This window comes from Lepidochelys kempii, chromosome 17 (genome assembly GCF_965140285.1).
Source record: "Lepidochelys kempii isolate rLepKem1 chromosome 17, rLepKem1.hap1, whole genome shotgun sequence".
NCBI classification, from domain to species: Eukaryota; Metazoa; Chordata; order Testudines; family Cheloniidae; genus Lepidochelys; species Lepidochelys kempii.
The window spans coordinates 17,144,025-17,389,432 of NC_136396.1; the positions used below are offsets into that span (position 1 = coordinate 17,144,025).

The 245,408-nt window shown below is 42.0% G+C and overlaps 4 protein-coding genes across 15 annotated transcripts; 3 read left to right on the forward strand and 1 right to left on the reverse strand.

Annotated features, from left to right (window-relative positions):
* The first annotated feature begins 683 nt into the window (after positions 1 to 683).
* On the forward strand, positions 684 to 42,046 carry UBE2G1 (ubiquitin conjugating enzyme E2 G1). Of its 3 annotated transcripts, none has more exons than XM_073315142.2 (6): positions 684 to 1,029; positions 23,943 to 24,045; positions 32,232 to 32,329; positions 33,552 to 33,730; positions 38,053 to 38,177; positions 40,925 to 42,046. In XM_073315142.2, the coding sequence occupies exons 1-5, from the start codon at positions 984 to 986 to the stop codon at positions 38,137 to 38,139; spliced, it is 513 nt and encodes a 170-aa protein (XP_073171243.1). In that variant the 5' UTR covers positions 684 to 983; the 3' UTR covers positions 38,140 to 38,177; positions 40,925 to 42,046. The 3 variants fall into 3 exon arrangements, with proteins under 3 accessions (XP_073171243.1, XP_073171245.1, XP_073171244.1); XM_073315143.2 differs by lacking the exon at positions 684 to 1,029 and adding an exon at positions 31,397 to 31,461 and having other exon boundaries at positions 23,960 to 24,045; XM_073315144.2 differs by lacking the exon at positions 684 to 1,029 and having other exon boundaries at positions 23,959 to 24,045; positions 32,237 to 32,329.
* A 7,190-nt stretch (positions 42,047 to 49,236) lies between these two features.
* On the forward strand, positions 49,237 to 108,581 carry ANKFY1 (ankyrin repeat and FYVE domain containing 1). Of its 4 annotated transcripts, none has more exons than XM_073316187.2 (25): positions 49,237 to 49,304; positions 63,526 to 63,718; positions 65,432 to 65,550; positions 70,280 to 70,415; positions 72,409 to 72,532; positions 74,491 to 74,640; positions 75,648 to 75,813; positions 78,636 to 78,840; positions 79,725 to 79,793; positions 80,865 to 81,064; positions 81,978 to 82,075; positions 82,500 to 82,725; positions 84,141 to 84,239; positions 86,235 to 86,388; positions 87,578 to 87,746; positions 90,513 to 90,631; positions 91,546 to 91,702; positions 92,951 to 93,151; positions 95,129 to 95,305; positions 96,279 to 96,426; positions 96,672 to 96,762; positions 97,204 to 97,328; positions 98,245 to 98,391; positions 99,060 to 99,150; positions 100,966 to 108,581. In XM_073316187.2, the coding sequence occupies exons 1-25, from the start codon at positions 49,295 to 49,297 to the stop codon at positions 101,096 to 101,098; spliced, it is 3,507 nt and encodes a 1,168-aa protein (XP_073172288.1). In that variant the 5' UTR covers positions 49,237 to 49,294; the 3' UTR covers positions 101,099 to 108,581. The 4 variants fall into 4 exon arrangements, 3 of the variants coding, with proteins under 3 accessions (XP_073172288.1, XP_073172290.1, XP_073172289.1); XM_073316189.2 differs by lacking the exon at positions 49,237 to 49,304 and adding an exon at positions 49,791 to 49,812; XM_073316188.2 differs by lacking the exon at positions 49,237 to 49,304 and adding an exon at positions 59,106 to 60,526.
* Positions 108,380 to 120,502, reverse strand: CYB5D2 (cytochrome b5 domain containing 2). 3 transcript variants are annotated; one of them, XM_073316192.2, is made up of 4 exons: positions 120,013 to 120,502; positions 119,221 to 119,361; positions 117,599 to 117,782; positions 108,380 to 109,693 (listed from the first exon to the last, which is right to left on the reverse strand). In XM_073316192.2, the coding sequence occupies exons 2-4, from the start codon at positions 119,273 to 119,275 to the stop codon at positions 109,483 to 109,485; spliced, it is 450 nt and encodes a 149-aa protein (XP_073172293.1). In that variant the 5' UTR covers positions 119,276 to 119,361; positions 120,013 to 120,502; the 3' UTR covers positions 108,380 to 109,482. The 3 variants fall into 3 exon arrangements, with proteins under 3 accessions (XP_073172293.1, XP_073172292.1, XP_073172291.1); XM_073316191.2 differs by having other exon boundaries at positions 119,956 to 120,048; XM_073316190.2 differs by lacking the exon at positions 120,013 to 120,502 and adding an exon at positions 119,684 to 119,949.
* On the forward strand, positions 120,227 to 202,414 carry ZZEF1 (zinc finger ZZ-type and EF-hand domain containing 1). 5 transcript variants are annotated; one of them, XM_073316182.2, is made up of 56 exons: positions 120,227 to 120,756; positions 127,306 to 127,450; positions 129,224 to 129,418; positions 130,258 to 130,429; positions 131,345 to 131,544; positions 132,714 to 132,924; positions 136,810 to 136,926; positions 138,231 to 138,409; positions 139,976 to 140,074; positions 142,111 to 142,202; positions 145,331 to 145,479; positions 145,990 to 146,101; positions 147,329 to 147,541; positions 148,224 to 148,324; positions 150,161 to 150,330; positions 151,495 to 151,628; positions 152,568 to 152,638; positions 153,124 to 153,238; positions 153,930 to 154,089; positions 155,136 to 155,257; positions 155,360 to 155,482; positions 157,266 to 157,432; positions 158,053 to 158,134; positions 158,835 to 159,036; positions 160,761 to 160,909; positions 161,194 to 161,434; positions 162,842 to 162,921; positions 164,295 to 164,388; positions 164,870 to 165,386; positions 166,126 to 166,290; positions 167,457 to 167,576; positions 168,509 to 168,670; positions 169,412 to 169,541; positions 169,840 to 169,978; positions 170,927 to 171,092; positions 171,643 to 171,902; positions 172,876 to 173,048; positions 173,620 to 173,782; positions 176,357 to 176,493; positions 177,487 to 177,764; positions 178,932 to 179,106; positions 179,698 to 179,830; positions 181,926 to 182,122; positions 182,739 to 182,858; positions 183,873 to 184,058; positions 184,396 to 184,496; positions 185,085 to 185,220; positions 187,986 to 188,366; positions 190,061 to 190,204; positions 191,323 to 191,491; positions 193,558 to 193,656; positions 194,517 to 194,682; positions 195,559 to 195,612; positions 196,245 to 196,398; positions 198,240 to 198,311; positions 199,674 to 202,414. In XM_073316182.2, exons 1-56 carry the CDS (start codon positions 120,397 to 120,399, stop codon positions 199,746 to 199,748), a joined length of 9,027 nt encoding a protein of 3,008 aa, XP_073172283.1. In that variant the 5' UTR covers positions 120,227 to 120,396; the 3' UTR covers positions 199,749 to 202,414. The 5 variants fall into 5 exon arrangements, with proteins under 5 accessions (XP_073172283.1, XP_073172284.1, XP_073172285.1 ...); XM_073316183.2 differs by having other exon boundaries at positions 188,007 to 188,366; XM_073316184.2 differs by lacking the exon at positions 195,559 to 195,612.
* The last annotated feature ends 42,994 nt before the right edge of the window (positions 202,415 to 245,408 follow it).

Below are 245,408 nucleotides of genomic sequence, written 5' to 3' on the forward strand. Positions count from 1 at the left end.
TCAGAGAGAACCAGAGCCGGTGACTGAGCTTGTCCTGTGCTACTTCATTTCCTTGAGCTCATTCAGAGAAAGCTCACATCACACAATCAATAAGCGAAAGTACATACACTTTGCAGCGCTCCCACACAGGGTAGAGAGGAAGAAGAGTTTTCTTCTAGCCGCAGCCATTTCCCTAGGCGTTGGCCCTCGCCTGGCCTCACGTTGAATACCCATGTTATTTTCTGGGGCTTTGGAGGAGGTGGTACTTGGGTAGGCCGAGGGCTGCAGGGGTTTGGTGGATAATTATCTAGGGGCAGCCCTTTTTTGCTGCACCCCTTTGAATAAATCAGTGCTTGTGGAAATGCAGAGTAACTGTCCTGCCCTGTTCCCTTGAGCTGCTGAGGTAGCTCCGCTGGGACCCCGTTCCCCACCGCCAGGCACACATGGCCTCAGGAGGCTGCTGGGCCAGGCTTCACTCGGGAGAGTTGTGCCCCCCAGACGTACTATCAGGAAGATGCAGGAGCGAAAGACCCCGCTCCACGAGGGGAGGAACTGGGAGTCCTCCTGGCTGCGGGCCACTGCCAAGGCCAACAGCAGCACCAAGCGTGGGCCTCCTCCTTCTTCAGGTTACAGTGAGGGCCATCGCCTGACCTTCTCAAAATGGCGGCGGGGGTGGATCCACCTGGACCCCCTCCCCAAGATGGCGACGCGGGGCGGCCGGCCGCCGGAGCCCGGTTGTGGGGAGTGCGCTTGCGCGCCGGGGCCTGGAGTGCAGTGAAATTCCGGGAGGGCGGGGGGAGGTGGCGAGTGAGCGGCAGACACGGAGCGACGGGCTTAAGCCCCGGTTAGGGACCCTGTGTGCTACGGCGGCGCCCGACGCGGAGCCAGACCCCGGGGGGGCCAGGAGCGGGCGGCGTGAGGGGGACTCGCCGCCGCCGGCCAGTTCGTTCGCCGCCGCAGCCTCGCCGCCGCTCGGACTCCCTCCCCGGGCAGAGAGGGGGAGAATGACGGAGCTCCAGTCCGCCCTGCTACTGCGGAGGCAACTAGCAGGTAGCCGGGCTGGGGGCTGGGGCCCGGGCTGGGGGCGGCGGGCCGGGAGCGCTGCTCAGGGGGGCAAGCTGCGTCGGGCCTGGGGCGGACGGGAGCTGGCCGTGGGGGGCGGGAGCATGAGGGCGGCGGGTGAGGAGGGGAGGGGTAAGTTACGGGCCGCCTGTGTGGGGAGGGGGAGGAGGGCAGATTGGGGCACCCCTTCCCCCCCCCCCACGCCGGGAGCTGCGGGAAGTAGGCCGCCGGGGGGAGGAGGGGAGCTGCGTGGGGATCCAGCGGAGGGGAGCTGCGTGGTGGAAGCGGGGGAGGGGCTCAGACTGGGGTGCTTGGGGGGGCTGGGGGTCGCTGTCGGGCGCGTTGGAATCTTTCTCCCCCCCCCAGGTGGTAGGCGGATGGGGGGGGGTGTCTCCTTGTGCTCTCTCGGGGCGGGGCCTAAAGAGGGTTTGAGGGATTCCCTTCTGCTCCCCCCTGTGAACGTACCCAGGGTCTCCCCCCCCCGCTAGGTTGGGGTGCTGCTCGGCAACAAAGCTCCAGGAGGCGATCGCTTGGCTTGTCTGTGTGGGGCTGAGTCCCCGTTCCCCCCCCTTACGGGGAGGATCTGAGGGGCTGCAGCTGTCACAGCCCCTCTTTCCCCCGGAGCAGCGGGCATGGCTCTCCCCCCGCTGCGGGGAAGGGTGGGCATCTTCCTCCTCCCTTCTTTTGTCTTAAGCTCTAAAGTAGGAGGCTCGGGGGAAAGCGGGGTGGGGGGGGGAGATGGATCTGACAAGCCGGGGTCTGGGCTGGAGGCGTGTGGGTGCCAAGTGAGGGTTGGGGGCGCGGGATGGAAGAAGACAGCGAGATCCGGCTCTGCCCCAGGTGTCTTGGGGGAGGGGAGACGATAGAAAAGGTCGGGGTCGCTGCTTGATTCACTTTCTGACTCGCGTCTGGATCTCCCCTCCCCCTTCCTTTGTCCCTGGCCTGACCAGCCTTGCATGGCTAGCCCAGTGTGCCTCAGCCACTGCTGCTGATACAAGGGGACCTGGCTCGGCTCGGCCTGTCCCGGCGGCAGCGCCGAGCATGCGCGGGGCCGCCCGGGCGGCTGGCCTCACAATGCAGCTCCATGTGCAGCTCGCTGCCAGATTTAAAGAGAAATGATCCAGCAGTTGTGGCTGTGTCGGCTGCAGCAAGCAGCGTGTCATTTTCGCTTTTCTCCCTCCCCTACGGAGCACAGGCTCCCCCTTTCTAGTTTCCTGCTACCAGAATGAAGTAATCATCTTTAAAAACAGATTTACCCGGTATTTGACTAAGGTGTTAGTCAGACCTAATGGCCTTCCTCTTGTCTTGTGCAAAAAAAAAAAAAAATTGCTTCACATCATAAGGAAATATATGGCACTAAGTATAACTAAACTCTGACAAAGGAGGCTTTAGAGAGTGGAGGAGTCGCACAGGGGAAGGAGTCATTCAGTGACAATGGAAACCAAAGTGTAGCTCTAGTGTCAGAGGAATTACTGGAATTAGACTTGGGGGAGAAAAAGCAGTAGAAATCATAGTGTACCAGGGCAGTCCTTCTTTAGCAGAATGAGGAAGCAAGATGACCTGTAGCTTTCTTCCAGTATTAATGCCTAGCTTGTGACATTAAACAATTTTTAGAATGTTTTATATAACATTTTTTAAAATGCAACTTCCTGCTTAGTGTGTCTAGCTTTTAGTGGGTATGTCTAAGTTGCAAAAGAATGCATGAATTCGGGTTAGCTAATGTGAACTAAAACTAGGGTGACCAGATAGCAAGTGTGGAAAATCGGGCAACTTTTTTGGGGGATGGGCCGGAGGGGTTTAGTTGCGTGTATGACAAAGCCCCTAATATTGGGAGAGTCCCAATAATATTGGCATGTCTGGTCATCCAAGTTAAAATAACAGTGAAAACCAGGCTTTTAATTCAGGTTAGCAACTAGAGTTCAACCCCTGGCTCCTCTAAAGTTTGAACTCCAGCTGCTAAGCAGATTAAAAACCAAGTTCCTGTGTGTTCACTGATTTAATGAATCCTGTCTGTCTGGTAAACTACACATGTGTAACAGTGTAAACTAGTATATAATTTCTAAAAGATGGTGTGATAAAAAAGTTGTAAGGAAGGTGTCCAGTGCATAATGTGGCTAAAACTAAGTGTTAGCAATAGCAATGTTAAATGTGTATCTGTTCCCTTTCGTGGTACTGAAAATCTTACGGTGTCTACACTCAGTGTGAGTGCCTGCTGAGATACATTAATCTTGATAGGTATAGACTTGTCCAGAAATCCTATAGCTCCTTAGAAGGGCTTAGTAGTTACTATCTTTTTGTGTATAGACATTGAGTGTATGCAGTGAAAGTGGTCTATTTTGTAGTAATTGCGAAGCTCAGTAACTGCAATAAAGACTTGTTAGGTTGAGAATTCTCCAACTTTCTGCTTCAAGTCACTGATGCTTATCTGACAAAATGAATAATCAAATGCCTCAAAAACATGGCTTATGATCACAAACCAAAATTTCTTGGTTCTATATTATGTAACTTAAGAGTTACAAGACCAAATGATGGCCTAAATCAATAGACACAGTACCTTACTATTTTGATGGCATTACTCCTGAAGATTGCATAATTTGATATTGGATTTCTTGAAAGAATGGTAAAGAAACTATGTAGATTTGATTTCTGTAAGGAGTCTCTCTGAAATCCTGGGTCGCTCCAGCATAAGGCTAACAAGAAAAAGTTTGGGTAACTTCAGAGAATGGGCACTTGAGCATACAGGTAGAATTGGTTTCAGTGCTTTGGGCTTTGCTTTTATGCCCTTTCTGTTGATGAACTCCTGCTTATTTGAAACTTCCGTCTTTAAAAAGATGGCTAGGGAGACAACTTTAAAACTTGTCACCATTGCCATCACTAATTGAACAGTATTGGGAGTAACTGCAAATTCTCTGTAATAGTACTTGGAACAGATCTAACCCACAGTGTTATATGATACAGCTGGTAGCTCTTCCCCACATGGGTTCCCATTGTAGGATTCTGTGGTGCTGAACCTATGGTAAATGTCTAAACGTTTGGGAGGTAGAAGGGGGAGGGTAAAGGAACCTTGGAGTCTTCGAAGTACTACTACTTTGGGTGATTATCATTTTGACAAGTAGGACACTTCTCCACATTTTGATAGCATGGATGGGATTTCTAAAAAGCAAATTGAGCAGAAACCTGAGACTCTCAGACAGTGCTCTCTTTGATAGCAGGCCACTTGAAATCCTAATGCAGAGAGGTTGGACTTTATTTGTCTGTCATCTGACCCACTGTTGGCTGCCTCCTTCCAAGTCTCAGTTTCATTTTTTCACACCACAATATTTGCTGTACCTCCAAACAAAATGTAACATACTAATGTTCTGATATTACTGTTTGCTTCTGGTGGGACTAATACTTCACACTCAGTGCTATGCATAGTAGGAAGGCTGGTGAGTCACAGGATGGGATTAAGGGCAGGGGCTGAGTAAAGACAGCAAATACATGTCTGAGATGCTTTTTGTGATCAAAGTTTGATTAAAATAGCTCTAGATCATACTCATATCCTTTTAAGTAGTGGTACCTGAGCACAGGAGGTCTGAATCAGAGCTGTTAGACTTGGAGCAAGGGGTGAGTGAGGTAGGAGAACTGAAGGTAGAGAAACAATTAGTGGATCTAAGAGCCATTAGTCGGGCAAGGAGTGGGATAGAGATTAACTGTATTCTCCAATGTAGTTAGGCGAGAGAGAAGTGAGGTCCTAGATAGCAATTATAAGCCCCTAGGATTCTTCTTAGTACCCATCCCATTTTCCTTCTACTGGCAGCAAAGTACTTGGTGTATATGAAATTGTTTCCCTCCTCCCACCCCCCGATCTGTGGCAAAGTACCATAGACTGCAACAGAAGCTGGTTCATGCTGTATGTATCCAAGAGCTGCTTTAGACAAGGGTATCACTAGCTTTAAAGTAAGCCATCTTCCCCACCAGCTAGAAATGTAACTTTTTCTAAAAGAAAATACAAACTTGAGCAGAACCTTTAATTAAATCTTTAACCATGGCGATGTAAGGACAATAGGGAAAGCTGTAGGCACTCTTCACGTACAATTGGCAAAATATACTACCCTGGTTATCTTTTGCGTTGTGGGAAGTCTAGCTACCAGAATGCTGGTTCCCAGTAGTGCTGTAACTTGAGCTGCTGTCAATGCTCCTGTCAGCTGAAAGGGCGATCCTCTTGCCTGTATGAAAGTAGTAGTCGTAGTCCAAGTGCTAACCCTTTTCTTGTCCTGGATAACACTAACATCTAAAGCTATATATGTGTTGAGCCTAATTTCTCAACCTGACTTTGGATGTGAATATATCTGATTTCATATCCAACTTTCTTATCTAAGATGCTAATAGATCTTCTCTGTCTCTCTTCAATGTGGACTAGACAGTCCTGTTTTTTGTAAAGGATGCATTGACAGAAGGAATATAACTTTTCACATATCAAATCACAGACACTGTCAGTGTTATCAAGTGCATGTACTTTCAGTATATCAACTAGATCCTGGACTAATACAAGAAGCTGTCAAATCTTGACTAAAGGAGTCCTGTTGTGTAACAGAATATTAATAGTCAAACTTAACATGAAAAGCCTTACTTTAGATGGGACAGTCAGATATAAGGTTCACATTTAGCTGGTAATTAGTTGGTGGTGTCCAACTTTGATTTTGTTTTTTGAAGGGGAAGCATTAATTACTATCGTCACCAGAGCAGCAGTATTTCTGGGACAGCTGTACCAGAGAGCAAGTAGTGACAAAATAGGAACAAAACTTTAGTGGATGGGCTTTTTGACTCCAGTGGCCTTTCCTCCCCAGCAAATCCTTTGTCTGGGAATATAACTTAATTAACACTAGTAATTTACCTTGTTGGAAGGAGAGGAAGGGGAAGCTAAGTGGCCAGACATCAACACAGCCAACTCAACAATGTTCTGGTTGGATTTTCTAATTTCTGGTGGTGACAGTAACCAAGGTGACCATTAAGAACTCTCTTTCTCTTCCTCTTCACACCACAAAAAACTGTCAGAAGCAGTTTACCCTTTTCTTTTGAGTTGTAATACCTGAAGTATGAATAACTCTAGATTTCTGATGGTGGTGATGTCTTTACCTCTCCTGGAGAATAGCAGAAAGTTGGAAAACTACATGACTAGATGGAAAAATATGACAGTATCTAAGGCTTGTACAAGACATCTCACTAAGAACATACCGGGCGTACTGGGTCAGACCAAAGGTCATTTAGCCCAGTATCCTGTCTTCTGTTTGTTCCCTCTGGAGCACCTGGCATTGGCCACTGTCAGAACAGGTAATCATCAAGTGATGAAGTATTAACAAGGGATACTGTGGAATGAGGAACAATCATAGTGCCTTCTCGGTGCCCACAATGAGAGAACTTTTTGTTTTGATACTATTAGGCAGATCAATTTTGGGGTGTGTTTTCACCCAAATTCCTTGAGGAGAGAGCCTGACTTCCAGGTACCTACCTGTTCATGTTGATGGCAAAAATTCAGTCTCCTCTTTATTTCTAAAACAGCTAACTGATTCAGAAATGTGCTTCACAGGAAATAGGCTAACTTGTATCATAGTTTCTTTTTGAATATAACTTCATTGTGCTTGGTCCATCTTTCCTTAATCTTCATTTGAAAAAAAGCTACTTTTTTATAACTAACCAAGACTGCCTTCTGCTTGTGCTGTCTTATGTCTTTCTAATGGAAAACATAACTACATCTCCAGTTCAGAAAGGATTAAATAGGCATTTGTTTTAAGCTTTTTTTCTTTCAAAGCTGTAGTTCTACAGCTGTAAACATCCCAACTGAAAATAACTGTTCCTCATAAATTAAACTCTTCTCTGCCAGAAATACCAGTGTTCTGGATCATTTTCCTTTTTGTAGAATGGCTACTTCAAACTCTCATCTCTTGATCTAGGCACCCTTGCTGGGACATTTTCAGGGTCTTAACTTAGCCTTGAAATCATGGTTCTAAAGCATGTCAGAACTATTTCTGCAGGAATAACACTAACTTTTTATGCACTCATCTTAACTCATGCCAGATCCTCTTGATGCAACTTTGTCACTATTGCTGGTATTGAGGACCCAGTATAGTTAAATTGAAACTGGAAGAAGTAACTTTTGCTTGCCACTCTGAAAGGCCTTTCAGAGTGGCAGGGTTAGTGGGATAATACAAATGTCAACCAGACTAAATATGAAAATAAGTAAAAATCTAGAAAATAGTGGGAAGGAGAATTCTCATCTTATGCTTGATCTTAGAATTGATGTGTAAACTAATTATGTTTAACCAGTTTGTGTAGCGATTTAATATCAGTCCTACCGATCTATCTCCACTGCTTTTTTTTTTTTCATACTGTAACTTTGCTTCCACTTGTACATCCTTTCAGGTAATGGTAGGAATAGGCTACCATGCCAGTGGAATTCATGCTTTCTTAGGGCAGGTCTACACTAGAAGCACTACATTGGTGCAGCTTCAGCATGTCTGGTGAAGATGCTCTATACTGACGGGAGAGCATCTCCTGCTGACATTGCGCTGGTGCAGACAGCACTTAAGTCACTAACTTTTGTCACGCAGGGGTGTCTTTCCTCCTCTTCTCCCCCCCCCCCGTGCCCCACACACCTAGGTGATATAAATTAGATCAACTTAAAGTGGTAATGTAGACCTTCCCTCAGACTGAGCTTTGGCAAGATCCATTTGATATTGCCAAAGGCAGGACCTTCTGATTTGGTGATCTAAGCCACCCTGCAACACTCATGCTTATTAGGCATAAACTTCCCTGTGCTCTTTGAGTCCAGGGTAGATCAACTGGAGCACTGATCAGATGTCTAGCCTCTGTAAGAATGCTAAGTATAGCTATCTAAATGTAATAGGATTCCATAGAAATAACTGGATCTCCTAATAACAAATTACTCAAATGATAGTAATGCTTTTCCTGGCCTTGGTAGAATTGGTAAAGGTAGTTTATATCTTCTGAACAAGAAGGCTGTAATGTGATTTCCTGTAGGAAATCAACTAAATACTTGAGAGCTAAAACTGGATAGTCAAGCTAGCTGCAGTGACTCAAACCTGGTATTCACAAACTGTATTCTGAAGAGTTGCTTGAAGAGAGAACCAACTTGTCTTACAGCAGTTCTGAATAACAATGCAGCCTAGAACTATGAATAACAGGTTTAGTGTTTTGCTGTTAGCAAGGGAAAAGAAGCTGAAAAGGTGCCTTTGAGTTCTCTTGTGCATGTTATGGGAAATGTTGCTGGTGCTATGGTTGTGTGGCTTTTGTTTTTGGTATTTTGGGGCAGAGTGCTAGACTGTTAACATCTCTATATGGCATATTCCTGTGTGCTGTCATCCTGCTTCTGATGGGTGGATTCCCTGGAATGCATGCTGCTATTATGTAGAACAGCATAAAGCGATGCTGGCTCAAGTTTCATACTCTGAAAATCAGTGGGTTCGACCACTTTCATAACGAGTATGTTATGGGTTCACACCAAAGACCTCAGATAATCTGAGATAGATAGTAAGCGAGACAATTACTTTTGCAACTTCTAAGGATTTGAATTTGTGACTACCTTAATCTGTTTCCTAAATGTACCAGTTGCAATTTGCCATAACTTGTGCCTGTTTCCTCCTTGCAGGCAAATGAACTAAAATGTCAGACTTGGTTATTACTGGTAGTAAACCTTGTGGAAATGATGTGTTCAAGTGAATTATCTTGCTTTCTGGGAAAACAAGACCAGATAGTTCAAATGGCTGTTTTGAACCTAGAATGCTTACATGTGATGAAGGCCTTCAGAGGTTCATGGGTATCCTAACTCTTTTTTGCTAATCCCCCAGTTTGCTCTCTGATTTGGGGGGGCATACATCTGTCAACTTGTACTCCTTCCAAGATGGAAGGGAGGGGGTAATTATAAAATCTCCCCTTTAATTTTTGATGCTATTTTCTCTTAAAGGAAGATAGAAGAGGAAACTCAACAGTAGTGGTCCTATGCCATTCTTCACACTTAAAGGATTTTCTCAAATAAGAAATATAAGATGATGGGGTGTGTGTGTATTGAGGATGGAAATATAAAGAGCAGTGCTTCAAGGCAACCTTTACAACAGCCTGATCATTTAGCTGTTTTGGGACTTGACTAGACTAAGCCACAGAAAAGTATCACCATAACAGGACGTTTAGGATTAGTTGAAAGCTTTCTTGGCCACATTTCTGCATTCAGAAACTAGTACTGTACAGAAACACAAACTAAATGCAGTGAGGTAAAACCAAGGTTGGCTTAAGTCTTCAACTTCTGCAGTAGGTGCTACATTAACTAATTTACTGTGATAATACTACCTTTCCTTTGTCATACAGTGGATCAGTTCTGTTCTGTTCTGGATTCCACTGCTTGTCTTCTAACATGGGTCTGTCTTATCTACTAGTACACTCAAAGAACATTACAGTGTTTATTGGGTGGCTCTTGGCCTGCAAGCCTTCTGTGTTCCTGAGTTACTCAAGGAATCTTCTAACTGCCCCTTTGTAGATCAACTTAAGGCATGGCTACACTTGCAGCTGTAGAATGCTTTGAGTTAAACCAGTCTTCGGAGAGCGCAGTAGAGAAAGCGCTGCAGTCTGTCCACACTGACCACTTCAAGTGCACTGGTGTGGCCACACTTGCAGCACTTCCAGTAGCATTGGGAGCGGTGCATTGTGGGCAGGTATCTCAGCATGCAAGTGACTGCAAGGTGCTTCCCAAATAGGGGTGGGGTGGAGTGTGACAGGAGTGTGTTGTATGTATGTGGGGGAGAGTAGGTTTTTGGAGGGCTGAGAGTATGTGAGCATGCTGTCTTCTAAGTTCAGACAGCAGCAGACCCCCCCCCCCCCCCAACATTCCACAGTAATGGTTACTTTGTCTCTAAGCAGCGACTGTCAGAAATTGATTTAAATCACTAGTCGGGGAGCCTTGATTTTTAATCATGGAATTTTTTTTTAAATACACCCTGGTCTTGCATGAGTTGCTTGTGTTGTGATGAGAGCACCTACCAGCTAATTGCTTGCCTGGTGGCTTTAGGTTAAAGCTGCTCCTCCCAACTAGTGAAATAAGGGTTGTGCAATACAGTGTTGTAGCCTAGTTTGTATCATTAAAATGGTCCTGCGTCTTTCCCAAAAAATCTCCTCAAGCCCTATACCCCCTTTCCTGGGGAAGGCTTGATGATAATCCTCACCAATTCATACAGGTGAACACAGACCCAAACCGTTGGATCTTAAGAACAGTGAAAAATCTATCAGGTTCTTAAAAGAAGGGTTTTATTTTAAAAAAAAAAAATCATCTCTAAAATCAGGATGGAAAATATTTTAGAGTATTCAGATTCAAAACACAGAGGATCCCCCTCTGGGCAAAACCTAAAAGTTACAGAAAACAGGAATAAACCTGCCTCTTAACACAGGGAAAAATCACATAAAACAAAAAATAAACTAATCCGCCTTGCCTGGCTTACCTATACTGGTTGCAATATTGGAGACTTGCATTAGGATGGGTTGGAGAAGATGGATTTCTGTCTGGCCTATCTCTGTCCCAAGAGAACAAAACTTAAAGAGCACAAATCAAAGCCTCCACCCTGTGCGCCCCCCCCGCCATTTGAAAGTATCTTGTTCCCTTATTGGTCCTTTAGGTCAGGTGCCAGCCAGGTTAGCTGAGCTTCTTAATCCTTTACAAGTAACAGGATGTTGCCTCTGGCCAGGAGGGATTTTATAGCCCTGTATACAGAAAGGTGGTTACCCTTCCCTTTATGACAGGCATATATGTAGAGCATTATAATATACCTGTTTTGTGACTTAATTGGGAACTATCTGAATTTTTATTAGTGAATCGGTAATAACTTGTCTAGCATCTTACCAATTGAAGAACAGTGAGCTTGAAAGAGCTCAGGTCTTCCAAGCTCAAGTCTCTTTACAGATAAAATCTCACTTAAACCAAACAGATTACTGATAGTGTAGGAATAGTGGTGTACCTAAATCTAAACCTGCATAAGGACTTGCTTACTGAAGTAAAACCTGATACGATCTGCTGTTGAACCAACTATATTTTGCAGAAACAGAGTGTAGAAAGGGGTATGAGAAGAGTCTGAAGTAACTTCTTCAAAGCAGTATAAAACCACTTATTCATAAATGTACATTTGCACCACCGTTGGCTTGAACTTTCAATTGCTGGTCAAATAAAATTCAAATATCTTGAAGAATCCGGGGATTAAAAGTACTAATCAAATCTGAGTACGAGAACTCAAAACACTCTACTGAGGCAGATAAACATTATTCCAATCCCTGAATCGAGGAGTGAGGCACTGGAAGGGACTCCCAAGCAAGCAACTAGCTTAAGGTAAACTCCTCAAGCGGAGGACCAGGTCAGAAAAGGTTCCCAGGACAGTGGGTAGCACACACTGTTCCAAAAGGCTATATTTAACAGGACCATGTTGACTGGACCAGATCTCTGCAATCTGTGGGTTGAGCCAGCACAAGGTGGATATAGACAGTCTGGCATGTTCCAGGAACGCTTTAGTGGCAGCAGGAAACTACGTAAGCGTGTGGCACTGAAGAATCTAAAGCTACTCAGAATGAGAACCAGTAGCTGTGTCATGGGGGGGAGAGACAAAGAAGGGATGCAACAGAAGACTCAACTCTTAGTTATATCCTACTGTAATTGAGAACTACTCTGGTAATAGTCACAGCTTGATATGGGAAATACAAGCTGCTAGAAAATGAGACTTCAGTAGTCTGAGCCCTAGTCTTCAACAGTGCTGTATAGGTGGCTGTAGACTGGTACCTCTCACCCTGGGTTTAATCCACTGAACCTCTTAATGAGATCTTAAGACCACTTGTTCAATAATCAAACTACACTCTTAAATCTAGTATTAAGCAGAGTAATGACTCTTTAACGTAGTGCAGAGTACTCTGACTGAAGTATTCATGTGCAGTGGTGGGTTGTCTGAGTAGAAGTTAAAAAGTTTAAATACCATACATAGCTGCTGCATTTAGCCATGGGGCTCTTTCTGCTTAGTCACTTTGATACCTCTGCCTTGCTTTTGGTTTTGTCTAAAGGGCTCTATGCCTGTCTAAAGGGCTCTAGGCCTATATAAAGGAAGGGGAATGCTTGTAGTTTGGTGTGCATTTAATTAACACTTGAACTAAAGCCACAGCCCATGTAATACTTGTATTAAAGGCTTCTTTCTGGCTGATTCCATAGGTGCAGCACAAACCAAAAACACTTTGTACTGCGGAACTGAAGGCTGAGATACCGACAAAAGACTTAAATTGCATCTTAATTGAGGCATAAAGATTATGAATATAGTTAAAACAGAATTGCAAACTTTAATTTCAGAAACTTAAATACAGAAAACTAATCAAATCAAGAGGCCAAGGAAGACAAGTGAGGTGCTTAAAACCAATTATTGGTTGACTCCTGCTGCCTAGTGGTACAGGGAGGCTTCAGGCATTGGAGCCCTCTTTTTTTTCTTTTTTCTTCTTAATTTGTTCATGTCACTACTGGGCCATGTTTCATGGGAGTTCCTCTAACTCCCATGCATCTATACTTAGGAACAGTTTACCCCATCTGTAAGCAGTAACTACTTCAGGTGGGAATTGACATACTTATAAATCACTGTAAAACAGGTATGTTGTCTTCATCTGGCGCCTTTAAATGCGGAGTCCTTCAATCACTAAAGGTTCCAGCCAGTACAAGACACAGCAGCCCATATGCATAGCATTAGAGCTTGCTATGAACACTCTGTGCATGCTCCCTTCTCCTTGCAGTTGCTTTGCTCTGTTCAGTGGGGAGTTAATTCAGAGATGAGTCAAGAGAGCCTGATACTCAAAGTCCTTCATGGGACTGGCTCTAGCTATCTGGGACTGCCTAGTCCTCCATGATGGCTCACAAGTGTTGGAGCCAGCTCTTCTAACTGGTTATAGACTAGACCAGGGGTCAGCAACCTTTCAGAAGTGGTGTGCCAAGTATTCATTTATTCACTTTTAATGTAAGGTTTTGCATGCCAGTAATACATTTTTAACATTTTAGAAGGTCTTTCTAAAAGTCTGTAATATATAACTAAACTACTGTGTGTAAAGTAAAGTTTTTAAAATGTTTAAGAAGCTTCATTTAAAATTAAAATAAAATGCAGAGCTTCCTGGACCGGTGGCCAGGACCCAGGCAGTGTGAGTACCCCTCAAAATCGGCTTGCGCGCCGCCTTTTGCGTGTGGGCTACAGGTTGCCTACCCCGGACTAGACATTGGACTCCTGCAAAGTGAGTGACTAAGGACAACACCACTTCCAGAACCAAACACAATTAAATTTTTCTGACTTGCTCTCCCTCAGTCTCATCGTGCACAACACATCCACCCACTCACTGATAAATAAAATCAAGCTATTGCTTCCATAGCCTGTAACTTCAGGACCAAAGTTAATGCCTGAAGAAAAGGTTAGACCAAGGACTTGTCTCTACTGCAGAGTTAGCTCAGGCTAGCTTAACTAGAGAGAGTGATCACAGTGCAGAATAACACCTGATCAGCACAGTAGCTGAATTAGCAGAAAAGAGGTGGTGTATCCCCACTGCAGTACTAGCTTAAGCAACAGCAGTGCTCAAGGCTCACCTGAAAGGAAAGGAGTCTGAATCTGATGCTTAAAGAGAGTCGGGGAGGGGGAATAAGATGTTGGTAGGGTAGATTGATAAAGGCTTGAGAGGAGTCCAGTAGGTCACATGAGACCCATGACATGAAGCATCTCATCAATGAGGATGTAGAGATGCAAGTGCTTGATTGTGAAAGAATGAATAAGTTTTAAGCTTGTAAGCCTAAGGGCCTGATAGTTCAGAAATGCTGAGCCCTTGTAGTTCGTTTAGGCAGTTCATGGGGGCATTAATTTAAATCTCCAATTTGAATAATTTAAATTAGTAGAAAACCTTGATTTAAATCTATTTTAATTGTTTTGTTTTGTACGTGGTCTTCGGGGGGTGGGGGCAAAGTTGATTCTCATTGGCTTTGAACTATTAAGACACCTTGATTTGCAAATAAACATAACCTTTAGACGAAAGTTGTATTTTTGTTTTGCTAATCAGGAGGATACAGTATATCTATACACACTTATTTAAACAATTCTATAGCTTCACTTGCGTTTATATTCAGATAGGTGAACTATGCATTATTTATTGGATGGTTTAACTAATTGTGTTCAGCACTATTTGTATACAGATCCAAATTCAGTTAAATACAAACTTATATATATTCTACTGTGAATGTGCTGGATACTTGAGTCTACTAAAACCATTTTGTGTTTTGAAACAGCTGTATTTATAGTGAATTGTACTTATTGTGTCTGGTCACAAACTTCAGTATTTTTGAACTAGTTATCTCAGTCTCTTATCTCCTTTTTCTTCATAGATTGGAAAAGAAAAACCAGCTTTTCTGCCTTTTTAACTCCCACTTGTTTTCGTAACTTTAACTAGTCATTGAACCAAACTAGAGGAATAGACTAAAATGAAGAAAATATTCTCTCTGCACCTGCAGAAGAGGCTACTGCTATCAAAAACATTTCAACACACTGGTTCCAGGTGCCTATCCAGTGACTTCCACTAGTTTAAAACTTTAGCAGGAAACATGCTGCCTTGTGGGTTTCTATACCGAGTTTAAATTTTTTTTATTAAGTTTAGGCCCATCATAGGCTGATCCCTATTTTAATTTAATAGGGTTTTTCTAAAATCTGTTTAAAATCTTTTTTTGGTCTAAAACTTTTTTAAAAATCCATCCTGCCTAGATTTCAGTTAGAGTTGTCTTCAGTACCTCCTAAAAATCAATCCATAAGCAGTTGGGAGGATAGAAATGTCAATGTCTCAGAAAAGGAGAGAGTAGGAAATAGGAGAGAATTCCTTAATTTACTTCTACTTGGTCCATCTCTGCCTTACAATAAAAGAGGTGATATAGGAAAGAAGCTAGGATGGAGAAGTCATCCTCCTAAGAAGTGATAAACAATGGAAGTGGATGACACCACATGCAGAAAGGAGAGTAATACACACATTCCTACTTAATATGGCAGTTTCTATAATGCCTAACACTGAAGACAAATCTCTAATAGTGAGGTGGATGAGATTGCTGTGAAGCAGTTTACTGCTTGCTTGCTTCAGGGAATTCTGCATGACTTTGCAATGCAGAATTTGTGCAGAATTAATGATCTGCGTAGAATTTCATTTTCCTATGCATAATTGGTGCTGCAGAGCTGCTGGCTGCCACTAGGGGCCACTGGACCCAGCAGGGCCCAGCTCTTCAGCTTGCAAATATAGGACACTTGGCCGGAGGAGGGGGAGAAAGATGGGGAGCTGAGGGTTCTGGGCAGCTGCAGTTCCCAGCATGTTCTGAAGGAAAGAGGTGGTGTGCAGGAAACTCCATACAAGCCCAGGACCCAGCCTCAGTCAGTTTCTCTATCTGAATCCCTGGACTTTGGGCAGTGGAGGGGGAGAGCATGGCTGGGCTCTGGGGAGTGAGGGTGCCTGAGACTGGAGGGATAGTTTTTTTTTCCCCAAGACATGGCCAGCTGGCACATGTGACACACCCAGACTGAAGGGACCAACAAAAGCATAACAGAGGAAAGAGGAACTGGGTTGTCTTAAGTGTTTCTTTTAACTCTCTACTCCTGGGGGAATCTTTTTGTTGTCTGTATTGTTAGACATACTTGCTGACAGGTATTTTGAAATTTACCGAAATAATTGGAAACTGGTGTGATGATATGACAAATAAAATATGCAGAACTCTAAAACACTCTGTACAGAATTCCCTGAGGAGTACTAACAGTATCTTTGGGATAAGTAATGGAGGAAAAGCCATTTTGGTATGTTGGTCCCAATGAATTTGGTTATGACCACACCTTTCACATTATCGTACTGCCCATGAACATGCTGGGACTACTAGGTCTAAAGCCCTTTTTGAGACAGCTTTTTACAAGCACAGTAAAAATATCATGTCATGATGTTGTTACCTATTAATGCAGCATAATTTCTTGGCTTAGTATCCTGGTTTGATTATTTGGGGAACAGTTCTGAATTTAATCAGCCCATGCTTGAGTTGTGGTGGTGGCAGTGTTACTGACTCCTCTGTAAAGGAAGTTAGTCCTCTGTAATACTGGTGCCAAACCACATCTTGTCCATCCCTTCTACGTTTGAATCCTGCGGCTTCTTTGTGCTAGTGGAAGGCAATAAAGAAACTGAAGCTGCATGTGGCTTTTATGGGCTGGAGGTCCAAACATCTAGAACTGTAACTTGATGCTCAAGAAGACCCTTTTGCAACATCTCTAGAATTGTTGTAGGTTTGGCACTGGACATGCAATCCCGCAAGCCTCCAGAGATACAATGGACTAATATTTACAGAAAAGCTGTAATCACAACTTCATTTAAGATACTCCACTACACATAATGGAATCCTAAAGATGACCTTGAAAGGAAGAGAAATTGGGGTTGACCTCTTCTGTAGAAGTCAAAGGCGTGAATATCCTTATTTAAAATCCTTCTTGGCTTTTTACATTGGACTTACATGATTTTTTTTTTTCCTACCTTGGAAAATACTAAGCCTTGCATCAGATATCTAGGAAGCAACTCCTGGTTAGCAAAAACATATTTAAATTTGATAGCCGCCTCTTTCTTCCAAGGAAAGGTTAAGGCCTTGTTCATACAACACAAAACAAAGGACGTAAATCCAACTTTGTGTCTCCATTATTTTTAAGAGATGCAGGCATTTCAGTTCATGCAGTAAGCTTTAAGGAACTGCCTTTTTAAGTATCCACATAGATTCCCACCCCCGGTGCATACGCACACGATGTGCATGAGTTCAGAATGTATCTAACCAGCAGTATCTGTGAAGGCAGTAGCTGTACCTTACACACCCTCATGCCTCTCAAGGGCATAAAGGGTGGAGCCATCCAGATGCCACTCAGTTTCTTGCCACCCATGACAATGAGATGGAACAGTCTTGGTGTTCTCCTTCCAAGTACACTCAGTTTGAGGTGAATTTAAAAAAGCTTATGAAGGGACCATTTGACTCAAACTGTTCCACAAGTCTGTTGTGCACTCCTTAAACAGTCAGCAAATGCTCCAGATATTAGAGGTAACCCCAGGCTGTGGGGATTAGAGACTTTAAGCATCAAAAGAGCTATGCCTCAGTGTTTTTCGTTCGTTTACCCTCCATGTCCTGATCCTCAACTTGAGCGACTTTAGGTTGAGGTAGCTGAATTGTTTTGAGGTTCCGGTGACATAAGGGATTTATGCATAGGAGCAAGATGTCCCAAGCTATATGGAACTACAAAGTGAGAATGAGATGCCCAAGGTGGCCAGGATTGCATCCTATATTGAGGCACGTTGGGTGAAGGAGGAGGCATCCACAGGAGTTGAGCTCTGTCCACCTCATGCTTATGATTAGATAGAATGGGATGTCACTTTTCCTCAGCTCCTCCGTGTGTGTGTTGGGTGATAAAGTAGCAGCTTCTAGAAGATGCAGGTTAAGATAAACAATAAAACTTGCCTATGGGTGGTGCTAAGTCCTATGGAGTAGCAGGACTCCATGAGAAGTCAGTTCCAGCAAAGAGGGGTGTAATTTTTCCATGGCCAGTAACCAAAGTTTTATACTCAACTGGATTTAGAGCCTACAGATAGGAGTGAAACATCTAGCAAAGGAGACAGGGCTCAGAAGAGATCCTCAAAGCCTAGATGTTGTAAAGGTGGGTGGAAATGAGGTGATTTGTGCCAGGGTAGAGTGATACTGCAGACTCATGCAGTAATGTCAAAAGTAGCAGAAAGGAAATTCTCCTCTGTTCAGTACCAAGCCAGATGCAATAGAGGGTACCAGGATTGATGGTACCACAGGTTGTCAACTGTCAGCAAATGACGGGGGCAGAGTTGATGCCAAACTAGAAGTGATACCTACTTAGGTGTACATTCCCACCCAGTTAGTGGAGCTCATAGGAGCAATCACTTACTCAACAGTGGCAAAAGCTTTTCTTTTGACAAGGTTTTTTTTTTTTTTTTTTGGACAAATCATCAGATCTCCAGGCTCATCCAATAACTTAAGTCTGCCTCAAATAACTCGGGCACATGGCTTTCTTGACATCAAATGTCTGAGTTCACTTCAGACCACTGTTGTCTTTCAACCAAGCAGATACAGTATGAAATTATAGGGGGTTGTAGGAGTTTGACTCCTGAAGGAAAAATTGGGGAGCAAATGTGCACCTCTCTCTGACTCAGGCTATGGGGTCCCCTGTGGACTCAGTCTTACAAATATCTTTTGAAATAAGACCTGCAGATAGCTTCTACCCATTGTGAAGGGAGCAACTATTCAGATCCTGACGGGCAATACTGCAGCAGTGTATATCAACAGGTGAGGAGTATGCTTTTAAAATTGGCAGATGACCCTAAACTGGGAGGGGCTGCAAGCACTTTAGAGGACAGGATTAGAATTCAGCAGGCTCCTGACAAATTGGAGACCTGGTCTTAATTCAACAAGATAAAATTGAACAAAAACAAGCACAAAGTACTTCACTTCAGAAAGGAAAAATCAACTGCACTACTACAAAATGGGGAATAACTTATGAAAAGGATCTGGGGGTTATAGTGGATCACAACTTGAATAAGAGTCAATGTGGTGCACTTGACAAAGAATACTAGTCTTTTTTCACATGTTAACAGGAGTGCTGTATGTAAGAAACAGGAGGTAATCATCCTGCTCTGCTCAGCACTGATGAGACCTCAGTTTGAGGTACTGTGGTGCCCAGAATTGTCTTCAAATTTGTCCACATTTTTCCTAAAGTGTAAAGTCCAGAGGACAGCAACACACAACAAAAGGTTTAGAAAACCTAATGTATGAGGGAAGGCTAAAAAAAGTGTCATGTTCTGTCTCAAGACAGAACTGGTGGGAGGGGAGAACCCAGGTTAATATATTAAGGGTGGCTGTAAAGAGGTCTGTGAACAGTTATTTGCCATGTCCACTGAAAGTAGGACAAGAAGTAGTGGGCTTAATTTGCAGTAAAGGAGACTTACAACTTTCTAACTATAAGGCTAGTTAAGCTCTGGAATAGGCTTCCAAGGGAGGCTGTGGAATCCCTAACATTGGGTTTTAAGAACAAGTTAGACAAACACCTGTCAGGGATGGTCCAGGCATACCTGGTGTTGCCTTAGCATTGGGGGCTGGAGTAGATGACCTCTGAGGTCCCTTCCAGCCCTACATTTCTATGATGCTAAGGAGGGGCATGATCAACACCTGTCAGGAAGCAATTCTTCTGTAGGAACAGTGTCTTCAGAACTACATCAACCTTTTAGCTCTATATATTGGGGGACACAACAATCTGGTTCATATCAGAAGAAATAGCTTCTCTAATGCACAAATGGACTTGAGAGCCATATCCTATTGGGGTTCCCACTCATGGATATCTTTGACCATCTAGAAGGCAAAATATGACCTCTTCTGCTTGGATGAATGAGTCAAGCTCCAGCTAAGATGCTCTTCTGATTCACTGGGACAGCCACTTCATATAGGCCTTCCCACCATCTCCACTAATTCCCAGAGTCCTTTGGCAGGATGAGATGAGGGAACCATTTGATACTCCTAGCATCAGGTTGGCAACACCAGTTTTTACTTATTTTTATTTTGGAACTCTTCCATCTTGTAGTTAACCACCTATTGTTACCACCTCTTCTGGACCTGGTTTCACAAAACTATCATCTAATCCTTCATCCAAATTTGCAGTCTGTATCCAAGTTCCCTCTAAGCTGCATGGCTGCACAGTAGCCTATTAAGCACCGCTCAAGCTGCAGCGGGGGGAGATGCCCCTCCCTCTGCCCAATCCCAGACCTGCCATGGCCAGGGGAGAGAGAGCTTGCGGGGAGAGGGGGAGAATTCTCTCTCACCTCCCCCCCCACCACCACCAGCCCTGAGGCAGCTGACACCCCTGCATCTCAACCCTCAGCCCCACCCCCACCATATGAATTTTATGTGCACCAATATGGAGGTTGTGTCCCACACAATTAATTCTGCACATGTGTCTGAAAATTACAGGGAACCTTGGGCTGAATCTAACAACTTGAATGCTGGTTGGTTGACCTACATGGGTAGAAGCTGCTTGGTATAGTTTCAGGACTTTCTGATTCAGAGCAGGTAAGTATCCATCAGGTTAAGATAGAGAAATGTTTCCTTTTGTGCCTGAGTGGACTAGTAAACATTGCCTTCATCCACTGGAGACGTCCATTCCTGACACCTTGAGCTATAAACTGGTTTGAGTCCACTTGGCCACAATATCAGCCTCTCATCCTCTCATACAAGATTTCTCAGTCTGTTTTCCAACAGTACCTTGATTTCTGAAACTGCAAATGTATTTCCTCTGTCTAGCCATTCTGTATGGGATTCCATTATTGTCCTTTCTTCTGATAGAACTGCCTTTCAAATAGCATCAGATTGTTTTACCTATCGAGTAAGACTGCTTTCTGAGTGGCCACCAGTTCAGCTTGCAGGAATGAGTGAGATTCAAGCCGTGGTGGTGGTGATCATTCTGCTCTGTGTGTTGCAAGGACAACTTTGAAACAACCTTTAGGCAAGGTCTTATGCTTTCACCTGAGCAATACATATTTATGCTTTCATTTCAAGGGGCAAAACTTCATATATGGATAGTGATTTCTTTAATATTAAAGGAATACTTTGGGGAATTATGCCATAATGGGAGACCCTAATTTCCTGGATAGGGATGGAGAATAAATGCTACCAGCACTGGTAGGGCCCCTTTACCTGTGGGTGTGATAGATGACCATCTTTTCTTTACCAAGCTGTCACTGAAGTAACGAGGTGGTGCCATTTTAGACCTGGTTTTAGTAAGTAGTGACAGGTTTCAGAGTGAGAATATCTTAGAGCTGGCTGTCAGAAATAACCTTGGATCAAGAGCCAATTTGGTAAGAATGAAATAGAAGGCTAATCAAAACCATGTCATCAACTGGTGGTTCTTTTTTTTACTTCAAAAGAGCAGACTTGGGGAAATCAAGGGAATGAATTAAAGAAGTCAATTGGGCTGAAGAGCTCAGTGACTTAAATGTGAAGGAGGCTTAGTTTTTGTATATCTGGTTTGAAGAAACTCGATCTGAAATTTTCATCCCAAGCAAGAGGGGAAATTTGTAGGGAAAGGCTCCAGACCCCGCTGAATGAATGACCACCTCAGAAGTTTAGGAGTAAGCAGAGAGCCCATAGGGAACAGAAAATAATTGATCTGCAAAGAAAACTACATTGCAGAAGCTAGAAAATGTGGGAATCAAGTAAGGTTTGCTAAAAGTCAAGATGGATTAGTGTTTATCGAGGAAATTAAAATGGTGGCTTTTTTTTTAGTTGTATGAACAAGGATGGAGGAGGTTAAGTTGCTATGCTGTGTGGATGAGAAGGAGATTAAAGATCAACTAGATGTGGTCCAAAACCTAAATGTGTCAGTTTTCAATAATATGGAGCATGAAGGCAGTGCAGCTGATGGAAATGAGTGTCTAGAAATGGAAACCAAGCTCTTTTATATATAAATTTTTTTTCTTCCACCTCCCAGAATACTGAAATCTGGCATGTTAGACTGATGGTCAGTAGTAGTGGAGTTCCTCAAGTACTGATCTTTAGTGAAAATACTTATGACCTTGGCACAAAAAGTAGGTGTGCTAATGAAACTTGCTGATACCCAGTTGGGAGGCATTGTCAGTACAGAGGAGGATGGGAATATTATACAGGAAGATCTGGATGACATCAAAACTTCACTCCATTTCTCTCCAGTCCACAATAGACACACCTGGATATGTAGGTCAATATCAAATAACCATGAGCAACCAGTGTGGCTGAAAAGGCAAGTGCAGTTTTAGGATTGCATTAGGAAAGGCATTTCCAGTAGAGAAAAGTATGAATGCTGTTGTACAAGACATTGGGAAGACCTCATTTGAAATACTGTGTAAAATTCCAGTCATCCATGTTCAAGGAAAAACAAATGAACTGGTACAGAAAGCTAGTAGGATGATTAGGTGAATGGAGGACCTATCGAGGAAGACTGGAAGAGCTTGGCTTGTTTAGGTTGGCAGAAAGAATGCTGAGAGGGGATGTGATTGTTCTTAATAAATATATTAAGAGGGGTAAGTACCAGGGAGGGTGAAGAGCTGCTTAAGCTAAAGGACAGTATGACCACAAGAACAAATGAGTATAAACTGGCCATGAATATATTAAGGCTGGAATTTAACAGAAGGTTTCTAACTACAGAGGGGTGAGGTTCTGGAACAGACTCCCAGTAAGTTGTGGGGGCAGACAACTTGCGTAGCTTTTTAAGGTCACTGGACAAATAAGATGCAATTGAATTACAGGGTTGCTTGTGATGGTAGAGGGCAGGGCTCAACAGCCTTGGGGCTCACTTCTAGTTTCTTACATTCCTAAAGTTCAGGCTCTGGGGTTTCGATCAGGAAGGGCTTCTTTCTTCCCTCTCCACAATAAGTTCTGGGAAGCTTATCTCCTTGCCCTGAAGCATCAGGAATGGCCATGGCTGGAGATAGAGCTCTGGCCCACCCCACCTAGAGCCCTATCTGTGTCATACACTTAGTTTGTTGGTTTGTGCTCTCATGTTTGGGTCAAATTGATCACGATTTCAGGTTGGGGAAGGAATTTTTCCCCTAGGTCAGATGGGCAGTGACATTGAGGTTTTCACCTTCTCTGCAGAATGTGGGTACAGGTCACTTAACCATTTCTCTGGAAACAAGGGGGCTTTGAGCATCCTCCTGCACCCCCAACCTCCTTCTGACAACATAAATTACTATAGGTTCAGTTCTCCTGCCTGGGGTCATGAGTCTGTCCGACTCCCACTGCCCTGGGTGGGGAGCCAAAGCCCAAGCCCCACTGCTGTGGGTAGGGAAGGGGTCAAAGCCCAAGGGCTTCAGCCCCAGCCAGGGGGCCTGTAACCTGACAGCTGAATCCCTCAGGCTTCAGCTTCCACCCTGGGCGGTGGGGCTTGGGATTCAGCCCTGAGCCCCAGCAAGTGTAAGCCAGCCCTGGCAACCCCATTTAAATGGGGCCATGACCCACTTTTGGGTTCTGACCCACAGTTTGAGAACTGCTGCCATAATGTATATGGCCAGCCTGGAAGCACAACAAGCAAGATACAAATAGCCTCCCAGTCGATGAGGGGGACATAAAATAGAACCCCTGGCACTAGTTTCTTCTAGTCTTTTTCCCAACCCTAATCCCACTAGACTACCTTTGGTCCTTGTGAACCACTACCTTGTGACTAAGTTGTAGGGACACTGACTTGTTTCTGCTACTCTTCTGGATCCTGAAAGACTTTTCAGTTCCTTCAAAAGAAAAAATACTGGTTAGAAATACTGACTTTTCAAATACAGCAAGAATAGTCTCCCCATCTTGCTCCTGTGCTCTGACTCATAAGACTAAAATATACCCTCCAACACTCAGGATACCACACTACATAGTAAGTACCCTTGCTATTGTGTCAATTTTGAGGTCTGCAAGACTGACTACTAAATTACAAGTCCTCTGGCATTGCCTGTTGAGCCTCAAACTTGTTCTGGCACTTACCTTCTCAGGATTTCCCTCCTGGATCTTTGGCTTCTCTTCTGAAGCAGGCAGATTAGGGATCATGATAGGAATTTAGTCCCTACTAGATACTGGACTGAGCCTAGGGACATACGACATATAAAGTGAGTTGTAAAATTTTTTTGCAGGTGGTGATGAGGATGATGAGTTAAGGGACACCAGACCCTGACCAGTGACTATTTATTTTTATAACCAGTCCTCCTCCCAACCTCTGTATGCTAGTTAAGTATGCAGATTATATTAAAGTGCACAAAGGTTCACAAGTTTGTTTTCTTTTCTTTTTTTTAAACAGAGCTCAACAAAAATCCAGTGGAAGGTTTTTCAGCAGGTTTAATAGACGACAATGATCTTTACCGATGGGAAGTCCTCATTATTGGTCCTCCAGATACATTGTAGTAAGTACTAGCAATCCTAGTAAAACAGCATACCCTGGCTTGTTAAAACTTCTTGCTGAGATTTTAATCGCAATGTGTAGTTAGAGAGCCTATTCCTTCACCCTCTCTCTTCCCTGGTCCTTCTCGCATGAACAGAGAGCAGCAATACCCAAAGGTGCAAACAATTCAGTGTTTGTTGGGATGAACTTCCAACAAGCAACAATTCCAATTTCCTTCCTCAGTGTTCCCCTTCCCAGCTCTGATGCCACAGAGCCTTGCATGTGTCCCTGTTCCCATTCTCCCCTCCTTAGCAAAATATGATTCCAATTTCCCCCACCCCTGTTACACTATAGTCTGCAGTCTATCAGGAAGTAACTTGAATTCTGCTTAGCTATACTTAAATTTCAGTAAAATGATTTGTTAAACTAACCAATCCTAACATTGTAACATGATTATCTAACTAATTATATCCCACCACTTTAATTGGTTTAAACCCAACAAAACTAATTATACAGCAGACAGAAACAATCCCAGAACCAGACAGATTTATACAGACAAACAATAGGGAAATGGGGATGACTGTGATGGAACAACAAAGAAATGAGGATTTCACACCCCAGCTATTGATAAGTGAGTTCCTGCCAGACAAGATGCTATCAAACTAAATTTTATTTAAATCTTCTAGGCTCTTCTTTCTCTGAAGGTGATAGATTGGATCACTTTTTTTAACAGTCCAAAACTGCCTTATTTCAGTGTGACTGGTGAAGACATGATCATTCGCTTCCTAGCTTATGGCTACCTCTGCTGCTTAGCCAAAGATCTTAGCCTAAGAACAAGGCCTCAGACTATCCTAGGGAGAGAAGGCCTATAAGCAGGCAGAGTGATTTTGATTCTTGTTTTGTACATCTAACTGAGAATTGAGGTACATACGTTTATCATTGAGCTAAAGTATAGGCCTTTGCAGACAGACCTGAATATCTATATCCTAACAGTAGTGTTCACATTAACCCTAATTTAAGAGTAAGGCTTTAATGACTTGGTGCTCTTTTTACAGCAGACATAGCTGCATTACTGAATGTGTGCTGCATCTTACATTGCAAATACCTCTCATAGCAAAACTATTTGCAAGTTCTAAACAGGTTATTTTCTCTGTGGAACATGAAAAATGATCCTTCGTTGTGCATTTATTTGACCCCTCTTTGGGGAGGGAATAGAGGAACTTCTGGAATCCTCTACTTGCTCATAAGAATGGTCATACTGTGTCAAACCAAAGGTCCATCAAGCCCAGTATCCTGTCTTCCGTCAGTGGCCAGTGCCAGGTGCCCCAGAGGGAACGAACAGAACAGGTAGTCAAGTGATCCATCCCCTGTCACCCATTCCCAGCTTCTGGCAAACTTATGATTACCATCTATGCCCAAGCTGGCTAATAGCTGTTGATGGACCTATCCTTCATGAATTTATCTAGTTCTTTTTTGAACCCTGTTAGTCTTGTCCTTCACAACATCCTCTGGCAAAGAGTTCCACAGGTTGACTGTGCATTGTGTGAAGAAATACTTTTTTAAAAAAAACCAAAAAAACCTGCTGTCTATAATGTCATTTGGTGATGCCTAGATCTTGTGTTATGAGAAGGAGTAAATAACATGTCCTTATTTACTTTCTCCACATCCATCATGATTTTATAGACTTTATCATATTTCCCCAGTCATCTTTTTCCAAGCTGAAAACTCCCAGTCTTATTAACTGCTTCTCATATGGAAGCTGTTCCATACCTTAATCATTTTTGTTGCCCTTTTTCTGAACCTTTTCCAGTTCCAATATCTTTTTTTGAGATGGGGTGATCACATCTGCATGCAGTATTAAAGATGTGGGCATACTATGGATTTATATAGAAGCAATATGATATGTTCTGTCGTCTTACCTATCCCTTTCTTAATGGTTCCCAACATTATCCCTTTTTTTGGCTGCTGCTGCACGTTGAGTGGATGCTTTCAGAGAACTATCTGCAATGACTCAAAAATCGTCCTTGAGTGGTAACAGCTAATTTAGACCCTCATTTTATAATTATAGTTGGAATTGTTTTCTAGTGTGCATTCCTTTGCATTTATCAAGATTGAATTTCATCTGCAATTTTGTTGCCCAGTCACCCATGTGCACGTAGCCCTTTGTCTACAGCAGATCTCTCGAGCTATATGTTCCCTCCCTCCAATGCCCAACAGGGCTCCAAATAACTCACTTAAGGATTCGGGGGTGGGGCTAGAGGACAGTTGACATGTGTAATGCAAGGTGCTCCCTGCCCATGAATCTTGGGACCCAAATTTAAAATACTTATTCCTCTTTCCAGTGCCTGGAATCGCTCAACCTAGAACATGCTTATAAAGTAACACTTAGAAGCAGTCTGAATGTACTGATATAAATGGATGGGTAACAGTTGTCAAGATAGTCAAGCCTTTACCCTGAAGACTACTAAGATGCCCTTATGGCAAGTCCTAAATCTTTGTTTATGGAAGTAGAAGCTGTATTGAAGAATTAAACCACTGTCTTGCCATTACTCTTGCTTCAAAGGGTTATTGGAGCATGCACTTTTAATTGATGGTACTTCATTTAACCAAGTGAAATTTTGACCAGATAAATTAAGCAATGTCAATAGCTGACTGAAACCTTTTGAGTGCTACAAAAATTACTTGGCTCTAATCGTAGTAAGTATATCATTCATAGAATATCAAAGACCAGTGGCACAAAAGGTTGAGACAACTGGTAACTTGGTTAGCTGCAGCAGATAGCCACTGATGTCCTTTGTGCCTTGTCAAGCCTTATGTATTTCATACTGTATTTAGTGTCTTTCCAAAGTCTGCTAAAGAAGACTTAGTATGTTTGAGATAGGCATTTCCCCGCATGGCAACCCTGTACCTGGTTTAGCCTGCCAGTTGAACCAGTGTCATGGGGCATGACTGCTACTGCTGCCTACTGGCAGCTACTTGGGGTGTAAAAGAGGTAGTACCTCAAAGTCAGGACAGTCACATTTTTCATTTTTTTTTTTTTTTTTTTTTTTTTGCACCAAGCTCTGACATAAAAATGGTCATAATGGGTCAGTATCCCATCTTCTGACAGTAGCTACTGTCCTATGCCTCAGGAAAATGAACAGAACAAGGCAGTTATTGAGAGATCCATCCACTGAGCCACAACCGTAGTGGTGGGGTTGCATGCCTGACCATCTTGGTCAATAGCCATTGATGGACCTGTCCTCCAGGTATTTATCTAATTCTTAGACCTTCACAACATCCGCTGGCAAAGAGTTCTATAGGTTGACTGCATGTTGTGGTAAGTACACACAGTGATTATTAGCCAAGATGGTCAGGGATGCACACCCCATGTTTTGGACATCCCTTAAACCTCTGACCTCCAGAATCTGAGACTGGATGACAGGAGATGGATTGCTCAATAAATTGCCCTGTTCTGTTCATTCCCTCTGAAGCATCTGGCACTAGTCACTTTCAGAAGATGTAATAGTGGGCTAAATGGGCCATTGGTCTGACCCAGTGTGGCCATTATTATGTGAGAGCTGGCTGCAAAGTGAGGATCAGTTTAAAAAGAAACTCGGAGTGCAACTGTCCTGATTTTCAGAAGTACTGCTTCTCCTTCTATACCCATAAAATCAAAATCTGATAGTGGCCTCTCAAACCATTTTCCCCCCATATCTAATGGGGTGAAACCAGCTGCATGCTGGCATCAGTCCTCTTGAGTCTCCTTCATAGCCATTCTGAATTATGCAACGGACAACCTGCAAAGGGGCATTTACGTAAGTAGGGCCCTACCAAATTCACAGCCATGGAATAATGTGTCCTAGTTAATGAAAGTTGGCCTCCCCCTGTGGTCTTTTTGTGTGCTTTTACCCTACTTGGGGGCGGGAGACCAGTGTTTCTCAAACTGGGGGTCCTGATCCAAAAGGAAGCTGCAGGAAGATTACAAGGTTATTTTATAGGGGTCATGGTATTGCCACCCTTACTTCTACACTTCCTTCAGAGCTGGGCAGCCAAAGAGTGGTGGCTGTTGGCTGGGCACCCAGCTCTGAAGGCAGCACCCCACCAGCAGCAGTGCAGAAGTAAGGGTGGCAATACCAGACAAGGCCACCTTACTTCTGTGTTGCTGTTTTCAGAGCTGGGCAGCCAGAGAGTAGCAGCTGCTGAGGGCCCAGCTCTGCAGGCAGAAGTAAGGGCGGTAATGCCATATCATGCCATCCTTATTTCTGTGCTGCTGCTGGCAGTTGGTCTGTCTTCAGAGCTGCGCTCCCAACCAGCAGCCACCGCTCTCTAGCGGCCAGACTGTAAAGGCAGCACCGCTGCTAGCAGCAGCACAGAAATAAGAGTAGCAGTATTGTAACCCCCCTTACAGTGCCCTTGTGAACCCCCATCTCCTTTGTGGGTCAGGACCCCTACAATTGCAACACTGGGAAATTCCACATTTAAATAGCTGAAATGATGAAATTTACAATTTTTGAGATTGACCAAAATGGACGATGAATTGGGTAGGGCCCTGTACATAAGGCAAAACTGATAGAAAACTCTTCAGTCTCAAAAAGCTTACAACAAAAGTCATTGAGGAACTAGTATGTTTAAGTCCTTTTTGTGGATCATTGTGCTCTACTTAGTCATAGTGTAAGTGATCTACAGCTTATTCTGGACAGGTTTTCAGAGGCAGCTAAACAAAGCTTGTGCTCAAATTGGTTAGTCTCTAAGGTGCCACAAGTACTCCTTTTTTCTTTTTGCGAATACAGACTACAATGGCTGCTACTCTGAAACCTAAACAATTTGAATTCACCATCAACCGGGGGCAAAAAATGAAATCCTTTTCTAACCAGTCCCATCAACCACTGCGCAAACATCCTCCTCAATGGTATAAAAAGCATGTCAAACGCTTCACATTGTGGTAGTACCATCTCAAGTGATAGTTCCCTGATTCAAAAAGCCTGGCTTGCCTTTATTTTGTGTTTGGTATTTCTTGAATCATTCATCATAGGATACTCTATCAGCAGATCATCACTGTTGTCAAAACTGATATTCAGTGTAGCATCCCTTTATACAGGTGAGAGAAATGCTGTCTTTGCTCTCTTCTGAAGGTCTGCTGGCAAGACCAAGTATCAAACTTTTCATCCGGGGGGGAGGGGAATGGAACAAACCACACTGAGACAATGGTTATCAGAAGCTCAGCTTTGATTGACAGGTCACATCAGAAGTGGGGGTGCTGGACTTTTTGGGGGCATATAAGATGAGCTGAAACTCAAACGCAGCAAGGGGTGGTCAGTGTAACTGCCTCTGCCACCCTTGAGCACCATCTCAACTCGTGTGGCATAAGTATTTCTCTTGGCAAACAGAGCCAGGGACAGACCTGAATGGGGGACAACTATTAAAGGTTGTAAACATTTTGAGTGACTGTTGGGGAGGGGGGGGGAGGTGAGAAAGAAGGACCAAGCATCGTGCTTTGTCTCCAGTGGGAGCATGCCAGTAGGACATCTGTTAGCAATCTTGCTGCTTGCAAATCAAATTACACAGATGTGAGAGTGCACAAGATGCCATGACCTAATCTTCACAGTAGCAAACAGCCATATGTAAATCATAGTTCAGGGTGGCACTTTGTAGCTGTTGATTTGCTTATAACTACCATTAGGGCAGAAATCTGGGAGCTGTAACTTGTTAGGGTCTCACCTTTGTTTTCTTTCCTCCTTCTCCAGTGGGAGAAGGGTAACCACCTTCTGCTGGATATTCCCTAGGCCAGGGGTTCTCAAACTTTTTTGTTGGGGGCCCCTTTGGAAATATTTCAGGCAGTTGACACCTCCAGTATCAGGCCACGCTTACTTCTGGCAGTGGCACTGCCTTTAAAGCTGGGCACCTAGCCAGCAGCTGCTGATCTCTGATTGCCCAGCTCTAAAGGCAGCACAGAAGTAATGGTGGCAATACTGTAATTCCCACACACACACAGGCTTTGTGACCCCCTTTTGAGTCAGGATCCACAGTTTGAGAAATGCTGCCTTATGCTCAGGCAGATTCAAACGAAGTGGTGTCCTGCTTTCTCTGAGATGCTTCCTGCCCCCATCCCAGCCTAGCAGTGGAGCCGCCAGGACTAATCCCTTGCCTATAGTACTGATTTGCCTGCTGCAAGGGACTGCTGAGCATCTGCAGCAGGGAGAGGATAGTAGCTGCTTCAGTGAGGGAGGCATTGCCCCTACTTGACTGATTCAAGCAACTCTCTAAATTTCAGGGCTCAGAATGATGAGCTTACAATAAGATTCTGTCTCTTTGCAACTTAACACCCAGGTTGGACGCCACTGGCTTAATTTCACTGCTGCACTCTATTCAATTTCCTGATCTCCAGAAATGTCCTATTCTGACTCAACTCGGCTGACTTCAGATGGGAACTGAACAGCTTGTTTAAGGTCTAAGTGAGTCTGTCTGGATCAAACTAAGTGAACCCTGGGTGCTTGACTCATTCTTCTGCTATAATCATTAGACTGCAACTTATGTTCTGTATGAGCAAAGTCATTATCTTTCTAGCTTGCTCCTGTAAGCATCTGGATTCAGCAGCCAGAGTCCTGTCTTGTCAGGGCTGTTCACTATGCCCAGTATGAAATGGGAAACTCCTATTATGAGTCACAACATTTAACAGGGCAATAAGTATAAACTGCAAAGGTGTAGTTTATAAAGGTACATCAGCTTGTATATGGCAATAGCCTTTCTAATTGAAAGGATTAAAGGCTTATTGTTGGCTTAGTGTATGACTCAAAATACTGCATTCTCCTTTAGGGACTTCCGTTCTAGATATATAACTCTTTTTTTTTTTCTTTTAAACCATCAATGTTGCAAAAAATTTACTGAGGGTATTGAGCTTTAAAAGGCTCTACAATTTACAGTACCCAAGCCCCTAATTAAATTTTCTTTTCCTCTCAGGATTTGGGATTTCTTGATGCCTCTGCACTAGTTTTATATTAGCGTGCCATCAAGTATTTAGCCATCTCTTCCTGAACACCACTCTGCTGCTTCAGTCTGTCTTTCTTATATTGAGGCAGTAACTTGCCTATCATGAGTGTCCAACATCCAATCAATGTCTCAATTGTAGTGTGTCATCGTCTTTGTTAGAAGTCCAAGCCTCTTTAAGCTGTAGCTGACAGCGATGGCAAACTCCTCTGCAGTTGCCATAGTATTCTACTCATAGCACTAGAGTCTCCACAACCTCTCTCCCAACTTCCAATGCCAGGCCTTCTCTACTGAAACTCTACATCTACTCCATGAAGTAGTAGGAATAAGGGCAGTGTGTGGTAAGAGGGGAAATGAACTTTTTAACATGACATGTTTGCTTGTTTCTTGCTTTTCTACCTATATAGGGATTCACACTTACCAAGACTGTATCTTCCTTGCTTCAAACTGCCATACTTAAACCTCCAGATCAGTTAAGTTTTGAGTCTAGGTGCATTTGTACCTAATCTATGCTAAATGGGACCTCTCTCCTGTTTAACTCCAACCCAGTTAGATTGGTCAAAATATAATTATCTCTGTTAATGCTAGAAAACAACTTGGCTGGGCTGGTAATGAGCCCCTTGATATCAGTGCAGAAATCTGATATTGGAAGTATTGGTCAAGAATGATGGTACTAAGGGTCCTGAGAACACTGTTTAGACTATTGATTTGGCAAGCATTCCTGAGATTCCTTGACTTAATAGGTACTCCTAAATCTAGTACTGCACCAGTAAACCTAGCTATAGAGCAAGCCTGTCAACTGATGAGGTGACCCACATGTGGAACATGAACAGGTATCTGGGTTGTGTGCTTGCTTTTCTTCTGGGAGTTGAACTGGGGGTGTTGATGGGATCCCCAGTCATGAGAAGGCAGTGGGAGCCTGGCAGGTGACTTCTAAGCAGTGAGTCTAAATGTTCAGTTGTTCACTTAGCTAGCTGAGAGCTCTGTGGAATTTTGAGTTAAAATGACACTTTGTCCTCTGGAAAAATAAAATACTCCTAAACATTGTAGTCTGAGTATTTGGAGGGGATGGCAAGTAGCTTGTAAAAAGTTCTTATCCATCCATTGTGTAAGCTAATGCTATTACCATGAGTGCCAGTGTTACAAAATGTTTAAGCCTAATATAGGTTAGTGTCATCTGACTCAATTTTCTAGTGTTGGCCTTGCAAAGAACTACTTACTGATAATTCTTTAATTCCCCAGTGAAGGTGGCGTCTTCAAGGCTCATCTCACTTTTCCAAAAGACTATCCTCTCAGGCCGCCGAAAATGAAGTTCATCACAGAAATCTGGCATCCAAATGGTAAGAATTGCTACAGTTTTAGTTTTCTGTAATTGTAAATGAAATTGAAGGTGTGTCTAAAAAAAGCCAGAGTTGACATATCCTGTTATAAGAAACCTGTAACAACCCCACTGTTTAGCTAACTGCCAGATCTTGTTATATACTATTTCTCCTCTCCATACTTGACACTTCAGGGGTTTAGAGGTCTGCTCTCCAAGCATCTGCATCAGCCCTCCCAGGGTTTAGGCAGCATGTATTGATGGGCTGTGTCTGACCCAGAGAAACAGGTGGGGCCTTCTCCTTAATGTAAGTCTTTGGTCTGGGAAAAGAAAAAAAACTGGGTCCTTGGGTTAACTTTACATCACTGGCTTGGCAGATACAAGCTGGAAGGTGAAAAGAAGTGACTTTGTCTTCAGAAGACGGAAGGGAAGTTTCTATAGTCCACACCTATATTGGGCTGAAGAACTTTACTGAGTTCCATAAATCTGTAGTAAAGCTTAGCAGCAAACCAGCACAAAGTGCTTCCGTAATAGGGGAGGAGGGGGAAGAGACGGAGGCCTAATAGTGACATCAAGTCAAATCCCAACTTTCACATACATTGACTGACATCCACAGGGAAGACACAGCTTTATACCCATTCCTTAAGGTACTGATCACCTGCCCTGCCAGGGGGGCTTGCTGGCTGTACATCGAAGACTCTCTGAACTCAGATTTATGCATTCACAAGTGGGGGGGGGGGGGGAAATAGCCACTAAACTGAAAATGGAGGTATCAAAATGGTCCACAGGACCATTAGTTTTCCATGTGTTCATGGATGGATCAGATCAGTGATGTGAATAGTCTACAGTTCTACAGTAACCTTTTTGGTATGAAAAAGGTGAAGATCTGATTTTGTAGAAATATGAAAGGGCTACAATTAAACTGAACACTTAAACTGTCAAAGTACTCAACGTACCCATATTAAGGCAGATATTTGCTTTAAATTAAAGTAGACTAGGGCAAGCCTGCTGTCTTGCCAAATTTCAGTTTTTGCAGTTTCTTTGTAAAGTCCTTGAACAGTGATATAAACTTGACAGTGTCTTGAAAGAAAGTGTCTTCCCTGAAACTTCCCACAGCTAACTGTTTTGAAGGTACTTGGATAGAACGCTTGTTTGGATGGAGAATAGCATCCCCATATAATACCTTGAAGCCAGCAATTTAATCAACACTAAAATATACCTAATGTGACTGCTTGACTTTGTAGTTGACAAGAACGGTGATGTCTGCATTTCCATTCTTCATGAGCCTGGAGAAGACAAATATGGCTATGAAAAACCTGAGGAACGCTGGCTTCCCATCCACACAGTGGAAACTATAATGATTAGTGTCATTTCTATGCTGGCAGATCCCAATGGTGACTCTCCTGCTAATGTTGATGCAGCGGTAAGACTCCTGGTTCGTAAATACAGTGGTGCTATGTGTAGCAGATAGCTTATTTATTGTAAAGGCAAAAACCTGAAGGACCTATTTTATGACTTGGTAAGCATGGTATTAGATGACTGGTAAGCAAAGACTGTACTCTTGCCCAATAAAAATGTACGTGTAATGAAGCTTAAGAGCTAGCCTTAAAGGCTAGCGTCTGAAATTCACCCCAGACTTGCTTTGTGGATTACTTTTTCTTGGTAAACAAGTATTTGTTGCTAACTACAGACAAAATCCTCCTGCTTCATAGGCTGAACAAGGCAGACGCTGAAGCCGACTTGTCAGATAGCAACTTATACAGGAAACAGAAACAGGCAGGGTAGAGACTTTCTGCATTAAATTTTGAGGTTTGGTTGCTCAAATGTAATAGCAAAACTTCAGCTGTCTCCATAGACATGAAACTTGATGTAAGTGGCTATGGCTATGACTAGATACAACTTGCCAACCAGTGTCAACCGGTGATCTGAAGATGTAAAATACAACTCTTGTAGCTCCCAACTCCTGTGTCTTTGTCTATGCTGGAAACCCTTTTTGATGGTTCATATGCTACTTAGCATGTAGTGCAGAAAAGGTTTGTTTAGGGAATCTTTAGTGTCTTGGATGAGACTAACCATAGAAACTGATGCAGGGATCTCAGCAGGAAAAGTTAGTGATAAAAATGTATCTGTTCTTCCTCTTGCCCCTAAAACGTCAGCCTATGAGTATAGAGTTAAACAGCATATACATGGGAGTTAATGCCTTCTTTTACAGACTTTAAATAGTGGAGGAATTGCCACTTAAAGTTGGGAGAGGTGGAGGGGGAGAAAGGACTACCCAGGAGGGTGCAGAAGATATCTAAATTAAGATGAGAAGGTCTTTAATAATGCAGGAGGCTGTAGGGATGTGTGTCCAGTGTCACTCTGCTGAAGTGGGAGCTCAGCTTTCCCAAGTCTGGGAATGCTAGTGGTACAGTATGAGGGTCAGTCTTGATTAGTAGACTTGTTCTCATATCAGTGGTGGAAACAGTCTTTTCCCAATACAAAATAGTTATCAAAGAAAGCAGTTCTTGGTTATTTTTCTGTACACATCCAACCACTCATGCTGTGCATGCTGGAGACTTGAGTATCGAGGAGACACAGATCTTTCATACAGCAAACTTGAATCCTATGGAGGAGCAAACTGGGCTTTAAATGCCCAATAGTGTGTGGTACATTTTAACACTCATCTGTAGCTGACTTTTTCTGGTTTCTACATACTTATCTTTACACACTACATCTGGTGATCTTTCACCAAAACTTCCAGTAACTCGCTTCTTTGAAAAGTGTGCTGCTGCTTTCCCAGTAGGTATTTTGTGAAAGGGACACTCCTTTTGCATATCTATAAAAGCACATGCTAGACTAAATGTCCAAACTTGTGAAAGTTATTCCAAAGGTAGGGAGAAAATTGCTGGCAAGAAGTTGAAAGGCTTCAAGTTTCATCCTGTGGTATGCTTCATATTAATTTCCACACAAGTAGTGTGGGTTTGTCAGGTCTCTTAACTCTTTGAGCTGGGTTTGTAAACATGCTGTGTCTCTAGAAAATATCCTCCTGGAGTCTAGTCCTTAAATATAGGCATTTTGCGTGGCCTAGTGTAATAGGACCAAATGCTACTGCTATGCAATACCCTGAATTCCCATCCACACACAAACATGCAAAACTTTAGTGCATAGTCAAAATACTCATTGATGTGAAACTTCTCCCCTCCCCTCCCATCAACATAGTGGGATTTTATTGTGCTGTCCAGGAAGCCCAGTATTTCTCACTGGATCTTGTCTCACTTTCTTTGCTTTTACCCCTTGGCCAGTGTGCCCCAGAGAAGGGAGCTTATAGATCGCTTTAAACAGCTCATCTCCTTAGGTCTCTGCTACACTGGTGTCTTCTGTTTAACTTCTGCTTTTGGTTTGCCCAGCTTACTGGCTACAGGCAAGACTCAACATCTGGCTCCCTGATTTCCTGATCACTAGATTAGTATATCTTCCTATTGGGGAATCTAGAGAACAGATGGCTACAGACAAGAGATGGCTGATGGCTGGCATGGTGGGAATGAAAAAGCAGTGTCTGAAATCCATGTTGCATTTGTTGCTTAATTTGCCACACATCTGGGGGAGGTGAGGAGGAGTCCAAAGGGACCTGCCTGCTATGTTTGAGGCAGTTGATGCCTTTCAGAGCTCTTGTTTCAGGTCCTCTGACTTTGGAAGGCATTCCTGCTTCAGTTGATGCTCTAATGTTTGAGGTCTCTGCACCCATAAGGATTAGAAAACACTTTTTTTAGCTAAGATTTTGGAGCACAACTCCTTAGAAAGATGGAATTCTGTGTCTAATTCTGCAGTTGAACGCACAGGAGGCCATACAGCAAATGCCTGCCTCCTTGGGAGTGTGCATTTGCTGTACAGTCTATTGCTTGTCATCTCTTCATTCTGGGTCTTAATTTCAATTCCTCTGTGTCATATTTAACAGCTCTTACGTTTTTGTTTCTCTTTCTTACCCCAAAAGGGAGGGAAACATGAAGCCCCTTCAAAGAGCCACTAGCTGATGGCTTGACCAGCTGGAGTGCAGTAACAGTAGTGAGACTTCATAAATATCTTACACAGAAATACCCCAAACACTTGCTACTGGAAAGAATGGAGAGGTCTCCTGCATGCATGGCCTACATGGTGTCTGTACAGAGCAGTTATCAACACTGTACACATGCAGTATAAGCAAGGCTTGGAAATCTAAACTAACCCCTCTCCACAGACTCAAACTTATGAGGGAGTGGGCCATTCAATATTGATCACTCACTAATTAGTGTCCAATTATAAGTCAAGTTTCTGCTCTCTTCACCTTCTATGAAACTAGCAACCCATGGTGCCTTGCTCCCCTGTATCTAACTCTTTTTTTCTGTTTTTTAAAACGTGTGTGGCTTTTCTTCATAAAAAGCACTTTCCAAATAGGCACAAGATCAAGCCAGTAACGATGCATTTGTACATATGTTTGCAGTGGCATCATGCTGTACAAATACCAGGCTCAAACTTCTTGCTTACCTAACTTCCTCTTTACCTCTTGTCTTGGAAAGGGCTGCATAGGTGAGGAATAGAGTTGTCCTGGTCACCTTGCCACCTTAGGATGCTCAGATTTCTAATGGAATTTTGTATGTGCGCACTCTTGTCCATGTCTGGCTATTAAGTATCTCTTAACTTCCTGCATCCTCTAAATGCCATAAGGAAATAGGCTTTTTCCTTTCCTTACTATACCCCTTGAGTATCCCTTTAAGTGGCAGGATAATGGGCATAACTTCCATGTGGATATCGATAGTATCAGCTTCGGCCTGTAGTTTTTTGCTAAGCACCATTGGACAACTGACTTATTTCACAACTGCCCATGAGATTCTGAATAGCAAGTGTGGTGTTGACACCAGAACTGGAAGACTGAAGTTAATAACTCGGGGAATTTTTGATAAATTGGAGAGGGTTCAGAGAAGAGCTATGAGAGGGAGTGAAGAATTGGGAAAACTTGTCTTAAAGCAGCTTAGTCTCTTCAGCTTGAAGAGAGATTAAGGGCCGACTTGATCATTCTGTAAGTACTTACATGGAAAACAGAAATTTGAGAAGCCCTGTATCAATCTAACAAATGTTTAATGAGCTAATGGCAGGAAGTTGAAGCAAGACCAACTCACAATTTCATAATAATAAAAAAGCAAATTTCCAACAGTGAGGGTAACTGTAAGGGTTGTAGTGGATTCTCCATCATGAGCAATTAAATTAAGATTCTATTTTTCTAAAAGATATAGCTATGCTCTAGTTGAAACAAGAATGAATTCAGGGAAATCCTATAGCCTATGTTAAGCAGGAGATCAGGTGAGATGATCATAATGGTCTTTCTGGCCTTCTCTATGAATCTGCTGTTGCTTTGCAGATGCTTTGGAACAGACCAAACAACTCACTCTAGTCTCTTGGAATCTGGCTCCTGTTTGGAAGAAACTAGGTGGAGAGAAGGGTTTGCAACCACAAGGGCTAAAAACTTCTACTGATGAAAGCTCAGACTGTAGAATGGCCTAGGTGTCCATAGTTTTAGGGACAAGCTTTCCAGGAGCCTAGGGTGATCTTGCATTCTCCAAGCCTTGAATGCCACAACTACTTCCAGGAACAGGTTCGCTAGCTTTAAACACCTTTTAAGAAAATCTCTTGGACTCAGAACACCTAGGTACTGAAAACTTAAATATGAAACTTCTTGCTAGAATAAGCTTATTGCAGCGCTAAACTCAAAGTTGTCCTACTTCTTTACAGAAAGAATGGAGAGAAGACAGAAACGGAGAATTCAAAAGGAAAGTTGCCCGCTGTGTAAGAAAAAGCCAAGAGACTGCTTTTGAGTGACACTTATTCAGCAGCTAGTAGCTTCACTTTTTTTCAGGGTAAGTAGTAATTTCTTCAAAGAAAGACCCTTCACCTCCATTAGTAGGAGGCTTGAAGGACAAACTAACAGTACAACACAGTCTGGATTCAGGCATAAATACCTTCCCCCTCATCTTTCCAAAAAACTTGGCTCTTTTTCTCCCAATTACTCTCCGTTTCAGTGGCAATATCTCCACAGCCTCATGTCTGTAGACCAGCACTGCCAAAGACTACAAGGCTATGGAGACACTGAATGTAACTTTTTTCCTTCCTTCATGCATTACTATCTACCAACCCAGACAAAGAATTTAGTAAACTTGCATTATTTTATTAGCATGTCTTCAATACACTGCCCAAAGCCTGAGATTAGATTTGGTTTAGCAGTATTTTATACCAGTTCACTAATCTCATTAGTGGCAACAAATACACTTGTAATATATTTAGCATCAAAAGTGGACATCCACTATAGCTTCCTGCCCAAGCAGGCTTCCCAACAAGCTTTAAAATTCAGATGTCCGTTGCCAGCCCAAAACTGCAAATGTTGATGTACATGTGGTGTCAATCTGTGCACAGATGCTGATAGCAAGGCCACTTGCAGGCTCCATCTATTTTTAGGGTCTTAGGATCAGTCAGTGGTTGGGAAGACATGTCAGCCTTTTTTAAGCTTTCTCTTGAGTTAAAGATCTTATAATACTTCTAGGATTGATGGAGATACGTATACAAAAATTTTTCCCCCTAGTCAATCTCAACATATGGCACCAAGAAAGTGTCTTGCATTGCCCCATAGTAGTAATACAAGATGCTTAATTTTAGTAGCTCCTCAGGGAAAATAAATCCACTTGACAACTCCTCGTGGTAGTCGGCAGTAATTCTGCTTGGGAGCTGAACTTTATAACACCCTTGAATTTCTCTCCAAGCTTTAACTCTGGGATTAATACCACTTGTCAAATATTTATTGCCAACAACCACAGGCTGAAGACTGAAAAGTCTCTTTCCACACACCCCCCCAACAACTTTTGATTTTTGACTTGAGTTCTTCAGTGTAACTTGAAACAAAGAATTCTAATGCTTTTAGAGATGTCTCACAATGATTTTTACTCCTACAGTAACGTCTCTGCAGAACAGAGGCTAGACTTCTGAGTACCAAATGAGTTGTTTTTTAAGACCTTTTCCTTCTGTAACTCTTACGCCCTGAGATCAGAAACCTCAGGATGGAGAGGTAGTTAAACCATTGCCCTTAAGCAACCTACTTCTGATACAAGGGGGATGCTGAACTGGAAGCTTCCATTTAAAATGCAAGACCTAATGCTATAAAAGGACAAATTGTGTTACAACTTATATAACCATGACTAATTGTCAAAGTACTATACTCTTAGTACTTCGTAACTAGTCTCTAGGTCAGTAAGGTGACTAAAACTTTCCTGTTTAGTGTTCTTCACTGCTGTTGAATTGTATCTTCACCTGAAAAGGGTTTTAAGCCTTTTAACTTGAATTGCAGCATGCTCAGGAGTAACTTCTGCATTCAGCTAGGTCAGTTGATTTCCAGAGTGAGATGTCACTTAAAAGTCTTGTGTTTAAATGGCTGATTTGGCACAAATATTCCTTCCAGTCTGTAAGCCACATCTTATCCACCACAATACACCTGTATTCCTTGCATTCAGTACCCTGAACAAAGTTGCATGGAAAAATAGGGCTGCTGAATGCCCTCACTATGGGAAGGAATTGTCTTAACTAACTGACCTTTCAAGGAAGCTTTCACAACTTGGAACAACTTGTGCTAGTTTTTGTTTCTTGACCTACTGCTTTTAACATTAGCAAATCTTTTCTAAAGGTTTCATGTACTCTAGCTTCACAATTACTCAAGTCAGTCCCACTTGATACTGGTGCTGTCCATAGCAAACCATCAGACAGGATTGACTTTAAATTTTGAAGTGTGTGCTTAAGAGCAAGTGGACTGTTCCTTCTAGTAAAATCTAAAGGAGATAGATGGGAAACATATCAATAACTTACACTGATATATTTCTCCCTCAGGAGATAAGGGGAACAGACCTAGAGCATGGGAATTCTCTAACTGGAGTGGGTATAGCAAACAAGGTAGTGTGCTGCTTTCAAGGTACCATAGTAGCCCCAATTCACTTTAAGAGCATGTTGCCATATTGAACAAGTGCAGTAGTGCAACTTGGCATGAATGATGTCCAAGAGTAGAAGGAAATAGTAAGCTGGCCATCTTGCTTATGGAAGGCAAGTTCTTTAACATTGAGTTATAGCACTGTGATGACTAAGAGCCTGGCTCCAATGACAGACCTAAAATAAGCACACTCACTTTTATAACAGTGATGCTTTATGCTGTAGCTCATGCTCCGTTCTGTAAAATACTACTATACTAGACTTCGGTCATTCAATAGCTAAAATGTTTGCTATACGAAATACTCAACCATAGCCTAGTCCTGGATGCATATGAGAAACCTACATATATAATGTATGCACATGCTTAAGACATTTTTATTAAAATCTGACAGAGGTTTTGGGCTCAAATTTACCACCAGTGTTACAGCATTGCACTGGTTAGACTCCTCTCCTTGAGATGACTGCATAGTTAATGCTAAACACCAAGCAAAAGACATACACATTCAAGTAAACTGGCTTTGAGCACAGACAGCCATAAATAACTTTCTGTTGGGCTACAAACACTGTTTCCCGTCTTGGATGAAATGTAAGATCTTTAGTTGCTCAATATGGTAATACGGCTTTATCTTCTGTATTGTAGGTCTCCAGTTGAGAAACATGGCACTGTTTTTTCCTGCACTCTACCCACCTATTGCTGGACTTCTGTTGTAACATGTTGGCAAACACTGGCTGGAACTGGGCTGCAATAAAACATGCCAGTTATCAATGCTGACAAGCCTAACAAGTGCCAACATAAAAAGATGATTACGCATTTTGAAATCTAATGAACTGCTTTAACCTTCAGGAAGAATTGTAAAGATGTGTACATAGCACAACATGATCCGGATAATATATATACTGTTCATGTACATCCACAAATACACATTGTACCAAATAATGCTGTCTTGTAGTTAGGATAAGAATCGTGTACATTCTAAAAGATTTTAGCAAATTCTTTCCCTATTCATTGTTTTTTCTTATCAGTTTTTTAAAAACAAAACCTCTTGAAGCATGTCAAACTAAAACCGATTAGAATTAAAGCTTTTTCCATTTTATTTTTCTTTGAACAATTGAGGTTTAATTAAAATTTTTCACTTATTAAAGATTAGTATCTGTTTGGAAAAAACACTCCCTCCTTACCCTGTATCTCTTCAAAGGTTCAGATTTTTCCTAATCAAACACTGAAAGGATCTATAAGCAAGTATCTGACTCTAATGACTTTTGACAACGAAAGTCATTTTCCTGCTCTCTTTTTCTCCCCCCCCCCCTTTTTTTTTTTTTTGGACTCCGTTGCACACAGTTCCTGGATTGGGTGTAGCAATAAAACTTCTGGCTATGGAGCACCCTTGAGCCTGCTATTTTTTCAAAGGGCTGAGAGCTTTGGTTTGAAAGTGATCAGTTAACTAAGCTCAAGATAGGATAAGCTGCTTTCTCTGGTTTTTTGCCTCTTGCCTTTGTTTTTAAGTTTTGGATTTAAAAGGTATGCACACTTGTAAGCTTTCAAATTAGTAAATTCTGGGTTTGGTATTGGAAATACCATTTCCCTTCTTATCCCTATTCTCTCTCCTGTGGTCCTTCATATTTTTGCCTTCTATTCTTCTACTGCAGATTTTCCTCACCTAATGTACAAAGAGAATTGCGATGTATATTTTCATGTAATTTGATTTTGGAATTCTGTCACCTTCTGTAGTGAGTTCTTCCAAAATATAATTTTTTCCAATAATTCTGTGTCAAGTTGGCTTTTTTAGTATTTGAGAAGTGTAGTTAGAGAAGCTTCAAACAGGTCATGGCCTGAGTAGGTGCTTTACTTCCGTTGTAATGAGATCGTGTTTTTTCTTTTTTCTTTTTTTTTTTTTTAAAGACCATATTGGGTGCTGTCTATATTCTACTAAATGTTTGTAGTAGAACCCAAAAGCCATCATACAGCCCAGTGGGCGTGGCATCTGCTCTGAAGATTCAATACTAGCATGGACAATCTCAAAGAAGCAAAAAATAGGTTCTGCTTCAAGGTTCAGAGCACTCAGTGCATCCTCCAGTAAGGAGAGACTTGTTACTATCAAATTATTAAAACCACAGAGACGAAACTAACATTAGAGATTCAGTAAAGGAGGAAATGTAACAAGGCACTAGAACTTCAAAGCCAGTTCCTTTCTAATCCCTTACAGAAGGATCGTAAGTAGAAGGTGTGTGATGGGTGGAGGGAGACGTGCACAGAAGGCTCTATACTGTGAGGTATACGCTGTAAGACATAGAATATGTTCCCTAGATACAGTTGGCTGAGGTCTGGTGCCAAAGTGGTGTTAGTTCAGAGCCTTTTAGTTAGACTTTACTAGATCAGAAAGGGAAGAATTTCCAAGTCAAACTATGGAACCCTGTGACCCTCTTCAGAGGTGATAGGTCTTTTCATATGCTCTGTCACATGTGACCTAAGGTGCAACGAAGCATGCTTTATAAACTGAAGTAAAAAATGCAATCTCTCCTTTTATACAGCCAATTGTAGGCCTCCGATGAGCAGTAATACATACTACCACACAATGTTACTTAAATATCTCTCTACCAAGATAAACCTTTAGTATTTAAGATGTGACAGCAGAGTAAAAGTGTTGGCACACTCTTTCCACTAGAAGTGTTTCTAGTATAATAGCTGTGATGTGTTAATTGATAAGCCACACTTTCAGTTTGACTAGTAGTCATCCTGCAACAACTCCTTGAATAATCATTGGACTGAACAGTTGGCTGGACTTAATTCTAGATTGTAGCTTCACAAAAGCAAGCACCAAAAAAAGCATATGGCAAGCTTCTGGAGAGGAGATGGAGGTCAGGGGGTAGTTACTGAACTAATTAGTAGTGCTACAGCAACCACACTGTAAAAAACCAATTAGCAAACACTAATTAAAACGTAAAATGGAAGGTTCTTCCTATGGCTTTAGATAAATGTAGAAGTACTTACTGTATTATCTACGTTTCTATATTTGGTCTTTAAAAATACTTTAGCAAAGCATGAATTCAACTGTTTTTAATTAAGTGGCCTCTTCTCGTAGGAAGACAGATGTATCTGGTGCTTCAGAGCTGTTAGTGCCCAGACACAATAGCTGATTTTTAGACATAAGCAAATGAGAACCAAAATTGCTTGGCTCCTGCTGAGGGGGATGAGGCTTCATGCCAGCCAGCTGGCTACCATTTGCTCCCTTTCACTTACATAAGAAGGCTCAGGATTGTACTGCATCCCAGCAGCATGGTGCCATCTATTCCATAATTAAAGCATTAAGAAAAATCCACTGTTTCTAGGACAACTATTGTGACCTAAAAGAGAGGTGTCTCCAGAAAGCCAGCTGCACCCAGAATTAGCCAAATAGCTGCTGTTATAGCAGGTTGAGCTCTGTGTTCCTACAAGGCGGTTGCCCATTTAAAAACAAATGCGTACATATAATCATAACTACGTTCACAAATAACTGAGTCAATCAGTTTAAGCTCAAGCTAACTTTTAGAACCTATGCTCCACATACCAGAGCTACTTGCTTTTTGAAGAGGGAGAGCTAGGACAACCTTGCCTTGGGTAGCTGGCATGTTGAACCATTGTAATATCCAGCAACATCAGAAAGAGAAACAAGACAATGAATTCTTTTGTGGATTATAGTGCATAAGTGCAAAAAACATGAACAGGGGCCAAGTAGAATGTTTGTGTACATCTATTATCTGCCCAGAAAAACAACTTTTATCTTTAAATGACTTAAAAAAAGAGAGTCTGCCCTCACCCCTATTGGAGCTAAGAAGGTCATCCATACTTGGTAAAATATGAGTTAAATGCTTAAGTAAGCTATCCTACCACAATTAAAAGAGAAATTAAATGTCCCTTGCAATTTAGAGGCTGCACTATATGGCAATAGTTCTCAGTTTTACTGGCCTAGAGCAAGGTTGCACAGAAATCTGGATAACTGCTAAGTTTCTGGGAGGTTGGCCTTGTGTGGGGTGATGTTAGTTAATTACTAGAGATAACACTGCCCTTATCTCAATAAATATTTCAAATATGAAATTTCCAATAGTTGGTTCATCCAGCTTCTTGTATGGCTCTCTCAAAGGTAGCATCTGAGCACTTACCTTGGGCTACTTAATCTAGCAAATACCAAGACTGGTACTAGGAGCTTCTTGGGAATCCTGGTAATGCTCTTGTTACGTTCTGGGGCATCCAGAATTTTTAAACTAGTGATCCACCATAGGTTTTATTCTATTACTACTGTGACATCTGCTGCTGTGTAGATGTGAGACACTACAGCAGATGTGCATCCCAATGATGTATCCGAGTTAAGAAGTTATTAGTAAGGTGGGTCACTATGTATATTTTGAATAAAAATCAATATTTGCTTGTACTTGAGTCTGCCTTGATAGGTGAATGGAAATGGTCAGTTTGACCTGGTCAAGAGCAGTAAAAACTTACTCCCTCAGCTTTGTCTTCCACCTACACTCGCAGGGAGAAGTTGTAGACACTGCTGCCAGATCTAGTGAGTATCACTGATGTAGATGCCAGTGGGTGACCTTGTGACACCATGTCCTACTGTAAGCAGCTACAGTAATTACAAACATTGTCATCTTCACAGAATAATGCCATGCTATCAGTGAGCGCAAGGTGAATTACTAAAGTAATCTGTGGCTCACAGTTATTGCCACTTGTGAAATCTGGCAACCAGTACAAATTTTACATGGATCTCCACTGAATTAGGCATTTGTTATTTAACTACACCTTTCTTTGGGTTTTGGAGTGGGAAAGACTCCTAGTTATTTATAGTGCTTCTGTTTCCTTTCTAATGAGATGTAGAGACATGACTGAAAAATACAAAAAGCATGAGCATTGGGGACATTTTAATAGGTATTTTAACTGTTTCGATTTCCTCAAAATGTGGTAACCACACTTATCAATGTCCTTTACACTTTCCACCAGGCTGCCCCTTAGGCATCAGAGGAGCTTGCTGTAAAAATCTCTGAGGCCACTGCACTGCTCTCCTATAAATCTGTCCTTTGCTGCAATGCCTAGAAAATGCTCACCAAGGGCTAGGCAATTGGTAAATAGTGGCTGGAGAATAGTAACAGGGAGATAGTTAGGATAAGTATACTGTGTTGTATCCACCTCTGGTCTACATTGGGAACTTACAGGAGAATAGCTATGTCTCAGGGTGAATCTGCAGCCCTGAGAGACATAGTTATGCTGACTTTACCTCCAGCATAAAACAACACTAGGATGATAGAAGAATTATTCTGTTAACCTAGCTATCATCTCTGGGGGAGGTGAATTACCTATGCTGACAGGAGAACCGCTCCTGTCGCATAAGGAGCATCTGTACTGAAGTGCTACAGTGGCACAGCTATTTCACTGCAGCTGTGCCTTTGTACTTGTTTAAGTGTAGATGTACCCTTAGCATGTTAAAAAAAAAAAAAGAGTACTTGTGGCATCTTAGAGACTGACAAATTTGTTAGTCTCTAAGGTGCCACAAGTCCTCCTTTTCTTTTTGCGGATACAGACTAACACGGCTGCTACTCTAAAACCTTAGAATGTAAGTTTCCCTAGAAAAGGGACTGGTCTTCGTTGTATGTGTAAAGTGCTTGGCATAATAGGGCTGAAGCACATAGGTGCGATTGCAATACAAATAGTGCAGCGTCCCATGTCGTGTGATATTGTATCTCCATAGAGGGTTGCACTGGTGGTGCACTCCAAAAAGGGAAGGACCTTGGGATTTCAGGAATGAGGAAATCTAAAATACAAATATTTCTCCTATCTCCCTGCATTGTGCCCTGTGAAAGCGAAGAGACAGGATTGCTGACCGCACTCCTTCCTAATGTATAACATATAATCATGCACAACCAAAGTGACCTGTTTAGTGATTATTAATAAACTAATGAGACCAAAAGTGGCCACAGAGTGACCATTTTTCAGAGCTACATCAACCAATCAGTTAGTGATATGCATAAAGCAGGGTGATGTATGTTGTGTGCATTGTAAATTATGTAAATAGCAAAGCTGTGTAACCTGCACCCCTTTGGCATACAATTGGGGTGTAAAACAAGTGTAACTTACACCCAGAGAACCAAAGGAGATGTAGCAAGGAAAGTCACTTGGATATCACCATATAGATGACAGACCTTCTCTGTTATTCTCTGGATACTTATATATCCCTTGTCATAAGCACCTCACACTTATGAATGGATTTTATCACATCATTCATGTGATGTAGAGAAGTACTACAGTATTCCTATTTTTACATATGGGAAACTGAAGTACAGGGTAGCTTAAGTGACATGCCCAAAATCACACACAGGAAGTCTGTGGCTGAGCAGGGAATTGAATCCAGTCCTCAAGTCCAATTCCAATGCCTATCTACTAGTCTAGACCTCCTCCCTTAAATAGATAATACAGAGTGGGAGGGGAAACAAAGGCAGAGAGGTGAAGTGACTTACCAAAGGTCAGCCAGCAGATCAGTCGCTGAGCCACAAAGAAAACCCATAACACCCAATATCCAGTACAGGGGCCTATCCACTAGATCAGGCTGCTCTCTCCAGGTGGACTGCCCTGACAGTGGAGATCAGGAAAGGTGCTCTTGCTACCAGTCTCTAGAAGTTAGGATCTGAAGATTGAAGCCCATGTCCTGAGTCCTCACTTCTAGAATTAGCCTCCTAACATAGCCTGAGACTGCTGACCTCCAGGGCAGCATATACAACAGTGGAAAGTATAAAGTATTTGGAAAGTATACACATCGTGTCCTAAACTAAACTGTGATGTTTACTGGTCCTATGCACTGTTAAATTGTTGTCATGTTACATCCCAGACATGGATGGATTTCATTATGTCTGGAAAAATTACTTTATAAAACCATTGTATCAGTTTGTCAGATTTCTAAAGGATTTTCAAATCTTTGCAGATGAAATGCTCTCTGTATAGATGTAAACTGTTATTATGTGCCTGGATTTTTATCAGCGTCTTTGGGTGACATGTATAATCTCAGGCTATGTCTGCATTAGAAACATTGCTGAAAAATTCTTCTGTCAACCTAGCACTGTCTACACTGGGGGTTAGGTCAGCTTAATTACATTGCTAAAGGGTATGGATTTTTCACACCCCTGGTATAGCTGGGTCAACCTAACTTTTTAGTGTAGACCTGGGCTCAGTGAGCTTCCTTCCATATTATCACCAGAAGCCATCAGTATTAAAAACAGTCTTCTCTTGTGCAGGTGGGTTGAGCTCATTCTCTCAATAGAATGTTGTGTAGCATTGCCAGAGTTGTCATATTCCAACCCCAGTAGTTATCTGTAGTGATACCTGTACATATAGTAAAGAAGTAAAGGCATAGGGAGTGTGGGGGTCTGGAGATTTGATTTGTATGCCCAACCTCACCACACAATTTTCCTGTATGACCCTGGGCAGGTCACTTACCCTTTCTGTGCCTCCATTTCCCTATCTGTAAAGCAAAGACAATACTAATAGGGTGTTGTGAATCTTAATTATTTGCAAAGTGCTTTGAAATCAGTGGATAGAAGGTGCCATACATGCACAACGTATTATATTATCATTCTGGAGGCTGCAAAGACCTGTAGAAATGTTATTTTATTTCCAAATGATCCTTTGGAAATAAAAAGGGAAAGGTAGCGAGCTAGAGTTGCATTGCTCATCTGCTCAAAAACATGTTCATATTACTGTTACCTCATCCTCCCTGTCTTCGACTCTCAGACATTTGTTTATTTCACCCATCTGTTGTGTCTTGTCATTTACCAGGATTATAAGATCCCTGAGATAGGAGCTGCATTTTTACTCAATGTTTGTTCAGCATCTGAAACAATGACACTGCTGGAATACAAATACATATTGTTGCCCCTTTTCAATCAGGGCGGCTAGTTAAAGTTCAAGGCCTGGGGGCACGTTCCACTAGGAAGTAACTGATGGAGTCTGGTATTTTCTTTGATGCTGTCTTTTAAAGAAATGTACAAAGTCTTGTGTCTCCAAATGCAGCAGGAACCAAGAACACAAGAAGCATTTTCTAAGGCCTTGTCTACACTGGCAAGTTTCTGCGCTGTCACTCCTGACGTGTACACACGGCCAAGCCACTCTGTGTGCAGAAACTGCGCAGTTGTAGTGCTCTAAAAAAACCATCCCAAGGAGAGGAGTACAGCCTTCTGCGCTGGGGCTACAGTACTGCGGTGCCAGTGTAGACACCGTGGCAATTACAGCGCTGCGATTGGACTCCGGGAGGTGTCCCACAATGCCCGTTCTCGCCTCTCTGGTCATTGGTTTGAATTCTACTGCCCTGCCCTCAGGTGACCAACCGTCTTCCTCACCCGTACATTCCTTTGCAAATTTGCAAGTCCCCTTCCTGTTTGCTTGGTGATGCATGCAGTGGTCTCAGTGCATCTTTCCAGGTGGCCATGGGGGGAATGGGGAGTGTCCCCCAGGGGGGGATGGGGACAGTGCCCGAGGTGGGGGATGGGGAGTGTCCCCCCCGGAGAGGGATGGGGATAGTGAGCCCCCGCACGGGGGGATGGGGAGTGTCGTCCCCCCCCCGGGAAGATGGGGATAGTGCCCGAGGTGGGGGATGGGGAGTGTCCCTGGAGGGGGGATGAGTGGAGTGTCCCCCCGGAGGGGGATAGTGCCCGAGGTGGGGGATGGGGATAGTGCCCGAGGTGGGGGATGTGGGGTGTGTCCCCCGAGGGGGAAAGGGGATAGTGCCCCCCCGCAGGGGGGGTGGGGAGGGGGATGGGCAGTGTCCCTGGAGGTTCCCTTCGGTCCCCCGGCGACGCTGCAGCGCCCGCTGCATAAAGGGGCAGGCCGGGAGCTGCCCAGCCCCAGCGGCCTCTAGACGCCAGACGTAGGCTCCCGGCCCGCGCGGGGAGGGCGAGGTCGGGTCGGGTCGGGTCTCAGTCTCGCGAGAGTGCCTGGCCAAGGGGCCCTGCGTGGCGGCTCTCGCGAGAAGCGCAGGCGGCCGGACCCAACATGGCGGAAGGTAGGCGCGGGGGAGGGGGGCGGAAGCCCTGGGCTGGGGCTGCCGCCGCTTGCCCCTCGACTGGCCTGTGCCCTGCCCGCTCCCGGCCGTTACGTGGGGAGAGGACGCGGCTTCTCCCGAGGGGGAGGGGGCGTCTCCTCTGCGGTGGGCTCCCGCCAGCCTGGGGGGCGTCCCTGTCCGCCCAGAGGGGCGAAGTCTCTCCTCAGCCTGGAGGGGGGCCGCTTTCCCCAGCCGTGTCCGGGGAGGGGGGAGCAAGCAGGTGTCCCCCCCCTTCCCGTCTCTCTGGGTGGAGGGAGTATCTCGCCAGCCGGGAAGGAGGGGGGCTCCTTCCCCTGTCTCTATGTGGGGTGGGGAGCGGTGTACACGTCTGGCTGGTGCTTTGCCAGCCCCTGCTCTGCATCCTAGCTCCTCATTCGGGCTGAGCTGCTCTTTCCCTCCACCTGGTAGTGAGGAAGAGACTGTCGTCTTCCCCCCCCCGTGCCTTGGGGACCGTCAAGTCACTTCTAAAGTGAGAGGGGGGGGGGGTGGGAAGGGATTAGGATTAGAAACCTCTCTGCTGTGTGTCTGCCTCACACTGCTTCCATTGAGCTGTTACAGGGGTTCAGTCGCCTTCTCTGTCTTATTTCCATTTGCTCTGTGTGTCAGGCAACTGTGGCGTGCCTCTCCCTAGTCCCTTCCTCCAACACTTGGATGGTAACTAGCATTGCCTTACCTTGCTCCTTTCCCTTCTCCAAGGAAGGAGAGAATACAGGATAGTGTCAGTTTCCTGGTTTTCTTTCCCTCCCTCTCTGGAGGAGGTGGCGGTGATACTGGGGTTCGCATGCATCTCTCTTTTCCTGAGTCAGGGTGTGTGATATCGACACAGTTGATTCTGGTTGGGAAGCTTTCCACAGATGTAAGATTCAGATAATTTAATGTGGTGGCTGCTGGCATGGTACAGGTGAGATGGTGTTGTGAAAGGCACCCAGTTTCAAACTCACTGATGAATCATTTATACCAAAAAGTGTGCAGTTATAACAAATTCAGTAAAACTTAATGGAGTGGTGCTCTCACTTATCAGGCCTTCTGTGGAAAGAGAAGTTTGATATGATCTTTTAGAGCCACAAAACAATCCACAATTATTTTATTTTTATTGGAAGAAAATCTAATCTTGGGAGAGGCAGTAGAGTAGCCTCAAATTTAGCCCTTGTTAGGCTTTGCAATTTCTAAAAACAGAGTGTTAATTTTTTGTGAGCCTAGTTAAAAATTCAGTCTTGTTCTTTTAGTATTTAAAGACACAACCTGATACTTTTAGAACTTTAACTTTTAATAAAATCCACTTTGAGAGCACCTTTAAATAGTGTATCCTGAAACTTTTTATTTAAAAGTATTTATAAGGGTTCTACTGATCTTACGTTGGTGTTTAGGGATTTTGCTGATGTTTTCAGCAAGGGAGAACCTTTCTGTATTCCTACATACAGAAAACTGACTCAGTACAAAGAGCTGTTAAGTGCACAAAGCAAACGGAATAAAGATTCTTTTGGTTAACTTTTCGGTTTTGATAAACTTAGGTTTGTTTCAGAAAAGTAAGCACTATTTTCAGACAAATGTGGGTGTTTTAAAATAGTCCTGGGGAACAAATTCCTATCTTTTATCTATGGGCAGCTAAGACTTCCAATTTGGTTTGTGACTTAAATGGTAGGCAAGTGTATTTTTTTTTTGAAGCAATTGTTATTACACCACCTGAAGGTAATTGATTTGAGTGTGTCCAGCCTACCAACCCTTGTTCTTTGTTAGGTGTGTCCCCAGTAGGGCTGCCTTTTGTGGAGTCAGGTGAAGTGGTTGCCAAAGATACAGTTGCTTAGTTGTCCAAGCGAGTGCTGCCATGATACCATGTCCCCAGTAGGCTCTGAAATGCCTCTTCTGTGCTTCAGGTTTTTTGACCAGTGAGCCAGATGTGTATTGTTGGCTGAGACTGCACTCACTAGTTTCTGCTAGTAAGGAGAGATTCATGCTCCTCAAAGGACCTCCCTGAATGAGTGAATTCCCTTTAGCTTTGACCCAAAAGCACAAAGCCAGTGATTTGCAATTGGATTGCAGTCAGTTCATAATAAGGTAAAGCAAGGGCCATGGTGCAGGCTGATAGGGTAATGGAGCCAGTCTGCCCCCTACCAAGTGTGCCCTCTACAAGGCCAGATTAAGAGACTCACTTTGCCTCATTAGGGTGATGCTCTGTTGGAGCAACACCTCCCACTTGATTGTCAGTGGGTTTCTAGCATTTCAAGACTCAGCTGGCAATTTAAGGAGACTTGTTGACTGAGGGGGCTATCAGCTAGCACATAGTCATCTGAGCAGAAGCTGATCAACACTTTTCCCTACAGGTTATTGGTAACTTCAGTTGATTGCATCCACATGAAAGATTATTTCAAGGTGCAGTCCAGTTGATTGAGATGCTACAATCCATGTCTCTAATGTAGACAAGACTTACGCTTGGTTCTGTGGCTGCTCTGTCAAAGAAATGTGTTGTCCCCTTTGATAGAACCCAGCACCACCAGAGGGAGCTAGATGAGACATGAGGATGTGCAACACTACAGCTGCTGTTGGACTAGCACATGAGGGTGGAGAAATCCTGGATAAAGAGGAGATGGGAATAGGAGGAAGGAGTACTGGACAAAGGATGGCGGAGTGGGAACCCGGATAACAATGCAAATGAGAACAAGCCTTGTGTAGAGAGCTGAGTTTTGAGGGAAGAGGTAACTGATACTCAGTTCAGTTTCAAGTCTATCCGCAAATAGTACAAGTTTGCCAATCCTACTCAGATGTACACAGATTCTTGTTGGGTTATAGATTTATCAGTCCCTTCATCAGAGAGCATAGTAATAAGTCTAGCTTTCTGTGAGCATTTGAGATGCTACTCTAAGAAACCTGCCTTGGGAAGGTCTTCCACTCCATGAGTGATAAAATTGATCCATGATTAAAGCCACTTTTTCCTCCTGCAAGCTGTAGAGTTACCAATGTCTCTGCAATCCAGTTTAGCAAATGGGAGCACTGGTAAAACTTTGCTCCATAAGACAATACAAGGAGATCTAATTTAGTGATATCACCCTTGTGGGCAAGGGACACATGGTTTCTGTCCTTCTTTACATGTACGTGATTGCTCTGCTCTTATGTGAAAATTGGTTCTCACAAAAGAACTGGCCTTATCCAAGACTTCTTGTACTTCCTGTGACTTAAACAGCTTCATCTGTCATGAAAACTATTGATATTTAGGTTACCATGAATCTTGGAAAATATTAGTGCATTTCTTGTGTTGTATGGTACCACGTGCTTTGTGCTTGCTTGTCCCCATGGTCTTTAATAATGCCGTCTGCTGATTCAAGGATTGGGATACAAAAACAGGGTGGCTTGTGTTCTATACACTTTCAAAATATTTTTATTCAACCAAGATACAATCTTCCTCCTGAAATCAAATTGTTCTGAAACAAGAAGTAATCAAATTATAGCTTACTTTTGTAAGGCTACTGTGACTTATCTGGAAAATTAAACTGCTTGCTTTTCTATCAGAAATGACTGCCTTTGAGATAGTTGACTAGCTGACCAGCCCAAACTTTTCCTCTCCCCGAACAGAACGTACTTGGAATGAGGCTTGACCTCAGCCATGCTCAGGAGTGAATTTCTTGGTCCCACTTGCTTCTCCCAAGGAGTTACTTCTATGGCTGATACCAACTAGGTCCTTCCCCCTCACTGTCTGAATTACAGTTCAGCTCTATTGCACTAAGCTTTATTGCTTACTGTGGTAGTAACAGCTAATCATTCCTTAAATTTCAGTTTTGACAGTGTAATTTGAAGCTCCCTTACTGGAAATTTTCCTTTAATTTCTGGCTTCATGCTTAAATATCAGTGTGCTGTGTATTAGGCATACTTAAAAGGACATGGTCAACTCAGAGCTGGCTGAAACATCAAGTTTTTTTATACAATTGGTTTTTTAAACCAAAGAGTAATAGAAATTTTCCTGACTTCACACATTCCAGGTGAAAGCTTTCTAAACAAGTTTTCCCTGTCATGTTTAAAGCCTGAACAATTGAACCATTCAGAATCTGAAAGTGAAGCTTGCTTACATTTTCATTATCCAAGCACCAAACACCAGACTCCGAGTAGTCTAAGAATCATAGTATCCTTTGTTACATCTCAACAAAAGGGCCAGAAATGCGCACAGTATCAACATTAGTATTAAAATGTTCACGTAACTCTAGTTAATGTTTTTCTATAGGTCCTTAAATGTATCTGTGAAACTCAGTAGTACTCTTCTTGCTTTCTTATTGTGACTTTGACTGTCCTGCTTCTGCAAAATGGTACTAACCATAAATTGTATGAAAGCGTGTTCCACAACTATCCTGGAAATCGGATGCAGGAGAAACTTCATACTAATGTATAGCTGTAAGGAGATTAATGTACAGAGTTGATGCTGTCAACATTTGAATGCTACTATGTGCTTTCTGAAAAATTACTAGTGAAATAACTATATGGTGGAAATTGGCAGTCTCACCATGGACCAAAGTAGCATTTTTGTGACAAACTTTTGTGAAGTTTATATTTCTAGATTGCCATTATCCTTAGTGGCTGGATATTCAGGGCTTCATTTTCATATTAAAAGCAGCTGTGTACTACTCCATACAACTCACAAGATTAATACTGTGTATGCCTGTGAATGTGCAGTAGCTGACTTTTACAAACATATAGGGTGCACACACCCATGCATGCAAGATAAGTGAATGCCTAGCTTTTGCTGTGCAAATATTCTGGTGAATTTGAAGCAAACAATGAGAAATAATAGTGGCCTGTCAAGGCTTGACTAGTTCTCTTGTCCCTGGTGAGTGAGGAGATATAAACTGTTGATTTATAAGAATAAGGTTTCAGTTTAAAAACACAAACCAAACCCTTTTTTAGGGTGTGAAAATAACTAACCAGTGTAAGCCACGGGTAGAGTGGTCTCCCAAGCTGAGGGAGACTAGAAAGACTCTGGTCAGTTTCAGGTTTTATTCAGAATCTTGTGGACAATGGTGACTGTATCAAGCTTACTAATTTCATGCTTCTGTTGGGGCGGGGGGGATGCCCTGAGCTGCATGAAAGTATCAATTAAATTATTCAAAGGGGAGGAGAATTGGGCATGTGTGTTTGGGAAGGGGGAGGTAGAGGAAGTAGCAAATGTTGGGTTTCCCTTCTCCTGGTGATGGTCAGGGAAATCCTGGGATTTCTTTCCCCATCCCTCCTAGTCTCCTGATTGCAGAGGGTTTGTGTGTGTGTGTGGGGAGAGAGAAAAGATGATACAAAAAAATATCAGCAGCTAGAAGGAGGTGGAGTGCATTTGACACTTATGACCACCAGCCAGAAGTCAATATGAAAGATGGCCCTCATGTATAGTTCAGGGACAACATTGTAGTAAACAGTATCTTTCTTGGCAGCCAGACGTGGCAAGGGGGTGGGTTTTTCACAAATGTGTTGCCCTTGAACCTAAAAAAGGGCAATCTCCATCCCTCAGTCTCTAGCTTGGCCTAGTAGTCTCAGATAAACTTTCAAAAGCTGCCAGTAGTAACTGTTATGGCAGTCTCTCCTTGTATTGTATACTTATCCAAGTTCAATCTATCTTTGAGTTTGATTTTAAGAGACTTCAGGTAGGAGAGAAGGACAAGTTTTGATTATTGTATATAGAAGTCTTTACCTGTTAATATACCATACTAGTTTGAGGTGGTTTGCTTTTGACATGAGGCTTTTTTTAGGTAATAGTAGCAACTTAATGCTTAAGCACTCCTCCTCCTCTAAGTGGTTCTGCAAACATCTATTAGTCAGTTTATTGAGACGTGTTTGTCAATAAGTGTTTCAATTTATAGGTGATGAATTTGAGGTAGATAGGGTAAATGACTTTTCCAAGGCCAGAGAAATCTGTCAAACAGGATGTGAAGAGATTCCTGGCTTCTGTGTCTGTCTGCCCTTCATAAAAATTTAGGCCATACTTGAAAAATGAAAGTATGTGTGTGCTGTTTTTGAAACTTACCTCATGGTGAGAGGGGTTATAAATAGAATATGTGCTAGGAGGTGTCAAACATTTGAAGAACTCTTGTTTGTACTCTTGCCTTTTAATACTTCCGGTTCAGTCTTTTCTTGCTCCTAACACGACTACTGTAGACATTGTAATGTCTAGTCTTATTTTTAACTGACCTAAAATGACTGACATACATTGCTTCCTACCTAATTCTGCTGTCCTGTGGTTTAAGTAATCAATAGGTCTCTTGTTGCCTGTGGATGTGTCAGTGTCAATAGATTCCAAAGCCAGAAGGGACTGCTGTGGTGATCTGATCTATACAACATAGGCCATAGAAATTACCCAAGATAATTCCTAGCATGAATCTTTTAGAAAAGCATTCAATCTTGATTTTTAAAATGGTCAGTGATGGAGAATCCACCATGATCATTAGTATGTTGTTGCAATGGCTAATTACACTGTTAAAAAAATTATGCCTTAATTCAGACTGGAAAATAAGTTCAGTGGCTGGAAGCTGAAGCTTGACAGTTGCTCTCTTCAGTCTAGCAGAGAGAGATGTTAAATATTTATATCCCATGTACCTATTTATAGACTGTAATAAAGTCACCCCTTAACCGTCTCTTTATTAGGCTCCAGGAGCCTAATCCATTTAGCTTATCACTATAGGGCATATTTTCTAATCCTTGGGTCATTCTCGAGGCTCTCCTGGAAACCAATGTCCTTATCTCTTATCCACATCCTTCTTGAGTGTGGACACCATATTCCAGCAACGTTAGCAGTACTAAATACAGAGGGAAAATAACCTCTATCCCTACTTGAGATTCCCTTGTTTATGCATCCAAGGATTCCATTAGCCCTTTTGGCTGCAGTCTCTCACACAAGAAGTTCATGTTCAGCTGACTATCTGCCATGCCCCCGAGATCTTTTTCAGTCACTGCTTTCCAGGATTAAAGTCCCTCATCCTATAAGTATGGCCTACATTCTTTGTCCCTAGATGTATACACTTTACATTTAGCCATATTTAAAATGCATATTGTTGGGTTATCCCCAGATTACCAAGCAATTCAGATTGCTCTGGATCAGAGAACTGTTGTCTTTTGTTATTTACTACTCGCCCCATTTTTGTCATCTGCAAACTTTATCAGCAATTGTTTTTCTCCAGGTCATTAATATCTTTAAATAGTGTAGGGCCAAGAACTGACGATTGCAGGAACCCACTAGAAACACCCATTTGATTCCCCATTTACAATTATATTTTGAGACCTATCCATTAGCCAGCTTTTAATCTATGGCACACATTACATGTTAGTTTTATATCTTTAGTTTTTAACCACTGTCCTGCAGTACCAAGTCAAATGCCTTGTGAAAGTGTTACTGTAATACAATTATCTTTATCAGCCAAACCTCTTATACAAAAAAAAAGTTAGTAATCCTTTTTACCCTTTTTAAACTTTGTCACATCAGCTTTATTCCAGTCTTCTGGAACTTACTGAAAATCAACATTAACCGTCCATGAGCTCCTCAGCTAGCTCTTTTAAAAATGTTGGACACAGGTTATCTGGGCCTGCTGACTTAAGTGTCTGACTTTAGTAACTGCTGTTCAGCATCCTCCTGAGATACTAGAGGAAATGAAAGTGTTATGTTTTTTTCCCTGAAATACTATTGAACACTTCTGCCTTTTGTGCATTATTAAGTCTGCCATTTCCATCTAGTAACAGACCAATACAGTCATGTTTCCCGACAACACACAAACTGCTTGCTTATGAATTACATGCAAAGATGATCCAAAAAAGGCTGGAAGCTTGTTCTTAATGATACATCCTTAAGGATGTGAGTGTAGGTTGCAGCTTTCTGAAAGACCTTAATACATTCCAGTTCAATCTACTTCAACAAAACAAAGGAAGATCCACTGAAAGTAACTAATGAAGTAAAATAGCTAACATATTGAAGTACAGCAACATAGGTAGCTGCTGCCTGTGTTGTGAAATGAGCTTTCCTTGTTAAAGAATAAAACAATTTATGATCCTCTTTAAAGAAAGGTCACTCCAGATACTGCTTGTTACCTAGCAGACACTTAAGCTTGTACTGTACTTTGTAAAACAAGTGATCGTAAAGGCTAAGGTTTTTCGTTAAGCTCCAAATCTCACTCTACCTAGTTCTAATGGCATAGCTAAACTTGGCAGTGCCCCCAGTGAGCCTGCTCTGTAGTTTGTGTTTTACTCTTCATGGCAAAATATTGGTGTAAACAATTGCCTTATTGGATGAAAGGTTATGTCCTATTTAAAGAACTCTTAAAGCAGCATTAGTCACAGGGTCCCTGGGCAAAGACTGAATGTTGACATGATCTCTAAATGGTGCATTCTATCTGTAGTCAAACTAGATAGGGGGATGATTTGCCCTAAGGGCCGTGCCTTGCAGGATTCTCAAAAGCTCAGCTGAGTTCCTGTCTGTCTAGGTCTAAATACTACGTAATAGAATTCAGTTCTGTTGATCCCTGCTTGTAGCGATAACTTAGATATTGATGAAACAGTATTTCCAAAACACACTTCCTCTTGATGCTAATTGTCCCTTTGTACTGATCGATGGCTCTGCGGTTGTAAGGGATAGAGTAAAAGTGAATTCCTGTTATCTTCTAGGCTGAAAACATTTGGCATCTTTGAGTGTGACTCGTTGTCCTCTAAAGAACGTTAAAGCTTGTAGAAGTACTAAAATCCATTTAACAGTTTCTTTGGCATTTATGCAATGGAAAATATACTGTATATCCTCAAAAGATGGAGTGTTATGCATGTACCTTATTTGGAAACAGGTTTCAGAGTGGTAGCTGTGTTAGTCTGTATCAGCAAAAAGAATGAGGAGTACTTGCGGCACCTTAAAGACTAAAATTTATTTGGGCATAAGCTTTCATGGGCTAAAACCCATTTTATCAGATGCATGGAGTGGAAAATACAGTAGGAAGATATAGATAGAGAACATGAAAAGTTGTGGGTTGCCGGACCAACTCTAACAAGACAAATCAATTAAGGTGGGCTATTATCAGCAGGAGGGAAAATAACTTTTGTAGTGATAATCAGGATGGCCCATTTCAAGCAGTTGACAAGGTGTGAGTAACATGGGGGGGGGATGTGGGGGGGGGAACTAGCACTCTCTCAGATCTTGGGAGACAGGCCAGTCTTTGCTTACAGACAACCTGAAGCAAATACTCACCAGCAACGCCACACCACACAACAAAAACACTAACCCAGGAACCTATCCTTGCAACAAAGCCTGTTGTCAGCTGTTCCCACATATCTATTCAGGGGACACCATCATAGGGCCTAATCACGTCAGCCACACTATCAGAGGCTTGTTCACCTGCACATCTACCAATGTAATATATGCCAGCAACGCCCTTCTGCCATGTACATTGGCCAAACTGGACAGTCTCTACGCAAAAGAATAAATAGACACAAATCTGACATCAGGAATTGTAACATTCAAAAACCAGTCGGAGAAGACTTCAATCTCTCTGGTCACTTGATTACAGACCTAAAAGTTGCAATATTACAACAAAAAAACTTCAAAAACAGACTCCAATGAGAGACAGCTGAATTGGAATTAATTTGCAAACTGGACACCATTACATTAGGCTTGAATGAAGACTGGGGATGGATGTCATTACACAAAGTAAAACTATTTCTGCATGTTTATTTTTCCCCCTTACTGTTCCTCACACGTTCTTGTCAACTGCTGGAAATGGCCCACCTCGATTATTGCTACAAAAGGCTTTTTTTCCCCTCTCCTGCTGGTAATAGCTCACTTTACCTGATCACTGTCATTTGAGTGTGTATGGTAACACCCATTGTTTCATGGTCTCTGTGGATACAAAATCCCCCACTGTATTTTCCACTGCATGCATCCGATGAAGTGAGCTCAAATTTATTCATCTCTAAGGTGCCACAAGTACTACTTTTTTTAGGTACTACTGTAACAGATGTATGTTTGGTAGGAATCTTTGGTCTGCTAGATAAATGGTTCTGTGTATTTATGCTTTTTTAAAAAAAAGGCATGCATTTCTCTGTGGGTAATGGCTGCATTGTGCAATGCCAATGCACAAAATCTACTTTCAAAACTAAGTATACATCCTTGCTAAGGCAAATATAAGAGCTGTAAAGCTCTCAGACATTGCTGATAGGCACTGTCTTACCACAGAGCGACAGGGCAATGGAAATTGAAGACTTTTCTTGGAATATCTCGTGATGTGCTTTCGAGAACAAAGCTGTCACAGTGAACATCCGCGCCTCCTCATGTTAAAATCAAATCCAAGTAGAGCAAACAGTCTTGTATTATCCTCCATAGTATAAGGGTCGGCGTTATTCTTGTTCTTTCCATGCGTTCTATTAAGCGACTTCTGCTCTCCATGTAAGATATCTACATATTAGAGGAGCAAATGGCATTTTTGGAAATTTTTTTTCTATCTGTATTCTTGGAGAAGTTTTGTCTAGTGATTGGAGCTGGTAACTCTGGAAACAGAACCCAAATTCGTGCTTGGCTATGTGACTTTGGGCAAGTCACTTATCTCTATTTACCCAACTGTACAGAACATTAAGTCTTGCATCTCTTCTAGGTTTATGTCACGTGAGACTGTCTCATGGAAGGCTCTATATTAAACTCACAGTAAGGCTATTTAGACTTTATTAAAAAAAAAACAGCTCTGCTTTTATCAAAACTTTACATGGCAAGTGAGAGCAAGTAATGTGAGCCTGTGGCTGATCAGACAGAGGTAAGGTTGAACAGATAAGAGCATCTAGCCCGGGATGGCTAACCTGAGCCTGAGGAGGAGCCAGAATTTACCAATGTACACTGGAAAAAGCCCCAGGAGTACATCAGCAGCCCATCAGCTCTCCCACCCACCGGCAGCCCTGCTGATCAGTGCCTCCCCATCGGCTGTTTTGTGGTGTGCAGGAGGTTCTGTGTGGGGAGCAAGGGCATGGCAGGCTCAGGTGAAGGGGTGGAGTGCAGGCAGGGCCTGAGACAGAGCCAGGGGTTGAGCAGTGAGCACCCCCAGACGCACTCGAAAGTTGGCGCCTGTAACTCCAGCCCCAGAGTTGGTGCTTATACAAGGAGCCGCATATTAACCTCTGAAGAGCTCCATGTGGCGCTGGAGCCTCAGGTTGACCACCCCTGAACTAGTGTGATCAAAGGAAACTTCCTAAAGTTGTCCCAGGTTCGTTAACAAGTATATTAATGATTAACCCACCTGTCTTTTCGTTCATTAAAAAGGAATGTTCTCTTTAGGACAAGGATCATGGGGACCATTCAAGCCATGGTGCTTGTTAAAAGCTATTTAGAATATTTGTACGAAAGTGTCAATATCTGCATGTTTGTCCATGCAAACTAGTCTGAGTGAAATGCTATTGTAGCATCTTAAACTATAATTAGAGAAGACCTCGGTCATCTAATCTCTTCCCCTGTCAGTATGGGATGGATTGTTTCTCATTGTTTTTTTTATGTTTGGTTTATAATGTCTTTGTCAGTGCTCCATCCAGACACGGAAGAGACATAGTAGTCTTTTTAATTCCAGAAACCACATACATGGTCTTAAAATACAGAATCCCATTAAAAAAATGGCCTTAGCTAGAAATTTTCTGGATGTATTTCAGAGTAACAGCTGTGTTAGTCTGTATTTGCAAAAAGAAAAGGAGAACTTGTGGCACCTTAGAGACTAACCAATTTATTTGAGCATAACCTTTCGTGAGCTACAGCTCACTTCATCGGATGCATACTGTGGAACTTATGCTCAAATAAATTGATTAGTCTCTAAGGTGCCACAAGTACTCCTTTTCTTTCTGGATATAGGCACATTCACAATCTAACTCCTCCATTTTGCCCATGCTGGGAGATGGGACTTCTGTTAAGTTAAATTATAATAGCTGACGGGCAGGGAACAAAATTTCGGCCTTCTGTTCCTAGGCAATTAGGTGATAGTAACTCTGGAGAAGTTTTAAAGTGGGATATATGCATCCTTTAGTGACTTCTGTTTTTGTGCAATACTCCCTCAGCATGATTGATTGTGGGATCCTGAAGAAAGGTACTATTGAGCCTTTTTTAGTCTCATATCATGGTGACTGCAGTAGAAACATCTAGATCTTTGGCTTTTGGGGGGGAGATAAGGGGAAGGTTTGAACCACTAATCTCCCGTAGGGGAGAAGTGATCAAACTGAGCTTGTACTAACCCCAGTGCTCCCCAGAGCATCAGACTTGCAAAAATTTCAAATGTCTGCTTTTGCTTTCTGTCTGTAAAAGATGTGGTATAGTTTTGTTTTGTGGTTTTTTTTTGTTTTTTTTTAAGCTTGTTGATGCTTGGGGATTTTGTCTAATTAGTGTTTAACCAATTGAACTATTGTTTTGGAAAGTGTTACCCAGGGTGGATTTGATTTAAATTAATTTGATTTAAATCACTAGTCAGGAAGACTCTATTTAAGCATGGATTTCTACATAAAAGTGCATTCTTGTTGGTTGTTATAACCTTAATACATATTCTTCACAACTCGGAGATAGATGAGACACAAACTGGGGGTCTCTTACAACCTGCTGCCATGATAGATTTTTCCCTTCTCATGAGAGAAAGATATGGTAGATCTCCTCCAGTCAATGAAGGCTACGCTCAGAAAGACCTCAAGACTTCTGGAATATGCTGCTCAAACAGTTTCACTTCCGTTTCTGCTGCCTGTCCCTCCCTTCTCACATTTCTCTCCAGACTCCTTCCCCTTGTCGAGATCTCTTCCACCCCCAACAATTCATTGAACTTTTTGAAAATTTGCACTTTTAGAGAGAGGTCAGGGACTGACTGTACACAAATTTGCAGAGGGAAAATAGGGTTGAGGTCTTATTTCTCATCTCTTTATATTTTTAAAATATTTTTGCTGTTAACAAGCATGTTATCTCTGGAGACACACACATCCACCGTTTTTGAGAACTGCAAAACTAAGCATCTCGGATGGTACCTTCTAGACTGAGCACTGAGTCCCATTGGGTAGATAGAAGGATTAGCCTAAAGCTATACAGAAGCTCCTGGAACCCCATAAGATTAGGTCCCTAATCCATGAACTATTGGAACTCCTTTACATTATATAATTATAACATTATATAAACATTACATGAATATACAGTCTCCTACTCTAGAATTAGGATTTATAATCCCTATTCCATGATGAGCTATCTTTGAGCTATATAATGTATCTTGATCTAAAACTATCTTTAGATAGGTGTCTTCCTTTAAAAGCATTTTATCAAAAACTTCTGACTTAAATAAAAATTGATTTTAAAAAAAGCATTTTTATCCACCCTGGTATTACCATTAAATTGGTATAACACTGTGTAGGCCAGTGGTTCTCAATTTTTTTTTTTTCCCCATGGACCACTTGAAAGTTGGTGAGGGTCTCAGCGGACCACTTAATCTTTCCAAATGTTTGTACTGTTGGATAACTATTGTAAAGTGCTTTGGATAAAAGCACTATATTAAAAGAACACTTAACTTTTTTGTTCTACAAATAAAAGCACACAACTCATATTTTAATATTAGTAGTCTTAGCTTTCTAGTGCGATGGGTGTGCCCTCTCCCCTGCCACAGCAGCCCCAAGCTGGGGCTGGGAAGGAGGGCCGGCAGCCGCAGCCCTGGAGCTGGGGAAAGTTGCCTCTTTTCTCTGGCTGCCACAGCCCTGCATGTCCCAAATTCCCCTCACCCCACTGCCGTCTCCCACCTATCCCCTGTTTTCCCCCACAAGGCCACCAACTCATCTTACATGTCTTCTCCAGGGTCCAGGCACCTAATTAGTGGAGTCACGCCTGTGTGGTTCCACTAATTAGGTGGGTGGCCCTTCATTCTCTTGTTTGCAGCCACTCAGGCACGCACCTTAGAAGGAACTATCCCCAGACCACCTGAATGGAGCAGTGGTCTGCTGACCATAGTTTGAGAACCTCTGGTGTAAGCATTCACTCTAAGGGACAGGGCATGACTGGTAAACTTCCATTTGACCAGCCGTATAAAAATGAGTTTAGTGATGATTACAGGTAGATAATGCTAGTGAGCAAATTAAGGCGAACAGATTTGCTGAAATAGAAATAGTAAATTGGGGGAGGGGATATCATCACAGAATTTCCAAAAGAAGTGTATTAAGGCTTTTGTTCAGCCTTTCAACTGAACTGCATGTTTCTATTTTGCAGAGGAGGTGGCCAAATTGGAGAAGCACCTAATGCTTCTCCGCCAGGAGTATGTAAAACTGCAGAAGAAGCTAGCCGATACAGAGAGGAGGTGTACTCTGTTGGCTGCCCAGTCTAACAAAGAGAATGCCAGTGACTCCTTCATCAGTCGACTTCTCACCATTGTAGCTGAGCTTTATGAGCAGGAACAGTATAGGTAAGAAATGCATCCTGGAAATAGAAGCTATATTGATGAAATTATAAATCTCTTCCTCACCAGCTATTTCAGATTCTGAGCTCTAAGGGGGAGAGACTGTCTGTACTTAGTATGTGGCTTTTTTTTTTTTGGTGTGGCTAAAATTAAGTATAGTATCAGCCTGTCTTTTATTTTTTTTCCTGCCAATTTTGGTGACACAGCTAAATCTAATCAACCAGTTGTCTTCAAACATGGTATGCTTCAGGATAATTTAATGGGGAACTTACTGTGTGAAGTTTGATGCTGGCATCTCTTATTTTTGTTCAGATAACACCTGCTTTATTTTTACAAAGTGTTCTTAAAACCAACCATCTCTCTTTTTAGGCTTGTCTACATGGCACAGCAATGCAAAAGGAGTGTGATTTTGTAAAGCACCTGAATGTGGTGTGCTTTAACTGTTCTTCCCCGCCCCCCTCCCCCTGTTTTACCCCACCATTGACCCTGCTGGTGTCCTCTGGCCCTCCGTAAATGGTATCTAATTTGACCATTAATGTGAAAATACCCTTTTAGAGGGAGCCAACAGGATTTACACAGGGCAGTTAGAGCATTTCACAAATCACATCCCTCTAGTGCGCTTTGCTGGCACTTGGTAGACAGTCTCTTATCTGAGACTTGGGTGATCCTGAGAGAGCATTCCTTGCCGGTTCTTGGGGGGGGAGGGGGGGTGTTTTTTGTGTGTTGTGGGTTTTTTTTAAAGACAGTATGGGGAAACTAGTAGAATCAAATTTGCAAAGTAGTATTTATTATTTCTTGCCATGTATATTGTACAAATTTATGCAAGTGTGATAGCCAAAAGAGTTTGTATGAAAGCACTGATACACAAAAAAGAATCTGAACCTAGATCTGCTCTGCTTTGAGTGTTCAGGATTTCATAGCCTTTTTTTACATAGGAATAGGGTAGTGGTCCAAATATTAGCTCCAAAAAGAAATGGTTTCTTTTGGGAATAAGCATTTAAGTTCCCAAGTAAGGCTTTGTTTGTTTTGGGGTGGGGTGGGGAGTAATGGTGGTGAAGGTTAAAGTATATAGCTTTAGTTAGCAAGAACAAGTGGATGAAAAATAATCCAACGTGTTTAAGAACATAACACCTTAACTATATAATGTTAGATGGAGGAAAATGATCAGTCTGTGTACTGTTTCTGAATAAAAAGAATGCTCTGACTAAAAATGATCTGTGCGATCAGTGTTCCCTGACAGCAGCTGTACTGGAAATGGGGTATTTCTGGGTTTTTACTTTTATACAGGTTGACTGTTCTGTCAAATGTGCTTTGATAGTCCTTTAAGTAATCTTGCCTGAGCCTGTCTCTGGGCTGAATTGTGGGTCTACTCACTCCCCATCTTGTCAATTACTGATGTTGGTCTGTGCTGTATGAACTACTTACTGAATGAATATATTTTTTAATGAACGTTCATCACAGGGCTGAGCTTGCATTTTCCTTGTGGTGATAACAGTTGGGTTACTCTTGAAAATTTCTTTAACTCATTGAAAGAATGAACCTACTGTTTTGCCTTTAATATATTAATGCAAGAGACTTTTACCTAATAGTAAACAATTCAGTGTAAAATTAGATACTTAAATGTTATTACATTGTAGATATTTGAGAGATGCAGAGTCCATAAGTGCCTAAGCACAAGGGATATGTTTGTATATACATGTGTGCTTTTTCATCTATCAGTGATCTGAAGATAAAGGTTGGGAACAAGCACATCAGAGCTCACAAATTTGTGTTGGCAGCCCGCAGTGAGACTTGGAGTCTAGCCAGCCTAGTGTCAACTGAGGAACTGGATCTGTCAGGTTAGTTGCTGCTTGTCGGTGTGTGATGCTTTGAATGTCTGTGAAACAACTAATGAAAAGGCCCTTTGGGAAAAGGTTACATCTCATCATTCACAATACTATTCTGACTACAGAGTTTTTTTCCATTAATTATGAAGCCTTGACTCTCTGTAACAGACTTGCAAATTTAATGTTAGTTAAATCAATAACCCATCCTCTCCATTTTAATGATGTGGAAGGTAAGTGCAGTGATTCACTCCCTTTCTTGATAGGGAATTAAATATAGTGCGGGGATGGGGTGAAACAAAGCTGTCTGAAAGAGCCAGATTACTCCTTTGCTTTAAGTATTCTATGAATTTAGCCTGTTTGATATCTTTGAGGACGTGTGCCCTTGCACATTGTCTTTAGAGACCTATGGTCAAATAGCTTACCCAGGCTGAAAAAACAGCACTTACTGCTCAACCCAAATGGCTTGTGAATTTTCTCTGCGATGCACTCTCCCTAGTTCTGGTTAAAAAGGGAGTAGTCACCTTGCCATTCACAATAACATTTCTGAGTTTAAGGCTGGATATAGCATCGACTTCTGGAGCGTTGCACTGTGGGTGGCTATCCCACAGTTCCTGCAGTCTCCGCTGCCCATTGGAATTCTGGGTTGAGATCCCAATGCCTGATGGGGCTAAAACATTGTCACGGGTGGTTCTGGGTACATATCGTCAGGCCTCCCTCCCTCTCTCCGTGAAAGGAAGGGCAGACAATCGTTTTGCGCCCTTTTTTCCTGAATTACCTGTGCAGACGCCATACCACGGCAAGCATGGAGCCCGCTCAGGTAACTGTCACCGTATGTCTCCTGGGTGCTGGCAGACGTGGTACAGCATTGCTACACAGTAGCAGCAACCCATTGCCTTCTGGCAGCAGACGGTGCAATACGACTGGTAGCCGTCCTCTTCGTGTCCGAGGTGCTCCTGGCCACGTCGGCTGGGAGAGCCTGGGCAGACATGGGCACAGGGACTAAATTTGGAGTGACTTGACCAGGTCATTCTCTTTAGTCCTGCAGTCAGTCCTATTGAACCGTCTTATGGTGAGCAGGCAGGCAATATGGATTGCTAGCAGTCGTACTGTACCATCTTCTGCCGAGCAGCCATGAGATGTGGATGGCATGCAGTCCTTCTGCACCGTCTGCTGCCAGCCAAAGATGTAAAAGATAGATGGAGTGGATCAAAACAAGAAATAGACCAGACTTGTTTTGTACTCATTTGCTTCCCCCCCTCCCCTCTCTAGGGGACTCATTCCTCTAGGTCACACTGCAGTCACTCACAGAGAAGGTGCAGCGAGGTAAATCTAGCCATGTATCAATCAGAGGCCAGGCTAACCTCCTTGTTCCAATAAGAACAATAACTTAGGTGCACCATTTCTTACTGGAATCCTCCGTGAAGTCCTGCCTGAAATACTCCTTGATGTAAAGCCACCCCCTTTGTTGATTTTAGCTCCCTGAAGCCAACCCTGTAAGCTGTGTCCTCAATCGCCCCTCCCTGCGTCAGAGCAATGGCAAACAATCGTGCATCTGAGTTGAGAGTGCTGTCCAGCGCGGTCACAATGGAGCACTCTGGGATATCTCCCGGAGGCCAATACCGTCAAATTGCGTCCACAGTACCCCAAATTCGAGCCAGCAAGGCCGATTTAAGCACTAATCCACTTGTCAGGGGTGGAGTAAGGAAATAAATTTTAAGAGCCCTTTAAGTCAAAATAAAGGGCTTCATCGTGTGGACGGGTGCAGGTTTACATCGATTTAATGCTGCTAAATTCGACCTAAAGTCCTAGTGTAGACCAGGGCTGAGAGTGAACATTGGGAATTAGCTCCTTGAAAACTTCCTTCCTCTGCTGTTTTGCTTTCAATATCTGAAGAACTAATATTGATCAAGTAGGTTTTTAGGTGTTTCATAATAACACTAGAAACTTGTTTGACTACCTCTTTGTGATGCTCAGTGACAGTGTTGCATGAAACCACTTTTCAGCAACACTGGTACAATCAACGCAAGTCTTGGAATTGCCAACTGACACAAGCTTTCTTAAATGTAGCTTTCACATGATGAAAGTGCTTCATATTCAATGCTGGACTGAGTAAGTAATTTTCTTAACTTCTAGCTTACTAACTGGATGAAAACGTTGATAAACTCTCTAGAGAACTGAAACTTAAGGGAAGGCTGGGCAGTGTCCATTTCACAGTATGAGTAGATGTGACTAGAATGATACCACATCTATTGAACTAATCTTACCTGTTAAAGATAGTACCTTGGTTCAGGGATTGTACATAGTTCCTCTGTTCTGTTGCCATGGTGGTCCCTGATAGCTGTTTAGAAAAGTTTGTGCACTTCTTACCAGGATGTCTTGGCCCCAACCTGATCTAGTAGAAGGAAGGATAATTTTATCCTTTGAGCAAGAGCAACTTGCAGATGGAAATGAGAGAAAAATTTAAAGTATGGCTTGTCAGTCTGCAAGACTAAACTTCAGGCACTGCTATCAAAGCCTTTGATTAATCATGAATCCTAGAAACAATCCATATTTTGGGAAGAAGCAAGCCATAGCAAATAAGCTTCTTTGCAGAAGCTTCACTTCCTGCTATTCAAACAGCCCGAAGATCACTGATGCCAAGAAATAGGTCAGAAGATATTGTATTACATAAACTGCTCTTCATGCCAGTTACTGTACTTCTGGTTGTGAGAACCTTAGTGGGTGTTCCAAAGCTCCTGATACAAAGTGTTAGGATAACTTGCGTTAACACTTTATTGGGAAGTCTCAAATTTAGCCACTGAGAGATTAAGGCATAGCAGTTTTATATCCTCACTTCAAGAATTGTAACATTCAAATACGGAATATCCAGTTAACATTTAAGTTGAAACTGTAATAAAAGGAAGCGCTTTCCCTCTGGACAGAGTCCTCTTTATTAAGTGTCTTGAGTCAATTGTACATGGTCATGATGCTCATTAGGACTATTACACTAGGTGATCCAGAATCTTTGTTAGTCTGTCTTTGAGAGCGAGAGAGAGACTTATGCACCCAGTGGTTGGAATGTGCATGTTAAATTAGTCTCATCTGTTTCTGAGCCTATTGGCTAAATTTCATAAAAGCCTACTGAACTTGTCTAAATAGTACAGTTCCATAGTCTATATGGTAAATATCTGGAAAACCTCAAGATGAAATATTGAGACTTAAACATAGTTTAGGTTTTCCTTTTTTGGAAAAGGAGATGCTAAATGACAATGTCCAAACTAAAGAGCTGTATAAAACTTACTCACTAGCTGCTTGCTATGTTGGTCCCAGGATGTTAGAGACACAAGGTGGATGAGATAATACCTTTTTATGGACCAGCTTCTGTTGGTGATAGAGAGAAGCTTTTGAACTTGCGCAGTTCTGTGTAAGGTTGAAAGCTTCTCTCTCAGCTCAAAAGCTTCTCTCTCTCCAGCAGAAGCTGGTCCATGAAAAGATACATTACCTCATCCTCCTTGTGTCTTCAGCTACTTTAAAATAGCTTGGCCTGTTCTGCTTGAGGTGTTTACCTTACTGTTCTGGCACAGAGCACTGTTGCTTAGAGAGTTCTGTACCAGGTGGCATCTGGAAGAATACTTAATGCATGGCCTGTAAATACGACTTGGGTCTACAGGATACATCTATTTAAAACTTCCTATGTGAAAATCTTAACACTGTATGGAAACTCTGGGATTTCCCTACTTATGCCCAACAAACCTGATTTTTAAAACATTTGCTTATTCAACACAGAAGTAATTTATTAAGTGTCTTGCCTAGTTTTTTTAAAAGCCACTCAGTTGATGGAACATTGCTAATAGTATCTTTATTACTCCAATTATGAGGGCATGCATGTTACTACTCACCAAGCTCCTGTCTACACCTGTATTAATGTCTTGTTATCGGGAGCAAGTTTAAACCTAGCTTAGACAGCTTCCTATTACAACTCTTTTTAGAATAGGTAGCAGTTTGCAGTGTTACAAGAATTGATACCTCTGGCCTCTTGTGGCAATGGGTTTCATATACTGGAGTGCACGCACTGTAAGAGTCCTGCAGAGTTAAGAAATTTAAATCAAATGTCTTCTACTAATCTAACCATTTAAAGATAGATTAAAATATCTTGCCTTTCTCAAGCACCTTTCTTATGGAAGGATCACAAACAGCATTGTAAACTAGATATAAGAATAGCTGCAACCACCTCTGGGTGGTAATAAGCAGCTATTAATAGCATGCAGCAACACTATAGCACAGTATGGGGCAGGAAGAGCAATTTATACAAGTGAAACTGCCATGTGGGGACATAAGTTGGCAGAAAGTAATTATTCATGTTGGAATTTGACTAGGACATCAGGGCTAATATCCTCTTTTAGAGAAGAGATGTTGGCTCTCTTGCAGTAAGGTCAACTGCTGTCTTAATAGGGTAACTTTGAGCGATAGTATCACATAACATTGAGTTGGATCAGTACTGACAAGGAAGGAAGCGTGCCACCTTCTGACTTGCAATAACACTGCTTACAGCACCTTGGGTTTTCTTTGATCCCTCAGGTAACTGTTGACCTACCTTTTCCCTGCATAGTTGGAGGTCTAAGATAGATGGTATGACAACAGACCTATTGTGTCCTTTAAGAAACTTGATTTTGGGTGGTAAAATTACAGTGATTTCTGTTGAACTGCAAATATTGGAGACTTAAGTAGCTGGATTTTTCACCTGGTCACATTTTTTCACCAGATGCTGACCCTGAGGTGACCATGGCAATGTTGCGTTGGATCTACACAGATGAGCTAGAACTGAGAGAAGATGATGTATTCTTGACAGAACTGATGAAATTAGCTAATCGGTTTCAACTACAACTCCTCAGGGAAAGGCAAGTTGCTGTGAATACGTTCAAGCTTCTAGAATGTTGTGGCTGGGCTCTAATTAGCCAGGCTCTTGGAAATCTCTTTGTGCTAATGTAAATAACTGTTACATAACATTCTATTGCTAGCAGATATTAACTCATGGATGTGAGTTAAGATGAGAGGTATAATTAAAAGAAAATGATTTTGTTTTTAAATTGTAGAACAAGAATTTCAGCTGGTCATAAGCAGAAAAATCAAGCTTGTCCATATACTGTTACACACAAGCCACTCCCTTGATTAAAGAGTAAACTATTCCTGTATATTCCCCCTAACTCACCAATTACCCATAAGCCCATGCCTCTAATGTGACATGACTAGAAAACCTGAGTGAGTGTTACTGTTGAGTTAGTTACCTTTCCTGACATTTTTTTCCTATAACAAAGCAAATCTGTTACAGTATTGACAAGAAATGGCTTTTGAGTTACTAGACATAAAGCTTCACTCTTTAGCTCTTTTTTTTTTCTTTCTGCTGGTTCAGTGACTGGCTAAAATGAAAATGCAACCTTATCAATAGTAGCAATATATCTTGAACATATTGGCTATTTTAAATGCCAAGTTTGGGTCATCCTCTTAATTATAAATTTCTTCAGATTTTTAAAACTAAAAATAATATTGCTAAATGACATGCTTGGGGAGAATGGAGAGTAGGAGGGAGGCAGGGCAAAATGACCACAGGGATTAATGTTGTTCCTCACCCACTCTTCCAAAGACTATATAAAGAGGTCTGGACCTTCCTTATGAAATGACCCTAAAGGTCAGTAAATAAAGCATAGTCTTATTCTGGACTTCTGTCAGTTATTGCTGAAATGGCCTCTCAGTTTCTTCCTTTTTTTTTTAACCTGCTAGCAGGCATTGGCAGCATACGGTGAACATTTTCCTGGAAAACAGAGATCACTGGCTCAATCCACAGGAGCAATCTTCCCTGATCTAACTTCTAAGTCGTATATCCTGTCAATTAACAAACTGCAGTTTTGTACCTAGTGATCTTCCATTGCTTTTGGCCCTGTTACTGAGTGGTGTCTTAAGTCTAGCACTTAACTTCATCTTGGCACTTTTTTCTTCATTGCGGTGAACACAAGCCAAAATTTTAAACATTTAAGCCTTTTATTGTAATTGGGTTTTTTATAGTACTAAAAAAAATCCAGTATACTAATGATTGATATCCAGTGTCTTACTACAGCCTTAGCAGAACTGCAGGTACTTTCTGGTGTCTTCTACCATGCTTCTCCATTTTTGCTAGGTAAACTTTCAGTAACTTATGGGAGGCAATGGTATAATTATACAAGTATGCTGATAGCCATTAATGGTGGGTCCAAAATAACTAGATCTCTTGACTATGTGAAAACTACTTTCAGTCTCCTTAGTGTATACAACATGCTATTTTGTAAGTTTGTAGGATTTGCAAACATGCATGTTCTTGTACGCCCAAAAAGTGTGAAGGGAATGACCTCTTCCCAAGGATAAGTCTTCACTTTCCTGTCTTCCTCACAAATCTGCATTTTACAGTACTTTTTACAGTGTTCATTCTTAAGTGTGAAAGCTGGAGCAGCTCCACTGGGTGTCAAACTCGGTAATGTGAGACTGTTGCAACTACTGTCCTTACAACAGCAAATGTATTTCAGCCTACCTCAATGGGAAGATTGAGGGTGCCCTCCCTTACTTTGGAGGGAACTCTTTAACATGCTGCTCTCTCCACAGTGCTGTGAAATACACTATTATGGGAGTCTCTAGGTTGGTCCGTTTCATAAAGCCATTTCTGTTGAAGCTTTTCTAAGGAGGCAGTTGTATAAATAACAAGAATTTGTATACTACTGGTAAACATGACATTGCTTCACTGCTAGCCTTCAGATGTTCCTGTATCTGAGTGACCAGCTTTTGTTGGAAATGGGAATCTGACCTTTCAGGAAAAATCTTTCTTTCCTGATAACTGATGCAAACTCCATTTTTTCATTCTGGCAGGTGTGAAAAAGGAGTCATGTCACTAGTAAACGTCAGGAACTGCATTCGTTTCTATCAGACTGCGGAGGAGCTAAATGCTAGCACTTTATTGAACTACTGTGCTGAAATAATAGCTAGTCACTGGGTAAGTACTGTAATAGAAGGGACATGGGAAAGAATAGCCTGTAGGCTGAAAAACTTTGTAAAGATTTGAAACTTTAAATTTTAGTGTTGGATTGTATTGATCTATACCACTTTCAAACTTCATAATAGCATTAAATGCTAGTACTGTGTTAATGGATCCAAACCCACACTGTTTTAAGACTTGCTTTTCTGTCTCGGAAAAGATTGCCTCTTTATCACATCCAGTGCCTCCCTGGAACAGGCATACCTTGTTGTGGGGGAGAAGGGGAAGAGAGGAGACGGACCCTCTTTGTGCCTTTGTTTTCAACCAAACCTCTTCCCTGAAAGTTTGACCGTTTGTAGAAAGCAACCCAAACAATGCTTTCCAGTTTTTATCTTCCTGTGCCTGTTCTCTTCTGGGATCAAAAGTGCTGAAACTGACTTAGTAGAAATGAAACTATGGCAAGAAGTTAGCTATTGAAATGGCTTTCCAGCAAGATTCAGTTTTCAGCCAAGTTTAATGGGTCCCACCAGTTCAGACTGGTATAAGTATAGCGAATTCTGAACAGTCTGAGGTTTGCCCATCGTTGGACTATGGGGAATTTGGGATTCTTGCTTTTACATAAACAGATTTCCCCTCTTAAAATTGCCATCAGAAGTAGTAGCCAAGCCATAAAAAGCTACATACTTCGCTTCCAATTTCTTTTCCAACACAGGAGTTCTAGGCAATTTTGCATTTTTGATATACAAACTTCTACTTCTCTCCAAGGTCAGGTTATGAAAGTTTGTCTAACCAAGTGACAAAGGCTTGTTCATAACTGGAAGTCTTATTTTATCTGCTAACAGCAAGCTCCTATATATGGATTTACAAGACTTACAGTAACCTTCAGTGTAACTTCTGGAAATCAGATTTATCTGGATTTTTATTTTCTCTCTGAAAATACCATCAATAGTGAGTGCATTTTTGGCAGAGGTTAATCTTCACTACCTTAGATGCTGAAGGCTTTTGTATTTAACCATGCAGTACAGCTGTTGGCAGCATTTATGGGCCAGAAACAAAGAGCAACTCTTGATACATAATATTATCTGAGCTTCAGGGTGGCACTTCTTTCATCCTAGAACACACTGGGCTGTTCACTATTACTTTCCAAAAGTGAACTGTTCACCTCTGCTTTCAAGTAAATAGACTTGCTTATCAATCCTGAGGGCAGGATCCGAATCTCTCCATGAAAACCATCATTCTTCAGTGGCCAAATGGACCTGTGTCTTTAGAACAGTCCCAGTTACTAGAAAGACCTTCTGGTATTTAGATTTCAGGGTATATACTTTCTCCAAATATTAAATACAGAAAAGGAGTGATGTTTATTCATTATCTACTTTGGAAAAATGAGTGTTTTACAATTGTGTGAGTAGATGGGAAGTGTGAAGTAGCAAACTATGCTCCACTAGATAGGTGTGCAAAGGCTGTCTTAAGCAGACAAACTTTTTGGAGGAAGGCCTCTAACAATTGTGGAACTCTTACTAGTTCAATCTGTAATACCTTTACATGTTTTGGTGTGTGTGTTTTTTTTTTTTTTTATAAAGTGCCCTTATTTCTCAGAAGGAGGATTTAAAAATGCATTTTTCAGGTCTTTCTGTAAGTGTGCAAATTTAAGCAACTTCCATTAGAACTAATAGTTGAAATTTCAAAGTAGGTAGATGTAAAATCAGAACATTCACAACTATCTCTTCCCAGATTTACAGACTTGTTGGATTACCACTGGATGGCAGAAATCTGTTAAGACAATTCCCGTGAGCCCTTTGTACATGTCACACACCTCTCCAAAGCAGAGCCAAATGGAGCGTTGAAATCAGTTATCTTCAGCGTTCCGTACTACATTACTGTGAAGGGCAAACAACCAAAACGCTGCTTAATACAAAGTACGAGCATCAATATGGAAACAAGCCAATTTCACTTTGATTTCTTCTTGTTACTCACAGGATGACTTGCGGAAAGAAGACTTCAGCAGTATGAGTGCTCAGCTGTTGTATAAAATGTTCAAATCCAAGACTGAATATCCTTTACATAAAGCTATTAAAGTGGAGAGGGAAGATGTTGTTTTCCTGTATCTTATTGAAATGGATTCACAGGTATGGTGAGCTTTACTGTATCTGTTTGAAATGGAGTGAACTAGACCTATTTTTCTTTGCTAGGTATGTGCTTGGGCATTTTAACTGTCAACTTGAAGGACTGGAGAGTGACATACTGTGAAGGAAGTCATAGAAGTTTTAAGAAAAGAAACATACTGAGAGTTGTTTAGAAAGCACATAATGTTTAGCTACCTATCTCAAAGGTACTGAATTCACTAGTTAATGTTTGCAAAGTGCTGTATAAAAATACCATGTATTAATAGGAATGAGGATGGAGTGTGCTTGTCTGGCATGATACAAGCACTTCAGCTACAGGTGTTGAAATGACATCCATGGACAAAACCAGTATAAATCCAGTACCTTTAATATCCTTTACACGATAATATAACTTGTATTTTTCTTGCCATTATGACTATGGTAATAGTGTGACCTACCTTTTAGTTAATTTTTTTAAATGCTTGCTCAGTTCCTTTCTATTGTATATTTGCCACTTTCTTTGAAACCATTATTTCTGAAGAAATAACATGTACTGCTAAGTCTCTTCTGAAGTCACAAAACACATTAGTTTCCTTATGTGATTCAGTATAAATGTATGGCTTGAGAGCTGTTGAAAATCTAATTCAGTATCTCCACTTACACAGCTCTGACTAGTAGAGAATCCCTGAGGGACAGATTCTGCCTTCTCATAAACTTGAAGACCAAATTTCAAAACTAATTGTTTCAAAACTAACTTCAGGATCAGCTTTCCAATTAGAGAGGACTTGCTCTCAGTTGTGCTTTAATTCAGTCTCAAGATAGTCTTTGTTTACTCTGTGTATGTAAGATAAGTCTCTAAAGAGATTTAATTAGATATAGTACTAGCATTTGTTACATTGAAACTTTCCTTTAACAGTAATCATCGTTATCCAATATGCAACTTTAAGTTGCATATTCTGAATGCTCCCCTGCATATATTTGTCAGCCCACTAAATTGTGGGGTGTTTTTTGTTTGTGGGTTTTTTTGGTAGCTGCCTGGGAAGCTCAATGAACTGGATCACAATGGAGACCTTGCTTTAGATTTAGCCCTCTCTCGAAGATTGGAAAGTATTGCAACCACACTGGTCAATTACAAGGCTGATGTGGATATGGTGGACAAGAAAGGCTGGAGTCTGTTACACAAAGCCATCCAAAGAGGTAAGGATATTGAATACAAAAGTTATCCTATACTGTAATGGTAACTTGCTTTTGCAACTTTTTCCAGTAGTAAGTATATCCTAATTGAGACTGGTGTGTGTTTGCTTTTTTTTAATGCATCTCTTAATATCTTCTGCCAATGACTCAATTTTAGTTTCAAAAGTTCCTTGGCAAAAGAAGGCAGGTGAAGTCCCAGGCTTAGGTTAATATAAATATATTAACATGAATAAAATGACAACATTAAGCTTCATGAAAAGGATTCTTTTTGGAAGCAAACACCTTGCTTGCTGGGTTGGCAACTGAAATGAAACTGCTAGTTTCTCATACAAACTACTTTGGTGTTGTCCTAGAAATAGTGGGGTGGGGTTGAGGGGGCAGAGAATTCCAAACCTGGATGTTCAAATCCTAATTCCATTTAATGGAGGAGTGACTCTCAGTGCCTAGTAAGTTGTTTAGACTGGCTAAAACCTCAATAGCTCATGCAGATATATCTAGGAGAGGTGAGAAGAGTCTCTTCCCTATTTTTTTAAATTTTTTTTTAAATTTAAAAAATTTTTTTCCCTCCCCCGCCACCCCCCTTTCAGGATTGCATAGCTAATAGGGAGAGTAGCTTCTCACCCTTTCTGCAGACAGTAGTGGCCTGCCCCCCAATCAGCTGGTTAGAGGAGGACCCTAGTCTTTTATGACAGTCAATAGTAGGAAGACATTTGTATAGGTGATTAACTTCAAGTTCCAGTGGGCAATAAAGTATCATTGGTACTTGAAGACTCTTGAGCTGCTATCAACGCGAGAAGAAGGAAAGCAGATATATGTGAGTATTCACAGAACCCAGTAGGAAGCAGTTGCCATGGCAGTAATGCTCAGGAGGCTTAAGAACAGAGAAACACCTTCTTGGCTTACATCTTTCCTGACCAGATAGGGCTGCATGAGTCTCCAGTATAAACCCTAGTGACCTCATTGTATGTTACTTAGCCTTTTGTTGTTGCAGTCATTATTTCTTTGCTTTGACTGGCTGCGGTAGGATGCTGCTGTTGCTGCTTGCGTGTTCACTTGGTGAACAGTAAATTAATGCTTCCCACAGGGATGTTTCTCAGGTTTCGTATAAACAGCTTATCTACATCTGAAGTAGTTTAGGAGCTCAAAAGGCCAAGCAAAGCTCCTTCATTAACTAACTGCAATTAACCTAAGGCTAGTCACACTAACTCTACCAGTAGAGCATGGCGGGGAGGCATGATCCTAGGAAATGCCAAGCATGACTTGCAAGAGAGCTGATTACTCTTGACTCCCACTGCCAAGGCCTTCTAGGAACTGGCTTTTTGTGGTTTTATTAAATGCTGCCTTCCCACGTGTAAACCTTGCAGAAGGGTAACTCTCTCAGGGCTTCACCACTGTCAAACTTCTTAATTTTAGCATTTAAACATGAATACTTAAGTTGTATTTTCTTGCCAGTTACTTTGAAACCGATCTTTCAGTCTTGCAGTTGACTACTTCCTGGTACTTGAAGATGCAATCAAGTAGTTACTGTTTTATTTGTATTACTATAGCATCCTGTTTTGACTTTAGTTGTATTCTGGTGGAACAGACTGTGAGTCAAACCAATGATCTGACTTTATTTCCAGGATCAGCCTAACTTCTCCTGACTGAGAGGGAAGTTACTCAGATTCCTGAAAAATTACACTTTTTTAATGGGACCTTAACTATAGAGAGAGCATACAAAGCTGCTGATGTAAGATTCGCTGCCATATCAAAACTGCTACCTGTGAACCCTTTTTAGAAGCATGCAGAGGAAAAATGTTTTTAAAGACAAGTAACTTCTGGAAGTATGTTCTTGTACTTAACCAAACATGGCAGGGGAAGGAAGGATGGTTTTAAGGCACTGGACTGGGACCTGGTATTTATGGGTCAATTCCCAGGTCTCACACAAATAGTCTCTGACTGTGGAAAGTTACTTCATCTCTCTGTAAAATGGGGATACTACTTTTCTCTGGCTTGTCTGGGCAGTTTTTAAATTCTTTGGGCAGGAAATCTCTTAAAATGTTTAGGTACAGTACCTACCATGATAGGGCCCTGATTTCTGTAGGCACTACAGTGTAATGTAAATACCTTAAATAACTAGAGTAGTGGCTCAAGCTGTTCCACATACCCAGACTCTCTCCAGTTTAGCAACATGATGCTAGCAGCCTCTGATACCTGTCGGTGTCACCCAGACTGATAGCTTCTGAACTAGAGGGAAGTGTGAACCAAAATGACCTATAGCCTGTCATACAGACTTACACTCTGAAAAGCTTAAGAATAGCTAGAATGAGACTTTCCTATTGCTTTATATAACAAACTTTAACTTGTGTGAACCACTCCTATCTGTTGCTGTTGTCCTATGACTCCATAAAGGATCATTGCCATAGCAGGACAATGGGGAGAAGAACCTTTTTCTCTAACTGACACGACACAATTTTGGCATAGGAACTAAGGAACTCGCTCCAGTATACCCTAAAACGTTTTGGCCAAGTAATTACGTTCTAGTTCAAACAGACTTAAGTTAACCTTCCAGTAGCAAACACTGGCTTTCTAAGGAAGCCCCTTACATTTTCCCCCTTAGTATCTTTTGGAGGGGCCAGCCTGACATAAGCTTTACAGTGTACATTGCAGCTGTTGGCTTCTAGCAGGGAGGAACTTAATATCAAGCAGCACTTTTATACAAGAACACATTTCATGATGCCTATGGAACTAATGCAGATTGCAACCTGCTGAAAATAGCTTATGTAGAGCATATAATGAATCTTAAAATCAGATGTGTAATCTATCCCTTTTGCCCGTCCCAAAAGGAGATAAGTTTGCTGCCAATTTTCTCATTAAAAATGGTGCCCGTGTGAATGCTGCTACGCTGGGAGACCAGGAGACTCCTCTACACCTTGTTGCATCGTATAGCCCCAAGAAGCACTTGCCAGATGTGATGTCAGAGATGGCACAGATTGCAGAGTCCCTCTTACAGGCTGGAGCCAATCCAAACATGCAAGACTGCAAAGGAAGGTGAATATATTGGTAGCAGTGTCTAGCTTTGGTAACCATGTCTATCTAATCAGTGTGCTGCAGCTTACTGAGAAGGCTCTGTACCTTCAAGGGAATAGACCAGGAGATGTCTCAAAAAAGATCAAGCTGGATTATTTCAATGGGAGACCTGCAGATACCCTCATCTCACTGGTAGACAGTGGTATTTTAGTAAGTAGCATTCTTCTGTCAGGCGTTACCGAACGGGAGGCAATGCCTTGGAAAGGAGGTGAAGGGGGGAACTGGCTGGTGAAATACATGGAGAACAATTGTACACTTTACTGACTATCAGCAATATATAGTCAAGCAATGGAAATAAGAGGTGAGACAAAACAGCAAACAGTTGTCACAAAGTGTTTGGGATCCCCTGGATATCAGCTTAGCTTGCTAACAAAGATACAGTTTTTGCTAGGTACTCTGGGCACAGCCACACTTTTGAGTCCTATATGCAAAAACATTTTTGAAGCTTTCTTTTGGTAAGGTAACAAACGTCATATCAAAGAACGGTAGTAGGCTGTGGAATGTGAAAGACTGCTAGATCTGAGTACTAGGAAATGGACTAAGGTAACAGTCTGAAAGACCCAAATTTACCATTAGGGGAAGTTAAATCTTCAGGGTGCTGCCTAAGATTGACAGAGCTAAACTGCTTGGGTCTTCACCAATCCAAACAGGCTTCTGGTACCTCTTTTCTGTTGAGACATATTTGTACTTGCCCTTTGACTTTGAAAGTCAGTGGGCAGGTGCTGGAGGAGCAAAGTCTGACCTGAGTCTCCAAACTTGTATGGAAATGTGAAATTAGATCTTGATGTCAGAAAAATGTCTTCCTAACTGTAGTTGTCTCTCTCTCTCTCTCTCTCTCTCTGCAGGACCCCATTACATGCATCAATTGTTGTTAGGAATGATCCTGTATTCAGTCAGCTTCTCCAGTGCAAACAGTAAGTCTGTTTATTTTTTAGGTTTTAATTTGAATAGGGTACTCCAAACCACATCATACAGTGGAGAGGAATGTATAGCTGTAAGCTATTTCTTTTGTTAAACAATAATCCCAGCCATTCAGCATTCCTTAGATGCCAGATTCTGTGGATGCGAAATTGTGCAAGTCTGCATGAGGTAATGAGGCCTATGACACTTTGGTTCTATTTCTAGCTTTGTTGCTGGGTGACCTTAGGCAAGTCACTTCACCTTTTCTGTGCCTTCATTTTCCCCATCTGTAAAAATGGGGATATTCTTACTGACCTCCTTCTGGAAGGCGTTATGGAGGTCTACTGATAAGAGCTATGTAAGAGCTAGCTATTACAAAGTTTCAAATGGAAACTTGTATTGCTAAGGAAGTTGGTCTTCTGGCTTGGTATAGAGGAGGCAAAAAAGCTTTTTCCCCCTCTAATACTACCTTAGTTTGCAAAGAAGTGAAGTGCACAGCAATGTCTTTGGGGGTAGGTAAAATAAAGCAGTACTACTCTGAACTAGAATTGCAAAATGGATGAGCAATTATCAAGCTCTTGAAATAGCTAGTCTGAAATCCTTCTTGAGTCCAGTTCAACTCCATGGGGAGTGACTCCCATTAACCTTGGGAGACTAATAGGGCCCTTCAGATGCCTTAGAGAGAGCGGTCCCTTCATGCATGCTCTAGGTAAAATGTGTAGTTACATGTGTATAGAATCTACAACTGAGTCTTTAGTGCTATATCTCCAACAGAAACCTGCCCCTTTTAAGTGACTATCTTAGAGTGGTCATAAGACAGGCTTCACTGTAGCCTCAGAATTTTTTTCCTTTGTGCAGTTTAATTTCACCATTCGTTTTAAAAGCCTGTAAATACAGGCCTAAGGAATAGTGGTCTTAGTAAGACCTTAGCAGTTGTGGTTATAAAACTATGTAATGGTGGTTCTTTTTAATGGAGTCTTACTTATCAGATTCTTGGAAGGTGTTCCTTGGTGCAGTGTGTGTGTGGGGGGACTTTACAATTTTTTTAGAGGCTATCTAAAAATCTAACTTTTTTTATTTGTTAGATTAGACTTAGAATTGAAGGATCATGAGGGAAGCACAGCTCTGTGGCTTGCAGTTCAGTATATCAAAGTGTCTTCTGACCTGTCTATAAACCCTTTTGACGATGTCCCTGTTGTAAATGGAACCTCCTTTGATGAGAATAGCTTTGCAGCAAGACTAATCCAGCGAGGCAGCAATACAGATGCACCTGACATAGTAACAGGTAAAAGAGAGGTTTGTATTCATGGTTAGGCAAAAGGTTTGGATGACCAGATCACAAATGCAGCAATTAGAATAAAAGCTCGTTTAATAAGAACATAAGAGTGGCCTTACTGGGTCAGACCAAAGGTCCATCTAGCCCAGTATCTTGTCTTCCAGCAGTGGCCAGTGCCAGGTGCCCCAGAGGGAATGAACAGAACAGGTAATCATCAAGTGATTCATCCCCTGTCGCTCATTCCTAGTTTCTGGCAAACAGAGGATAGGGATACCCTCTATGCCCATCCTGGCTAATAGCCATTGATGGACCTATCCTCCATGAATTTATCTATAGCATCTTGCTTCAAAGTAAGGTGGGGGGAAAGGGGGGGGTTGGTTCTACTGAGGTCTGAAGTGCCACAGGCCCTATTACTGTAACCTTAATAGGGTAGAATTGGTCCAAGATCTTTAGAGGATAGACTTGGAAGGCACAGTGACTCTAAACCCTGCTATATATTGTCTAGAATGCAAATTCATAGCTGCACACTTAAGCTAAAATAACTTAAACCATAAATGGCTAAATAAAACTTTGTAAGGAGTTCATGTATATGCTCCCTGATGAGAATTAGATGCTGTCACAGGGGGAGGCTTATAGAATGGGTGGAAAATACTGAGATGGTGCATGAAGTCAGGAATATTCCATGCTGTTAAAGTCCTGGAGTTGTCCTCCCTTTCCAAAATGTGTCGCTTATTCTTTAGTGGCAGCTTGGAAACAAATGTAATGTTGAAGGGGCTGATCAGACATGCATATCCTTCAATAAGTAGCATCTCTGCTACAGGTCTTCCAAGTTCTAAATCTCTTGGGGGTAGGATACTAGAGATGTTCCAAATTATAACTTTAAATCAGTGGATAGTACATGCATTTTCATATTCCCTTTTAGGAAATTGCTTATTGCAGAGAGCAGCTGGAGCAGGAAATGAGGCAGCTGCTCTCTTCCTGGCAACCCATGGGGCAAAAGTGAACCATAGAAACAAATGGGTAAGAGAAATGTAGATTTTTATTGCCCTCCCCCCCCCCCCCCCCGCCACGCAGAATCCAGGTGTAACTAACCCCACCATACTGTATGTGGTGTGTGGGTGGTTTTTTAAACCAATTGATGAAAATCTGGAATGCTAGAGTGGTGATGACCACATTATGGTGTACGGACAATTGTGCTCTGTTCCCATGGCATTACATACTGCAGTGATGTGTTAACACGTCTCTCCTAATAATGCCTGTCAACAGTCCATGTTGAGAAATGCTGAAATTCAGTTAAAATTAGGCTAGTTGAGTATAGTGTTTACTAGTACACAATAAACAGAAAGCAGTCTTGGAAGCTGCTGTACACCATTCTAATTGAGGGGGGCTTCCTGTTTTAACGGTTGGTTTCAGAACTCCTAAACCTTTTTTTTTCTGTTTAAAGGGAGAAACTCCATTGCATACATCTTGTCGGCATGGCCTATCAAATCTTACGGCAGAGCTTCTACAACAAGGAGCCAATCCTAATATCCAGACTGAAGAAGCAGTGTCTAGTCAGAAGGATGCATCCTCACCACCTGCATCAGAGAATGTGTATCTGCAAACTCCCCTTCATATGGCTATAGCATATAACCACCCTGATGTGGTGTCAGTCATACTGGAGCAAAAAGGTAGGCCTTTGTTCAAACTGTACTGCTGCTACTAGATGGAGTGATTACGGCAACCTGCATACCATGGCAAGCTATGAGTCCTATTACATGAGTCTTCTCTATCTCCCTGTAGGCTGAGTTATATTTAGCTTCACTGTTTTACAAGAGTAACTTCTCAGTAACTTCTAATAGGGCCCTTCAGATGCCTTAGGGAGAGTGGTCCCTTCATGCATGCTCTAGGTAAAATGTGTAGTTACATGTGTATAGAATCTACAACGGATGAAACTTTGGAATGTCTAGTTCTGTATTTTCCCATAATTTAATATATTCCCCTGCTGTGTAAAGGGAGTGCCAGGATAGATCTGTAGTCTTGGAGGCTGGACTTAGAATGTGGGAGGTGGAAGACACCCACACAAATACTGACTCCTTCAGTTTCTTTCTTGCCCTGTGTTTCAGACTAACAATAGAAAATTGTAAACTCGTGTCACCAAGAAGAAAAATATTCAGTTCAGGTGGATGGCAGGACTCCAGGCTAGGATCTTTGTAACTACGTATCACGGGGGTGTGCAAACTTTTTGGCCCAAGGGCCACTTTGGGATTGCAAAACTTTTTATGGCGGTCCGGGTAGGGAAGGCTGTGCCTCCCCAAACAGCCTGGAGCCCGCCCCTTATCTGCCCCATCCAACCCCCCCCCCGCTCCTTTTCACCTGACTGCCCCCCATGGTACTCCTGCCCCAACTGTCCCCCAGGACCTCACCCCCTATCCAACCTCCCTGCTCCCTGACTGCCCCGACCTCTAACTGCCACCCCCCCAACCTCTGCCCCATCCAACCGCTCCCTGTCCCCTGACTGCCCCCCGGGATCCCCTGCCCCTTATCCAACCCCTCCCCGCCCCCTTACCATGCCACTCAGGTTGGCAGGAGCTCACAGCCATGCTGCTGCCCTGCCCGGCAGGAGCAGCAGGCCAGAGCACCAGTGGCACAGCATGCTGAGGCTGCAGGGGAGGGGGCGGGGGCTAGCCTCCCTGGCCGGGAGCTCAGGGGCTGGGCAGGAATGTGGCCCGCAGGCTGTAGTTTGCTCACCTTTGACTTATGTCTAGATGTCTAATTGTAGCAAATACATAAGGACAGTGGATGGATATTTCTGCTCTTCCTTGGGAGGCAGGACTTGATTAAAATCCTGGAAAGTTATTGGCATCATATTATTTGTTACATTATGGGTGAAGGATGTCGAGCATTGAGAATTGCCAACAAATTTCCCTTAAATATCCTAAGAGCTACTTAACTTGGGGAAAATTTTTGTAACGCTTCCAAAAAGTGACTTGGTCATTTGGGTCCGTTGAAATCCAAGTATAGCAAACAGGTTTTGAGATTGATGCTTAAAAATACAGGAACGCTTTTTTAACCTTGGTTCAAATTCTGTGGTGTTGTTTTTCAGCTAATGCCCTTCATGCTACCAACAACTTGCAAATCATTCCTGACTTCAGTCTCAAGGACTCTAGAGACCAGACAGTATTGGGACTGGCATTATGGACTGGTAAGGATTTATAAATTCTCAGTCTTTGTGGGAAAAATAATTGAGACTTAATGTGAATCCTACACACAAGTCAGGAGGGGAACCGTATTGACAATCACTCTTTTCCGTTTATGGAACTACTGTATAGTCAAGGCCCTTTGTGTTTTTGTTCATTTTGTTTAAAACTTTGCAGGAATGGATAGAAAAGTGGGTAAAACTGGTGCAAAACATTTCAGTTTTCTGAGTAAATATCAGGGTTAACATTGGGACAAGGAGACAGAAAGAAAAAACTAACAAAACTACATGTTGAAAGTAAAAGCAGTTTAATGCTCTGGTTTTAATTCTTGAACTGTTCATTAATAGTGCACGTATACATGCACGGATATCTTCCACTACACTAACTTATTTAACACTTACTTTTATATTGCATTTACACTTAACCTAATTTTTTAAGGGGAGTAAACCTAACATATTGGATTTTCTTAACATAATATTGTCATTTACTCGAGTGGCCCAAAATTTGGGTGAAAAATCAGTAACAAACAACAAACGGCTTTTGTAAAACTAAGGGCCTTATAGTACAGTAACTGTCCAACTCCAGGCTTCAGAGACTTAGTATATTCTTCATTGTTGGGGGAGGAAGGGTGTTTTTTTAAGAAACCTTGTTTAAGATTTTATTTCCTTTAGTTTATCCGAGGAATTAATGGAAATTCACTGTAGTTCCATGGTGCAAAGTTCAGAGAACACTTAGGGTTAAGTTTATAGCCACTTTTTAAAGCCTTGTATCTACTTTGCATGACACATCTGTCTTTTGGCTTGCTTCGTACACTGAGAGTAATGAGCCAGCAGATGGAAAGACTACCCCCTCCCCCCTTTTCAGGCACATGGAAGGCATAGTGCTGTACATGTAAAAAGGAATACTTACCCTTTCCTCAATCTAGGGGTGGATATGTAGATATGTTCCCTTTCCTCTTTTTCCAAAGCTACTTTCCCCTTAAATGAATCCGACAAGTCCATAACTCCTGGCTCTGACACTTGTATATAGCCATCACTTCGTTTGTGTTGCCTCCGTGTACTGTAAGATAGCTTTCTGGCTCTTTGTCAGTGAGATCTGAACTTCATCAAAGACAAGCCAATATGCTTAATTTTCCTTGCAGTCAGACATTTTGGTACACAGCCACTTGAGACCATGTAATAGCTGGGATATTTATGCATTATATTGAGTGTCCTATTTTGGATCAATTTAATTATCTTAAAAGCAAAAGGGTGATAGCCAAATAGATTCTATGTATCTTTCTTCTAGCTTGGCATTTTTAAGTGCAGTTCTGGAACTATGGCAGTGCAATAGGTTAGGCACCTAAATACTATAGTGACGGACACTTAGGATTCTAGGAGTGCCAAAGATGAAATGTCAAAGTGAGATGTAAAGCTGGTGCACTAAGCTTTTTTTAGCCAAATTCAAATCCTGTCTTCAGTTAGAGGGAAAAACAATGGTCTCATTCTAGCTACATTTTTATTCACAACATAAATCATTACAGTTTAGCTGTTGTCACCCTCTGATCAGGAGAGGCCTAGAGTTAGACTAGCCATGGTGATGAAGGTCAAGCTAAAGAAGTATCGTCAGAGCTATGCTGGAAGCCCCTGGCTCTACCTGGCTCCAAGTGTTCTAATATTCATGAATACTAAATCCACTTTCCATTTAAGACAGACAACCAACCTTAAACAGGGGTGGCTGATGGAAAAATTAACCACCTCACGTACTTGTGAAGATAATTGTACTAATGTTAAAATTAGCTAGTGATGGTTTACAGGTAGAGACTGAGTTTTTTACCTATTGCTTTATATCAAAATAAAGATTTTCATTTCAATTTGAAGCAAGTTTCAGGCTAATTTTTTCACTATATTAAAAATTGAAAGGTCTTGATACTAATATCTTCATGGGTAAAGCTTTACAGAGGATCCTTATTGTAACTCAGTTTCTGTAGGGATAAATATTAACAAGCTGTCACTTTCCAGGCATGCACACGATAGCAGCTCAGCTACTTGGGTCTGGTGCATCCATCAATGACACCATGTCAGATGGACAGACTCTGTTACATATGGCAATACAGAGACAGGATAGCAAGAGTGCTCTCTTCTTGCTGGAACATCAAGCAGATATAAATGTCAGGTAAGATGATTTTTTTATTTTTTTATTTTTTATATCTGTTGATGTAGCTCTGAATTGGAAGAATGCATGGGAAAAGTGGTTGAATTAAGCTGCCTCTAAATGAACAGCTCAAGAGTAAGAAGTGCCTAATTCTTGATCTCAATTCAAAGATATTGGGAGTTTCTCATTGTGGGAGAAGCTGTTATATTTTTAATTATGGTTGATGGACAACCTACAAAGTTGGTAACACATACTATCCTCTATCCATGTCAGATTTCCTACAGATAGCAAAGGGAGGCTTGCCCAAAGATAAGGGTTAGAACATGACCTTAGCATTAACTCAACTTTTTAGTTACTATCGGTGTTTGTACTTTGAGTCACTCAGTGTAGTGATATGGGGAGAGAGGGTCATGAAATTCTTTCAGTGCTATATCTGCTCTCTGTTGAAACTTGTGTGTGCAGGTGCCCAGGTCTAGTAACTTTACAAAATCGTGTGAATCCTTAAATCTGAGAATCCAGTCTTCAGCAATAGGTTTCAAAATTTTCACCCCAGTAAGAGGAATGGAAGCACCTCAGGTCTTTAGAGCTGTTAATGTCTGCATACTCGGGAAGACCACTTAGCATTGGTTTACACTTGATTCATCCTTGGAAGACATTCTTCCAAATCATTATGGCCAGAAACATAAAATAATGAAATGTAAGATAAACACCTCATGGGTGGGAGCCAGTCAACAGGCCAAGTGACATGGCTGGACTAATGCCAAACCTCCCTGTCAATCCAGTGCCTCTGGTTCACCTTTGCTCTGACGTAGTGGTTCATTATGGATGACTCTGCTCCCTGGCAGTAACTTCCCTAAAAAGCAATCTTTGGTTTCAACAGATCTTGTTATCTAAGTGTACCGGAGACAGACATGCCCAACAGCATCTTGATGCTGTTCATTAATAGAGCAATTTTAACATTATGGCAGTGATGATTTGTTGCAAAAAACAATGAAAAGACACAGTAAGCTTGTGGATAGTGACTAAATGTGTTGATATGCCCTTCCTAAGTGTTTTAATCTAGATGTTTTTTTTTAAACCAAGGAGTTTAAAACCCAAGTATATGAATCAAGAGCTGATACTCATTGGTCTGCCAATAAATCATTGCAACAGAATGTCTATTTTTAATGAGGTAACAATAGACCTTATACAGCAACTGTGCATATTACAGAACTCAGGATGGAGAGACAGCTCTTCAGCTAGCTATAAAAAACCAGCTTCCCCTTGTGGTTGATGCTATTTGTACCAGAGGGGCAGACATGTCTGTGCCAGATGAGAAAGGGAATCCTCCACTATGGCTTGCCCTGGAAAATAATTTGGAAGACATTGCATCGACTCTGGTAAGACAAGCATTTTCACTGTGTCCTTAAATTGTTTACGTTTGTCAGATTTTGTGGTTCACAAGTCATCAAATGCTGTTGAGAAGCCAAATTAATTTCTAGTATGCTAATGGTATAAGAATCAGTAGCAACATATGGCTTCTATAGCATTGTCAAATCTGGTACCGAAGTAAGCTTTTAAACTTTTTTGGAAGACTTCTTCTTCAAACGCTTGGTTTTGTTTTTAGTCAAAACTTAAATGCCCCCTACCAGCACACACCTCCCAAGCTTTCATGACTCTTGAATCTATATCATCCTTTGCCCTCCCTAGTGTTTTTAGGTTCCTTGAACTTGTTGGAAAATGTCAAGAACCAACAAAAATGTGGTACTGCAGGAATTAAGTATTTGCTGGACCACATGCTCATCTTTCTGTATGGGATCTAGTCTGTAAAGGTGCACTAAAGCTTATACATACTCTCATGTAACTCTTACTGCTGCATCAGGTTTTTAACATGTTTGGTGTTTTATAAAGTTTAACAGGCTTCAACTTGTCATTCCCCCCCCCCCCCCACCGACAAGATCTCATGCAACCATTAGGGGATCTAGCAATGCTCTCATTGCTATTAGGTCCTCTTTGTTGGAGACATGAGGGTATTTCAGAGGTTACTTCCGCAAGGGACCTGTAAATAGAAAGAGGAAAAGAACTGTAACTCTAAATTAGAGGGTTTTTTAAAAAGCTGACAAGTTGAGAAATTTTGGCTTCATAACTGTTCTCCATAAGGATGCTTCTTTTAAGTCTATAATTTTTTGTGTGGGACCAATACATACTGTATTAAGATGGGAAGACTAACTTTCAAATAAGTAAAATACTTGGTTATTACTGTAGAGAATGGCCTAAACATAAGGCATATGATGAAATGGCAGTGAGTATTAACGAATATATCTGCAGTACAGCACTACTAAAATCAATGCAACTTATCTGGAAGGATCTAAAAGCTTGTTCTAAAGGGTTCCAGTATATGAAGATAAAATGTAGAACCATAAATATATGGGTCAAAACTGGAAATGTAAAATTTTCAAAACTCTGAAATGCAAGTGGCCTGACCATCAAAGGTGTTGACCCCTCCAACTCTCATTACTTTCCTGATAGAGTGAGCACCCCCAACTCTAAGGGAAGCTAATGTCACTTTTTAAGTCCCTACATTTGAAAATTTAAAATTTTCTATCCGCCTCCTTCAGATTATGAGAGATGTGATTTTTCTGAAATTTAAGCATTGTCTTGTGTTCATGCTTGCCTAGCAGAGCAAGATTCCAAATACCTATTAATATATGGTAAATGGTCACTGAAATTTAATTAGTCCTGTTTTTACTATTTTCTTGGGGAAAACAATGCCCTAAATGTGCATGGAATTTGAGGCTATATTAGGAATATTCAGCTGCAGCTTTTTTAGAATTATTCCTGCAAGTCAATTAGTTACTCTCATTACTGACCCAATGATACAATGGGGAACTTTGGACCAGTTTTTATGCCAGTCGTCTTGCTGTATATGTATGTGAAGTTAGGAAAGGTAAATATTCTGCAAGTTTTTATGCAGCCAGTTGTTAAATAGCAATGTCTCCAAGTTGTCTCAATTGCCAGAACTATTCTTTAGACACCTTTGTAGTTGCATAACTTGATCGCTTTTGCTACAATATTACTTAACAAGCAGATCACTTTTAATAAATCGTAATAGCCATTTAATTTAAAAATTACTTATGTCAAACTCCAGCTTGAAGCAATTTTTATAGCCAAAGTTAACTCCTTAACAAATGGAAGTGCAACAACATTATTCATAACAAGACTACATTATTCCAGTGAGCTTACTTTAATTTTAGCTTAGGTATGTTCCTGTGGTGTTAAAAAGGCTTTCTTGCTTCTTGTTGAAAGCTTATGAGCACTTAATACATCTCAAAACACCTCCTGAGAGAACTGGCTGGCCAGCTTCTCTCCTCCTCTTCCCCCCTTACACTTTTTTTTTTGAATTTTTTTAAGCCAGAGGTTCAAAGGAGCTTTATCTTCAAGTTTTTTTCCCCTATTCCAGAAGATCTTGTTCCCAAACAAATGGGGTTTGATGTAGCGATTTTAAGTTCAGACAGAATTGTAGATTACTTTCTACATGCATAAAAGAGTTGGGGCAGAGTGATGTCATCTTTCTGTAAAGAATGAGTGTCCTCTAGCAATGTCATTTATAGTTCCGAATGATTTTTAACTGACCACTTCTTCCATTCTTGCATAGAAGGGTGCACTTACATTTGGTTCCTCATCCTGCTCTAGGTCCCTTTTCATTGAGCATGACTAGTAAAGTTTGACGTACAGCTAATTTCCTTGTGAATGGGGTTATAGGAAGTGGTATTAGATGTCTTGGATCTCCCACTTACTGCTGTGTGTGGTGAGAGTTACCATGGATCTGATGAGCTGGAGTTACAAACCATCTTCCGCTTACTGGATGGATGACCCATCTGGTCTCAAACAAATCTGAAACTTGTTCCCCTTATGGCAGTCTCCTACAAATATTTCACAAGACTAGAGACAGCAGTTCCTAATCCACCTTTTCACAAGGGAAATATATTACAAAAGCCAAGAACTAATGAAGGAATAAAAAAATTTAAAAAACCTATATTGTGATAGCACCATCATGGTGGGGAGGGAGGCGTTTCATTGCTACTCTTTTAAAAAAAAAAATAGCCAAGTGACTGTATAACTGAGATGCAGGCATCTTAGCTTATTGTGCTTCATTGTTAATTCAGGTAAGACATGGCTGTGATGCAACTTGCTGGGGCCCGGGACCAGGTGGATGCTTACAGACCCTTCTGCACAGAGCTATTGATGAAAACAGTGAACAAATAGCATGCTTCCTTATTCGCAGGTCAGATATGAGTCTGTTTTACAAAGTGGTGTAGCCATGTCAGTCCCGGGATATTAGACAAGGTGGGTGAGGGCAATATCTTTTATTGGACCAACTTCTGTTGGTGAGACAGACAAGTTTTTGAGCCACACAGAGTTCTTCAGGTTGGTGTAGCTCAGAAGCATGTATCTCTCTCCAACAGAAGTTAGTCCAATAAAAGATTACCTCACTCACCTTATTGCGCTGCGAAGGAAACTTTTTGTTTGTGTACACATTTCTTGTTTAGAACCTTCAGACAGCACTGTCCATCATACTGGAGAGTGGTGCTTTCCCAGTGGATGCTGTGTTCGGCATTACCCAATGTATCAGTTTGGTAACTTTTTTTAATGTACTCCAGAAAAGATGCTTTTAATGTCTGCAAACAAAGCATAGGTGCACTGGCATAGGGTAACTGTACATCTTAATTTTGTTTCGAGCTAACAGTGGGTATGCACATGTCACTAATCTTAATGAATTGATCATTCTCATTAAACTGTCTTTCTTTTGTTTAGATCTTACTCTTTAGTGTGGAACAGGCTTTATTTATGAAGCACTGATCAAAGCTACCAGGTACACACTGCATGGTAGCTCGCACAGTTGCTGTTTTGAATTGTCAGTTTCCTTCAGTAGTCAAACAATGAAAAGCTCAACACTTTTGTAGTAAAAGTGCTTTTCCCCAAGATGAATGTTAATGTATAAATTCTCACTATTGTTGCTACTGTAACCATAGATGAGGGTAAAATGAACTCTTGCGAGAGGTTCGTTAACACATGCACATGCAATAGCTGCTAGTGAAGGGCTTGTAAGGAAAGAGCTTTCCATATTGGTTCGGAGCTGCTAGTATCAATTCATCCATGGAAGTATATTTGATGGGTACGTTGCTGCTTTCCTTCTAGTGGTTGTGATGTAAATAGTCCTAGACAGCCAGGTGCTAATGGAGAAGGAGAAGAGGAAGCTCGTGATGGACAGACACCTCTGCATTTGGCAGCTTGCTGGGGGCTGGAAGAGGTGGTACAGTGCCTTCTAGAGTTTGGTGCCAATGTAAATGCACAGGTATGTAGAAATGTGTAGGTTTTATTCCAAAAAGTAAAAACACTCTATTGTAAGCTCTCTCTTCAGTTAGCTTGAGACTTTTGATTTAACATGGATCTTTTTTGTCATTATTTTGCATCTTTAAAATAAAACAGAATATTCAGTGCTCAGCCTTCCAAATGTATGGGTAGGAAGGGATTTTGTCTGATTGGACTGGGGAGATCTACTCAACTGTCATACGTGTGTGTTCAACTTCATAACAGAGATGTTTATCTCTTTCCATATATTGTCATCCCTCTCTGGATTATAGAAACTGACTTTTTAAAAAATAATAAACCATTAAGAATTCTTTTAAAAAACAAAAAACAAAACCCTTAACTTAGAGTGCACATATGCCCTAAAGGTCCTGCCTGACTATCCAAAATGTTCTGTTTGACTAGATGTGTGGCATTGGTTTGTTAGAACTGCAATCCCATATGTACCTACATGCATGTAGGTAGTGATCCATTCCAAAACTTCCACCAATCTGAAAACGCATCATAGTATGCATGTCAGGTAATCCTGAAAGTATCTGTTTATATGTTGCATCAATTAAGACCCTTTTAGATCAACTTTTTAAAGCATTGTTTGCTTGATCCATGGAATTTTCTGTTATTTCAGTGCTTATTTCTCCTCCAGAAACGAAGTCCTAAATGCCTCAATATCTAACACAAATAGAGTAGATAAAAATAACAGGTAACTAAGACCCTAAAGTAATTATCAATGTGCTTGCATGATGCAGGAAGTGCAAAGAAATCACTTTTTAACTTGAAATAGGCAGGTGGGAGGTGTGGGGAGGGGAATGTTCAAGTAGTCCATAGCTGAAATAGTAAATCTTACTGATATTTGCTTGATGGTTTCTTTAGTGGCCACATATTGTGGACACAACTGCTAAATACTCATTACTCCAAAAATGTGTGGCTCTTAGGGGAGAGGGAGAAGCAGTATTTGAGAATCTGAATTGGTTTGTTTGAACAGATAGTCCAGATTATTAAGGTCTATTTCCCAAGGACAAAGCCAAATAACAAATAAGACTCAATCTGTGTTGCTGTTAAAATAACAGAGGCTTTAACTGTTTTCTTAAATCATTTAGTACCTTTAAATCTCCCCATCAGGAGGCTCTATATCCCACTCTTGCTGTACTGCTTTTGTCTGCTTGGAGACAAGAGGAAACTTCTGCCTATTACTGTATCTTTGATATGCAATGTGAACTTGATGGTCTCTTTGTAGGATGCAGAGGGAAGGACTCCAATCCACGTTGCCATTAGCAACCAGCATAATGTCATCATTCAGCTGCTGATTTCACATCCAGAAATCAGATTGAATATGCGTGATCGGCAGGGCATGACGCCATTTGCATGTGCTATGACCTACAAGAATAACAAAGCAGCAGAGGCAATCCTGAAGCGGGAGGCAGGAGCTGCTGAGCAGGTAAGGTGGGGACATGATATTCATACTGGGTTCTTTAAACTGTACTAGATGCACAGGTGTGTTCATGCTTTATTTTGCTCTTAACTGGTTTATTCCAGATATTAATCCAGTGTGGCATGCAAGCAAGGTCTGCTGGGAAACCAAAGGCTGCTTGTGTTGAAGTGGTGTGCTGAGCCTTGGTGTCCACATTGTTCTGTATAGTGTCTTGTCAGTTCCTATAGCCATGTTATCTCAACATCTTCCTCAGCATAAATTGAAGGGTGAGCTCAGACAGATGAAGGAAAAAAAAAAAAAAAAAGCCAAGAGAAGCAGTGCGTTAAGTCTTTGTAGTGAAATAAAACTTGTTTCAAGCTGTCTTATGTTATGGACTTCTACTGAAGTAAACATGCTAGAACAGTGTTATAAATGATTCTTAAAATTAAACTCTTTTGTTGGTCAAGTACTGGCATTTGGACAGCTTGTTCTGAAGCAGGAAAACACCACTCTTAATTATGACTTAGCAATGCAATGTAAAACTGTGGAACCTTCACCTGTATTGTCAGGCTTCTTGGTGGAAATTTCGGACATCTGTTCAGCAGTCTTCTCCTTCTACCTTGTGTAAGTTAACTACCTATTAAGTATTTTGGGTGCACAGTTAAATCTGTTACCTGCACTATCTAAAACCCTTGTTTTCTGTGAAGTATAACCTCATCCTAAAATCTGTGGTGCACTACTTAATTCTGCCTTTAAGGCACATGTAAACAGTGGTTTTCCCCTCTGCCCCACGAAGAATAATCATGTAAGCACATCTTGCATTAGTGTGCGAGGATTGTATGTTGCCTTCCCTTGCATTAACGGTTATACTCCTGTAAATACATTTAACCAAAATAATTTTGTGTTCCACAAATAACAGAACTGTTAACCTGTTTTGCCTATTTCATTAAAATATTATCCATCTTGCAATTACACCTAGAAATTACAAGATATGAGATGTAGAAAGATACAAAAATATGAAAGAATACAAGCTTGTAAAATACTGGTTTGAAAATGGAGGACCTTTTTAAGAGCTAGCAAAGGCATTCAACCATATTTCTTGGCAACTTTGTATCAGTTGCAGGGAATTGATCTATCCAGTAGGTCTCCTCCATCTCTAACTTCTGATTTAATAGTGGAAAGAATGAGAACTGGCTCTGTGCTTGCAGGTAATGACTGAGATGAGGGCAGCAGGTTGCTTGTATTTGTATTATTGTAACATCTAGGAGCTCTGATTGTTGACCACGTTCTGTACAAACAGAACAAAGACAGTCCCTTTTCTCTGTGGAGCTTAGTCTAAATATAAGACCAGAGAAAAGATGTGGATATAGACAGACAACACAAGGAAACAATGGGGCATTATTGGTGAGCATGATGGGCAGATGTCTCAGTACACCAGCAGCCTAAAAGATTGTCAAGTTTTATCTGTGGGCAGCACAGCTCAGTTCTCTTTAAGGAGAGATATGAAGAAGGATAATGAGTTTTTGTAAATGTTTACAGGGAACTCCAGCATGGGAGAAAACCGTTCTTGTTTGGAAGCTTAACAAGTGGGCAATGGAGGCTGGCATCACTGGCCATTTCAGGGAGAGGCTGACCTTTTTATACTGAATGAGACGATAGGCTGTGAAGGGCCTCGTAGGTGAAAACAGGTAGCTTGTGTTTGGTATGATAGAAAGGGAACCAGTAGAGGGATGCATAGAGAAGGGTGATGTGGTCAAAGTGACAGGGTAGGAAAATGATCTTTGCCGTAGCATTCTGAAAGGACGTGAGTGGGGCAAGACTGCATTTCTCAAAGCCAGAGAAAAGGATGATTCAATAATTGAGACATTGTGCCTTGGAACATACGTCTAGTTAAAAACAGAGCTCAGTGATCATCCAACAATAAACTTGGTCTGTCCTGCTCTTCAGGAAGGCCTTTATGTAAAGCTTCATTGTATACGTGCATGCGCTCTCTCACTGCTTCAGGTGGATAACAAAGGTCGGAACTTCCTCCATGTAGCTGTTCAGAACTCTGATATTGAGAGTGTGCTCTTCCTGATCAGTGTCCAAGCAAATGTGAATTCTAGAGTCCAGGATGCTTCTAAGCTGACACCTTTACATCTAGCTGTACAAGCGGGCTCAGAAATCATTGTGCGCAATCTGGTATGTACTCGAGAGGATTCAAATGATAGAAGCTTTATGTACTTGACTTTCTTCAAGTGTCTCAATGCAGATTATAAACCTTTCTAAAATAGCTCAAGAGTCACCTAGAGTCTACAGCAGAGGTGGGCAAACTACAGCCCGCGGCCTACATCTGGCCCGTGGGACCATTCTGCCCGGCCCCTGAGCTCCTGGCTAGGGAGGCTAGCCCCTGGCCCCTCCCCTGCTGTTCCCCCTCCCCCACAGCCTCAGCTCACTGCACCACCGGCGTAATTCTCTGGGTATCAGGGCTGTGAGCTCCTGGGGTGGGGCAGCACAGCAGCCTGACCCAGTCGTCTGTGTGGTGTGGCTGCCTGTTGGGGGGCAGGGAGGGCGGTGCGGCTGCCTGTTGGGGGGGCAGGGAGGGTTGGATAGAGAGAAGGGAAGTTCGTGGGGTGGCCAGAGGGCAGGGAACGGGGGTGAATGGGGGTGGTCAGGAAGGAGGGGGGGTGGGATGGGGCGGCAGTTAGGCAGGGGTTCTGGGGGCGGTCAGGGGACAGAGCCGGGGCGAGGGGCATGGATAGGGCAGGGGTCCTGGGGGGAGAGATGCAGCGGGGGTTGAATAGGGGGTGGGGGCTGGGCCACACCTGGCTGTTTGGGGAGACACAGCCTCCTCTAACTGGCCCCCCCCATACAATTTCAGAAACCCAATGCGGCCCTTAGGCCAAAAAGTTTGCCCGCCCCAGTCTACAACATTAAACTGGGAGTTGAGATCCATGTGTCATAGTACTAAGTCTTGGTCAAACTTCATATGACCACTTAATCTCTGCCTCAGTTCATCTCTGTATAATATTTGCCTCACACCTAGAGGTGGTGTAAGAACTAATTGGAAAGCATTTATGTAATACATTGAAGTGGAAATTATCTAGTGTACTGGCTGCTAATGTTCTCAAAGGAGACATTTTAGGGATCTCTTCATTCTCATGTTTTCTAACAGCTTCTTGCAGGTGCAAAGGTGAATGAGCTGACTAAGCACCGCCAGACTGCTCTCCACCTAGCGGCTCAGCAGGACCTGCCCACAATTTGCTCTGTCCTTCTAGAGAATGGAGTGGACTTCGCAGCTGTGGATGAAAATGGAAATAATGGTAAATGTATCTACTTCTAAACGTTTGCAAATCTTTGCAGTTTAGCAATCCAGCTCTTGGTATCCTCTGGTTTGGGAGCTGGCTGCTGAGTGGATTCCAATTTTTTCAAGGGTATGAAAGGGACAGGCTAAGTCCTAGAAATACAACTTAAAAAGTGTGGGTATGTGACTTTGCCAGGCTTCCTAACTATTCTGGGATGTCAGGAATGCCACTTGAACCTTGGATTTGTCTTTCCCCCTCCCCAGCTCTTCATCTGGCCGTGATGCATGGTCGTCTAAACAATATCCGTATCCTCCTGACGGAATGTAATGTGGATGCCGAAGCCTTTAATATTCGGTAAATACTGCTGTTGCATACTACTCTGCATGAACACAGACTTTTTAAAAGTTGCTTATGATCTAATAATTGCATATATATAAATGACTGCATCAAAACTTTTAATTCTGTAGATCTAGCTTAGAAGTTGACAATTGATGCACTTTGAAAGTGCACAAAGCAAATGTTCAAAATTCACTTTATTCAAACACCTCTTAATTCTTTCACTATCTTTTCTCAGCATGAATTAACCACTTAAATCACATGCATTGAACTCTAAATCACTGATTCAAGAAAACAATGTAAACTTTATTTACCCATGATGTGCTTTAAAACTGGCTCCCACACTGCTTTATGGACAAGTCAGTCTGACGCTGACTGAAGTAAATATAGTATAAACACATCTTGGTCTGCATTACATGCAGATCTGTTCCAATATCTGAGTGTCTTTTGTGTTGTCAGAGGTCAGTCACCAATGCACATTCTGGGACATTATGGGAAAGATAATGCAGCAGCCATCTGTGAGCTCTTCTTAGAATGTATGCCAGAATATCCCCTAGACAAACCTGATGCTGAAGGAAACACAGGTAACCAGAATGTAGTATGTCTAGAATCTGAATGTTGCTGTTTTAAATACTATACAATGGATGTGAACTGAGAAAAGCAAAACTAGTTAGCATTACACTTGTAAAACTGAGATGCACATATTCAGTTAATAAATTTTAAATCTACTACTTTGCAAGACCAAACTAAAGGTTGTCACAGTTTCAAGGTAACTGTACCTGTGATCACTTTATGGGCTCTTACAGGGTGCCTCCCTTACACTCCAGACCTTTAGCTATCAGGACCACCTTTCTCCAGAGATTTAGGCTGCAAACTCCTGCAATTCATTGATTATATCAGCAGGTATGACTTCAGTTCTGCACCAGTACTCCTGGGCTTTCAAGGATAATGACAGGGTTAACCAGTGACCACCCCAGTTTCATAAAGTGAAATACTATTTGTAAAGATCCATCTTCTCTGTAAATACTTTTCTCTGAATAAAGAGCAGGCCTAGCTTATCAGCCAGTTACCTGTCTTCTTCCTAGGGATTCTGATAGGATTAAAGTAGTGCAAGGTTTGTCTCTCTTGGTCATAGTTCCATATCAGTTCTTGGATGCAGTGTATGTGACCTCTCTATGTCATACATTTGTTCTTTGCTTGCCGGGCCTCTTGAACCAGGTAAAACTAGTCTCTCCAATTTTCCCCCAAGGATTGAGACTTTTTTTCTCCAGAGTTGTTACCTGTCTAGGGATTTGCACTAATTTATTCCCTAGTAACTTCAGTTCCTGTAGGAAACCCTGTATCTCCCCCATTGAGTTAAGTGTTATATGGGCTAGTGATTGTATTCTTAAGTTGACACAGTAGTCCTTGAATATTCCATGTGTCCATACTGTCTGCTACACAAGTATCTCCACATGTTGCATCTGTAAGTGTGGGAAAATGTCTGCCTCTGCTTTTCAGTGCTTCTGTTGGCCTATATGAAGGGAAATGCGAACTTGTGCCGTGCTATTGTGAGAGCTGGGGCTCGTCTTGGGGTTAACAATAACCAAGGAGTCAATATCTTCAACTACCAAGTTGCTACAAAACAGCTTCTCTTTAGACTCTTGGGTAAGTACATTTGGCACTCAAGGCATAACAAAAGCCTAGGCCTTTTTTTATCAGTGAGACCTGCTTAAAGTTGAGACCCTAAATTAGTGGTCTGACTTTGAGGGGACCTGGGCTCATACAGATTTCACTGAGAGTTGCAAGTGCTCATACCTTTGCTCAACCTCTTCAGTGGATCTGTGCTTCACTTCAGGCACTTGGGCTTAAACTGTGGCCATAACTCTTTACCTTCCCTTTCTTAAAAGGGGGATATTTTATCTACTAACATCACATTGGTTTTCAAAATGGAACATTTGTTAAATATACCCCTTGACCACTTGCAGCATGCTCTTTGCACATGTCTTGGACAATGAGAACTGTCTTTCTGGTTCTCATTTAATGTTGCACTCTAGTTGCAAACATTTTCAGGAGGGTCCAGCTTCCATTTACTTCAGAAAATTCTACTAAACATTCTGAACTTTGGCACCAAATATGCTAAATACAGTTTCATTAAGGTTGGTGGGCAATTGTTCAGCTGTTTGAGTCTGTGATGGCAGCGATCTAAGCTCTGAAAGCAGGGGCAAGGTGACCATTCTAAATGTAGTCATAAAAATGTTTGAGCTATGAAGGGGGAGAGACTTGTTTCAAGGGACATACAGGTACTTTAAGGATTTATCTTGCCTTCCTTACAGATATGCTGTCAAAAGAACCTCCCTGGTGTGATGGCTCCAACTGCTATGAATGCACTGCCAAGTTTGGAGTCACAACAAGGAAGCATCATTGGTAACTAAATGTATTAAACATATTACTACAGAAGTAGCGCTGCTCCGCTCCCCCCCCCCAAAAAAAGAGAAGCCACAAAAACCAAAAAAAAAAACCCAGCTAATTTTCAGAATATAACTGGCTTGGTTTAAGCAATCTTGGAAGAAGCATAATCTTCTGTAGTGCTATAAAATACATGTAGATAAATGAGTACTTGATCCCTCTGAATTAAAGCCCTCTTCCATCTCCTACTTCAATTGCTAGGTAGAAGAGGGCTTTTTCAGAGCCCCGTGGCCTGGCTGAAACAGCTCTCAGGTGCAGGTTACCATCTGAATGACTAGCTGCTGGGCAGTAAGCTGCCTGGAGTTGCATGTAAGGAAGGAGGTTGCCTGTCAAGGGAACTCCTTTTTCATTGGGGCAAGAAGCCACTTGCTGTGTTTGTTGGAGAGGGAAATCTGCTGTAAGATGTGTAGTTGTAGCCATGGTGGTCCCAGGATATGAGACCAGGTAGGTGAGGAATATCTTTTACTGGAACAACTTCTTGTCCCTCACCAACAGAGGTTGGGCCAATAAAAGATATTACCTCACCCACACTGCCTTGGGAACCTGCTGTCAGTTACAGCAGGGCTCACAAGCTGTACCAAAGAAGGAAAACCATAGGGACTCTGAAAGCAGTCTGACAGTTTATTGGATTGTGGTCCCATACACATTTTTGTAGAACCTCAGTTACGAACTTTCCCATCAACCACACACCGCATTTGGAACCGGAAGTATACAATCAGGCAGCAGCAGAGACGAGTGGGGAGGGGGGAAAGCAAATACAGTACAGTACTGTGTTCAATGTAAACTCTAAAGAACAAAGGGAAAGCAGCATTTTTCTTCTAAACTGTGAACAAAACGTTTATGGTTCTTTCAAGAGCTACAAACATTTCAGTTACAACCTCCTTTCTCAAGATGTTTGTAACTTTTCGACTGTGTGAAAAGTGCTTGAAATGCAGGTGTTTCTAGCAGGAGTCTACCACGGTTTCTTTGACCTATGTGGCCATAGATGCTTTTTCTGAACTAATCTGCAAAGCTGATGTAGGCTGCTCTTGGCTAATATTTTTCATTGGGTTCAAAGTGAGAGCTTCTATGTCCATGCTCATCAGGGAAGCTGTAGTAGAAACCCAATCGTAATCCAGGCTTGCATAGGTTGGCTGCTATTAGGCCTTTCAGTAGGGACTGATCAGTCATACAGCCAAGATGCATGTGAGGGACAAACGTCACCTAGATGGGGAGATGAAAAGTTGGTGTTAACAGCTGTAGCTCTCTCGGTGGGACTAGCAGAACGGTTTCCAGTGTTTAAGGATCAATATCCGTGATCTCAGGAATTAGGAACAGACTCCAAAAATGGGAGGACTTCCTCACTCACTTAGTATTCACTCTCCTCCGATTAGGCTGGAATGTTTCTCTAAGATAGAACTGATTCTAGTTCGTGTTTCATACAGAAGATGCAATTGGATTCTAGAACAGTATTGGTATGGGAAGACCTGGAGCTATTAACTCTGCTCATGTAATAAGTGTTTTTAGCAGGAGGATGGCTCCAAAATCCACCCGTGGTTGGTAAATAACTATAGTGGAAGCAGTTTTCTGCCACCAGACACTGGGGTTGCTTTTTTTAATAAAAGAACTGCCACTTACTATGAAGGATGACTCTTCTTTTTGTAACCTCTCAAACACTAAAATATTGACTCTTCACTCTCACCAGGGTGTCTGAGCATACAACATGGTCTTCATTGTTTGATGTTGAGATTATAAACAACTAACTCTCTCATGCTTTTCTCCCTTCCCCCGCAGCCGGCACTGTGGACGTCTGCTCTGCCATAGATGCTCAACAAAGGAGATTCCCATCATAAAATTTGACTTAAACAAGCCTGTTAGAGTTTGCAACATCTGCTTTGATGTCTTGACTCTGGGAGGAGTCTCCTAGTATGTTGTGGGATTAGGGGGATTCTCGGTCAGTGCTCTTCAGACAGCAGCTCTGCTAGCAAGCCCTGTACACAGGAAAGGGGGGGCCTATACATGCCTTCCTTTGGCAATAGACTGAACTAATTAAGGACCATGTTATGATATATTCCAGTGTAAATGATTTTGTATGACTATAAATGTGTTGGGCTGTGATAGACTTCACTGGTAAATGAATTGGAGCGGATCAGCTAAAATTGTGATAAACCTGAATTGAGTTAGACCCTCCTAGTTGCCACAGGCATGGACATTAAAATTGCATCAGCCTGCTGTCCAGTGCTGATCAAAATAACACAGGTCTGTGCTTGCCCTGATGTATTGCATTGAGTGACTCTAAAGTCTTGCCATTTTAGGCTATTAAGAAATGGCACTAAGCTTCAGGGGTAAATAGTAACTTTTTGCATTGTCTTCAAAGATAGGTGTTCCCTTTCTCCATAGAAGGCTCTTTTTATAAAACTAGACTGTGCTGTGACAGCCGTGACCCATTTTGAGTTAAATCTTTAAACAGGGTTTAAAGGGGCATAGCTGAAGAATCGTGGCCTTACAAGAGAGAGCTTTACAATATCTCTGATTATAAAGGACTCAGAATTGCAGTTCCGCATATTGATACCTCCTTAGTAAATGTCTCATTAGCGCCAGCATGTTCAAGAGGAAATGCAGGATCCTTTTAATTGGCAGACCTTCTTCATGGCTGCTAGAACTGATTAAGTCCACTTTTTTGTTGTACTATTTGCATCAGTGGTCTTTCTGGCTTCAAAACAATTCTTGTGTAATTTAAGTGCTCCAAGAACAGATCTAAGCTTACACTAATTGAAGACACACTAAAGGAGAACAGATTGGGTCGCTGTACTTCCAGCAGAGGAATAGTGCTGGGGCTGCGTTGTGAATCCTACAAGAGACGCTGGTTACTAGTAGCATTTTTTCTTGGCTCTAAAGACTGTGGTTAATCAGGGCACGAGGGAACCAGCCACTCCACTGATACAAAGCGTGGTGCTTCTGCACTTCTAGACTGTCAGAACAGGACTCCAAATCCAGCAGAATGGTCAGTTACTGGCAGTATTTGGAGGTTCACTATCAAATGGTAGGCGGTTGGGGTTGCAGGGAGTTCTGACTGCACTGTGAAACAGCCTGACCTTGGCACACTTTAACTGCAGTGGGTTTTTTCTGGCCTGGCTACGGTCCCCTCTTAAATAGGTTGAACCTATGAAACAATGACACAGGTCCCCCCCCATCCTCCTCTGCCCCCAAAGTAGCCCATAAATCACTTAGCTGCTAGTAAGCACTTACTTACTCTGGTGAACTGACTGTTGTATGATAGGCAAAGATGTCAGTCAGTTTAATTTGTACTTAATTAAAATGTCTTGCCTTGTTAGTTTTTTTTAAGCCCTGGGAGATAAATGTAGATCAGACTAAATGCAGCATTCCCATCTCTGCTCCACAAACAAATCAGTTGTGTATATATTTTTTTAGTGTTCATTAACCACTACTTTTACGTGATACAGTGTGTGCAATAGGGGTGCAGATATTCATAACTTCAGTTTCCCTGTCTTCTGGACTAGTGACATGTCCAGTACCTATTGCCTATATATGTAAAATGAGCTGATAAACCAGAGTGCTACTTTTTATATTTGTTATTTATAGGATATTTGCTTTGCTAGGCAAAATCCGGGCTTGTGCATTAAAACAAAGACCTGACACCCATCTAGTACATTTTAGATGGAATCTTAGTTCACTGATCAGTCTTCCAACATATGGGGCAAAAACTGGAACCCTGAACTTAGTAACACTAGAGTGAAATAATGGACCAACTTAATTTTCATTCTCTATCAGTGCAAATCATGTTGGTTGTAATGTCAGTAGCCCTGTTCTTTCAAGAAATGACAAGTACTAGCACTTTCTTAGAAGGTGGTATTCTTCTCTAATGTAAAGAGCATGTACCTTCAGCATAACTAACTTTTTGAATATCAACTTGCAGCAGACTTGTTCTGAGACACTTGAGAGGGATGGCATGAATGAGTCTCCAAAAGCACTTAATTACAAAACATGATAGTTTAAACTATCAAAAGAAATCCTGGACAATCTAAGAATAATCATGTATCACTTCTGATCATGTTTTAAAATGTCAGTCAGTCCATCATGGGTTTGCATAAGTTAAATTCCCATTTACTGTGGTAAAATTGCAAATGGATAAAAGAAATGATTGTCTTGTTAGTTTAACTGGTTGACTAACCACATCCAGTGATGAAGTGTAACTTTTCACGTTTGCTTGCTGTCTTTCCCACTTAAAACCTGTCCAGAGGAGGAAAGATGCAGCACTAGAGGATAGGAGTGGTTATTCCAGAGTCATTTGCATAGTGATTCATAAATGGACTTTGTTAGAAAGCTGACAAGACTTGATCTGTCTAGTGCTTTACAGCAATTAGTCTCAAGGATTAGAATATTTGACTTGTAGAATTGAGTTTTGGCCCTGTACCATTATCAACAGGCTTTTTTTTAATCCACTAAGGCAGATTTGACTTCCAGTTTTACTTCACTTTGGGAAGGCCTCTGAGAAGTGCTTGGCAGTCTTTAGAGTAGATCCAGAGCAGGTTCAGTTTCTTATACTAGCCTATGCTACTGTGTTGCAAACTCACTTTCAAGGGGTGGAATAGAAATTAATGGTGGCTTTAAAAATGCAACAATCCTAAATCCACTGATAAATCCTACCTAGCACTTTTAAATTACACCAGCATTCGTTCTGAAACTGTCCTCTATTCCTCATTGGAATTTAAAGGTAGGTATGAGTATTAATAGCCCTTACATGTACAACCTGAAATATGCATCTGAGAGCAAATTCAAAGTAACTACATTCTCAACGGAAATTTGACAAATTTAAAGTGCCTTTGCTGTGTTTTCTTGGCAACTAGCTTAGAAATTATTAAACAAATTTATAAACATTGTTCTCTGTCAGATTAACGCCCCACAAAAACAGTTGAGCAAAAGCCAGCCCAAACTACCTAGTATCCCCCCCATCTTTTACCTCATAAGTAAAACCCTGTTTACAATCTTTTTTTTTAAGGGGGTGTTTACCACACCTCAGCTTCAATTCCTGTGAACCCGATCTACCTGGTGTGCATTTTTTTCCTCACAGCTCTTCGTGTTAGGGTTGGTAGTAATACTCTGAAAGGGCACAAATCAAGTTAAAGCTCCTGAAGATCTCTGGTGGTAGTCAGTACATTTCTAACTTGGCAAACAAATAATGCACTTCTTCCTTTATGTGGTATATTTATGACTGTGACCAAAAACACCCTGCCACCCCTGCTGTTTTTGGATACTCACAACTTAGAAAATGTTAAATCCAGTCTGCTTGCAGATGTCAAGGGTTTGGTGAGCATGAGATTGAACTCCCTTCTTGGCCCTACATGCAATTTTTTGTTAGGTTAGAGTTTCAGGCACTTATGGCTGAATGGGGAAAATTTGTGGTGCCTGTTCTGTAGTGAAGAGGAATTCAGTCTCCAGCATAGTCAATCCAGCCCCTCATCCACGCACAAAACTCATTCTAATTTAAAATTAGCAATCGAAGTAAAAGTCTGGGGGGTGGGGAATAACCTGTTTCACTCTAGTAAATGAGAATGTGTTTTGTAATTACTGGTGTTAAAGGTACTAACAAAGCATTACTAATTAACTTGCTACAAGTTTACAGATGCCTTAAAGACTTCCTGTATGGAGACCAGTGGCTTCTACAACTTCCTTGTCACGTAGCATATATAAGATCCGCAGTATAACAAATGAACATGGGGAGTTTTTTGTAGACCAAGTGTAGTTTATATTTTGATGAATTTCCCCTCTTAACAACAATTTGCTGCAGACCTGGATATTGCAACAAATTTACTGTTGTGTGTCTTACTGAGGTGTAAAAGTAAAATCATTCGAAGTTTACTGGTGGTCAAACTATAATGTGAAACTTTTTGCTGTTTCTGAAATAAAGTCTTAGAACAATGGCATTTTCTGTTCAGTCCATTCTAAAAATGTATCTTTGCAATATTCCTACTCTAATGAATCCTTGTAGTAAACTGAGGATAACTAGATAAAATACATCCAGGGCTATAAACCTGGATACAAAAATACATCCTCTATTGCATCAGTAATGACAAAGTGTAGTAAGAGAAGTCTTATACCCTAAGTCAGTTTCCAAGCAAGAAGGAAAATGTTTATTACCAGTAAACCCTGGGAGAAAGATTTAATTATATTTCCACTTACCTTCTGTTTTGTAAATGATTATCTTAACCAAATAGTGATTATTCCAGACATCATGTATTGTAAAATTCTTGTATAATTGCTTAACTAGCATTATTTTGGCAGACTGACTCTGCTGTACTCCTAACTGATATCAAATTATGCACTCATCAAACCCCTTTCAATAGGCTTGGCTGCAGTCATTCCTGTGTAGTTCTGATTTCCTGTACTGCCCAGGTCTGGACCTTCAATCAACCTCCCAAACCAATTTTTAACTTCAGATGCATTAAATGTAGTAGAGTTGGAAGTTAATTGAAAGGAAATAAGCAAAACCATGAGTGCAAAGTCCTGTTACACTTGGCAGATGCCACTTTTAAGTGTCGTCTAATCTGTGCAGCTTTACTTCAAAAAGGGAAGCTCCGGAGTACCTGTAAAACCAGCCAAAAGCATTTTGCTAGGATTATTTGTGATGCATATGTTTTAACAATAAATATTTGCTAAAAATCACTAATTGAGATGTTATGAACTTCATTGAAGAACTATACCTTGTTACCATTGATCCATCTGATTATGGAAGTAATTCCCTGAACTATATGCTACCCTGCAGAATAATATAATATAGAGTGTATCTAAGTGCTCCTTGCTTTTATCATCCTGATGAATTCCCATTATCCTTCCTGGAATGTTAACCAAGCCCTCAGCTGTAGAATGCAACAGCCTCCATGGAAGTAACCTGTTAAGCTAACTTTGTTTGCTGTAGTCCAAGCATCAGGCTAGATAATTCAGGTGGGTAGAACACTGCAAATACTAAACCCTCCTTGTTGTAAATAGTATGTGCATAACTGAAGTGAAAGTGCTATTCTTAATACCTCCCTCTTCCTCTCCCCACCCCCGAGAGTGGAGGATATTCAATGACTACTAACCACCTTCATCTAGTGAATTCTTGCTCACTGTTGGTGTTCTGTCACTTTACAGTAGCTGAGCATTAGTTCCCAAGAGTATAGTATCACTCCTTTCACCTCCAATATGAACACTCTCTTGAATGGATATCTGATTTTTGGTATGTATCATTAGGGTTGCCAACTTTCTGACTGACACCTTTGCCCTACCCCACTCACTCCATCCCCTCCCTCTGTTGCTCACTCTCCCCCACCTGTGCTCACTTTCACCAGGCTGGGGGAGGGTCCCTTTTAGACCAAGAAGTCTGGTTGAAAACCAGATGTCTGATTCATGATGCAATTTCTAAGCTAGCTATTATGGATTTCATAGTGCACTCAGCAGCCTCCAACCTACACTCAGATGAAATGTCTGTCTGTCTCTAGTTAAAATCTGTGGGTTTTTTGTTTTTAATTGATCAACTCAGCCTTAGGCCACAGTTTTCCCCTGAAGAACTATTGCACAAGTACTTGAAAGGATCTTACTGCTTCCTTTCTTTATACAATTCCTGTTCTTTTGTGGCACTTAATTAACTGGTTATTAATCTCACTCCTGTCCTCAGTTGTCACTAGGATATAATACTAAGGCTCTTAAGGAATCTCTGATTATTTCTGCTCTCTAAAAGCAGGAAGGGCTGTACAGCTGAGGACTCCTACAGTAATGTGTAGGTTTCAAGGTTTAGTCAGGTGTTCAGCATTAGGGATTTACTGTCTGCCTTGTTCATTTTGTTGAACAGATCTGTCCTCTAGCTGTACCTTTTTGGAAGCCTGCTTCCACACTATCTCCAGTCCTGTTTCTTGTTAGTTGCCCCTGGGGCTGGGGCAAAGATTAACACAGTTCTACTGGGGTGTAAGAAGTGGCTTTCTGCTGCAAACCAACTCCCCTCCCCCCCCCTTTTTTTTTTTTGGGGCAATGATATAATGAAATGCCATAGGCTTCCTAGCATGCAATTATACTGCACTGGGTTAATAACCTAGTCTCCATTGGGACCTGCTGCTATCAGTCAACCCAGGGAGAGGCTTGCAGGTTTATTTCACCCCATCAGCTTGAGCTGCTTATCTTCTGCAAAACATTTCCTTGAGACTGAAATGAAAATCTCAGAACAGTGTGCCATTAGACACCTCGGTACAGCTACCATGAAAAAGGCAAGCAATGTAAGTAACTCACTGTTACAGTATGTAATGTTTTGGATAGCCTGTCTGTATTTCAGTTGTCCACTATATACAGTTCACATTCTGTGGGTCATGGGAGAAAATGAATTACCCTTATCTGGACATTACAATCTAAAGTTACCTTCAGTCCCCCAATATCTGAAGTGTCCTTTGTTTGAAATGTGCACCAGAAATCTTGTATCACAAATGGCAGAAAATGCAAAATGTGGAAATTCCTTTTGAAGCATTTTGTTTTCATTTTGCGTTACTGTCCTAGGCCAAGTAAAGAGGATTATCCTGCTTCAAGGGGACAATGGCAATCTTTTTTTCCAATGGTAGACTGCCATTTTCAGGGAGTCTGCATCATAGTACTCATCACTACAAGGACCATGACTGTCTATTGTCATTTGCAGTTTAGTGAAGATTTTGCAAAGCTTGTTATACTGAAGTCTAATTTGGGCACATCATAAATTTAAAAATCTAGGGCTACATTCAGCACCATAAGATGTTTCAGAGCCATATCCTAAGAGTTTTGCCCCTGTCACAGATACACAAGGTAGTTTCAACTACTTGTTTCCAGTCCAGCAGACTGAAGGTGTAGTAACTTCAGTTTCCCCATAGAAGCTTTGGTTGGGGGCAAGAAGCTTATTGGAAGCTTCAAGTCTAGGAGACAGAAGTACCATAAAACTTAGAGGCAACACACCTAGAAAAACAACCTTTAATAAATTTATAAACCACAACCATATTTGTTGCTGTACACCATTTAAAAAAGCCAGCCTATAGTGAACCTGGTGTGCTAGCTCTAAATCTTGGGGGGTACATAGCATGTTCCTTAAGTGAGTTTTTGAATACTGCTTTGCTGTCTTCTGCTCAGGCAGGAGTGACTTGCACTAGTTAACTATTTTGTGGTGGAGGGGAAAGAACTGGGCAAGGGAGACAGGAAGTTTTCTTCTTTTGTAAAACAGTTTAATGCACTAATTTGTACAGAGTAGCCCTGCACAGAATAACAGTAATTTGCATTAGTATTTAGGCAACACACAACACTATTGGATTTTGCAAATTAGAACACTACATGGGTTGGGTTTTTTCAAAGACCTGATTTTTGCCCTAAAGACTTTACAATCTAATTAGAGACAATGCACCATGTAGAGGTAGTAAATGAGAGTAAGGGAGGAGGAAAGATGGATTATAGTAGTAAAATCAGTTACCTGCCTGTGGATCACTTTCATGGCTCAGTTAGAACAGGTGACTCATGGCTTGTAAGTATTATGGAAATAGCAAGTCATAAGAAGCATTTGGAGGGAGAGGATAGGGAAGGTCTGGATATACCTTAATGTTTCCTATACCCAAAGAATGGTGGAAACACTAATTGAAGAAACACTGATAACGCATCACCTAGTGTCCTGGGTTCATTTGACAAGTGTAGCTTTTGGATAGTTTAAATCATACAGGCTAGTAGATGTTTAATAGCATGACTACAGAAGTAACTGAAGCCTTTACAGTGCTAAGTCATTTCTCAGCAAGTTGGTGGTGGTACGTGAAGATTGGTGAGCATTAGCACAACTCTGTAAGAGCAGCCATGTTGTGATGGGACAGAAGAGGTGGGCTGGTTTGTCTGCTTGTCAGTGACAATGGGTCTGCAGTGTCGGTGTGCTAGCTCAGAACTCTCCCCACATGAGCTAGTATACCCACCAGCACCCTTCCATACATATGTCTACTTCTTGATTGCAGAAGAAAAATTTCCTTGACAAAAGTACCAATGCACCACCAACAAGCTACAGAAACAGCTATCAGCAAAGATGATTTTCTGCTTTAACATTTTCCTTACCATACTCCCCCTCTCATTTCCATTGCTTATACTGGCATTTTTGCATGGTGTTTATATATACAAGTATAATTTATACAAACTGATTCCTGTTTAAGTATCCCCAGTCTTAGATACTAGAGAATCCACTGTGAAGCTCAAAACAGGCATTTTTTTTATTGTACCTAATCAACTTTCATTTTAGGACAATAAATGCATATCCAGTCCAACCTGGCTATTCCCTTAATCTTTTAACACACACCACTCAGCTAGTGTATAGCATCCCTTGTATTCTTGCAAGTTAGGATTGTCCAAGTCACCTCTGTCACTGTGCTCAGAATCCAATTGTCCAGAGGGAGGTCCAGTAGTTCTTACACACACACACTGACTGTCCCTGGAACCAGGCTTGTACAGCTTCCTGGGGACTCCAATCCAGTCTCTGTTCACTCCCCCACTAGGGACAGAAGAGTATGATCAAATACAAGTTAACAGTTTAAATCAACCTATATTTCCCACCCTCAGTTGAGTGGGAGACCCTTCTGAAGGAGGGGTGGGGGGCAATTACACATACAGTGAAACCTGGGCTAAGCATTTCTAGAAGCCAGCAACCTTATTATCCAGCATCCACAAGCTTTCTGGTAACTTTTGTTGGACCTACTGAGCAACAAGTTGTTGGCTGGGCCCTGTAAAGTAAGTTTCACTCTGGGTACTCTCACCCAGCGAAGAGCAAATGACTAACATTCATCCTTTATTTCTCCATTTCTTAAAATCCCCCCAAACACCACAAGAATAGCCATACTGGGTCAGACCAAAGGTCCATCCAGCCCAGTATCCTGTCTCCTGACAGTGGCCAATGCCAGGTGCCCCAGAGGGAGTGAACTTAACAAGTAATGATCTAGTGATCTCTCTCCTGCCATCCATCTCCACCCTCTGACAAACAGAGGCTAGGGATACCATTCCTTACCTATCCTGGCTAATAGCCATTAATGGACTTAACCTCCATGAATTTATCCAGTTCTCTTTTAAACCCATTATAGTCCTAGCCGTCACAATCTCCTCCTGCAAGACATTCCACAGGTTGAGTGCAGAACTTCTTTAGTTGTTTTAAACCTGCTACCCATTAATTTCATTTGGTGGCCCCTAGTTATATTATGGGAACGAGTACATAACTTTTCCTTATTCATTTTTGCCGCACCACTTAAGATTTTATATACTTCTATCATATCATAAACAGCAGACACCCCTCCCCACCTTTCATATTCTTGTGGATAAACTCTCTTGCAATAAAACAATGCCTTTTATTATGTATACCATGGACTCCTGTAGGACTAGTGCTGAAGTTACTAAAGAAAAGGTCAACTTAATATACTATTGCCTCTTCTCAGGCCTGGTACTGCAAGATGCATAGTTCCTTAACAGCTGTGTTTTTTAACCAGGAGCTGAATGCACTGTACACCATCAGTATTGTGTCTAAACATTACCCACAGGAAAATGCTATGGGCCTCAATTCAACAGCACACTGGAATATAGAGAATCCTAGAAATGTAGGATGGGGAAAGAACCTCAATAGGTCATCTAGTTCAGGCCCCAGCACTAATATGGGACTGAAGCCTACTCTACACTCCAGAGCTAGGTCAACATAAGGCAGCTTACATCTACCTAACTGTCTACACTACAATGGTGCTCCTGCTACTGTAAGTCACCCAGAACATCAACATGACTCCACTTCTGAAAGAGTTCTATGACTTAGGCCAATGGAATTAGGGCAACAGGGTCCACGTATTCCCTGTGTTACTTCCATTGCTTGTTAGCTGTCAGTCCCCAGGTAGGGCTCCGGCTGTCAGTGCCCCACAATGCCCCACTTCAGTCAGTGGAAGCACTCCTGGTGGGGATGCACACAGCTGACAGAAGCAGCACAGTGTGCACAAGCCATGGTTTTAATTACTGTGGTAGCTGTATATCAACTTAAGTTGACTTAATTTTTAGTGTAGACAGGCCTGAAGTATTAGACAAACAAACACTCATCCGGGATGATCTAGATAACATGTTCTTAAAAATCTCCAGTGTGACTGAGATTACATAACATCCCTAGGTAATATGTTCTAGTTCTTAACTACCCTTACAGTTAGGAAGTTTTCCCTAATGTCTACGTTAAATCTCCCTTGCTGCAATTTAAGCCTATTACTTCTTGTTTTCCTTGACTACTGAGGACAGGACAAGTACCCTCCTCTTGATAAAAACTTTTACATACTTGAAGACTTATGTCCTCCTCAGTCTTCTCTCCTCCAGGCTAAACAAACCCCTTCTTTTCAATATTTCCTCATATAGACCTCTAATCATTTTTGTGGCTCTCCATAGAACTTTCTCCAATTTGTCCATTTTTTCTGAACTGGACTTAGTACTCCAGTTGAGGCCTTATCAGTGTGGAGTAAAGCAGAAGAATTACTTCTTATGTCTTGCTAAAGACACTGCTGCTAATACATCCCAGAATTATAGTTTTTTTTCCCCCCAACCCTGTTACATTGTTGATTTATATTTAGTTTAATCTACTGTAACCACCAGACTCTTTTCTACAATACTCTTTCCTAGGCAGTCATTTCCCATTTTGTATTTGTGCAATTGATAATTATGTGGAGTACTTTGCATTTGTCCTTACTGAATTTCATCCTATTTAATTCAGACATTTCTCCAGTTTGTCGAGATGATTTTGAATGCTAATCCTATTTTCTGAAGTGCTTGCAACTTCTCCTAGCTTAACTTTTAAGCATACAACCTATTCTACTGAAGTCTCAAACTACTCCATGCATGGATAAGACACGATGGTATAGGGAGGAAGGGTTTAGATTTAATAGGAACTGAGGGAAATGTTGGGAAAGGGAGAGCTGATACAAGAAGAATAGGCTCTACCTAAACCAAAAGGGAACCAGATTGCTGGCACTTAATTAAAAAGCTTGTAAAACAGTTTTTAAACTAAGGGCTGGGAGAAAGCCAAGAGGTGTGGAGCAGGCACATGGTTCAGACAGAGACATCCCTTAGGGGAGGTTCTAGAATGGAGATTCTTTGTGTCCTAGGAAGGAGGAGAGGATGGAAGATGATAAAATATGGGTAGGATCTGATGAGAAATAGTCAAATTAAAGAGAACCCCGTTCAATATCATCATGTAATGGCAGACAGCTAAAAAGTGACAAGTTTTTAAAGTGCATATATACAAATGGTAGAAGTCTAAATACCAAGATGGGTGAACTAGAGTACCTCCTATTAAATGAGGATATTGATCTAATAGGCATCACAGAAACTTGGTGGAATGAGGATAATCCATGGGACACAGTAATACCAAGGTACAAAATACATCAGGAGGACAGAACAGGTTGTGCTGGTGGGGGAGTGGCACTATATGTGAAAGAAAGCGTAGAATCACATGAAGTAATCTTAAATGAACCGAACTGTACCACAGAATCTCTATGGATAGTAATTCCATGCTCTAATAATAAGAATATAGCAGTAGAGCTATATTACTGACCACCTGACCAGGATGGTGATAGTGACTGTGAAATGCTCAGGGAGATGAGAGAGGCTATAAATTTAAAAAAAAAAAAATCAACTATCCCATATTGCCTGCATACATGTCATCTCAGGACAGGATGCAGATAAAGTTTCTTGACACCTTAAATGACTGCTTCTTGGAGCAGCTAGTCCTGGAGCCCACAAGAGAGGCAATTCTTGATTAAGTCTTTAGTGGAGCACAGGATCTGATCCAAGAGGTGAATATAGCTGGACTATAATATAATTAAATTTAACATCCTTGTGGCAGGGAAAACACCACAGCAACTCAACACTAGCATTTATTTTCAGAAAGGGGGACTACACAAAAATGAGGAAGTTAGTGAAACAGAAATTAAAAGGTAAAGTGCCAAAAGTGAAATCCCTACAAGTTGAATGGAAACTTTTTAAAGACACCATAGTAGAGGCTCAACTTCAATAAATACCCCAAATTAAAAAACATAGTAAGAGAACCAAAAAAGTGCCACCGTGGCTAAACATCAGAGTAAAAGAAGCAGTGAGGCAAAAAGGCATCCTTTAAAAAGTGGAAATTAAATCGTAGTGAGGAAAATAGAAAGGAGCATAAACTCTGGCAAATGAAGTGTAAAAATATAATTAGGAAGGCCAAAAAAGAATTTGAAGAACAGCTAGCCAAAGACTCAAAAAGTAATAGCAGGGTTTTTTTAAAAAAAATACAGCAGAAGCAGGAAACCTGCTAAACAACCAGTAGGGCCACTGGACCATCAAGATGCTAAAGGAGCACTCAAGGACAATAAGGCCATTGTGGAGAAAATAAATCAATTCTTCGCATCCGTCTTCACAGATGAGGCTGTGAGGAAGATTCCTAAACCTGAGCCATTCTTTTTGGTGACAAATCTGAGGAACTGTCCCAGACTGAAGTGTCAGAGGAGTTTTGGAACAAATTGATGAACTAAACACTAATAAGTCACCAGGACGAGATGGTATTCACCCAAGAGTTCTGAAGGAACCCAAATGTGAAATTGCAGAACTACTAACTAGTTTGTAACTAAAGCTATGTTCTAAACTAAAGCATGCTCAAATAAATTGGTTAATCTCTAAGGTGCCACAAGTACTCCTTTTCTTTTTGCGAATACAGACTAACACGGCTGTTACTCTGAAACCAGGTATTTTTAGTAAAAGTCACAGACAGATCACGGGCAGTAAACAAAAATTCCTGGCCCGTGACTTATCTATGACTTTTACTAAAAATACCAATGAATAAAAATTGGGGGCAGGAATAGCTTCCCAGGGGCCCAGCGGGTGCTGGGGGACGATGGGCAGCAGCGCATAGCCAGGGTCCCCCCCACTAGTGCTAGGGCAAGGATGGCAGGCCCAGCAGGCTCCCTACCTAGCTCCATGCCTCCCCACTGCAGCAGCAACAGAGTTTGGGTGTGGGAGGGGCAGAGGGTTGGGGCATGGGACCAGGTGAGGTGGGCTCTAGGCGGTGCTTACCTGAGGGGCTCTCCAGAAGGGGTGACATCCCCCACGCTCAACTGCTAGGCAGAGGCATGGCCAAGCAGCTCTGTGTGCTGCCTCTACCTGCAGGCACCACCCCAGCAATTCCCATTGGTTCTGGTTCCTGGCCAGTGGGAGCTGCGAAGCCAGCGCTTTGGGCAGAGGCAGCTCACAGCTGAGCGAGGGGGATGTCGCTGCTTCTGAGGAGCCCCCCTTTGCCCCCAGGTAAGCACCACCAAGAGCCCACCTCACCCTGTCCTGTGCTCCAACCCCCTGCCTCCTCCCACACCTAAACTCCGCTGCTGGCTGAGGGGGTGGGCGCTGGGGGCACGAGACTGCCCCAGCAGCGGCTAGCGCGCCTGGCACAGGGGCTGCCTGAGCTTCCCCTGAGCCAGGTATGCCGCCCGCTGCAGAAGTCACGGAAAGGTGCAGAACCCGTGATCTCCGTGACAAACTTGTAGCCTTATTTGTAACCTATCATTTAAATCAGCTTCTGTACCGAATGACTGGATGCTAGCTAATGTGATGCCGATTTTTTAAAAGGGCTCCAGAGATGATCCCCAATTACAGGCCGGTAAGCCTCACTTCAGTACTGGGCAAACTGTAAAGAACAAAAGTAAAGAACAAAATTGTCAGACACGTAGATGAACATAATTTGTTGGGGAGGAGATAACAGTTTTTGTAAAGGGAAATCATGCCTCATCAATCTACTAGAATTCTTTGAGGGGGTCAACAAGCATCTGGACAAGGGGGATCCAGTGTACTTAGATTTTCAGAAAGCCTTTGACGAGGTCCTTCAACAAAGGCTGTTAAGCAAAGTAAGCTGTCATGGGATAAGAGGGAAGGTCCTCTCATGAACTGGTAACTGGTTAAGAGATAGGAAACAAAGAGTAGGAAGAAATGGTCCAGTTTTCAGAATGGAGAGAGGTAAATAGTGGTGTCCCCTATGGGTCTGTACTGGGACCAGTCTTATTCAATATATTCCTAAGTGATCTGGAAAAAGGGGTAAATAGTGAGGGGGTAAAATCTGCAGATGATACAAAACTACTCAAGATAGTTAAGTCCCAAGTAGACTGTGAAGAGTTACAGAAGGATCTCACAAAACTGGGTGAATGGGCAACAAAATGGCAGATGACATTCAATGTTGATAAATGCAAAGGAATGCACATTGGAAAACATAATCCCAACTATACATATAAAATGATGGTCTAAATTAGCTGTTACCACTCAAGAAAGATCTTGGAGTTATTGTGGATAGTTCTCTGAAATCATCCACTCAATGTGCAATCAAAAAAGCAGACAGAATGTTGGGAACCATTAAGAAAGGGATAGATAATAAGACAGAAAATATCATATTGCTGCTATATAAATCCATGGTACGCCCACATCTTGAATATTGCATGCAGATGTGGTCACCACATCTCAAAAAAAAAGGTAGATTGGAATTGGAAAAGGTTCAGAAAAGGGGCAACAAAAATGATTAGGGGTATGGAATGGCTTCCATATGAGGACAGATTAATAAGACTGGGACTTTTCAGTGTGGAAAAGAGACGACTAAGGGGGGGAATAGGATAGAGGTCTATAAAAGCATGACTGGTGTGGAGAAAGTAAATTTAAAAGAAAAAGTGTTATTTACTCTCTCATAACACAAAAACTAGGGGTCACCCAATGAAATTAACAGGCAGCAGGTTTAAAACAAAACTAAGTAGTTTTTCACACAACACACAGTCAATCTGTGAAACTACTTGCCAGAGGATGTTGCGTAGGCCAAGACTATAACAGGGTTCAAAAAAGAACTAGATAAATTCATGGAGGATAGGTCCATCAATAGCTATGAGCCAGGATGGGCAGGGATGCTGTCCCTAACCTCTGTTTGCCAGAAGCTGGAAATGGGTGACAGGAGATGGATCACTTGATGATTACCCATTCTATTCATTCCATCTCAGGCACCTGGCATTGGCCATTGTCAGAAGACAGGATACTGGGCTAGATGGACCTTTGGTCTGACCTAGTATGGCCATTCTTATGTTCTCATATGCTTAAAGTTAAGCACGTACTTAAATGTGCTGTTGGATCAGGGCCATAGTAGAGTACTGTCACCAACTAAGAATTGTTTTTTTTTGTTGTTTTTTTTTAATTTAAAAATCAAGTGCTTAAGGGCCATGTGTACATTTCTGTAAATGGAGAAAAATGTGTCTTGCCCTTGGGCTCTGGTATCTGTGGCAGTGTTTGTTTCTCTGCTGATTTTTATTAGAATGCAGTTCATGCTGGTTACATCTGCCAAACTTCAAATGAATTTTATCAGACAGATACTGTCTCCAACATTCACTACATGGGCAGAACTGCCGGGAAACTGCAACCTTCATTTTGTACTAATGCTTCCATCAGATCCTTGCAACTGGTTTCAGTTGTCGGAATTGCTGCACACGCACAGGTATCAACTCGCCTACTTAGACTGCTATCTTTAGGTAAAAAGCCCCAACAGAATAGTAGTTAGTATAAACAGCATTTTACATACTACACAGTAGAATCTTAAGGTTAGCTTCTGTACTTTCTAAGTTTATGGTTTCTGAAGATACCACTTCCCAGGCTATGTTAATGCTAATACAGAATTCCTACCCATTCTACTAAGCTGAGGCTTGCCAGAGTGAGCAAGTACTTAGAAGGCTCCGACTTCCACAGTGCTGTACGAGGGCCTTGCTGAGCAATACTTGCAACACTCCTGCGTGTTAGATATAATTCACTGACAAAAAAGCTTTGCTACAATTGGGCACCCTTAATTCTGTGTTATCTCAGCCCATCCAGAATGGGAGTTCAGCAAAACTCAAAAACTTCTTAGAATTAGGAATGGACGAGTTAAGCTATTTCAAGTTTCAAGGAAAGAAGCTCAGCCCATTTCCCCAAGAGGCACAGGGACCCGCTGGTCTCAACTCACATGAAGGGAGCAGGGAAAGGGGCTCAGACCCCCCACCTCAAGGAACAGGGGAGGGGAGAATGTAGGGAGGATCCAAGTAACCCCTTGCAGGTTTTAGAGCACTTAGCATCAACCTGCAAACAGAAAGGAGTTCTTAGCTATAGCAGAGTTCTCCCTCTGCTATAGTTTACTTAGCTATCTCATCTGTCGGATGGGGATAAGAGGTTAAGTGGCTTACCCAAGGCCACACACTTATACAAAACAATCATCTTTGCTGCCTGGCCAAACTACACCAAAAATGATTTCCGCTGGATCTGTGCCAAAACTGTCTATGGTACTTAGACCAGCATAGATAAGATCTCAGATCAGAGATGTGAAAGTGCTTGGCGCTGCAGAGTCCGACCACACCAGCAGGAAGGCAATGTTTACCTTTGTTTGGAACACCAGAATCTGCTGCCACTGGTTGAGCTCCATTCAGAGTTACAGGGAGGGAACTGCTTCTTCTCATCGTTTTGTCCATTGAACTTCAGCACTTCTTCGATGACAGCCTTGGCCTGTTCCAGAGCTTTTGTGGGGGCCCCATTTTCACCATAGAATCTTCCTACCAGTTTGCCTTTTGAGGGAACAAAAAGAGCCACTAAGACCGTAGCATTTTTTTTAAAAATGCCTCAAAAAGCTCTAGGAACCCTATCAAAACCAGCATACTGTATTATGTAAGTGCTGCTTTGGGAAATCCCACATATATTGTTTTAGAAATAACATAATTAAGTGTCCACAACTTAGTCCCTTCTGAGCAGGAATCTCAAAACATTTTACAAACATTAACATATAGACATGATGGAGATGATGAATTAAGCCTATTTTACAGATGGAGAAACTGGCACAGATGTTAAATCACACACTGAAGATCAGCAATAGAATCCAAGAGTCTTAACAATCAGTCCTCTTATCTAACCACTAGACAACACTGCTTCCCACATTATACAGTGTTTTCTCACAATACTGCTCCTGAAATGCCAAATAGATTTCTGTCAGACTATTCTTATGGTTGCAATTTTATCACATTTGTGTAGCAGTAGAAAATAAAATTTACACTCCTCATTTAATTCCCCTCTTGTTGCAATGCTCCCCAAACCCAATTACTTGGCTAATGTACAGAGTAAGATGGATGTACACATAGTGGATCCTGGTGTCAATGGGACAAATTTCTGGAACACAGGAAATTTCAGATACTTTGAGAACATTAGTCACTATGTCCAGTGTGAAAAAAGATTAATTGATCAGAAATAAAAACCAGGTTTACAATTGTTGTGTGTGAAGGTAAGGTTACAGAAGTCAGTCTACATTTTCAGCCAACAGCTCAGGGAAGCTCTAGTTTATCTAAATGAAAAGGTCAATCCTCTTGCCTAATTCCTTTAGTCACAAATACAAGAGTCACGGTTGAGTTCCATCATGTATTCCTGGCTAAGTGTAAACAGGTCTGAGATAAAATATGTTTGCTGTGAGCAAACAGTCTCACTGAACTCAACAGGATTATTCAGATGCATGTTTATAAGACTGGGACTCAAACATACCCATTTTCCTTCAACTCTCTCCCCCACCTGTTACAAGCTTCTTAGGAGGAATAATCAGCAAATTTGGTATATTCTTCTAAACTACAAACAGACTTTTGGTACATCACTCTCTTCTACTTTCAGTGGCATGTTACAATTCAGGAATTAAAAGAGTTTGGTGCAGCTTTTAGCTCTCTGTATTCACTACTGATATGGACCACATTACCGTCCTACCTGCTTCAAAAGGAATTTTTTGTTGCTTTGCATGTGGTAGCCCAAACTGTAACTTTGCAATACTAAAAGAATGCTTTCCTTGGAATAACAACACAGCTAGAGAAACGAGACAATTGGCCGGCCCATTACTGTATGGATGCACGTGTGTCCCTGCTCATCTGCTACAGTATTAAGCGTTGATTATATAAACCAAACAAGGCTTCTGAGGATTAAGCCAGGTATGCTGCTATATTACTTTACTCTGCTATGCTACAGATCACGTACCAACACAAACGTAGTTCTCGCCGTAGAAAGAGAGCCAGTTTTGTATCGTCAACATTTCTGATGGAGATAACCCAGAAACATCATCCACAAGGCCGGTGGGGGTGAAATCTCCCGTCACAAAAGCCCTGGAGGCATCTTTCCCTGTAGGACAGGCATGATGAGCATCCAGCTGGGATAGGCTTCGGCTCGTGGGTGCGCAGAGGGACCCCCCCGAGACTAGCTAAGGATCCGCTCTGTAATCCACAGCGCGCCCCTTGCCCCCCGTTTCAGCCAAAGAGGCCAACAACCTACCTGCCCCCGGCTACGGGATCCACACGGGACTGCGGGGGGTGAGCTGGCTCCAACCCTGCCGCCAGCAGGAGCAGCGGGGCTCTGGCCCTGCCCCACGGGGGACGGGGACGACGGGGACAAAACCCAGTGGCATGGGGTGCTCTCCCCGGGATCCCGCGCCGACAGGGGATACCTGCGAAGACACTGTAGGCCCCCCCCGGCCCGTAGTGCTTGTGCCCCCGGCGCACGTCGAACACCTGCCCCAGCACCGCCAGGTAGAGGCCGGGGCCGCCCTGCGCGCCCGTGTAACGCGCGAGCTCGGCGGGGCTCAGCAGCCGGCCCCGCCCGGAGAAGAAAGGGAGCGGCCAGGAGCTGGGATCGAGCCCGAGAGCTAGCAGCCAGGCGGCAGCCGCAGCCACGCCCAACGCGGGAACCACGAGCGCCCCTAGCCCCATCGCAGCCTGCCTTAAAAGGGCTGTAGCCGCCCGTAATCAAAATGGCGGGAATGGCAGCTGGCCTCACCCCGTTTCTTCAAGGGTGCGTTCAGCCGCCATTTTGCCCGCGGGCCAGTACTTTTTGCCTTAGCTTTTACGACGCTTGTGTCGCTTTACGGCAGCGCGTTGTCGCTGGTTATGTCACGACGACCGCACTCGTCAAATTACGGCAGCGTGGCAACGGCGCCGCCTTCACCCCGAGGACGCCCCTCGCTTTACGGTAATTTGGTAAAAACGCCGACGGGGTGGTGGCTTTACGACGCCGACTGTCGCTTGGCGGCTGTGTGACTCCCCTCCCTCCGGGATTGACAGGTGTCGGGCGGCCGGGGGAGGTTGCTGACTAAGCCGGGTCGGTCGGAGGCGGCGGCTGCGCGAGGCCTGAGGGCGCCGCCGGCAACAGCGCTCCTGGTCCATGGGGAACGTGGCGAGCCACAGCAGCGAGATGGGGGAGGAGGCGGCCGAGGAGGAGATGGAAGGGACGGCGGCAGCCGAGCAGCCCGGGGCTGCCTCCTGGGCTGGGCTGGGCCCGCACCCTCCGCTGCCGCCGGCCACGGTGCTGCTGGAGCAGGCCCGGCTGCGGGAGGCCACGGCCCGGCTGCGGGAGGCCGCCCTGCCCGAGTCGCTGGTGTCCCGCCGCCACAGCACCCTGGTGCGCTGGCTGGAGGAGCGGCTGGGCCGCGGCGAGGAGGCCGTCAGCCTGGAGCAGTTCTGCGAGGTGCTGGAGAGCCGCGCCTCGGGGCCGGCGGCCGGGGCCCGCAGCGAGAGCGAGGAGGTGAGGGCGGGGAGGGGCGGGATGAGGGGGTAGGTGGGGAGGGAGATCGGGGGGGGAGGGGTGGGGTGGGAAGGCAGGGATGGGTGTGGGGGCGGGATGAGGGGGGATGGAGTGACTGGGGGGGCGGGATGAGGGGGTAGGTGGGGAGGGAGATCGGGGGGCAGGGGTGGGGTGGGAAGGCAGGGACGGATGTGGGGGTAGGTTGAGGGGGGAGGGAGTGACTGATCGGGGGGAGGGGTGGGGTGGGAAGGCAGGGACGGATGTGGGGGTGGGATGAGGGGGGACGGAGTGACTGATTGGAGGGGCGGGATGAGGGGGTAGCTGGGGAGGGAGTGACTGAGCGGGGGGGTGGCAAGGCAGGGGGGTGAGGAGGGTGAGGGAGGGGTGGGGTGGGAAGGCAGGGACGGATGTGGGGGTAGGATGAGGGGGGAGGGAGTGACTGATCGGGGGGAGGGGTGGGATGGGAAGGCAGGGACGGATGTGGGGGTGGGATGAGGGGGGACGGAGTGACTGATTGGAGGGGCGGGATGAGGGGGTAGCTGGGGAGGGAGTGACTGATCGGGGGTGGGTGGGAAGGCAGGGACGGGTGAGGAGGGTGCGGGAGGGGTGCGGTGGGAAGGCAGGGACGGATGTGGGGGTGGGATGAGGGAGGGGTGGGGAGGGAGTGACTGATGGGGGGGGTCTGAAGTAACCAGATGGAGATCAGTGTTGAGGGTGCTGCAGTGGGGGAGATGAGCTCGAGAGATGTGCAGGCAGTGGGAGGATCAGGATAGGCTGAGAGAAATAGGAATGGAGGAAGGCTGAAGAGGTTTATGTAACAAAGTGGTGCTTGGGGCATTGGGAGCTAGCTGAGTGCACAGGAGCGGGGATGGGAGTTGTATGGGGATGGGGGGGGAGTCATGTGATGATTGGGGTTAGTGAGGGAAACGGGGAAGTTGTGGTGACACTGGGGATACAGAGGATGTTAGCTGAGTGGAGGTTGTGGTGAGCGGAAGGACTGGGGCTGAGGAATAGGAGTTGAAGGGATTAAAGGCAGTGAAAGAGTTTGGACAATGGGGGATTGTAGGAACATTAGGGTAACTATGGGGGCCAGTAGGATTAGAGGTAGTTCCAGGGGCTAGGGATCATCAGATGCATTTGGGGGTTATGTGTGGGCTAGAGGAGCTGTGATGGGAGGGAACAGGTGGGACAATGAGGGCACTGGGATGAGGGAGAAGAATCGGAGGAGCATATAAGGAACTATGGAGTGTAGGGATTGGGAGGATCAGAAGAGGCCAGAGAAGAATAGGAAGTGGTATAAGAGGAAATGCTGCACAGAGATTTGTAGCACCACCTTTATAATCTAGCCAGCTGTGTAGTAGGTGGGTCTGCCAAGCACTCACTGTGGCCTTTCTTCCTGATGTTGTCATGCTTTCTCTCCACCCAAAATGGCAAAACAATTATATCATATGATTTTTTTTTTAGAAATGATGGTTTCTCTTAGGCTATGGAAACTAGCTAGTCTTTCTAGTCTGTACAGCTGAAGGCACATCTCTGGAGTTTTAACTGGAAAGTATTGTATGTTCTAAATGTAAATGAACTGACAGAGGGCTTGAGAAATATAATTACTAACCAATAGTGAAATTTATCTGGTGAGTAACAGAGACCTCTTCGGCAGTTGCTCCATTCTTAGGCCTTGTTTACACTAAGTTTTTTTTGTTTGTTTTTTTGCAAATATATAAATCTGGTATTGTTATCAATGATGGTAGCACTAGTGTAGACAGGCTGTCATGATATTTTCCCTTTTTTTTAGACCTGTATTGAGCAATGTTAGATGGATGATATTTAAATCACTTACGACTGCTGGGTACTCTACTTACACTAGGACTTTCGTTGCTGCTATCTCTAGTGGAGAGGAATTGGTGGTAGCAAAGATAGGAAATTATTGAAAGAATGCCTAGTGCTATTCCTGTGGGAATTCTGCACCACTGCGCACGCACAGAATTCATGTCCCCCAAAGATATTTTTTTGTTTGTTTGTTTCCTTGCAAAATAATAGATTCTGATGGGGAAGCAAAGATAAGCCACGAGAGGAGTCATGCGCCTCTCCCTGGTAGCCATTCTGAGTGGGCATGTCGGTTCGGGCAGCTGGGAGAGATGTAAATCACTGTCTGAGGAGGAGGCAGGGCTGGGCGTGCGTGCGAGACTTTGTCCCTCTTGCTTGCTATCGCGGTGCACCTGCCGTGGAGGGGCAGGCCCCGGGGTGTTACTGGGATAGGCAGGTCAGGTGCAGCCTCACTGCCAAGTCTGTGTCCCAGGGGGTGGGCTACAGGGTGGTCTCCCACCTCTGTGCAGCCGGTTGCCTGCACTCCCCACTGGGAGGCAGTTTCAGTGCACACCCCTTGCCTCCATTGCTATGCACACTCTGCAGAGGCATGGGGCTGACACAAACAGCAGTGGGGAAGCCGCTGTGAGCCTTGGCCAGGGTGCCATTTAGAGAGGGCAGGGGGGCACCTACCCCCCTCCAGTTTTGTACCAGAGGTCTTCTCGTGGCGCATGCCCCAGGCAGAGTTCTTACTTGTAGCACTGCACAGGCAGGTTCCTCTCCTCCAGGGGCCGGGGTTCTCTGACTATGTCTCTCATGGTTAGTTTCCTCTGCTGTGTTAGGGACTCTGGGGGAGGGGCAGGCAAGGATTCAGGGTGAGAGGGGGGAACATAGGGTACCCTCTAGTGGGTGGGGGAAGCATAGGGTAACCTGTGCTTGTGGTGGGTCACAAGGGAGCACAGGAGCCCCAATGGTTGGTGGGGCGGGGGGGGGGGGAGAAGCAGAGGGTCCCCACTGGTGGGAGGTATTGGAGCCTGGGGGTGCCAGTGTGATGGGAAAGGGAGCCAGTTTCCAGGGGAAGGGAGAGGTGTGGGCATAGGGCTATGCCCTGAGGGAGGGGACAGTGAGTGTGGGAGGAGCAGCTGAGGGGGCACAGTTCCTGGGGCAAGGGTCCCAAGGGAGGGGGAGCTGAAGAAGGATGGGAAGCTAGGAGCAACTAAGTGAGTCTTGGGGTCTGTTTGCCCTCAGAGAAGTAGGGAGCACCCTCACCTCTCCCTGAGAAAAGACCAGGGACAGATTAAGCTAATGCATACTCTCAACTGACTAATCTGCTCTCTGCCTTCTTTCCCATCTCTCCTACTTCAGGGTACTTATACCTTGATCCTGAAATGAGGATCCATGTGGATGCAGAAGGTTGCTTTAACTCTACTCCTGGGGGAATCTTTTTTGTTGTTTGTATGGAAATAAATTACCTGACCGCAGGATGTAAAAAAAAAAAAAAATCAGAGCATCAAGAAATATATTTAAAAATCTCACCTATATATTGTTACCTGAAGCAATTAAGATAGAATAGCTGTCAGCAGATCAAGCCTATTACTCTCAGGAGCTGTAAGTGTCTTCTTAAACAGTAGTGGGCTAAACATATTCTTATATGGGATTCTGGAAGCTACAAATATAATTCCAGGTTTACTGCTGGGTGGAAGAGTCATTAAGTGATTTCAGGGTGTGTGTTTGATTCTTCATATTCAGGGCATGCCCTGTTAACAGCATAAAAACTGCTTGCTCCCAGTATTAATAAGGATACACTATCTTTTGACTTCAAAGGTCAGGAGAAAAAGTCTTATTAAGATAACAGTTGGTTGACTCTGAACTGTACTTTGAACTCTGTTTTGACAACCTGAGTAATGTTTGATAAAGTTAATTCCCACTGTATTGTTCCACTCAGCAACAAAGTTCTAAGTTTCTTGCTTTGCTGTTGCACTTACTGCCATAACCTCACTACCACTGAAACTGTGCTAGCAACAGTGTTTGATCATTGTTGCTAACACATTCTCAGCTGTAGGAAAAACTGAAATCTCTAACACTCCAACTGAAACTGGGCTATGTGCCATAGAGATGCTGTCAAGGCTTTTAGGCTCCTTATTTTAGGCTTCGTCTTCTGGAGTCTACCTAGTTTAATGACAGGTTTCAGAGTAACAGCAGTGTTAGTCAGTATTCGCAAAAAGAAAAGGAGTACTTGTGGCACCTTAGAGACTAACCAATTTATTTGAGTGAACTTTATGCATCCGATGAAGTGAGCTGTAGCTCACGAAAGCTTATGCTCAAATAAATTGGTTAGTCTCCAAGGTGCCACAAGTACTCCTTTTCTTTTTACCTAGTTTAAGTAGGTAATGGTTACTTGGCTAGCTATCTTGAGCTAACTAGTTATTTCAAGTGACCTCTCTCTAATGCAGTGGTCTCCAACATTTTTACACTCAAGATCACTTTTTGAATTTAAGATCAACCCAGGATCTACCCTGCCCCCTCCCCGAGGCCCCACTCCACTCACTCCATTCCCCCCTCACTCACTTTCACCAGGCTGGGGCAGGTGGTTAGGGTGCGGGAGGGGGTGCAGACTCTGGGCTGGGGCCAAGGGGTTTGGAGTGTGGGCAGGGAACTCTCAGCTGAGCCTGGGGCAGTGGGTTGGAGTGCAAGCTCTGGGAGGGAGTTTGGGTGCAGGGGTCATATGGTCACACTGCACCTAATCTCATAGAATCCATTGGACATTTCATGAGTTTTACTTTTTATTAGTGTCATTTCTGGTTTATAGATCCGAAATCCTTCAGGGATTGGTCACAAATCACTGTAATGGTCTCAACTGTTGGGTGTGCATTGGCTGAGCCTGGGGCAGGGGATTGGGGTGCAGGAGTGAGGGGTGCAAGCTCTGGGAGGGAGTTTGGGTGCAGGAGGGGGCTCCAGGCTGGGACAGAGTGTTGGGGTGCAGGAGAAGGTGAGGGGTGTGGGCTCTGGGAGGAAGTTTGGTGCAGGAGGGGGTTCCGGGCTGGGGAGGGGGTTAGGGTCCATGAGGGGGTGTGGGCTCTGGGAGGGAATTTGATGCAGGAGGGGGCTCTGGACTGGGGCTGAGGGTTGGGATGCAGGAGGGGGGTACGAGGTGCAGGCTCCGGCTGGGAGGCACTTACTACAGGTGGCTCCCAGTTTGCCTGCCCTGGTCCCGGCATCATGCCGCTCCTGAAAGCAGCTGGCTGATCGCATGCTTCTGCGGCCCCTTGGGGGAATGGGGCCATCGGGTCTCCGTGCTCTGCCTGCGCCCACAAGTGCCTCCCCCGCAGTTCCCATTGGCCAGTTCCTGGCCAGAGCCCCGCTGTGCTGTCGAACTTTTAGCGGCCGGAGATCAAGATCGACTGGCAGAGGCTCCAGGATCGACCAGTCAATTTTGATGGATGGGTTGGTGACCACTGCTCTAATGTTATTTTTAAAGGCATATTAAGTTTGATATTCAAACAACAAAACAAGGGATTCATACACAAACATCCTCTCCCCCATTAAATTTGATTTCTTGTATTTCCTACACTGTAAAAATAAGACAAGCACCTGGAGACTTGTGTAAACTGGCTTTGACTGACTTTGAAATATGTAGGTCTCCCAGCTAAGTTCTTCATAGTTAAGGTTAGGGTAATCCTCTACATATTTCAAGAGAAACAGATCTTCCTGACATTTTGCATGCTGCATTTCCAGTCATAGTAGTTGGGTTTTATTTTTGTTTAGTTCTTTTGGGGGGCAGTTAGATAAAAGTTAGAGTTCTAAAGCTCTAATTTTATGAAAATGCAACTATAGTTTGGATTTTTGCAGAGGGAGAGAACTTTTTTTTTTTTTTTTTTGGTTTGTTATGTCTCTAAAATGGCTTAGTTTAGACATTCCGCATTTGTTATTTTTTATAGGCCGCCTTGTTGAACACAACTGCTTTTTGGTGTTTTGGGGAAGAATAAAAGCTGGAGATGAGCGTTTAATATGTTATAAAGATTTAAGTGTATAAAGAACAGTATTTAATATAAACATTTATAATTTGCATACATATACACTAAGGTCAACATACTGGGAGACTGGAAGTCGCTTGAATAAGAAATGGAATCTTCTAAACACCTATTATCTTCTTGTTTGTGGATATTTTTGCGAACTTTATTTGGATGTAATGCTTAGTTTAGGAGCACAGTGTATAGTGGAAGTTTAAAAAGTTTCTTCTGGTTCTAATAATATTTCCCTTCTTAAATATAGGGAACATCTCTGAGACCTTTACTATCGCAAGAAGTTCCTTCTGGTTTGAAGGGCACCAACTGTAAATTGGGTGTGGTGATAGTGAGTGATGGATTTTTGTGGCAGTGGGGAGCTGACTTGATCTCCTATTCGTAACAGATTGACAGAGTTTTCCTGTGAACCCACCCTATTAGGAGGAGATGCTGGGAGATGTTAAATTGTCCTGCTGACTCTCTGTTGCAAATGGCCTGTTATCGCCCTAAGATATAACTCATTAATTGATTTTGTGGGAGAGGCGCACACATGCCATAGAGTTAATTGACATCTGTAATCAGCTAAGTCACATTTCCTGTTGCCATGAATTTAGTTTTGCAGGAAATGTTGATTTTTTTTTAAAATCCTTTTAGAATGTTCTTTTGTTCAGTATATCGCATACGGCCATTCTTTTTCTGTTTGGAATAAATACCAGTCTTGCTTCATTCTTCTTTCTTGCAGGCCTTTGCACAGTTTGATGCTGAGGGAGATGGCACTGTGGATGTGGAGAACATGCTGGAGGCCCTCAAGAATTCCAGTGGAGCCAATCTTCACGGGGAACTTAGTCATGTAATCAGACAGCTGCAGGCTTGCTCTCTTGTTCCAGGTGAGTGGTTTCCTCATCCTCTTATGTCCTCCCCATTTCCCCGCTGCCACCACCACCACCACGGAGGCTATTGCAATAAACAATGTAATTTAGTGGTTTTCGTCCTAAATCCTTCTCCCTGAACTGTTTTCACTCCAAGTAGTTAACATTTCCTCAAATGAGAAATGGAAGTGAAGTTTTTGAAGACTCATGATTTCCCAGAATTACCAGCAAGCTAGCTTGCATTAATACATTTTTTTCCTCATTGTGAGTGGGAAATTTCTTTATTTATATGGTTTAAATCACAGAGAGAAAACAAGTTCCGCATTGAACTTGGCCATCACAGAGTGATTTTTCTGACTAATGTCATGTAGTTGGCAATGCCAGCATCACACTTGGTAATTGAGATATCCTCATCTATCACTCCATCTGACTAGGTCCGCAGTCATGTCATCCATGCTTTCACCACCCAACCCTCTTTGTATAACAGGCAGTAAAAGGACCCATTAACTACTATCATTGACTCTCTGATTTTTGTTTTCAGTCCTGATTGATGTGCATCATTTGCATACAGTAGAACCTCAGAGTTACGAACATCTCAGGAATGGAGGTTGTTCGTAATTCTGAAATGTTCGGAACTCCGAACAAAACGTTATGGTGGTTGTTTCAAAAGTTTACAATTGAACGTTGACCTAATACAGCTTGAAACTTGACTATATAGAGGAAAAAATGCTGCTTTCCCTTTTTTTAGTAGTTTACATTAAACGCAGTACTGTATTTGCTTTTTTTTGTGTGTCTTTGCTGCTGCCTGATTGTGTACTTGCAGTTCCAAATGAGGTGTATGGTTAACTGATGAGTTCGGAACTCTGCAGTTCATAACTCTGAGGTTCTACTTTGTTTTATTTTCCTGAGTTACTTCAAAGATAATCATGACTCATGAGTAATTTTAGCTTTCATACTGCTTATAGTAGCTCAGTTTGTACACACCTAAAGTAAATATAGTAAAGGTATTAGAGAGAGATAGAACTCAAACTGCCATATCCTGTTAAGTGTCTAAGAAATTGAACTATTCATTATAAACTTTAATATGCAAGAGTTTGGAGTTCTGGTAGTTAATGTTCTAATGTGTAATCCAAAGAATAACGTATATCACAATTTCTTCTGCATATCTTCCAAATTTCAGATGTTTGAAACATCTGTCACTTTCCAGACTTTAGCCTCCTAAGGCTTTAATGGAATATGTATCAGTCACTTAATTTTCTTCATAATTGTAATTATCCTTCTCAGGAAGTGCTCAATGTAGATGTAATTAATAGGACTAGACAAGCGGCTTTTCATGCTGGCTAACAGAAGAGTGAGAGTGTCTGATTCTGTCCACCAATGTAGCACACTGTTCAAGTCAAGTTAGCATTCGAATCTGATAGATCAGTATTAAAATAAATGCACTGGAGCCCTGTTAAAGTCATAATGCTGGTCACTGAATAACTTTTTAACTGTTCTTTTTAATCTGAGACATCAAAATAGAGAATTTAGAATCATAACACTTGTCAACCCATCCAAATCGTTCCAGTGACTGGAAACATATTTGTGTGTTTATGCTTTTCCTAGTCAAGTTTTAAATGTCTTAAGCTTGCACCATTTCTTTTGGAAAACTCTTCTACAAGCTGATTCATTAGCTGATTTAAATGCAGCTGATCGTGATAAGATATTGTGGTGAGGGAGAGGGTGATGTTTGGTTGCTGTAGGGTGAGGTAGGTGGTACAGGAAACAGAAGTAACTTTTATGTCTCTTCAGGTTTTATTGACATATTTTCTGAATCGAAAGAGCACCTTGGTCTTCATGCTTCAATGATACTGAGATTCTTGCATCGGAACCGCATTTCCAGTACTGTCATCCCATACCCAGTGTTGGAGTACTTCAATAATATTTGTACTATGCGGTCTTCAGTACTGAAGGATTCTTTAGATAGGCTTCTACTAAAAGAAAAGGGTATGTGAACTTGCTAAAATATCTCTAATGATGTGGTTGGTGTAACTAGGGCTTGAAGTAGGAATTAAAAACAACAGCAGCAACAAATCCCCCTAAGCTGTTTCTAAACTTCTACTGGAAGTGACTTCTGAGGCTGACACACATGGAAATGTGCGTCAATGTTTTCTAAAGCAAATTGTCAAGTAGAAAAGAAGTCTGTTAACTTGTTGGCTACGTGTTTTCTGTGGTTACACAAGTGGCATATTGTATGAGAATTTGAGTAAGACTGGCACTATGTTAATAGGTGTTTGACATTTTAAATAAAAAGCTTACTTCACTTCCTAAATTTTTGTCTTGACTTTGTACATTTTCTAGTCTTCCATACTTGATTATTTTCTCCAAGTTGAAAAAATCAGGTAGAATTTGTGCAGGGAAGCAATGAGCTCCGTTCCCTCTCTAGAATGACTGGCTAGGTTTTCCTCATTTTGTTAGTTTGCTTTTTTCTCACCATTTGCAATCATGTGTAATAATAAAAAAAACATCTGACCATTTTTATTTCAGTGTAAAAGACTATGGTAAAAGGTAATGCCTGCAGATCTCCAGGCAAAATATAGAAATACTTCACATCGAGAATGGTAGATTAAGATTAAGCCTTGGAGCACACTCAGTGTACTACTAAAGTGTAATGGTGCTTTGCTATCTTCTGTTTAAATATGGAACACACTTGCAGAGAATGTTTTACAGGAGCTGTGAATTATACCCTCAATACTACCTGTTTTGGGATATTTGATTTCTTTTTGTGCACAGTATTTGTTTTTAAAAGTTCTTATCAGTGACTTATTTTTTCCGTGTCTTTACAGAATGCCCTAGTGATCTGAATGGTAACCAAGAAATGGACAAACTCAAAATTGTCACAAAGTGCTATATTCACATAGAAAGCTCATCAAACTCTGCTGACATTGACAAGATGACGAATGGAGAAACCTCATCCTTCTGGCAGTCAGATGGGAGTGCTCGCTCACATTGGATACGGTGAGTAGCATAGTAGTAGGCCCCTGGATTTTAGGGTTTCAGCCCTTAGGATTTACAGTGGGAAGAGATTATTTTGCTGTTACTGGACTGTAACTTTGAGTAGTCTGGCGCAAACACATGATTTTTGGAGATCGGCTACATCATCTTAATCTTTACGCTGGGATGAAAAGCATTCACTTTGATTTCAACTGGCTAAAAAGACCTGAAGTTAAACCTTAGGGTTTTATATGTATTCCCCATTTGTTTTTGGGTATGCGGGAATGGGCTGGGGGGAAGAGGGGTTGTTGCTTTTTAAATTTTTTTTTGCATCTCTGGGATTTTTTAAAAGTTTTTGAGCTGTAATATGAATGTTAATATACCTGTACTTGTTAGTGCTTAAAGGTAACCTCATTATGTCACAGTCTTGAAGTAAAATGTAACGCTGCTTCTGTAAACATGGACATGACATTTAATATAGAGTGGAAGATAAGTTTTTATAAGAACAAATATCATCCATGTTGAACTGTCGTGTAAGTCAGTAATTACATTCTATTTGGTACTAGTGTACTGTGGAAACAAAACCTGACAGTCCTATTATCGTGCTGTTCTGCTTTCACACTCCTGTGATGGCCAAGATAGCACAGTAAAGATTGTGCTGAATGATGTAAAGTTTCAGGACCTGATTCTCAGAGGTGACTTTTTTGTATTTACGGGCTCAAATAGTAGAAGTTAAACAATACCTGATTGCACCTGCAGTTGAAGCACTCACATGCTATGGTGATGAGGTACGAGTACCTAGACAGATAAATGCCATTGCAGTTGCTTATGCTTGTAGAAGTGGAGGTTGGCAGAGGCTAGGCTGAAAGTTGAGCTCTTAGCTCCTAAAGAGAAGAAAATATATATGTCTTTCTCTCTCTCTCTCTCTCCATCTTACAGTTTAAAGATGAAACCAGATGTTGTTCTGAGACATCTGTCCATTGCAGTGGCAGCTAATGACCAGAGTTATATGCCGCAGCAGGTTACGGTAGCAGTTGGAAGGAATGCCAACAGTCTCCGGGAGGTCCGAGATGTTCACATTCCCAGCAATATCACTGGCTACGTGACATTGTTGGAAAACGCTAACATTAGTCAGATGTGTGAGTCAATAAAGACACAATTGGTGTTTTCTTTTTTGGTTTTCTGAAAGTGAAAGGCTGGGTAGCTTGCTGAAATTTGTGTTGTTCATGCTGAGGCTTCTGGCTAAGCCCATGATTCCAAAAGAGTTTTGATTGTGGTTCCTGGCTCGCTTTGCAAAATCTTTTTGCATAGCATCTGGTTTTAATTTTTGTTAAAGGTAGACTACTGAAATAATTCTGGATGCAGTTCCAGCATCTCACTTTGAAGATATGAGGGCATGCTGAAATATATATTTCCTTTTATGCAGTGCCACAATATGCTAGATGCTAGCATGTAGCAAAAATCCCACTTCTGCTTAAAAAACATACCCAAAAAATAAATTAACGTAATTCAAGTGTTATATCTCACACCTATGTCAGTACAGGAGTGAGATGACTTTTGTAAAGTGTTAAACAAAAAGTCAAATATTTTTATGTTAACAAACTATATTTAGTGTTGTCATCTTAAGCATGACAGATCTGTGGCTGCCTTTTTGGAGTAGACCCCAATGACAATTTCTGAAGCTTTAAAATCTTAGCTGAACAATGGTTTTGTTCAAATGGGTGTTTTCCATTTTTAAAAAAATAATTTTTTATAGCTTTCTGACGTGCCCACAGAGGGACCTCCTTTCTCAAAACTAACTCTGAAAGTATATTGTCTATGCAAAGGAACTAAGACAGCATGTTTAAATACTTATATTCTGATTTTGAAATAATTAGCATTTCACGGTCATATGATGGAAGTGCCAGAGAGTCTCCATTTTCCTTCGAGGTATAGCTATTTGGTAAAATACATTGATTATTTGCGTTTTGGGGAGTATTTTGTTTACTTTTTTCACTTATAATTTGTGAGCCCAGGTAACCTCACGTTTTGTGTGACAGAAGCTACTGTTTCAGGTAGTTGGTCATGCGAGTCCACGGAAGCCTAAATTTTCCAAATCGGTCTGTTCATATGTACGCTCACGAGTGCGATAGTATTGCACACACGGTCACATTCATACTAGGTTCTTGAGTTATACATTTTTGTAATGCAGATAGATCTTTAGGAAGTTCTTCTTTTGAACTTAGTGATTCTCTTATGTCTATTATTATTGTTAGTAGTGGCTGGAAGAAATTACCTATTTTTTTTTCTTGTTTGATCTTACCAACAGATGTACAGATAAACATCAAGCGTTGCCTTAGTGATGGATGTGATACTAGAATACATGGGCTCAGGGCTGTTGGCTGTCAAAGAGTTAAGAAAGTTGGCATCTCAGTGTGTGATGCTTCAGCTATCTGGTACTGGTCTTTGCTGACCTCATTGGTAACGGCTTCCATGGAAACCAATCCAGCATTTGTTCACACTATCCTACAAAATACTCAGTAAGTACCAAACTTTCATTGCTTTTTGATATAAAAAGTTTATAAATGACAGAAACACAGTCTTGTATAACTGGTTTCCAGTCCCTCCATTAGGATATTTAAACATCCCCTTGGTTACCAGTTTGTTAAATTTACAAATGGTCATTCCTGTGCACTGTAATACATGGCCAGTACCCAGACGTAATCTGCTTAGCCCAGCGTTTCTCCAATGTGGCCACCAGGGACCTTTCTTGTGGACGCAGCCTTCTGGACTGTGACAGTGGGGGGAGGAGCAGCAGCCCCTTCCCCTCCCTGGTGCTCCTAAATGCACTGCCTTGGTTGCTGGGGCCGCCAGCAGGGGATGGGCCCTGCCCCCCTCTGGAGACATCTGGGGCACAACACTGAAGGAGCAGGCAGACAGTGAGTTCCCTACCTTCCCAGGGGTGGTGGAGCTCAGGGTTGGGGCTTCAGCCCTGGGGTGGGGCGTTGGGGCTTCAGCCCTGGGCTATGGCTGTGCAGTGGCAGGCCCCAGGCTCCGACTGCATGGATTCGGGCTATGTCCCCCAGCTGTGGGGCTTCAGGTTCCAGCCTCCTGCTGCCTCCCCAGGCCATGAACCCCCTCCGTGCCTCCCCCCTTCCCCCATCGTCCCTGGCGCCTGCTGCCTCCCCCCAACCCCCTATCTAAGGCTTAATTTGTCCCCTGGCTTGCTGGGCTGAGTTAGTCTGCTGTGAAAAGTGATAGTTGTATATTTATTATCACTTTTCCAACAGACTTATTGCTAGCAATAAATAAATTAAAAGGATTTGGATGTATATCTGTGCATATTTATTTGTTGCATTTTCTTTATGAATGGAGCTTAATTTAGTTTAGTTGTTGTTTTTTTTTAATAACCCTCAGTCATGTAGAGCCATATCATGCCAAAATGTCTGTTTATGCACCAGCAATTAATGCCAGCACAGCTTTGGGAATTGCATTTGCAAGTAAAAGTCTGCTTTCAAGCCAACAGAGTTGTAATTTCTCAGGAACGGAGTAGTTCTTAAAATAAAAGAATACAGTTAAAATCCCAGGGATTTTTTCCATTGGATTGTAATTTGTAGTATAGAATAGGTGAGATATTTGGACTCTCATTCCTGACAGTATCCTTTCAGTCCACTCAAGCTAATAATTATTCACGGACATGTTAGCTTAAAAAGTACAGTAGAAAGTTAGTTAGGATCACTTCGGGAATGGAGGTTGTTCGTAACTCTGAAATGTTTGTAATTCTGAACAAAATTTTACCGTGGTTCTTTCAAAAGTTTACAACTGAACATTGACTTAATACAGCTTTGAAACTTTGCCATGCAGAAGAAAAATGCTGCTTTAACCATCTTAATTTAAATGAAACAAGCACAGAAACAGTTTCCTTACCTTTTCAAATCTTTTGTTAAATTTATTTTTAGTAGTTTACACAGTACAGTACTGGGTTAAATGTACTGTATTTGCTCTTTTGGGGGGGGGGGGTGTCTGCTGTCTGGTTACGTACTTCTGGTTCCAGATGAGGTGTGTGGTTGACTGGTCAGTTTGTTACTTTTGTGTTCATAACTCTGAGATTCTATTGTAGTCTCAAAGAGCATATAGTGGTTGCTTCACATCATTCAAATAATTTTGTAGCTTTTAACTGTGTTAATGTAGACTGCTTAACTCTACAAGTATATTCTTTTTCTTTCTTATATTCTTAATTTCCCTAATACCCAGTGCATGTTGATATATTAATTATTCTCAAAATAGCCAATACCTATATAAGATTTTAATAGTTTATTAAAGCATCTCCTTTCATGGGAGAAAAGGCTTCCAAATTTTTATGCCTTTACTATCCTAATAGCCATTAAAAATCTTGAATATTCTTTGAACATATCCAGATATTTCAGGCACTAAAAAGGCACTGCGACCCATGTGGTATATGGAATGAGCAGTCTGCAGTTATGCCATTTTCATGGATAGATGGTATCTGCTCTGATGTGTAAGTGTCTACGTAAATGCCTTGATCCCATGAGTGAAAATATGTGGAGAAGACCCCCTGAAACACTGCAGTTAGTGATAAGCAGCCCCTCCATCCCTGCTCTCATATCAAAGAGGCAACATAGCAAAGTATTAAAATTCTTCCGTGCTGATGAACAGGTTTTTATACAGTGGCAAAAAGGAACTAAACACATTTTGCCAGGCACGTGACAGGCAAAAATCTGTAAGTGCCTTGTTTCTCATCAGTGTGGTGGCCTGTCCCACCTTATCTTCAGGAATGATTTTCAGTTTTGTTTCTCCTCCAAATGCCTATCTCCCAAAAAAGGTTTCTTTCCATTAATATAGTGCAGAATATTTCTGGGCTGTGGTAGGGTATTTACAGTATTTCAGTGCAGGCATTCCTTTTGTGGTGACTGGTTGTTTTGCTGCATAATGTTTCCTTGAATAACTGTCAAGCTGTCATCTGCTCAATGACTTCACAAAGTTTGAAATCTTCCTAAAATCATAACACAACCACAACAGCGTTATGGTATTCAATTTTCATGTGTTTTTTAAAAAACACCACTACTTCACATGACAAAATCCTTGAAAACTTTACCTCTAATTTGCCTAGTTTATCCTATGCACAGACTTTGAAAGCTGTGTTATACATCTGAGTAACTTTTATGCATGTCAGCAGTTCCATTGAAGAAATTCCTCGAGCACAAACATTTCTGGGATTGGAGCCTTGCGTTTACTACCTTTTAGATATTCAGAAAATGACACCCTGTGAAGTGTTTTGTACAAAACGACTTTTCTGTGTAGCATAAACCCTGAGCTAGACACTGTACAATCAGAAAATAATTCTATATAAAAATAAAATGATCATGAAACTAAGGCCTATTCTACACTTAAAAGTTAAGTCAACCTAGCAACTTAGGTAAGAGGTGTGGGAAAAAAACCTCAACCCTGACCCAAATAGCTATGCCAACCTACCTTCCAGTTTAGATACAGCTATGCTTTCATCAACGTAGTTACGGTCATTCAGGGAAGTGGTGTTCCTATACCAATAGGGAAAAAAACCCTTCCATCAGTGAAGGCTGAGTCTACACTTCAGGGTTATGCCATAATAATTAGCACAACATAGTTACACCAGTATAGTTTTGATAGTGTAGACAAACCCTAAGTACTTAGAAGTTTTAGTATAGTATTAATAATTAAGACTCTGGCAGCCTGTCCTTTCTAAACTTCCAATTTTCAGGGTCTTATAACTCTGCCATAAGAATTCATTTTGGCCTGGACCAGAAAGTGCTCCTTTTGTGTGGAACTAGAGAGTAAGCAGAAAAAATTATCCTCACTGGTGTGGAAGCTTGACTTATGGAAGCAAGTAAACAGATTTTTATTAAAGTTTTGAAGGGTTATTTTGTATTGCTGTTTTGAAAGAGAGAAGCTATTTTTACATTTTTAAATTAATGCGTGCACATCATTAGTTCTTAATAAGGGACTGCTACTTTGTTTTAAAATGTGTTTCAAACAAGGAATTACTTAGTGTAAGACTTCTTTTTAGGTAGAAGTTCATAGAATTTTTCATCAAATGGTTTTGTTGTGCTCTATCTCACTAAACTAGAGTCTGCCTGCAAGTATTCAATTGCATGGTTGAGGTTTGTGTGATATTTGCACAGCCTCTTTTATTAAAAAAAATTCCATGCCCTACTTTCTCCATCTAGAAGCCAAATGCTTTGCATTTCTAATGCAGGAAGAGCATTAATAATGCACCTCACACAGTAGAGAACATCTACCCTAAACACAGAGATCCAGCCACATAAGCATAAAGATTCTGAGTGGTTCTTCCTTTTTTGAAGCTTGTGTCTCTTCAGTTCTGTCTGACTTGAGTTTATTTCTAATGTCTTGCTCTTTTCCCTTTGTAGGAAGGCATTGCAGCACATGCCGCCACTGTCTTTGACGTCGGGTTCTACAGACTTCTCAAGGTTCTTATCTCCCAATGTTTTGGAGGAAGTAGATAGTTTTCTTATAAGAATAACCAGGTAAATTTCATTAGTGTTCTTGTATGGTAAGCAAATGATAGAGTAAATGGGTACTGCAAAAATAGATTCCATTTGTCATAGTCCTTATTTGTTGTTGTTGTTGTTTGTTCATACATTGACAAATTCAAAGATAAATATGAAAAATTGTTTCCTCAGCTCTTCAATTTAAGCATTTAGCTGACCTAGAAGCCAAAAGCTCATTCCTCCATCTTTGGCATAGTGCTGAGGTATATTTAATGTTAAGTTGGCGTGACATTAGATCTGCAGTGAAAACTGTTTATGGACCTTCGGAGGAGATAATAACATTTTTCTCCTTTCTTCCATTGAGAATAAATTCTAAGCGATTAATCCAAAATGTGTGCGCTAGAAATAGTGAAAATCTAGTCCCAAAAGCCGTCATGAGGTACCATCGTTCAGCCTATTTTTTTTTTTTTGTACCTTAACTGCTGTTGTAATAAGGAAGTATATTGCCCTCATGAATAGCTTTTAAGGAATTACTTTGGTATACAGACTAATGTGACTGGCCCTATCCTGCTCCCACTGCAATCAATTTGAAGTTTTGCTACTGGCTTCCTTTTGTTTAATGTACTTTACTTTATTAGAAATGTTTACATGTGATCAGGGACTAGTCAACCAGGTCTTAAGTTATAAAGAAAAAGATCGAATAAATAATATGTTCGCAATATATTTACATAAAAACCCCTCAACTGTTAGGTATAAACACATTTCCCATACGAGTGTACTTAGAGACATAGTAAAACAAAACTTCAGGTTATCGGGTCTGCCTACACCAGGTTATTGGGATGTGAACTTTTTTGTGCTTCCTAGCTATGTGGGTGTACAGAAAGTAGAGAGAACTATTGGAAGAAATAAAGAGAGAAAATATAAGGGAATGAAATAAGGGTGCCAAATGGAGGCTCTAGACTGATAAAGTTTGTAGTAGCGTGTACTAGTAGGAGCGTACTCCTTTAAAAGAACTATATCCCAAAACCTCAAATACTGAACTCCTGTGATAAAGCTAAATTGCCTTTTTTATCTTCTAGCTTTTAACTAGATAATAAAACATTTTCAATGATTCTGTATAAAAGAGTGGATGATTCATCCAGTGTTGATTTCAGCAAGTGGAACAGGATGATTTAGCTATCAAGTTTTTATAAACAGATGGCTTAAATTGCTGTATAAATAGGCCATATCATAAGTCACTGGTATTAATTGAAATTATTGATGTAACATTTCATGTACTTGATTATGAAACTGCAGGTTTCCTTTCTTATATATTTATACATGGTCTTTTTATCTCCTAGTTGTTGTGCCACTCCAGAGGTTGAACTTACATTGTTGGCTTTTGCCCTAGCCAGAGGGAGTGTTGCTAAAGTGATAAGTTCACTTTGTACTATCGCTGATCATCTGGACACACTATACAAGGCTTCTTCGCTCATCTCTTCCATGGCAACTGTTAGACGAAACCTGCTTTATAAATACGGTAAATATTTCAGGGACATCTTTAAAGCTACTCAGATGAATAGTTACTGCATCCTTCAGAGAATGAGAGAGAGAGTGTGTGTGCGCGCACGCAAGAGAGAGAGATCAATCCATCACAGACAGCTTTCCAAATTGTCTTTGTTTGTAAAGTGGTTGTTTGATCTTTTAATCAGGGTATAAAAGGATTTTATTTTAATGAATATTACCAAGCTGAAAAGAAAGGTATGTCTCCTAAAACAGTACTTGCATCAGAGCAGTGCTAGCAGTAGAATTTGAGATCCTTGTGATCCTTCCAAGAACCAAAGGTGATGTCACCTTGGAGAAGGAATTCTGTAATCCTGCGCTCAAGAACTGCATGGGCAGTTGGCTCTTTAGTAAAATAGTAAAGGTGTTTGCATCTTTATTAAGTTTATCTAGTGGTATTAGTCTTTTTCTTCCTACAAAAAGTTCCTGAATTTTTTTCTGTCCAGTTTTACTGAGAGTAGAATGACATTTTTAATTTTTGTTAATGTTTTTGTCATAGCTGTATCATGTAGTGTAACTCAGACCTAGGTCTAATTCTTTTGTTTTCGCTTTCAATAAATAAACTTGTCTGGATGTTGTTTGTAGGTTTAAATATGAACCTGGTCTAGCATAAGGCAGTAAAATGTCTTTCTGTGGGTATCAACTTAAGCTTTACTTCTGTCAGACATGTTTTAGCCTCTGTAGCTACAAATAAGGTTAATATGACTGAAAGTGATGGTTTTTTGTTTTTTTTGGAGTTTTCAGTTTGTATACTTTGCTCATTCAACAGTATTTTGTGTATGGTCAATATCACCATTTCCTTCTGTGTAGTCAGGTTCCATTTTGTTTGTTTGTTTGGATTTTCACTCAGCAACATAGGAAAAAAATTTTTAAATAGGAAAATGTGATTGCAAAACCAAAATTAGCATGCAGACTTAGTAACAGGTGTAGTACCAAAAATAATTTTTAATCAGTTTTTTAAAAATGACTTCATCTCAGGTTGATGGTATCACTTTAACCATTTTTTTCCAGTCCTGAATTACTGGACATTCGTAGCAGGCATGTGGGTGTGAACCTAATGTAGAGAAATACATTTACCAGACTCAACCGCTGGTTCTGGTGTGTGACAAATGTAAATATGTTATGCATAAAATATTGTTACTACAACATTATGCTCAGAATTCTGGAAAGTCACTTCTGTTTCCCACAGCAACTGTAACTCTGGCTCCTCATAATAAAAGTGGTATTTAGTATTATTTCATGGGCTGTGAACTCTTTAATTCAAAATGTGTGTATTTTGACAGTTATGGGTCCTTCAGCTGTAACAATTCTTAATTTCTTGTCTTTGTACACTTAAAATTTCAACTGTAATGTTGCAGTAACATGGATTTTGCATTTGTTTCCTTTATACAAGGTAAAAAGATCCTGTGGTGGTGTGATTCTCTAATTTTTTTTCTTAATTTTTTACCTTCTCTCTGTGTAAAGAATTTAGAATGCCATTGGCAAACAGGCTCTATATTGTTTGTTTTATAGTTCTGATAAACCTGTTGATTTGCTTGTTCAGGAAAGCCGCTACAGCTGACCCTTCAGGCATGTGACGTAAAAGGAAAGGAAGATAAATCAGGGCCTGAAAACCTCCTGGTTGAGCCATGGACAGGGGATGGTAAGTGTATAGTCTTTTGTTTATGGTTTCTTGTAGTGGTTCAGATCTGTACATTTTCACACTGCTTGACAGCTAGAAAAAAGGAACTACGTTGGACATAGCGCTTCTAAATTGTAATTCTCACTCGCAGGGAATTTCTCTTAGGAACTGTTCCTTCTCCTAAAACAAGTTTCAGAGTAACAGCCGTGTTGGTCTGTATTCGCAAAAAGAAAAGGAGTACTTGTGACGCCTCAGAGACTAACCAATTTATTTGAGCATAAGCTTTCGTGAGCTACAGGTCACTTCATCGGATGCATACTGTGGAAAATACAGAAGATGTTCTTATACATACAAACCATGAAAAAATGGGCATTTACCACTACAAAAGGTTTTCTCTCCCCCCACCCCGCTCTCCTGCTGGTAATTATTTACTGCCTCATTTATACTGTTGTTTCTGATTTTTAAGAATATTTTGACTAAGAGACATCAACAATTAAAGGATTGTTGACTCTTGAAAGCAAATATTCAGCCACCCAAGGATATTCTATATCATTTTCTCTTCCATCCCTCCATCAGTGTTTGGGAAGCCCCTAGTGATTCAGAGCAAAATGCTGCTCTGCTGTGCACTTCTTCACACCAGCTTGCTATTCACTTTCAGCCAATGCACCAATAACCCGACCTAAGATACCAAACTTGTTTTACAAAAAGAAAAGGAGTACTTGTGGCACCTTAGAGACTAACCAATTTATTTGAGCTACAGCTCACTTCATCGGATGCATACTGTGCAAAAGGCTATTACCAGCAGGAAAGTGGGGTGGGGGGAGAGAAAACCTTTTGTAGTGGTAAACACCCATTTTTTTCATGGTTTGTATGTATAAGAACATCTTCTGTATTTTCCACAGTATGCATCCGATGAAGTGAGCTGTAGCTCACGAAAGCTTATGCTCAAATAAATTGGTTAGTCTCTGAGGCGTCACAAGTACTCCTTTTCTTTTTGTAAAACAAGTTTGGTATCTTAGGTCGGGTTATTGGTGCATTGGCTGAAAGTGAATAGCAGGCTGGTGTGAAGAATTGCATAGCAGAGCAGCATTTTGCTCTGAATCACTAGGGGCTTCCCAAACACTGATGGAGGGATGGAAGAGAATATGATATAGAATATCCTTGGGTGGCTGAATATTTGCTTTCAAGAGTCAACAATCCTTTTAATTGTTGATGTCTCTTAGTCAAAATATTCTTAAAAATCAGAAATAACAGTATAAATGAGGCAGTAAATAATGGCTCTGCAAGTCAAAGCAACGTGCACTTCTCTAAAACACCTTTTGAGGGGCTTAGCACACAACATACTGGGGGGCATGTAAGTTGTGCATTGCAGAGGTGGCATGCACACTGGAAATTGGTTTGTCTTTCTTGGGTAGTTTGCAGTCAAAGTTTGGGGGTGTTTGCATTGAAAAGTTTTGTTTCTTCAGCTTCTCGCTGAAGTAAACAGGTAACATTGTCCTGGTATTTTGCTCTTGATGCCACAGATTAAAATTCAGGATATTGTAACAAAAGGAGTGATTTATAGCTCATGTTCTTCTGAGGTTTTTCTTTCATTTAAGAGGAAAGGGAGGAGGTAGAATGGTCTTGACAGTGTTATTCTGGCTTCAGAAAAACTGTCATTTAGATAAGTAAACACGGTCATTCAGTGATCCCAGTAACATTCAATGGGAGTGACTTCTCACTAAACTTAGCAGTTGTAAGAATTTTCCTGTTACTAATAGTACAGTCCCAGGAGAGACTGTGGCTGTGAAGACAGGGTCCTGAGGAAGGATATACTAACACAACACTGTGTTGTATGGACACCTTTTGATAGAGCATCATCTTTTATAAGCAGAATTACGAATGCCAGCATTATAATTTACTATTTCATTTGGACTCTCAAGTCTCATTCACTGGCTGAATCTTTGTTATAGAACAGAATGCTGGGTTTTGTTTTACTCCTCTCATTATAATTCTGTATCCATTTACTTTAAGGTGACAGTCCTCTAAACCTCATCCTATTTTCATTGTTCCTTTAGGTTTCCTTACTGAGACTGGAAAGACCAGAGCAAGTATCATTCTTTCTGCAGGAACTGAATCTACATTCCAGGTGACACAAATTAAAATAAAGGTAAGGAACTTGTTTGCATTATTCGAGCAGATTCTTGGATTAATGCTTTTTTCTTGGTGGTGGAATTTAGACAATTATTCACCTTTGATTGAATGTACAGCTTTGTGATTAATTTGCAAGAAATTTGAGCCGCCTCATGGAGTGACAGCAGTTTGGGTTTTGTTTTGTGTTTGCATGAGTCACAGGAAACTGCAGAAAAAGGAAAATAGAAATTTCATCTGGTTACAGAATGCTGCCACAAGTGTACTCTGTAGAGCATTCCGTCTATTTTATGTTGCTTTTGTCTATATCTTATTCAGGCCAATGAGGTATTTCTAGTTCTTGTGCACGTAGTATAATGCTTGCCATGTATTTAAACAGCAACATTACTTTGGTGTGGAATTAAAATCTTATGCCCCAAACGTTGGTAGAATCTCATAGCAGGACAGAAGCTGTGATGAGGTTTCTACAGCTTGCTTTTCCATTGTTTAATTTTTTTTATTAGCTTTTTAAAAAAACCTGTAGCTTACTTTACCAAAGCATGTATACATGCTTTGTAGTGCCCACCTGAATTGAGGTTGACTAGACTCTTGTGCTTATACGTTCTCATCAGTTGGGGATGGAGGAGAGGCCAATATCTCAACTGTTTAAAAATTATAGTGCAATGATACCTGGTTATAATTTAAAAAAAAAAAAAAATTTGCCACCACTTTTTGTATAAAACAGCAGAAAAGCAAATTGACTCAAAGTTAAGTTGGAGGTTCTTATTTCTTGCTTGGCTCCAGGCGAGATGGTGGCTAAAATGAAACTTCGCTGTGAATTTGATCCTTATTCTTTCAGAGATGTTTAATCTTTCTGAAACATTTCTTCTTCAAGTGCTTGTTCATGTCTATTCCAATCAGGCGGGTACGTAAATGATGGCTGGAAGATTTTCCCTTAGCAGCATCCGTTGGGTCGGCCTGGGTGCCCCCTGGAGTTGTGCCCTTATGGCACCTAATATATAGCCCTGCTGACCCACCACCCCTTCAGTTCCTTCTTACCACCAGGGACAGTGGCTGGAACTTCCCTTGGCTCTTGCTCAGCAAGTTTTCTTTGACATTCTGTCATTTGTCATTCTTTGTCATTCTGTTATAGTTAGTTGTTAGTAGTACCAGTTTAAAGTTTAGTATAGCATAGTTGTTGGCGGTTCCCCCCATTCCGGCCCCGGTGTCGTGGCATGGGATTTAAGAACTGTGTGGCTTGCGCCAAGTGCATGCCTAAGAGTGATCCCCACTCATCGTGTCTTCAGTGCCCGGAGAAGACTGATCAGAAAGATCGTTGCAAGATCTGCCACGAGTTCTGCCAGAGAACTTAAAGACTGGGAACCGCGGCTGAAGGTGATCCTCATGGAGGCAGCCTTGCGCCCCCACTCTGATATGGGCTTGAGAGATCCAAACCCGATGGTGTCGTCCTCGACGCGGAGCACCCCGCGCCTTCAGCGACCCTGCCGCTTTTCCCGGACCTTCTCATGCAGGATCATGGGCAGCTCCAGCACCCAAACCTGCAGTCGCTACATCTCACAGCATGGAGGCTCTATGGCTGAATCAGAACAAGTCAGACAGGTTCTCCTGGGAAGCAGGAAACCCTCCATTAAAACCACGTACTTGGCCAAGTGGAAGATATTTTCAATCTGGTCAACTCAGCGCGACTTTCCCCCAGCGCTAGCCTCAGTGCCCCAGATTTTGGATTATCTTTTCCACCTAAAGCAAGAAGGTCTCTCCTTGTCTTCTATAAGAGTACACCTGGGTGCCATCTCAGCTTTCCACCCAGGGGTACAGGGCCGCTCAGTTTTCACTAACCCCCTGATCAGTTGCTTCCTGAAGGGCCTTGACAAGTTGTACCCCCACATCCGCCAACCGGTTCCTGCTTGGGACCTTAACCTGGTCCTCTCTAAGCTTATGGGAAATCCCTTTTAGCCTCTAGCAACATGCTCCCTGCTCTACCTCTCCTACAAGGTCGTGTTCTTGGTGGCGATAACTTCAGCCCGGAGGGTGTCTGAGCTTAGGGCTCTAACGTCAGAGCTGCCCTACACAGTGTTTTTTTAAGGGCAAGGTGCAGCTCAGACCCCATCTGGCCTTCCTCCCAAAGGTGGTATTGCAGTTCCACATCAACCAGGACATTTTTCCTCCCAGTGTTTTACCCCAAGTCTCATGCAAGTAGCAGGGAGTAGAGACTCCATGCTCACAACATCCTCAGAGTGCTGGCCTTTTACATAGAAAGGACGAAACCGTTCAGGAAGTTGGTACAGCTTTTTGTCGCAGTACTGGACAGAACGAAGGGCCAGCCTGTTTCGGCACAGCGCATTTCATCATGGATTGTGGCCTGCATTACCGAGTGCTATATTCTAGCAGGGCTCCCAGCGCCCCCGATAATGGTGCACTCTACAAGAGCACAAGCTTCATCAACAGCCTTCCTGGTCCAAGTCCCTACCCAGGAAATCTGCAGGGCAGCGACCTGGTCATTGATACACACTTTCACCGCACACTATGGAATTACTAGACAGGCCAGAGATGATGCAGCCTTTGGTAGAGCAGTACTCCCGTCAGTGGACAGGTCTTACCACACCGCCTCCTAATTTTGCTTGGGAGTCACCTGATTGGAATCAACATGAACAAGCACTCAAAGAAGAAAAAACGGTTACTCACCTTCTCGTAACTGTTGTTCTTCGAGATGTGGTGTTCATATCCATTCCAATACCCGCCCTCCTACCCCTCTGTCGGAGTAGCTGGCAAGAAGGAACTGAACAGGTGACGGATTGGCAGGGCTGTACATTAGGCGCCATAAGGGCGTGACTCCATAGGGTGCCCAGGCCGACCTGACGGATGCTGCTAAGGAAAAATCTTCCGGCCATCGTGCATGTGCGTGCGCACACACCTGATTGGAATGGACATGAGCATCACATCTCGAAGAACAAGAGTTACGAGAAGATGGGTAACCGTTTTCTGTGTCATGTTCCTTTAAATAAATACATAATATGATTCCAAAGAATCACAGATCAATTTTGCCAGTCTCTGGTTCGATTTGAGTAACTCTTCCTTACAAGGAGAAACATTGTTTTGTCATTATCCTCATTTTCTCTGTGTTGCTCTAGCATTACATTCTCCTTTCAGGTTCGGAAAGGTGCTATTGGAGCCCAGTGTGGGTTGGTGTTTGCTTATAACAGCTCTTCAGAAAAATTTCATGCAGAGGAACATTTTAAAAAATTTGAAAGCTATGACAAGTGGAAGCTACAAGAATTCAGGCAATTTTTAAAAAACAGGTAAAGGTGGGCAGGGTGGCAATGAAAATTTTTTAAGATTAATGTTGCAGCAAACCTTTTCTACCCTGTTATGAAATTCAGAGTGTGGATGAGGTGGGAGAAGTAGTCTTTAAGTAATATTTCTTTGTGCCTTCTGCTGTAGCTGCAAATAAAGTCACTTGCCTCTGATCACCTAAAGGTCTACATTTAAAACTTAATCATGATCAGCCCAGTCTGAATGAAAATCTCAATTTGATGTTTTTGAGACGCTGTGTCTATACAGAGTGCTGATTCCTAGTAGCTGTATTGTTGCCTTTCTCTACAAGTATGCTATAAAATTATTGACTTTAAAAATAAAATAAATTTATGGCAGATATGCATTTGCTGGAGTCTGTGCATGTAAAATGTTTCTGCTGCCTTTTCCTGAATCTTTAATTTTTCTAACAGGTAAAAATAGTTGGGTAACATAGCAGTGGGGCAATCCCTATGTTTTTTTAATTATAACTTTGGTTAATCTGCTTTTATCTGCAGAAATGATTGTTCATGTGATGAGCTGGGAGAGGATGATCCTGTTGGCTGGTTTGAGATGGAAGAAGATTGGGATGAAGTGGCTATCAAAATGCAGCAGTGCAGAATTTCCCAAGTAAGAAATAATTAGAACAGACTGACTCAGGTGTGAATGAGGAAATGATTATCTTCCTGCTTTCTTGAAGACCAGCTAAATAATTATCTGGTTTCTGTTACCCAAGAAGAGGCCTTGACTAGAGCTAAAAAGTCAGTGAAAGCCATGTGTGCTAAGGCCACAGTTTATATATATTTAGCATGGACATTACTGTCTAAAAAGTATAGAAAGTTTCCACTCACTTTATTGTGTCAAGAGGATGAGTTCCACTGTAAGCCTAATGATTAGAACATGAAACAAGCTGTGCAATCACAGTTCTTCTGTATTCTAATTTGCTCACTTTTAATTACTACAGAATAAAGACTAGATTCTGCAACCCTTATTCATGATAAGTAGCACCTTGTTCCTTGAGTAATTCCATGGATTTGAATGGAACTAATTGAGTACTGCACTACTCAACATCTTAATTTGCAGCAATTAAAAGTGAAACTTGTTGTCTTCCAGTTGTTTTGGGTTCAATTTTAATTTGGTTTCAGGATCCCAAATCTCTTCTTCCAGGGGGGAGAAAATACCAGAGGTGCCTGCCCAGGGACAAAAGTGAAAAGTCCTCATTGCATAATGGAATCCGGAACATGCCATTTCCTTATTCAGTAGCTGTCTAAACTGTTATGCATGTACTGTACATATTCGTTCCCCAAATTTTGTGATAACAGGATTAAAAAAATACCTTTTGGACTCTGGGGATGCATTCCTTAATGGATACTCTCGGCTTCAGGTTCTTTATACTAATGTGGAAAGAATTGCAAGTTAAATGTGTGTGCATGTGTATATGTATATGTGTGTATATTATTTATATAAATTAAATAAATATAATTTACATTGAAAGTTTATCCTCTACTTGGTTTTTATATTAAGCTAATGATTTTCCACTTGCAAGGAAACCTGGCGCTATAAGATTAAGAAATAGAACACGGTTTACAAAATGAGTTAGATTGGTAATGAAATGACTGAGTTTGCAGGTGAACATGGCAGTCACAGAACCTCCTAGTATGTAGCTCATATAAAACCTTGGTATTCTGTAATGCTGTTCTAACTGTGGATTTTGCTAATGTTGGCCTTTAATAATGAAGCGGTGCTGCATGGGCAAGCAAAGTATGGAGGAAAATACACATAACCTGCACAAGATGTGAGACTCTTGAAATCAGGATTTATGAACAGCACTTGTGCTATTTTTATGTCTCTATCCAGTATTTAATGGTGAAGTTCTTGTGCACAAGGCAAGACACAGCAGAGCGCCTAGGAGTTCAAGGCCTGAATGTTCTGGGGTATCTTCGGCCTGTGGTAGGGGAGCCCAACAGAAGCATGAACTGTCTGAAATGCAAAGCAACAGATGATGGCATTTGTGGAACAACCCTTCTCCTGAAGACGCTTCATTTCATCCAACAAGTTGCACAGGACCTGGTATGTTTCTCTCCACATTTGTTTACTTCTTTAAAGCATGTGGTCATGTTACAAAAATAAATGGTGGTACACTAAAGATAAACCTAAGAGGCATTATAAAATAATGTAGTGGCCAAAGAAGCAAGCTGAAACTACATTCAGTGGTAATAATATGCAAGTCATGAAACTTGAAGTGTCTGGAAAATGACTTTTAGTATACTATGATGCCTTCTAAGAGGGCACTTTAAGTTAGGAATATGTCTTCTTTAGGGAAACCAGAACTGAACTGCATTTCCATATCTCACACATTATGATAAAGTGCTTAGTGTGATTAATGCAACATATATAAAAGTTGTGCAGCCTTTTAAATAGCCCTGCTGCATCTCTTGGAAGCATACAGGAGGATTATAACAGGTGTATAGACTAGAACTTGTTCTCCACTATTTGAGTGAGATAGGTCTGTGAGAAAGTTGAAACGTACAAAAGGAAGTGAAAATTGTAAGTCTGACTCAACAAAAAGAAGATCTAGTTGGTTCATCCTAATGGGAGTCTGACCATGTTGTGTCCTGAGCTGCAGTGGCATTTCAGATGCAGCTTGATATTTCTTTCATACTCCCATATGTTGCAGTTTTCACTGTGTTTTTGTAAACATGCATTGTGTAGAGTGAATTCTTTAATCCTATATGTTCTTTGCCTCTTTTAGGTTCATCAAAAAGAAAGTGGATTAAAGTACAGATCATTCTTGGACTTCACAGGCCTTGACTTGCAGCTTTTCTGGAATTTTTACAATAAACTACACCAAAAGTAGGGCCCTCCTCCATCACAAAGTTAGCCATAAATATGTTTACAAAAAGTGCATTTTATTCAGCTGATGTTTTCTGCCATTAAGCTGAAGTAGTCGATATTTTCCCTTCTCTCTGTTTTTTGTCTGGTTTTTTTAGATATAACATTAATGATGTTTGTAACCTTTAAGTTCCGGTACAGTGAGTTTGATTCCTGTTTAGGTGTTAGGGGTTGTTCTTTTTGAGTTCTGGGCTGTGTTTTCTTTACTCAGAGGATCTCTTAGTGCAGAGGTGGGCAAACTACGGCCTGTGGGCCACATCTGGCCTGCAGGACCGTCCTGCCCGGCCCCTGAGCTCCCAGCCGGGGAGGCTGGTCCCCGGCCCCTCCCCTACAGTTATGTTGTTGCTGCGCAGGCAGCATGGCATGTGCGTGCCCGCCCACCTCCCAGACTTTCCAATAAGCCTGTCCTGCGGCTCTGAGCAGCATGGTAAGGGGGTGGTGGGGAGGGTGGGTCGGATAAGGGGCAGGAGGTCCCGGGGGGCAGTCTGAGGACAGGGGGCGATTGGATGGGGCAGAGGTTCGGGGGGGGGTCAGGAGACAGAGAGCATGGGGGCTGGATAGGGGGTGGAGTCCCAGGGGGTCGGGTAGGAACAGGGAGCAGGGGGGGTTGGATAGGAGGTGGGGTCCTGGGGGGGAGGTAGTTAGGGACGGGGGTCCCGGGAGGGAGCGGTGGGGGGGAGGGAGCGTGGATGGGACGGGGGTCCCGGGAGGGAGCGGTGGGGGGGAGGGAGCGTGGATGGGACGGGGGTCCCGGGAGGGAGCGGTGGGGGGGAGGGAGCGTGGATGGGACGGGGGTCCCGGGAGGGAGCGGTGGGGGGGAGGGAGCGTGGATAAGGGTCGGGGCAGTCAGGGGACAGGGAGCGGTGGGGGGGAGGGAGCGTGGATAAGGGTCGGGGCAGTCAGGGGACAGGGAGCGGTGGGGGGGAGGGAGCGTGGATAAGGGTCGGGGCAGTCAGGGGACAGGGAGCGGTGGGGGGGAGGGAGCGTGGATAAGGGTCGGGGCAGTCAGGGGACAGGGAGCGGTGGGGGGGAGGGAGCGTGGATAAGGGTCGGGGCAGTCAGGGGACAGGGAGCGGTGGGGGGGAGGGAGCGTGGATAAGGGTCGGGGCAGTCAGGGGACAGGGAGCGGTGGGGGGGAGGGAGCGTGGATAAGGGTCGGGGCAGTCAGGGGACAGGGAGCGGTGGGGGGGAGGGAGCGTGGATAAGGGTCGGGGCAGTCAGGGGACAGGGAGCGGTGGGGGGGAGGGAGCGTGGATAAGGGTCGGGGCAGTCAGGGGACAGGGAGCGGTGGGGGGGAGGGAGCGTGGATAAGGGTCGGGGCAGTCAGGGGACAGGGAGCGGTGGGGGGGAGGGAGCGTGGATAAGGGTCGGGGCAGTCAGGGGACAGGGAGCAGGGGCGCCGGGGGCCGTGGATAAGGGTCGGGGCAGTCAGGGGACAGGGAGCAGGGGCACGGGGGGGTTAGGGGCAGAGGGTCCCGGGAGCAGGGGGGTTGGATGGGTCAGGGGTTCTGAGGGGGGCAGTCAAGGGGCAGGAAGTGGGAGGGGGCGGATAGGGGGCAGAGGCTAGGCTGTTTGGGGAGGCACAGCCTTCCCTACCCAGCTCTCCATACCCAGCTCTCCATACCGTTTTGCACCCCAATGTGGCGCTCGGGCCAAAAAGTTTGCTCACCCCTGTCTTAGTGTCAGTGTCTCGTAGAATAGAGACAGTGATGCTTGCTTTAGCATAGCACTGTGTGCTGGAAATGAGCTCTTCCTGTGAAGATTTTTCTCCTGTTTGTTTTTTTGTTTTCCTTTTAGCCCAAGGGAAGAGTGTCTCTCTGCCCAGACTGTGCTACTGCAGCTTCTTCAAAGCTGCTTCTCTGTACTTACTGGAAACAATAAATCTATTAAATCTCAGGAAGTTTCTCAAAGCAAAACTTCTGGCCAAACAGAAGCTGCAGTACAGCTCTACAAGCATTTGTGTGAAGGTTCGTTAATATTATGCTGTCACTTACTAACTTTGTTATTATTGTTTTGTTTTAAAGAAGGAGTTTATACTAGTGTGAACTTGGAAATTTTTTTTTCCAAAACCCAAGCCAGCTGCTGTTTCAGATTGTTGTGCTTTATTGCTATTTTAGATCAATGGGTTTAGCTGAGAGCTTGCTTCTGTACTTTCTTTGAGCCTCTGAAGAAGTGATCTTGAATCTGTCCTGTTAATATGTTGCCTGAAAGTGGTTGCAATGGCAAATTTTATTTCAGTGGAGCTGTATCTACTTGCACCAGTGGAGAATTTGGTCCTTTGACTTCAGTATTGGAATAAGTAGAAGGATTAGATTGGTTTATATTGAGTGTTTCTAACCTCATCACTGTGCTAGAATGAATCCACATGGTCGGAAAAGTACAAGTGAAATCCTGGCCTCATTGAAGTCGATGGGAATATTATCATAGATTTCTTTGGAGCCAGTATTTTGCCTTATATATTTAAGAACAATGTTTTCAGTAACTAGTATACGTAGTAAGAAATTATGAAAAACAAGGAATAGATGAATGACTTTGTACTGAGTGTGGTACGTTTCGGAAGTCCGTCCCCCCCCCAGTTTTGATAGTTGGTCTTATAAATAAATATAACATTGAAGGTCTTGAAGTGAATCAAGTCATTTGAATCAGAGGTCTTCTCGTCATAAGATCTTTCTTGCTAGAATTCAAAAGGCTTTCTCACATGTTTGTGTAGACAAGCCTTAAGTAACATTTAGTTTGCAGTAAGCTGGGTTGAAATCTGTCCTTTTTGAGTGTGCTGTCCATGTGGACTCTGCTGATACACACTAATAGTTCCTCACTGCGCCTTTTGATCCTACTCCCTTATCAAAGTGGGGTAGATCAGAGTGGACTAAGGAACTGTTAGAGCATGTTAACAGGGTCCATATGGACAGTTGTTGTGCAGCAGACTACCTCAATGTAAATTTACATCCCAGCATGTTGCAAGATTAATGTTCTTGAAGATCAATCCTTACGTGTGTGTGTGTGACGAGTATTTTATGTGCTTTGGAAAGACTAGTGTCATGGAAAAGAAATGAAATTGTATAGTGTATTAAAGATATATACTTGGTTACTGATTTGAAATTGTAACACAGTTTCCTTTTTTTTATGAACAGTAGTGGACATGAGTGATAGCAACTTCACATCCATGACAACGCTAAAGCAGGAAGTTAAGAACACATTGCTCAACGGAGCAGCTATCTTTTTCCCAGATAGACAGACCAGACAGGACCAGCTCTTCGCCATGATGGTAAACCATGCAATGAGAAATGATTGCTTTTGGTTTTGTTAGAATTATTTTCTAAGGTATCTTATCTTCATGCAGAAAAGAAAGCAGGTATCTGTTTATTCCTCTCTTTTTCTCCACAATCACTTCATTCCAGATGAGGAGAGCTTGCCTTTAGCTTTCCATAAAGTAGTAGTTTCAGTTCAGATGGTCTGTCTTAGAATGTCAGCCGTCAAAGGAAGGCTCTCTTATAGTCTCAAAAGTTAACCAGGGAACACGGCATTGTGAAGTTACATATTCGTGGTCTTTAAGTGATAGGCTCTGCTCACTTTACAAATAAATCTTGTACATATAATAACCCCTATTTTATATAGGAGGAAACCAGAGGCACAGAATGCAGTGACTTTACATATGTTCTAGTGTCCAAGTCTGTGTGAGAACTTAAAAGAAGACTGTTAAAATATTTTATGTCCTATTTTTCCTCATGATTTAGCATCTATTGGAATACTGACAGTATAAAATTCACGTGCTGTGTTTTTTTTAACTCTTGCGTGTGCATATGGATCTGTAGGATTTCTTATGTGTGATGGGATACTACATTTATGGTATAAAAATAAAATTTTGGGTAAGCACAGTAGCATTTAGAAAAGACACAATTAGGAGATGCGAGGAAAAGTGATTTAAATGCCATTTTAAAATCAAGATTTGCTTAGTGGCAGAGAACTTACAGATCCAATTTCAATGGTGACTGAATTTTGTTTAAAACATTTTTACAAACCAAGGATAAAACTCAGAAAATGGGTATTTTTCATAATGAAAATGCAGACCAAACATCTCTTGGAGTTGTGTAAATACTAATCCTTCTGTAGTCCACAAAAAGTATTTCCTGGTCCTGTCATTCTTTGTAATTCTTTGCTATTATAAAAAATGGTTTTTTAAACATAAACCTCTTCCATTTCCTAGAAAAACATCACAGAACAGGAACATAAGCAATCTGTGCATCTCACCTTCAGATCCCTGTGTATATACTTCAGGTAAGGCTCTTTGATATTGAAAAATAACTTTTTTCTCTGATTATCTTCATCCTACTGATCCTTTTCAATAATTCCACATTCTTCTGAAAAAAGAGATGCAAGTCAGCAAAATTGTTAATGCACTTTCTCTTTCAGAGAATAAAAATCTATACATCTTACTAATATTGACTGGCTCAAAAGGCAATAACAAAAGATTGCCCAAGGGTAAAAATAATTACTGAGGTTATGGTATATTGCCCAGAGTCTCTGAGCAGCATTGTTTACTGTTTTATCCTTGATCAATTTTTTTCAAACTACTGTTGTCCTTGTAAACAGTTGGTATTGTTTATATCTTTAAATTTATCAGTGTGGAGGTATTTTATAGAACATTTGATTTTTCCTTCAGAAATGATGTGCAAATGATCTCTGCAGATTATCATCACAACAGGGCGTCTGTTTCAGACTTCTGTCATTAGCTGTTACTCAGTAAGCTCTATTTTTTGTAGTGATCAGGATCCAGGTGGACTTTTATTGTTGCCAGATAAGGAAGTTTCTGAGGACTTTGACATCAGCCAAGTGCTGTCAGTCATGGATACCCTTCTGTTGGTGGCGGCGAGAGAGGTAGCTATCTTTTGAGATTGTCTGTTCTCACTTCTCCTTTTCTAAAGTATGTGGTATGCTCTCAAAGGCATGTTGCACATGAAGAGCTTGAAGCCAGTAGTTAACAGGACTATTCATATGAGTAAAATTAATTATGTATGATTGTAGGATCGGGCCCCCACTAATTTAAATATTATATGTTAAGCAGTAACAACGTTTTAATATTAAGAAGCAAGGCAACATACTGAATAGGTTGCCTTAGGGAGTTTTTCCATAGAGTTCCATAGTAACTGCCTTGAAGCTGTAAAAGAATTGAGCTAATTAAACCAGATTGAAGGGTGGGAACCATTCATGGTACCATAGGGTAAAGACTTGTGCTTGGGAAAGTAAGGACTTTTCACATGTGAAAATAATTAGCCTATGTTACAGAATGTGCTGAAAGCCTTAATTGATTGCCCCCAATGTAGTTGTAATGACTTACACCTGTTTGCCGTTCATCTTACTGAGTTACTGAAACAGCTTTCAAATATTGCTTCTTTATGAATTTTTTTAATCACTAGCAGTTCATATATGACTGGTCTCTTGCTTTTCATCTTTTTTTGTGGCTGGTGGTGTGCGGTGGGGAGGAGGGTGGTGTATCGCATAATCTGTCACACTGCAGTGCTGTGTGTTGTATTATTGTAACAATCATTGTTGTATTATTGCTTTTCAGTGTGAAATGATGATGCTGGATGTTGCCCAGCAAGAGAGTGGCACAGTACTGTCATCCTTATTCTGGTCTGTACAGGGAAGCCTCCTTTCATGGTGCTACATACAACTTAAGGGCAATGATAATACAGCCAAGAGTCTTGCCATAGAAATACTTAAAAAATGTAAGTTCCAGAGTGGAGTCAGTGCCTAGTGTACACAATATTACATGACTTTAAAATATGATCTCAAGAAGCTGATTCGCATTTTTATCTCCAGACACTTATCATGGTATCTGAAGCATCCTTATAATTCTAGTGCTCCGAACAAATTTCAAAATTTGGCCCAGAGCCGTCTGGACCAATTTACAGTAATCACTATGGTTAAAGTTGTTGGATTATTGTTATGCAGGAGAAACTAATTTGAACCAAAAATTTCACTGGCTATTGAACCTATGAAGAAACAAAATTTAGTTACAGGCTTCCATTTTCGATATTTTTCTTTAATTGTCCGTTATTAGGGCATCTTCCCTCCATCTCCCTCAAAAGTAATACCCCCCCCTGGCTGAGGCAGCATGTGGTTTTGGTAAATCTGGGTAATCACAAGAAAAGCTGAACTCATTTTGTCTGTAGTACGACCTATTAATGTAGGTATTTTTCAGGCGCATATCACCATAGCATGCTTTGTCTCAGCACAGCATCCCAAAGTTACTTGAATAATTACTTGGGCCATAAATGTAATGGTTGAGTGGTATTAAATTTGTATTTTGTAATGTTGAGCTATTTCTAAATTCAAACCTGGATTATATTCTATAGTTTTTATTTTTATACTAGTTAACTGAACACTTTAGATTGACTGACTGAATACCTAAAAGTTGCTGGCCTTGCTCATAATTCATGTTTCATTCCTTAGTGTAACAATAATCCAGGAAATCAGAGTAGGGTTATTGAAACAGGGGTTTTAGCTCAAGGAGATGTAGTTTGATTACAGTGCTAGCTTCTCTATGAATTGTGCTTTTGGTGGTGTTAGTGACAGAGTGTCCTATTGCCAGCAGTGGATATGTGCATAAAATTGTGTCCCAACTGCCTTGTTTTGGGGCAACACCCGTCTTTCTCTATTTTGCACAACATCAATCCCACTAGAGCTGCACAGTAAAAACACAGACTCCCAGTAGTGAATCCTCCATTTGGCTAACTTTCTATTACCTAATGTTTTTCTCTTTCTTTTTTAGATGTGGGCCAGTTCCTGTCAAATATCAGAACAATTTTAGAATCACTTTTGTCCCAATACAATGGAAAATATATAGTAGAAAAATTAAGTAACTCTGTTTTTGCCATGGCAACCCGTCAACTGGTAGGTGAATGACTGGAATGTCCTACCATTTTCCTTCTATGTGAATATATTTAAGAAGGCTTTGTAACTTTTAGGTTGTTTGTTTTTTTCCCCCCCCCTTAGGTGACTTTCTTGTTGGATTTCTGCACTTTAGACATTCCACACTGTACCCTACTTCAGGGTTTCAGTACCCTGACACAACTGCTGAAGAACCTTTGTAGTGAACCTGGAGAAAGTCTTAATAAGGTAGCCTAAGATAGATATAGATACTTTACACCTCTGATTCTCTGTAACCTTTTGAATTCTGCATCTCCTTTGCCCACCATCAGTGTATCCGATGAGCTCCTGTCCCTTCAGGATCTCTCTAAAGTGATTTTTGAGCAGTTTTTTCGCTGAGAAGTCACATCTACAAGTATGCAACCAGGTTACGTAAGAAAATTGTTCAGAACATACTACCCTTAAAGGGACTATGCATTCACATCACCTTATTTCAAAAGATCACATTTACTTACGTAAAATGTGTTGTAGATCAAATGAAAATGCTATGGTCACTTAGTTCAGTGGTTCTCAACCTTTTGCAGACTATTGCACCCCTTTCAGGAGTCTGATTTGTCTTGTGTACCTCAAGTTTCACCTCACTTAAAAACTACTTGCTTACAAAATCAGACATAAAAATACAAAAGTGTCACAGCTCACTATTACTGAAGAATTGCTTACTTTCTCATTTTTGCCATATAATTATAAAATAAATCGATTGGAATATAAATACTGTACTTAAATTTCAGAATATAGTATATAGAACAGTATAAAACAAGTCACTCTGTATGAAATTTTACTTTGTATTGACTTTGCTAGTGCTTTTTATGTAACCTGTTGTAAAACTAGGTAGCTATTTAGATGAGTTTATGTACTCCCTGGAAGACCTCTGTGTGCCCCCAGGGGTATGCATATCCCTGGTTGAGAACCACTGACTTAGAATTTAAGTCAGTCACAATGTGATAAAAATAGAATCGCTTCCTAGATTAAGAAGTTAATGTGAATTAATACTGTGGATTGCATCATAAATATATAACAAAAGAGAGGACTCGTGTCCTGGGAGCTTACAATATAACACATAGCTCTATGTTGGGAAAATTAATGGGATACATTGGTTTAAAGGAGAGAGTGGAAGTTTTTTAAAGGTTACTGTAAAGTTTGAAACAAGGTTGGGACCCTACTTCCAAGTATATGGAGCTGCATGATGAAACGCAGAGCCAAGAGTGGGAAATGTATATCTGTTCTGGTTCTTATACCACACCAGTCATTGCGGTATGTGAGTTTATGAAAGTGGAGAAAGGGAAGGGGAGAGTGGACTGCAAGGGATGGAGTTGGAGGAGAGTAAGAGGAAAAATACGAGCAAAAATATATTTAAGGGTGAAAATATGCTTTTGTTCTGAAGGTGGGAATGAAGAGCTTGCACGTGATTTAGTTAAACAAGGTGGTGAAAGATTTTGAGGAGTAGTGATGCAATTGATATGGCAACAGAGGAAGATTGTTTCAGTGTCAGCATTCTGGATAGACTGATTCTGGAAGAGATGAGTGACTGGGAGTCCAGAGAAGAGATGATTTATAGTTAACCAAAGCTTGAATAGATAGGAAAGACTGGGTTTTGGAGGTGATAAAAAGGAAGGGAAGATAAGGTTTCTTGAGAGCCTGGGTATGGGAGGAGGAGAGATAAGTAGATGATGACACTGAGATGATGAGCCTGTAAAATACATAGGACAGTGGAGAAGGATTGAAGACAGGAGAGAGATAAAAGAGGAAAAATAAAAAGTTAATAAAATTCTACTACATGCTTCATAATCTTATTTAGCGTCATTCTTTATAGTGATGTAAGTAGAGGGATAAGTGCTTATGGTACATGTATGTGTGTATATGGCTACTTTAAGCCATGGACTCAAGTGTGAAATAATGTAGTGCTGTAATCCTCCTACTGAATGCTTTGCATTTGTACCCTGTAAGGTGAAAGTTGTTGTATTTAATTATACAGGTGGCCATGGAAAGCTGGCAGCAAGAACAACCCGTGGTGCTGCGAACATGGACAATGGAATCTCCTCACAACTATGAAAATAATTGCCATGAGGTCTCCGTCTTCCTTTGTCCTGGGGCAACTTACTTTGAGGTGGAATTTGATGAAAAATGTGAAACAGAAAGGAGGTAACTTAATAGTGTGCCATCTCTGACTCCAAAAACTATTCACAAAGGGGCAAATCCTGCACTGTGTGCAGAGAATCATTACCTACTGCACCAACTCTTCTTTGCACCAGTGCTTAAAGATTCTTGATGCAGCTGAGCTCCGACTTGAAAGGGTGCAGGCAAACTCTTTGCACAGGCCCGGAGTGTCAAGGCTCTGTTCCCTCAGGCAGTGGAACTGTGCTTTCCGTTGATTGATCTGGTATTAGCGCTTGAAAAACCTGTGGCTATCATTGCATGTTCCCAGCATTCACTTTACCTTACTTGAGCACAACTATGCCAAAGTTCAGTCCTTTCTGTAAGTTACCTCTGTTTCTTTCGAGCTTGCCACTTAGAAATGCTTAATATTTTAACTTGATATTAAGGATCAGGGAGCTCTGTTGTAGAAATGACCGTATGTGCTGTATGAAGTAATGAAATGTTTATATAATCCTCTAAAGCAGTAAATGTCTCTGAAGGGAATGTGTCTACATTGCTGAGTCTCCAGAGTGGGGTGGTTAGGGAAGTATGAGAAATTCCAAAGTAAACTAGCCCCAAAATTTTAAAAATAAAAATGAGTAAGTAATGAGTTGCACTCTCCACAGGTATGATTACCTGGAGTTTACTGATGCCAGAGGTGCAAAAACTCGTTATGATACAAAGGTTGGCACTGAGAAGTGGCCCAAGGTGAGTGACTTTAAAATATTGTGCAAAATAAACATATGTTAATATTAGGGTATCCTGGAACTCTGTGGTGTTTTAGCTTCATAGGTAAGAGGTTCTGCAGAGACCTTGTAATCTGATAACTTCTTATCTTTGGTGGGGTGTGTGCCCACACCTACCTCTAATTCTCAGAGGGAGGGGGGTGGTGGTGGTGGGAAATCCTGTAATTCCACAGTGATGCAAATGAATAGAATGAATGACCCAAAAGGTCCTTTCCAGTACTAGTATGATTAACTCCCTACCAGTTAGTATGTAGAAAACCATGTTTCACTGTAGTTAAACATACAGTTGAAATTGTTCTCTGATCCCCTTGTACCTCATTAATTTTAAATAAATCTTGAGATGGCAAGTTGAATTCATTTATTATTTTCTTGTGGCCACTCAGGTGCTACTTCATAGCTACCCCAGTGTAATCTTTCTCTGCCATTATATTTTTTTTAAAATCAAAAGCTGTTTTGTGGGCTGAAACTTTCAATTATTCTTGTGAATAGAAAGTTGAAACTTTAATGGCTGTAGGCTTTTGAGTCATCTGATGGGATGCTAGCGCATATTACAGAGAAAACATGAGAATATTGACAAACACAATTGCTGAAGGAAATTCATGACCCCGAAATGTCTTCCTGTCATGTACATTTGGCAAAATGATTGTTTTGTTGCTCTGTAGAAAGTGACCTTTCAGGCTGGCCCACGGCTGCAGTTTCTCTTTCACTCTGACAGCAGTAATAATGAGTGGGGCTACAAGTTCTCCATCACTGCTTATGGCCTACCCGATGTCGCAGTTACTTGGGGCTTGGATTTGCAGCTTCTTGTGTCCAGGTTGATGGGGCGCTTGGCTTCGCGGAGTATGGCACTGAAATCCCAACTGGGTAAGTTTTTGAATTAGTTTCTCTAGCAGTCATGTTTCCATGATAGGGACGAGGTGCAAGAATCTAATATATTATATTCTTAAAAGGAATACAGTTTGTTCCAGCCCACTCATATTTGAAAACAGAATGTCCTAACAAGGTTGCCAGTTACAGACCAAGTTGGTAATAACCAAATTTATAACTCTTTAACCTTTTCTCTGGGAACGTTACAAAAAAACTCCATCACTACTGGCACCCTTTGCAGTCTTAAGAGGCCAGGAGTAGAATGGACTTGGAGACATAACTACTCTGACCCCTGGCGGTGGTCATGTTAAGTGTTAAAGCACATTGTGGAGGGGGAAGTTTTCATTGCCATTGCATATGCTGTGTCTTTTCTCTGGATTTCATGAGGATTTCGTTCTCCATGGTTTGGCAGCATTACATTTACACCAGAAAACGGAAAAAGTAAAAATTTATAGCACATAATTTATGCTGACTTTAAAATGTTCCGTTTGATCATTTGGAATTTCTTAAATCTAAAAGCAGCTGGGGGAACACTTATTTCAGTTCTTGTATTGGAGCACCATATGTCACCATAATCTATAGTTTATTTACTAGACCTCTGAACCATAATGCAAAATTCATTCTGATATTAACTTCTGCTTGTGTGTGTTGAGGGGTCAGTATGAAACTTCATGAGTGCTTTGTAGTGTAGAATCTGTCCATGTGATTTGGCCAGATTTCTGTTCTGTCTACCTAAACTTTCCCTGAAGTTTTCAGTCACAATTCTATGTTTGATTGTTTACATGTATTCTGGTATCGCCCACAATATATTAAGCTCTGTCTACACAGACAGGGAAGTGCAATCCCTGCCCCAGAGAGCTTGCTATTTAAGGCCCTTGTGCCACAATCTCTTATGCACATATTTAACTTTAGTCATATGAGCAGTGAATTCAATCGGGCTACACACATAAGTAAAGCTAAGAATGTATGTGTTTGCGGGGATTTAGGCCTGTGAAGATAGACAGCATGCAAAGGGTTGGCCACAGGTATTAAAATCGTATATGTATGTTTCATATATGAATTAAGATTTTCAAAAAATGGAGCCCAAAGATAGGAACCCATGTCTGTATTTAGACATGTGCTTTATTTTTCAAAAGTGCTGAGCATCCTGTAGTTCTCATTGAGGTCAACAGGAGCTTTTAAGTTGTCAGGACTCCAGAAAGTCAGGCAGAGGCCTAGCTTTCGGTTTGGGAACTTACGTTTAGGGTTTCTATTTTTGAAAATCTGTACCTCAATGTATATGTTTTAATGCATTTTGTTGCATGCTAGGGCTTATGGCAAGTCAGTGATGGATGAAGTAATAACCCTGTGTCTGTAGCTTGTAAAGTGCTTTGAGAACCTTTTTTAATGAGTAGTTCGATACTGTGGTCATGAGTACAGTATAGATGGGATACATACATTCAGGGCCTTTTACAATAGTAACATGCTGTAGCATTGCATTGGTTAATCTGCATTAATGCCAGCAGTAAGACGGTACAGGAGCAGTGTGATGTCTGTTGCGTATGTGGCACTAAACAACATGAGTAACTGTTAATCTAAGACTTTTTTGTTCAACATGCCATTTCCTTTTTTTTTCCTTTTGTGGCAGGTTTTTAAAATTGTGCATTTTTGCAATCATATAAAATTGAACAAAAATATTTAGTATTGAACATAAATCCACATCTGTCTTGCTGTTTTTGCAGAGCTAGGTAGTGAAGCAGAGTTGCCTCCCTCAAAAGTGACATCAGTTCTTAATTCTCCTTTATGGAAACCTGTCTTCAGGCATCAGATGTGTCCTGAGGCGACTTTGGAAGCAAATGAACCCAGACAAGTGCACCAAAATAAAAAAGAGGTATTTAGGCCACTGTTTCTGTTTTATGGGTAGGAAAACACTATGCATGAGAGTGGTTTTGTTCAGGCTTAATGAGCTGACACATCTCTAACTGTACACTGCTAGGCTGAGGCTGCCATCTCATGGGCTGTTGAATTGTCAAAGAAGAGAAATTTTTGTTCTGTACTCTTTATATTGTCATTTTGACTGTAATGTCTTTCTGAGGTGTGGGTTGTTCAAATATATAAATGAGATGTGAGCGTTTTTAAACCGATATTAAGTAAATGCTTAAATACTCTTTCCAGATGAAGAACTCTCATGCAGATGACTGCCGTAACTTTCTTCTCGACTTTGCAAAATCAGATCCTTCCCAGGATTTTTGTGGGCAAAATTCTGAGCTTTTCAAAGGACTTATACAGGCATGTAAAAAACAGGCCCCAAAGACAGATATAGTTGCTGGTTCCACTGTTGATCAAGCTGTGAACGCCACATTTGCTGCTTTGGTGTATCTCACTCCAGATTTATACGGGAAGCTACAAAAATATGGTAACTCTTCTATTAGTGAATATATCAATAATGAAGGCTGATACTTTGTAAGAAATCCTATTATAATTCAGTTGTAAAACTTGAAAAATGTATTTAGTTTCATAAATATTCAGAAGGTTAGAGGTTTCATCCTGTACAAAGAAGATATTACAGTGCTGCACTCACCAACTAGGCAGACCTTGCCACAATAGACTGTAATAAGATTATAATGCTTTGTTAGTGTTTTTCATCATCACAGCTCTTTACAAAGGTTAGCTAATCATCACAAATCCTCTGAGTAGGATAGGCAAATAAGGTTATCCTTGTTTTAAACATGAGTAAACTAAGTCTTTTCATAGAACAAGGAGTAATGGTCTCTAGTTGCAGTGGGAGAGATTGAGGTTGAATATTAGGAAAAACTTTTTCACTGGCAGGGTGGTGAAGCACTGGAATGGATTACCTGGGGAGGTGGTGGAATCTCCCTCCTAAGGTCAGGCTTGACAAAGCCCTGGCTGGGATGATTTGGTTGAGGATTAGGTCCTGCTTTGAACAGGGAGTTGGACTCGATGACCTCCTGAGGTCGCTTCCAACCCTCATATTCTATGATTCTAAGCCAGAGATGTTGTGATTTAACCAAGTCCACAGGGACATTGGTTTTTGCACGGGGATTGTAACTCAAAGGTATCTATCTTCCTACCAGTTGTGCCACTAGAACACAACTCTCTAATTCAGCCATTTTTAGCTCTCGTTAAATGTTTCCTAAACAGCAAGGAACAAAGTATTTATATTTTAACAATACTGTTTGGGGAGGAAATGCAAATTAATCCGCTAAATATTGTCACGCTATGGAAAGTGAGCTTGCAACCCACTGTGGTTTTTAAGTTAATATTCTGCTCCTAACTCATGCAGTTGGCTCTCGGTATTTCAACTTGTACCTTTCCAGAGAGTAGGGTTGCCAACTTTTCTTTCTAATGTGCAATACATTACTTCTATGTCACAACATGCTATCTGAAGTAAGTTCTCATCTGGTGAATAAAAATGTGCTATTTGGACTCTCAGGGCCTGATTCTGAGGGGTACTGAGCACATGCAACTCCCATTGAAGTCCTAGGAATAGCCTCTGTTTGTCCTGCCTGTACATTTGCAGGACCCATATGTATTGACCGTAACTGTACATACTCATTCATTATTCAACTTTGCAAATAGGTCTGCAGTCAGGGTACAATAGATGGTTTTAATGCATTACCAGCCTTTATAGTATATCTGTAAGAACAACAGGGAACAAAACCTGCCTGGCATCGCCTTAAGAGGTAGTTGATAGGGTCTATCACAGCCTTTTGCAGGTATCTTATTTTATTTTAAATCCTTAAGTGATGTGAAACTGAAGCAGTGAATAAAAGGACTTTCCTCTTTCTTTTTGTTTTTACAGTCATCAGTGGAGGCAAGATGCCTCTGAATGAAGAGTTTGCACAAGTATATTCTCTGGCTGATGGGATTAGAATATGGATGGTAAGGTTATTCAGGATGATTATTTCTATTTGGGTTTTCTTCTTTCACATATATTTTTGCTCCTGTGTCCCAGTGCAGAGTCTGTGTCACTGTACCTTGAAATGCCTTTTAAAAATGGTTTTGTTGTGGGGAGGGGTCTGTTTTTATTTTCTCTCAATGATTGCAGATCAGATTTGTTCATCTTAAAAGTAAAAACATATTTTTCCTGACTGCCAACCCTGCAGTCAATTTTGGCTTTAATAGTCCAGCTTTTAGGCCTTTCATGTCATGCATCATTACCAGTCTTTAAAGATTCTGCAAGCCAAGCTCTTCCCTAGGCTTTTCAATGAAGGTGCAGGGGTAGAATTTTGACTGGCAATTGGAATTTTTGATTATAGTATCCTAGAAATGGAGGGCTGGAATGCACCTCGAGAAGTTATCAGGTTCAGCCTGTTGTGCTGAGGCAGAGTTTCCATAATGACAGCCCTACATTTCTATGATATTGACAGGTATTTGTCTAACCTGTTCTTAAAAACCTACAATGACAATCACCCCTGGAAGCCTATTCCAGAGCTTATGAATCAGCCAGAAAGAAATATCTCCCTCACATAGTTATTTTGGCTCTATTGTGCTAAACGGAGGAGAGGAAAGAGTAGTAAAATAATTGTGGGTTTTTTGTCATTTAAATCACCAGCTGTGGTTGAAGATATGCACAGGGATCAGATCTCTTCACTGAAAAGAGAAGACACACACCCACACCCACACAGTTACTTTTACCTGATTTAACGCTTGTGCACAACATGTCTGAAAGAACTGGGATCATCAGCTTAGCTTTCTTTTGGCTTGAAAGAGTCAAGCTTTTCAGTGGATTTCACTGGGTTGTGCCACAGGCTGACCAGCAAGACATTCTAGACCAAGGGTAGGCAACCTTTGGCACGCGTGCCAAAGGCGGGGCGCAAGCGGATTTTCAGTGGCACTCTCACTGCCCGGGTCCTGGCCACCAGGCCGGGGGGCTCTGCATTTTAATTTAATTTTAAATGAATCTTCTTAAACATTTTAAAAACCTTACTTACTTTACATACAACAATAGTTTAGTTATATATTACAGACTTATAGAAAGAGACCTTCTAAAAACATTTAAGGTTTCGCGTGCCAGTAATACATTTTAATTAGAGTGAATAAATGAAGACACGGCGCACCACTTCTGAAAGGCTGCCGACCCCTGTGCTAGACCATAAAGGACTAGTCCTGTATTGGAGGCTTAGCATGTCTTAAGAATCTCAGGAGTGGACTAATGAGATTCTCTAATTGTGGTGCAGTCTCTGTGCTGCCATGCCATCTGGATAGGCAGGATTTCACGTCTTTAATTAATTTAATTAATATCCTGTCTACAGTTAGAAATGAAGCAGAAGTTCCTGATGGGTAAAGCAAATGATACAGCAGAGAAACAGAATGTAGAAATAAGTGAAGTGAACCCAGAAATCCTTGGTAAGTGTCTTTCCTGATGGCTTAGCCTAACTTTCTTATGTAGCTCTTCTCATTTTTTCTGTGCGCAAGGAAATTAATTAGCAATTTAGGCTATCTTATGTTTAAAACTTTGTGGACCAGGATAAATTAGCTGATTTAATGTGCACTGTCTCCAGAGATTTTTCCTAAAGAATGAGAAAACAACCAGTGCACTGGATCGTCTGACTGATGATTGAACTGTCATTTTAAAAACTTTTTTGTAATGACACTTCACATGTCGCTGCTTTGTATAGTTGGTGTGAATATTTTGAATAGGCACTTGATGTTGGGTGATCCAGACTCACTATCAAGGGGCAGGAAACCATACTTTCAGGACTTTCTGGCCAGAAGATAAAAAATTAAGAGCCAATTTTTACTTAAATTACATAAGAAAGGTATTACACAATATGTGATATGGTGATTCTACTAACTTGCCTTTTTCCCCTCAATTTTTATGCTGCAGCAAAACACTGTATTCAGAAGAGCTTATTGTTGTTAAAATTTTTGCCTGTGAGAGCAAAGGCAAAAGATCTTGCTTCTGATAACTGGGTTGCTTCAGAAGTAGAGGATGTCCAACAGTACCACGATGGTAAACGTCAAAGGACTAGTTCTATCGTAGAAGCAGATTTTCAAGCAGCAAACTCATTGTCTTCGAATGGAGTAACTCATCCTGCTTCTACAGAAAGGGGTCAAGTGGTAGACTCTGACACAAAGATTAAGCAAGTGCCAGACCCACCCCAATCCGAAGTAGCCTCTGAATCTCAAAGTAAGCTCCTTGAAAATACAGTTTCACAGCAAGAGGACACAGCATCTCCTCCCTCCACTCCAACTCGCAAATCTCAGTTCAGCCGTGGAAGACTAAGGCTGTTATCTTTTAGATCAATAGAAGAGCCTAAATCAGTGCCCACTGTGAAGGAGAAATATCCTGTACTGAAAAATATATTAGACTTTATTAAGGATCAATCACTTTCTCATGAAAGGTGAGCAAACTTGAAAATTTGCAGTCTGTCATATTTAAGGTTGAGAGATTTCAAAGGTTTCAGATGATGGGATAAAGCATATTTTTATCTTACTTTAGTAATATTTCTCTAATTTCAGGTTCTTGAAAAACAGTCCATTATATTTTGATATCAAAGCATCAAACTTATGGCTCACAACCTACTTTAGGCTCCCAAAGAATATTTAATCTGACTCATTTAACTCACATAGAATTTCAGGATTATGAATAGTGATTACATTCCCTTGCTGTCCCTATGCTGCAGTTTGCCCTGCTTCATCAAATCTGCTTGTGAGGTGGTGTTGCGTCCTGTCTGTGGTTGAATGGGGAAAGAACTGCTTCTGGAAATAACAACTGCCTAGCTGAGTTAGTGGGTCTTGGATAACAGATCTAGAACAGTTAGAGAAGGGATCTTCAAAGGGCCAATATGCAAATTTTAACTGGAGGACATTCTTCCAGAACCAGCCCAAGGTTTAGAGGTTGGAACAGGGAGTTGGGAATCCTGGGTTCTGTTCCTGGCTCTGCCACTCACCCTGCGACTTTGGGTAAAATATTTGTAAATAACCCATTATTATTACCAAGGTGTTCAAGGCAATATACAGTACAGTTAATTTAGGTGCCAACTCATCAAACTTGTTTAACTTCTCAAGTGTTGATTGCATTATGAGGTACTGAAGAACGGGTGTTTTGAAGTCGTCATTGGGAGTTTGTGTTTTTCCTAGTATTTTAAAGGTCCTTGTTTTGAGAAAAGCTCAAGCCCAAAGTATCCTAGAAGTGCTGAAGACAATCCGCCAGTGTTTAGAATCTCTTGGGCAGCCTCACTGTTTCCATCCACCCTGTGTACTCTTTCTCTTGGAACTTCTGGCCTGCCAGAAAGATTTTACAAAGTAAGTATCTTTCTTAGAAAATTGGAGCTAACACTATTCTGTATAACATGTCTGCACGCCCTGACTCAATACTGATTACCCAGGGTGAAAAGAATATGAGAAGTGACGCTCTTGTGAATACAGATACAAGAGCAAGTGCATATTTTGTGCTGAGATCAATATTTAAGTTTGTGTGCACACTTCCTATGGTGCATTTTGATCGTTTACATTTTCATCGTGGTACTTGGAGAATTAGTTGCGGTATTCCTATTTATACCAACAGGGGCCAGCAGCTTACCCGCAGCATATAGCTATTAAAATGTTCCCAGTTATCTAACTGGATGACCGAAAACACAGAAAATGAGACTAGACTAGTCTTCAGACATTCACACTCTTCAGCTTTGTTTATTATTTCAGTTTAAACTGTTGCCTAAATAGGATCAGTTATCTTATTCCTTCTATAAGAATTTAAGCTGGAGCTCGGCTAGCTGGGTTAGATTAATTTTAGTTGCTCTGTCAGCAATACTTGTTTGGGAGAGTTCTTTTCCCTTTTGTGACTTTTCTCCATAAATTAATGTATTAGCTAATCTGCAGTTAGATACTTTGTTATGGAACTAGCTTCCTCTGGCAATGTCCTGTGACTAGTATTTTACCAACTCTCGAGGAGTCAAGTAAGGCACATTTTTTAGTCATACAGTTGCTTTGCCATGAATGTTGGGATTTGAAAAGATACATTTATTTTAAATATGACTGATAGGTGTTCAACATAACTCTTAAAAGATAGTGGTTATAATGTTAGTCTACATAGATTCTGAAGCTGATTGCCTGTGACTTGCTGCCCAAATGAGTTCTCATTATAGAGTGTAAGAACTGTTAGCTGCTTTCTTGCTTTTTTAAATTTATTTGAGTTGGGCTTTTCAGGCCCCAGTGGCCAAATGTTATGAGTCATCTTGATACTTTTGACAGTTCCATAGGAACAATCTGCATTTGGTGTCCTGTTTTGCACCTCACTTCTAACTCTTTTTTTGGAATAGCGCATCATCTGTTTTGTGGTTTTTAAAACTGAGCTAAAGTCCTCTTTATTCATGATGGTTTTTATTAAATTGCTACTTGTATTTGAACAAAGCGTGCTATGTGAAGTAAAGTGGTGGATTCTACATCTGCTAAACTGACTTTTTAACTTTTAGTTATTTTGGACACTTGGAAGGTTGTGGTGCTGAACTGCACAAAGAAATTCGAGAGTCCTACTATCAGCTTGTTCTCTTTTTGGTCAATGCCGTGAAGGGATTTAACAGCATTAATGACAGGTACAGAAAATAGCCTACCTATATAACATGGAATGTTATTTTTGTTACCTTTGTCCTCCCTCACACCTTCCCTCCTATTATTAGTTACTTTTATTGTCTTGCATCAAAGAAGAGTGTAAATTCCTCTGTTTGTATGTAGCTCTAATTAGGGCTACGATTTTGTCACGGAGGTCACGGGGTCCATGACTTCCAGAGATCTCTCTGACTTGAGCCCTGCAGCGCTTGGGAGCTGTAGGGTCCCCCGCCACCCCTGGTAGCTGGGAACTGCAGGGACTGAGCTCCGGGCCTCCGCGGGAACCCCCCTGGGTGGTGTGGGGAGCCTATAGCTCCCCATTTTGTCATGCATATCTTTAGTAAAAGTCACAGATAGGTCACAGGCTTCTGTGAATTTTTCCTTATTGCTCGTGACCTGTCCCTGATTTTTACTTAAAATATGTGTGACAAAATCTTAGCCTTAGCTGTAATTATTATTGGGGCCTTTTGGTGCTACTGTAATACAGAAAATCACTTTTTACTTAATTTTGCTAATTAAAAAGGACAAGGATAAAATTCAACAGTACTGGATCACTTTGTTCGTTTATTTTGCTATATGTAATGTAACTTTTGCCTCTTAGTATACACTTTGAAGTATCGGTAATAGTAAATGTACTGTAGCATATTTGGCAAGAACAACAAAGCATTAGTGACAGGAGACAGCACCACAGCACACACTGCTGTTAAAACTGCACAGTGAGACAATCAACTTTTTGACGAGAACTATTGGAATTTTGAAAGCTTGTGGGTTAGTAAAGTAAGGTTCTACTGTTCATTTAATTTAACACACAATAACTTATTATTTAAGGCTTTAGTCATAAATCCTTTATTCTTTTCCCCCAAAATCATACTGTTTCAACTTCAGATTAAAGCTGTCATGGTTTTCCCAATTTGTTTAGATCATTGCTCCCTGCCTTATCCTGCGTGCAGACATCCCTCCTTCACCTCTTGGATATGAGCTGGGAACCAAGTGATCTTTCCTTTTTTGTTGATATACAGTTACCACTTCTCCTTATGACTATGTCACAAGAAAACATAAGTGTTCATGACAGTGTGATTTGGTAAGTCAGTAAGACTATCATTTTTATATAGAACTAAGTTTTTGTACAGTTTTTGGCAAGAATGAACTCTGAACTTTGAAACAAGTAGTGAAGATGCTGAAGACAGGTGAGGAAAAATTTTCAAAAGCACCTATGTCCCATTTTTCAAAAGCTTCAAAATCATTTAGGCTTCTAAGTCGCATTGTCTTAAGTGCTTTTGAAAACTTTACAGAGATGTGAAGAGTAGTAATTTCTGCACTAGCAGAAAGTTGTTTTTAAACTGACTATTGCCAAGCAGTGTCACGCTACTGGCAAGTTACCAGCAAGATAGTCATCATCTTACTCCTCTGGCCGGGAGCATCACATCTGCATGTCTCCCAGAGTGTGTTCAATTTAACCTTACCCTTTTGCCCGTGGCTTGTTTGTTCTATAAGGAAATAATCTTCATATGCCTATATTCTGTCATAGTTACCCAACAGCAGTTCTATGAGCTTGGATTTCCCAGGTGATGTGCGTTCTCCCCAGTGTGTGCACACTTGTTTGTTTGTTTGTTTTTAAACAAAACAAAAAAACCAACAACCTCCTTTGTGTGGGGGAAAGGTCTCTGGAATATTGTGGCAGTGTTTTAATTTTTAGGTGAAATACATAGTCTTGTTTTATTAGCACATTGTGTCTGAGTTTTAGTTTTTAAAATAAACTATCCCAAAGTGCATTATTAGGAAGCCTGTTTGCATTCAAACTTTAATTTTGAGCTTTTTTTAGTCAGTGGAGTGAAGAAGATGAAATTGCAGACTACAAGCAAAACTCCGAGTGGATGGATGAATGTCAGGATGTAATGTTTGAGACCTGGTATGAAAAGATAGCCCAAGCTGATCCAGAGAAGCAGAGAAAGGTGACCTCATGATTTGTTTTTTATTTTTTCATGCTCCTTGCTTGTTTGAGGAAGGGGTTAAACAGGAGATTTTTTTTCAAAGGCACAAAGAAAGAGACTAGGAGCTCCCACTGGTTTTCTGGGAGTTGGGCACCAAACTCCCCTTTGTGCCTTTGAAAATCTCCTTGGAAATGCACATGTAGATATCTCATCATACTTTCTTGCAGAAGGGAACATTCTGCTTTGTGTTTAGAAAGGGCTTTCTCAAAACCAAGGAAGATTCAACATGTAAGTTTTTTGTGTCCATTTATTGTTTCAGATGCACATGTTTGTTGCTCGTTACTGTGACCTATTGAATGTGGACATATCATGTGATGGTTGTGATGAGATTGCACCCTGGCATCGCTACCGTTGTTTGCAGTGCAATGACATGGATCTATGTAAAACTTGTTTCCTAGGTAAGGATCTTGTCAGAAAATACTTCTGGAGCCAAAACAGTGTCTTTCCAGATCGTACATTAGAAAGCTTTCTATGAAATGAGTGAAGGGAAAGATTTTTCTTTTGGAAACTTCCCAAGATCTTAACACTTCTAGTTTTTCCTGTGTTTTCTAATCTGAATGTCACCTGCCTACATTTTAATATATATCTGAATCATGTGCTTTTTAATGGACACGCTAACATAAGTACAACTGGAGAAGTGACTTTGAATTCACAAGTGCTTGTAAGATTCAAACTTGCAAGTTGCCAGTGTCATCTGAACTTGAATTTGGCATGGAATTCTGAACATAAAATTTCTCCTTTGTCTTTTCTCCTTCCTTTTATCTTTGATTTTTTTGTCTCCCAAACAAAAATGTAACCATATTTGATTAGTGTGGATTTCTTTTGGAGTTAATTCAATGGGTTGTACTGGAACTAGTCATATTGCAATATTCTACAAAAGGATCATGGTGAGCTGGAAAAGAGAGAATATAAGTGTTGTGAATGACATTGATCATTCAGTTCATAAAGCACAATATACTGTAGATCCTATGGTAAGGTTAATTTATATAGTAAAATAGGTTTCTCTAATATGGCATATCTGATCACTGGCTGCAACTTGTACATACCTTCACAACTCCTAGAGACTCTTTTTTCAGCGAACTGCTAGCAGAACTTTGGTGTCCAGAACTTAAAAATTAGGTGTTGACGACCATTGAGTATCTAATGCTGCTTGTAGATCAAGCTCTCTACTTAGAGGGTTAGAGTTCTCTAGTCATACGTACTCCTCTAATCAATAACCATAAAAGAACAGAAAAATGACATAATCATATACTGGCATTACATTATGAAAAGAATAGGAAGATACAGATACTGTACCTAAAGGTCATTGCAGATGCAAACTTTTTTATTTTTTTAATTCTGCATAGGTGGCGTTAAACCTAAAGGTCATGAGGATGACCATGAAATGGTTAACATGGAATATGCCTGTGATCATTGCCAAGGGGTTATTATAGGTCGCCGGATGAACTGCAATGTGTGTGATGACTTTGATCTTTGCTATGGGTGTTATTCTGCAAAGAAATACTCTGACAGGTATTGGTCTACGATTCCATACTCACCAGCTTGTAGGCAAGAACAACAGTAATTAACACCTCCTACAGACAGTCGCTCTAATGTCACTCCTTGGGAGCCTGTGTCTGACTCCAGAACATCTAATTACCATCCTTAGGAGAAAAGTAGCAAATGTTCAGCAAAAGTTTTCAGCTCTAAATCCTACCCCAACCTTCATAGTAGCTTGGTTATAAATCTTTCACACCTTTTAGTCATAAGTGTTCACTGCCCAGAAGTATGAGAATATTGAGATAGAGTTGGTGAGCATGAAAGACCCTCCTTACACATATGAATATTTACTTTCTTATTACCTCCACTACTCCAAGTTTGCTACCAATGTTGTTCACATAAACTTGATTTGTAGAGCTGGAGTTCTAGGGGCAGATCTTCAACTAGTGTAATCATCAGCGCTCCTTTGAGCCTTGTAAGGATCTGCAGTTTGGAAGTTTGAAACATGCTTTCTATTCTTCCTTTTTCAGAAAGAAAACTTGCATTTAAACTTAAGTTCTAAACTGTAAACACTTTCTTTCAGTCACCTTCCCACGCACAGCATCACAATATATCCGATGGTGACCATTCGAATCAGTGACCGACAGAGACTCATCCAGCCTTATATCCACAACTATTCTTGGCTACTGTTTGCTGCCTTGACTCTCTACTGTGCAGACTTGGCAAGTGGGGATGAAGTAGGAGAGAAACTTGATTCGCAGATTCTCAGTCATGCTAGAGTTCTGCAACATCAATGTATACAGCTCATTGGAGACTGCCTGATGAAAGCACAGCATGGAAAAGGTGACCCAAATCCTCTCTTTATTGAAACACAATAGTTGTTAGAGTGACCCTGGTGCAAAGCCTCTGATTAATCACTTTGCAGTTTTCCAAGGAAAGAAAAGCCTAGCGTAATATCAGAGGGAAGCTACATTTCACTAATAGTACAGAGAATGTTTTATAACTGACCATTTAGAAGTCCTATTATTAGAGTAACAATATTCTCAGTGATAATGGAACATGTGATGGAAAAACAGAAGACTTAAGAAAATTAGAGTAATATACTGGGACAACTTCTCATAAATTTTCAGTTTAAGACGACACACTGTCCCTAGATGTGGAAGCAGTTATCTTGTTTACAGGGGCCCTGAGGAAGAAAAAAAACGACATGGTTAAAAGTGTTTCTTGACCTTCACTGTTGGCCAGATAGTTTTAATCTTATTCATGATGTGGAATAAGGTGCTGCAGAAACAGTCCCATTGACTTCACTGAGACTTTCTCGCAGAGTAAGATTCTACTCTGTGTGACATAGGATGGCAGAATACAGCTCTATGTAAAATGTGTTTTGAAAGTTAAAGGTTTTCTTTAAAAGTTGGAAAAAGCTTGTTCTGTCATGCAGGTCTAATTTATAAAGTTTAAAAAAGCCGGAAATGGCTGAGAACCTAAATTGGATGGTAACAGACTGTGAGTACCAGTGATGAGTGAACCTGGTGATATTCTAAGCTCTCAACTGTGCTTGTAGCTGGTTCTGGCCACTTCAGGGTTACAATCCTGGAATCAGAGTAGCAGCCGTGTTAATCTGTATCCGCAAAAAGAAAAGGAGTACTTGTGGCACCTTAGAGACTAACAAATTTATTTGAGCATAAGCTTTCGTGAACTACAGCTCACTTCATCAAAATCTGAGTCTCTTGCTAGCAGCTACCAAATTTTGGTTGTGAAACGCCACATGTCTTAGTATTCAATCCTTAAATAGATGTTTGTAATCTTTTCCCCTCAGGTTTGAAAGCTTTAGCTCTCCTCTGCATGTTGCCAGAAGGTGAATCTTTCTCAGGGAATGAGACCACTTCTGTGAGCCCTCCAAAAGGTGGCGCTATAGAGGGCCATGCTGGTGATAAAGCAGCCAACAGAATGAATAAAAAGCCAAGGACAGGCTCTTTTGTATATTGCAATGTAAGTACTGCTTTACGAAATTCCAAAGTACAGTTCAGTTGATGCCCATTCTTGTATGATCCTCAACAGTGATAAATATTTCCATTCTTTGCTCCAGTGATCTGGGGTACAGTAAGTGAACTGGCACGTTATACCTGCATTGCTGGGTCACCTCACATTTCTAAAGTTGACTTTGATTCTGAAAGCGGTGTGTGAGAAAGACAAAACAACATTTTCCCTCTGAATGGGCCGTGGGTGCCTAAATTAGTTTTCAGGGATGTAGTGCCCCTCCCCAGGGCTTCCAATTCTGTTACAATTCGATTTCATAGGCCAAATAGTTTCTCATGTAAGAGAAACTTGTTTGTGGATGTAATATTACATATAACATAGGAAAAAGTGTAATTTTCATTTTGTATATGGAATCTTAAGGCCTGAACATAGCGTGAAATATATCAATGAAGGGTTTTTATAATTTAAAATAACTTTTTTTGTCAAGTGAAAATTTATTGACTCAGTTTCTTTCTGTGGCTTTTTAACTCGGTGAATTAAATTCTTCAGTCTCTTGGTATGTATATTTTTGTTTTATTTTTAGGGGAAAGGAGATGTTTGTGATGAAATTCAGTCTTCTATAGAAAAACAAGATAGCCAAAGCAATCCTCCTAGTGCTCCTTTATCAAAGAAAGATGTTTTGAGCCAGGATTCAGAGACACTGACTCTTAATTCTGTAGATGATAGCATATCTTCACATCTTCCAGGTAAGAGATTTCCCATTTCATCCAACATACACATACTCCAAACATATACACAGCTGTATTTTTGTGTCCATCCTTATCTTGTACATGTGTAAATAGATTCCGTTTCAGTAAACAGTCTACTACATCAAGACCTGATCATCTTATTGCTTTGGAATACCCATACATAGAGCATTTTACCTGGATTTCAATTTGTACAGATTGCCACACAGCTAGCAGTAGGTTTGAAAGATCAACCTGAATTGCATACGTTATGTGATTTCGGTGAAGTATATTACCAATTATAGTGCTATTGGATCTAATACATTACAAAGATTAAGCATGCTTTCTTGCTTAGTAAATTTCTCCCTGGCATTTCAAACCCATTTCTCTACATTACTCAAGTGAATATAGTCAATATAATCATTATCTGCTTGCCGTGTATTAAGTTGCAGAGATGATTTAAATCTTTTTCTCTTCCTTCCCCTCTCTGTGTTCTTCGTTTTCATTTTTCTACTATTTTAAAGTCCATTCCTTCCGTTTGTGTTCTCTTCAAAGTGTATGTCAAAAGTTGTGCTGTGCCTATGATCTTGTCTTTTTTTAAATTTTTCGTATAAAATTGGAGGTTTTATAGAGATGCCTTTATTGATTAAGGTATATAATAGAAAGTACTGCTTACATTTTTAAAAAACTAAATAGTGGTTAGTAAAATGACATAATGGTTTAATAATACCCTTGCATAATACAAGTTATTTGTTAGACATAATTTTAATGATATTTAAACAAGATTTAAGATCCCATGCACAGTATTATCCATGTGTGGCTGTATTCACAAGGGACTGGAGAATCTAATTACAAGCCAATGTTCTCATAATGTCAGTTTTTCCTCCCTAAGCCTGAAATGAAGGGTTTCCTAGGGTGAAAATATGTAGAGGCAATTCTCAAAAGAGAAAGAAAGATGACTTAACAGTACTGTAACTTCATTTATCTCTGCAAACCCATTTCTCACTCCTTTTGGATTGCTGTTGACATCTTCGCATCAGTGAGAAGGAAATGGGGACAATTGTGGAATCAAGTCTGCCCATAGATGACAAGTTGGGAGACCACCATATCATGGATTAACAGGCTTAGTGCTACACCCCAGCTTTTAAACAGTGTCTCTTGGAGGAACCTCTTCAGTGTGGCAGATCCCCAGAGAGTCCCACTTCTTCCTTCAGGGTAGGCTCCCAGTCTCCTTGCCTCCCCGACTCAAGTCTCTGAGCTCCGGTACTCCTGCTTCAATACTGTGAGCTCTGCCCAGCAAGTCCCATTGAGGTAGACTCCTGTAGAGATTTGTGTACGCTTCAAGAATGCACCTCGGCAAGTATTTGCAGTGGCACCCAAGCTACATTTTCAAAACAGAGCAGAGTAGGATTTATTAGTCAACTGGAACACAGTATTGGAAGTCCTTGGGTTAGCCTAGAGAAATAAAGGATGAAATGTAGTGCATTCTGGTCAATACTAAGCGGTTCACTAGCCATGCTGTAGTGAACTCCATGTCAGGCTCTGTCTCTCTCAGACCTCCTGAGTCAGTTCCAGGGGAGAGCAGCCAGCCACCTCCAGAAACCAACTCTTTGTCTCCTGGAGGTCATCTCTGTGCTTTGTTCTTTGGGCAGGGCCATAAGGAGTTCACAGACCCTGCTGAAAGGCAGAGAAAAGCTCCTTCCTCTGGGTTATTGGTTGCTAGGTGTCAAATGTTCTGGTGATTGGGGCTTTCCATTGTCTTCTAGGGTTTTCCGTTTATATGGGCTGGCCTTGGTAAATCCTTTTAGTGACCCATTCAGTCCACTCAGATAGTTAGACACACATCTGTCTCTCTCCTGTGTCTCTCGGTCTGCCCTGAAAGCAGTCTTAATCATATTTCCTACACTGGGTAGCAGTGCACAGTATAGGGGGAAACTGAAGCACACAGAGGATACATAAAAATACTTCCAAAAAAATCCTGCTTCATCACAACCCATGCCTTAAAAGCAAAGCTTTTTGATTTAGTCTGTCTTTTCTAGCTATACTCACCCACTCATTTCAAATCACGTATAGGTTTAGCAGTCAGTATTTCTGAGAACCCATGAAGTGGGAAGTTAAATGTTTTTTGCAGTATTTAAAAGCTGGGATTCCACCCATTCATATTGTATATGCAGCAGTGATTCTAATTCTAGTAGTCCGAGACACACAAGCTTCTGAAATAAGGTTTGATAAAGTTGGAAGAGGAGACACAAGATGGTAATCAGAATGATGTGACTTTAAATTATGTGAGCCAGCTTACTAGGTGTAGGGTTTGTTATAAAGATGCATTAATGTAGTATTGTTTGAAATGAGACTATATGTTAACGCACACTAAGGAACTTGTAGTGCAAGCCAGCAGGGTCCACGGAGGGTGCACCTCATGCTAGTGTGGTCTAGAATTGACAGCCTGCTGGTGTGCACTAACACACTGTGTAGACAAGCCCATCATCTTTATATTTGTCTATTTATACTTACTATTTCAGACTTTAAATGTCAAATTTTCACTTATGTTCTACAGTTTTACTGTTTTTAAATTCATATTTATTTAAAACACAGATGTTGAAAATTCAGAAGATTCATCCCAAAAGCAGGCAGAGAAGGCTCTAATGCCTAGCCAGGAGCAAGTCTTTGCTGAATGCTCTCAGAAGAGGATTCTTGGCTTGCTGGCAGCTATGTTACCACCTTTCAGATCTGTAAGAATGAAGTACAACCCCTTCTACCCTACCCCTCAGGAAACTAGTTGATTGTGACACACACTGATGAGAAAAATGGGGAAAATTCAAGCTGAAACAAATGATGTAATGGGAGAAGGAGAGGCTGGGAAGGTGCGGGCAGGGAAGAGCTACTCTTGTTCTTCCTTTTTGCTAGCTTATGTCAAAATGCTAATGTTGAAGTGTTTTATTACATTATGTAGTTACATTATTAATTAACCACCAACCATCAGGTAAAGTTCACATTTGTTTGTTGTCTAACTTTAAATCAGCCCAACTAAATGTGATACTAACATTTTTGCTCTGGGCTTATGCACCAGGTTTTACCACAGAGTAAATTCCTCTCCTTGCCCCCCCCATCCTATTTTATGGGAAAAGTATTTCCAATATAAAAGAAACATAACTGAAAGCAGCTTGAAAAGGCCACAGGCCCTCTTCCCCCATCCCCTAAACACCTTGCAAGGGCAACAGGAGTTGTTTTCCCTCAGTTCTGGTTGTCCCTATTGATTTGCACCAATGAGTAGGCTTATCACTATGCAGTTAATTTGTGTCTCAGTTCTTTTCTGGGTGCACACTTGGTAAGCTTAGCTAGAAAAAATTCACTGTATCCAGTATGACTTTTACGGGCGCTTATCTCTCAAATCAAAAGCAATTTTTTCTTTAGCAATGGATGTATCTTCTCAGCCAGAGCTATTTCCATGCCAGACTTCACTTTCTACATGCCAGAAGTTCTTAAACTTTTTTAAAAATTGTGTTTTTGTTTACTCCCTCATGCTGAGAAGTGGTTGAATAATTTTCCCTCACATTTTCCACCTTTATGTAGATACAAGGCTGGAAAAGTTCAGCCAAAAAGGTGAAGGTTTCTGAGCATTGAGTAACTAATAAGTTACTCGAACCCTCATTATACTGTACAACTATGACTAAAGGCTTTGCTATATTTTCTGTTCTAATGAGATTTTTCTTTCTTATTTATAGGGATGCACAATGTCTTTGATTAACCTGGAACAGATCCTCCCACTGATGTTTCAGGTTGTAATCTCCAATGCTGGCCACTTAAATGAAACCTATCATTTAACCCTGGGTCTTCTGGGCCAGTTAATTCTGAGACTTATGCCTGCAGAAGTCGATGCTGCAGTGACAAAGGTCCTTTCAGCCAAACACAGCCTGTTTGCAGCAGGAGATGGGTCTACAGTGCCAGAAGGCTGGAAGACTACTCATCTTTTGTTCAGTCTGGGAGCCGTATGCTTAGACAGGTGCTTTTTTTAATGTTAATCTTTAAGAGAATTCTTGATTTTATATGCTCAACAGGAGGAGGGGAGGAGTGTAACCTGATTTGGGTTAATTCTTGAGCCCAGTCCTGTGAAGTGCATATTAGCCATAGCTCCCATTGAAGTCAACATCTCTTAGGGTCATGCCACGTGATGCTATCAACTGGGAGATGGGTAATTTTCAGAGGCTTATATAGGACACTGTTGTGGAAGAGGTAGGATTTTGGGGTTTAGAGAAGAGCAAGGGCCAGTCCTACTACCTAAACGTTTGATGTGACCTGTTTCCCTATCCTCCTAATTCCAACATGTACCTCAGTCCAGGAGAAGGTAGATCATATCAAAAGGTCAAGCTGGAAAGAACCAACATGGGGAGGCAAGGCCTATAGTGAAGGATAGAGGGAGCTGTCTTTGCAGAGGAGTCTAGAAAGGTAGAAAGAAGTCTTGCATTCAGGGAGAGATAATAAAGTTGCTTTGAAGGTACAGTCTTCAGTACCTTAAGTGGAAGTAGAACACTCTCTTGAAGAGTGAAGGTTAATAGCATGCTTTGTTAAATACTGTGTTAAGTATTATTCTTCACTCTAGGTTTTTTTTATTTGGGAAGAGGGATTAGACAGGTTAATAAACCGATTAGAAAAGCATGCAGATATAAAGATAGAATACACAGAGAATCTACTGGTCTTATAAAGAGATTCATGAATCAAGGAAATACACAATCCTTTGTATTATGTGAAGCTATTTTGGCATCCAATTATATCAAAATATTGTCAGCAAATTAAATCTCTAAAACAGATTTCCCAAGCCTGTCTTACTCATCTGCAAGGAGAAGCAAAGGAAGGAAAGAAAATTTCCAGTCCTAAACTAAAGTTAGCGAGACCATGTGTTGCCTTGAATTTCTATCAACTTTTTTTATTCATTGTGGCCTTCAGTCCTATTTAAGATGGCAGGCCAATGTGATTTTTTTTTAATGATTTAATGATGAGTGGAATTAATAGCATTCATATATCTGAATTCAAATCCTCAAGCGATGCTATGAAAAAGTAAGATCTTCTGACATTTGGAAATAATGTAATAATGATTTTGTGTTTTGAGGGAAAATAGTTGTGTAACAGTGTGTAGTCAAACCACCTAATACAGTCGAACCTTGTTTTCCAGCCGCATAGGTCTGGACTGGGCATGCTCCATGGCGGATATTCTTCGAGCTTTGAACTCCTCTGCACAGTGGCATAGTGTGATTGCAGCTTTCACAGACCATTGTATTAAGCAGCTGCCCTTCCAGTTAAAACACACCAATATCTTCACCTTATTGGTACTTGTTGGATTTCCAGAGGTAATTGGAATACTGATCAATACATAATGATTTGAGCTATGATAATTATAAATTCTACTTTTAAACACTAAACACTACACTTTCATGCCATAAATTGACAAAAGCCACAAAACTCAAGAGATATGTCTGAGACTTCATCCTTCGTCTCTTGCATAGTTGGTTGTAGTCTTTGTCTAATGGAAAACAATATAATTACATAGCTCTGGTTTTGCTTGGGTACATTTCATTGTGTGCAACTTGTAACCAGCAACTTGAAATCCAGAATAGCATAACATTGAACATCAAAAAAGGGCTTTATACCAGTATAAAACAAGCCATTATTCTTAATATTGGTATCTCTGATATATCACCAGAGTACCATTAAGTTGTTAATATGCACCTGAGGTATTTTGTTACAAAAATCTACTTCATATGTCTAAATACCAGCATATATTTGGCAATGGACAATTGTTTAAATAACAAGTATGGTATTAACTGTAACCAAAATGCAGCCACATATATAAGATAATGTAAAAAATAAAAGTTCTAAGTATTATACGAAGTTAGACTGGTAACTGAAGTCCTTTGTCTCCCTTTGTTTTGCTAATGCAGGTGCTGTGTATGGGAACTCGCTCCGTGTACATGGATAATGCCAATGAGCCTCATAATGTTATCATTCTAAAGCACTTTACTGAGAAAAACAGGGCGGTTGTTGTAGACATCAAAACCCGGAAAAGGAAAACAGGTTCCTTGACATTCTTATATCTAAGAATCATGTGATATTTCCTTACAGTATCTCCTATGAGTACCCAAAACCTGAAGTTTTAGTAAATGATTTTATACAGAGCTTTATGAGCTGGATTCCTTATAGAAAATATATCTGATTTCCACCCATAAAGCAGAACAAATTTTTTAGGTTTCTGCTAAACTAATATAACATCACTTGGTACAAGAATTTTTGCTTTTATAAATGTACTCAGAATATGACACTTCCTATTGTAGTTGCAGAGACTTCACAAAACAGTCCTTGTATCTGAAGTTAACATGACAGTTGTTTATTTGGTCATTGCTGCTGTCTTGTCCTTTTTTTGTGAGCGTTTAAAAGGTTTTAATTAATTGCAAATTTAAAAATACTTACTCCTCCAGCATATACTTAACCCCGCCACCCAAAGGAGCATGCACAGCATAAATATATGCTGGTCAGTTCACTCTGCTGCCCAGAAATGAATCTTCAAATATCTTAATGGCCATTCTGACAGTAAATATGACATGAGCACCTACTAGCAGATGGAGTCTGGGGGGTGGGGGAGAAAGGCCCTATGAAATATGCTAATTGTCAATAAAGGGACCAGTGTTAGCTGTGACCCAACCAGGTTTTTCCTGTCCCATTGCAAAGAATGAGGCTATGTAGTCAGATAAACCCTACTTTTTTAATACTACACAATTTCAAGTCTGTGAAATCTCCCCTGAAAGTTATGAAATAAGACTAAACAAGAAACTTTGACAGTCATGCTACATTCAATGCAAAAATGATTGTCCTGTACCAGATGTGCTGATCTGTAGTCTAGGGAGGATGTGTTATCTCTGACATCTTAGAATGATGCATTCTGGGGCATGGCAGTAGAATGGGCTTGCTAGTGTAACCTTTAAATTTGCTTTAAAGGGTGTCTTTTGTTTGTACTGGACACTCTGCATACTGTAGTTGTATTGCAAGCAAAATCCAAAATAAAGACTTTTTAAAATTTAATTTTACCTTGTTCAGAAAAATCACAAGGTAAAGCCCAAATAGAAATTGCATAGTAAACAAAACAAATTATGAAAGTTGATCTTTTCAGTCTTAGCATATAGTGTTTAGTGGCAACACATAACTCTACCAGTGCACTAAGATTTTGAAACTAATAAAACAAATACTATTATGCATGCCAGTAACATTGAAAGTATTGTAGTACTTAAAAGTAGGTGGAAAGCAAAGGATTATCTAGTTAAGAAGCTTCACTTTGATAATCAGGAAGGTTCAGACATATAGGTGTGGACTCTCTTGTTTTCTCATTGGTTGAGTCAAAAATGGATCAGGCATTAGCAGGAATAGTGAAAGGAGGACATAATAATTTAATTCACCAGATCAGTTTTGGGTCATTAGTTTTCCCTCATTTTGTCTGTTCCGTGAGATAACACTTGTACTTCTGTGCCCACTGACTCTCTGTCTAGTGCTAAACAGAAGTATGTGCTATTTTTAACTATACTTGCGATTATTTTCAGTACAAAGGAAGTGGTAAGAAGACAACTCACTATCCAAGCATTTTTATTCTGTACTAAAAGGGAAGAGAACATTTTTATCAATACGCTCCAACAAAAATGAGGAAAATGTGTAGCTGTAGCAAAACTGTATGCCCTCATGAAGGAATTCATGTCACCAGTTTTAAATGTGATTCTGCTTTATTGGAATTTAATTCCCACATTAATTATTGACTTGAATATACTTGTCTAGTTTTAACTTAATGCTTAGTGTTAGGAGAGGACTTGCCAGCATCTCTTTTGCTGTGATTCCTATAAAAAACTTAAGTTAGGCTGCTAGTGTGCTTAGACTGCGGCGTATCCTACTGATCTGTATTGTCTCCCTTGTACTCTCTTGCTGGTCTGTGTGTCTGGCCACATGTTGCCTTTTGTTTTATACTTTAGATTATAAATTCTTTGGGGGCAGGTTCTGTGTTTGTGCAGCCTGGCACAATTGGACCCTGGTCCATGACTGGGTCTCCCAGACGCTACATTAATACAAATGATAAGTATAATAAACTGAGCCTAGAGGAAAATTCCAACATGACAGGTTTTTTTTCTTCTAGTAAAAGACTACCAGTTGGCTCAGAAATGTGAACAAGAGAGCACTGAATCCCAAACCCAGCTGAGACAGTATCTCCAGCATTTTGCTTTTATAACCAGCCACCTTTTGCAGACCAGCATGGACAGTAGCTATGCAGAGGCAGTGGAAGCCACCTGGGTCTTGTCTCTTGCTCTGAAAGGATTGTACAGAACACTTAAGGTGATTTTTTTTTTTTTTTAAATGTCTTACTAGCTACATAAAAGTTTGGAGTGAAGACTGTGAGCTGTCTGGGTCAGGGGCCATCCTATGTATGCAGCACCTCACGTCATGGGGACCTGATCCTTGAGGGGTTCTTGTAATAGCCAAGGTCATTTGTGAGACCTGGCCCCTTGCATCCTCTGCATAAAGAGTCTGAGAGCGTAGCTCAAAAGAGTAGATTAAGGAATATTGTTGACATGTGTTTGATCAATTTTCCTCTGTGATAAGGCTGACTGTGAAGATGCTGGACCATAATGGTAGATTTTGGTCAGAGTGGAGGAAATATGGGTGGGGGAATTCTCAAAACTCTGAGGAAAAAATTATGCATTTGAGTTCATCTGGCCTTTTTTGTTGTGCGGAGTACAATTAGTTTTACTCTAACAACAACGAGGTAGTAGTGGTATTACACATCTCATTGCGAGTACTGTTAAAGACTTGAGTAGTGAGAAACTCTATAGTTTTGCTGGAATTTAAAAAAAATAAAGGAGAATTATTTTTCTCATAAAGAAGGTCCTGCTCAGTTAGAATTGTGTATTGTCAGGCAGCTCTCACAGTAACTTTTCTCTCTCTTTGACAGACTCATCGTTTTGAGGAAATCCAAGCAGCCTTTCTTCAGTCGGACTTACTTAAGCTGCTGGTGAAGAAGTGCAGCAAAGGAACTGGTTTCAGTAAGACATGGCTTCTCAGAGACTTGGAAGTAAGAGAATAATAACATTTTGTGACAGTCAGTGTAGCCATTGGCATAAAAGCTCAAGGCATCGCATTTTCACCGCACATTAAACTTTTGAAGCATTATTGTTTACGTATTAAATATATTTACCATTTTGTTCCCAGAACATGATGGAGAATGCCTTTTGAGTACTGCTAGTGTTGAACTGATATAATCTGAGATTTTTGAAGGGGCTTATTGGGGGTCGGAGCCAAAGTCTCCCTGCAATTTTTTTTTCCAATTCCTTTTAGCCCTTTTGAAAATCCCAGCTTTTAACTTCAAAAATCGTATCCGTAGATCTCCAAGAGACCTATTCGATACTGATGCTGTACACAGTACTTAAGCAGATACACATGAATCATTACAATAGTGTAACTGGTGGGAGATCCAACATACACTTGGACACTTCGTTCTTTTGAACATCTGTTATTGCAGGGAGAATTGGCAGTGTGCTTTTCTATGTTATGGCAACAGACAAAGCTCTATGAGGTTTTTCTCATGGTGTCTGTACTGGCCTTGATGCTTACAGTTGATCTAAATTGGCAAGACCAAGGTGATGTGTTACCCTGCTGCTCTTCCTAATAATGAGTAGTTAATGTTACTGGGCATACTGGAGCCAAATATCTAACTTATTTATTTTTCAGGAAAGGAACTGGTGGCTAAAAAACACCATTTTGCCTGTAGATGATGATTACAGCTAACTCTATTATGTTCCCATCTTGGAGTGCTTGAATATTAATATACTCAAACTTGTTTAAGAATTAATGTTTTTTCTCTGTTTTTTTTAAATGTATGGTTAATTATTTGAGACGTCTTCATAGAAGCCTGTAAAATGTAAAGCACTTATGGAATGGGAAATGCTGTTTAAGTGCTGTTCCTCTTTAGAAAAGCATGCGTTAATAAACGTAGTCCCGGTGTTTATAATGTTCTTACAAGTGCCAGTTGCAGCTACACTAATACTACCTACAGGTGTTATACCATATGTTGCCTTTCTCCATGCAGATTTTGTCAATAATGCTGTACTCCTCAAAGAAGGAGATCAGCTCCCTGGCTGAACGTGAGGATACAGAACTAGAGGAAAGGGACCGAGATCAGAACGTGGACCCATCCATCAGTCCCATTGATCTGGATCAGAGCAAACTTGATCCTCTAGAGGGCTTGGATGAAGCAACCAAAATATGTTTCTTGGTACTTATTAGACTTAACTGTTTTTCCCATTTCTGAAGATACTGTGCCTCATTTGGATTACACAAAATTGTTTCCATATGTTGGTCTTTAATACAGATTTTACTTTTAATTTTTAGTTATTCATAAACTGATTCTGGTATTATTGCTTAGATTAAGTATAATTTTATGCTTGGACTGCAATAATAAATATTTCTAATGTTTTTAGTAAATTATTGCTGTAGAGATTATGAAATTCATAAGTCCTTTATTCATGTGCTGAACAGGAAAAATGTGTGTGTAGATAACCCCAATTGAAATTCATCTTTCCTCGCCTAACCTTACCTCAGTTTTATTTCAGATGACGCATGACGCACTCAATGCACCATTGCATATTCTTCGTGCCATGTATGAGCTGCAGATGAAAAGAACAGATTCTTTCTTTTTGGAAGTTCAAAAGAGGTAAGTGAACTATTGAATCCAGCAGAAAAAGTCATTGAATGTGAAAGGTAACTTTTACTCAGTTAACAGGGAAGCTAAGCAGAAACTGCTGTAAAGAAAAGGATATGGAGCTGCTTTGTAGTGTTTCCTAAAATGTAATTGGAAAATTGACTCCTGTTACATTTGGAACTGTAGATGTGAGGACAGAAGCTAACATTTTTGAAGTATGTTGTATGTTCCTTTTGGATAACTTTACTCACATGCACAGTATATCTCTGTAGAAGAAACTGCTTTTATGGATGGAAAGTCAGCAAAATACCAGTATTTCTCAAGTGTCCTCCTAACTGAGGAAGAGTGATGTGCATAGACTTACTGGCACTCAGAGCAGCTTCTGGTACCATCTGCTTCTTACCAAATCAAGTTGGAAGACATGAACGTATTTTTCAGTTAATAAGATCAAACAAGAATGTTATTTGATCTGACCTCACAAAAGAGTAAGGCAGTACTTGGATAAGAGCTTTCTAAATGCAAGTCAGGGAAGCTTTACATGCAAATATATCTTTTTTTTTTTTTTAAAGTTTATTGACTGCAAAATTTGTCGCTTTTAAGGTTTGATGGAGATGTAATTACAACAGATGAAAGGATCCGAACACTGGCCCAGAAATGGCAACCCAGCAAGCGTTTGAGATTGGAAGAGCAGAGTTCGAAAGCAGTGGATACAGACATGATCATCTTGCCATGTTTGGTGTGTGCTCTCTTTTTAAAAAAAAAAAAAAAAAGAAAGAAAAAGGGGGAGGGGAAGAAAAGAAAATTTGATATCACAAGACTTGGTAAAAAGAAAAGCAGTACTTGTGGCACCTTAGAGACTAACCAGTTTATTTGGACATAAGCTTTCGTGAGCTACAGCTCACTTCATCGGATGCATGTGAGCTACAGCTCACGAAAGCTTATGCTCAAATAAATTGGTTAGTCTCTAAGGTGCCACAAGTACTCCTTTTCTTTTTGCGAATACAGACTAACATGGCTGCTACTCTGAAACAAGACTTAGTGATTCAAATAATTTAGAAGGTCTGAATTTAAGATTGTTGTTAAAGCTCCTGAGATTAATCTGTTTTATTGTGTTAAAAAGAATAGGCAAGATATCAGCAAGAACTTAGCTTTCTTCTCTGCAGCTTCTCTCTTGAAGATTTAGAAGAACTAGATTTTCGATCAGGAGAACAAATTATGGCTTTATTGGAATGCTATGAATTCCTTATCTCATACAAGAGAGATTTGACCTAATATACAACCATAAACATGTACACTGACCACCTCACTGCAATGTAACCATGCTTCAGTAATACCAAAGAATGGTGAATCTGTTTTGCCAAAATGGACAGCATGACTCTAGTAGCAAAAGAGAAGTTAAGTGAATATATAACTAGGTAGCAAGTGTCAATTAACCGTATATTGGGATGCAACTAAAATGCAGGAAATCTTGAATCTAAAATGCAGGCCCAACATGGATCCATGGAGAAGCTCAGGTATTTATGGGCATCACTAATCTTCACTTACAGGAAACATATATTTAAAACATTAATTTCTTTTAAAAAACAGCTTATTTAATACTTACTGGCTTCTACAAATGGATAATGATCTGGAGGATGGTGTGGATTGCACCCTCAGCAAGTTTGCGGATGACACTAAACTGGGAGGAGTGGTAGATACGCTGGAGGGTAGGGATAGGATACAGAGGGACCTAGACAAATTGGAGGATTGGGCCAAAAGAAATCTGATGAGGTTCAACAAGGACAAGTGCAGATTCCTGCACTTAGGACAGAAGAATCCCATGCACCGCTACAGATTAGGGACCGAATGGCTAGGCAGCAGTTCTGCAGAGAAGGACTTAGGGGTGCCAGTGGACGAGAAGCTGGATATGAGTCAACAGTGTGCCCTTGTTGCCAAAAAGGCCAATGGCATTTTGGGGTATATAAGTAGGGGCATTGCCAGCAGATCGAGGGACGTGATCGTTGCCCTCTATTCGACATTGGTGAGACCTCATCTGGAGTACTGCGTCCAGTTTTGGGCTCCAAAAGGATGTGGAGAAATTGGAGAGAGTCCAGCGAAGGGCAACAAAAATGATTAGGGGTTTGGAACACATGACTTATGAGGAGAGGCTGAGGGAACTGGGATTGTTTAGTCTACGGAAGAGAAGAATGAGGGGGGATTTGATAGCTGCTTTTAACTACCTGAAAGGTGGAACCAAAGAGGGTGGATCTAGACTATTCTCAGTAATAGCAGATGACAGAACAAGGAGTAATGGTCTCAAGTTGCAGTGGAGGAGATTTAGGTTGGATATTAGGAAAAACTTTTTCCCTAGGAGGGTGGTGAAACACTGGAATGCGTTACCTAGGGAGGTGGTGGAATCCCCTTCCTTAGAAGTTTTTAAGGTCAGGCTTGACAAAGCCCTAGCTGGGATGATTTAGTTGGGATTGGTCCTGCTCTGGGCAGGGGGTTGGACTAGATGACCTCCTGAGGTCCCTTCCAACTCTGATATTCTATGATAAATCTGTATTTGATATTGCGAAGATCTACAATATAGTGTCGTGGTAATTTATGGATGTTCTCATTTAATGACCATCCACAAAAAGATTAAGCATGGATTCATAGTATTTTAAGGCCTGAGGACATATCATAATCTAGTATGACTTTTCGCATTGTATGGGTCATAGAATTTCATCCAGTCATTCCAGTATCTACCCCACTGATTTGTGCTTGAAGTGCACATATCTTTTAGAAAAACATCCAGTCTTGATTTTAAAGACTCCAAGGAATGGAGAATTAACCACATATATTGGTAATCTGTTCCAGTACTAAACTTACCTTCAGTTTAAAAAAAAAAAAAAGAAAGAAATTGCATCTTTGTATTCTTTGCATATTTGATACCTTAGTACATTTATGGCTTATCTAAAATGACATTGAAAAATGGGCCCATTTTCCACTAAACAAGAATGAAGATAGATCCATGTTTGGTACTGGGCATTTGAGTTCCTTAGTAGACTAGCATGGCTTGTGGAACACCGTGGTATTTGACAGAAATGCCAGCTAGATCTTCACCAAAGGGTCAGGAAGGAAATAAAGCTGCTAATTTCTTAGTCCCTCTTCAGTGGCTGTGATTACTGGGATAATCAGTAGTTACAATACATCTAACAGGAGAACCACAAAAAAGGTGTGGAGCATTATCACTAGTGCTTCACCTGTACAATTCAGCTTAAGTTTAAGCTCTCAGTGTTCAGAATCGGTTGGTTCTTGCCTGCATTTAATATCAGTGGTATATAATTTGTAATGATATACATTAATACCAGGGGCAAACTTAAGGTAAATTGTCCACAGGCAGACTTAGTTGTGTTCTCTATGAAAGATTGGATCTTGTAATTTTTGATGAGTCTATCAACCTGTAAACAGCTAATTAAACTTTTGGTCATAGATTTGTAGACATGAAGAAGTAAATTGCTCTGAATCTGTTTTCAGGCTTGTGCTTGTCTTTTACAGTCAAAACCTGTACTCTGTGATAAAGCCACTGAGGAATCCAATCCCATTACCCAGAAACTGATAACCAACACGGAGAGTGATCTCCAGCTTAGCTATGCCAAACAGCGTCGTACCAAGAGTTCCATACTCTTACACAAAGAGCTGGATTCCAGGAGCAAAAAAGCTGTGCGGGATTACCTGTATCGGGTGAACGAGGCTACTGCTGTTCTTTATGCCAGGCATGTACTTGCCTCGTTGTTGGCTGAATGGCCTGATGACATGGCAGTAAATGAAGAAATCCTGGAGCTCAGTGGCCCAGCGCACATGACTTACATTTTGGACATGCTTATGCAGCTAGAGGAGAAGCAGCGATGGGAGAAGGTAATTGGACTGCATTTGTATGTCTGAGTCAATCCGATATGTACATAAACTTCCAGCTGATTAGCAAACTCCCAGAGATACTTGTGATTCTTTTTAAAAAAAATAAATACAAAACCTTCAAAGACTTTAAGCTTCAAATAATATATTTCTTCTATAATAAAAACTCCGTTCTCAGCCAGAAACAATGGGGTTTGACAATATTTTTACAAAAGGACTTTGTGACCAACAGAAAACTGAAAAACATACTTCTTTTGGATGCAGCATTTCAAATAAATGAGCAATTAGGATGGGGAAAATTCTGTTCTGCATAGAAGTCAATGGGATAAGGAGCCAAATTTGAGTGCTGTTTTTAGCTTGGTTTCAGTATGTATTTTAAAAATCTTCTGTGTATTAAAAAATAAAAGTTTGTTACCAGCAAACAGGGTCTCAGAATTGTAGCTGAAGACAAGTAATAACTACCTAGCTATCCATACAGCACCTAACATAGTTGTGTCTCCAGATTAGGGCTTTTGGACACTACTGGAATATAACTAATAAAGTGTGTGTGCATATCCAGGAAACAAATACTCCTCCAATATCTTTTCTTGCATTATTCAGCTGGCTGTTTCACCATGCCTCATCTCAGCCCTGGCCTCTGTTGCACACATGCTTAGAGCTTAGGTTAAGAACTGGTTGTTAATCAAAAAGAAAATTGAAATATCCGGACTTCCTCATTAATTTACGTACAGGAATTTGAGTCCATTTTGTCCTCACGTATTCTTAATTTTTGGCTTCCTGAGTTAAGTCAGAATCATCCATTGCCATAGATATGTTCAGACTTCCCAGATACTGGAAGAAAGAAGTAGCGTTTTAAACTTTGTCTTTATTTTTTTTTAAAGTAAACATATATATTTTTCTAAAACCAAAGGTTGTTTGCTAGTAAACATCCTGGTTATATCAATATGGTTTTAAATATCAACTTTGAGTATCCTAGTCTTAAAAATCCAAACAAATACCATTTAGTCTAGAGTCTGCATTTCAGACTCTGCTTCCACTATCACCACTTTGTTTATGGATAGGACCTATATTAATTGTGACATTCATTACAGCAGAAGACTAATTTTAAAACAAAACACTAGTACTTTTATAACCATGGTAGGGGGATATTTGATAAGACTCATTTTTGTAGGTAGGATTGTGCAATATGAAACCTGAAGTATTTGACATTGTTGCTTAAAACTGAAACTCCTTGCAGATATGGAAGGTAAAGGGTCTATCTGGTATGTTAACAAAATTCTCTGGATCAAAATTACTTGCCTTATTTGTCTTAGGCTTTATTTACCTATCTCAATCTATTGTGGTATTGTGGGATTAGCCTTTTATGCCAACATCTGTGCAGTGAGGTTAGACAATTTCTGGCCTTCCAAAGTTGTCTCAATACACAAGAATCTCTTTAAAGTAACACGCAGGATTTGAAACACAGTCCAAGGACTAAATTAAACCTTCCACATTTACAGGAGACAATACACACACCTAGTAAGGCCAGTTGGCAATTTCATTTATGAGTTTCTCTTTTACTTCCTATCAGTGGCTTGTTTTCCCTCTTCTGAGGGCCGTGTTGCTAAAACAACTTTTTTGTCAATCCTTGTCAAATCCGACTACAAATGCTGATTTGATAGCAAATTGACCTTGCATGATGTGTTGTATTTCCTCAGATCTTGCAGAAAGTGCTGCAGGGATGCAGTGAGAGCATGTTGGGAACAATGGCGCTGACTGCCTGTCAGTTTATGGAGGAACCTGGAATGGCAATCCAAGTGCGGGAATCCAAACATCCTTATAACAACAATACTAACTTTGAGGTAATTTACGTATGTTACAGTGCAGTGAGTGTGCATGGGTTGTGCATGAATTGAATAGATTGGGTGGGATTCTCAAAAGCACCTTGGTGGCTTATGGAGCCCAAGTCCTGTTGCCTTCCACTGGGTTCAGACAATGGTACTTGTGTTCCTAACCTGTTGAGGCACTCCCTGGAAAAATCTCACTCGTGACCTTTCAGTGAGCAGGACGTTCCCGATAATTGAAGTTTCACCTTGTACAAGAATATATAAGTAAGGGTCCCACTCAATGAGGTACTTAAGTGTGCGCCTCATTTAAGCATGCGAGTAGTCCCATTAACTTCATTGGGACTACTCATGTGTTTAAAACTAAACCTATGCTGAAGTACCTGGCTGAATTTTATGGGTTTAATAGGCAACAAATTGTACTTTCATCCAAGGGCCTGTTTCAACAAGCATCTCAAATTCTTGAGACATCAGTGGAAAATTAAGTATGAAACTTCTTACTGTGTTTTTAGTTTTGGGCTACCTTTCCTCTACACACAGTCTTAATGATTCTCTTTTCCTGATATTAGTTGGCAGCACCGTACTAGTTTAGAGAGTAAAAGGCAGTCATCTGTTCTAAGAGAGCACTCAACAGCACCATGAGTGACATCTCCCCAGTGTCCCATATTGGGCAAAGAGATGAAGCAAAGAAAGGGGGCATGTGGATAGAATAAAGAGGAATGTCCCCTGGAACCAGAAATTCTCATGGCAACCCTGGGAGTTTTCTTAGCTTTTGTATGTAGTAGGAATTCTGTTGTGAGGGTTTTTTAGTATACGCAATACTATCGTTTAAGATGTGCCCTGGAGGTCAGTATCTTGGAAACTGGCTTTCTGGATTAGTGCATCAGTTTACAGGCATACAGGATTACTGTGCTCATTTAAACATGAGCACTTCTAGAAATTAGATTTTGCAGACTCTTTTATGTGTAGTTGGCAGTGTCGACAGCACTCTTTGAACTAGCCCACAACCAAACTAATGAAGACTCTTAAATAGAAATGTCGTAATCTTTGTTATACCTTATTTGAAATCTGCCTTTTGAGTATTTGTATACAGATACAGTGCAATGGTGTGGGTGTTATCTGTTTGCCTTCCTCAGGATAAAGTTCACATCCCTGGTGCTATCTATCTCTCAATCAAATTTGACTCTCAGTGTAATACAGAAGAAGGTTGTGATGAATTAATCATGTCCAGCAGCAGTGATTTTCAACAGGATCGGCACAGTTTCAGTGGGTCTCTGCAGAAGTGGACTGATTTTGAGCTTCCAGGTAAGTGGACCGTGTAGATCTACAATGAATGTGAGTACAAACAAGTGTAGAGAGCTACTGATAGCCTGTGATGTGAGAGACTGAGATCTTAGTGTCAGTTATTCCCCTGATGTTTGGCAAAACTTCTGCTCTTACCCCATCTCCTCTTTGCTCAAATACATTTTGTGTTCTCCATTTGCTTTGTAGAACTAGCCTGAAAGCAACAGGGATGAAATTCAATAAAGACAAGTGCAAAGTACTACACTTAAGAAGGAAAAATAAAATATGCAAATACAAAATGTGTAATAACTGGCTAAGCATAGTACTGCTGAGAAAGATTTGGGGGTTACAATGAATCACAAATTCAATACAAGCCCACAATGTAATACAGTTGTGCCAAAGACTAATATCGTTCTGGGGTGTATTAACAGAAGCATTGTGTAAAATGCAGGAGGTAATTGTTCCACTCTGCTTGGCACTGGTGAGGTCTCAGCTGGAATACTGTGTCCAAATCTGGGCTCCCACAAATTGGTTGGAGTCCAGAGGAGAGCAACAAAAATTTAAAAAAAGGTTTTAAAAAACTGATCTATGTGGAAAGGTTTAAAAAAAGGGGGGAGGAGGGCATGTTTAGTGTTGAGAAAAGAAGACTGAGAGGGGACTTAATTATAGTCTTCAGATATGTTAAGAGCTGTTACAAAGAGGACAGTGATAAATTATTCTGTGTCTGCTGAAGGTAGGACAAGAAGTAATTGACTTAATCTGCAGCAAGGGAGATTTAGGTTAGATATTAGGAAAAACTTTCTAACTAGAAGTATAGTTAAACACTAGAACAGGTTACCAAGGGAGGTTGTGGAATTCCCATCACTAGAGGTTTCCAAGAACAAGTTAGACCAACACCTGTCAAGGATGGTCTAGGTATATTTGACCCGTCTCAGTACACAGGGCTGGACTAAATGACCTCTCTCGAGGTCCGTTCCAGTCCCATTTCTATGATTCTGTGATTGGACTCATTTTGCAAGTTATGCACTAACTTGACTATTAACTTATTGCATGTCCTAGCATAGACTTCTGAGGCAGCATTGCAAGGGCTTTCTGATTTGGAGCGCTGGTGGCAGCTATAAGTAACCAAGTGGATAGAGGTATTTTGTGTTTTGGAATTATAGTTTGATAGCTACCTTGCCCTTTCAGAAAGTCATAGCTTGAATATAAAAACAGCAAGGACTTCTTGGATTGCTCCACAGCCTGATCATAAAACTGTTAAACTTTTTGAAAACTCTTCTTGAATTGAAGGGTTTACTTGTCACCAATGTTGAGTGACCAGATACAACAGTTTAATTCCTGTAGTGGAAGTCTGCAATTCTGCACTGCTTTTCTGACAAGTCATTTCAGAGCATCATCCCAGAAGTTACGTGAATAGCTAAGTGTCACGTGCCAGCTTATGGACGTGCCATGGAAACAAGGGCTACTGACATTGAAATGAACAGCCATAGACATGTTGTTTTATGTACTGCCTTCCATAGGCAGTACACAAAAGAGAAGGAAAAAAGAGAGCTTCCTGGAAAGGAGCCTCTTGAAAAACATCCTTTGTACAGAAAAGAGGTTTCAGAAGCTTAAGGACTCCCATCTGGTAATTAAAAGCAGTGATCCCTGCTTTAGTAACTTACTATCTTTTCTTGTTAATGTACTGGAAATTCTGCTGGACATATAAGGGTTTTGGTTATCTCATAAATATCTCCTAAATCATTAATCGTTCTCAGTACAGTCAGAAAAAAAGGTTTATTAATGTGCACTACAGTTTCCTTTATAATCTCCCCACTTGTCTGAAGCAACTATCTGACAAAAAATATAGAAAGCATTAATCTCTGTGTGTGTATTTTTATACACTGGTGGCAGCTGTTTTGCATTGTGGATCAGTCTCCCATTTGTCTTATGTTCTGTTCACTTTGGAATTACCAGAAGAATAAAAGATGATCTCATCTAGAAGCAAATTATTTTAATAATCTTTTCTGCTGTATTCTTTGTTATAGTACCTTATTGAGTTATTGTTTTTTCTAATGTGGATGGTTTTTTCCTTCCCTGCTGCACAGGAGATACACTGTATTATCGGTTTACCTCTGACATGAGTAATACTGAATGGGGTTACAAGTTTACAGTGACAGCAGGTCACCTTGGAAGGTTCCAGACAGGTAAGCTCCGTTCAGAGTGTGACCAAAGGGACTTATTGTAATTATTTTGATCCATGCTTTCACAATTTTTTTTGTATAAATATTCCTTGGCATATACTTCTTTAGGTTGCTTAGCGTAGGCTTTTTTTTCCCCTCAAGTGTTCTTAAAAGACGATCTAGCGTTGTGACTTGATTCATTGTGTGACTTGGGTTTTGATGAGTGACTTCTAGTCACACTGGCTTAACACTGACAGCAGTATCTAAATGCTGAAGCTTGAAAACACAGAGACCAGTCACACACACAATCTCCAGGATACTTGCCATAATTTATGCCCTGGGTTTAACAGGCCACTTCAGAGTTGTCATAATAATGATAAACGTAAATGGAGGTAATTTAAGTTGTGTTTAAAGAATAATTATATCGGTTATGATGGACTGCTTCTGGTTTTCATTTGCAGATGCAGTGTGAAAGGCTTTGCTGGTTTATTTAACAGATTAATGATATTTTTAATAGTCTTTTGAAATATGCATCTGGATTGTGAATGCTTTGCAGTTGTCTTAGGCCTACTGTCCCGCCGATATTAACTAGGGCTCAAATTCTGTTGTCCTTCCCTGGGCAAAACTCTCATTGCAAATATTAGGATTAGGATTTTCAAATATAGGTGTAAGGAATTTAGCCACGTAACTCCCATTAATTTTTGCCCAAGAAAGGACTAAGGATGACAGGAGTTGGCCCTTATTCTCTTTCTACAGATCAAGTTTTGGTTTTTATATCTTTATCTTTGTTTGTGTAACAATTCTAAATCTATGGGGAGAAGACAGTTTTGCAGGTGAGTAGAATGTCTACCTCCAGAAATAACAACAATTCTCTTCAATTCCAGGGTTTGAGATTCTGAAGCAAATGCTGTCGAAGGAAAGGGTGGTTCCACATCTCCCACTAGCCAAAATCTGGGAATGGCAGGTAGGAGTCGCATGCTGCCAGATTGGGCATCAGCGTTTAAAGGCCATCCACCTACTCCTGAAGATAGTGCAAGGCAGCAGCCACAGGTAAGCTCATTGCTCCACATTGTCCACTACACCTGCCTCTGTGGAGAGGCAGAGAATCATAATTTAAAGCAGGCACTATAGTGGCTTGCTGATGGATATTCGCAGTGGCTTGCTAGCCAAAACCTGTTGAAGTAGTGATGTTCTGAAAATCATTTTTTTTTCTTTTTCTAGATGGCTTTTTTAAAAGATTCTATGGAACAAATCCTGTAGTCAGAATAAGTCAGATTCCATGTTGATTCTATTAAAATAAATTTAAGGATCCAAGGGTGAGTCTCCTCCTCTTAGTTAAAATGAGGAGCTCAAGAAAAAAGTGCAGACAAAACATTGCCGGATTCAATATTGCAATAAGGGTGGTAACTTTCTTTGACTTGTGTCAGGGCAAGCTTTATAAACGGAGCTATAGCTTACGGTGAGTTAATGCTTGATTCTGGGTGGCAGAGGTGATTGTGCTGGGCAGAAGTAGACAGTTGGTCAATATATGGACCCTCACTTCAGTTACAATGTTCAGTTCAGTAAAATCCTCATGGCGTCAGCAACCTCCTGCTTTTTCTAGCTCAAAGGATGTAGAAGCGTTGTATTGATCTGTATATATAAAAATATTTTTGCAGCAATTTCAGACAATGGCATACAAAATGCTTATGAACCATTGTGAATTTTGATACTTTAGCCCACATTCAAGTCTGAACAGCTGCAACTTTGCTAAAAGGTACATAGCCATTGTTCAGAGTTATTTATTACTGAATGTGTATCTAATTTCTTCTTACATTTTGTGCTTAAAAACACTTGTGCCTTTGTCTGTGGGCAACAATTTAACATAGGGTAAAATCTTCATTTTGGAAATAATGTCCTAATAATACTTCAAATTTTCTTCTGTAGTACTCTGATCAAGGCCTCTGAAGTGGAGTTCTCTTTTGATGATGCCTACTTTACGTATGTGTAGAAGAGACTATACAATACAGCAATGTTTGAATGGGAATGTGAAGAGAAGCAGGGTTGGAAACCCTGTTACTTGGAAAGTGATACTAATTACCTATACCTATGTAAAAAAAATTAGGATACCCTTTCTGTTTATAGCTTAGACTTGCAAAGTTCTAACCAGTGGAATCAAGACATTTAATGAAGTGCTGCATTCATTTATTTCAAAGACCTCAATTCGGCAATTCAGCCTTATTCAGCAAGTGCTTTGGACTTGCTTAAGTCCATGAAAATGCCTAATGTGATGCAGGGGCATAAGTGCGTTGCTGCATAGGGGAAAGAAATTAGGCATGTGCTTAAATGTTTTGACCTTGGATCAAAAAAAGTTAGGGGCCCTGCAAGCTTTTAGGATAGAGTTTTAATTATGCTGCTACATTTCTGTAACCAAGTACTTTGAAACCCAAGTCTACCTTCGTAATCAGCTTCTTGTTACATGCTTCATAGCGCTGTCGGGCAATTATCATTAGGTTTCTGCTCCCTTGAAAATATTGTTCTTTTAGTCAGAAATGGGGTCATTAATATGAGTTACCCTCATTCTGCTTAAATGACTGTTGGTGGTTTGTTTGTTTGTTTGTTTGTTTTTTAAGAGACTGTGACCTCACCTTGTTAAAGCCACTCTGGCAGCTTTTAACCCACATGGAAAATAACCTGTGCTATGACATGACCAAGCCTGGTGTTCTTCTTCTTCCTCTTCATCGTGCACTTACGGAACTTTTCTTCGTTACAGAGAACAGAGTGAATGTAAGCAATCCATTTACTCGTATGTTACCCTTTCTCCAGCAATGGGCATAGCATATAGAATGCACTGTTAGACTGCTTTCTGGCTCCTCAGCACAAATAGGTCAGGATTTCATAGGCATCAGATAGGTTGGGAGCATTTTCTCTTGTGGAGTTCAATGTCAGATTCTAATACAGGGACATATACCTATATTATGCTACCTCCTTATTAATTATACAACCTTAAATAATGGGCATATTTCTTCCTAAGGTACTAAAAGAGGCATATTCTAAGCCTCTGCCTATGCTCAGGGGAGAGCTGGGTTTGATAACCATTTGAAAACATGGTTTAAATGTGACACTCTCTGAGCTGGATTGCTATCAGTATAGACGAGGCCAATCTACACTGAAACACAGAGTCAAAATTGTACTCAAATCCTGTAACCTTGAGCATAACTATAGACCAACTGGGGGAGCTATAGACCTATCAACTGAACTTCAATATCTGGAAAGATACTGGAACAAATTATTGAACAATCAATTTGTAAGCCCCTAGAGGATAATAGGGTTATAAGTAATAGCCAATACGAATTTGTTGAGAACAAATCAAGCCATGCCAAACCAACCTAACTTCCTTCTTGGGCAGGGTTCCTGGCCTAGTGAATAGGTAGATGTGATTCTATCTTGACTTTAGTAAGTCTTGTGGCACAGTCCCATGTGACATTCTCCTAAGCAAACTAGGGAAATGTGGTCTAGTGAAAGGCTGCACTCAAAGAATAGTTATCAGTGGTTTGCTGTCCAAACTGGAGAGACGTATCTAGTGAGGTCTAGCACAAGTTTGTTCTGGGTCCAGTGCTATTCAATGTCTTAATTAATGACTTGGATAATGAAATGGAGACTGTGCTTATAAAATGTGCAGATGACACTAAGCAGGGTGGGGTTTCTAGTTCTTTGGAGGATAGAATGAGAATTCACAATGGCCTTGACAAATTGGAGAATTGGTCTGAAAACAAGATGAAATTCCATAAAGACAAGTATAAAGGATTTGAGAAGGAAAAATCAATTGCACAACTCCAAACTGGAGAACAACTGGCTAGGCAGTAGTACTGTCAAAGAGGATTTAGGGATATAGTGCATCACAAATGTAATGTGAATCAACAACATGATGCAGGTGCAAAAAAAAATAAAATGTTCTGGGGTGGATTGATAGGGTTGTAGTATGTAAGAAATGGAAGGTAATTGTCCAACTCTGGTTGGCACTGGTGAGGCTCAGCTGGAGTATTATGTTCTGTTCTGGGCGTCACTCTTTAACAAATAAATAAAAATTGATAAATGTGAAGAGTCCAGAAAAGAGGAGTAAAAATTATAAGAGGTTTAGGAAACCTGATCTGTGAGGAAAAAGAAACTGGACATGTTTAGTCTTGAGAAAAGAAGACTGAGGGGAGACTTGATGACAGTTGTCAAATATTTTAAGTGCTGTTATAAAAATTTCTCTCCATATCCGCTGAAGGTAGGACAAGAAGTAAATAAAGAAGCAAGGGAGTTAGATATTAAGAAAAAGTTTCTAACTACGATAGTAGTTAAGCTCTGGGATAGTCTTCCAAGGAAGGTTGTGGAATCGCCATCATTTGAGATTGTAAGAATAGGTTGACAAACACTTGTCAGGGATAGTCTGTGTATGTGCAGAAGGCTGTACTAGATAACTTTTCAACGTCCCTTTTAGCCCTATATTTCTATGGGTTTGTAAAAATGTTGATGAATTGGCTCTATCCTATGGAGAGTGGAATGGTAATGCTGATCTGTAGAATAACGTGGTTAAAAACACCTTGCTAAAGCAATCTCACTGAGCATGTTTCTGGCTTCAGGAGCTTGGATCTCTGCAGGACTACTTGCTTGCCTTAAATACTGAAGAGCATCTTCATCGTTGCACAGCACAGGTAAAAAAACAAAAAATCCCTGTCAGAAGTATCTCCTCTGCCCCATCCTGCAGGAGACAGCCAGTCATTCCTGATTGCGGGATAAGCTTTTTGTCAGATATATAGTCACTGCTGATTAGCACAAGATCCCAAAATTCAATTTCACTGGTTTGAATAATGATTCCTTAGATGTGAAAGGCTAGTGCCCTGATCCATACACCATCTGTTCCCTCTTCACACCCACCCCAATCTGACGTTCATATTTCAATGTAGTTGGTTACAAAAAAGAGTTTATAGTTTCAGATTATGGCACTACAGCCCCAGTGCATGAAACACAAAATCAATATAAAATAGCCGGGGGAGGAAATGGCAGCTACAAACTGACTCAAGTCACCTAACTTAGTGTTGTCTGTCAAGTGAGTGGTCTACCCTGTGAATTTAATCAGCAAGAAAACTGCCCTGTAAGTTTTTGCATCAATCTTGCAAAACTGATGGAAATTTACAAGCCCACGCATAAAATTTAGTTGTCTGCTTATTAGTATAGTGGTTGGCAATGGAAAAAAAAGTACTCTCCTATTTAAAGTTGTTTTACCTTCCCCAGATGATTTGAGTAGTCTTGCAAGATTGGTGTAGATCCAGCACTATCTGTATCTTCCTTCCTGACACCATGGTTTGGGTCCCTTTGCGCTCCTGCTGAATGAAACTACTCACAAATGGTGTCCTCCTTTATTGATAGCCACCCAAGAATAATATTACAGATAATGGCAGTTGAGTGGATGAGAGTTATCAAAACCAAAACTCATGTCCCAAATCAGGCTTTCTGCATTCCTTTTCCTATCACTTAAGTCATAGAGCCCGATTCTGCTCCCACTGAATTCAGGGGAGATTCCCTACTGAATTCAATATTAGCAGCCTTTGACCCCGAAAGAGTTATTTTTTCCAGACACTTCCTGAGTTCAGTTTTGCGCTCCCAACATCTCTGTTGCATCACCAGCTTCCTTCTTAACTGTCAACTCATTTGATATGAGACTCCTTCTTCTTCATCATAGTAAAACCCACTGTCCATTTAGAAGTGATACTACAATGGGCTTTGCCTGGTGCATCCACCTTAACTGACTTGTCCTCTACATAAGCAAAGATTTAGCAGATGGAGGCATCTGGGCAATCGGAAATGCAGTTGCTTTTTTGTTAAGCATCCAGAGCTTGTTGGATGCATGACCGTTTACTTCATTGCCAGAAGATAATCAGATGGATAGAGAACAGACTATTCCTATGTCTGTTAAACTGACACAACAGAGGGTGGCTTTTTAGAACTTAAAGTAACCATTACTTGATGGTGATAATGTTTGTGATGCTAAACTTCCTTTTCTTCCTCCCCTCCAGGCCTTGAAAAACATTGCTGCTATCAGCCTTGCCATTAACTATCCAAACAAATCAACAAGTCTCTGGAATGTTTAATACTGGCTCATGGCTGGAGTGCATGGGATAAAATAGTTTGTCCATAGAAACCTTGGAACAAACATCTTCACTCCGTTCAGGAAAAGTTACTTCAGCTTCAGCATATGGGTACTCTGCAGCCTTCCTTCCTTCCACTTTGATGTAGAATTTGTAAAAGTAAAAGCGCACTTCAAAGAAAAAGCACATTTTGGAGTAACTCACGCGTCACCTACAGTTACATACGCACATATTGTAGCATGTTAGAGTAAACAGAAAAGTATTTTTTTATTCAGAGAGTGAACGGGCGAAGATTTCTGAAGTATGAGAATGGAGAAGGCCCAGTTCTTGTATTATCTGCTCCCAGTAAAACCGAGTGACTATATCTGGAAGGGACAGCTTGAAAAGTTTTGCTGAACTTACGCTGGTACCACCAGTAGCATCCATTTTTCACTGGAAGTAAAATTAGTGAAGAAGAATCTTGGTGGACTGTGTAAGAGTAAAAATGGCTCCCACTTGAAACCTTCCATGTTTCACTTTGCTTTGAAAGCCGCTACCCATGGAGAAAAACCTGCAGCAACTAACTCAGTACTAAACTTTTAGGTTTTAAAACAAATATAGAGATTCAAAGAGCAGTTAAAAGATTCCGATGGCAGAGCACCCTTGTGAGAGGTGAAAGCCTCTACTGTTCTTTTTGGTTTGATCGATTGATCTTACCCTACTTTGTCTTAAATATGTACAATGCATTGTTCTGGTTTAGTGCAAAAACCACAATGGCTCCCTTGGAGTAGCTTTCGAAGATGTGGTATGAGAAGCTGAGGCGCACTGGCTGTGATGCATAACTTGTATGTTTCTCAAAGATGGCATCTTTCCAAGAAATTATTCATGGCATAATTTTTTCTTAACTCTTTGTTACTGGTGGCCCAGGAGCTCCTTCTGGTGAACATTGGGAAACCCTGATTCCCAGCATCAAGGGATGATGGGGGGGTTAGTGATTAACCCAATTTATCTCATATAGCAATAACTGCATTACTCCTGCTGAATGTGGAATAAATAGCAGACCCCTGTGTTGAAATAAATTGGCTTTAATCTTGCCCAAATTTGCTGGTTATTCCGTTTCCAAAGAAGATTGCAAAGAGCTTAAAGGGTTGTGGGGCTACATTTTGTGTGTGCTAATTGCCTGGTTGGTTTTGTTGAATGTAAAATCTGCAAAATTTCTATTCTGCTTAGATTTTTTTTTTCCAGAATGAAACTATGAAGAAAGCAGAGCCAGATGCATCTGTAGTGGAGACTGGAAAGCTGATCAAAATGGCATAAGGACAATGACTGTGTTGGAACGGAGTGTTGTGTTCACTGGTCTTATTTGTCCAAAAAGGCCAGTGGGTAGCACTGTCATGTGTATAGGAGCCCTGCATTTGGGAATAGTTTGTGGAATGGTGCTCTTCCAGCCACCTGGGACTGGGAGTATCTTAAAGGCGGTGCTATTTCCCTCTGGGAGGGAAATGTGCAACGTGCTTTAGTGCCCCCATTTTTTGGGTGGTCATTGGTGCTGCAGCCTTGGAAGTAGCAAGTTGGCTCCTATTCCATTAGGAGAATGGAAGGCCAGTACTGTTGTGGGAGGGAAGTGTAAACTGGAAGGGGTTAAAAACTGAAGACCCTCATTGGCACCAGAAGTTGCAATCACCTTCTTCAGGGGATGGGATGGCTCTCTTAGTCAAAGCAAATCCTAGAGTGGAGGAAGAACTTGTCCTCTGCCCAAGTTTGGAAAGAGGCAGAGAAATGCATACTCCTCTGAAAACACGCCTGCAATATTACATAATGAAAGTTCGTTCCCTCTCCCTTTCCAGGATGAGAGACTTTTGAGTACTAAACATGAGATTTACTTGTCATACCTTTAACTCCTAGATAAAGGAATTTGCAGTCTTATGCTTTGGTTCCCTCTTCATGATGCCTTTAAACTTGTCAGCTGACTGCAGGAGAGGCTAGGAGCTTCCCTGATCAACCAAATGCATGTCTCTTTCTGACAGTGTGAACTCCTGCTGGAGAATCTGGGGTGGGGCAAGGGTTATTACACCAAAACTATGGTCCTCTTCTGAAGTCCACTTCAATGAACAGTGTGTATTGTATCAAAGGGTCAGATGAGCATTTTAAAACTGCTGCTCTGGGACAATGTGGATTTCCTACCCACTGTCTCGGAACGAGTCCCTGGCTAATTGGTAACGTTATACGATAGATTGATTGTGCTGTATGTAAGGTATGTGATGCGCTGTTGAGATCTGCCTATGTTTATTTACAGAAGGTTTTTTCCTCTTTTTACATCAGGATTACAGACTGTACAGAGATCTGTCACTGATCCTATCATGGCGTTTCCTCATCCTCGTTCTTTTTCTGTTGCACTGCATTTTTACTTTCTATATAACAATATGCATAAAGGCTGTAAGAATGACACAGGAGTGGCCAAAATTACTATCTAGGTGTACCACTTACTACCCTTATCAGCAGGTCTGCCAGTCAGCCATCTTGCTCTCAAAGGGCTGCAAGTGGCATTAGCTGCTAAATATTCTTTCCAACCACTAGATGGAACTGAAGGGCTGTCACCTGGCTTGACACTGAGTCAGTCTTTCACTGCCTTACAACATGCTGGTTCATTGTGGGTTTTTAGGGGTGCAAGAAATATTGATTTTTTTTTTCTATCATGTAAAAAGGGGAGGAGGAGTAATTATGACCAATAGCTCTCTGAAATCCTGCAGCAGTTCCAAGTGGATGCAGATGATACTGTGGAATAGTACAAAGCTGGCTGGAAAACAGGTATGCTGAAAAAAAAAATGTGCCTAATTAAAAAACGATTGTGTCCTGATTCACAGATGATGTATTTAAAACAAATCACATTGTTCCTAATGATACATGTGACTTGCTTTCATTAAACACTTTAAGAGGTTTTTAATTTTTTTTTCTTACGGGTTTACTACTTTGCAATTTTTATCGTTTTTGGTTGTTTGAAATAGATCAGACCTTTAGATTTATTCCAGTTCAGCTCAACATGTAACAAGAAAGTTATAGATGTGGGTAAAATATGCAAACGAAGAGAAATATATTGTAAAAATTCTATAAAAAGTACAACACGGTGTCTGTAGTTTTCTGTTTTTCTTTCCCTCACTGAAGATTAAATATTGAATTTGCAGCAAGAGCTAGAGGTTTACTTTGAGTGTTAATCATTAGGGGCAGGATGACTGTAAGTAAGCCTGCTTGTCCTCCATAGTATTTTATAGCTGATATCACACTCTGCCACACAAACATCACATGAGGCTTGGCTTGGCTCCCATCCTGCAATTGGTTCCATGTGGACTGACCCCTGTGCCTATATAGAGGCCCATTGACTTCAGTGGGGGTCTGTCTGTGTGGATCCAGTTGTAGGGTTGGGCCACAATTTGTTTCATGGTGGTGGTTCACACCTATAGAGTTCTTGTACAAGTGTGAATCTTGGCTACATTGAGAGACACTTCTGTGCCATAGCCACTCCCATACTGTAAATAGGAGGAGGTTGCTGGCAAGGGTGATTCTCCCCACTGGTCCATTAGAGCTGTAGTTTGTTGGCCTTCTAAGCATGCTACAAAGCCTATTTATTTACACAGGCTTTTTCCTGAGAGGCTGGTTAGTGGGAACATGAGGGTTTTTCCTTGGAGTGGCAAGTTGGGAGTCTCTGGCATTTGGCCAGTCCGGAAGTTGGTTTCCCCTTTTGTACAAGGCCAAAGAGATTTGTCATGAGTGTGTTTACTAAATACGTATTGATAACCTGAACTGTAGGATGCACTATACTTGAGTGATCCTCTAAGGGCAAGGAGAATCTAGGACAGGGATGTTCCTCTCACATTATTGTGAGCAGGATCAGGCTGTAAACTAGCTGTTTTCATTCATTTATTGTGGGATGCACTACTTTTTCCACCCCTGCTGCTTTTAAGAGCAAAACTCAATGGCATGCTTAAAGCAAAATAAGCAAATACCATTGACCTTTCCTGCCCCTCCCACGCATCTGTACCTACACGCTCTTAGTCTGTTGCCACAACCCCTTCCAGTTAATAGCATCCGAGCTTCTTCTGTCTAATCCTTTAAGAAACTAAATCCTTTTAATATGTTAGACTGACTTTAGAAGTCGTGTCCACAAAAATTTGGTCTGCTAAACCGGTCCAAATCTCTGGGTACATGCTTATTTTGGTTTTAAGTGATTTCTATAGATTTAGCTTATGTCTGTTACTAATAAATTTAAGATAAACCAGAAAAAGCCTGCGCACTGGTTTAACTAAATTAGTTTAAAATCACACTCTAAGTGAAAGTGAGACAACTCTGCGTGCAGACAAACCCTGATAATATAGAAGCTGCCAGTGGAGAATTGCTAGTAAAATGGAGCAGTGCCTCTCTCCCCCCCCCCCCCCCCCCCATCCCCTCCCGCCAGTTTTGCCTGTCTTCAATTTGCAGACATGGATTTTCTGGTTTCTAATGGAGCAGAAGTCATTAAGGCTGCCTTACTTCTGTAAATTCATTACACATCATTGAGGAAGCTGATGCGACAGTACACAGGTCTGGAAGCTGGTAGGTGCTTGCTGCGAAAGTGAAAGAGGGATTGGGGTCATTTTGAGGGGGTGGTTGTAGGTTACACATTAGCTTAAAACGTTGGCAGTGGAATGCTGCATTTAAAATATGTTTAATGTATGTAGGGAGAGTGTAGTGTAGTGGTTAAAATATAGGACTGAGAACTGGCTCTGGGTTTGTAGTTGAGGCTCTGCTGCTGTCTGGGAGCGATCTTGTTGGCTCAATTTCTCCATTGGTGAAATGGGGCAATATTCATCTAATTCAGATGAATTGTGGTTGGCTTAATGTTTGTGAAGTGCTTTGAGCTCCTGGGTCACAGGTGCTATATAAAGGCAATGTATTTTCCTTGGTGGTGAATAACAGCCTTTGTAGTCTGAATCAAATATAAAGACCCTTTGACATGTTTTGGACAACTTGCACAGAATTCTAGTTGTAGACCTTGAGCCTAAATCTGCTGTCTGTTATAACAGCATAAATTAGGAATGACTCCATTTTAAATCACTGGAACTGCCCTGGTGTAAAACCTGAGCACATCTACAACAGTCTAGCCCAGTGCTCTGATCCTATACTTTCGTTTCCCTTGTTTGTTATGAACAGCGTATTTCATACAATCAGGATTGTGCTGCTTTGTGACACAACTGAACTATCACAAGGGACTCTTTTAAAGGTCTGTCACAAGTGGCGGGTTGTCTTCAGGTGACAGGCAAGTACCGCAATCACATGAAGTCCTAAACAGCACAAGTTTGGTTTTAGGCAAAAGGCTTCAACAAACCTTTTAAATAAAAACAAACACACAATGACATGTTCCTGAAGAGGATGCTTTTCAAAGTTCCTCTGCTGACACCAGCCAGTCATTGAAAGGCCAGTCTCAGTTGGGAGGCTGATAACTGTGTCTAAGGCCTTGTCTACACTGCCACTTACAGCACCGAAACTTCCTTTGAAACACACACACACACACGATGCAAGTTTCTGTGCTGGAAAGTGGCAGTGTAGACAGTGCACTTGAAAAACTGTAGTGCTTGGCTTCAATGGTTGGTGTTAGTGAATAGAGATTTCCCTACCCTGTGCCCTACTTAATCAAATCTGTGGGATGTTCTCCTGGTGCTGTTTTTCTCCCCTGCTCTTCCTGCCTCACTTCATTCCTCCTCCCTCCCCTGGTTTCTTGTTCCATTTCCCCATGGTACAGCTTGTCCTTCCATCAATGCTTCAGCCTTTTTTTTACATCTTCCGTGCAAGTAAGAGGAAAGACTTAACCTGTATAGTGTGCAACAAGAGCAGAAAGTGTTAGTAAACTGACGAAGGGTGAGATTGAAGCTACTTGAAATCTTTGTCAGTGGTCCGTTCTCTCTTGTAGCTTATGTCTACACGGGCACTTCGTCGGCAAAACTTTTGTCGTTCAGGGGTGTTAAAAAACCACACACGCCGAACGACAAAAGTTTTACCGACAAAAAGCACCAGCGTGAACAGCGCTTTGTCGGCAGGAGTGCTTTCCTGCCGATAAAGCTGCTGCTGCCCGTGTTGGGGTGGAAGTTTTCTGTCGGCAGGAGAGCTCTCTCCTGCCAAAAACAGCAGTTTCACTGTGTGGCTTTTAGCTGCCCGGCTGTAGCAGCACTGCTCTCTTGCTAAAAGCTGCGTAGTGTAGCCATAGCCTCAGACACCAAAATGTGTGTGTAACTTCCAAGGCCTCTGGTTTAGCAGTGCCTAGGATTGCCAACTCTGACTGGCAAGCTATTCTGGGAGATTTTTCCCCCCAACATGATGTAATGACAGTTTCTTAAAATATCTTATTAAAATCTCCCGGATTGCTTTCAACAGTCACCGGGAGATCAATGCCGATTCCGGGAGACTCTGGCCAATCCTGAAGGGTTGGCAACCTTAGCAATCCCTCTCTGTTCATGAAAGCATTTAAACACATGCTTAACTTTAGGTACATGCTTAAGGCATGGCCTTATGCAAATACCTAAAGTTAATTGAATACTTAAGTGCTTGTCTTGGAGATGGACCTAACCATGTGCTTAAACGTTTTGATTGGCCTGCTATTGTAAGCAGGAATATTCCTATATAAAAGAGCAGAGAGGCATGGAATTCTCAGTTCTTATCAAAATGCTTCAGAATAGGTCCTCTCTCTTACATTCTTACCGTTTTCCATTACATAAACCAGCTACAGTAAAACTCATATTAACCAAAATGTAACTGAGCTAATTCTGTTTTTCAACTTTTTATTTGTTTAAGAGACACAAGGTGGATGAGGTAATATCTTTTATTAGACCAATTTCAAGAAGGGAGAAGCTTTTGAGCTTCACAGAGCACTTCCTCCGGGCTGGAGAAGGAAACAAGAGTCCAAGCTAAATACAAGATGGTACAGATTAAGCATTAGGGGTTCACACATGTTGCAGGAGAAACACTTAAAATGAAGTGGAGAATGGAGAGTTAGTAGGTGACGGGGTGTGTTACAATGAGGCATAAAACCCAGCTGTCTGTTAAATCCATATTTTTAGGTCTTGTCTACACTACAGGGTTTTGTCGACAAAAAAGTGGATATGTACACACTGCATTGTGACTTTTGGCCTCAAATGCCCTGGTTTGGCGACAAAATAAAACCACTCCAATGAGAGACATCGGCTTTTTGTGCAAAATTTTTGTCGACAAAGTGCTGGTGTAGGCACCACACTTCATTTTATCGCTTTAATTCGCCTCCAGGAGGTGTCCCACAATGCCCATCCTGACTGCTCTGGTGAGGGGTTTGAACTCCACTGCCCTGCAGCCAGGTAAACAACCATCCACCCCTCCCCCTTAGAAGCCCTGGGAATTTTTGAAATTCTCATTTCCTGTTTGCTCCACATGGAGAGGTCTCATTGCATTTTCACAGGTGACCATGGCAGGTTATCGCAGCAGACGCTCTCCCACTTGGTCCACTGTGGAGCTGCTGGAGCTGCTCAGTATATGGGGACAGGAGGCTGTGCAGTTCCAGCTGCGCTTAAGGAATTTTGATACCTACGGGCAGATTTCTCGAGGCTTGTGCGAAAAGGGCCATGATCAGGACACATTGCAGTGCAGACCGAAGATAAAGGAGCTGAGGCAGGCCTACCATAAGGCAAGGAAGGTGAACTGTTGCTCTGGTGCTACACCTAAGACCTGCTGGTTCTAAAGGAGCTGGACACTATCTTCTGTGGCGACTCTACCTCCACCATCAAGAACCCTGTGGATACTTTGGGGGGTCTGGAGGTGGTGGAAAGAGGACCAAACCCAGAGGATGAAGTCATTGATGAAGAGGTGGAGTTAGATGAGGATATGCAGCTCCTGGCAGGGTCGCCCGGTGGGGCAGGCAGCCAGGAACTGTTCACCACTCCAGAGATGTTTAGCCAGTCTCAGCAGTTGCTCTCCAGCAAGTAAGAAGCAGGAGAGGAGACGCCTGGTAAGTGGCTGTGGTTTGTGTAGTACGGAGCTGGGTTCAGGCTATAGAAATGTACAAGGTTGGCTGTTTTTCTGTGAGCTGGACATTTCCCTGTCTAGCTAATCAGTATGGTGGAACAGGGTGTTGATGCATGCCGAGATCTCATGGGAATCCTCCAGAGAGATCTCCAGGAAAGTTTCCTGGAGGTACTCGGTAATCCTCTGCCGAAGGTTCCTTGGCAGAGCTGCTTTGTTCCTTCCCCCATTGAAAGAAACTTTCCCACGCCATTCGTCAATCACTTGTGCAGGGACCAAAGCGGCATGCAGGCAAAAGCCACAAACGTGTAATAGATGAATCCTCGCTTCCCTGCTTACCCTCAGCAATGACCCCTGCCTGTGGAAAAGTGTGGGAGAATTTTAGAATTTTTTTTCCCTAGTTGGCTGCACTGTAACCCTTGCAGAGTGCTTTTTTCCCCCATGTAGAGCGCCCCCCCACTCCCCAGCCAACACTTACCATGCTTTGGGTGTTTGCAGAGATGTGTGTTTGCCAAGGGTCAGTGAGAAAGTGATTTGTTATGTTACAAAAGGTGTGATTTGCTGAAATGTTTCAATGCTGTGTGTGAATTTAACAGTCATGCTTCTGTGTATTGTTCCTTCTGCTTTGGCAGATGTGGCCTTCGTGAACAACCCGTACATACTGGCCAAGCGTCTCCACTAGATAAGAAAGTGCCCAAGACTGAGTAAAGAAGACGTGTTCTGTGCGGTACTGCACTTCTCCAATGCAGAGAAGAGGGAATGCAAGGAGTGGAGGGAAGCCGAAAGGCAGGACAGAAAAGAAAATCAGGAGGTTTGTTAAGGATGCTACTAAGCAGATGTTTAAAGTCATGGAGGAGCAAACACAGATTCTGAAGTCTTTAATGATGTAGACTGAGCAGATGCGTGCCTGCTGTCCCCTGCAGGATATTCAGAACTCTTTTCCATGTCCCCCGAAACTCCGCCCGCACAGTCCTTTCTGCTTTCTGGAACTTCTCGGTTTCACCTTCACTCCATCCCCTCGGACAACTTTCAAAATAATAGCTGGACCTACACAGAACTCTGAAAGTCTGCGCTTCCTGGATACCTCCTTTCCCATCAATCATCTTTGTGTGGCTTCTTGTGCAATAAAAGCAAATTTTTGAATGGTAACTCATCTTTATTTGCTCTCTACAAATTGAGATAGCAGGCAGTTTAATCATTTGCTTACTGGAATGTAAAGCCCCAAATGTCACCATTTTTCCTAGGAAAACTACATGTAATGTAACTTCGCAGTACCCATCAGAGATATATATTACTGGTTCTCATTTTCAAAGTTTTGCCTCAAAGCCTCCCTGATTCGAATTGCCCCCCTCTGATAGCCCTGGTATCTGGCTGCTCAAAATCAGCAGCCAAGCAGTCTGCCTCAACACTCCACCCCTGAGCAAGCCTTTCACCCTTAGCTTCACAGAGATTATGCAACATACAGCACGCAGCTATAACCATGGGAATATTATCCTCATTGAGGTCTAACCTCCCAAAATGGATCGCCAGCACACCTTTAATCTGCCAAAGACACATTCCACTGTCATTCGGCATCTACTCAGCCTATTGTTGAACCACTCCTTACTGCTGTCCAGGTTTCCTGTGTAAGGTTTCATGAGCCATGGTTGTAATGAGTACACCGGGTCTCCCAGGATCACTCTTGACATTTCAACATCCCCCACTATAATCTGATCTGGAATGAAAGTCCCTGCTTGTAGCTTTCTGTACAGGCCGGTGTTCCTGAAGATGCGTGTGTCATGCACCTTCCTGGACCACCCCATGTTGATGTCAGTGAAACACCCAGGGTGATCCACAAGCACCTGTGCAACAGCATGGACAAGTATCCCTTCCTATTGATGTACTTTGTCGCAAGGCAGTCTGGTGCCAAAATTGGAATGTGTGTGCCATCTATCGCCCCTCCACAGTTAGGGAAACCAATTTCTGCAAAGCGGTCCACTATTTCATAGAATCATAGAATATCACGGTTGGAAGGGACCTCAGGAGGTCATCTAGTCCAACCCCCTGCCCAGAGCAGGACCAATCCCAACTAAATCATCCCAGCTAGGGCTTTGTCAAGCCTGACCTTAAAAACTTCTAAGGAAGGGGATTCCACCACCTCCCTAGGTAACGCATTCCAGTGTTTCACCACCCTCCTAGGGAAAAAGTTTTTCCTAATATCCAACCTAAATCTCCCCCACTGCAACTTGAGACCATTACTCCTTGTTCTGTCATCTGCTACCACTGAGAACAGTCAAGAGCCATCCTCTTTGGAACCCCCTTTCAGGTAGCTGAAAGCAGCTATCAAATCCCCCCTCATTCTTCTCTTCCATAGACTAAACATCCCCAGTTCCCTCAGCCTCTCCTCATAACTCATGTGTTCCAGACCCCTAATCATTTTTGTTGCCCTCCTCTGGGCTCTTTCAATTTTTCCACATCCTTCTTGAAGTGTGGGGCCCAAAACTGGACACAGTACTCCAGATGAGGCCTCACCAGTGTCGAATAGAGGGGAACGATCACGTCCCTCGATCTGCTGGCAATGCCCCTACTTATACATCCCAAAATGCCATTGGTCTTCTTGGCAACAAGGGCACACTGTTGATTCATATCCAGCTTCTCGTCCACTGTAACCCCTAGGTCCTTTTCTGCAGAACTGCTGCCAAGCCATTCGGTCCCTAGTCTGTAGTCGTGCATTGGATTCTTTAGTCCTAAGTGCAGGACTCTGCACTTGTCCTTGTTGAACCTCATCAGATTTCTTTTGGCCCAATCCTCCAATTTGTCTAGGTCCCTCTGTATCCTATCCCTACCCTCCAGCGTATCTACCTCTCCTCCCAGTTTAGTGTCATCTGCAAACTTGCTGAGGGTGCAATCCACACCATCCTCCAGATCATTTATGAAGATATTGAACAAAACCGGCCCCAGGACCGACCCTTGGGGCACTCCACTTGATACCGGCTGCCAACTTGGCCGTTGAGCCCAACAATCTAGCCAGCTTTCTATCCACCTTATAGTCCATTCATCCAGCCCATATTTCTTTAACTTGCTGGCAAGAATACTGTGGGAGACAGTGTCAAAAGCTTTGCTAAAGTCAAGGAACAATACGTCCACCGCTTTCCCTTCATCCACAGAGCCAGTTATCTCGTCATAGAAGGCAATTAGATTAGTCAGGCATGACTTGCCCTTGGTGAATCCATGCTGACTGTTCCTGATTACTTTCCTCTCCTCTAAGTGCTTCAGAATTGATTCCTTGAGGACCTGCTCCGTGATTTTTCCGGGGACTGAGGTGAGGCTGACTGGCCTGTAGTTCCCAGGATCCTCCTTCTTCCCTTTTTTAAAGATTGGCACTACATTAGCCTTTTTCCTGTCGTCCAGGAGTTCCCCCGATTGCCATGATTTTTCAAAGATAACGGCCAATGGCTCTGCAATCACATCCGCCAACTCCTTTAGCACTCTCGGATGCAACGCATCCGGCCCCATGGACTTGTGCACGTCCAGCTTTTCTAAATAGTCCCGAACCACTTCTTTCTCCACAGAGGGCTGGTCACGTGCTGCCCAGTGCAGTAGTCTGGGAGCTGACCTTGTTTGTGAAGACAGAGGCAAAAAAAGCATTGAGTACATCCTCTGTCACTAGGTGACCTTCAATTCTCCTCTCTGGTCCTGTGCTTTTCCTTTCCCATCCTTGTCGGCCTTGTCTGTTTAGCTCACAGTGGAGGGACTTTCTCTTAGGAAATGTATGTATAGCACCAATCCCAACTGAGGCTTCTAGGTTGTACTGCCATATAAATAATAAGGGGCCTGCTCTCAAGGAATTAGAAACCTAACTGCAGGGCCCCTGGCAAGCTCCTTAACTCGGGCTTAACTTGTGTGATTGAAGTGCATAGGCTACTGTCAAAAGCACCGTTTTTCTTTGTGTGATCTTTCATTTTTGCTGCCAAATATTGCAACTCAAAGGGCTGGAGATGGTGCCCGTTTGGCATGTTAGCTCTCTGCTGGTTCCATATATTCCTAGAGAATCTTTGTCTGTTCTCCATTTTTTGTGTATGCTTGATGCAGTGGTCGTCTCTGAATGTCCACAGTGCTAGCACTGTTCTCTCAAAACAATGAATGCTAGACGTGATTAGGTATCGTCCTGGCCATTAGTAGACTGTTATGTATATTGCCTTAGCTTGAGACTTTATGCTACTCTTACCTGGAAACTGCCTGAATCTTGAAGCACAGACAAGAGTAAATACGTTAGCTCAAGTGTGTCCAAATTTCTATCAAGGCAGCTGAATGCCATGACTTGCTAGTGAAGAACACTCTGTCCTGATGCAGAGACTGGGAATGCCTGTTCTCAGAATTTCAACGAATGTGACATACAGCCTCAGTGCAGCGGAGAGGGTTCCCACCCACAGAGCTGCTGTCTGTGAGCCTCCGAGAGAAGGTTGTGTGTATATTGCCGTTCTCTCTGCCCTTGTTTGTGGGAGCTACTTTCCGCATGCATTGGGGAGGCTTATTCTCACATTGCTCAGGAGTTTGGTCAGCGTGGTCAGTTCAAGAAGAGACTTTGTGCTCATTGACTCGAGACGTGGCTGACTTTTGGGGGGGCCTAGAGAGCTTCTGCGGTGTCTACAGAAAACTGGGCTAGACGGCAATTGTTACTGTTTGTAACCTTCCTGCCCCCAAACCTGGCCAGCACTCAGTGGGTTAATAGTGCTCCAGGGCAGGAGAGCTAAGTCTGCTGGAGCTGAATTCTCTGCCTGTCTTGCTTGGATACTTTCTAGGTGTGTGTGTGCCCTGGGAAGTGACCTGGTAATGCATGCCTGTCCCTGTGGGGAGGAGGGAGAGAGGGAGTCAGACAGAAGCTTGCAGAAAGTTGTCAGCCCTTTTTATTCAACAACCTGCTAAGAAACAGACAGCGACGGTAACAATGATCTCTCCAAAGTACACTGAGCTGTGGCTCTCAGCAGTCTCCTCCAAACTGAGTCTTGGCCTTTCCCTGTCCTGTGTGATCTGAGATCTTCCCAAGATTGGGACTCTGTGTCTCTCCTGAGGATTTGCAGCTCTCTCAAGTCCCAAAGAAAGGCAGCAGAGTCCTCGCCACACTTTGCCAGTCCCTGAGCCAGCACATGGCACTATAGAGTGAAGAAGGGAAGCATCCAGGTGAAATGAACTGAACAAATCTCAACAGGGCTGGGCAAATACGTAACTTTAAAAACTTTCTGGCACTTGATTTCCCCTCTCCCACCTCCACAAGACTCTTTTGAAGTTATGCTCCTGGCAGAGGGTGAATCCCTGCCTCATCCCCCTGTTAAAGCTTCACACAGTGGCCTCTTTATTTTGGGGATTGTTTCTCTTGACATTCGTCTGGTAGCCCATACATCAGGAATGTTGGCACAGAATCCTCTTCCATCTGAACTACTGCTTCGTCCAGCTGGACAGCGTGTTGACTACTGCCCAGCTCCACTAAATTATTTGGTCTCCACCTCCCTGGGGCTGGCCTTGCTGCTTTTTCATTTGCTGAAGTATCGGTGCTGGCTCAAACACCAGCTCCGTGATAGTAAACATGCTTGACATTGAAGTGTTGAATCCGCTTACCCAAGGCTGCTTGAAGTTGCCAGCATAGTAATGAGTTTACGTATGCAGACTACCCCAGTTGTCAGCCCTGATCCGTGACTTCCATTACAAATGAGTCAGGTCAAAGTTGATCATTGTAGCTCAAGCCCAGCTAGTGAGCAGTGTGATTCATTATCCATATGGTGGGGTTTCACCGCCAGCAAAACTCAGATGCTTTCCTTCCATGTATCTCTATTGTTGTTGACATATTTATATCGAGAGGGAAAACTTTTGGTTTAGGCTACGTCTAAGCAGCAAAAAAACACGTGAAGTAGTGAGTCTCCAAGCCTGGGTCAGCGGATTCCGGCTCACACTGTGAGGCTAAAAGTAGCAGTGTAGACATTCCTGCTCAGGCTGGAGCCCGGGCTATGAAACCTGGCCAGGGAGGAGAGTCTCAGAGCCTGTGCTCCAGCCCAAGCCCCAGTATCTACACTGCTATTCTGAGCCCGCAGCGTGAGCCCGAGCCAGTTAATTCAGAGACTTGTTGCTGCTGGGTTTTGGGTTTTTTTTTTTTTTTTTTGCGCTGTAGATGAACCCTCAGAGCCATGTATACCCTGCCTAAGCTCATATTCAGAGGGTCGGATTCTGCTCTCAGCTGTGCTGCTGTGAACCCACGCTAATTCCACTGACTCTGGTAACCTTACTCCTGCTATGACAGAGAATAGAGCCTGGCCCTCTAATGTTTTCGACTGTGGAGTGAAGGGATGTCAAGCAGGATTATCGAATGCCTCGTGCTGGCTTCTCCAGCGTGGCTGCAGCAGATGTTCCCACCTGATTTTTTCGGTGAGCTGAAACTGCACAGAGTGGGCCAAACCATGTGGACTTTGGAAATACTGAGGAAAGGTGATTGAACTTGGAAAAATGCTAGTTTAATACTCCTGGAACACAGAAATTCAAAAGGAGGGCGACTCGTAGAAAGCAGTAATGGCAAAACACCCAAACAAACCCTAAAGTTAACACTGGGCTATGAACTAAATGGAGGAGGCAGCAAGGTCCAGTGTTAAGAGGATTGGACTGGGACTTAGGAGACATCTGGGTTCTATTCCTCCCCTGCCACTGACCTCCTGGGTGACCTTGGCCAAGTCACTTCCCCGCTCTGTGTCTGTTTCCCTTTCCACTCTGTCTTGTCTATTTAGATTTGTAAACTCTTTGGGACTGTCTGTTATAATGTGTCTATGCGGTGCCTGGCCCAATAGGGCCTTGATCTCCCGGTCTATAGGCAGTAATACAAATAATAAAAACGGGATAGAGCTATTGCGATGGTTGGCATAAGGGAGCTGCATCCTTTGAGACGCATTAATATAAGGTTTCAGAGTAACAGCCGTGTTAGTCTGTATTCGCAAAAAGAAAAGGAGTACTTGTGGCACCTTAGAGACTAACCAATTTATTTGAGCATAAGCTTTCGTGAGCTACAGCTCACTTCATCGGATGCATACTGTGGAAAGTGTAGAAGATCTTTTTATATACACACAAAGCATGAAAAAATACCTCCTCCCACCCCACTCTCCTGCTGGTAATAGCTTATCTAAAGTGACCACTCTCCTTACAATGTGTATGATAATCAAGGTGGGCCATTTCCAGCACAAATCCAGTGTTTAACAAGAACGTTGGGTGGGGGGAGGGTAGGAAAAAACAAGGGGAAATAGATTACCTTGCATAATGACTTAGCCACTCCCAGTCTCTATTCAAGCCTAAGTTAATTATATCCAATTTGCAAATGAATTCCAATTCAACAGTTTCTCGCTGGAGTCTGGATTTGAATTTTTTTTTGTTGTAATATAGCAACTTTCATGTCTGTAATCGCGTGACCAGAGAGATTGAAGTGTTCTCTGACTGGTTTATGAATGTTATAATGCTTGACATCTGATTTGTGTCCGTTTATTCTTTTACGTAGAGACTGTCCAGTTTGACCAATGTACATGGCAGAGGGGCATTGCTGGCACATGATGGCATATATCACATTGGTGGATGTGCAGGTGAACGAGCCTCTGATAGTGTGGCTGATGTTATTAGGCCCTGTGATGGTGTCCCCTGAATAGATATGTGGGCACAGTTGGCAATGGGCTTTGTTGCAAGGATAGGTTCCTGGGTTAGCGGTTCTGTTGTGTGGTATGTGGTTGCTGATGAGTATTAGCTTCAGGTTGGGGGGCTGTCTGTAGGCAAGGACTGGCCTGTCTCCCAAGATTTGAGAGTGTTGGGTCATCCTTCAGGATAGGTTGTAGATCCTTAATAATGCGTTGGAGGGGTTTTAGTTGGGGGCTGAAGGTGACGGCTAGTGGCATTCTGTTATTTTCTTTGTTAGGCCTGTCCTGCAGTAGGTGACTTCTGGGAACTCTTCTGGCTCTATCAATCTGTTTCTTCACTTCCGCAGGTGGGTATTGTAGTTGTAAGAATGCTTGAGAGAGATCTTGTAGGTGTTTGCCTCTGTCTGAGGGGTTGGAGCAAATGCGGTTGTATCGCAGAGCTTGGCTGTAGACAATGGATCGTGTAGTGTGGTCAGGGTGAAAGCTGGAAGCATGTAGGTAGGAATAGTGGTCAGTAGGTTTCCGGTATAGGGTGGTGTTTATGTGACCATTGTTTATTAGCACTGTATTCCACCATGATTTCAACAATTTTCCATCCCACCATCAACCTCAGCCTGGTCCAGTCCACACAAGAGATCCACTTCCTGGACACTACAGTGCTAATAAACTGTAGCTCACGAAAGCTTATGCTCAGATAAATTGGTTAGTCTCTAAGGTGCCACAAGTACTCCTTTTCTTTTTGCGAATACAGACTAACACGGCTGTTACTCTGAAACCTATTTCCCCTTGTTTTTTCCTCCCCCTCCCCTCCTCAGACGTTCTTGTTAAACCCTGGATTTGTGCTGGAAATGGCCCACCTTGATTATCATACACATTGTAAGGAGAGTGGTCACTTTAGATAAGCTATTACCAGCAGGAGAGTGGGGTGGGAGGAGGTATTTTTTCATGTTTTGTGTGTATATAAAAAGATCTTCTACACTTTCCACAGTATGCATCCGATGAAGTGAGCTGTAGCTCACGAAAGCTTATGCTCAAATAAATTGGTTAGCAATTGATATAAGGCTGTACAAGGAACTAGAATTGATGCTGTAGTGAAGGGGAGATGGGGGAGTGAGACTGGATGGAACAAGTCCTTTCCCTCTCTAATTTCCATGGTTTTGCCGCTGGTCCCAGTCCACATGGCAGGTACACAGTAGCCCCCACCCATGCTAATATCTAGTACTTAGTGCTCTGGCGTCTCTGCTTGGCTAGTTAATGGATGCTGTTCACATTCTCTGAGACGCTCTGTCCTGGCTCCTGAGCTAATCGCTTAGCCAAGTTGCAACTGTTTCACTTCCATTGGTAACCCTTTCTCCCCCCTCTCCCCGCACACCTTCCCTCCACAGGATGTGGCCAACTTGCTTATTCCAGTGGCTCTTTGAGGTGCGGCACTTCCTCTGTGTCCTGACTCAGGGGACCTGAGCAGGGCAACATTGGACTGTGTGGACAGCAGAACTTACTGGATCTGCTTCAGCTCCCTGACGCAGAACAGGAGCGAACAGTAAGCAACATATGCCATTCCCTGTCCTAGTGAAACAAAATGTCCCCTAGCAAAACGATCTGCCTCAAATCCTTGCCGAGCCAACACACAGTCCTGAAACATTGATTTGACCTGAACATTGTTAATTATTTTGCTTGGCTCGCTGCCAAGCTCTCCAGGAAACACTTGAGGAGACAGGATCTCTGAATAGATACAACCTGGTTAGAAATGCCATGCCATTTTCCATGTCTTGTGGGCTGATGACTGCTACTCTTTGTATTGCAGTGGCGAGGGAGGAAGAGAGGCAGGACGGTTAGGGCTTTAGCCTAGGAGTTGGGAAACCTGGTTCCAATCGCCTGCTCCACGACAGGCTTCCTGTGTGACCTTCGGTAAGTCACTTAGTCTCCCTGGGCCTCAGTTTCCCCACTCAGATACTTCAGTAATAGTACGGTGTGTGCAGGGGGTGCATACAAATATCCAAGACAGGCAAATAGCACCTAGAATCCCCAGCTAAGGCCTGGGCTTTATACAAACACAGAATAAAGATTTTACCCCAAGGAGAGTACAATAGAGTGGGAGGGGAAATAGAAGCACAGAGCGGGGAAGTGACTTGCCCAAGGTTACATAGCAGGTCAGTGGCCGAGCTGGGATTAGAACGCAGGGTGATGGGCCCTGCGGGACTTGGGACAGTTTAGTGTGGAGGTGCCTCTCTTGGGGAGAGGGCTGCCTTTGATTTTAAATAATAGTCCATGGAACTGAGCTACTAAGTTAGGGCCACGTTCCCTCTAATGGCGTCTCCTGCTCGTGTCAACGGGAGGCTTGCACAGGCCCTTGTGGAGGAACGCCTGGGTGTCGGTGACACTGCACGTGCAGCAGACTGGAAATTCCATGCCAGCTCCATGGACGTTACAAAAGGGAGCTTTTCACAGGCGCGAGAATATGAATGATGCCACCCACCCATCTGGTTCATTTGGGCCTTCGATGTGATTGTTTTAGGAGCCCCCAGAAGAGGGTGAGGGTCGTGGCAGCTCTCAGCTGCCTGTATATTTGGAGAGAGAGAGAGTGTGTGTGTGTGATGGCACCAACCAAGGCTAGTTGCTCCCCTTCTCAGGCCTGGGCAAAGGCAGTGGAACAGCACTTCTGCTGTCACTGCAGGCTCCCAGGGGTGCTTGCAGGCCAGCAGGCAAGTGGTCAGGGGAGGAGATGGAACAGTTCTTGATGCTTCTCCTTTCTTGCCTGTAACTACGGCCAGCAGCCTTTGTGGCTGCTCCGGAAGGGCAACTGATCCTGAACTGAAAAGTTGCTTATCCCAATCTCCCTGGCCCCTCCTGCTTTGCCCCAGCTTGCAGAGTGCTTGCTTACATTCAGGTCCCACCTCTGCCTCTTCCCCAAGCACCGATAGACATGCTGGCCTGTCCATTTAACACGCTGTACCTCAGCCTCCCCTGGCGCATGTGCGCACGCAGGCAACGTCACCAGTTAATAGACCGTACTGCACTTAATAGGCCACGCTGCATTGTAAAGAAGGTCACGCGGGCAGCCTTTTGTCCATATCAACTGTCCCATTGCTATAGCTACCATGTCCTCTGTTGCCGGACACACCTGTTTGTTTTTCCAGCTTCTTTCTGCTACTGTCAGATTTCCCTGCTCACCTAAAAAAAAAAAAAAAAAAAAAGCCCACTTTTTTTTGTATACATTCATGATTGTTCCCTTTTAAAGAAGCCTCCCTGCCCCTGCTATTTCTGGTTGCTTTGTTCATGGAGGCAGCATGTCGTAAAGGGGCCTGTCTCTTATGCAGCAATGGGGTTTTAATGAATCCCTATTCCCACCCCAAGACCTTTATTTCTACCTGTAACTTTTAATATGACTCCATTCCTGTGGAGTAGTGGTTCCCAAACTGGGGTTCACGAAATATTACAGGGGGTTCTCGGGGGGGAAAAATTCCCTAATGGCGGACAGAGCTGTCCCTACAGACCCCAGGCAGCACGGGGCCAACAGCCCGGAGCCCTGGGACTTCCAAGAGCTAAGCAGATCAAAGCAAGCATATCTATCACACTGAGGAGATTTAAACTTCAAGACTCCTTATAAGAAATGGAAAGGGAGGTGGATATTTTTTGCTGTTTTTAAAATTAAATAGGTAGCTAGTGTTGTTTTTAAAATTATGATGAAGACCAAGTTTAAGCTTTGTTATACCGTGCGTCGTTTGCCCGGACTGCTCAAGACCTGAATGCTTGTGTAGGAGGAATGATTTGAGTTGGGTTCTTAAATACCTTCATGCTGTTTCATATCTGATACTCCTTGATGAACCATAGGAGCCTTGTCTTATAACAGGCTTATTCAACGTGATACAAGCTACGAAAGTGAGATCTTGGAAGAGTGTTGCCGTTTTCATAATGTAATAAAAATACTGTAATGATAAATAATAAATAGTGTGTAATAAGCATGTCATAAAAACAAATTTTATATTTGCAAGATTAATGCTTTTATAATTTATACTCAGGTAAAGGAGAAAATCCCTGGAAATATTCATGTTTAGGAGGGGGTTTGCGAGACTTGACATTTTCGTGAAAGGGGTTAACAGGTTGTTAAAGTCTGGGAACCACTGCTGTAGAGGTTCTACTAAATAGCTCTACTAATGTTCCCATTGTATTCACCTACCTGGGAGCAGAATAACCTATTTCATACATGGTGGATGTTGTATGCTGAGTAAGTAGACAGAGGCTTTGTTGCTTTTTTTCCTGCCACTCTCCCATTAAATATCTTTCTATGATTATTATTATTTGTGTTACAGTAGCACCTAGATGAGATCTGGGCCCCCATGTGCAAGGGGCTGTGTGTATAATGTATGTAGTGAGAGAGAGTCCTTACCCAAAAGAGCTCACCATCTAAATAGACAAAGGAAGGATTGTTATCCCCATTTTACAGGTGGGGAACTGAGACACACAGAGAAAGTGACCTGTTTGAGGTCACACCAGGATGTTGTGTCAGAGCTGGGGACTGAACCCAGATCTCCAGAGTCCCAGTCCAGTGCATTAGTCACAAGACTATCCTTCCTTGTTCACCTCAAGAGCCTTTTCTCTGCTCATGCATACTCAATCCTTCACTCCAAGTCAGTGACTGCCTCAGGGGAGGCTCTCTCATGAGTTCTGCTGGCACAATCTCCTGAAGGAGGGCATTCATGTTTGCACTTAGTCCTTTCCCATCCATCGTTCTCAAAATATTTCACAAAGGAAGGTAGCTATCACCATATGCCTGTTTTACAGGTAGGGAAACTGAGCTACAGATGATGCAACTTGCCCAAGAAATCACAGGCAAGACAGTGGCAGGAATAGAAATCAACTTTCTGACACCCACTCCCGGGCTTGTTCTACTAGTCTTAAAGAGCAATAACTCCTAAAGTGCCTGGAGTAGCAGCTCAGTCACACTGAGGAGCCACTGTTCTTTGGCTCTTTGAGCCACCATGTTTTGCTGCCGTGAGGACCCATGAAGAATGGGTTAAAAGGCTCTCATCTTCTGTACCACCCCCCCCCCATTTTGAACCAAGTGCACCCTAAACTCTTAGAGTAACAGTCGGGAAAGTTTGTGCCAAGGTTTCAGTGTTTGTGCAAGCAGCTATCTTCACTTGGGAAGAAGCTTCTGGCACATTTCATTGTTTAGAGTTGAATATAGGGACACTGCTCTGAAGCTATATCCCCTGGGGCGAGGGAGAGAGCTAGCCTTCCCTAAAGCCTTTGTGGAAATTTTTCTAAAAATATTTCAGGGCTTCTTAATGTTTGGGCTGACAGCTTCCACTGTAGTGTGTGCTGGGCATCGCCCAGAGAATGGTTTGGCTGGATTCCTTCTGGGGAAGAACAGCATTTGCAGTTCAACTATTAATGAAAGATTCACCAAGGCTATTGAGTCCAGTAGCCAGGAAGCCCTGATTCAATGTGTGACCTCAGGCAAGTGATGTAATCTCTCTGGGCCTTTGTAGAACAAAGGTAGTTTGCGAAGTATTATTATGTGGAGTGTCGCAAGGGCCAATTTAATACCTGTAAATGGTTTGTGAAATCCAACAAGCGTTAATAATTCTATAACTTCCTAGGAGGCGATGCTGTTGGAGAAAAAAAGCCATCAGTTGGGCTTAGTCGGGGAGAAAAACAGGCCTTCTTTCTAAATGTGTTTGTGATACTCACAACAGCCTAAGTCTCAAATGACGAGGGCAGATCCTTCCTGGAGGTGAAGAGAAAACTGGTAAATATTTAGAGTGAGCCGGTGTATGGGTGCATGCTTTGTTATAACCAGAGCACAGAAGGTAGGTTAATCCTCACGGATGATGTACTTTATTTTTCTTGTTCGGTGTTTATATGATTATACCAACAAGCCAACTATGTATAATGTGAGAGCGGGGCCTTGGGCATGGTGTGAATAAATACTGGGTATACACTAGTAGCTAGAGCTCAGAAGAGTAACAAGTCATTGCCAAAGGTCTAGGACCGTTTGTGCCAGAGAACATGCACTGAAAAGATCAGCTCTTCTGTGGGAATGATACGTAATGCCAACTACACCATAGTGTCAAGTATCAGAGGGGTAGCCGTGTTAGTCTGTATCCACAAAAACAACACGGAGTCTGGTGGCACCTTAAAGACTAACAGCTTTATTTGAGCATAAGCTGTTGTGTGTAAAAACCCCACTTCTTCAGATGCATGGAATGAAAATTACAGATGCAGACATAAATATACTGACCCATGAAGAGAAGGGAGTTCCCTCACAAGTGGAGAACCAGTGTTGACAGGGCCAATTTGATCAGGGTGGATGTAGTCCACTCCCAACAATAGATGAGGAGGTGTTTCAGGTGCTACTAGCTATTGCTGGGATAGGTGTTTGCTTTAAAGTACAGCGTTGTCTCATGCTGTAACCTGCTGATGTATGTCACTGTTTTGTAGAAGGTTTTAGAGTAGCAGCTGTGTTAGTCTGTATCCGCAAAATGAAAAGGAGGACTTGTGGCACCTTAGAGACGAACCAATTTATTTAAGCATAAGCTTTCGTGAGCTACAGCTCACTTCATCGGATGCATACTGTGGAAACTACAGAAGATGTTTTTATACACACAAACCATGAAAAAAATGGGTGTTTATCACTACAAAAGGTTTTCTCTCCTCCCACCCCACTCTCCTGCTGGTAATAGCTTATCTAAAGTGATCACTCTCCTTACAATGTGTACGACAATGAAGGTGGGCCATTTCCAGCACAAATCCAGGTTTTCTTCCCTCCCCCCCCCCCCCCCGTGGTAATAACTTATCTAAAGTGATCACTCTCCTTACAATGTGTATGACAATCAAGGTGGGCTAGAAATGTGCTGGAAATGGCCCACCTTGATTATCATACACATTGTAAGGAGAGTGATCACTTTAGATAAGCTATTACCAGCAGGAGAGTGGGATGGGGGGAGAGAAAACCTTTTGTAGTGTTAAACACCCATTTTTTCATGGTCTGTGTGTATAAAAACATCTTCTGTATTTTCCACAGTATGCATCCGATGAAGTGAGCTGTAGCTCACGAAAGCTTATGCTCAAATAAATTGGTTAGTCTCTAAGGTACCACAAGTACTCCTTTTCCTTTAGATCAAGTAGCTTTTGGAGCAGGAGGGATCTGAGTTCTCTCCACAGTTGCCATCATGTTGCGTACGGCCACAATGTGCATGTGTCATAGGGATATCCAATGGGCTACACTGAGGGAGGGGTTTGAACTAAGATATGCAACTTCAGCTACGCTATTTGCGTAGCTGAAGTCGAAGTATCTTAGTTCGACTTATCTGGCCATCCTCACGGCAGCAAGTCAACCGCAGCGGCTCCCCTGTCAACTCCGCTTACTCCTCCTGCCGAGGTGGAGTACAGGCGTCGATTCAGGGATCTATTTATCGCGTCTAGACGAGACACGATAAATCGATCCCCGATAGATCGATCACTGCCCGCCAATCCAGCAGGTAGTAAAGACGTATCCTAATCGTGTGATAAATACAAGGAAGACAGGGGAGTTGGTGGAGGAAGGCTGCTTCCTACAGTGTCTGTACTTGAATTAAATTTTTCCCAGTGTTTTCCCTTTTAGCCTTTGCTGGGAAACCAGTCTTTTCTCCAGCAGTGAAACTTTCACTAGAGCTTTGGTGCCATTCTACAAGGACGCCCTGAAAACACACCAGCCCTTGGTTTGGTAAATCTGCTGTCTGCTAGCAAAGAACTGCTTCCATAGCAGGAGCTCTCTTCTGTTTTAGTGTGAAACCAAATTTGGGTTATAGTGCTAATGGCAAGGTGTTCGTTAAGATGAAAATTTGCTATAGGCTGCAACAAGACTTCCATGTGAGAATGAAAGCCTTTCACAGTCTAATGTTCAGCAAGGATGTGGGCTAACTTTATGCTTCAGTTGCATGAGCTTGGATGAGTTTTCTCCATGCCTCAATTTCCCTGTCTATAAATAGGGATAATGATCCTAACCTGCCTCACAGGGATGTTGTGACACTTAATTCAAGTATCCAAAAGTGCTCTGTCCTCTTGCATAAGAGGATCTCATAATATTGGTAGCAGATCTGGTCAAAAAACTTCCCATGAAGAAAGTATTTCCTGAAAAAATTGGTTTCCACAGCAACAGGTTTTTTGGTGGTAAAACTTCATTTTTGTTGGAATTTTTCATTCTTTGACAACTTCCCAATGAAAACTTTTGACAAAATCAAGTTTTTTCATATTAAAGGTGTGTGGAAAATCCCACTTCTTTTCACAGACACCCCCATTTTTCTGGGGTCTGGGAGTGGGGGGAGGAGAGAGAAATTTTAAAATAGTGGGATTTTTTCCCTGCTAAAACACAATGAAAAATTTCTTCAAATTAAATTAAAACTTGTTTACATTTTAGGGGGGTGAAACTTACCATTTTTGACGAGAAGTAACTAATATTTATACCCTCTTGTGCCACAACTCTAGCCTATCTTGATTCTGCATATTGAACCTTTATTTGTGGAACTTCTTAGTCTCTTTTTTATACTCTCCAATCGACTCACATTAAAGCAAAGATTTTAAAGAAATGTGCAAAGTGGGTTAAAGAAATTCACCAGGTGCTGTGCTGTGAGGTTGACTTAGTTAATCCAAAAGCTGAATAGTCTGACCCCCTTAAATTGATCACTGCATTAATTCAACAACTTCCTGACTATCAGCAGCGACTTGAAAAGATGGTAAAGCTCTCTGTAAATTTGGACCTCTTAATGCATTTTGATTTCCTTTGTTTCACAGGGGAAAAAGCATTCGTGGAGAGCAGCAAGTAGAAATTTTAAGGCCTAATACAAATGCAGATGAGGTCAAGTTCCAAATGAATGTAGCAGATGCTAAAAAGGAAAGGAGAGAAGCATCAATGTGGGGCAAGTAGCTAGGGTGAGATCTTGTGTTCTGTGTATGGAATCTCTTAAATTTCTGGGGACTATGACATTTTACTCTACCTGAGGATCTACTCTTTGCAGAGGCAGCTGCCATTTTGAGAGGCTGAGACGACGTAGAGGCAACAGGCACACTGAGCGCTCTCATAGGGGGACTTTATTTTTGTTCTTTCTTTTGTTGCTCTTTGCCTTAATCTAAAATGGCACTCAGAATGGAAATATCTGAGCTCTTTGCATATGGACAAATGCAGACCAGACCAAGGAGGGAAATTCTGGGGCAGCAGCACTAGTATGTGTCAGGACTCGGGCTCAGTTTGGGTTCGCATGGGCACAGGTAGGTATGTCTGCAACAACGTGGACTTACCATTCTGTCCCAGGGAAACCACTGGGGCTTGAGGGATTCCTTCCCTTGTCACTCAGGATCGCAACTTGGGCACAACTTATTCATTCAGCTCCCCATCCTGCAAGCTGATCCACAGAAGGGGAACCTTGTTTATCCCAGTTGAAATCAGTGGAAGCAGGGTTTGGCCTGCATGGATCAGTTTGCAGGATCACAGCCTTGGTCTGGCCCTATTTTCCAGGAACTGAGCCCTGTTTCTGCTGGAAATCTGCAAATCAGCACCAAAATAAATAATTTTTAGAACCCTGTTTAACATTAATTTCATTTGCTATTTATTGTCTTGTTTCCTCAGAGTAATTTCTAAATATTTCACAAGTTTAAAATAGTATTTTTGATTAGTTTGTTTTATCTCCATAAAGCACTCCTGGGTGTGCACACTCTGGGGCTAAGAAAGCCCTCTAGGTTCTCATATAGCACTCAGCCCTGTGCTGAACACCACCACAAGGTACGTGTTAATCCCCAATAATGTATGCCCTGGAGTGTTCTATTAAATAGAAATCTGTCAAATACTATATAAAAGTCTAACTGCTTCGGAGCTGCCAGCTGCAGTAAAATAAACCCAGTAATATAACACATCTGTTTGCTTAAATACAGTCCTGCATTTATGCAAAATTTCCAGCAATGCATGAGGAGTTCAGTATGTTCACCAAAAAGACACATCTGGATTGCACACACATCTGGGCAGCCTTTTCAATCTAAAGCAGGTGACGCAAGTAGTCTTCTCTCCTGCAGTGTAACTCTGAAGGGAAGAGGGTAATGGTCAAAACTCTTTTTAGTAGCAAGGGGCCAACTCTGCAGTGGAGAATTATGTGTATTGTATGATCCTGAAACAATAGCTATGTAAAATAAACCAATCTGCTGTTGCTGTTGAGTGAAACCTGAATCAGATGCCAAACTTCTCACAAATATATCAGTCATACTTTACAGTCAGGGTCAATTTATTAATAGTTTACAAAGAGTTAATACATAATTAATAGATTATTAATAAATGGCAAATCAAGTGCTATAGAGTCCAGTGGGCCAAATAAGTTGCTTGATAACTCTGGCTCATAGCCATTTGTAACACTTTGTACTGATGGGCTTAACTCTCTAGAACTCATGCTGCTCAGGACTGTAACATGCTCGTAACATTTATAAACCCTTATAAATCATAAGTAAATGAACCTTAATATAAAATATGACCAGTATAATCTTACAGGCATCTTTTTTAAAAAAAAAATCTTCCCATATAAATTTCTGTCCAAAAAATTCCTTAGTGTTTTCGCTGAGGTCTGTTCACAAGGACATCTGTTTTTCCCTGAGTGGTTACACTTCATTTAGAACCAGTCAAGGTGTATGAGTAGCTCAAATTCTTTTTTGCTCTTTATTTGATGGATAGACTTAAGCAGTGAGTGGGCAACTGATTCGACTAGAGAGTGATGGGAATATAGCTACAAGTGACTGGCTGGGCCATCTTACAGATGGAGGGTATTAAAGCTCACAAATGGCTTCAGAATACCGAGGAAATAATTTTCATTGAGCAAATGGTGGAAGGAACCAGGCTTTGAGAAAATATCCCGGAGATGGATGGTGGGCATGGCTAACCTCACCCAGGTTAATAAGAAAAATACAAATGTCTGTGTTACTACATGTGAGACTGCTTCAGAGACACCTGGTATCCCAAGGGTTGGGTTTTCCCATGCTTTCCTCTTCAAGAGGCTGATCTAAAGCCTATTGAAATCAAATGAGAGCCTTTCAATTGATTAAATATATTTTTAAAGCCAGATGTGATGATTAAATCATCCAGTCTGATCTCCTGTGGTAATACAGGCCATAAAATTCCATCCAGTTACTTCTTCTGTTTTGAGCTCAATAACTTGTATAACTAAACCTATCTTCCAGAAAGGCATCCAGTCTTGATCGGGAGACATCAAGAGATGGAGAATCCACCACTTCCCTTGACAGATGCCTCAATGGGCTTTGGATAAAGCCCCAAGAGAAGAAATGTTAACAGGTAGAGGCTGCTTTTGAACCCTGCAGTTGGAGATGTCCATCTAAGGATGCCAAGGATTTGTTTCATAGAGATTTAGTAGAATTCACATTTGTGAATTTCTTTAAACTCTGTGGACGGGCGGCAGAATTTAACAAGCGCTTCCTGTTGGTATGAGCAGGGGCTCAAGTTCATGCACCGTGTGCTCATATACACAGTATCCTTCCCACAGCGTCATGTTTTAGGCAATAGTCTGTGGGGATATGATTAATCCCAATACACTTCCTCCCCGTTTTTCCACTGAATGCATCCGATGAAATGAGCTGTAGTTCATGAAAGCTTATGCTCAAATAAATTTGTTAGTCTCTAAAGTGCCACAAGTACTCCTTTTCTCTCTCCCCTGTGGCTTCTCTGTATTTAGAAAAGGCTTCAACTCCTTTCAGTAGAGCGTAGTTTTTCCTGGTTTCTATATCTGAAATGTCAGGTCCTTGCTTCCCTCTAGCCGTAGGAGGTGATCGGTGAGAACATAAGAATGGCCACACTGGGTCAGACCAAAGGTCCATCTCGCCCAGTATCCTGTCTTCCGAATTGGAGTCTGGATCATGGTGAGTACTGAGTTACCCAAATTTGGAGGGTGCCTTTGAAAATGTAGCCCTCTTTGTGCTTCAGTTTCCCTGTAGTTTACATGGGTATGATGTAACTACATTTCTACTGCACTGGGGAGTGTTGGCATGACCCAACAAGCCCTCATCCAAGCCCTGCTCTCATTCAGACTGCGTAATTTGTTCCACTGAATAAAATGGGGTAGATGATGGACAGAGAGGTAGGTGTCACCGTTGCAAAGACAGCGTTTTCCACATTTGCTCACCAAGCCCGCAAAGGGCCTCGCATACATAATGAACAGGAGTGGCAACAAACGAGAACCCTGCAGCATCTCAACTGAAGGGACCCCTGAGGTGAATGCGTAACTTCCCAAAACTTACCTTCTGGGACCTTTCACATGAAAAGGAGCACTGAGAGAGACTCCATCCCCCTCTGCTAGGGGTTGCAAGTAAATCCACAGCTCCTGGTGGCTAGTAGTATCAAAGGCAGCTTGGAAGGCTTAACAAATTCAGCATGGGCTGTTTATCCTCATCTGCCCCAAGGGGAGAATAACCAATGCAACCAGCATAGTTTCTATGTTTAGTTCTGAAGCGTGATTCACAGGGGTAAAAAAATCAAAAAGCTCCACAGAATACCTCCAGCACTGCCCTACCACAATCTTCTCCAATCCTAGAATTGGAAGACTGTATACTGGTTGGTCACTAGCAAGATGGTCAACGTCAAGTACTCTCTCTTGAGCAGAAACCTTACAATAATTTCCTCAAGGGCAGCTAGCACCCTGCCCCTTCTCTCTGAATGAGGTCCCTTTACCAGCAACCCTGGACTTCCTTATTGGCTTTCACCAGCCAGGAAGGAGGTAGGTTGTGGAGCCTGGAGCCACCCCCAGCCTCCCCACTAGATGCAGACACCAGCTAAGGACACACAGCATTAACCCCTGCTCTGTCACCAAGGAAACAGACAGCTCAGTGCAGATCTGAGCAATTTCACTCCACGGAATTGCAGGAGACTTCCCCAGAGCAAGAGTCTCAACCATAACTGAATGGAGACGCACAGGGTTAACCACGCTGCAAATGTTATGGCATAGGGGAAGGAAGTTTTCTTTTGCTTCCTGTCCTGCCACAGCACACTGGTCTGACTCCTAAAAAATGTCACAGTTTTGCTGTGGGCCAGTTCGCCACGTACGTATTTACAGCTGAAACTAGACCTTGCGTATTGAAGTGCGTGAAGCTGGGCATTTCTGTGGGAAACAGAGCTTCATATGAACAAAATCCTATGGTCTGAGAATGTGCAAATTTGGCTCCCCCGTATCATTGAGCAAATCTCCTTACGTTAATATTAGTACACACATTTTGCAGATGGCTTTTAGGGGGCTGCACTTGAGCCTCATCCTTCAGGACTGTCGTCGTCCCCCCCCACATCTTGCCCCCTCTTTTCAGTCCCCAGTGAAAAAACAACTGACTGGCACACATCCCCTCCCTCTTGCCCTGCTGCTGCATCACTCCCTTTCTCTGCCTAGACTTTCTTCCCCGCCTTTGTGCTTTATCGAGTCCCTGTGTCAAACGGCAGGAGGCAGGCACAGGGTAGAGCCGCGCCTGCCCATTTGGCACCTGGTTGGCTCAGTCATGCCCATGCTGAACTGGAGACGTCGGAAGAGGCCCTGCTCTGCAAATAAACCGCACACCGTCTTAGGAAACCCCGACACCCTGTTGCCGGGGTGACTGGGGTTGCTCTTGCCTGCCGTCAGGGAACCTTGGCTGCCCTGCTCAGCTGCGCCACTGACTTGCTCTGGGATGCCGGACGGACCCTGGGACCAAGATTTTCAAAAGCGACTAGTGATTTTCAGTGCCTGAAATTTTGGGTATGCAACCTGAGGTGCTTTAAAGGGGCCTGGCCCACAGGGTGGAGGGCTGGCATTTCCTGAATATCAGGCCTCTTCCGGTGTCTCCAGTTCAGCATGGGCATGACTGAGTCAACCAGGTGCCAAATGGGCAGACGCGGCTCTACCCGTGCCTGCCTCCTGCCGTTTGACCCAGGATCTCGATAAAACAATATTGCCCAGCTTTTGCAGAGTTTTCTTTTTTTTTTTCCTTGCAGTGTCATGAATGAATTTTTGGTACTTTTCTCTCAGCCTAAATTATTAGCCTGAATGGAGGTAGCTCCAAGCCCCTCCTTCCCTGGGTGGTAGTCTGAAAAACAGAAGGGGAAATAAACCAAGGACGCACCTAGGGCACTGGAAAACAGCCTGAGTCTAGAGCAGTGCAATCCCCCTGGTCATTCCCTATTCCTGTGTAACTACTAATGAGATCTGCCAAAGCTGCTCCTGTTCACCACCTCTCCTCACAGAGCCTTTGCTTCTGAAATGCTCCCTCATCACGCTGGACCCGGGTGCAATGCCAGCCCTTGTTTTGGTTCACTATGTGGTGGCTGGTTTCAGAGTAACAGCCGTGTTAGTCTGTATTCGCAAAAAGAAAAGGCGTACTTGTGGCACCTTAGAGACTAACCAATTTATTTGAGCGTAAGCTTTCGTGAGCTACAGCTCACTTCATCGGATGCATACTGTGGAAAGTGTAGAAGATCTTTTATACGCACAAAGCATGAAAAAATACTTCCCCCCCACCCCACTCTCCTGCTGGTAATAGCTTATCTAAAGTGATCGCTCTCCTTACAATGTGTATGATAATCAAGTTGGGCCATTTCCAGCACAAATCCAGGTTTTCTCACCCTTCCCCTCCCACCCCTCCCACACAAGCCCACTCTCCTGCTGTACTTGTGGCACCTTAGAGACTAACCAATTTATTTGTGGTGGCTGCTCAGATCTCTGAACTGCGGCTGGTTGTGGCAGAGTGTGAGGTTCGTCTTTCCTTCTGTGCTTCTCCCCTCTCTAGCCTTGGGCCTGAACATCCTTTCTGTGTGAACATGGTGACTCAGAGAAAACCAGTGGGAGTCTATGTCTTCTTTCTGTTTTGTTTCTGTGGTCTTTGGTTGGATCATCTGCTTAAATTCCTTGCTGGGATTCCAGTTCCTCTTTGTGTGTGTGTCTCCACTTAAAGTTTTATTCATATTTTAATACATGTTGAACACAATTGTAATTCTAGAGTAGACAGGACACACGTTTGTTCCTGGTTGTGTTTTGTTTATTTGTATTTTTATTTGTATCAAAGGAACCTACAGTGCAGGATAAAGGCCTGGGTTATACAAGGAATCAGACTAGATCTAATGGTCCCTTCTGGCCTTTAAAGTCTTTGGAACTAAGTGCCTGTTTGTACATGTCAATAGAAATCTAAATTGCATCTGTGCACTGCTGGCTTATGTTGAAGGCTTAGAGCTAAATTCATAGTGACGTGTAAATTTCATTTGTAAGCTCTTCAGGGCAGGGACTGTCTCTTCCTATGTATTTGTGCCTTCCATAATGAATCCCTTTTTCCTTATTGAGGCCTAGTAATAACATTATGGTGGAGACTATATTATTGTAGTATTTTTCCATTTGGGATATATGTGTGTGTACACACACAGACGCGCGCGCGCCAATGAGTGATGTTGTTGATTGTTTCTGGCTCTCACTATGCAGCATTTGCAACAGAAGCAGGTTTTTTTTAACAGTGAATCTTTTAACCAGTTCCTGTTTACATAATTGTTTCTCCTGCAGATTCCATTCTATTGAATTATGAGAGGTTCTGGAAAAGCAAGCTATTTTGGCAGCCAAAATGAAGGGTAGCATTACCGTTTTGTCATTGTTTCTACAGAAATGCCTTCAGACATCAGGCTCATTCTAGCACTAACAATCTCCCACTAGGCAAATAAAGGATCAACACCCCCCACCCCCAGTTTACTGAAAACCACCCAGCTTATACGGTTCAAGAATACAAAATCCCTAATTAGCGCAAGTTTTCTTACAGGAGATTTCTTAAAACAGCCATCTCTCAACTCTAGTATCTGAAACAAAAGGCAGATCAATACCCAAACCCCTTTTTTTGCGTATTTCTTCTACCTTTCCTGAAGTCATTGTGATAATACCTCTTAGACTTATAGCCACTTTTCATCTGTTGGTCTCAAAGCACTTACCCACCTTTTGTGTAAAGCATTATTGTCTCCATCGAAAGGTGAGGGCCCAAGGACACACAGCAAAACAGTGGCAGAGATGAAGGGCCTAGTCTAGTGGGCTGTTTCTAGTCTAGTGACCTATCTGACCTTGAAGGCTCCCTACCAAGGCTCAAAATGCTGTATATGTGATTTACAGTACAGATGAACCTGAGCTGCAGAAGTTGGGTTCAGCTCTGGGTTTTTGGGTATAATCAGATTTGTGGTTCTGGTTCAGCCCCTTAGAAAGACAGGCCCAAATTGTGGAATGTAGATATGGGTTTGGTTGTCATCCCCTTAAAATTTGCGTTATTGAGATTTGAATTTCTGGCTATCTCTGATTTGCAGTAAATGTGCCTGTCATTATCATTTAATATGTACTGGCTCTCCATATACAGTGCAGGAGAGATTATAGGTATAAACAGGGGAATATATTGAGTTGGAGTCAGGAAGTTCTATTACTTCTGTTTGCTTCTGACAGGACTGCTGCTGGAATACTGTGTCCAGTTCTAGTGTCCACAGTCCAAGAAGGATATTGGTAAATTGGAGAGGATTCAGAGAAGAGCCACAAGAATGATTATATGATTGGAAAACATGCCTTATAGTGATAAGAGTCAAGAAGCTCAATCTAATCTTAACGAAGAAGCAGTTAAGGCATGACTTGATCACAGATTATAAGTACCTACAATGGAAAACAAAAATTTGATAATTTAAGCAAAGACAGACATAACACGACCCATTGGCTGGAAGTTGAAGCTAGACAAATTCAGACTGGAAAGAAGGAACAAATTGTTACCAGTGAGGGCAGTTAATCATTGGAACAACTAATCAAGGGCTGTGGTGGATTCTCTATCACTGGTCATTTTTAAATCAAGATTAGATCTTTTTCTGAAAGATCAGCTCTAGCTAGTTCAAACCAGAATTAAGTCCGTGAAGTTCTATGGCCTATGGTATATAGGATGTCAAACTAGATGACCACTGTGGTCCCTTCTGACCTTACAATCTATGAATCGATTAACCCAGGTCAGTACTGACTAAGAAATGTTACCATCTGATGGCTGATCAGTAGCCTGTATGAAGTGAGTTTAGTGGTCCTGGATTCATAGGCACCGACTCTGTGGGCACTCTGGGGGTGGAGCTCCACGGGGAAAAAATGGTAGGTGCTGAGCCCCCACATTAGCTCCTCCCCACCCTCCTAGTGCCTCCCACCTGCTGGCAGGCCCCACAGGTCAGCACCTCCCTCTCCCTCCCCTTAATCCGCTGTTCAGCTGCCTGCAGGAGGCTGGGAGGGAGGGGGAAGGAGCAAGGACGTGGCACACCCAGGAGAGGGTGTGGAACTGGACTGGAAGAGGCGTGGTGTGGGTGGGGCCTTGGGGGAAGGGGTGGAGTGGGGGCTGGGCGTGGGGTTGAGCCGGTGTTGAGCATCCCCCAGTACTTTGGAAAGTTGGTGCCTGTGCCTGGATTGGTTCCTGTTAGAGAGGTAAATCAGGTGCCACAAGTACTCCCTTTCTTTTAACTATCTCACTGTCCTCTCTGTTGTGAAGGTGAGAACTAGCACTGAATGTGTATGGAGAATCAACTAATCTCTCTCCCTCAGGTTACATCTACACTACGAGCTAGGAATGTAATTTCCCTCCTCGTGTACACATCCACTAGCTCTCCTCAAGCTAGCATGTGTATAAATAGCAGTGTAGCCTTAGTAGAACTGGTAGCAGCCTGTTAAAGTCACTGGCAAAACTCTTGCTGACTTTAATGGGACCAGGATTAGCTTCAATGTTTGTATCGTAAAGTCATATAATCTGGGATCCATCTGGTCCTGCATATTCAAATTCTCATCAATGGTCAGATAACTTTGGGGGGGAGGGGGTTGTTTGTTTACTTATCCATCACTTGAGTAGATTACACTTGTTCAGTGTGTCAGAAATCTTCCTTCTTTCCCTGTTGAATTGATTTGTCTAAACGCAAGAGCCTGCTCCTTGAAGATTGTCTCAACATACCAGCTTATGGTGCAGTGTACTGAAAACTCTGTTCAAATTGTAGGCTAGATGAAATAACAGGGTTTTTTTGGTCCTGTTGGCAGGTTAGGGAACTCTGTAGGGAAATTTATGGTCTGGTCCTAGCAGCAGCCAGTCTGCAGACAGCCAATAGTTAGGTGCCGGGTGAGTTCTGCTTCTGTGTTTTGGAGAGCAGCCTGCTTTGTGTATCTGTCTTTTTGGGTTCTTGTGTAATATCATTCTGAATTCTAAGAAATAACATTATGTTGCAACCTTACAGCATGTGCATTTGTTTTTATCTAACTTCTCTGCATGTGCCATGAATGTAACACACAGTACTTAAGGAGAATACTTGCAGGTCATTTACGTTCTCTGCCTAAGTGTTTCTTCTGTATTCATAGTTCTCAAGGCCTTTGGCAGTAGGTACAAGTATCTGTATCTCCAGCATCTTGCATCCCATCATTTGCAAGTTACATAACACTGCAAATGGGAGGATATTCCTTTCTGAGGGAAGAGAAAACGTGTTCTGGTCTGAACAACCTCTGCTGTTTATTTGATTGGGGGGGGAGGGGGAGAGAAAAGTTTTTTTTTAAAAAAAAAAGGAACATTTAAGTCTGGAAATAAACACTGACCAAAATAAAATCACAGGATCTGAGTTGCTATCATCAAGAGTGAAAAATGAGTGAGGAAGGAACAAAGAATAGCTTAATTTACAGTAAGTAGGGAAAGTATCCACCACCAGGAACTGAATGCTTAACCCCTGCCATACAGAAAAAGCAGGGTAATGCTAGAATTCTGCAAGGTTCCATACATCACTCCAAGGAGCTTCTCCATGGCAATAAAAGCTTGTAGGTGCCATCACCTGCCGAGCCATCACCTGCCGAGTCTGTCTTCCTCTATGGACTGTCAGAAGGCAGACCCTGAAGGGACAGCCCTAATAACCAGATTGTCACAAGTGCTCAGCACCCGGAACAATAGAAACTGAGCCATTAGTATCTCTGGTCCAGAAAAGTGGCCAGGCTACCGTTATGCCTTTTAGGCTAGATTGAGTAGTTTTAGTGTTTTACTCATTGAGTAGCCCCACTGAAATCAAGGTGATTAATTGAGGAGTAAGGTGTTATGCTGCATGAGTAAGGGCACAGGAATCTGGCCATGGGTGGTGGGTATAACAGGCCACTCCCCCTCTTCCCTGAAGTGGGCGGGGGCTCAGCTTGGGCTGGCAGCCTGGAGCTTGGGGCTTGGCCAGCCGGCGGCCTAAAGCTGGGGTCGGACTGGCCGGTGGACCAGGGTGGGCATGCCAGGGGTTGGGGCAGCTTGGATGGGGTTCCTCTGGCCATAGCGGGGGGGAGCTCGGGGCTCTAGCGGGTGAGGGTGGTGGTAGGGGCGGGGCCACGGGGCTAGCTTCCCCAAAGTGGGGGTTCACATGCCACCCATGAATCTGGCACTCTGAGGGTATGGCTACATGAGGATAAAAAACCCACGGCTGGCCTGGGTCAGCTGACTGGGGCTCCCAGGGCTGGAAAATAGTTCTGTGGACATTCAGACTTGTGCTGGAACCTGAGCTTTGGGACCCTTCACGGGCGGAAGGTCACAGAATGTGGGCTGGAGCCCGAGACCGAACAGCTACACAGCAATTTTTAGCCCTATGAGCCTGAGTCAGCTGACCTGGGCCAGCCGGGGCAGTGCCATGGGTCTTTCCCCCCAGTGTAGACATACCCTGAGAGGTCGCTAGTGTTGTGTGATACGTGCACCTTATGCAAGTTCAGCTACACTGAAGCTACACCTCATGCATGTGTCTTGCTGGGAGTGACCAGTTGGGATCGGAGCTCAGAGGACACAACATTCATAGAATATCAGGCTTGGAAGGGACCTCTGGAGGCCATCTACTCCAACCCCCTGTTCAAAGCAGGACCAATCCCAACTAAATCATCCCAGCCAGGGCTTTGTCAAGCCTGACCTTAAAATCTTCTAAGGAGGAGATTCCACCACCTCCCTCGGTAACCCATTCCAGTGCTTCATCACCTTCCTAGTGAAAAAGTTTTTCCTAATATCCAACCTAAATCTCTCCCACTGCAACTTGAGACCATTACTCCTCGTTCTGTCATCTGGTACCACTGAGAACAGTCTAGATCCATCCTCTTTGGAACCCCCTTTCAGGTAGTTGAAAGCAGCTATCAAATCCCCCCTCATTCTTCTCTTCCGCAGACTAAACAATCCCAGTTCCCTCAGCCTCTCCTCATAAGTCATGTGCTCCAGCCCCCTAATCATTTTTCAGAGTAGCAGCCGTGTTAGTCTGTATCCGCAAAAAGAAAAGGAGTACTTGTGGCACCTTAGAGACTAACAAATTTATTTGAGCATAAGCTTTTGTGAGCTACAGCTCACTTCATCGGATGCATGTGGGCTGTATCTCACGAAAGCTTATGCTCAAATAAATTTGTTAGTCTCTAAGGTGCCACAAGTACTCCTTTTCTTTTTGCTAATCATTTTTGTTGCCCTCTGCTGGACACTTTCCAATTTTTTCACATCTTTCTTGTAGTGTGGGGCCCAAAACTGGACACAATACTCCAGATAAGGCCTCACCAATGTCGAATAGAGGGGAATGATCACGTCCCTCGATCTGCTGGCAATGCCCCTACTTATACAGCCCAAAATGCTGTTAGCCTTTTTGGCAACAAGGGCACACTGTTGACTCATATCCAGCTTCTCATCCACTGTAACCTCTAGGTCCTTTTCTGCAGAACTGCTGCCTAGCCGTTCAGTCCCTAGTCTGTAGCGGTGCATGGGATTCTTCCATCCTAAGTGCAGGACTCTGCACTTGTCCTTGTTGAACCTCAGATTTCTTTTGGCCCAATCCTCTAATTTGTCTAGGTCCCTCTGTATCCTATCCCTACACTCCAGCATATCTACCACTCCTCCCAATTTAGTATCATCTGCAAACTTGCTGAGGGTGCAATCCACGCCATCCTCCAGATCATTAATGAAGATATGGTACAAAACTGGCCCCAGGACTGACCCTTGGGGCACTCCACTTGATACCGGCTGCCAACTAGACATGGAGCCATTGATCATTATCTGTTGAGCTCGATGATCTAGCCAGCTTTCTATCCACCTTATAGTCCATTATTCCCAGCTCATACTACTTCAACTTGCTGGCAAGAATACTGTGGGAGCCCGTATCAAAAGCTTTGCTAAAGTCAAGGTGTAACCGGATGCAGACCCACCGGCGGCGCCTCCTGCTGGTTGTCCTTGGGAATTAGCGTTCCAGCCTCTGGAGCGCCCTCTTCAGGCTGGTGTCCCACCTTGCTGCTGTCTCCCATGTCCCTCCCAGGACTCCGGTGCCCCTTTCACTGGGTGCTGCCTCCTGTCAGTACCCCACAGTTCTGGGTCTCCTCCTCCCAGGGGAACCCCCCCACCCACTATCCTTATCTTGCCTCAGTCGTAGGCTCCTGCCAGTCACCAGCTAGCCCCCACACCCTGGGGCAGACTGCAGTGTGAGCCACTCATCACAGGCAAGGTTGGATTTGGACCTGCTGCCTCTGCCTACCCGTGGCTGCCCCTGTACCTAATAGATCTTACCAGGCCTACAGCCTGGGGCTTTCCTAGGCCAGAGCTCCCCAGGCTCCCTTGGCCTTTCCCCAGCCCTGCTCCAAACTAGGTCGTCTATTCAGGTCTTTGCAGCCAGGTCCCTCCCTCTCAGAGCTAGAGAGAGTGTGCTCTTCTGCTCCTGGCTTCCCTGGCTTTTATAAGGCCCGCTGGGTCTGTTTGGGATGTGGCCCCCAGCTGCGGCTGCTCTGCTAATCAGCCCAGCTCTTCCCCTGCCCCAGCCCTCTCTAAGGGCTATCTTAAACCCCTCTGGGCCCGAGTGGGTGTCCACCCCGCTACACCAGGAATAACACATTCACTGCTTTCCCCTCATCCAGAGAGCAAGTTATCTCGTCATAGAAGGCAATTAGATTAGTCAGGCATGACTTGCCCTTGGTGAATCCATGCTGACTGTTCCTGATCACTTTCTTCTCCTCTAAGTGCTTCAGAATTGATTCCTTGAGGACCTGCTCCATGATTTTTCCAGGGACTGAGGTGAGGCTGACAGCCTGTAGTTCCCCGGATCCTCCTGCTTCCCTTTTTTAAAGATGGGCACTACATTAGCCTTTTTCCAGTCGTCCAGGACCTCCCCATGTCACCATGAGTTTTCAAAGATAACGGCCAATGGCTCTGCAATCACATCCACCAACTCCTTTAGCACTCTCGGATGCAGCACATCCGGCCCCATGGACTTGTGCTCATCCAGCTTTTCTAAATAGTCCCAAACCACTTCTTTCTTCACAGAGGACTGGTCACCTCCTACCCAGGCTGTGCTGCCCAGTGCAGTAGACGTTATCTCTTTTGGGTGGGTATTTCACACTCATCTAGACTGCACCAAGCTGAGCCATCCACAAAGAGTCCAAACCCGGCAGTTTTACCAGCTTCCCATTTTCCCTATGGGATAACTCTAGGTTCATTCACTCCTTAGCCTCCCTCTGAGAATGGTTTCAGAGTAGCAGCCATGTTAGCCTGTATTCACAAAAAGAAAAGGAGTACTTGTGGCACCTTAGAGACTAACCAATTTATTTGAGCATAAGCTTTCGTACAGCTCACGAAAGCTTATGCTCAAATAAATTGGTTAGTCTCTAAGGTGCCACAAGTACTCCTTTTCTTTTTCCTCTGAGAATGGCAAATGGTAGCTAGTTAATGAAAGGAAGGGAAACTTTTGCTTTTAAGATCCAAGGCTAAGGTTGGCAGGTTATTTCACACAAGCCACAGAACACCTATCAGATGGTAACTTTGACTCCATCGATACTGGTCTGTGCTGGATTTGAACCTGTGCTTTCCCGTTTTTTGCTCACCTGAGCCACTCAACGATCCTACCGTGGGGGTGGTGTTTCTTCAGCAATAGAAGCAGTGCATGACACAGATGAAGTCATTGCCCTTGGCTGCTGCTTTCATATAAATTACAACAGTGGGAGGAACTGAGCAGAAAGCAAATTGTAATGATCTGAAATTGCCAGGAGTGATTGTGAAGCCTGAGTTGTGTGAGTTGCAGCTGCCTCCCCCTGAATGTGAGTCAGTTTCTCATTCCCCTGCTGTGTGAGCGAGCCTCATATGCCACCTTTTGTTATTTCTAGCAAGGTGAAGCCTTTCTGATCATTCTGCAGTAGTCACTGGTGTTGAACAGTCACTTGGATCGCAGACACACATGCAGCAATTAAGCGAATGTGCACAATTCATAAAATACTAACCAGGGTGGAGGAGAAGGAATAGCTGACGACAACTGACCTATGAGTAAGTGATGCCATATCTGTTTTCTGGGCTGCAGAATGCCTGGAGCTTTGCTACAGTTGCAGAAGTTGGGTTTGTTGTACTTCCTGCCCCAAATCTGTATTAGGAAATATCGCATTGGCCTCATGTTTGTCATTTCATTCCATCTCTATTAGGACAGAAGTTTCGGTAAGTGGGAGGGGGGAATACTGTTTTCTGTAGCAGTGTTTACTCTGAACATAGGGTGGGGGAAACTCCTAGTTTCATAGATTCTGGGGCGACAAGGGATGATTGAGTAGTAGGATTCATTAATTATTTGCATTATTGTAGCACCTAGGTGCCCCAGTCACATGCTAGGATCCCGTGGGGCTAGGCATTGTACAAACATTGGATAAAAAGATGCTCCCTGCCCCAAAGAGCTTACAATCTAAGTGTAAGATGTGAGACAACAGATGAATATGGATAGAGACAGCAGCACAAAGAAACAATGAGACCATTGACTGTTCTGCTAACCTAATGGTCTCAGCACATCAGCAGCCTCCCTGTTAAGTTCTGTGTAGGCATCACAGCAAAGGGGAATTTTAAGGTGGGATTTGAAGGAGAACAAGTAAGAGGCTTTGTGGATGTTTAATCATGTGGTCTGCCCTCCTACATGATGCAGACCACAGAACTTTACCTAATTTTACCAGTGGTCCTTGACTTCAAGGATTGATTGATATTAGTAGGAAAGGGAGCACTTGGAGAGAGAGTGAATCATATTTAGCACTGTTTGAGTGCTCTAAACATGAATTAATCTTCACAGCACCTCTGCGACAGGGAAATCTGTGTGGTGGTAATAATAGTGGTGAAGTTTTGAAACCACTAAGCTGAAGAGGAGGTTAATAAGCACCAATACAAATAATGAAAGTAGCACAAATAATGCCAGGTGCACCCAGCTCAGGGTTGTACTATGACTCTGTGTACTGCACCTTTAATTTTCCAAGAACTCTGTCTCCCGTGAGGCCCTCCGTTTTGGAGAATTGCAGACAACACTCTCAAATGGGGACTTCATGATGGATTTGTGTCCCTTCAGTTGGTGAAAGCAGTTAGAAGTGCTCTGTTGTACTTAGTATCCAAATATGTACACCCAAGTATGTTGTGACTAGGGAAGGCCCCAGCTTCATGGCAGCCTGCTCTTGAGGAAAGCTTGAAAGCATGTTATCAGCCACTTGAGACTTCCTCTTCACAGGAATTTCCTTGAGAAAACATCGCTTTGCACTTTGCAGCCCCACAGTACCCAGCAGACATCAAACAATGCTATATTGTTAAGTGGGACTGCAGAGAATAAAGCCTGAACTACTGGCCGGTTCTACCCAGTTCCTGTGGAAATTACTTGGCCGACTGATTTATGTTTTATTAGCTGGTCCTTGAGTTTTGCTCATGGAAAAAACGTACCCAGATGGAACTCTCCGATGGCCCGTTTCACCTTGCTGCTATTCTACTGCAGGAAATAGCTGCTACCTTGACTCTCACCTTACTGCACGGAGGCCATCTCTGAGCACCTTTGGTCACCTGTCATCTGCCTGCTACTAGGACTAGTTCACATAGATTAAGATGGGAATCTAATTGTGGAAAACTCTGTCCCTTCATCTGACAAGATTTGAATTGCAAACTCTGTGTGTGTGTGTGTGTGTGTGTGTGTGTCGGGGGGGGCATATAGTCATGATGTTGTAGTAAACAAACAGCCTCAAATGAGGCACCGCATTCTGAGAGAGCTCAGTTTCCCTTCACGTGCACTCTGGGGAATGAGTGGGTTTTGTTTGTGTTGGGAGGTTCAGTTAAGCACTAAAACACTCAGGTGTGTCTCCAAAACTCTTGGGTCTGCAGAAATGGGGTGGGAGGCCCATGAGAAACAGGTTTTCGTGATTAGTAGCACTTCCTGGTTTGGGTTGGATTAGAAATCCCAGAACAGAAGACCAACATGGCTACAACAACACAGCACAGAAGAAGATTAGTCTCTTTTTCCAGTGCTTCCAGGCCAAACTTGATCCTAGACGTGCAGAGGAAGAGATGAGGGGTGAAGGCGACTAAACTTTTCTAAACTGCCTAATCCATGACTTTATCACTTTTTTTTTTTTTTTAAAGCAACAACACTGAGCTTTGGGTGAAGATTTAGGTTTTTTCGTTGTACACAATTTGGTCTCAACCATCCATACTCTATTGTAAGACAAAGGTGCTTTAATTTGGGCTCGTCAAAGCCATGAGGAGAGGTATAAGAGCCCCAAAAGAATGAAGAAGTCTTACAACAGGGTTGTGGTCTTAAATCTGGCTGTTACATGAAGGGAATCTGCCTTTGTGAACCCATTTTGACATCAGAGCTCCTGTGTAATGCCCAGAAGCATATGAAGAGATGCATGAGTACTTTACTCTAGTACAGCATATCTGCAGTATTCCGTCCTTTCCTTAGCAAGAAATGTTTAAACCCAGTGCTACTTGCCCATCTCTAGTGGGCTGTCCACCAGGAAATAAACCTCATAGTTACTTTTAGAAAGAAAAGGGGGTAACACCGTTGTCCAGGGCCAAAGTGATTAACCATCAGAACAAACTACCAAAGGAAGTGGTGGATTCTCCATTTCTTGATGTCTTCAGATCAAGACTGGATGCCTCTCTGGAAGATATGCTTAATTAAACACAAGCTAGTGCCTTCGTTCTAGGGGTAACTGGGTGGAATGCTCTGGCCTGTGTTACACAGGAGGTCAGACTAGATGATTTTTAATGGTCTCTTGTGGTCTTTAAATCTATCCCAATTTTTACTCTGCCTTATTCATAGCTAGGCAAAACTTTTGTGTAATGGAATCCAAAATTCAAGAGAATATGTAAGCCACCATCTTCATTTCCTTGAAGTCCTATCCCTTCCATAATAGGCTCAGAAAACTGCCATTTGAAGAAGAGGTGGCGTGGGGCAAGCAGTGATCGCTACTACCGATTTGAATTCTCCATGCAGTTTAGTCTGTACCACCACATCCTGTTTTTGTTTATCTGCCCTTTATTTTTGATCCACCTGTTACAGATAAACAGTCTTTTAGATTGGAAGCTTTGTGGACAGGGATTGTTGTTTACTAACTGTGTTTCTAGCACAATAGGTTGTTTGAGGCTTCTAGGTACCACTGAAAAATAAATGATCAATATTTCAGTCAGCCTGTGCTGAGTTCTGAACTCTCCAGCTTTGGAGTATTTCATGTGAATCTGGGTTGATTAATGGTTCAGGGTGGAAAGCATGCAATAAGTGATAGTCCCGTGTAGTTGTTAGCAGAGAGAGGCTGTATCAAATCCTTGGATCCAGGTTGCAATCAGAGTTCACAGTTTGAGCTTCTCTGTAAAGGCCTGAATCTGAATGCTCCAAAACTTGGTCAAGGTTGAATTTGTATCTGAACTCCCAGGTTTGGGAGTGTTTTGAAATTGGTATTTTGCTGCAGCTTGTGAAAGTGAGAGAGAGACAGAACGAGAGAGTGTCTGAGTTCAAAGATGAAGATCAAGTCTGTCTTTAGGTTTCAGAGTAACAGCCGTGTTAGTCTGTATTCGCAAAAAGAAAAGGAGGACTTGTGGCACCTTAGAGACGAACCAATTTATTTGAGCATGAGCTTTCGTGAGCTACAGCTCACTTCATCGGCTGCATACTGTGGAAACTGCAGAAGACATTATATACACAGAGACCATGAAACAATACCTCCTCCCACCCCACTCTCCTGCTGGTAATAGCTGATCTAAAGTGATCATCAAGTTGGGCCATTTCCAGCACAAATCCAGGTTTTCTCACCCCCCCTCCCCAAACTGTCTTTAGTTTCCATCCCAAAGCCAGGCAAAATTTCATGGCTTTAGCTGAGCTGTGCTTTGACACCCTGACTTCCATAGAGTCATAGATTTTTGAGGCCAGAAGGGACCATTGTGATCATCAGACTAGATTCTTAATATCTATGAATCTAGTCTGACAGACCCAGGCATTCTGCATCAAACCCATAATTTTGGACTGAGCTAGAACAGTTCCTTATAGAAAGAAAGACATCCAGTCCTGAGTTAGAGGCTATATATATATATTTATATATATATATAGCGGAGAATCTACCACATCCTGAGGTAAATTGTGCCATGAGTTAAATTACCCTTATTGTTAAAAATTTGCACCTTTATTCCTAGTCTGAATTTGTCTACCTTTCAGCTTTTAGCCATTGACTCTCATTTTGCCTTCATCTGCTTTATCCAATCTTTTCCCCATGCAGATACGTATAGACCATAATCAAGTCCTCTTAACCATCTTGAGGACAAGTCTTTCCCTGTAAGGCAGGTTTTCCAGCTCTTGGATAATTCTAGTAGCTGTTTCCTGAACTCTTTCCAATGTGTCAACCTCCTCTTAAAAGCATGGATGCCAGAAATGGACACAGTATTCCAGCCGTGGTCTCACTAATACTGTGTTTGAACTTCATGTTGGGGGTGTGGTCTGGCCTGTACCACTGTGAAACAAAACCACTATCACAGTACTGTAGTGCTTGCATCTTCAGGGACTCTGAGCTTTTGCAGAGTACTTATATACTTTTGAAAATTCCACCCTAAGTGATGTAGGGACTTTTGAAAATCTCATGAGTGGCTACATATTCACCCCACACTAGCAGTAGAGCTCATGGTTTTCTAATATGAGCTTTAGGCCCTACGGGCACTTTAGAAATGCCAGTTCTATTCTATTGAGTCTGTTCTGTTTACAGATTTTGAGGCTGGACAAAATGGTGTCATTCTGGCTTCTGGAGCCTTTTTTTCAAGCCAGTTGCTGCCGCACGCTCAAGTATTGTCCCTGGAGCTTCTGAAATGCCTCTGGAGAGTCAGCATTCTGTGCACACATGGTTTGCCTGGATCAGTCTAGCCTCTAGACCAAGACAAATGTTTACACACAATAAGCAAACTGCAAGAGGAAATAGGAGAGAATGTCCTCTCTGTGTGACAGACGGTGGCTGTGCTGAATTTGGGGACAGCCTGCTGTCTTAGGGAGCCACACCTGACTTAAAGGGGTCCGTCCATTTCCCTCTGCTCCTGTATGTGGGCCCTCCCCAACATCCTCATGTTGGTCCATATTTCCTCCTCCATGCTATCACTGCTAAGCAAGTGCAGGGACTAGGTCTCTCTCGCTTTGTACATATACATGCTGAGATACAGGCTTTTATGTCCTGGGTACAGGCTCAGTTAGTTATAGTAAATGTCCATATTGCAGGTGGAAAGCCTAGTTCTCCTGCTATCCAGACCACAAGGATTTTCAGTACTTTTCAGGCGCCTTTCAGGGTACATGGCTTATTGGAACCAAATCTTTGGTGGTTCATGCAGTGCTCATTCCCTCATCTTCTCCTGACAGCTGCCCCATTTTTAGCTCTTCTTTCCTCCTATGCCTCTCCTACTGATGCTTCTCTCCCCTTTTTCTCTTCTGCTGTTCCCCTGTTCAGCAGCTGTTTCTTACCACACACACTATTTTGACTACTTGGTTAACTATTTATCCAGGTGGAGCTGTTCTGTTGTCTTTAATCTTTCTGTTTTCCATATACAAATACCAGGCTGAAGCAAGGAAGACAAAGAGCCCACAAGCCCTGCAAATTATAATGAAAACGTTGTGTTAGCTTTGGCTTAAATTCAGCCTCCCACAAATCGGCTGTCCGCACAAAATCCCCTTAATTTTAAATTCAGATAACCTTTATAGTTCGTGTGGTCCTTTCCTTCCCCTCTACAATGGGTCCCTGGCCCAATCACACCTGCCCTGCCCACGGGAGAAGCTGTGTCATCCTACGGGACTGGCATGGCTTTATTTTAATAGCACTTTATTTTAATCAAGGGCAAATGTCGCAAAGCACTTGGCACACCAAGCGATTTGCATTTACGTTGATTGCTGGAGCCGGAGCTGCTGTTAACTAGGCAAAGCTGCTAAAGGAAATGAGGTAGTCAGGACAGGTCTGAGGGGAACAGCACAACACTGTCCATAAGCCAGCCATCAAACCCTGGTTTTGGCATGCACCTTCTCTTCGTGTTCCTCACCAAAGCACAAAGAGGACTCATGCTAGGCAACGTGGACACTGTGCTAGTCAGAGCATCCAATAGTGGGAAGGTGTTTATACCTATCTTTAACTTGCCCCATCTGGGGGTTATGCAGTTACAGAGGGTGACTTTTCTACCCTGAAACACAGGGGTTCTGCAGATAATTCCTTTGCATTCCCACTAGTCCCAATGACCATTTTGTGCCCAAATTGATCATCTCATCAATGACAGAGGTTGTGGGGGGAAAGGACTTTATTGCAGGATTTCCCCACTTCTTCCAGGTTAACAAGACACACGATGCCCTGGACATGATTCTAGTACTTATCCCAATGGGGTGCAGGGATTAAACGTGGATGGTGGTATCATTCCAAAGCATGCCACACCTGATGTTGAAAAAATGAGTATGTGACACCCTAAGGGGTAAAATGGAGAGTTGGAGCTGCTTGTGGGTCTCCATCAAAGGGCTATGGAAAAAGTCCGGAGAGGGGTGCTCATGAAGAACACAGACAAGGTGCTGGACAGAGACCTGCTTCATGCAGTGGCTCAGTTCCTGCTGTCTCTGTGTTATATAACATGAGCTTCTTAAAGGTACAGTTCTCCACACAGGTCGAGGACTGCTTATGAGTGCCTGGGCCAGGGGGGATGAATTTTTGTACTTCTCTTGGACTCTAGTTTACTCCCAGAAGATGAACAGTTTTGGGGTTTGACTAGAGAGCTGAACTACTCAGCCAGT

Excerpts from the sequence above, each read along its gene's own strand:
- UBE2G1 (XM_073315142.2), top strand. The coding sequence starts at position 984 with ATGACGGAGCTCCAGTCCGCCCTGCTACTGCGGAGGCAACTAGCAG. Across the intron at positions 1,030-23,942 it reads ACTGCGGAGGCAACTAGCAG|AGCTCAACAAAAATCCAGTG; the intron begins GTAGCCGGGCTG and ends TTTTTTAAACAG. Across the intron at positions 24,046-32,231 it reads GGTCCTCCAGATACATTGTA|TGAAGGTGGCGTCTTCAAGG; the intron begins GTAAGTACTAGC and ends TTAATTCCCCAG.
- ANKFY1 (XM_073316187.2), top strand. Across the intron at positions 86,389-87,577 it reads CAAGCAGATATAAATGTCAG|AACTCAGGATGGAGAGACAG; the intron begins GTAAGATGATTT and ends TGCATATTACAG. Across the intron at positions 91,703-92,950 it reads GTGCCAATGTAAATGCACAG|GATGCAGAGGGAAGGACTCC; the intron begins GTATGTAGAAAT and ends GTCTCTTTGTAG.
- CYB5D2 (XM_073316190.2), bottom strand. The coding sequence starts at position 119,945 with ATGGGGCTAGGGGCGCTCGTGGTTCCCGCGTTGGGCGTGGCTGCGGCT. Across the intron at positions 119,362-119,683 it reads GGCCTACAGTGTCTTCGCAG|GGAAAGATGCCTCCAGGGCT; the intron begins GTATCCCCTGTC and ends CCTGTCCTACAG. Across the intron at positions 109,694-117,598 it reads TTCTGGTGTTCCAAACAAAG|TGGGGGAGTGAACAGAGACT; the intron begins GTAAACATTGCC and ends TTCTGTCCCTAG.
- ZZEF1 (XM_073316182.2), top strand. The coding sequence starts at position 120,397 with ATGGGGAACGTGGCGAGCCACAGCAGCGAGATGGGGGAGGAGGCGGCC. Across the intron at positions 140,075-142,110 it reads TGAGCCATGGACAGGGGATG|GTTTCCTTACTGAGACTGGA; the intron begins GTAAGTGTATAG and ends TTGTTCCTTTAG. Across the intron at positions 164,389-164,869 it reads AGTGAACCCAGAAATCCTTG|CAAAACACTGTATTCAGAAG; the intron begins GTAAGTGTCTTT and ends TTTATGCTGCAG.